This window comes from Rattus norvegicus, chromosome 12 (genome assembly GCF_036323735.1).
Source record: "Rattus norvegicus strain BN/NHsdMcwi chromosome 12, GRCr8, whole genome shotgun sequence".
Taxonomy (NCBI): domain Eukaryota; kingdom Metazoa; phylum Chordata; class Mammalia; order Rodentia; family Muridae; genus Rattus; species Rattus norvegicus.
The window spans coordinates 38,429,641-38,714,528 of NC_086030.1; the positions used below are offsets into that span (position 1 = coordinate 38,429,641).

Below are 284,888 nucleotides of genomic sequence, written 5' to 3' on the forward strand. Positions count from 1 at the left end.
ATTTTTTTAAGTTGTGAGCTCCCAGATGGGTGCTGGGGCCTGAGCTAGGTCTCCTGGAAGCCTTCAGTGTTCCCAACTGCTGGAGAGTCCTCTCTGGTCCCTGAAAGTGAACTATTTTTGCATTTTGTTTTCTTCATGTATATTGAAAAAAAAAAAACCAAAACCCAAAAACCAAACAAACAACAAAAAACCTACAAAATACACGAGGGGCCAGGCAGTGGTGGTGCAACCTCCACCACCACCCAAAATTCCACAACAAAAGCCCTACAAATTACACAAGAAACCAACATCAAAATATTTATTAACAAACCCTGTGAGATATTCAGGTCAGCCATGTCAATATTGAAGTTTTATTTATTCCTTGCAGGATAACAAAATACAGATTGCACAATTTGTACACTACAATAAATATGATTAATTAGCAGCAGACTCCGACCTTCCTCTTGGTTTCAAAAACTTGTTTGTTTGACTACGATCCAAGGAATGTCTAAGGGGGAAACAGAAGCGTAACTCATGAGCGAGCGTCAGCGCCACTGTCACCATCATCACAGCTACGTTGTGTGTGTGGGTGTGTGGTTTGAGTGCACGTGAGTATGTGTGTGATGTGAGTGTAAGTGCATGTGTGTTGTGAGTGTGGTGTGTGTGGTATGAGTGTGTCTCTGTGTGTGTGCATGTATGATGTGAGTGTGCGTGTGTGGTGTGTGTGTGGTGTGTGAATGTGTGATGTGAGTGTGCATGTGTAAGTGTGTGTGGGTGGTGTGTGATGTGAGTGTGCGTGTATGGTGTGTGGGTGGTGTGTGATGTGAGTGTGCATGTGTGCTGTGTGTGTGGTGTGTGAATGTGTGGTGTGTGAGTGTGTGTGAGTGTATGAGTGTGGTGAGAGCCTTGTGGACAGCTCTCCCCCCCCCCCTCCATGGGTCTTGGGGATCAGGCTCCCATAATCAGGCCTGGCAGCAGCTGCTCTTCCCTGCTAAGCCATCTTCCCAGCCCCGCCTCAGTTTTGAAAACAGAGCATGAGGCTCAGCCACGGGGTTAAAATACACCTATAAAAGCACCTAGCGTGTGACAGGTACAACTAGAGAGAAACAAACTTTAAGGGTTGCAAAGTTGTCTGGATAGTCTCTTTGTTTTAAAGTTAAATCTGCTGTCATGATGTCAGCATGGGTGTCATCGATGTCCACCTGGTGGCACTGCTCAACAGTGACTGAAGTCAGTTTGCTGGCACCCCTGGGAGGGGGTGACAGTCAGAGCTGGCCTGGGTTAGAGGGCCTGGCTCGTGGAGGCTGTGCCTTGACAGGTGTTCCCGCCCCTGATGCTCCAGGACTAGAGACCAGCAGCTTGGTGACGTCATGCTCTGTCTTGCCACAGGCTGAGAATTCAGTAGCCATGGACTGCAATCGGAAGAGGTGCCAAAGCAAGGCTTGCTCCTTTGTGTCTGTCCAACAATGGCTAACCAACACAGTCACAGAGCACGGCTGACCAACACGAACACAGCGAGGTCTTTATGGACGGTAACTAAATACAGTGCACTGTGGTGTGCCAAGAGGCCCTGGGGATCCAGTCACAGCGGGGCCATTAGGCAGCAAATGACTCAGGCAGGTCACTTAGCCTATGGGCTTCAGTGACATCATGGTTGCTCTAATATCCCGGTACAACCCATGGCTCATGCTTTGGGGGTGCTGGTGTCAGCGGATCAAAAGGAGCACAGAAAACTATGTGCACATAGGAGTTGACAACGACACTGGCTATGGTGGCGCATGCCTTTAATCCCAGTACTCAGGAGGCAGAGGCAGGGGGATCTCTTAATAAGTAAGACCCTGTCTCGGACAAAAACACAAAACCAAAAAACAAAAGGTGATCGTGATCATAAATGATGTTTTTAACCGTGCACGTCACTGACAGCATGGTCATGCTTCTTGTGTCTTTTACCACACTGGGTGACGTATGGGTGACATATGAAGGCCATGCAGGTGTGTGCAAATGCACTGTGAGGCTGGCATAGCACAGTGCTCAGAAGGAAGCCCACAGTGCTCAGTGAGTGTGCAAACAGTCACACTCACTGCTGCCAAATGAAAGACCAGAGGAGAAACGGCAGGGCTGGCAAGGTGCTCAGCACGGAAAGGTGCTGGCCTGACAATCTAACCTGATCCCCAGAATCCACGGTGGAAGGACTGTCCTCTAAATGTGTGCTCTTGTGCGTGTGCCACACACAGAGACATACACACACACACACACACACACACACACACACACACAGAGACATACACATACAGACACACAGAGACATACACATACAGACACACACACACACACAGAGACATACACATACAGACACACACACACACACACACACACACACACACACACACTTAACTTAAAAGTATGTAAATGGTCTCAGATCCGACCTGAAGCGGTCATCAGCTGGCTTACCTTCAGGATCTCAGAGGGAGCTGTGTCTGCTGGCACAGGCTTCCCACAATGCTTTGAATACTCAGTTATCAGAGATGATGCTTCATCCAAACTGTGGAACCAGAAAGAACAAGGCAGGCGTGAGGAGACCCTGCCAGAGATTCCTGGGGCGATGACCTCAGCAGTGTAGACCGATGTCAAAACATACAAGCTGTATTCTTCACGTAGATAAAGTCTATTATACGGATCAACTGCAACTAAAATTATCACTCACTCAGAAAGACAATGCACTCATGACTGGGTCTGAGGATGAACAGCTAGAGTCACGGTGTGTGGAGGGACAGGGCACCCTGGCATGACCAGCCGGAGGACAGAGCCATGGCACTGCCTCTGACTACACTTCCCTTCCTTGGCTCCGCTGAAGCAGCTTACTGCTTCTTCCCTTGTGGGCGTAGAAAGTCAGCTAACCGAGCTTAGCAAGAACCACGGCTTATGTAACACCAGCAACGTTCCAGGCAAGCACCTAAGGAGTCAGGTTGTAATTAGGGTTCAGAGCGGGACTACGAGACAGCTTCTTTAATGACCGGATGACAGACCCATGCCCCAAGGTTCCAAGCTGAGGAACCTGAACTCCAGGGAATGTAGGAATGCCACGGCTCAATAGGCAGCTTCGACCACACAGCTTAATAATGGCCATCTCTCTCCAGAATGGAGACACATCCTAAGGAAACTCTACAGTAGACCGAGGCTCCTCCCATAGGAACTCACCTCAAGTCATTTGCTAAATAGTTTACCAACTCAGTGACGTTGTCGGTGTTGATCACGTGCCGTTTCAACAACTGAAAATACTTTGTCTTTGCCAAAATCCCAAATTCCTTCTTATTTACGACATGATTCAGAACCAGACTTCTAATCTAAGGAATGACAGTAATCGTTATATTAAAAATGTGTTTAATTCTAAGTCCTTGGCTGAAACACACATTTCTGACAGTCAGAAATTGAATTATTGGAGCTCTGGGATTAAGCCTCTGGGTGGGAGGGTGTGGCCTAGCACAGCACACAGAGAGAAACCTACTGTGTTATGTGCCTGGGTTTTATTTTTAATGAGGAAGAGGATCTAATTACCAGTACTTATGGGTACAATTCTCCAGTGGGCACAACAGCGAACAAGAGAGCGAAGCACCTGTCTCCTACACTCTCCTGTGATGCTGGGACGGAACCCGGGTTCTTGAGTACGTCAGGGGAGTGCTCTACCACTAAGACCCAAACCCGGCCAGCCACCTGACTGAAAAAACTAAGCCCTTAACTCAGAGTGAAAGAATACTGTTTGGGGGATAAGAATGACCTTCCGTGATCAGACGGAGCAGAGCTGAAGTGGAACTGTCCTGACCTGCTGTGAAAGCCCTGCTAACTGGCCAGCGTTCATATGCTCCTCCAATTGCTGTAAAATGATCTGAGCATCACATGAATTCAGGAAATTCTAGAAAAAAAAAAAAAACACATAAATCAAAAGCGTTATAGTGATTGCTGTGCTGTTAAGTCTGGGAGGCTTATAAAACTTCTGTAAGGTAATCTGGGAGCTGGGCATGAACCCACTTGGTAGAGTGTCTGCCCAAACCAAACCAACCCAACGCAAACCAAAAACCCTAAACACCCTCCTCCTCTTGCTCAATCTGATTACCAACCCCCTACCTAGGGACCTTCCCCGCAAGGCCCACAACAGCCTCTGTCTTACCACACACACACACACACACACACACACACACACACACACACACACACACACACTTTTCTTTTCGGTGAGAAAAGAAAGGCCTAACTATGCAGCCCTGGCTGGGCGGGAACCGAGACCCAGCAGCCTCTGCCTCCTGAGTGCTGTGATGAAAGAGGGCAAAGACAAGGCCGCAGCTGCGGAGGACAGCCCGCTAAAACACCGTTTTTCTCCATTCGCTGTGCTCTGTCAAGAAAGTCCGTTTCTCACAGAAAACAGAATAATGGCCAAACGCACTTTAAGACATCCCGCAGCTGCACTTCAGTCAACCTTGTTTCTTCCCACTCACCTGCCTCACCCGCACTGAGTATCCCTGCTTTATGGGTTTGGTGAAACGAAAATGCCCTCTTCTGAGGGACAAGCAGTATGTATTGGCAGCCATAGAGGAACAACCAACAAGGTACCTTGATCTGCTGATGTCTTTTTTCAGAGTGGGGCATGAGCGTCAGACAGGTCAGTGCAAAAGCAGGAAGCTCTAACTGGACATACTGCTTGGCGACGCCCATCATGTCGAGGTCATCTGAAACTGGACATCTTTGAGAGGGTGGAAGGATTAGTTAATGGCTTGGCAGATTTACTAGACTACATTAGCCTTTCTCCATTCCCACAGATGTTTCCCGTCCACTGCCAATTACTTTAAGTGCCTATGCGCTGGCACACAGCACATTCTTACTAATAAGGAAGGAGCCTTTGAGAGCATTCCACATTGGAAAAAAAAAGAATCTTCCTCTAGGACATAGACTGCTGTCTGCCGTGAGCGCTGTGTCTAGACATCTGCAGATGCATTAAGATAAATTTTTAGATGCTCAAGCGGGGCATGTTGGCACACACTTTTAATCCCACACACAGAGGCAAAGGCAGGGAGATTTCTGCGTTTGAGGACAGCCTGGTTTACAGATCAAGTTCTAGGTCAGCCAGGACTATACAGAGAAACCCTGTCTGGGGGCGGTGTGGGACAACCAAAACGAGCAAAATTCCTAGACGCCCAGGAGCCACTGACCACACTGTAGGACTTAGCAAGGAGAGGCGCCTTAAACTTACACTTACCTCAGGCGCCCCTGAGGAGATTTAGGAGAGAATGTTTCAGTACATGTGGAAAGTGGGCATTGCAAAAACAATAGGTGCATTTAATGAAAGTAAATATTAGCTTAGGTCCCTTAAGAAAAGACACCATAGTCGCCCCTCTCTTATTTGTGGGGATTCTATGCTGAGACTTCCTCCTGCACACCTGTAACTGTGGATTCTCCTCAAACCCATTTCCTTATGCACACGTTTGCTATAACAAACGGTTTATCCATGTGTGATATCAAAGGTTCACTCTATAAACGAGGCATGGTAAAATATTAGTGACAGTAACTAGAAGGCTTACTTGGGACACAAGGGCTGTGAGAGCCACCAAGTCACCAATGGGCGGCAGGTAGCACACACAATGTGCTGTGATGGGCAAAGATGGGAGGGCATGCGATTAACTCATGCTACTCAAGAATAGTATGTAGGGCTGGAGGGATGGCTCAGCGGTTAGAGCACTGGCTGCTCACAGCCATCTGTAATGGGATCCGATGCCCTCTTCTGGTGTGTCTGAAGACAGTGACAGTGTAATTAAATAAATAAATAAAATAAATGCAATCTAAAAGAGAAAATGTTACACAGTCTGAGACTTCACAACTGTTTCTGGGGCTAGGAATGAGGCTCGGTTGGTCCAGCGCTTGCCTAGAATGCACAAAGCAGTACACAGAACTGGGCGTGACAGCACAAGCCTGTGATACCAGCATCCGAGAGCTGGAGACAGAAGAATTAAAGGTAAAGAATTAAAAGAATTAAAGCGCATAGATTCTGAGGCCTGCTTGTGCTACGTGAGACCTTTTCTTAAAACAAAATAAAAGAGTTTCTGAAGCTGTGTGTGAACATCTATAATCCCAGCTCTCCAGAGGTAGAGGCAGGAGGATCAAGAGTCTCAGCACATGGCAGGTTCAAGGCCAGCCAGGGCTATATGAGACCCTGTGTCAAAACAAAACAGAGAACAACATGAAAAATGGTGGTGGACAGGACATGACTGGCGCCTTGGAAGTAACCATGGATACACGGCCATTGTGTTCTAAGGTGCCCACAGGAAGGTAACGTCAAAGCGACAAGTCTCACTTTCTTGGTAAGAGAGCACAAGTCTACTCACTCAAGGATGGCGACGAGACTCTCACAACAGTCTGCTAACTGACTGGGCCTTAAAGGACAGGAAGCTGAAGAGAAAAGGTAACAAACCCATGAGCACGCAAACATCAGAATGCTATTGTCAGCCATGCATGGCGGCTCAGCCTATAATCCCAGCCCTTGGGAGGCTGAAGCTGTTTAAAGCTAGCCTGGGCTATCGTGCAAAACCCCGCCTCAACACAAAACAACCCCAACCTGCTATTGTGGGTGTTCAGAGGCTCCAGGCTTACCTGAGAGCAGAGGGATCTGGATTACACGCTGCCAAGCTTTGCTGAAGTAGGGAACCTGTGGAAATATGGCCCCTGAGGAGTCCTCGTCTAGGATACTAGAAACTCTATATCCCAGTCACAGAACTGGATGCTAGGACTAAAATCACACGCCTGTATTGAGCATGATTCCTACATGAGGCTGTATGACAACTATTGATACAGCAATACAGGGTTAGGTGTTAAGAGTAACCTAGAGTTGACTTAAAATGCACTGGTGAGCTGGCTCGGTGGGTAACGGTGCCTGTGGTCAAGCGAGCTGAGCTGAGCTGAGCTGAGTTTGAACCTAGGGACCTGTATGGTAGAAGGTGAGAACTGCCTCCCATAAGTTGTCCGAATGCTAGTCTCTCAATGTGGCGCGTGCGCGCGCGCGCGCACACACACACACACACTAATATAAACATGTAATAAAAACGAAATCAATTGATATGTGGCACTTGAGCAGAATGCCTTCTCGTATATGGGACTGGAGCAAAAATTATGGGGCCTGCAGGGTGCTGGGCTCCTAGTGTAGCCCTATGGGAACCAAGGGTCTATTATTATTACAGGTGACAGAAGAAATGAAGAACAAAAGTGCCACAGGTAGTGTTAGGTTACAGGAGCGGAGGCAGACGTGGGAGCTCGCTATGCGAGCCATTTGATGTGGAATGTCTAAAACAAATAAAGTCATGCAAAGATGAGGAGTCGCTGGGGCTAGAAGGGAAGATGGCTGCCAGACATGGGGACCTTTTTCTTCTTCTGGCAGTTCTGGGGACTGGCCTCACATATGCTACCCTTGGTCCCGGCCCAGCTCCGAGGTTTCTTTCTGAAGTGAGGAACAGTCCAATATTAGCTAATGGTGATGGCATTCAAGTTCCTAAACACAGTAAAGGCCACGTAATGATACACCTTTGACAAGGATGACTGTTTCCTTAGTGAACAATGGTAGATCTGTGTGTCCTGAGAGTGGACAATTACCCAGGCCGTCCTGTCACCTTTAGAACTAGAGCAGTAACTCAGTGGTTAAGAGTTCTGGTGGCTTAAACACAAACAAGAGCTCAGTGCCCCGTACCCACGTCAGGCGGCTCACACAGGGGAGCTAATCTAGTGCCCTTTTCTGGCCTTCTTGGGCACAGCACGCATGTGCACACACCCAGACTCACATACACATAATTGAAGAAAAATGGCACTTTAAAACATTTTGTTTTAAAAACGTAAAACACACTTTTAAAAAAGATTTATTGATTATGAGTACACTGTAGCTGTCTTCAGACACACCAGAAGAGGGCATCAGATCTCTTTACAGATGGTTGTGAGCCACCATGTGGTTGCTGGGATTTGAACTCACGACCTCTGGAAGAGCAGTCAGTGCTCTTAACCGCTGAGCCATTTCTCTAGCCCCGCATAGAATGTATTATGTGTACACACGTACGTGTACACACACACACACACACACACACACACACACACACACACACACACCAATGTTTGTATAATAGGAAAGCATCTCTAGGAGAAGTAAAGGAGAATCTTTGTTTTAGTTAAAATATTCTTATCCTGTTCTAGTAAACTAAGAATAAATTACCCACTTCTTTTTAAAAACATGCGTGTGTACGTGTGCTAGGGAGTCCCAGGACAACCTGTGGGTGTTCTTTCTCTCCTTCTACCAAGTGGACCCAGGCTTTGAACTTAAACTGTGAGGCCTGGTAGCAAGCACCTTTCCCATGGAGTCACCTCAGTGTCCCCTAAATAATCTACTTCTGTACGCTGATTATGAGGTGTGCGGCTCTTGAGACTGAACAAGATAAGAGACAGACCCCAACTTTCAAGATCTGTAAGGTCTGTGAGGGGGCAGTCCAACCAACATGCAAACAGAATAAATGACACCGTGACAAAGGCTGGAGTAGTGCCAAGTGACTCATACAGTCGGGGACCTCAGAAAGCAGAGCCTAGAGAACAGCAGCTGAGGACGCTGGAACGCCATCCTACGCCAGTTCACTCTTTACTAGGAAGAAGCTGATGGCTCAGCGCAGGACACCAGGAACTACCTAGCACAGAGATTACACTTAAAGGGTAAGCACAAACCTGCCATAAGGAATGGACGCTAGAAATGCAGGACAGGACTTTCCTTAGGTAAGGGATCTGTAAAAGAAAGAAAATCCCAAAATTAAAGACCACCAAAGTACTACATTTCAATCTGCCAACAGAAAATAATAGTTTTTTAAAAACCATTTTAAGATATGGCCTCACCCACGGCTCAGGCACCTTAACTTCTTGGGCCATCCCAGCGGTGGTGGGACAGCAGGGACAGCCACTTCTAACAATTGTGATTTTTTTTTTTCTCCTCTTTTTTGAGACAGAGTCTCATGTAGTACAGGATGGCTTCGAGCTAGATATGCAAATGAACATCACCTCAAATCTTGAATTCTCTTGCCTCTACCACTTGACTGCTGGGATTTCAGACTCAGGACCCCGTGTTCGGTTTTTGTGATGGTGGGTATGGAAGCCAGGGCCTCACGCTGCTGGTCAAGCAGCCACCTCAAGGTCATTCTGAGTTTGACTCTCTAACAGTCCTCAAGTATGGCAATCCCAAGGACAGATGTTTGCACCAATACACGTACACCAATAGCTGGTGTTAGCTTAGTAACGTTAGGATGTTGTGCGTCAGGAAGACCCAAGTCTTACCATGTTGAAGCCCAGAAGCTTCTGCAGGAGCCCATTCCAAAGCTGCAGGTCATAGATTTTGTATTCTAAGCAAAGCTCTGCCACCAACCGTACTGCCTAAAAGCCAAAACACCAAACAGAAAACAGTAAAACCACATCGCTTTGAGACGTCAGTCAGTCCAACCAGCCTTTTGAAAAGGCAGGGTACCTTCATAAAACACAATAACCTATAAATGTCTAATGCCCTGTCTCCAGCTCCTAATTAAATAATAATAATAATAATAATAATAATAATAATAATAATAATAATAATAATAATCATAAAAGCCTAGCCTGCCTGCTGGCCTCAAACCTGCCCCAGCACCGACGCATCCGTGACTAGTCAGTCTCCCAAAGGCGAAGGCATGAGAGAATGGCCCCTCCCCCTAGGGCGGGCCCTGGAAAGAGGTATGAAAGTGCTTTCCTGCTTGCCAGCATGAGTAGCCTATGTACTCTAAGAATGGACGGACCTTCCATATTGCCTTACTATTCCATTTTGTGGGCTGTGAACCTACGGAAAGGTCTAAGGCACTGGACCTACTGGGGGTCAAGGGTGTCTGGGCACCCGCAGGGTGGTGGATGACTGAGTGACTACGTAAAGACAGGAGCACCACGGTCGGTGACTCTACATACCATAGGTTCGTGGCTGTGGTTCTTCCACAAGCCCTTAATCATGCCTTCTTTGGGACTGTTGCAGAATAATTCATATGTGATGGGAATATTCAATGTCTCGAATGATGCCAGGAAAGTTATACATTTCAGATAGGATCTGGAAAGCAGAGGGGTCTGTAAGGATCATTCTTGTGGCTCACATTTAAATCTAGAACAGAAACTACTTCGAGGTCCAGAGAGCGGCCTTGCTGCTTCACGTCCATTTAAGCTTCAGTTATCCTCACGGCATGCAGCTTAGATACAAATCAATTTGAACAAGAAAACAGCCAGCTTCTAAATGTCGCCAAGATGCTCTCATAGGCCTGATTCACCTTTGCTTAAATACCAACCAACAATCAAGATGCCGGGCCTGAGTTTATATAGCAACCAAGAGGTATTCACGTAATTCACTCAGGCCTCAAAGCTATGGTTCAGATACAGGCAGATAAAATCTGTCTGCTTCCTTCTAAAGCCATAGACCAAGTCCTACTTACTTCATTTCTTCGGTGGGCTTTTTGAAGAGAGATTCTATGGTTTCCTTGTCAGCCAAGTAGAGGAGGCACTGAAGAGCTCGTGCTCTGTGGGCAAACGTTAGCTGCCGTATGCCCAGTGTCTGTAAAAACAAGAGGCTCGGAGGGCCAAGCTGCACACCTGTCGCCTCAGTCAGGCAGCTGACTTCGACGTAGGTAATAAAACATCCCTCCCCTTGGTTATTTTTCCACTTGAGCTCAGTCATCTCTGTCTGTTCTTAACCAGCATGGAGCAGAGCAGCTCAATGCCACCCCTGGAAGGAACTCCTGAGACCCCTTTGCTCTTTGCCTTTTACACGATGCTGATTTCTGCACTGCTGGTGCTAACGCGGTGGTAGGTGAGGCTGGGCAGAATCAAGGCAGTGACCCCCAGCTGCTCTCAGCCACAGCCAGCAGTGGAAACCAAAGAGGGCTTCCCCTTGAAATGCTTTTGATCAAACACTAATGTTTAATTTTTTTCTAATTCCTCAACTCCTGTATATATCACGTGAAGGAACTCACCTCTGAACACATCATCGTTAATTGTTGATGCATTCATTGGTGTTCTTGACAAAATGGACTGTTCACTTATAGAGTAAATCAGGAAGAGAGCAGCTCCCTGTGGAGCCTGCGCTAATCGACCATTGATGTAACATCGGCTGTACTTAATGACTAAAGGACAGACTGCAATCAAGAACCGTGCTGACCTTACATCCAGTGTCTCAGATTTCCCTCTCATCCTTCTCAGGACCACGTACCCCGTGGTTCCTCACCCTCTATTGCAGCTGCTCCACAGGATAGTTAGCTGGGTGCAATAGCTCACAGTTGCTATCTTAGTACTAAGGAGGCTGAGGCAGGAGGATTGCTAATCTAGGTTACACAGTCTAAGCCAGACTGGGCCTCAAAAACAAACAAACAAACAAACAAACACCCTTCTCAATACCAAACAACCAACAGATTGCTATAGGAAAATTCCCTTAGTAAAAAAGTAAAAAAAAGTTAAAAAAAAAAAAAAAAGGGGTTGGGGATTTAGCTCAGTGGTAGAGCACTTGCCTAGGAAGCGCAAGGCCCTGGGTCCGGTCCCCAGCTCCGGGGGGGGGGGGGGGGGGGGAGAAAATTCCCAAAGACTCAAAAAGAGTTTGTGTGTCCCCTCCTGGAGACTGCAGTTTCCCACAGGTAGAGAGGCTAGTGGGTGATTAGGGCCAGCGCGGGGTCATACGGGGCCATGGAGGCAGGTAGAGCTTCTTCCCAGGACTAGTTTGTTTAGTTGCTTGGTATCAGGAATGCTGACCGATCAGGGAGTTAATCACGGACAAGCGCGCCTTTGAGAGCGACCACAGGTGCATCAGGTAGCCTGCTGGGCAGACGCTGAGACTGAGCGCTAACTGGAGCACAGTTCGTGGAGAGATCCCCGCTTATCGGATAACATAACCCACAAGTGTGTTAGGGAGCGTTATCTGAATTGTTTATGAAGCCAAGTGTGAGAAACACGCCGGGGGGAAAATGTCAAACAGAGATGGCGGTAGGTTCTGACTGCGTCTCTAGAGCTTACACTTGTGGCTGAAGTGGCGAATACGAACAGCATCCTGGAGCTATAATCGATCGGGCGAGCCTGGAGGAGATACACGACTCTGAGGGAAAAAAAAGAAAGACATTTTTAAAACTTAGAGATGGATCCCCAATACAATGGAGCTGTGACTCCACCCAGAGTAAACAACATCCTAGGTGTCAGCCAGGAAGACGTGGGCCAATGGCGTTTATGCTTTGCCTGACTGTGTGTCTGTGTACAATGTGTGTGCCTGCCCATGTGTCTGTGTACCATGTGTGTGCCTGACTGTGTGTCTGTGTACAATGTGTGTGCCTGCCCATGTGTCTGTGTACCATGTGTGTGCCTGCCTGTGTGTCTGTGTACAATGTGTGTGCCCGCCCGTGTGTCTGTGTAGCATGTGTGTGCCTGCCCGTGTGTCTGTTTACCATGTGTGTGCCTGCCCATGTGTCTGTGTACCATGTGTGTGCCTGCCTGTGTGTCTGTGTACAATGTGTGTGCCTGCCTGTGTGTCTGTGTACCATGTGTGTGCCTGCCCATGTGTCTGTGTACCATGTGTGTGCCTGCCGTCTGCAGAGACCAGAAGAGGACCAGAGACGCCCTGGAACTGGAGTCACACATGGTTGTGAGTTGCCGTCACAGCTAACGAGGAGAATGGTCAGAACACAGGCTGCCTTTCACAGCTCTCCTCTGTACCACAGCCACTCAGCCTTCCGGTATTATCGATGAAACTGACACAAGCCACAGTTTACAGCAGTGAGTGTCACACATGGGAAAACCTGTTTTCACAGGACCTAGGAGGACCTAGTAAGTGACACCTCTTAGATTCTAGCCCTGGGGCTGGCCGGCCACTCCTAGGAAGGCCCAGAGGGATTAGTAAACAAGCTGGGGGAGGGAACCTTTCTCAGTCTTTGGAGATTTCTTCTGTCACTGTTTGAACTGCCTGAAGGCTTTCCCCATCATTGGTTCAGCTCAGTTGGCGGGCGCTGTATATGAGCTGGAAAGGCGCACCTACCCTTAAAAGTCTGAGCAAGAAACCTGCCTCAGTGGTTGGTGCACGCCTTTAGTCCCAGCGCCCAGGAGGCACAGGCAGGCGGATCTCTGTCCCAGGACAGCCAGGCCTACAAAGAGAAACCCTGTCTGGGGGTTGGGAGGGAAGCCTGGCTTGGTGCTGCATGGCTGTCACCTAAGCCCTGTGGAGGCTGAGGCTGAGATTCCCAAGTTTAAGATCAGTCTAACTTCCTATGTTGGAACAGGGTTTTACAAACCTGTTGAAACAACCAGGCTGATCTTTGATTGACAGTTGCTAGGAAGTAGCTAGGGAGTATCTAGGGCATGGGCCAAAGACAAGCCGTGGGGCCCTTCCTGGTACTTGGGTGCAGCTTGGGTACTGCTGCAGGTCAAGTTTCAGGCTTTTCTTTTAAGATGGAGGCCAGTCCCAAGATAGAGTAGATTTGGCCTCTCACGTACACAGTTAGATCCTGACTAAAAAAGCAAGTAACAACTTCCCCTCTCAGACATCCACCGTTTCCAAACAACGGCACGAGGTGGGGTCCAGAACGAAGGCGGGCAGAGAGCACGAAGGTGGCCAGCTCTGCTCAAAACTGGGAACAATCAGTTTCTTGTTCTGGGCTTCGCAAGTCTGTCTTCACTATTTGATTTTCAGGGGAGAGGAAGCCACAGGGCCTCCCAGGCCTCTTGGCTCCTTTGGTCTAGGCCAGGGGTGGTAAGGAGCCGGCGGCTTGCCAGCACACCCGCTGCCCATGCTGGAGTCAAGTATTGGTAATGGGTTACCACATTCCTTGATTCAGGCTAGATACAGACTTCTCAAGAGAAGGAGCAAGAACACTGAGACTCCGCACATTTAAAGGCCTACTCTGTAGGCCTGGGTCTCAGACAAAGGATACAGTGTCGTCTTCTACCTGAGCCCTGCCAGTTTCTAGAATTCCAGAGTACACGGTGCCTAGGGGCAATGGTTCTGGCTGACAGAAGAGCTTCCCTTAGCCTGGCACACTCTGCTGTGGAAGTCTGAGAACACTCATAGGGGTTCAAATCCAGTGTTGGCGATGGACTCCCTCCCCAACCCCCTGAGCCCAGCACTGACTCTTCTGAGACACTGAGATTCCCTACTGGGTGTCAGGGCCAGCACAAAAGGAAAGCGTACCTATGTAGCACTTCATCCTCTTCAAGCTCAAAGAACTCCGATGCTTTCTTTGAAAACAGAGAAGAATAAAAGTTAAAAGTTGAAGGTTGTGACCATGCAAACTGTCACCTTAGTGTAGTATAACAGACAAGAAAACCCAAATTAGAAAACTATTTTATGTGGATGCCATACTGTGATTAATTACTTGATGATACTTTCTCTTAGAGGAAGGGTCCACTCTCACTCACTCACACATAAGTTCTGAGTACCTCTTATGTTACAAGCACAATTCTAAGCATGGCCTAAGTAAATAAAACAAGCATTTGGATGCTCGAGGAGCTTACGCTTGTTGGATAAATTTTAAAAGGAATGGAGCCTGGCACGGTGGCACACACCTTTAATCCCAGTGCTCAGGAGTGAGGCAGGTGAATCTCTGAGAGTAAAGAAAGCCTGGTCTACAGACCAGACTCCCCCCGCCCCCCAAAATCCAGAGATTTATGTGGTTTTGGATTTTGTTTTTGAGACAGAGTCTTACTACGTAGCCTAGGCTAGCTCAGGCCATGCCTTAGCCTCCCAGGAGCCCAGGGTCTCGGCATGCCAGCCAAGTGTTCTGTCACTGAGCTACTGCAGTTTAAGTGAGTCGTTGTAAAGTTCATATGTACTCATCGGGACTCGGAGAGCACTGTGCCAGGTTTGATGCGAGGCATAGTTCTTAGGAGCCAGATCCTTTCGGCTGACACTCTGAGCTTAGGTGAAGCTTGGGACACAGAAATGCTGGTGTTAGGTACATGCTCACATTCTGTTCCCACTGAAGCAGTCCCTGCTCCTGGTAGAATGGGAGTAGTGCTGGATCTCAGGCAGGGAGAGTTTGCATAGTAGAATGGACCCCTGGGGTCAGGCCCCAGCACAGCACAGAGCAGGTGAGGTGGCACACCTCTAACCCTGCCTTGGGAGGATAAGTTCTAGGTCATCCTCAGCTACATGGTGAGCAAGAGTCTGGCCTGGGGCACTCAAAATCTAACTTCAAAACAGCAGCAGCACACTGTGGTGTGAAATGAAAAATTAACATAAAATAAAAGCTCCTAACTAAAATCCAACAGAGCTGCGGAGTGACTCACAGGTGAAGGCACTTGTTGCCAAGCCTGAAGACCTGAGGCCATTCCCCAGGACCTACCCAGTAGGAGAGCCGATTCCCTCAGGCAATGTGGATGTAATTGAAAAACAAGTTAAAATAAAAGCCAAGGGCCGGGGATATAATTTAGTGCACAGGCTTAGCATTCAATGAATAGTTTATTCAGCACAAAAATCTATCAATCAGAACAATAAAACGAAAACAACTGCAGCCAACCTCAGCCAACCTCAGCTACTTGGGAGGCTGCAGCAGAATTCCTATCGACTGGAATTGAAACCAGTTTGGTTAACATATTCGCACCCTAAATCGAACAAACTCACTAAATATAAATACTTAATTTCATAGTGGTTATACCACTTTTTTACAGATACATCTCAAGAATGTTATCTTCCTACGTAAGAACAGACTTATAGCCTTTCTTATTAAGTCCTACCTGAAAATTCAGAGAAACTGAAAAATCTGGATTGAGATTGCTAACTCCTTCCACAACTGTGAGATTCGCTATTTCTAAAAACATCGAATTATGTGCTACCTGCTGTGTTCAGCTGAGAAAAGCACATCACCTACACAGCACCTATACATCACCCAAACATCACCTACACGGCACCTATACATACCCACATGGCACCTATACATCACCCATACATCACCCACACAGCACCTATATATCACCTACATGCACCTATACATCACCTAAATATCACCTACACAGCACCTATACATCACCTATATAGCACCTATACATCACCCAAACATCACCTACATAGCACCGATACATCATGTATATATCACCTACACAGCACCTATTAATGTGCTACCGGGACTAAAACGTTAAAAAAATCATCAGTAGTTAAGTTAACATGTAGGGGTGGTAGATAAGATAAAGGATGAATTTGTAGAGAACTTTATGCTGTATTCTCAAAATATTTCCCCTAGTTAACTACAAAAGAACTGTATATATTAGAAAAAGGGACAACTTAGCCAAGATGTGTATCTAAATTAATATAATCTGAAAAGATAGGAGAATTGACTCTACAGAGTTGTCTCTTGACCTCTGTACACACACACACACACACACACACACACACACACACATGGCCCAAGTAAATTAATACCAGTTATAAAGGCCAAACAGATATCTTATTCTTCCAAATCTCGGTGAGTGCAAGGCCAGCCTGGTCTAGAGTGAGTTCTAGGACAGCCAACCATACACAGAGAAACCCTTTCCAAACAAACAAACAAAACAAGCCCGTTGTACGGGCTATAGATTGGAGCACTGTACAACATTTAATTCTCTAATGTTTGTACTTTTAAGACAGGGTCTTTAGTAGGTAGACAAGGCTGGCCTTAAACTTGCAATGACCTAGGGCTGGAGAGATGGCTCAGCGGTTACGAGCACTGACTGCTCTTCCAGAGGTCCTGAGTTCAAATCCCAGCAACCACATGGTGGCTCACAACCATCTGTAATGGGGTCTGATGCCCTCTTCTGGTGTGTCTGAAGACAGCTACAGTGTACTCATAAATAAGATAAATAAATCTTAAAAGAACAAGCCAAACTTGCAATGATCTTCCCGCCTCTACCTCACAATTGTTGAGATTTTTCTGATTTTTAAAATTAAAATGGTAGCAGTTAAACAAATTCCCACTCTTAGGAAATATGTACTTAAATGTTAATGGGTCAAGAATATGGCATCTGGGGTTGGTGATTTAGCTCAGTCGGTAGAGCGCTTGCCTAGCACGCGCAAGGCCCTGGGTTTGGTCCCCAGCTCCGAAAAAAAAAAAAAGAAAAAAAAAAAAAGAAAAAAAAAAAAAAGAATATGGCATGTGTAATGTATTCTCCAATGGAGGGAAATGAGTAGAAAGTTAGAGATGAAGTAAATATGGAGAGATATTATTAAAAACTAACGAGTCTGGGTAAAAGGTGTACAGGAATTCTGCACTATTCTTAAACTTTACTGTCTCGTTTTAAATGATCTCAAAACAAAAAGGTAATCACATAAATCCACGTAAAAAGTCTTCTTTTATGAGGATGTGACTGAGGTCAGGGGCTGAAGGGTAGAACAGCTACAGAGTAACAGAGAGGAGACAAACTGCCTCATTAAAAGTCACAGGCAACGGGGTGATCTTAGAGTCTGAGTCAGGTGTGGCGGTGCAGGCCCATGATGTCAGCACGCAACAGGACGAGGTACCAGAATAACTGTGCAAGGGCAGGCTGAGGGACACCGAGAGATGCTGTCCCGGAGGGAGGGAGGGAGGGAGGGAGAGAGGGAGGGAGGGAGGAAGGGAGGGAGGGAGGGAGGGAGGAGGGAGGGAGGGAGGAAGGGAGAGAGGGAGGAGGAAGGGAGAGAGGGAGGAGGAAGGGAGAGAGGGAGGGAGGGAGGGAGGGAGGTCTGTGCCCCTTTTTGAAGGTTGTATGGTGTAGAACACAGACTCAGCCCCTATCTAAACACAAACCTGAGCTGTGAGCACACACTCACTCACTCACTCGCTCACTCATTCACTCACTCACTCACTCACTCACTCACTTGCTCGCTCACCCACTCACGCACTCACTCACTCGCTCGCTCACTCGCTCACCTTTGCAGGGATGTATCGTGCACTCACTCACTCACCTCACCGGGCGCCGTTGAGGGACACAACCATTTCTCCAACAGCATGTCCCATATTTTTTCCAAGTTAATCTCATTGACTTCGGCTATCTCTTTAGCTGCTGCGTGAATATCTAAGATAAAGAAGACACAGTGATACGAAAGTGGAACTCAAGCTTTTGGCTGAAGGCAACTGGGAATCAAGACAGCAACTTTGCTGAACCAAAAACTGCCGTCTCCTCCTCACCGGGATAATCTTTGCCAGATGTGGTACAAAGTCTTTCGCTTATGCTGGGATGCTCATAGAGGCTCACGATGAGGTGCGCTGGCTTCCCTACCACTCTTAAATATTCCTGATCATTCAGCTTGTGGGCTATGAGCACGGCCTCCGTTCCCGAGAGCCGAAACTGGAGGTACAGCTTCTTCTGCAAGGCCTTGACCTTTTCGCATGTCTCGTCCTTTAAAAGCGTTCGAAACAGAAAGGAAGACGATTGTAAGATTCTCCAGGGAGACAGACTCCACCTTTAGCGACCACAGGCCCTCCCTGATTTATTTACACCTTTAAACACCCATCACATGCAGCAGTGGGCTCTCTTCTCCTTTCTGGGTGCTGGGCTGAGGGCGATCACAGTTTCAGTGAAGCAGGACGGGGCACCTCAGGTCAGGCTCACCTGAGGTGGGATGTTTTGTAGCCATCTCTCAGCTAAATACAGGCAGAATTTCAAACTAGTCATCTTGAAGGGGCCTGAAAGGACAAAAGTTCGTGAGGAGATATGAATCCTCTGAGACAATACACGTTACCAAAGCAGCAAGAACTTTAAAACTATAAGACACTCAGTAGAAATAAAAGTTAAGGTCAATGGGACAGAAGGATACAACGTGAAATTTTAAGGCCGCAGAGATCCTTCCTCAGCTTCCAGTCCAGACTAGATTCTTATCTCTGGGTATATGGGGACAGAGCATAACACCATCCATATTGCCCTTTTAGGTATCTTTTCAATGAGTTACGGGTGGGCCTGAGCAACCTTGTTGCTCCCAGGGTAAGCTTGGGCAGCTCCTGACAAGCTCTTCAAACCCTGACTTAGACTGGTAGCTCCTGGCTGGCACCTAGCAGATGGGCACTGGAAGTGAAAACCAGCACACAGGGCACAACAGTGGCCTAGCAAGTACAAGACCCTGGAGAGATCCCAAGATTGATCTGCAAAAAGGGGATAAAACCCACACCAAAGCTATCTGCGAGTACCCCACATCCCGAGAGAGAGAAGTCTGCCCACCTTCTGGGATCTCCTGGGTGAGACTGATGGCAATGGCGACGGCCCACTCGGGGTTGACGATGGACAGGAGGTATGACTCCAGGGTCTGCACGAGCTTATCCACTTCCTTGCTCATCACGGAGGACCTGGCTTGTGCTGACTTCAGGAGCTTTGGCTTCAGGTTTTTTTCAAAAACGTGTTTGGCGGTAGACACATAGAGAGTATCTAGGGAGAACTTCCGAAAAGAGGAGAGAGACGTGAGGCAGGAAGTGTCGTAAGACCCCACCCAGGCGGAGGCCCGCTGGAGACAGAGCCCTCTCGGGATGCTTCACCCGTTACCTTCATTAGCTTAGAGATTAAGAGCAGGGTTGGAAGTGACTCTTCGCTGAGCTCCGAGGCTGGAAGGGGAAGGACACGGTGAGTGAGAAAAAAAAATTAGCTGGCCACCTAGTAAAATTCATAAGTTAATGAACATACAGAGAATTTTCCAGAAGTTCTGTGCTGTGCCAAATAATATTAGGTGAAAGGGCAGTCTAGTCTGGGCGGCTGGTGGCAGCGTTATCAAGTGCTCCAGCATGTACTGGTACTCGAGGTCCACTGGTGGGGACATTCTTCTGTATGACTTCAAGTGTCTCAGAAGATTCAGAGCCTGCGTGGAAATGAGCAAGAGACCTGTAAGGGCCACTGTGTCTGTAACATCGGTGCCGTGCATTTCCCATTCCTCACGGTCTTTGCCAGGGTCAGTGACACTTGCCACCAGGCCTGGTGCCAACCTGAGTTCAATCACAGGGAACCACATGGTGGATGGAGAAAATTAATCCTGGCCTCCACGTGTTCGTGGTGGCATGTGTGTGTGCCTGAACACACACACACACACACACACACACACACACACACCACACACACACACACACACACACACACACACACACACATACACACACAGTCAAAACAAAGTCCACGTCTAGCTTTCCTTGTATTGCCGTCTCCTAAAGCACAACACACGAACACTGGACACATCACATCAGGAGAAATCAAGGGCACCGTCTCATTCATAGGACAGGACTTGGGCAGTTCCACACAAATTCTTCAGACAGTTTAGGACAGAACTCAAAACCACTTAAATCAGAAAAATTCCATTGTTAATTATTCATCTTAGTCTGAGTTGGGATTTTACCATTTCTCAGACTGACCCTAAAATCCTCTACTGCACAATAGACAGAAAGCGGCCAGCCAGGTGTGGGAGCAAATGCTGTGGTCCCAGTACTGGGAAGGTAGAAAGGGAAGATCAAGAAGTTAAGGTTGGAGGGGTTGGGGATTTAGCTCAGTGGTTAGAGCGCTTGCCTAGGAAGCGCAAGGCCCTGGGTTCGGTCCCCAGCTCCGGAAAAAAATAAATAAATAAATAAATAAATAAATAATAAAAAAATAAAATAAGCAAAACAAAACAAAAAACAGCAAAACAAAATTTAAAAAAAAAAAAAAAAAAAAAAAGAAGTTAAGGTTGGGGCTGGAGAGATGGCTCAGCGGTTAAGAGCACTGACTGCTCTTCCAGAGGTCCTGAGTTCAATTCCCAGCAACCACATGGTGGCTCACAACCATCTGTAATGAGATCCGATGCCCTCTTCTGATGTGTCTGAAGACAGCTACAGTGTACTCATACACATAAAATAAAGAATAAATTCTTAAAAGAAGAAGAAGGTCTTGGCTACACAATGAGTGTGAAAATAGACAGGGCTGAATAAGATTCTGTCTCCAAAAAGCAAAGCCTGTGACCTTTAACCCCGGCACTCGAGGCAGGCGGGTCTCTGAGTTTGAGGCCAGCCTGGTCTACAGAGTGAGTTGGAGGACAGCCAGAGCTACACAAAGAAACCCCATCCCAAAAAAGAAAATAACAATAATGAAGACAGGAAGAAAGAGTGATGGCTCAGCAGGTAAAGGTGCTTGCTGTCCAACTCTGACAGTCTGGGTTTAACTCTCAACCCAGGTAAAGGTGGAAGGAAAGAGGTGACTCCACAAAGTGTCTTTAACTTCCACATGGTGTGCTATGTACTTGTACATCCAGCTCCCCCCAGCCCCACCGTGGGATGATGTCACAGGGGAGGCAGGTAACAAGATAGAAGGAGGCCTGTCATTGGATGAGAAGGAAGAGGAGACTGGAACGGAAAGGAGGAAGAGACAGGAGGGAGAGGGAGAGAAGCCGTGGCAGGACAATGTGGCAGGTGACATTAAGAGTCCATGCTGTCTGTACCTTTACAGGTTGTTACGAATGTTCTTAAGGGATGGATGTGTATTGGGCTTTGTATGTTTAGGTGGGCAATTATATCTTATCAATTGGGCCAAAGGTCACTGTGTTGTGTGTTCTTTCACGTGTAGATTTAAGTGTAATGGAGTGTGGAGCAGCTGGTCTGGGCCACCACGGAGTTGGGATGTGTGTTTCTGGCATGGAAACCTGCCTTGGGAACTAGGTAGACAGAGAGATTGCTGCCGGCTCAGAGAGAGGCCTTCAGCAGTGTGATATGGGATGGAGCAGAGCGGGTGAGGGGCTTTGCTGACTGAGAATTGATATCCAGCAGGTATCTTGGGGCACTGAGGTGCCGGACCTAGTGAGGATAAAAGACAACACCCCCCCCCACACTTACACAAATTTAATAAGTTTTTAAAAAATGAAAAAAAATAAAAAATCATTAAATAAATAAAAATGATAAATAAATTAAAGAAAACTAGGGGTGTATATGAGGGATGAGTTGGGAAGGAGTAAGGGGGTGAGTATGATGAAAATACATTGTATTCATGTATGAGATTCTTAATGAATCAAAATATTAACATGTTGCCGGGCATGGTAGTGCACGCCTTTAATCCCAGCACTTGGGAGGCAGAGGCAGGTGGATCTCTGTGAGTTTAAGGGCAGCCTGGTCTACATAGTGAGTTCGAGGCTGGCTAGGAATTCTTCAGAATCTGAAGGGAGGTCAAAGAACAACCCAGAAAGAACATGCATAATATTGTTAATCCTATAATAATTATGACAAACATTATAAATTGTAATATATCATCAAAAACGAGCCAAGGCGGAGAGATGAGTTTTCGACCTTTCGCATCCTTCCATACCTGGTTAATGTTCACTGTGGTTATCTTTTCGTTAGCTTGCTCTATAACTTTCAGGACAACTTCAATCATTTCATAATCATATGGGTCCAGCTGCAGAAAAAGCAGAAGTGGGTTAAGACACTAGAAGGCGCCGCCATGCTCGCAGACGCTTCCTCTGGCAATGCTCGCTGGTTCACAGAGCAAGCCTAGGCTCAGCAGAGCTGCCCTCTGCCAGGCTAAGCAGCCGCATCTTGAAATGCACCGTGAAGAGCTGTGCACCGCGATCCTTGAAGACAGATGTCTCTCTGGTGCTAATTACACAGAAAGGAGAAACAGATGGTCAACGTTCCCGTTTTTCAAGAGTTTGAAATTGAAATTCCACTTGTTCTACTTATGAAGGAAATCAAAATAGGAAAATTACCTCAGAAATACATGAACTACAACTTGGCCCTTCATGCCCGAGGCTCTTGGGGGACCCTGTTTTAGCTTTATTATCCTCCTAAAACAAGACTTAACTGGATGGTGTCTGTATAGACTTACAAAAAGAGAAGACGCGTTCTCTCTGCATCTTGTTTCTGCCTACGCACCATTACTTTCTATTTTTTTTAAATGCCAACTAAAAGCACATAATTATCAATGTAGGAAGACAGTCCATCATTCCAAGGAAATTAAGCAAGCCTATAATTTCTGGCTGACTTACAGGCAAAATATAAAACTAAAATTTGCCTTGACAGTCTGATGATAACCTTACTTCTGCTATCTACCTCCCAATCCCCGAATCAAACTATCTATTAACTTAAAAATACCAATTTGGGGCTTGAGAGATGGCTCAGCGGTTAAGAGCACTAACTGCTCTTCCAGAGGTCCTGAGTTCAAATTCTAGCAACCACATGGTGGCTCACAACCATCTGTAATGGGATCCGATGCTCTCTTCTGGTGTGTCTGAAGATAGCTACAGTGTACTCAAATGAATAAAAATAAATAAATAAATCTTTAAAAAAAATACCAATTCGTAAAAAATTTCATTCACACACACACACACACACACACACACACACACACACGGTGGCTTAAACATCTCTTCATGAAAGTCTGGTTAGATGCAGTGTTTGCCTCCAGGAGCAGGGTACTAAATAGGACAGGAACTGGGCCAAGTACTGACTGTGGATTGGCGGTTCACTATGTGTCTGAGTTAGGCCTTCCATTGCTGTGAAGAGACAGCATCACCAAGGCAACTCATAAAAAAGAGCATTTGATTGGGGCTACCTTGTAGGTGTAGAGGTTCAGTCCGTTCAAGACAAGAATCGTGGCAGCATTCAGGAAGGCATGGTGCTAGAGAAGGAGCTGAGAGTTCTGTATCTTGTTCCGAAGGGAATCAGAAGACTGGCTAGGAGGGTCTCAGAGCCCATGCCCACAGTGACACACTTCCTCCAACAAGGCCACACCTAATAGTGCCACTTTCCCTGGCCAGGCATATTCAAACCACCACAACGTGCTACTAACATTTATCCCACTCCAAAGAGTAAGACCCACAGGTAAGTTTCTCTTTGGGATTCATACTTTCTTTCTCATTCGTTTCTTTGACGGAGAATGTTTGCTATTTAAAAACTCTGAGGGCTGCAGATGCTCTCTGGTGGGAGAGCCTCTTGTGCGCACTGTAAAGACTGTCTTTGTATTATCAAATACTGATTTCTGTAGCAGCAGGATTCTGAGTACTGTCTGAACTTTGGTATTTTTATTTCTATGAAGTGTTACCGTCTTATTCTTCTCCATCACCCTCTGATTGGTTTAATAAAGAGCCCAGCAGCCTAGAGCAGAGCAGGAGAGGAAAGGGGGACGCAGGAGTGAGTGAGAGGTGAGCTCTGGGAAAGAGTCAGAGGTGAGAGATTCCCTAGCCAGACAAGCCGGAAGGAGCAGGTGTAGGGACTGCAGAAGAGGTGACTAAAGAGCCATGCGGTGGTACAGAGCTAGACGATCAGGCCTACTTAGAGGAGCTGGTGGAGAGTCTGCAGAGCTCTCATGATTATTAACGTCTCATTATTTGGATGCTGGAGGACTTGAGACAATTCAGCGTTAGCACTTGCTGCCAAGTCCGACAACCTGAATTTGCTCCCTCAACCCACATGGTAGGATGGAGCCCTGGGTAACTTGTCCTCCTCAAGCACACAGCAGTGAGCAGGCCCCACTGATAGAATGTAAAGTGAAAACCAAACCATACCTGAGAAGCCAAGCACAGCGGCACACACCTCAAATCCCAGCACTTGCAGAGAGGCATTCAGGGGTACCCTTGGCTACACAAGTTCCAGGATAGCCTGGACTACGTGAGACCATTCTCAAAAAGTCATATATTGAGGGAAAGCAAAACCACTCTGGTGGAAAATGCTGCTTTATTTTGAGGGGAGAATAAAAGGTAAGACAAGAGGAAAGAGCTAACTTAAAGGTCGATTGCTGTGTCAAAATAAAGGACTTAAGGCTGGAGCGACTGCTCAGTGGTTAGTGCTGTTACAAAGGATCCAAGGTTTCCCAGTAACCATACCAAGCAGCTTGAACCAGTTACTGGTCATACACACACACACACACACACACACACAGGATTTAGCGGTATGGTGGCACGCACCCATAATCCGAGCACTTGAGAGGTAGAACCAGAGGGTTCAGGGGTTTATGACCATCCTTAACTACAACTGAGCTTGAGTCTAGCCTGGGCTATGTGGGACCCTATCTTAAAATAAAGCTGAAGCAGCCAGGCATCTGCAGTTTCTTAGAATACGTGTCCAGTCAATTAAGGACGAGGAGAGTGGGGGCCGCAGGGAGGTAGCCACGTTTTCACTCGCCTACCTTATAAAGGATTTCGGTAAGACTGATCACCAGGTCCTTTGTGCTCTTCAGCAAGGGGACCATCTCTGTGGCTTTCTGCAGGAGTTTGGAATGCTGATGCTGTGTGGGCTCCGGGGCATCCCCTCCCTGGCTCTGGCTGGTAGTGTTACGGAGCAGGGTCTCAATGAACAGCCGAAGGGCGGCGTCCGAGTCCAGCTGAAAAGTGCTGAGAGGAGCGGTCAGTCAGTCACGGGCTGGTCTCAAATGCGTGCATGTCCCGACAAGGTTCTGACACACGGGTGCATGCGTCTGTCACTCAACTCTATTAACCTTGCTATTGTCCAGCCTCGCAATCAGAAAAAGCAGCAGCATCAAAGCTAATAATGCCTTAGTAAGGGGGAGGGAGGTCTTGATAGGAGCTGGCGTTAGAATCAAGCTTGGGGTAATCCTCAGGCCTCAGACAATAGTGGGGCTGTGGAGTGTCCAGTTAAATTACTGTCTTTTCAAATCTGGTATCATAGCCTTTGGGAGTTACAAGGATCGAGAGTTCAAGGGTTATCCTCAGTCACATAGGAGTTCATGGCTAATTTGACCCACGTGAGACTCTATTTCATGTAAAAGTAACTAATAAGTTACATAATTAAAGGGAAAAAGGACTCTGGTTGGTATAGACCAAGTGACAACTGAAACACTCCTCAGGCCCTCTGACTGAGAGAGAGCAATCCTTTAGTTTGTCACTCATGGTCATTGAGATCAAGCATCGCTTTTGGTACCGCCACAGTCAAGTCCTCTGACATTCTAGAAGCCGCCTAGCTGAGCATGATGCCGGGCGGCTCACACCCGTAATCCCCTCACTTAGGAGGCTACACAAGGAAGATCACAGGTTCCGAGCCAGCCCGGACCACGAGAAGAGCCAACTGAAAACCTGTTCACACAGACTGCCTCAGGCGAAGCATCTCTACGGATACAACGATGCAGGCCTCCGCTCAACGACTGAAACAAACTCCTGGAGCTGCAGGAAAGGGAGCAGTGATGTGAAGCAACACGCAGACATCCGCTCAGAGTACAACTTCATAAAGACTGGCAGAGCTGCCCTTCCATGTTCGGCTGGGTCAACGCCACTCAGCACCCTAGGCAGCTTAGAGTCCTTGACTGCAGTGGCCTCCGGGTGGCAAGAGGTGGGGTCATTACGCTCAGCCCCAAAGGGAGGAGGAGCTGACTAGAAGCTCAGCCGAGAGAACACTCTAAGCAGCTCTCATCAGTGACTTAGGCCCTGGGGTCGGGGTGTAGTGCAGCCACTCAGCTTGAGGACATGGATTAAATCCCCAGCACCAATGCAAAAGCAAAACGACTCAGATCTGAACCCAGCACCTGGAGGTGAGGGCAAGATGATCAAAAGTTCAAGACCAGCCTCAGTTCATAGCAAATTTGAAGTTACTGTGGGATACATGAGATCCTATCTCAAAACAAAAACGAAAACCTAACAACAATAAAGACTCCAGAATCCACACATCCATTACAACTCAGGAGGGAGAGTGCCTTTAATCCCTTAGAAGTGGTCACTTAAGTATCTGACACTGACTGCGATCATATCACACAACCCCCACATGCCCATCTTCCCCCCCTTGTCTCCTCCCTTTGTCTAGCGTATCCATGCTGTCTATGTGGCTTGCCTGTTGGTTACTTAGCAATGGTTCCCACAGGTAAGAGGGAATACCCCCCCACCACACACTTTTCTGATCATAGGACTCATCCACATAGAGCCCAAGATACTCAAGATTTCAGAGCCTCTCGGTCCAGACCTGCGGAGTCAAGAATGCCAGGGAGAAAGAGCCTAGAAACCTGTATTTTTAATTTTTGATACAATATTGCACGATGTGACTCAGGCTGGTCTTGAACTTGTGATTCTCCTGCTTGAGTCCTGGGAATATAGGTGTGCGATACAACATGAGAGCTCAGATCAGAGTATCTGTTCTGATTTTTGTTCCAGAGCTTGGATACTTGACAGGGTATAAGTAAACAAAAATCTCTCTCCAGAGAATCTAACATGGTTTTGTCTACTCAGGCTGACCACAGAAAGAGAAAACAGGCCTCTGGGCAGCATGACAACCACCTTGACTATGGTCTTCTCAAATCAAAGGCTATGAGCTAGCTAAACCAACAGCAGAGACGCCATTAAAGATTACCTGCAATACTCCAGAATGAGGCTTGTGTCCATATCTATGTTATTCACGAGAGCTTTAATAAGGTCTTTCTTGCTGAGGAAATTTTGTCTGAAAGCCGGCTGAAAGGAAATCTAGAAAGAAAGAACGCAAATGGAAAAAAAGAAAGAAAAAAAAAAGAAAAACAACTTCTGAACCAAAAAATGTTACAAAAAGAACATGTCTCTTTACCTATTATTTTTATAAAGAAACATTTTTTACAGCTCCTCCAAATTTACATTTTTTACATTTAGATTTATTTACCTATTGTGCATACGTGTATAGCTGTACACCCGTGAGAGAGCTAAGCAGGTAAAGGTATCGGGCTCCTTCTAACATCATGGAAAAGGAAGTAACACAAAAGACTCATTTCTTATACACCCCGAAGGAGGACAAGGTCTTTGTCTTCTCACTGCAGACTAGATAATCCTCAAGACAGTGTAAATATCAAAGCATTATGAATACTCACACCAAGTTTACCAAGGCGAATTCCCCACTTGGCATCGATACTGAGTTCATGGAACCGAAGTCCTGTTTCAACATCCTGGTAGAGATTTGCCAGCCGAGAGCCTACCAGAGATAATGCCTGAAAAATTTGAACAGATCAAATTGCATTGTAAATAGTATTTTTAGTACGGTTTAGATGAAACCCAGAAAGGGAGAAGAAAAAAAAATCGAAGTCAGGGCAGTCAGAGCTATGCACAAGACCACTTCGGGCCAGAAAATTCATAACCGTGGGTTGAGAACACGGTAAAGTACGTGTGGCACGTTGCAGCCTGAGGTCAGTCCCGAGCTCCCACACTCCCTTAGCCCTATAAACCTTTCTGTGAGAGTAGACTCTTACACGTGTTTGTGTGGTCACTGCTTCTTTACATTTGCTTTATGTATTTTAAACTGTGTCTGTGTGTACGTGCACCCATGTGCAGGTGTCCCAGGATGCCACAGGCTTCAGTCTCCCCTGCTGCAGGGGATACAGGGCGTTGCTCAGCGTGGGTGCCGGGAACCAAACTCCAGTCCTCTGCCCGAGCAGTATATGCTCTTAACCACCGAACCTCTTCAGTGTCTGCTTTAATTTATGTCTGTGTGAGTGTATGCCACATGTGTGCAGGTGCCTGTACAGCCTACAAGATGGTGTCAGATCTTCTGGAGCTAGAGATAAGGTAGCCATGAGCTGCCTGGTATGGGTGCTAGGAACTGAACTTCAGTCCTCAGGTAAAGCAGCGGTGGCTTTGAACTGCTGAGTCATCTTTCCAATATGACTCCCTTCCCCCCAACACACACACACACACACACACACACACACACACACACACACGCACGCACACACACACGCACACGCACACACACACCACAGACTTCTTTTGAGATAGGGTCTCAGGTAGCCCAGGCTAGCCTCAACTTTACTATGTAGCTGAGGATGACCTTGAACTCCTGATCCTCTGATCTCTGCCTCCCAGGCGCTGGGATTATAGGCACTCACTCATACTTTGTTATGCAATGCCAGGGGTTCAAAACCAAGTCTTCCACATGCTAGGCCAGCACTCTACCAGCTGAGCTACATGCCTCGTGCCCAGTCCTTACTCTACTCATCTGTGTAATTCAGCTTCTTGTACGATACTGTTAAATTTAGGTACTTTTGTCTTTCGAGCCAGGATTTCTCTGTATAGTCCTGGCTGTCCTGGAACTCGCTCTGTAGACCAGGCTGGCCTCTAACTTAGGCTGTGCCTCCTGGGTGCTGGAATTATAAAAGCATATGCTACCACACCTGAATATAGTTCTGTCTAGTTCTTTTAAGAAATAAGAGCTATCGTAATTCTTTAAGCAATGCTCATCACCAGTCAAGCACAAGTAGGTAGAGATCATATGACACCATTTCTGCCAGACAGGTGAGACCTGCTAACAAAGTCCTTCACTTTGTCCCTCAAACCTTAACCTGGCAACAGGAACAGGTTTCCAGGCTCAGGGCATACCAGGATTTTGTCGTAATTCTGCCACGCTTTATCTATGAACTTCCAGAGGTTTTCAAACACATCCTTTTGCGGTAAGAGAGTGCAGTAAGCCAAGGCGAGGTCCAGATCCACCAGACGACAGTTAAACACCTACAGGAAGAAAGCATCAGAAACAAAGCCTCTGTGAGCAATCAGAAGAAGATGGGCCCTAGGCTCACTTCAAGACCCCGGGCAGGATGAGCTCTTAGGAGGTTATGCAGAGAAAGCGCTCTGAGGAATTTGCTTAGGGAACCTTTAACCAGGAACCTTTAATCAGCAAGCCCTGTGGGGCCCAGAGCTCTTCCTTCTCCCTACAGTTTAGCTCAATCTGAAGCTCCCATGAGCCCTGCTCTGGCTCCTTGGTCACTGACCCCACATTTTACCAAGCCGAGAAATCAGAAGGAGCCCGGAAGATCTACCAGCAAAGCCATCAGAACCCAAATACAGCTGTGAGTTTGCACTGAAGCCGCAGTCCCAAAAGACTGCATGGTAACCGGGGTCCCATAGAGCGCTGCTGCAGCCATCTCAGTTCATGTAGGAAAGCTCAGTGAGCTCTGCATGGCTCCAGTTCCACTCACCAGTCACCTACCACCTAAGTGGGTGTTCCTCCCTTCTACACAACCCTGGATCCCAGCTCCAGCTTCCTCGTCTGCCTAAGGCCTTACTCTTTCTCTTGGTGACTCGACAGTCTCTCCTATCTAAAATCAAAACCAAACGAACGGCAGGCTCTGCAGAACTCTAGAGAGAGAGAATGCAGTGCTATGGTTGCACACCGTTCTGCACCTTAAAGTGGAGACTCACAGATTTAAGCCGGATACACGACGATTACTAAAGCAACACCAGGACTCAGCCCGTAAAAATCTTATATTGTTTTATGTGTTGGATGTTTTGCCTGCACGAATGCTTGTGCACCGTATGTGTGCAGCCCTTGCAGCAGCCAGAAGAGGGTGTTGAGTCCCTGGGACTGGAGTTACAGAGCTGTGTGAGCTACCATGTAGGTGCTGGGAATCAAACCCAGGTCCTCTAGAAGGGCAGCCGGTGCTCTTAACCACTGGGCTATCTCTCCAGCTCCAAGACTTTTAAAAAATGTCCGAGGAGTAAATACATACTTCGCCCTTGCAGGCGCATGTCTGCAGCTTGCCCTTGCAGGCGCACCTCTGCAGCAAGAGCTCACTGCTTGTCTAGAGACAGAAAAGCAGCCCCAGCAGCCAGAGACGGCACACGAGTCTGTAAGGGGCATGGCCAACCGCTAGAAAAGTATAAGAGCGAAAAGCTGGTCCCGCAGGCTGTAGTTTGCTGGCTCATTAAGTATAAAAATTAGTCTAGATCTTGTACCAAAAGTACATGATTGATGAAAGAGACAAAATTAAACTAGGATGTGGGCATTAACACAAGTGTTTATAACACTGTTAAATTTAGCAATGAGGGGGGTTGGGGATTAGCTCAATGGTAGAGCGTTTGCCTAGCAAGTGCAAGGCCCTGGGTTCGGTCCCCAGCTCCAAAAATTAAAAAAAGAAAAGAGAAGAAAAAAAAAATGTAGCAACGAGGAAAGCTTCATGGACATTAGACCAGAGAACTTTTACACAAAGGAGACAAACACTGGATATTCAAGGATAAAGAGCCGTATGTGCTAGGCAGAGTGGTGCCCGCCTTTAATCCCAGGACTTGGGAGGCAGAGGCAGGTCTCTGTGAGTTCAAGACCAGCCTGGTCTGCCTAGTGAAGCTCCAGGACAGTCAACACTGTGGAGAGAAATTCTACCTTTAAAAATAAAAAGCCTTATGTATGATCAGGAAAAAAAATTCTAATATAGATAATAGGGGGAAAAAAAAGAATAAAGCTTGATATTAAGTAATGTGCCAATGAAGGGTATACTGCAGTTTGTATTATCAAAATTTTTCTAAAACTCTGAAAGTGTCACCAAATTTGGAGTGTGTGCTCATGTACGTGTGTGAAATCACCTTTATCTACCATGCCTCCTGCCATCCCTAAGTCTCCTTCTCATGTAGTGGCTCCCAATGCTGCAGCCCTGGAATACAGTTCCTCCATAAAATTACTTTATTGCTATTTCATAGCTCTCTGATACACAACCCCCCACCACCACTACCAAAGGGGGTCGAGACCCACAGGCTGAGAACCACTGCAAAGCACTCAGTCTGCGGGGTGGAGTGTGTGGCCAGGGATACCGAGGATTTTATCATCTGTAAAGCAAGGCGGAGTTTTGGCAGTTCGAGTACAGCTTGGGCTAGGCTGACTTTCAACCCTGCCTAGGGGGATTTTACTACTTAATCGGACCAATAAATAGAAACCTAGTGCCCAACACAAGAAATCACAATTGTTCCCCTTTAAAGGTCTCTTAGAAGTTATTAAAAATTAAAGGCTTACCTATGCCTAGGATGCCAGCTCTTAGAGGCAGGAGAATCAGGAGTTTCAAGGTCATTTTTGTCTATACACTAAATTCAAATTTGAGACCAGCTTGTACTACACAGGACCCTGTTTCAAAGGGTTTTTTTTTTTTTTTTTGGTTCTTTTTTTCGGAGCTGGGGACCAAACCCAGGGCCTTGCGCTTCCTAGGCAAGCGCTCTGCCACTGAGCCAAATCCCCAACCCCGATTTTTTTTTTTTAAACAACAACTAATAGCTTAGGATTCCTGTAAAGAAATCCTGGAATAGAAATGTAAACTGTAGGCATGTATCATTAATAACAGAATCAAGCGGAAGAAATGAAGATTATTACAGTTTCCTCCATGTTCACTAGAACAGCACTTACATACACTAGGAACCAATGCAGAAGCAGCAATGGTGGTCGCCCTGGCTCTCGAAGCTTCTCAGTGGTAGAACACTGACCAGCACTGCCTGACTGGCTGGACACGACCAGCCAGGCTTTACTTACTTTATGCAGGAGTGTCGTGGCGCTTCCTCTGATGAATGCGATGGACTTCTCTTTCAGTTCCATAATGATCTGCCTTGAGCTCGCCAGTGTGCTCTTGCCAAGTAGCTTTCAGAAAAGAACAGAAAACTCTTTAGGTCTCCTTTGATGTGCCATCTCGGGAGACAGAGGCAGGTGGATCTCTGGAAGTTCAAGGCAAGCCAGGGGCTGCAAGATCCTCTGTCAAAAAGATCTCAAAACAAACAAACAAACAAACAAACAAACAAACAAAAAACAGCAACAGTAAAAGCCTTACAACAACCCCGACCAAACAAAACACAAAAATACTGTGCTGTGATTAAAGAATTACCGACCGAACCTAAAACCGGGTAACTAACTTCTGCACGCCCCATTCTGACTGTCTACTATTTACAGAGCGGAGATTCTTGGGACGTTAACAGTCACGTGTGCAGGGGTCCTGGGATCCTATAGTTGCCCGACAAAGGAACCTGGCACTTGACAACTACTTGCTGACGCCTTTGTCAGCAGGAGATGGACTTGGCAGTCACCCGAGAGTTGAATAATGTATTGTAACAGTCGTACCTTCTCACTTAAACTCATGCTCATGACGTTAGACACAGAGTGCTGCAGGCAGGTACCAAAGGAGGCCACCACGAACCTGAGCGCCAGTTCCCACTGACTGGATTCCTGAAGGTTCCGGAGCAGAGCAGAGATGGAACTGACAAGGGGGAGAATAAGGTTTTCTCCTGAAACGGAAGATGGTTTTCAGTAATTAATCATTTTACCAGTAAAAGTTTTCTCTATGTGCATGTACGCGTGCCTGAGTGTGTGCGGACGATAGTGTGTAGAGGCCTTTGCAGGTCAGAAGAGGATGTCAGAGGGAACTGAAGGTACAGGAGTTGTAAGTGTTGGTGTGGGTACTGGAAACTGAACCTGGTCCTCTGAAGGGGCAGCCATGCTGTTAACCACTGAGCCATCACCCTGGGGGTTTTTGTTTGGTTGGTTTTGGGCTTTTTTTTATTGTTGTTCTTGTTTTTAAAAAAGTGAAAATTGCTTTCAGAAATGGCCTATTTCCTCAAAAGAGGTAGCAGTTATGAAATTGATTCCCAAAGTCAGTCAATGAAGAGTTAACATGAGGCCAAAGGCCACAAGATAATGAGACAGGTTAGCTATATATCTGTATGTTTGTTCTTAAAATTTAGATGCGTAAGTTATTTGGCAGTTGAAGACAATATATATATTTTTACCTGAAATTTATGAATTAAAGTTAATACAACTAGACAAACCAAATAGTTGACTTCTGAAAATATAACAATTAAATTATGAAACAATTACATCAAGGATGTTATGAAAAATTCACATTCAAATTTCAATATGCGAGAATTCATGCTTTGAGTTATCCTGGCATTGTGCATTTGTAAAATTATAATATAATACTATACATTTCTAATTGTAAATACCTTCACTGGTGGAACAGTATGGCAAGCTTATAGAATCCAAAGGGCGTCTTTTGCCTTCTACAAAAGAGAAAAACAAATTAACGAGGACTGAGCAAGGTAATTCCAACAAAGCCCAAGCTCAGATGCCATCAAAACTGCTGTTATCAATGTTCCAAGGCTACCACTGCTCTGAGCAAAATGAGTAACAAACGGCGAATCCCAGAATGGTGACATGTGCCTGACAGCCCAGCACTTTGGTGGCAGATTGCAAGTCCAAGGCAAGTCCTATCTCAAAACAAACCCCTCAAACAAATCCAGCCAACCAAACTAACAGAACGCCTTCAACTACACATGCAAACGCCCAGATGAACGGACAGTCTGTAAGCAGACAAACTGAATACGGCAGCAGCAAGACCAAGAACTTTACAGGTAGGCACAGCCCCCCACGCCTTCTACACTCGTGACCCAGGTATGGTGCTTTGAATAAGCAATGTCCCCACAGGCTTGGGTATGTGAATACTTAGTCCTCAGTTGATGGCACTGTTTGGGGAGTGTCAGCGGGTACAGCCTTGCTAGAGTTAGAGCTAGAGCTGTGGGGGCAGGCCTTGGATGGTAAAGCCTCGCACCATTCCTAGTTTGCTCTCTGTGCTTCACTGATGGAAGTGAGCTCTTAGCTTCCTTTTCATGGTAGACTCTGGAACTGTAAGCCACAGTAAACTCCTCTTTCTGTAAGTTGTTTTCGGTCATGATATCTTATTACAGAAACAGAAAAGTGACTTCTCCACCATCCTAAGGGCAACCTCTACCCTGACACCAAATACCATGACTTATTTTTTTTTTCTTTTCTTTTTTTTTTTTCGGAGCTGGGGACCGAACCCAGGGCCTTGCACTTGCTAGGCAAATGCTCTACCACTGAGCTAAATCCCCAACCCAATACCATGACTTATTAAGAGCTCATTTTTCTCGAGGTTGGGGATTTAGCTCAGTGGTAGAGCGCTTGCCTAGGAAGCGCAAGGCCCTGGGTTCGGTCCCCAGCTCCGGAAAAAAAAAAAAAAAAAGAACCCCCCCCCCAAAAAAAAAGAGCTCATTTTTCTCTTGCATACATGAAATATTATGCAGCATGCATTCCTTTGCGCTTGGGTCCTTAAGGCTCTAAATTGACCTTATGGGATGTAGTTCTGGTTCTAAGCTTCTAGAGCTCCAGTGTGCACAAAGCAAAACCATGTAAATAATGATACAAGTGTCATTTACCTGCCAGGGGCACCACTGATGAGATCAGTTCATAGATGACAGGCAGCACCACCTGTGACTCAAGAACAATTCCGTCTTCACTGAAGAAGTCACTGTAGGACCACTCTTCATAGGGATCCTTGTGTGTCCCGACGGCAGCCTAAACAGCAAAGGCACAGAAAAGACAGCGCTGGGCTCACTGTAACACACACCACCTCACCAAGCTGAATAAGGGCTCAGGCTGAGAGCCCAACAGCTTGCAGAAGCAAAGAAAGTTTTTATTAATTTTAATTATGTGTGGGTCTGAATGCGTACATGTGAGAGAGGTACTGTATCCCCTGGTGCTGGCGTTTTAGACCACTGGAGAGCTGCCTGATGTGTGTGCCTGGGACTGAATTCGGATTCTCTGGGAAAAGTGTCAAATGCTCTTAACCCTGAGCAAACACAAGAGCCCAACATCTTTGATGTTCAGATACAACTCTGGAATCAGGGTTCGTTCCCTGAATACACAGATTCTGCAGCTACAGACCTGATCGATTTTGGATCAAACTTACTCAGTAAAAGCTGGAGATGTTGAAAGTGTGAGATATGTGTGTGGGTTATACGTAAATGTTATCGTTTTGGATAAGGGGTTTTAGCACGCAGAGATCCTGGTATGTCTGAGGGAAGGGGCAGTCTGGAACCAGTTCTTCTGAGCATACCATGGGAAAACTGTATTCTAACGTTCTTCTCTGCGTGGCGACTTGTGAAAATATTACTTTGATTAAACTCTTAACAGAAAGTCAATATCCCAAGAGGCCTTGGTTAAGGCCCTATGCTTCAAAAACACCTCAAATCAAAATGAAAACGTTTGCCTGGAAATAGAATTGGCTTCACAGCTTCTTAAAGGATAATTTTACAGAGGAGAACAAGAACAGGTAGGTATGTAGTGACAATTTTGGAACTTTGGTTTCTTTATAAAAAAAAAAAAAAAACTACAGAACTATTATAAGAAAGGTTTAGTGTTAAGCCCAGGTGTGGTATATGGGGCTGATTCAGACTGTCGACAGCAGCTGTCTGTGATCTGCCTCACGCTCTAGGAGGGGTGTGGTTTTGCCAATGGCAGAGACTTTCGATTGTACGGCATTTGGAATTCCGGTAACTTCCCAGAGGTCATAATGAATGCTAGGCCCTGAGAAACAGGGCCAGTTGTTGGTTAGCTGCTGTTGGTCTCAGTTTGTCAGGTATTCGTGTGCAGAGAAGAAACAACAAACAAATTAGATATCCTGTCAGAGCTCAGTGCTCCTAACCAGCAGGAAGTCGTCTAATGATAATGTCACCCCTTTCCCCCCTCCATCCTTTTTTCTCTCCTAGGGCGTTGAAAGGATGGGAAAACAGTGCTACCCACAAAGCAGCAAATGGCGGCTACCAGGTAAGCAGTGAATCCTGTGAACTGCGAGTGATGCGAAGGGCCGCACCTGGGCCAGCAGCGTTGTGTAAGGAAATGAAGCGGAGACACCTTACCTTCATCAGAATCCCACAGTCATCCATCTGGCACTGTCTGCAAAGCTCCACAGCGGTCAAAGTGTATTTACTCAGTTCTAGAACATCCAGCAGGAAATCTGAGAGCGGAAAGAACCATCAAACTCCTATAAGGACCACTTAAGTTCACCACATAGCTGACCACTTAAACACAGTTCATGTCTGTGTGTAAGCAGGCCTCGAAAAAGATCCACGTGGGAAGGCCAGGGACACCGCGATCACACAAAAGCAAATGACATTGATTTAAGAAATGACAGTGTTAATGGATTTATTGACCGACCGGGTGACTGACAAGGTCTAGCTAAGCAGTCCAGGCTAGCCTTGGACTGGTGATTCTCCTGGATCTCAGCCACCGAACCGCAAGCCTTTGAGGGGGCAACCACACTTGGTTGTTGTTTTAAAACCAGAGTGCCCTAGTGTAAGAAGCTGTCTCTTGTGTGGTTTTCGGAACGCAGTCACAGAGATAGCATGTGGAAACATCGATACAATGGACCCGAGAACATGAAAGGTTGATATATCTTGTCACCTGGACTGCAGATGGTGACAGCGTGGCATGTGAGATCATGGATCTCAGAAGGAAGGTTGAGTCCTACTGGGGCTACCATTGGGACGTCGTCAGCCAGCATGTGACAGAGCTTCTGACACACCACGAACAGCAATCGCCCTGTGTCGGCATTGCAGTAATGCTTAAGTAAATCCCTGTAGAGGAAGAAGTGTGGGAGTCAGGAGTCATGCCAAAAGCACACGTGTTTGTCTTTCTTATGTTCATATCTAACGCTAACAGCAACATATGAAAAGTCTTCAGACTATTTTCATGGTACGAAGTGTAATCCATGTTTGAAGTATGCCCTTAAGGATGAACGTGAACAGGAGCTGAAACTCAGTCATGCCATCCACTGAGTGGGTCTATTTTCCTTCCATGCCCCTATTTTTGGACAGAGGCCACAAAATAGGCTCTTAAGAAACCAACCAATAATCACTGTCATAGAAACGCAAAGAAATGAACAGAGCAAAAGTCACTTTCACACAAGCTGAGCAAGGTAGGGAATCCATGTGTCACCTGCATTTGCTCAGGGCTACTGCCACCTTTCCGTCCTTTAGGGCTCTCAGAGCCATCTCTGCCTCCAGTTCCTGTGTAGACACCTGCAGGACCAGGGCCTGTCTGTGCAGCTTTGACTTGACGCTCGCGTTTGTCCCCATGGCCGGGGTGGGCCCTGGGGGTCCCCTGAATTTGTGCTCAGCCTGTGCATTCTCCTGTGCCTTAATGTACTGTTCTCGAAGGCCAGCTACCAAGCCAGTGTCGCTGTAATCCTCAAATGGAAGGAAGACCTCGAAGTTCTCCTGCAGCGAAGCAAGACAAGGCCATGTTTACTCAGTGTTAAAACTCTGAAATTAGGGGGCTGGGGATTTAGCTCAGTGGTAGAGCGCTTGCCTAGGAAGCGCAAGGCCCTGGGTTCGGTCCCCAGCTCAGAAAAAAAGAACCAAAAAAAAAAAAAAAACTCTGAAATTAGGATTTCAACACTTTCATGGCTCAAAAGTTATAAGTTACCAACATTTAAAGTTAGGAAAATAAGAAAGCGTCCTTATGAAAAAGGTCTTCTCAATTTTAACACTCTTGACATTTGGGTCCAGAAAATTCTGTGTGGTGTGGACCTCGCAGGAGAGGGAGGCTCACTCCTGGAGGGAGTTCTGCTGCCTCGTGAGTGAACACAGAGGTCTGGATCTGGGTAAAAATAGCAGAGGAGACGGCTCCATGGCATTGCGAATGTAACTGTTATCACTGCAATGTGGGCAGAGAGCCGGCTAGAACGAATCATTTTGTTACGTGTATTTCACTCTAATGTTAAGAAACTGGAAATCCGGGGGCTGGAGAGATGGCTCAGTGGTTAAGAGCATTGACTGCTCTTCCAGAGGTCATGAGTTCAATTCCCAGCAACCACATGGTGGCTCACAACCATCTGTAATGGGATCTGATGCCCTCTTCTGGTGTGTCTGAAGACAGCTACAGTGTACTTACATATAATAAATGAATAAATCTTTAAAAAAAAAAAGAAAGAAACTGGAAATGCAATCTACCAAAAATTATCAATACTGTATGTGATCCATGAATTACACCGGAATAAAGTTGCTGAGAAAAAAGAACCTGTGTGCCACCATCTCTGAAGGCTGAAACCATTAAGGTCAGGAGCACTGAGATGAGCGCAACATCTTTACCTGTAAACTAGCAACCATTTTAAATCGCTTCAGGAATTCTTCAGCGTCATCCTTCTTCTGCAGATTGTCTGTAATCACAATTTAAAAAGTTACAGCAGATGTATATGGCCTAACTTGAATTTCCCCCCGACTGTCACAGTAACAGGAAGAAGAGCTCTGGAAGGTGACTTGAGAACTCATCGTGAGCTGGTTGATTCAGTGAGGGGTCACTAGGCTGTTTCAAGAGTGCTTGGTGGCTCTAGCTTAGTACTTCTAAATGCATGGTGCCCTCTGTCACATCATGATGCAGCAAGGCCCCTGGCAGACCCTGAGTAAATGCTGCCACCATGTCTTGGACTTCTCAGTCTCTAGGACTATGACCTCGACAAACCAGTACTCTTATAGATTACTCAGTTAACTTTGGTTTTCTTGTAAGTCTTCTGGGGTGATTTTCAGTTGCTGCCCTAACAGTTTCACTGCCCCTGATATAACATAATTGAAGTGCAAAGAAAGATAAAATTTGAAAAACAAACAAACAAACAAACAAAAAACCTTCTTCCTGGAGGTAGAAAAGGGAAGGTTAAGGCTTATAATAAAATAGCAGGGGATGGAAAGATGAATGTATAGTTAAGAGCATGCCCTGCTCTTCTACAGGATCAGAGTTCAATTCCCAGCACACACATCAGGCATCTCTCAGCCACCTGTAACACCAGCTCGGGGTCTCCAACCTCTCTGGCCTGTGCAGACACGTGCATATACCCAAAGAACAGACACGCATACACATAACTAAAGGTAATAAAATATAAAAGAATGGCAGTCCTTCTGAATTGTAATCTCACCCCCAAGAAAATGATTTTCCTAACTGTTTTAAGTTCAAGTTTACATGGGCTTTCTCCCATCATCATAGACGACAGCTACATCAAGTATCTAGTCCAACCATGACCAGCTTAATAAAACATGTAAACAGAAAGTAACTCGGCTTACATGTTCTGGTCTAAGATGACTACCTTAAAAAAAGATCAGATGTTTCTCACGGAACCTTCGTGAATTTTGAGAGGAAAACCAAGTTGAGAAACAGAAACTAGGAAAACTACCTTTCTGAATATCACACAGGATTTTGAGAATATCCATCGATGTCTTCGCCACAGATATTCTCCAGGCCTTGTCCTAAAATACGCACAGTGAAATCTACGTAAGTGATCACCTCAGCTGGACACACGCAAAAACACACATAAGAACCACAGACACAGGCTGGGGAATAGAGGACGAGCATTTGCCTAGCATGTCTTAGGCACGAGTTCCGTCCTCAGTACCAACCGAAAACCCAAACAAAAGATAAAGGAAGCAAACAAAGAAAAAAACAACCAAAGAATCAGAAAAATAATGTATCGAGTGGTTGAGGCTTATGTGAGGCTGCAGTCCGGCAGCTGTGAGGCTGTAAGAGCGTCACAACGGGCAGGTATGGAGAACCACCAACACCAACACCAACACCAACACCAACACCAACACCAACGGTGGAGCTGCTGTGAGAGACGCTAACCTACAGCCTTTCAACTACACTGGGGTCCACAGACCTTTCCTTTTCTTGTGGGGTCACAGTAACCAATGCAGACCTCCTCAGGTAAAAAGCTTAGAGAACAGAGTGGAAGGCTCATAAACGGCTTAGATACGCTAGTGAAGTACCTAATTATGCTTTCGGCAATTATCTTAAAATATTTAACAAAAGACAAAAGAAAAAATGAAAGAGAAGCATGAATTAAAGGACGTGATGTGGGGTGGGGTGTGATTCACCAGAGACCACACGAGACACTTTATTCAGTCAGCAGTTAAACGTGCACACAGCAGCAGTGGCAACAGCCAGCAGCAGAGGCAACAGCTATGGCGTCTGAGTGGAGGCTCTGCTACTTTCTAACAAACCAAAATGTCACTTAAGAGCTCGTGTTCTGCAGTCATTCTACGATGGGGCTACTTCCCAACTTGATGTCAAAATGAAATAGATTATTTAAAGCTGGGAGGCATTTCTTCAGGTTTAAAAAAATCTAAGTATTCTGCTAAATTAGATACTTGGTTTATTTTTTGTTTCTTCTTTTTAAGTGTGTGTACGCACGCACATGAGTGCGTGGGTTTGAGAGAGAGACAGACAGACAGACAGAGACAGACAGGAGACAGGGTCTTACTATGTAGCCCTGGCTGGTTTAGAATTCATTAAATAGACCGGTAGTCTGGCTGCTTCTGCCTGGTATTAAAGTCGATGCCACCACACCCTGTGACACTAGGTTTCTTATGCTGGAGGAAAGAACTGACTCCACTGAGGGCATCTTTAAACTCCGATGTTTTGTTTTGTTTTTTGTTTTTCCTGATTTATAAGGGAGCCAGGCTGGCTGGAATGCAAGGTCCCTCCTCCCAACCCCGACCCTGCGCCTCACCTCTTCAGAACCGTCAGGCTCTTCTTGCAGTGCCAGTCGAGCCCAGATGATGACTCTTTCTGCGGTTTTCTCAGCTTCACTGGGAGGCAGAGACCTCAGGAGCAGGAGACAATCTTCCCCCTGTGACCAGTGTTGGAAAGAAAGAAAGGAACAAAACAGCTGGTCCTTACAAGGAGTAGTTTGAAAATAGCTCTTTCTTTTCTATTTGAAAGTAAGAAGAAAAAAAACCCACAGTCTCTGACCTATGCTACCTCGTGTGAAGACCATTGGATCAATTAACAGAATGGGGAAAAAAAAAGATTACAGCTTAGTGTCTTTAAAAATCTGAGGGCTAGAGAGATAGCTCAGCGGCTAAGAGCACTGGATGAGAATTCTTCCAGGGGTTCTGAATTCACTTTCTGGCACCCACGTGGTAGCTTACCATCTCCTATAACTCCCATGGAATCTGATATCCCCTTCTTGTGTGCACATGTGTAGGCAGACAAAAATGCCCATATACACAAATAAAGAAACGTCTAAAAATAAAATATAAATATAAATCTGATCACTTGAAGATTAGGTCTGGTGGCATAGCACACACACAATCTTAGCACCTGGCAGGGCACTGGAAAGCCAGCCTGGGCTACACCAGGACAGGCTGGGCCATTGAATGAGAGCATCTCATGAGGCCGTCTCAAAACCTCAAACATCTGACAATCCTATTTTGAGTGACAGGGGCACATAAGCTAAATTTCCAATCAACCCAGGGCAATGGAGATCACCTTAGCACTTGAGCATACCCGTGACTGCTGAATATGAACCAATAAAGACATTTGAAGTTACAAAACAGGTGACAGTTCAGTGCTGGAACGTATAATTAGCATCCACGAGGCCTTAGTTTCAATTTATAACACCTAAAATAATCAGGCAGAAAGCCCACAACATCACACACCTCACTTTAGAATTGAGTCCTATGCCATATATAAAAACCCGGGTCTGAGCTGTATAACCATTAGCAAATCACAAGACACTTTCAAAAGTACACAAAAGTAGTTCCTTTATGTTCCCTGCTGAGCTAGCAAGGACAGTGGTTGTTTCCTTTGTTTTGTGAAGGTAGCTTGGACAGTTTAGTGTCACGAGGTGGAGTCAGCGTAGCAGCCTATGACACGACCTAAAGCCCCACACCTGATCTCGGTCAATCAGATCAATGACCCTTAGACTGTAGATTTCGTCGTCGGACAGCCTGTACCCTTGGGCCACCTTCAGAGCATCTTCTAAAGACGACGGGATGTCTTGCTTGAGAATGTAGCGGACCACTCTCTGGAAGAGATAATACATATATATTAACAGGGCCTCAAGAAGCCTTAAAATGTAGCAAAAAAACCTATGCTGGACCTAAGAGTAAAACATGACTTGTGGGGCCAGTGGATAAAGGTACTTGCTGCCAAGTCAGAGGATGTGCGTTCCCGCCATAAACCTACATGGTAGAAATCGAGACCTGACTCCTGTGTCTTCCTCCTACCTCCCTCTCCCATATAATAAGTCTAGCTCTGATAACTTTTTAAATACGAAGTTTTTCGTGCTGCCTTAAAACACAAGCAAGAGGAAGGAAGCAGTCCGACTCGCGCTTACCATTATTTCCTTGTTCAAGAGATTCACCTCTCTTATCCCATAGCCTCGCAAGAGTTTCTTCATCTCCATGAGTCTGTAGCTTTCCTGTAATAACTTGACTCTAAACAAAAGGTACTGGCATTAGCAAGACCTTGAGGACAGGCAACGGAAAACACAACTGGAGGTTGACTCCAGCATCAAGTCCATCCATGCAGGGCACCAGCAGCATTCAGTCTCCTGCAGACTCACTTGGGGTGGTCCATTTCCAGATGCTGTCTCACCAGCTGCTCCACAGCGGCACTCCAGGGAACCACGGCCTTGTACATTATCTTCAGCACAGCGTCGAAGATGAGCTACAAAGAGACCACATGGGAACAGTGCCCCGCCCTCAGATGCCGCTCACATAAGTGACTGGCACTGCGATCATCAAGGACAGGGAGAGTGAGAGCGTTTCCTCTGTCTGTGGAAGTGTGCACTTCTCCTACTGTCAACATAAAGAATGATTTCAAACAGCTGCCGTGAGACAAGCCTGTAATTCCAGCCCTTGAGGGAAGAGGGGCAGGAACTCAAGTTCAAGGTTAGCCTAGAGAAATGGTTCAGCAGTTAAGGGCATTTGATGCTCCTGCAGAGGACCAGAGTTCGATTCCCAGAACTCAAACCAGGTGGCTCACAACCATCTGTTAATTCCAGTTCCAGGAGCTGCGACACCACCTTTGATGGGCACCAGGAATACACACAGTGTACATACATACACGCAAGTAAAACATTAATGCACAAAACAAAAACTAAATCTAAAAAACTTCAAGAGCACCATCTCCTGCTGAGTGAATTTGGGGCTAGCCTGGGATATGTGAGACACTATCTCTGATATGACACAACAAAACGAAGTTGAGTAATTCCGTTATTAAATTCCTAGGATATTGTCAGTCAGCAGCTGAAGAGTTCTTCCTACACGCTCAGCTGTCTTCCAACTTACTAGCAGTTTCCCCAGTTTAAAGATACTTTCATAGATTAAATATAATCTTTCAATGTACTTTGTGAGAATTTCATACGTGTATCAATGTTTTTGATCATGTGTACCTGGATTTACCTCCTCCAACCGCCTCCAGACTCACATGGCTCCTCCTCACCTCATGTTCTCTGACTGAGAGAATCCATGAGGCCCTTATATTTTAAATATTTAATTATTTACCTATACTTAATTGGTTTTCCAAGACAAGGCTTCATATACCACTTAAGATTCGTAAATGCTGGGACTGTGGACACAGGAGACCCTGCCTTTATAAGGAAGTGGGAAATCATTTAAAAGCCACATGCCAACAAGCGACGAGTTTCCATTTCCGAGTAACTGCCGATCTGGAGCAGAGAGGCATCCCACGTCCATGGCGATTCTTTTGGCAATGGAATGAGAGCATTTTCATCTTATTTCCCATTACCAAAGGAAATAGAATTATGCATGTTTTTATCTTCTTTTTATTCTTTTTACATTCTATGAAAAATTTCCCACCAGAAAATACGACCAGAAAATAGCTTTAAGAGCCAAGGTCAAAAGGGAACTCCCTACCCAAAATAGAAGAACCCAGCAGTTGGCATTTGCTTACATCTGTGTCAGACAAGCATCTTATCACGGCCATGGCCTTCGCTTCCCACGCGGTGTCGAACAGTGTCATTGACTTAGAGCTGCACCTCTTTAGTAAGTCCTAAGGAAGAGAACCAGAGATACTTTTAAACATTAGAAACGCTCAGTCCAGACGTGGTGGCGCAGACCTTTAACAGCTAGCACTCAGGAGGCAGAGGCCAGCCTGGTCTACACAGTGAACTCAAGCCACCAGGATAGCTACAGAGAAACTCTGTCTTGAAAAACAAACAAACAGGGGTTGGGGATTTAGCTCAGTGGTAGAGTGCTTGCCTAGCAAGCACAAGGCCCTGGGTTTGGTCCCCAGTTCCGGAAAAAAAAAAAAAAAAAAGAAAAACAAACAAACAAAATTAGAAATGCTTATTAAAAAGTGGCAAACAGGCCAGCAAGGTAATCAGCAGGTACAGTCGCCTGCTGGCCCAAGTTTGCTCCCAGGAATTCGCATGGTGGAAAGAAAGAACTGAACCCAGGAAAGGAGTTCTCCAACCTCTACCTGGGTACTGTTGTGGGATGTGCATGTCCAAACTCACACATACAATTAATGCATAACGGAAACACCCACAGACATGCACAGAGGTGCGCACACACTCTCACATATGGTAAATTTAAAAAAAATTAAAGTTGCCAAAAATTTAGCTTACACTTGTATATATATGGTACAGAACACTTAAAAAGGACGTATTTCTGAAGGGTCTACAAACTATTGGGCCACTTGTAGTACATATGCCTTTAAACCCAGCACTAAGAGGTAAGCTGACCTCTGTGAGTTTGAGGTCAGTCTGGTCTATAGTAAGTTCCAGGACAGCCAGGGTTATATAGAGATCTTGTCTCAAGAAAAAAACAAAAACAAAAACATCAAAAGTAACAAAGCCAATATTGTACTGTCTATAAAACCTGCCAGGTTGGGATGGAGATTAGATTCTGGAGGCCTGATCTTTATCACCTTCTGTCAAAACCTTGTAAGTATTGAGCACTCCTAATACCTCGCTGGAGGCCCTTGGGAAACACCTTCTGTCTGCCTTTATCTTGCTGAGATGGGATCTCGTTGTGGTGTTAGCTGGTTTAGAACTTATATGCCTGAGTAACCCTCCCATCAGCCTCTCTAACAGTTGCGAGGTCCTCTGACAATAACAGATTAGCTCATATTCTGGGTCAATTCAAAATGCGTCTCATAGTTGCTAGTGGTAAAGCCTTACACTCCTTCCAGAGTCAAGCATTTAACATGAAGAGGCACTGCACAGGCTTCACAGACAGAAGCAGGGGCAGGGGACGGCTCAGTGGGTAAAGCCCCTTGCCCCCAAGCCTGATGACCTGAGTTAGACACCCGGACCCGAGTGGGGGAGGAAAGAACCGAGTCTCCCAACTTTTAGACCTCTACATGTACACCATGTCTGTGTGCACATATAGTCACATAATAGGAGATGAATACTTTACAATACAGAAAACGTTACCTCTATATAGAGCAAAAGAAGTTCCTCCTCTTGCAAATTCTGTTCCCGAATGTAAACTCTCACGAACTTCTCTAAGACAGAAGGGATCAGCTCTGGGGCCGAGACCCTGTCGAACATGCGGAACACCACAGTGGTGGCATTTTCCTAGATGAGGCACAGGGAGGAGGGCATAAATGATGCAGTGTCTTGCCACCACTGGATACAAAAGCCACACAGTGCTGGGGGCTGCCACTCTCACCTTCTCAAACTCAGAGAGGGCCAGCCTGCAGTTGTATTTCCTATGCAGGATGATCAGCTCCTGCAACTTGCTCACCAGTGTCCGCAACTGTTGGACTTCCTCCGTGTTTTGATAATCCTTCTACAACAAAGACATTAAAATGGTCAAGGAGACAAAAAGTGTGACAGGGAAACACTCAGACTTATCTCAAAGCCATCAGTAATTTACAAAAAAGGTGAGAACTGGTAACAGGAGACCTGTACACGTGTGTGTGTGTGTGTGTGTGTGTGTGTGTGTGTGTGTGTGTGTGTATTATTTGTTTGTTAGTTTTTTTGTTTTGAGGCAGGACCTCCAGTAGCCCAGGTCAGCCTTGTACTGGATACAAAGCCAAGGCTGCCCTTGTCCTTGAATTTCTGATCCTTCTGCCTCTACCGCCCACACCCTCAGAGTACAAGTATGCACCAACACACCCAGTTTACGTGGTCCTAGGGACACACGCAGGGCTTCATGCATGCTCAGCAAGCACTGTGGCAATCATGCTACATGCTAGCTGTCATAATACACAGCCTGCAAGATCACATTTGTCTGGTACTAAAGTACTGAGTACTTCAAGATAGATTTCATTACGTCTTATATATTAATTTATAAACTCAATTTTAGTACTCCCAATAAAATTTTGAAAAATATAAAAGTGACACTTTTCCTAGTATGACTCATGCCTTTACTGTTTTAGAAAATTCAAAAGAAAAAGAAATTAACTTTAAGAAATTTAGAAGTGCCAGGCGGTGGTAATGCACGTGTTTAATCCAGGCACTCGGAAGGCAGATGCAGTCAGATCTCTTGAGGCTAGCCTGGCCTACAGAGCAAGATCCAGGACAACAGTGGAAGAAAGGAAGGAAGGAAGGAAAGAAGGAAGGAAGGAAGGAAGGAAGGAAGGGAGGAAGAGGGAGGGAAGGAGGGAGGGAGGGAAGGAAGGAGGGACGGAGGAAGACAGAAAGAAAGAAATTTATAGCAAGGAGGCAAATATAGCTCCCTCCAGAACTACACCCTGATCATGACCCCCTGTAGCAGGGTTTCTTTCGGTTTGTGATGCCAGGTGACACACAGAGCCTCACTCACGATAGGCAAATGCCGTAGTGTTGAGTCTTGCCCACATCCCACTGCCGCTTCTGCAGACTGACCATTGTAGCAGAGCACGGCTCCCTTCCTGGGTTAAGTGAAGCAGCTCAACTCCTGCTGACTGATTTTCATCCATCATTTTTCATCCTTTGAAAGGACTCTGACATCCCACTAGTGCAGAAAATCCCAATTCTACATTTAAAATGTCTACTGCTTTCATTTTGGCTGGTTCAGTGTAGACAGGCTACGCTGAAACAGTCGAGGTTATAATAGATACAGCAGAAAAAAAAGGTTTTCCCTTTCAGTGCACTGAGACAAGAAGACGCTTTTCTGTATATACACAGACAAACTCTTTGCTATGATGCTACAATTTCATCATAAAATTCATCTTAACATCATACCAAGGAGATCCAGTGCCAAGAGGACGAGAATCCAAATTTGTCAGTTTTTTCTGCAGTGAAGAAGACCTCTGCCAGTTGAAGTCCATTTTCTGGCCAGTTTGCCTTTTAAAAACACGAAGATTGTTAAAAATCAAGTCTGAAGGGGTTGGGGATTTAGCTCAGTGGTAGAGCGCTTGCCTAGCAAGCGCAAGGCCCTGGGTTCGGTCCCCAGCTCCGAAAAAAAAAGAAAAAAGAAAAAAAAAAATCAAGTCTGAGGCTGCTGTAGGAGTGCAAACGTCATTGTCACCTTTGTAGAGGGACCTCACCTTATCCGTTAGCTCTAGGTTCCTCGAGGCTTGTTCCAGCCATTTTGCAAGAATGTTCTGAAACAGAAACACCACTTAAGAACAAAATTCTCATAAAACAGTTTTTCTTTTAAGAATTTTTAAAAAATATGCGTGGGGTTGAGGGGTACAGCAGATCTCCTGGAGCTGGAACTGTAGGTTGTAAGGTGCTGGGAACTGAACCCAGGTCTTTTGGAAGAGGAGAATGTGCCCTTAACCACTGAGCCACCTCTCTAGCCCTCTAATGCTCTCTCAGAAGTTGTTTCTCGATTACATGGCTGGACGCTGAACCCAAGACCTTGAACATGCTAACATTCTGGCGCCATCTCTGCTGGGTGTTTCTTCTGGGGCAGGGACACACTCAGGAGCTCAGGCTGGCCTGTAAGTTCCTGTGTAGTTCAGACTGGACTCAAATTCCCAGCAATCCTGAGTGCGGAGACTGAAGCGTGCCCCTCTGCATGCAGCTTATCGTCTTAGATAGAAGATCTAAGGGCTTCTCCAGGGATCTCATGGGGAGCATTAAACTAAGTCAAATCTGTAAGAGTGGAGAAGGTCGCGGCCACTCACTTGTCCTTCGGGCACAATCCTCCTCACAAAGGGAATCACGTCGTTTTTAAACCAGGAACAGAGTTTTTCCACGGGGATTTGTGTAGATATTGAGTTCAGCAAATTCTCCAGCATTTTCACGTCGAACTTGCTTTCAAAGTCAGCCTGAATCACAGAATCGGAAGACTTGTCTGACAAAATTAAACAACCCCCAAAACACAAAGACCTACAGGACGCTTGGGAAAAGCAGTGGGGTAAATAAAAACCAAGTATAACGACAGAGACTCGGCAAAGTGCCTCGGCAAAACCCACTACTTTGCACACTAACTGAAGCAAATGATTTCCTTAAAGAAAAATTTTCAAAGAATATATTATTGATTTTTTTTTTTTTTTTGAGACAGGTTTCTCTGTGTAGCCCTGGCTGACCTGGAATTCAAGAGATCCACGTGCCTCAGCCGCCCACGTGCTACAAGTGCTGGAATTAAAGGCAGACACCACCACTGCCCAGCAATGTCACTTAACAGTGAATAAGTAAGGTAATTTATTCTATGCAAATAAGTCAAGTGGGGGAGGTGTGGCACCGCATTAGTTAGTACTAGACATCAGTTGAGTAGCAGACAATGAACACACAGACACCAGAAAGTACTGTATCCTAAGGGAAAGGCCACTGGAGGCCATAGCACAGACACTAATGTGTCCATCAGGGCCAATACTTTCTGAACCTAAATGTTCTATGTCAATGACAGCCAAGAGAAGGGATCTGGGTAAACACTGTCTCTCTGTCGATGAGTAGGTCTACATTGCCCAATCTGGCCTGAAATTCCAAGACTAAGCAATCCTCCTGCTTCAGCCTCCTGAGGTGCTGACTGAAGGTTATGTGCCACTGCACACAGTAATCAGATAAACACCTTTAATGAGTATCCTTCGCCAAAATCTAAACAGTAGGAACTTTCTCTCCACCACATCAGCAGGAGCATGATATTAATAAATCACTTAATAAAAATGATGCCTACCAGTCAATGGTGGTGCACACTTTTAATCCCAGCACTTGAAAGGCAGAGACAGGAGGCAGATATCTGAGTTCAAGGCCAGCCTGGTCTACAGAGTAAGTTCCAGGACAGAGCTGCACACACAGAGAAACCCTGTCTCAAAAAAAACCAAAAAACCAAAACCAAACAAAACCAATGTCTACTGAGGAAAGCCTCCAAAGCTGATCAGCCTCTGAAGATGAACGGAGGCACGATCAGTGTGCCACAGCACTTCCTGTGACCTGCTGTTATCTGGGACCATCTCCCCTGGGACAGGTCACATCCTAGCACTCTAGACACACTGCCATCCAGTCACACTTGACAGCCGGGTGGTTTCCAATACTTGGCCACCCACTTCAGAAGTTAGAAAGCAACCAAGAAATTAAAACAGAGCTGCAGAGATGGCTCAGTGGTTAAGAGCACTGACTGCCCTTCCAGAGGTCCTGAGTTCAATTCCCAGCAACCACATGGTGGCTCACAACCATCTGTAATGGGATCTGATGCCCTCTACTAGCATTTAGGTGTACACGAAGACACAGCATTCATATAAATATATCTTTAAAAAGAAAGAAAGGAAGGAAGGAAGGAAGGGATGAAATTAAAATGTACAATATATTACCCGATGTCTAAGCCAAAGATACTGAGCACAATCGAAGTTTCCCTCACTTAGCTGCACAAAAATATCCTTGAGGTCATCTTCATTATTCAGGAATTCAACCCAAGCGCTACCACTGAGAAACCAGAGGGAAGAAACGAGTTAGGCATATTAAAAATACATGGCAAACACATTCAAAGGGCAACTTGCAGGAACCAGTTCTCTTCCCATCATGTGGTCTAAGGGATCGAACACAGGAGGTCGCACTTGGTGGCCACACTTGGTGGCAAGCACCTTGAGCATCTTGTGGAACCTAACTTTTTTCACTTTATAAATTTTAATTTTATTTCATGTGAATGAGTGTTTTGCCTGCATATATTTACATATACCACTCATGTGCAGGCTGGCCCCCCCCTCAGAGGTCAGAGGAAGGAGTATGGTTTCCTCAAACTGAGGTTATGAATTATTAAAAGCCACTACATGGGTGCTGGAAACTGAATGCTAGTCCTCTACAAGAACGAGTATCTTTTTTTTAAAGATAAAGTAAAACACAAAACAGACTGAGAAATTCCATACTGTGAGTAAGTCTCCATTCTGAAACTGAGAGAATGCCTGTTTAGTGACAGCAGTAACTCTCCATGTGAGAACCAGATCAGAAAGTCACAGCATAAAGAACAATCTGCCGGGATGGCTCAGCGGTAACAAGTGCTGCTTGTTCTTCCAAAAGACCTGGGTTCAAATCCTAGCATCCACATAACAGCTCAGAACTGTCAGTAACTCCAATTCTAGGGGATCTGACACCCTCACACAGATATACATGCTACAGGGCAAGTTTCATGCCAGCCTAGACTATATGAAACCTTGTCTTAAAAATTAAAAAAAAAAAGGAAAAAGAAAAATTGAGGGGCTGGAGAGATGGCTTAGAGGTTAAGAGCACTGGCTGTTCTTCCAGAGGTCCTGAGTTCAATTCCCAGCACCCACATGGTGGCTCACAACCATCTGTAATGGGATCTGATGCTCTCTTCTGGTGTGTCTGAAGACAGCCACATTGTACTCATACATATAAAATTAAAAACAAAACAACAACTTAGATAAAAATTAGATAAAAAAGTTTCACACAAAAGCAAAACAGTTATTTTTGTAATACTTTTTACAAATTAGATTAGCAAAACACAAGAGTTCTTTGACTAAGTGAATGAGAGGGAAACAGGCATTCTCTGAGCCATCTACCAGAACAGATAGACAGATACGGATGTTTACCTCAGCAACTGTGCTCCCAGATACTGTATCCAAATAGACAGGCTCACTTAACAAAAGATAATTAGACCATAATATAGTTCCTACTTATTATTCACAAACATAAGGCATGTTTAATAAGGATGGGAAGTTAAGCCATTAGAAAACACAGGCACTGTCTGTGAGCAAAATGAGAAATGGCAAGGTTCGTAAGCCAGCTCTTGCTGGAAAGATCGAGCTCATCTATCATTTGAACACACAGGCTCCCTCTGCCTTCCTTTGCATACAGATTCACTCAAAGGACTACTATCTTCCTCATGACATCCCAAAATTATATTTCGTTCTTAACCTAAAATTAAAAATAGGATACACACACCTGAATTTCTCTGGTCCAAATGCTCCATAAAATGTAGTTAACTTCGCATGAGCTTTTAGCACCTGAAGAAAAAAATAATTTGATAATTTTGATAATGGATGTGGGCTGGTTAAGAAAACTCATCAGGGAAAAGCACTTGCCATTCAGGCCTGATGTTCAATCACTGGAATCCACTTAAAGATAAGAAAGAACTGCTTCTAAATCATTGTCCTCTGACCTCTCCACATGCACACCATGGTGCTTGTATCCACACACACACAGACACACACATACACTGATTTAAAAAGTTTAAAATGATAAAATCAAGGGCCAGAAGCCTTACATACATTCTCATTTTAACTCATAATTTGGCTCAATTCCCATCCATACAAGTTCATTGCTTAACATATCCCATGCAAAATAGTGAAAACATTTCTAGCCATATTTTATTACAAAGACAGATGTATGTGAGGAGTGGTTTTCTTACGTAATCATTTACATTTAAGGCAAAGCTTAGCTGGATTATGTCATGTGTAGAGGGGGAGGTGCGTATGCGGACCACGACAAACACACAGAGAGCACAGGACAATCTGCAGGAGTTAGTTGGTTCTGTCCTAGCATGAGGATCTCAAGGTCTGAACTTGGGTCTTCAAGCTTGGCACAAGCCCCCGGCTCCCCCTGAGCCACCTTGCCTGCCCTATTTTGGGAACTTAAATGCACACATTCTTGTAAGCATGTCCGTATCCATCACTGGCGGCCATTTATTGTTTACCAGCTACCCCACACTAGACAGAAATGTTTTGCAGGGATTGGTTGCTTTGACTCCAGAACAACCACAAGGATCCCATGTTGATGATAAGGAAGCTGACGTATGAAGCAGTCACTTAATATCAATCTGCCTTGAAAAGAAAATCATCAACACCTCCATGCTCAGTCAGCTACGGATAAAATGTCAGTACCTCCAAGAAGTCATCAGAGCAGGCAGGTAGAGTTCTGTCTTCTTTCTTCATGAGCTAAGCATGCATGGACAGTGAGACACAAAAAAAGGACATGTTAGGACAGGGGCATGCTGGGAACAGATAGAGTCAAAGTACACTGTATATAGGTGCAAAAGAGAGAAAGGAAAGAGACCGCAAGGAGACCCCACTGTCAGACTTCATAAAGAGCGTGGACTTTGACTTGACAGAAAACGTTACCTTTGAAAGGAAGCTGTATTTAAGCCCAAATAAGAGGAAGTTGTTATATGCAATGCTATTAAACAATAAAGTGATAATGGGGGGTTCAGAAGTTAAGATCATTATTGCTCTTTCTGAGTACCCCACAACTCAGTTCAGCACCAGGGGACTCTTATACCCTTTTCTTCCTTCAGAGGGAACCTGCATTCGCTTGCACACAGACAAACACATAACTAAAAATAATATAATAGCCATTATCCTGACTTCCCGATACTGAGATGCCCAGGCAGTCAGATCTTTGTGAGTTCAAGGTCAGCCCGATCTACATAAGGAGTTCCAGGCTAGCCAGAACTAGAAAATGAGATCCAGTCTCAGAAATAAACAAAATAAAAATGTACCTTAAATAGACATTGTATAAAAACGGTACATATGAAAACTGCCCAAGTCACGTGGTGGTGGCGGCACACGCACACCTTTAGTTACGCGCTCTGAGAACGGGGGATTTGTGTTTGAGGCCAGCCTGGTCTGCAGAGTGAGTTCCAGGACAGCCAGGGTTACACGGAGAAACCTTTCTCAGAAAACCTAAATAAGATAGATAGATAGATAGATAGATAGATAGATAGATAGATAGATAGATAGATAGATAGACAGACAGACAGACAGATAGAAACATCCTGATTTGAGAGCCTTGAGCTTGAGATGGCTACAGTGTGTCTTATGTCTTCCAGCTCAAAGCTGGAAGGAAAAAGGCTGCTTAAAAATTTTTTTAAGGGCTGGAGAGATGGCTCAGCGGTTAAGAGCACTGACTGCTCTTCCAGAGGTCCTGAGTTCAATTCCCAGCAACCACATGGTGGCTCACAACCATCTGTAAAAGAGATCCGATTCCCTCTTCTGGTGTATCTGAAGACAGCTACAGTGTACTTATATATAATAAATGAATAAATCTTTAAAAAAAAAAAAGTCACTTTAAAAAAAAATTTTTTTTAAAGAAGAAACACAAAAACTAAAGGACAAGAAAATACGTTTTAGGGGTTAGGATTTAGCTCAGTGGTAGAGCATTTGCCTAGCAAGGGCAAGGCCCTGGGTTCAGTCCTCAGCTCCGGAAAAAAAAAGAAAATACATTTTAGCTGATAGAATCATCATGAGTGACTAAAGCAAATTTTTCCTCAAGGAAAATAACTTACCCTGGTTTTGGCATAACTGAGCATTTCCTGGGTGGTTTCATAGGTGACCCATTGGGCCTTGAGGCAGAAATTCACCACGAAGTCATCGTCCTGTTTAAAACACGTCAGATGAAGGTAAGTTAATAATATTGGACAGCAAACCGCCCCCCCAAACTGCAGACTTTCACTGGGAGGACACACCTGGATTTTGCATAGGTTTTCTTTGGCTTCATCTACAAGTTGCTGCCATTCGGACTGCTCGCTCTTGTCTGAGATCAAAGCCAGCTTCTCCAATATATCATTTGATTTGACCTTATAAACAAGCTGTAACACAAACTTGCCACAGTCAGTGCCTTGGAGCATACGTAGTGTCTCAGCACGACACTGTTCCCAGCCAGCTAGGGAGAACAAAGGACTGAGGAATGGTGTTTCTCCCCCGTAATCAGGAATGAAGCTCGAGCAAGACAGGTCTCACTGGTCACAGCGGCGCACACCTTTAGTCTCAGCGCTTGGGAGCCAGAGGCAAGGGATCTCTGCAAATTCATCACCAGACTGGTCAATAGAGGGAACGCTAGGCCAGCCATAGGCTGGATAGTAAGACCTTGGCTTTAAAAAAAAAAAAAAAGAAAGGAAGGAGGGAAGGAAGGAAGGGAACAAAAAAACCCATCTAGACAATAAACCCAGATTATTAGGAATTATGAAAAACACTTTTGCTCCTTTCTTGCTCTTGCCTTCCTGCCTCCATTCCGTCTCCTCCTCTCTCCACGTGCTCATGGCTGGGCTCTACTCTTCTTTTTCCCTACTCTTCTCCCTCCCTCTCTCTCTCTCTCTCTCTCTCTCTCTCTCTCTCTCTCTCTCTGCCTTTTTCTGCCTTTTTCTCTTAACTCCTCTCCCCATGCCCTGAATAAACTCTATTCTAAAAAAAAAACAAACCATTTTTATTGAAACCTTAACATGTCAGGAAATCTTCAAAGAATTTAAGCTAAGACATGAATCTAATCAATTGCCCACTGATGGATAAGCAAATCAGTAAAATATGGCCTATATACAGCCGAAGACTAGAGCCTCAGAAAAGAAGCCACTTTGTCACTAACAACATGGCCCAACTTGTAGGATGCCATGCTGAGTGACACAAGCCAGGCCCAGAAAGAAGATGCGTGATCTCATAGATGCACAGCCCAAACCAACAGAACGCACAGAAACAAAGCAGAGACCCAGCTTAGAGTGGAGGGCTTGGAGGCAGCACAGGAGGGAGTTTATCAGAGGGAGGAGGCTCTGGTAAACACAGGAGGAAGGAGTTTAGAGACCTATTAAGTCACATGATGTTTGTGCATATTGCAAATCGCTACAAGCATAGCTATATTATTATCACTATTTTTTGTTTTGATACAATCTCTCTTCAGTGATCTCTCTCCCTCTGTCTTGCTACACAGACCAGGCTGGACTGAAACTCACAAAGACCCGCCTATGCCTCTCCCAGTGCTGACATTAAAGGCTTGTGCACCAGCACCCCGCAAACTGGGCCTACTCAGATTCCCTAGAATTGAAGTTACATATGATTGTTAGCCACCATGTGGGTACTGGGACTTGAACCCTGGCCCTCTGCAAGAATAAGTTCTCTAAAGTGCTGAGCCATCTCCCTGGCCCCTCGAGCTCTTGTTCTAACTAATTCAGGTAAGAATGTGGTGGCCGAGTCCCGGCTGCACACTAGATCACTTGGTGACCACGTGTCACCCTTCTGCATCTCCAGCCTCCAGCACACCAAGAGTGACTGCCTGAGAACAAAGGAACAAATGAATGCTTACCTCAACGTCCAGTCCAAACTGAATGGCAAAGCTCTCGGCATCGGCAAATCTGTGCTTGTGAAGTAGCCGGCTCAGTCTGAAGAGTTGGAGAAGACGCTCATCAGGGACTTTACCTTTCTCATTAAAGGGCAAATGATGCTTTTTTAAAATAAGAGAAGTTACCTGTTTTCTGGTAACACCTCTGTGAGGTACCTAAGTTCTAAGTTAGACACAGAGTCTTCACATAGGCTGAAAACAAAAATTACACCGTGAGTAGCTCAGCCACGTGGTATTCGTGAGCAAACTCTAGTTGAGCCGCTATGTATGAATTATTTGAGAAAACAAAGCATGACCTACTTAGGATCATTTTTGTGAACTCCTTCCAGAAGGTATATGGTGTCCTACAATCAGAACGAGACCATGATTAAAACGCAAATGTAAACACCACCAAGTACTTTATGATTATTAGAAAACACAAACAGTTCTGGCAAAAATTATCCATCCATTGATTCTTTTTTTTTGGTTCTTTTTTTCAGAGCTGGGGACCGAACCCAGGGCCTTGCGCTTCCTAGGTAAGCGCTCTACCACTGAGCTAAATCCCCAGTCCCCCATCCATTGATTCTTAAAATCACTAGGAGAAAATGCAAACATTAAGGGAAAAGATTTCCCCCTGGTTTAGAAGTCATGCCATATAAAGAACTTGCTAATGATCAGAGGAGGATCTGACCACGGGGGAGACCTGGAGGGGCCCCAAACTTGGGTTATCGGATGTGGCGATGAACAACACCACCCGGTCAGTCATCTTGGTAGGAAGGCTAAAAATGGCCTTCTTCTTTTTCTTCTTAAAAAAATTCCTTATTTACACTTTATTTTATTGTATGTGTCTGTTTGAATGTATGTCTGTGCACCATGTAAATGCACGGGTCTGAACAGAAGATGGCGTCAGATTCTCTGGACTTGGAGACACAGGGGTTAGGAGGCACCCTTTGAAGGCTGGAAACCAAATTCAAGTCCTCTGCAAGAGCAGCAGGCACGCTTAGCAATGTCTCCAGGCCTCAACAGTGTTATACATGAATATATAAGAACATGTGTTCTTTATATGAACATATAAATAAAGGAATATATATTCTTTTAAAATTATGATTTTATGTGCATGGGTATTCAGCCTGCACGAATGTCTGTGCACAGCATGTCATTGTCATCGATAGTCCCATAGGGACAAAAAGAGAGCCAAGAAGCTGAGGCAGGACTGGACAGCTCAGAGGTGGAGAGCGCATGCTGCTCCTGCAGAGGACCTGAGCTGGAATCCCCCAGCCTCCGCAAGGACTCACAACTGTCTGTAACTCCAGCTTCAGAGGATCTGACACTTCTCACACACATGCTCACCCACAGACACACGCAAAATTCAAAACAAGACAGTTTGTAAAAATAAAACAACTGAATAGCAGATGAAGGATTATCTTACTTTGTGTGAAGACGAGGCTGGGTCTCTGTGTTGGCAATGAACACAGGTATAAGCCAGAGATCAAGCCAAGTATTGCACTAAGTTCCACGTATGCTTTTCTTACTCGTAAAAATAAAAAATAATATAGCAAAGTAGTTAAAAATGTGCGAAGACATACCGTGCTAATTCCTGTTTGAACTAAAGAAGAAACACTAGACACTTCCAAAGAATACAGTATTTCCATCGTGGGTAACGAATAAATGATGAGGTTTCTCATCTACGGGAAATGAAAAATATAAGCCTATTAGCACAAGTCAGCACTTTCACGTCAAGACGTCTACTAAAAATCCTGTACAAAGCCAGACGTGACAAACCACAACATTCTCTTACTACGTAAGGAGGCCTGCCACCGTCATTATATAAAGCTACACAGAAAATCGTGTCCTTTAAAGACAGAAAACGAAGAAAACTCTTGCCCACCTACCCTGTTGAATGAAAACGCACACAGACCCGCCTCCCCCGCTCCTGGAGTGCGGCACCTTCACCACAACCAAGCCAGTGAATGCCGCGGTTTCTGTCCCCACACTTTCTTTCTATTTGCTTTCCTTTTTCCCTTTCTCTGCCCTTTCCCTTCCTGCTTTTCTCAGCACTGGAGGCTACATTCAGTGCCTTGCACACACTAAGTAGCTACTCTTTCATCCCCAGCCCTTGTCTTTCTGACATAGGGACTTGCTATACAACCCGGGAGAGCCTTGAACTCATGACCTTGCTGTCTCAGCCTCCTGAATGTTAGAACTACTCATGAGATACCACACCTAGCTCAAATAAGTTCTTATAATTTTTTTTTCCAGAGACAGGGTTTCTCTGTGTAGCTCTGTAGCCCAGGATGATGACTTAAAACTCCCAGAGATCCACCTGCCTCTGCCTCCCGAGTGCCACCACTGCCTGGCTCATTTTTGGTTCCTAAAAATCTTCTGTTTGAAATAAAGAGCCACGATTTCCATCTGTTCTGTGAAAACTGGACTCTGCATATTAACCCTCGTTTGTCGGGGTCTGTGGGAACTACACTTTAGCAGGCTGGGAGCAATAACCGACCAGTGAACGGGACTGAAATCCCCGGTACCTTCTCCTTCGTGGTAGCTGTCAGCGTGACTAATTTGAGGTTTGTAATCCCTTGCCTAAAAATGAAGAGAAACTCAAGTTAAAAGGCTACGTATGTCCCTAAAGATAAACTTACATAAAGTGATATTCTCACAGAAAGGTCAAAGCGTATTCAGAGAAGACCGTGGACTCTGTTTCACAGCTACACATCCCAGAGTCTGTCTCTACCATAAACACGCGGATGCTCACATTATGTTATCTATTTGTACCAAATAGAAACTGGCAAAGAATAGATCAGTCCTTCCTCTGCCAGACCGACTCAGATGTGATTTCAAACAGAAGATGTAGTGAATGTCTGAATGAAGCCAGACAGACATTGGTGTTATGGAAATCCCTACTAACCAGACCCCCAACCTACCAGGTAACTGAAGAGGGGGAGTCCGCTTCTGTCGTGAGGAGAAACTGCTCTATGGGAAGAGAAGGCCAGTTCCACACCGGAGTGAGAGTATAAGCATCCCACAAGCTCAGCACATTCTACGGGAAAGACACTCACTTAGACAGCTATGACTTCAAAGTTAAACGTCAGGCTACATTTCCTAGTGCACAGTGAGATGAAGCCTGGCACTCAGATAGGCATCCGCCCCAGCTGACGTCCCTGTCTACTGCTTTTATTAATGAATGTGTTATCGGTGGAAGACTGGCTCAGTGGTAGGCTGGGAGCTGACTCCGTAGCACCAAGGCTCAAAGAACAAAACAATGGTCGTAGTAAATGAAGCCACTAAAGTATCAGAAACGTACATCAGTATCAAGCACAAAAAGCAGATTGTCGATCAGCTGAAATGACTTTGCACCTGAAAGAGAAAGGGAGATGTCTAAGGGTTTTATTTCACTCTCATGTAGGACCCTGGTTCAACTATAAATCATGTCTTCATGAAAGGACAGAACTACATTTAAATGATGTCCCCACTTTCAGCTACTCCTGCCTCACTTGTGACTTTTGTCACCGCTGCTCTTGTTTCAAGGTGACCAATAAAACACAAAGTCTCTGCAAAGGTAATGACTGGACACTCATGAGTATGGACAGAAGTCCCCGAATGAATCTGGCTTGCTTCAATGAGATAACAAAATGACCTGTGCTTGGAAAAGCGGCTTGTACCTGCACTCCCAGCATTATGCAAAGTCAAACAGGAGAAACGCTCAGATTTCAGGCAAGTTGGGCTCCTATAATCAATCAGTCTAGACTATAGTAAGACCTATTTCAAAAACAAACAAAAACAAAAACAAAAACAGGGCAGGAATAAAAGCTAATAAAAGCGCTCGCCATGTCTGAGAACCTGAGCCCAGTCCTCAGGAGCAACATGAGGGAAGGAGAATCGCTTCCCAGGGGGCCTCTGATTGCCACATGCACATACATTAAGGTAGCCAAATTTATGCAGGTAATGTACAAACTAAACAAATGTAACTTAAAAACGAAAGATAAATGGGCCAGAGCACCTGCAAGACGGTTCGGTGGAAATGGCTACTGCCACCAAGTCTGACTAGCTGAGATCAATCCTCTGACCTCCACTCACACTCAGACAACATACCCTCCAATCCTACACAGCACATGCTTTATCTACGGTGGCGCCAGCCTATACTACCACTCCACAGTGCTGGAGGATCGTAAGTTCAAGGTCAGCCTCACTACACAGCAAATCTGAGCCCAGCCCGGCACACTGGAGAGCAGCAACAGAAAGGAGTGTCTGTGGTTTATCGTTACCTCTAATAATGTCCGTGTCCACAAAGTTCTTAAGAGACATGTCTTTCTTGGTAGAATCTGGTTCCCATTTTGAGAACGCACAGCTACCAGTTCCCTGGAAACACAAAACAGTGCATCAGTCGGTAACTTAAACCCAAACCTTCCAGGAATCGCGCGAAGCAGATGCACCTAAACTGTATACATTGAGTTCAGGCACATGTATGTACGTGTTCACACGAAAGGATGCTGGAGAATGAGCCCCCAGGGCTTTGTGAAGCTCAGTGAGCACTCTACCCCTAAGCTACATTCCCGGCCACTTCTATTCCGTTCTCAGGCGCTGTGCTGCTGTTTTCCGGGCTGGCCTCACTAAGATCCTCTTGTGTGAGCCTCCTATCGGGACGAGTCTGACACCAGGTTTGCAGGCACGGGCCTTACACCTAGAGCCATCTGTTTCTCTCAGCCTCAGAACTGACTGGAGGACTAATGAGATGGTTCGGCGGTTACGAGAGCTTGCTGTTGTGCCAGAGGACCACCCTCTACCAGTGTTCCACAACTGCCTATATCTCAACTCCAAGGGATCTGACAGCCTGTCAGGGCTTCTGCAGCATCACGTACACAAACAAACAAACAAACAAATAAAGACGAGTCTGGGAAGGACGATGAGGTACTCATACTTTGTTGCTATCTCTTGAACGTTTGAGTACACACCCTAAACATCTTACCCTAAAGAGAAAGAAACTCTCCCGACATTATAAGCATAGGCTTTTGCTTACTAAAAAAGGAAAAGAAACAAAGAGACAAAAACTATGCCTGGTGGTGTGGGTCACTCATCCCAGTGCAGAGAGGGCAGAGGCAGGAAGATGTCCCAGTAGGCCTTTGATGACCACTCTCACTGCATAACGGCAATGATTGAACAGGGGCATAAGAGAGCTAATGATTCTCGATTAGCGTTCAGAGGCATGGCCACGGGTGCCGCTCTCAACATGGAGCCTCTTTTGGTTTCTTTTTCTATGGCTTCTAAGTTGAAAGAGATGCTGAAACGTGGCTGGGCGAAGGAACAAAACTCTGCCTGATCAAATGAAACTGCTGGTACTGTGACACACACCATTGATCCCAGCATGAGAGAGGCAGAGGCAGGGGGATCTCTGAGTTCAAGGACAGCCAGGGCTACACAGTCAGACCCTGACTCAAGACACAAAAGAAAAGAGAAGAAAATTTCGGAGACAGACTGATGAAAATCAACACTGATGATCTAACACAGAGAGGGTTACTTAGTTAATTTTATAATCCTGATTTTGTAATCCCCCCATCCATTTTTTTTTTTTTGAGACAGGGTACGAGATTAGAGCAGTGTGCCACCATGCCTGGCTTGTCTCTTTTTAAATGATTTATTTTCCATTTTTATGATTTATGTGAGTGTGTATGTGCATGTGTGTGTGTGGGCACCCAGGGACCACAAGGGGGCAGCAGATCTTCTGGAGCTGAGTAACAGGCATTTGTACCAGCACAACTTAGATGCTGGGGACCAATCTCTGGTCTTCCTCAAGGGAAGCAAGGACTCTTAACCATCGAGCCTCTAGCTCTTATTTCTATTCCTGTCACATTACAAACTAATTGTACTTTAACTAAGAAGAAATGTTTCAGACAAGAACAAAAGTTATAGAAAGAATTACCCCAATTATCACAGAAGTTTCATTTGCAAATTTTCCAGATTGAGATGCCAGGAGATTGAGGCAACCAGAACTGTGGTAACTTTCAGTAGAAATAAAACTACATTTGAATTGTCCTTGCAACTGCAAAATAAAAAAAAAATTAGAGTAACACACACACACACACACACACACACACACACACACACACACACACGGAAAACCATATGAAGCCATTTAAATCACTCATCTATGTTTTGAACAGAAGAGTTCCTTAGGTGTTACATTATAGCAGATCCTGTCCTATCACACAGTACAACATTCATCACAGAAACAGCCTCTACACTCACAGTAAATAAGCGTTTTAAAAGGCAATATGATTTTCTTTGCTTACCTTCTTGGCTGAATCCAAGTCTGTGTTCTCAATTGCTTCATTAAAGGAAAAAAAAAGCCATCTAAACATAGTATCAACCTACAGTTTATAGAGACTAAAAACAAGACTTGTCTCCCTTTGAGTTAGAGTGAAATTAATACACCCTAGTCAAAGGACACAAACCAGGATCCACAAGTTACTCTTTCTAATGGAGGATGTTCCCCGTGAGTTTATGGTACACCAGGCGTCAGCTAACTGCACAGAGCCCGATCAAGGGCCTCTACACCACCCTACCACCACATCTACTCAAGCCTGAGGCTCAAATGTAAAGTATTCACCAGTTCCCATCTGAGCCAGATATATCTCTTCTATCTGTCTAGATCCTGCCTTAGCCATAAAATATAGTGTATCTTAAATTTTTTTGTTTGTTTGAGATGAGATCTCTATGTAGCCCTGGCTGTCCTGGAACTATGTAGAGCAGACTGGCTTTGAACTCACCGAGGTACTCTTGCCTCTCAGAATTGGGATTAAAAACATGAGCCATACCCACCATCAAAAATAATGTAACTTAAAACACAATCCTAAACACAGGCCCTAACATGCACCTAGCAAGCAATAGACGTCAGTAAGGCTTGTGGAGACGCATGCCTCAGTTTTACCTGACTCAGGGAGACTTACGGTCCACACCACGGGGTGACTACTGATGGCTACTCCACACTGTGTTTGCTGTGTGTGATGGGTGCATGGTAGTGTAGGGACACGTGCACCGTGCTTGCACGTACAGAGGACGGAACAGGATTATCCACCTCTATTGGTCTCTGCTCTGCCTTTAGACAGGATGGCTCCCTGCACCAGGAGCGCACCGGTGCAGCTGTGCTGGCTGTCGAGCACACACTGAGGGTTCACCTGCATCTACTCTGCACCCCCAGTTAGAGTTACAGGCAGATGTATAGCTTGGACAGCTTTTTCCACAGGTACTGGGGATTTGAACTCACGTCCTCATGCTTTCTAACAAAGTGCTCTTACCTACTGAGCCATCTCACCAGTTCACGTTGTGATATTAGGTTAGCCATTTCCATGACTGTTCAGTCACTCCTTCAAAAAGCCAATTAGCAGCTGACATGGCGTTCAGTGGTGGAGCACTTACCCAGTACGCACAAGACCCTGAGTCTGCCCTTCAGTATCACAAAAAGCCAGTTATTGATGTTGTCTTTTCTTTCCAGTTAAGCTATAAACTGTTAGAAGGCTGGAACCAAATGATATTTTTCATATCCTACCAGATCCAATTAAGTGAATTCTGGATATGTCTAAGTATATATACCCCGGACCATAGGATACAACTAAATTAAAATTTTCTCAAAAGGAATATTTGAAGACTTACTCGAAAACTAATAAACCCTTTCACTAATCGATAAGGAAACACTACTTTACCTTGTTCAATTTGTGAAAGCTGGAGGTTTGTAATGTAAAAAAATCCGTTGTTCGTCAGAAGCAACATATAATAGGTACCTGGTAAAGTAAAATCAAAGCCAGTTTCTATAAAAGGCAGGTGGACAGGAGATCCAAAGCAATACTGGGAACCAGCTCTGAACTCTCTCAACCAGGGCTGGGGCGATGGGTCAGGAGGTAAAGGTACCGGTTGCCACATTGATAACCGGAGACCCACAGGGTACAAAGAGAGAAGAGAATCAAGTCCCACAAGTTGTCCTTTGACATCTACTACTTTGACCCCCACTAGTGGGTCGGAGGAATGTGGTCCTGGGAACATACACACACACACACACACACACACACACACAGAGGCACATGCACAGGCACACACACACAGGCACGCACACACTGACTAAACCTAACACATATTTTAAAGGACTGGAATGAAGGAGAAAAGCTAAGATTCAGCTCTTCAAGGTGTTATTTCCCCCTAGAAGAGGGATACCTCCTATTCCCCGCAGTGCTCTCTGTTCCCTAACAAACCAGCACTCACTCTGCTCAAAAAAGAAAAAACCCTGTGCTGGGTGTGGAATCCTTAGTCTTTAGCCCCAGCAGGAGGCAGAGGCCAGTAGCTCTCTTTGAGGGCAGCCTGGTTGGTGTATTGAGTGAATTTCAGGCCAGCAAGGGCTACATAGTGAGACTCTGTCTCAGAAAGAAAACAAACAAAACAAAAAAAGCAAAGATTTCTTTCTTATATTAATTGTATTTACAGAAATCTACCATGATTTAGGTAGCACAACAATTAACTTACAATGCTTATTGAACATAAATGTGAATGCTTGATTGGGTATCCATCAAAAACCATGCCAAAAAAAAAAAAAAAATTCAAAGAAACTTACCTTCATTTGAACCATCTTTCTCAATAACGAGACTCCGGTAAGTACGCTCATCCTCGGCTTTCTCCACAAAGGCCTAATTGCAAACGGATTCCAAATAGCAGGAGTAAATCGAGATAGGCAGCTGCTAGGAGGGAGTTTGCTGTTCACACCCTACTCATCGACTAATGTCAGCCATAACAGACCACATCCTAAATCAGCGGTTCTCTTTCAAAAAGTCTCTCATGCTGTGGTGACGTAAAATTATTTCATTGCTACTTCATTCTGTTAGGAATTGTAATGTAAATGTCTGAAACGCAACCCCTGAGGCGTCTGAGATCCACGGATTTGAGAACTCAGTACCTAAACCCCAGCGAGCATGCGCAGTGTCTCCAGCGCGCCGCTTTTCACTTTTGAGTTGACTCCGTATAATTTTACAGTCTGCTTCTTAGATTTAACATAACAGAATTTTTTTTTTTTTAACTTTTAAACGCAGGCTAAGTGAATGCTTGCTGGACTTGCTGTCTAAGAGGTTAGGCGAGGAGGGAAGCGCGGCCCTTACCTTGGTGAACAGAGTTCGCTTCGATGTTACATAGATAAGATGAAAGTTGCCGCTTCTCTCCCCCACAAAGAGAAACTTTCCTTCTGGACACAGGCCAACCACGTCCACGTCAGTGTCTGAAAATTTCAAATCCAAGTTACGGGCGATTTTCAACAATCCGTAATTTCAGTTTAAAAAGTGGAAATCTGCATACCAAAAAAGTCAATAATTTATACCAATCTCTGCCGGACATGGCGGTGTATGCCCATAACCCCAACATATGAGCAGCAGACAGGATTGAAAGGGCTTCTCTGTGTAGCCCTGGCTGTCCTGGAACTCGCTCTGTAGATCAGGCTGGCCTCAAACTCAGAGATCCGCCTGCCTCTGCCTCCCCACTGCTGGGATTAATAGCTTAAGGAAGACCACAAGCTTAAAGGCAGCCTGGGTTAAAAAAAATGATCGTGTCTAAAACAAAAAAATCACCACCACCGACAAAACAGTAAGACATGAAAATCTTTCAAAATATTTCCACTGAATTTCAGGATAATCACTGACCCGTCACTTAAAACTCATTTAAATTTTTATTTTTAAACTGTGACTCTAGAGCCAGACCTGAGAGCACATGACTTGAATCCCAACACTCTGGGGGCAGAGGCAGGAGGATCTCTGTAAATTTGAGGCCAGCCTGGTCTACAGAATGAGTTCCTGGACAGCTGGGGCTACACAGAGAAACCCTGTCTCAAGGAGAAAAACTGACTCTTTTTTTAAAAGATGTATTTATTTCTATTTTATGTGTGTTTTGCCTAAACATTGTGTCTGTGTCTGTGGAAGGCATCAGATCCCTGGAACTGAAATTACGAGCCCCCATATTAAGTGATGCAAACCAAACTCAGATCTTCTGCAAGAGTAGTCAGTGGTCTTAACAGATGAGCCTTCTCTCTACCTCTTTAAAGAATGTTTTTAACATACAGTATTACTACATAACCTAGGCTGACCTGGGAACTTGGTATCTAGTCCAGGCTAGCCTATAACTCTCATTTCTCCAGATTCAACTTCCAAAGTTTCACACCATAATCAAATTCATTATTAAATCCATGCTAACTCAAACAATTATTTCACGCGTGTATTCTAAAAGATTATAATACTGTGATCTATCCTAGAACTAATAGGAACTTGGCAACCTACCCTCCTCCCTTGCACAAACCAAAAGCACATACGAGATTAGGAACTTGAGTACACATGAGTTCAAACATCAGGATTCAGAAATGTAACTAGGAGGACAAGTTGTTTGAATAAATACCACAAAAAACAACCAAAAAAATTAAGTACTTGCTTACATGCATGCAGCCTCTTAGAAATTCTGAGGCAAGGTTTTATGTCGGCATCCTTTGAACATCTTGACAGGGTTTCTCTGTGTAGCCCTGGCTATCCTGGAATTCACTCTGTGGACCATGTTGGTGTCAAACTTAAGATATCTGCCTGCCTCTGCCTCCTGAGTTCGGGCTTCAATGCGTGCAGGACATGGCCCAATTCTTATAAACAGTGGATGGAAGGAAACAGGGCAACAGAAATCGGTATGGACCCTCGTTGACCCTCGGGCACTTCACTGCCAGACTTACCGAATATAAGAAACAGCTGAAGGGATCTGCATGTACTGTCAAGCAGTATCACTGACTGGTCTGCCACGATTATGAACCCATCGCTTAAGCTGCATGCTTGGATCTTGGGACTCAGTGAGGTCTGTGGGAGGGGAGGGCAGGACCACAAGTAAAATGATTTCAGATAAGCGTCACGATACTTAACAGCATCGTCAAAAGCCCCGGTGTGGTGGTGGCATGAGTTTGGTTTCAGATCTCAGGACAAGGGACAGAGACGTGTATTTTACAAACTAAATATGTGACAAAATATTCTGCGACACACGTGATTAAAATCAGATGAATTGGGCTGGAGAGATGGCTCAGCAGTTAAGAGCACGAACTTTTCTTCCAGAGGTCCTGAGTTCAAATCCCAGCAACCACATGGTGGCTCACAACCACCTGTAATGGGATCCGATGCCCTCTTCTGGTGTGTCTGAAGACAGCTACAGTGTACTTATGTATAATAAATAAATAAATCTTAAAAAAAAATCAGATGAGTTATTGAAATGGATAAAAATGATTACACAATCTACTTTGTCACTCGAAATAGAGAACCGCCTATACACCTCTTGGCAACCAAATTCTTCTTCTTGGACCCCATAAAAGGAATTCCCAAACAAGAGGTCTTGAGTTCCCTTCATCCAGGGGGCCGCTTCTTTCTCGCAGAACATTCTAGTCTTTTTTGCTTTGCTTTGAATAAACTCTCCTTGCTACTTCTGTAAACCTGGGTAAAGTCACTATTTTCAAGTTTGGGAAATAGGAGGAGAACGCAGAAACACAGGTCTCTAACTACCAGTCACAAGAGTACTTAACTCAGTAAAGAAGGGATAGACTGGGTCAGGGACGGTGTTGAAATAATATTTAACTACTAAATCCTGGCAGTATGTCTGCCACCCACCTCAAGGGTTTATGCTCCCGAGGGAAAGACCCACACGGCCTTTATATTTTGAAATGCCTTAAACAGCACAATAGCTGGGCCAACCTCCGTGTGGTTTGTCCACCTCTCCTCTGGGCCACACTTTCCCAGCTCCTCCAAATGGAATCTACTCTCCTCCATGGAGGGGATTTCTCTCCTCTCCTCCCTCTCAGTCCCAAGCCTGGGAAATTCCAAAGAGTGCTCTGTCTGTCCTTCTAAGCTATTGGCTGTTGGGATTTTTATTTACCAATCAGAACAACCTGGAGGGCAGGGTCCCTCCTATGTGCAGATTCTCTCGGGTAAGCAATTTTTGGGATCCAAATTAACATTTGCATACCAGCAGTTTTAGGCAGCCTAGTATAGGAGGGAGCCCTAGTGTCCAACTCTACTGGGAATGTCAAGTCCCAAGCAGACAGCAGGTAATTCTTTTTTTTTCTTTGTTTTTTGTTTTGTTTTGTTTTGTTTTGTTTTTTGAGACAAAGCTTAAAGGAGGTAATCCTTTTTTTTTTTTTTTTTTTGGTTCTTTTTTTCGGAGCTGGGGACCGAACCCAGGGCCTTGCGCTTCCTAGGTAAGCGCTCTACCACTGAGCTAAATCCCCAGCCCCAGGAGGTAATTCTTTATATCAACTTATATACTATTCCTAAATGGTGGTATTTTTGTTTTAGTTTTGAGACAGTGGCTGGTCAATGTTGCCTTAATTGGCCTGGACACATTACATGACTCAAGCTGTCACCCTCCAGATACTGGATTACAGACACAAGCCGCCCAATCCAATTCTGCTCACATCCACCCTCCCCGTGCTAAACATCAAGAGGAGTCAAGAAGGGCTCATCCTTGGACAAACTGCTCCTGAGATGACCCAGGCGAAAAGTGGATGCCAATTCCCTCCAGTCTGACTGAGGCTTGATTCAAAGTCAGCACAGAACCTTTACCTTCTCAGAGGAGATCTTCCCAAGCAAGTCCACCTGGTACAGTGCAGTCACGCTTTCTTTTCGTGAGCCAACATTGAGGAATCCACTTCCCGTGTCATCGCTGGTTAGCAGCTCGATATTGTTCCACATGTCCCCAAGACTGTCCTTCAGAGGAAGGAAGGCGCCACGATCTCCCTGGAATGACAGACCACATTATTTCTGTGTGTAGGATTTAGCTCTTTGGGAAATGAAGTCTTACTCAAAGAACAAAACCCAAAACTTAGGACTAATAAATTAAAAAAAAAACAAAAAAAAAAAAAAACAAAAAAAACCTAACTTTGGCTTCAATGTTGTATCTGGGGTTGTCACACATTTTGGCTCAGTGAAACGAATGGGCAAGCATTATGATTAGCACCAGAGCATGCTGAACTGCCTTACCCACAGGTCAGTCTGACCTCACCAACACAGCCTGCAGCTTGTACCCTTTTGTGGCCTAAACATCTAAATTATCCAAAGTTTTCATTTGAAATAGACCGTGAATCAGCATAAGTCCAGGTTCTAAAGTCAGACCGGGTTATCTCAGGATGAACGCTTAGTCGCTCACTAGAACAAATTATTACCTGGGTGTTACTGGCACATACCTTTCTTTAATCCCAATACTCAGGAGACAAGGGTGGATCTCTGAGTTTGAGGCCAGCCTGGTCTACAGAGTGAGTTCCAGGACAGTCAGGGCTACACAGAGAAACCTACCAAAAACTACAAAAAAAAAAAAAATATATATATATATATAAATTTATATATAACATATAAGTTTAAAAGAAGAATGAAGAGATTAAGAAAAGCTAAGCAAGAACTGAGAGGAGGAGGCGCTCTAAGAGAGGAACTGCAGTGGTCTTTCAGAAGTCATCACTCTATTTCAAAGCCCATTTATAATGCAATGCTATTCTCTAAGTAAGTAAATAGTAAGTAAGTTTTTGTCTTTTGGGGAGTATGCAACTCCGTTGGTAGAGCGAGTGGTTGCCCAGCATGCAGGAACCCTTACCCCCAGCACTGCATAAACCAGTTGTGATGGTACACCGAAGGATCACAAGTTCAAAGGTCATTTTGGGATTGGAATTCAGCCTGGACCCTGGCGTAATGGAGCACACATTTAATCCCTGTGCATAGGAGGCAGAAGAAGTTGTACCTCCGTGAATTTGAGTCCAACTTGGTCTATTTAGTAAGTTCTAAGGCAGAAAGAGTTATAGAGTGAAACTTCATTGCCAAACAAAGGAGGAATTAGGTTTCTGTTCATATGTGCTGCTGGCTTGGGACACAGGGTTTTGTGCATGGCAGAGGTGCTCTATCCCGGCTCTGGCCTGTCCTGAGTTGGTTTCTGCTGTCATCAAAAGCTACACCTGGAGGTTGGGGATTTAGCTCAGCGGTAGAGCGCTTGCCTAGCAAGCGCAAGGCCCTGGGTTCGGTCCCCAGCTCCAGGGGAAAAAAAAAAAGCTACACCTGAAACCCAGAAGAGATTGTTGACTACTGTGCATCAGGCACAATCCTAAGAGCTGTTCTAAAAGGATACAATTATCAATGAGACAGAAAAATGTCATTGCAGTTTACCCTTTTTATTTGGGGGGAGACAAGGGGTAGGGGGAGACGGGACAATATCACGTAAATATCACGTAGACCAGACTGGTCTCAAAACGTGCTATGTAGACCAGGATGATCTGGTTTATGTGCTGCTGAAGTTCGAACCCAGGCCCCAGGCTAGAGAAGCACTCTACCAGCTGACTTAACATTCCCAGGCCTGAGGTTTAAGGTCTTGTGGGAACAGTAACGACAGAATGGTTGAACACTGTGTCAAGTATTTTTATGTTTGGCAATTTTATCCATTTCAATCTTGCAACTTTGACTATACTTTAGGAGTTTAATCCCTGATAACAGTTAAATAATAGACCACAGTTTCTGAAAGTAAGTTTAAAGCTAGTAAATTGACTCAAATACTGTCTGCTTTCCATAGATAGTCTCCCAACAAATAAATGCTCATATTAGTACAACAGCAAAGATAAATGGAGGACGATTTAAGAAGTGCTTGTTTGGAAAAAGAAGTGCCGAGATCTGAATGACAGGAAACCAACTATGTAAGATCAAGAATGGTGACTGCAATCACTGAGAAGGGTGCGAAAGCTCAGAGGCTGGAGAGTTTAGGCAGCTATGGAGGCACACCAAAAGTGGAAGACGGTGAGACTAAAGTAAACCCGTTAAGACTAAATCTTCTATCTAGTGCAAGAGAGAAAGCAAACGGGTGATAAGCACAGAGATTCTGGCATCCCTGACTGCGGGAAGAGAGCAGATGAGCCGATATAAGATCATGAATCAGATGAAACACTGTCGATGAAGCTATCCACGAAAGCTCAGAAGGCCTGTCGTCTAGAATCCGCTCCAATTTACCTCCCGCCGACACGTATAGAGCACTGAACACTGAAAGGGACTGAAACCCCTGCTCTTTCCACCTCACACGCCTCCCGCTCCCCTTGAGCAGCGCGGTTGACTTCTCACCTGCAGCTGAAGAAATTAAAAGAGAATTCTCAAGTGTTTCACACTTCTTCCTTACTGACACAACCGCCCCTACTCATTTTAGGTTCCCTGCCACTGATTTGATTTGGCGGGAGAATACCGCGCCCAACCCCTTTTACGGAGGCCGGAGCAGGCCAAAATTCGCTCAAATTTGAACTAGGAAACCGCCCCGCCCTACACTTAAATTGAATCCTAGCTACCGAGAACCCATTCTGGGACCTATTCTTGGCCCCACCCACTTCATGGGCTTAACGCCACGCCCTTTGAAAGACTAACCAATCACCGCCTCGATCTGCGTTGTTATAGAAACTCTTATCACCACCCACTTTTTTCCCAGCAAGCTGCGCGCCCGGTCGGGCCTCATCCCTTTTGTGCCATCCGGGTCTCTCGCGCAAGAGATTTAGTCTGTGGCGAAGCTTCGAGGCGGCCAGTACTGTTGAGTGCGACAAGCAGAGGCGCCGCCTTAGCGGCCTGGACTCAAAAACAATGGCGGTAGGTACTAACTGGAGCTTGAAGTCCAGGCTATTTTTTTGTTTCTTTACACAGAGTCGGGGAACAGCTATAGGGGCTGTTGTCCGTGCTTGTGTGTGGACAAAATGGCGCCGCGGCCGCTTTCTGCGCTCGCCATCATGGCTTCCTGCAGCAGGGAGGGGGAGGTAAGGCGGTCTGGATGGGGGTGGGGAGTCGCAGGGAATGGCTTTTTTTCCCCAGAACTTTCCTCATCACTTCCCTTACTCAATATTTCTTCAGAAACCCTCCGAACTGTGGGATTTATCTCATTGACCCAGACTAGTATTATGCGTTGAGTTTCATAAGGCTTCTGAGTTCATCCTTTACGCTTTATCGCGCTTGGCCGGAAAGGAAAAGAGACCAGACGTATCCTCTGGGACGTACGGGGTCAAAACGGCAATCTCTTTAAAACGCAGTGTATGAGGAGACCGTACTTAATTTATTTTTTTTGAGCGAACCCTTAGTGATAGGGTACTTATAATTTTGTGAACCTTCTTGGTTAGAACTGGGATTCTTTTAAACAGCAAAAAATTGTCTAATTATCCAATTCCATTCCCTGTTACTTATGCTTTAGAGCGACTTGTGCTAGGTGGGGTTTTTTGGGTTTTTTGGGGTTTTTTTTTTTTTTGTTTTTTGAGACAGTTCTGTCCTGAAACTCGCTCTGTAGACCAGGATGCCGCTCCCCCACCATCCCACCCCCAATTCCCCACCCCCCACCCTCCGAACTCTGAAGTCTGAGAACCGCAGCATTGTTTAAGACCCCTTCCTGACCCATATGGAAGCCGTACCTAAGAAACCTGAACAGGAAGCCTGCCTGGTTACTACTATGCCCATTTCTTGCTGATTATCAAGTTTTAACTTCATATTGTAAATAAGGCTTACTTTTCCTGATAGATGGAATATTTGAAATTAGAATGGTACCGGTAGTTTTTCTGCATCTCACTGACTACCTTCTGTCTAGTTGAATTTAGAATGATTTTTTTTTTATGAGTTTTCAAAGAGTAGGAAAGCTTTTTAAAATTGTGGGATTCATTCTTCTCTAAGTAGTGTCTTGGGCTTCTTAGTATACTTCAAGAGTAGTCTTGTTTTTCTTGTGTTCCATTATTTTAAGTGAAATTCAGTTACTCGATTTCTTCAGTGTCTTCCACTGTAAACCTAGATAGTCCTCCTGAGAACTGGCCTAGTTTTAAATTTGCTGCTTACCTTTCTTTCTGAAAAGAGATTTGTATACTGTGCTTCAGCTGTCATCTAGGGTTCTCACAATTTAAATATGGAAAACGGGTGGCTTATAGACGCAGTGATTAAGAACAGTGCAGTTTGCAGACAGTGTTTATATGGATTTCTCCTAACCTGAAGTAAAGCCCAGTAATTGATACTTGGGCTTTCAATCTCCGGGGGGAGGGGGGACACCTAGTATTTCATGTGTTTAATGATGAGGTGGGTTTTATTCTGTAGTGTGCTTTGTATGTGAAATGACTAATATCCTGTGTCACACAGTGGTTCCTCTGTTACCAGGCTTCTGAGCTTGCTACAGAAAAAACATCACTGGACTAAACGTCTTTTTCCATAGTTTTCAGTTCTGGTGTTGGTTTTCGGGAAAAGTGAGTGTCTTCAGTGGGATCCTAGCAAGTGAGAGGCTGTAGCTGGAGGTTGAAAAGTTTGAGGGCAGCTTTGGACCACAGACATCTCAGCTTGGGAGGAGGGGTGTGTGGTTTGTTTGAAGTGCTTTTTAAGCTGAGAAATACTCATAGGCCAATCTGAGGTCCTTAAGGATAGAGAGAACAAAAATGGAAATGTTCTTTGCAACATTGTCATCCTTAGTGTAATAGAGCAGCATGTATTACTAGGAAACAGTAAAGACAGGGAGATTATAGTATTTTAGGAGAGTCAGCTATTGTCTGGAATGCTTTCTTTCTGTATCTTACTGTTCTCTATTGAGCTACAAAGCTACAATTGGTAGCTTATCACATAATTTATGCATTTCACCTCCAATCATAAGTTTGTCCTTTTAATTGTGTGTCCTTAGCTGCTGAACCACCTTTCCAGTCCTCAAATCTGCTTATTTTGTATGTTTTATTGTTGTGGATTCTGGTATCTGTTTTGACCCTTTTTGTGCCCCAGTAAAATAATACACTTCCTCTATTTTGGTACTTCTGAACAAATCTTCCCAAGGGAAAAGTTGGTCATGTTTCTCCCTGATGAAGACTGTAGTTATTCGCTCTGAAGTCCTAAATGAGAAGTTGGTAACACTTGGTGGAAGGAGCACCTGGGAAATATTCTTGGTTTCATAGGTATTACTGTTTGCTTGCCTTTACCAGGCTTTTTAAATATGAAAAATTATTCTTCAGCTGAGCTCAGCAACACACGTTGAGGCAGGCAGATACCTGGGTTTGAGTCCGGCCTGGTTTGCATAGTGAATTCCAGGCCAGTCAGGGCTACATAAAGAGACCTTGTCTCAAGGGGATTGGGAGGCTGGGGGGATGACTCAAGAATTGTACAGAACAGTAATGTAGTTTGCTAGCTCCTGTCCTGAGTCATCTGCTCTCTGGGTGAACAGATTTATTTTCCTATTATCGTCTCTAGTCAGATACCTTACCACCTCACTACAGACAAGTTCAAAGCTGTTTCCAGTGCCTCTTATCAAAGTTCAACTAAATGTTGGGCTTGGTGACGGGCAATATCTGTGATTTCAGAACTCTGGAAGTAGGAGGGTCAACTTGTCTTGCCTGTATGAGATGCCATCTCAGAATCAAACTCAACTCAAAGGAACTTTTAGATTTTAGTGTATCCTTGAAGATGCTTTCTAATTTTCCAGTTTAAATGAGTTTCTTTAGTATTGCTTTTCTTTTTAATTATTTTAACATTTCATACATTGATCAATAGTGTTAATATATCTTTTCTACCCCTCTTTAGTAATACTATGGTAAAACATTTGGATCACAGAGTTGTCAGAAATAGGGTTGGATAGTGGGGTCCCCGCCTCCACCACCGACCCTGGTGATTTGATACTGAGCTTCAGGTATAGGTAGCTAGTGCTTCTACCACTGACCTACATCCTCAACCAGAAACAGCTTTAGTGATGGAGTTACAATTGAAATTCATTTCTTACTCATTTATTCATGAGTTTCTGTGCAGGTTGCTGATGGGAGTACAGATAGGTGGACTTCTGTAAGCTAGAAAATGACAACAAATTGAACCTTAGGTAAATTGGGTCTCTGAAAATATGTGTGCTATTGTGTCTTTTGTCTCAGTCTTGTAAGTGCTGGGGTTTAGCTCAGTGATGGAGAACTTGCCTGACAGGCATGAGACCCTGGGTTTAATCTTTAGCATTGAAAAGAAGTTTATATTGTAATATTGCCTATAAAATGCTTTAACGTGGAAACGGCTTGATGTTTCCATAGCCCAGAGCATAAATACGGAGAGGCAGAACATGTTTTGCTGTACCTCTGTGCCAAGGGGATATTTTCATTAAAGAAGGTTAATTAGGTTCTCAGGTAAGGTAATTTTCTGCTTATTCTTTTATAATCTAGAAATACTCCCTCTGCTGCTTTAATATCCTATAGTTTTAAGTACCTTTCTACTTTTAACAGCTCATTTTAAATAGCTTTTTAATAATAATGAACAACAATTTGATTACTGGCAAGCATCTAAAGTTTTATAGTTTCTTTAAATATTTACTGGAATTACCCACAGTCCAGTCCTTTACATCTGTTACTTTACCACACATACATCCACTTGGAAACCAGCTGTTTGGGTTGTTTTTTTCTGGTAAAATTCAAATGTCTTCATTCCTTGCCCTTTTAAAAACTAGGAGATGACTGGAAATGCAATTATAAACTTTGATGATTTTTGTTTTTTAACTTTTAGGCTATTGATACAGAACGAGATGGATTAGCCCCAGAAAAGACATCGCCAGATAGAGAAAAGAAGAAAGAACAGTCAGATATATCTGTTTCTCCTAGAGCCTCAAAACATCATTATTCAAGGTCGAGGTCAAGGTCAAGAGAAAGAAAACGAAAGTCAGGTAAGGATTTTAATGGGATAAAATGTTGTCTGGATAGTGGTATGTTCTACATTTGTTTTACACTCTAACTCTTTAACTATGAGTTGTAGCACCTGCATGGGGAGTTTTGTTTTTTCTAACATCACTAAGGCTAGAACCCAGTGCTCTACAGTTAGTCCCTTAACATTTACTTGCCCTGTAATACAGTATGTCTGAAGCAAGTTAGATATTTCCAAATGCTTGGTATTGGTTTCTCCTTTCAAAAAAAAAAAAAATGAAACCAGCCAAGCATGGCATACACCTGTGATTCCAGCCCCTAAACACTGAGGCGGAGCCATTATGTAAGGACAAGGACAGCATGAATTATATTGAAGTTCCCAGCCAGCCCAGGTGAAACAGTGAACACTGTCTTTATACACCAAAGGAGGGTAACTAGTGTGGAAGGCTATTTAAAGAAAGCAATGACTTCAATTGGTAGACTGCCTAGCTTACGCAAGGACCTAATGTCGTAAAGTTAACAAACAAAAGTGAGAAACAAAAGAGTAATTTGTTTAAAAGCTATAACTGAAGCTTAGTCATATGTTGGTGTATGTTTAAATTTATTGGACATTGTGATCACTTTTAAATTAAACATTTGCTAGCTTGTGATATTACAGGGGAATCAAAAGTTAAGAGTCAAGTCTGGGCTACATATATATAAAACCTTGCCTCAAAACAACAAAAATAAGAAAATGTCTAGCTAACATCCATTTGACTATACAACAGCCTGGCTGTTAATTTCAAAATGAGTCTCTAATCTAGATTAACCTCCTGTGTGCACAGCCCAAACTTGGTTTGAGTTTCGTTTATGTGCACATATACATGTCCACATATGTGTGTGGATAGAGTATATTTATTTAGTATGAGAGTGAGAGCAAGTCTGTGAGGGCCAGGACTTGACATCTGGTGAGCTCTTCGTGTGGGTAAGGCACATAAGTGCAATCCTGACAACTACACTAAACCTTCAAAGCCCCATAGAAGTGAAAGGAGGGAACTGACCTGCAGGTGTGGACACGCGTTGTAAGAGACTGGCTAGGCTGGGTGCACAGGGAGAAACAGGCCCCAGCCAGCCTTGGTAATTTAGGAAGTAGTTGTTTTGTTTTGCTTTGCCTCCCCCTTCCCCCTTACGTTTTCAATTCAAACCTGGACCTTGTTATGAAAGTCCTGTACTACAGATCTTTTTATTGTTATATCGTTATGTGTTACATTGTTATTTGTGTATCCTCATGTGATTGGGTTTTGTGTGTGTTCACAGATAATGATGGGAGAAAGCACAGGAGCCGGAGCAGAAGCAAAGAGGTAATTAATACTTTGTAGTGAATAGGTGCTTTACAATTCTTATAAAGTATCTGGTAGAAATGTTTTTGTGCCTATTTGCCATTGTCAAGGTAAGTACCAAAACTTGAAATTTAAAAGGTTATTTGGGTTTTTAAATAAGCATGATTTGGATTCATCATTTTTTCAAGAAGATAGTTGTTTATATGGAAAGTACCTTCAAAAGCTATTAACTTTTACTATATTGTGAAAATATTCACAATAAAAATATATGAAGAATAAACTGGATTTTTAGGCCTGTGATACAGAGCTTCCATTAATCCGAGGTCCCAGGTCTCCTTATCCTTGACAACTGCTCAAGCTTTTTAACTAGCGGTCGTCATTAACCAGACCCTATTTGTCAACTACTTTTTCTTTATTTGAAAGTACTGAGTTTTCTTTCTTTCCTTTAGTGAATAGTTCAGTGAACCTAATACTATTACAGTAAAAATGTAAGGGACAGTTGGAGAGGTGACATTCACAGTAAAGTCTTAGGAAAAACAAAGGCAGCGGCTGCACTGCAGAAGAGCTAACTTGCCTCACTGACCTGAGAAGATGAGCACTGAGCTACCCAGGAAGATAATTAGCAGTGAGAAAGGGAGAAAAGCCTCAGGGGGCTGGGCAAGGGACTCCTAAAACAAATGTGGGCAGGGACTTCACCTCTTCCCCTAATGGAAGCTCTGTTAAGTTTTTAATTTAGGAGAGTTTTTGTGAAAATGACTATTTTGTTTAGCTCACATGATAACATTTCTATAATAAATCATACTCAGCGTGCTAATGCGCGAAGAGACTGAACTGAAGACGCTGCAGACTCAGATAGCAAAATAATAACCTACTCCATGATAAGGTAACTATTAGTCATTCAAACTCCTATTTCCCTTAAATAAATATATCTTAAATCAGTTAAGGGTTATAATGTTTTATAAAATTAATAGTAATGTTATGCTTGTGAACTGATTTAAAATAAACTCTTAAAGTTTCTGGAAATTTTACCATTTAAAGCTTTTCTAGTTTACCACTATATAGCAAACTTGAGAATGTGAATAGAGAGCTGGCCATGAAACTAAGGTTTGGCTTGTGCCTCCAGGTCTCTTATTTTTCTGCAAAATAAGAAGTCACTGTCATCATTTTCAGATGTGTTGTGCATGTTCCAAAATGATTGACTGCTTTTTTGGTTTGTTTATTTTTTTTTACTTTGTTTTTAAAGTTAACCTCAAGTCAAAAGGAATATGCTGTGGCCTGTTGTAGACACACCCATGTGGTTACGTGAGGTGGTGGCCTCGGTAGCACTCAGGCAAAGAATGGGATCCAGGCCCAATGCATTACTGTGAAGCTTTGTGTTTCAGCTCTTGTTTCTATGAAATAGGAGAAAACCATTTAGAGGATCCGAGTTTCTATTAGATTATTTAAATTTTAATTACCCTGAATTGTATGAGATTTTAAGCTTTAAATACAAGGTGGGTTTTCCAAGTTTGGGTTGGGAAATTTGACATTTGGGTGGCAGATTTGAGATTCGATCATTCATTTAACTTCAAAGTATGTGTTTTATGTCATAGGAATTGTTACCCCTGATTTACTTTTGGTTTTTAATTTAAAATGATAAGTTATTTTCCACCCTGGGTTCATAACATGTAGTAGACCTCTAAGCCTGTTGGAACTGGTGCCAGCTAGGTGGTTGCTCCACTTTTTATAGAGATGGAAAGATGAGGTCTTTGGAGAGAATGTGGCTAGTTAAGGGGGGATGTTGCTACTCGGCCTAATTTAAAATAGCAGGAAGTATTAAGCTTTGGTTACAGTGTACTTTTCTGCTTTGTTTGAAGTGCATTTTTAATACACTTCTTTGTTTTTACCTGTTATCTCCTCTCTTTTTGCTGTTACTGGGAATTGTGCCTAGGACTTTATACATGCGAGTGAAATGCTCTGCTACTGAGCATTCCATAGTCCTGTTTTTACTTCACTGCTGTTTTATGGGTTTATGTTATTTTATTTTTTTATTCTTTTAAGATCGGGTTTTTCTGTGTAATGGCCCTGGCTGTCCAGGAACTTGATTTGTAAACCAAGCTGGTCTCACAGGTATCCACCTGCCTCTGCATCCTGAGTGCTGGGATTAAAGGTGTGAGTCACCACTCCCAGCTGGTTTTTAACTGTTAAAATTGTTTGAATAGTTTAAATTGGATTTAGAAGTGGGTTTTGGGGTTTTTGGTTTTTTTTTTTTTAATGGGGAGTCTATTTAAGATTGGCTTTTCATTATCTGTCATCTATTTTTGAAAGCATTGTTTTTAAAATACTAAAGGAACAAACTGCAGTTTTGTGTCTTAAGGAAGTTGTAATTGCTATGCAGCCTTTAGGGATATGAACCTAGATTTTACTTGCCACACGTCCCTAAGGTTACTAATGTTGCATCACAACATTTTTGTTTACTGATGCCCATACTAACTCTTTTTGTTGCACTATTTTCCTGAAAGAACCAACTTCTTGTTAAAACAGGCAAGAAGACATGAATCCAAAGATAAGTCCTCTAAGAGACACAAGTCTGAGGAGCACAATGACAAAGAACATTCTTCTGACAAAGGAAGAGAGCGATTAAATTCATCTGAGAATGGTGAGGACAGACATAAACGCAAAGAAAGGAAGTCGTCACGGGGCAGAAGTCACTCGAGGTCTAGATCTCGTGAGAGGTAACTAGTTTTGCTGTTGTAGTGTTGTGCCTTCCAGTAGCTTTAACTTAGAGTTTATACCTAGACTAGCATTCTATGTGTGTAGTCTTAAACGGAATGCCATTTCTTGCTATCGTGATGTGATTCTTTTTCGCTGATAACTAAAGGCTTTAGTAGACAGTGCTTGTGTCCAAAGCTCTGGGATCAGCATTGAAAGAATAATGCTTTGAGGATTTTTCATGAACCTAAAAGTAGCTTCCAAGGGGCTGAGAGATGGTTAACACATTTAATTAGTGGCTAAATGACCTTTAACTGCTTCAGTTATCTTGAATCGGTTATATTATTAAACTTTATTAAGCCAAGAACTACTATTCTTTAATAGAATTAATATAGAAATTGTTCCCTCTAACATCCGGTTTATATTTTCTTTTGCTGTTTTTGGGGGTTGAGGATGGGGATGAGTTTCTCTGTGTAACTTCCATTCCTGGGTGAATAGACCAATCAGGCTAGCCTCAAACTCAGATCCATGTGCCTTTCACCTTTTAAAGAAACTTGCTAATTTTTGAGTCAAGGGTCACTCTAGCACAAGCTATCGATTGACCTCAAACTTCTGAGCTACTATTACTAGTATATATTACTGTACCCCATCATTTGACAGGCTTCAGAATTCAGTTGTCCCAGTGTTCCTCAAGAGTGCTGGGTTATAGTATTTAGTTAAACAGCTTTGTGAAAATGGGGTCATGATTCAAATATGTAGGCTGTTGCTTTAGTACATATAGGCATTTTGCATTCCTGTATGTGTCACATGTGTGACTGGTGTCTATGGAGACCAAAAGAGCATTGGATTCCCTGGAACTGGAGTTAGGTGCAGTGGGCATTCAGAACCCTCTGGAAAAACACTGAGCCATCTCTCCCACCTGCTCTGTTATGTTTCTAATGATGTCAGAATCAGCTAGATCAGTGACGACCAATGTGTATTCTCTGGAGTGTTTTTCATGTGCCTGGTTCAGTATTATTACCATTGCAGTGAGAGACACCAATTTTAGCCAGCAGAGCATATTTCAAATTAGATCAAAGCTGATAAGTTTACAAGAATGACGATTCGTGGGCTGGAGCGATGGCTCAGCAGTACTGACTGCTCTCCCAGAGGTCCAGAGTTCAATTCCGAGCAACCTCGTGGTGGCTCACAACCATCTGTAATGGGATCTGATGCCCTCTTCTGGTGTATCTGAAGATGGTGACAGTGTACTCATATACAATAAATAAAATCTTTTTTTTTTTTTTTTCTTTTTTTCGGAGCTGGGGACCGAACCCAGGGCCTTGCGCATGCTAGGCAAGCGCTCTACCGCTGAGCTAAATCCCCAACCCCCTGAGTCTACTTGTTAAACTAGCATGTAATTCACACTTTTAATAACAAGTCAGGATTTAAAGTGAATCCTCCTGCAGAGTTCGTTTTGTTTTGAGTAGGGATTGTTTGTTTTTTCCCCCAATTTATTTTTTGGTCCTCTTTGACGCCATCTTCCTGCCTTAGGTGCAAGGAAGAGCCCAACCAACAATATCTATTGAGGTGGCTGGAGGTGAAGAAAACTCCCTTTCCTATCCTGTTATATAAAGAATCTCCTGTCTTGATAGCATATTTTGGGGTTTTGGTTTAACATCCTTATATGGTATAGAATGGATTTTTCAGGAATTATGTATGTCTCTGCCTGGGATATGTAGTAAGAACCTGCACTTAAAAGGGGAGCGATCCGTGAGTGATCACAAGTTTGTGCACTTGAATTTCAGGCGCCATCGCAGTAGAAGCAGGGAAAGGAAGAAGTCTCGGTCAAGGAGTAGGGATCGGAAAAAATCTCGATCCAGAAGCAGAGACAGGAAGAAGTCAAGATCCAGAAGCAGGGATAGAAAACGGAGGATCAGAACACGTTCCCGGTCAAGATCCAGACACAGGCATAGGACTAGAAGCAGGAGCAGATCACGGAGTCGAAGTCGGTAAGTGTTCGTTATCCTGAGGAAAGTATGGCAGACTCCTTGCTGCTCAGCTTTTCTCAGAATTCGTGTGCAACACAATTGTATTTGCTAATTGATCTAAAATACTTTAATAATTCATTACATATCTGTACACATTCATATGAAGGTTCAAGTAATCTAAATTCATTATCATTCGTCCTTAATCACAAGAGCTAATTTTGATGATTGCTGCTTGCTATATATATGTACTGTAAGCACTATACATCAGACCTTTTGAATTTTTCTAATTTACTTATTTGTTTTTTTAATATTTTTGAGTGGTTTTGCTTGAATGTATGTGTGCTGCATGCACATACATGGTACCTGAGGTCAGACGAGGACTGTCAAATCCCTTGGAACTAAATTTATAGGTGGTTATGAGCCTCTGCGTGGATAGAGAATTGAATCCAGGTTCTCTTATCCACTGAGTCATCTCTAGCCACTGTGGAGGGTGTCTGCGCATAGACATGCATGCACATGCTCTTCTAGTGGTGAAAGCCTGAAGCTTGCAGTGTCGGCTAGGCTGGCTGGCAGTCCCAATCTTGGATTCCCAACTGCTAGGATTACAGCCATTTCCAGCATTTTTCATAGGTTATGGGAATTTAAAATCAGCTCTTCTGCTTTTACATACAGCAAGTATTGTTTCACCCAGAGCTGGCCTTTTTTTTCCCCCCTCCCTTTTTAAAGTCTCACTGTGGCCTTTGGCTGGCCAAAAATACCAAGCTATTCCCTACTTCCCCGTGATTGCGAGGATTAAAATTTTGGGGGGTTTTGGATAAAGGCTCTCTATGTAGTTCTTAGTCCAGCAACCATCTGTAATGGAATCCAACACCCTCTTCTGGTGTGTCTGAAGAGAGCAATAGTGTACTCACAGACATAAATGAGTAAATCTTTTTTTTTTAAAAGAACAGCAAATACTCTTTCTTTTTTTCGGAGCTGGGGACCGAACCCAGGGCCTTGCGCTTGCTAGGCAAGCACTCTACCACTGAGTGAGCTAAATCCCCAACCCTGCAAATACTCTTAGCATCGAAGCCCAACTCTGAACCCATTGGGTGAGGGTTTTTTTTTTCTATTGCACTTTTCTAATATGGTGATTAATAGTTATGAGATAATAACTCCATTTAAGAATAGGAATATTTGAATTCTCATACATTCAGGATGAACGACGTTTGAAACTAATCTTTGCTTGATTGAGCATACAGGCAGAAAGTTGGAAGTAGCCAATATGATTCCAGCTATAACATGGGTGTTAACTGGCCATATATATATGAAAAGTATAATATTACTTTAAAGGATGTATTGATTGTTGAGTTTAGAGAGGTGACTCAGAGGTTATGAGCGCTGGCTGCTCTTAAAAAGGTCACAGCACTCGTGGCTTTTTTTTTTTTTTAGTTCTTTTTTTCGGAACTGGGGACCGAACCCAGGGCCTTGCGCTTCCTAGGCAAGCGCTCTACCACTGAGCTAAATCCCCAGCCCCGCACTCCTGGCTTCTTACAACAACTGTACCTGATGCCGCCTTTTGGCCTTAATCCAGACATGTAAATAGTGTCCCGACATAAGATGATTTTAACTGTAAGCCATGTACTGTTTTGATATTTGTTGAACTATGTAAAGAAAATTGGCTTTTATTGAAGATACATATTGGGTGGCCCTAATGAAACACAAAATACTGTTTATTATAGAGATAGAAAGAAGAGAATCGAAAAACCAAGAAGATTTAGCAGAAGCCTAAGCCGGACACCTAGTCCGCCTCCCTTCAGAGGCAGAAACACAGCAATGGATGCCCAAGAAGCACTAGCTAGGAGGTATGTATATTTTCCCATATAATTTATATTTTTTCCTTTTCAACTTTTAAGTAGCTGGTCAACTGTATAGACAAGCTTTTAACTCAGAATAATCTTCCCTCCCTCAATCCTAACCGTAATGCTTGTGTGCATTTGTGTACAGATCTGTCTGAGGAGATATTTAGTTGGCGATTTCATTGGTTTTTAATTTGCACGTTCAGGAAGACTGAGAAGCTTTTGCCTTTGGAATTAACTGATTTTTTTTCTCACACATTTAGACTTTTAATGTCTTTGGTTTGCATTTGAGGACTTTGAGTTATAAATATGCCTCAAGGACCTCTTAGTTGTCTTTTCCCTTTTTTTCTTAAGACAAAACACCTGAACACTGAGATTTTTGTCACCAGTTTTTATATTTAGTAGGTACACATCATAAGCCAGTTTATCTTGTACTGTAGAAAGAATGTTGCATTTCCAAAGTCTGAGTGCTGGGCGGTTGTTTGGCCACATTAGAGGAGGTCTGTAACTGAAATACGCAGGAGCCAAGGAGCTGCCTCATGAAGAACATGTTTGCAATCTTTTTGCATATTCTGAAAATTATACTTTTTGGATTTGGGGTTTTTCTTTTTCTTTTTCTCTTTTTTCTTACAAAATTGAGTTTGTATTTTTTTTTCATTATGAAAATACAGTTATCACAGTGTAACCTGATGTGCTGCTGCCCTGTGAAGCCAGCCTGGCAGAAACTCCACTGAACAGCAGCAAAGGTGTGAGCTCACCCCTCCTTCACCCGTTCACCTAGTGAATGGAGTTGGTTCCGACCTGCAATGGCCCTGCACATGCAACCAGTAGTTGTCGTGTTTAGAGCAACGGAGTTACAGAAATCTAATTTATAATGATTTGTTTATTAACTAACAGTATTTTTGAGCTTTGAAGTTTGCTGTTTCTTAATCTGTTGTATTTTCTTTTTTTAACTGTTACTAAGGTAAAATTACAGGCTGTATATCTTTAATTCTTGCATCGAGAGGCAGGAGCATCAATTCAGAGGCATTCTTGACTATGTAATACTTTGAGGACAGTGTTGGGCCTATGTAAGACCAAAAAGAAAAACTACAGAGTTGTTACTACTGTCAAGATTTCTATTATATAGATCTATTGTATAGATTATCAGTGATGTTAATATTACAAGTAGACAGAAAACCACTCTAAAAGAAATGTGCAAGTGTGTTGGTCCATGTCTTCAATCCTAGTACTTAAGAGGTAGAGGTACACAGAGCTCTTGAGTTTGAATCCAGCCTGTGCCACATAGAGTCTAGAACATCAGGGGCTATCTGCTGACAGATTCTTGACTCCAAAACAAAACAAACATGAAAGCATATTTTTGGTTGGTTGGTTGGTTTTAAGTGTCAGAATTTAAAACAGTTTTGGAAATAAAGATCTGTGGCCTAATTTACTGATTAACATAATTATAAACTTATCCTCAAGGATTATCTTATGTCCTTAATAAAAAAAGAAAAGGAGAGTTATAGGTTATGACGTTTTTTCTGTAATTTAAATTAAGTTCTTGTTAAAGCAAGTATCTGCTGAGAATGTAGCTCAGTTTGCTGCGTCACAGATCTCTAATCCTAGCATTTGGGTGATAGAAGGCAGGAACTGGGGGTTGGGGATTTAGCTCAGTGGTAGAGCGCTTGCCTAGGAAGCGCAAGACCCTGGGTTCGGTCCCCAGCTCCGAAAAAAAGAACAACAACAACAAAAAAAAAAAGGCAGGAACTGACATAAATTTAAGGTCATTCTCACTACCTTGAGTTTGAGGCCATGCAAAACTACATGAGGTACCCTTTCGAAAAGAGAAAAATTGGAAATACTTGTTAACTGTCACCATAATGCACTTGTATCTCAAAACAAACAAAAAATAACTTTTTCCTCATTCCTACCTGGTTTGGACCACATTAATGAAACAACATTTGAAAGGGGTTTCTTATTCAAGAACTGAGGGAGTAATCTGATGTATGTATAAGAAATGACTCTGAACATACATGATAATTTAGTGTAAAGTAAAATTCCTTTTGTTTTATATTGAAATGTATATTCTGTGTTACTAGTTACTTCGTAGTCATAGAGTTCCTAATTTAGTTTGTTCACTTTATTAGATTGTGATGAAGGGGTTTTGTATATCATCTTCTAAATTAAAGTTTATCGTGATCCCTTCTTTAAATATAAAAGTTTTTTTAGCCAGGGTCATTCTTTCCCAAGCAGTATTTTTTTATAAACATTGTTTTGCCGCTTCGATATACACTATAATTTACATAACGCCAGTATGAGGTTTTATCTTTGCTTTCATAGCCAGAACTGACAGAAATTGGAGACTGTTTGGATTATTGATTTTATTTGCTGGTTTTTAAAGCAGGGTGGCCTTGGCTGTTCTGTAGCCCAGAGTGGCCTTGAACTCATTAAGATCATCCTGTGTCTCCCAACTTCTGAGGTAAAAGCATATTCCTCCTGTCTTTTTTGATTTTTCTAGACAGGGTTTTACCAAGTGATTCTGCTTTAATCTTCTCGGTGATGGAATTTCATGTATGTGTTGACTTGGCTGTCTAGAGATTTTTACATTTTATACTATTTAAGTGGGTGTGGGAGGGGTCCGCTTATAACCCTTTGTTTTTGAGTCAGGAGGTGGTGTGCAAACCTTTAGTTCCAGCATTTTAAGGTAAGGGAGGCAAAGGTAGAAGGTCTCAATTGAGGTAACCTAGGCTACAAAGCTAATTCCAGGACAACCAAAGCTACAGAGAGTGGCTTTGGGCAAGTGAGGGAGTAGCCAACACCTATAATCCCGCTGTGTCAGGAGTCTGACAAAGCTGTTGAGACTCTGTCACAAGAATTCTTTGAGTCAATAAAGCAAGGTCTGCCTCCCTGGTGGTAGCCTACCATAGCCCTGCAATTTAAGGTCAGCACAGACAACACGAGCCAACCCCCAACTTTTTAAAAAGAGTCTGAGAATGTATTGAAATATTCATTAACTGACTGGTACCTGATCTATATAGGAAGAACATGGTATTCAGTAAAGCTGTATGTATAGAATGTTGTGTATATACCATGATGGTTCATACTTGGTTTTACATCAAATTGTTTTGCATTGTCTTTGATAGATTAGAAAGGGCAAAGAAATTACAAGAACAACGAGAAAAGGAAATGGTTGAAAAACAAAAACAACAAGAAATGGCTGCAGGTAATTTACTATGAACTGTGTGGTTATGAAAATATAAATGTATAAGCTTGAAAGATACAAAAGTTTAATAGGAAAGAAATCACCTTTATCACATACCTTTACTTGATACCAAGGTGCTGCATAAACATTTTGCATGCTTTCATCTTCTCAAGAACCTTTTTTGGGGTTGGGGCTTTAGCTCAGTGGTAGAGCGCTTGCCTACTAAGTGCAAGGCCCTGGGTTCGGTCCTCGGCTCCAAAAAAAAAAAACAACCTTTTTGTGTCCCTGAATGGTGACACTTGCCTTTAATCCCAGCACTTGGGAGGCAGAACAGGTGGCTCTCAACAGGTGAGGCCCTGTTTCAAACAAAAAGAAAGCCCAAAAAGTTTGGTATAGATGTGTATGACTAGAGAGAGAGCCTGGGGTGTTACTCCTACCAAACCCCTGTGGACGCTTGTTCTGTGTGCTAAGATTTTATCTTGGGGCCAGTTGGTGGAAGTGCACGCCTTAATCCACGCACTCGGGGGGCAAGGGCCTTCTCAGTAAGTCCAAGACAGCCAGGGCTACACAGAGGAACTCCTCGAAAAACAAAGCTAATGTGTATATATTGGATTAGGGAGAGTATGTTTTCTTTGTTTTTAATCATATTGGGAAGGTGTATGCCTGCACATGCGTGCTTATTTACCTACCTGCCTGTGCCACAGTGTACATACATGTGGAAGTCAGAGGACAAATTTGGGGGAGCATTCTCCCATTCTTGGAAATTTTTTGTGTACATGAATACACGGTTGCTGTCTTCAGACACACCAGAAGAGGGCATCAGATCCCATTACAGATGGTTGTGAGCCATCATGTGGTTGCTGGGAATTGAACTTGTGACCTCAGGAAGGGAGAGTCAGTGCTCTTAACGCATTGAGCTATCTCTCAAGTCCAGTCTTTGGATTTTTTTTTTTTTAAGATTTATTCATTTATTATATGTAAGTACACTGTAGCTGTCTTCAGATACACCAGAAGAGGGAATCGGATCTCTTTACAGATGGTTGTGAGCCACCATGTGGTTGCTGGGAATTGAACTCAGGACCTCTGGAAGAGCAGTCGGGTGCTCTTAACCACTGAGCCATCTCTCCAGCCCCAGTCTTTGGATTTTTGAGACAGTCTTCTGTACCTCACTCAGCAGGCCTTAAATATCTGATCTTTGTATGACAACCTCCTGGGTACTCCTTATTAGCGGGTGTGTGCCACTACACCCAGCTGTATTAGTTGGAGGTTTTGTGTCTATGTATAGGCACTCACATGACTCTGTATATATACATGTATGAGTCAGGACAACTTCTAGAATCTTGCCCCTTCCTTCAGATTCTGGGGCCTATGCTTTGCTTTTTACCCAAGCTGGATTGTATGCTGGCAGGGGAATAGTGCCTCAGGGCAGTTTCTGAGGGGGAGGGGGAGGAGGAGGAGGAGGTTGTTGTTTAACAGCATAGGCTACAGGTGGTGGTGCTAGTGGTGCTGGTGGTTTAACAGCATAGGCTACATAGCCAGTACCAAGCCAGACTCCTTGTCTTAACAGCATTGCTGATTGCAGTGGTCCGGGGTTTGAGTCCTAGCACCCACATTGCAGTTCATGACCACCTGTAACTAATTCCAGGAGCTCCACTGCTCTCTTGTTCTCTTTGGCACCAGACATGCACTGCTGCTTTAGTTCATTTCTACTGGAATCATGTTTTCTTATTGGGTACATTTCTTTGGGGATAATAAGCAAATATCTATTGGTGAACACACAAACATTTTAGTTCATTGTGAGCTAACATATTTAGTGAAAAATATCCTGCCATTGGACAAGTTATAAGGCTTTGTGTACAAACACTTTTGTGGGAACTAGATTACTTATGTCTTAAAAACCCGTTGTGTTTTTTCAGCAGCTGCAGCCACTGGAGGTTCTGTTCTTAATGTTGCTGCACTCTTGGCATCGGGAACGCAAGTTACTCCTCAGATAGCTATGGCAGCTCAAATGGCAGCCCTGCAAGCTAAGGCCTTGGCAGAGACTGGCATAGCTGTGCCCAGCTACTATAACCCAGCAGCTGTGAATCCCATGAAATTTGCTGAGCAAGAGAAAAAGAGGAAAATGCTCTGGCAAGGCAAGAAAGAAGGCGTAAGTTCTTGTCTCCTTGTCATGTCAACACTACTAGTTAATTTCATAAAAACAAGCTGAGATTGGGGATTTAGCTCAGTGGTAGAGTGCTTGCCTAGCAAGCGCAAGGCCCTGGGTTCAGTCCCCAGCTCCAGAAAAAAGAAAAAACAAAACAAAATAAAAACAAGCTGAAATGAAAGCTATGGTTTCCAAGAACAACTTTTATAATAGTCAAGTTTGCAGTGGTTACTTAAAATTGAAAATGTGGGTGTTGGGGATTTAGCTCAGTGGTAGAGCGCTTGTCTAGCAAGCGCAAGGCCCTGGGTTCGGTGCCCAGCTCCGGAAAAAAAGAAGAAAAAAAATTGAAAATGTGTGTATTTGTCCAACTTAGGAAAAAGTACTTTAAATGCTATCACTTTATTTTGACTGTATTGTGGACTTTATAACAAAAAACTATTACATTTTATAAATTCTAAAATTCAGTGCTTCTTAACAGGACAAATCTCAGTCTGCTGAAATATGGGAAAAATTGAATTTTGGAAACAAGGACCAAAATGTCAAATTTAGGAAGTTAATGGGCATTAAGGTGAGTTATGCTTTATGGTTGATCCTACCTTCTATTTTCATAGCAACATCGATTTCCAACCTCAGGTATTTCAGTAGTGTGTCAGTTTCAAAGTACTTGAGAATATCTCTGTTCTCCAGGTTAATCTCATAGACGTGGCTGTGCCTTGTCCTAACTATTAGATAACGATTGTGTCTGCTAAGGCTGCTGTATTAAATTTCTAAATCAGGCCTGGCAGGGTGGCTCAAGACTTTTTTTTTTTTTTTTTTTTTAACTTGAGTATTTCTTATATACATTTTGAGTGTTATTCCCTTTCCCGGTTTCCGGGCAAACATCCCCCTCCCCCTCCCCTTCTTTATGGTTGCTCCCCTCCCCCATCCTCCCCCCCTTGCCGCCGCCCCCCCCAACAATCTAGTTCACTGGGGGTTCAGTCTTAGCAGGACCCAGGGCTTCCTTTCCACTGGTGCTCTTACTAGGATATTCATTGCTAACTATGAGGTTGAAGTCCAGGGTCAGTCCATGTATAGTCTTTAGGTAGTGGCTTAGTCCCTGGAGGCTCAAGACTTTTTAATCCCAGCACTCTAGGAGGCAGAGGCAAGTGGATCTCTGAAGCTAGCCTAATGTACAAATGCACAGAGAGTCTAGGAAACCCAGGGCTCTGTTACACAGAGAAACCCTGCCTCATGGGGAAAGAATATCCAAAAGAGGATTGGGAATGTAGCTAGTTGGTAGAGTCTTATTTTGTACTTTTGAGACAAGCTACTGGGATTAAAGGCTTGTTCCTTCTAGCTGGATTCTAAGCAGTCTTGAGTCTTGTGGCTGGAGCCTCTGATCCTAATACTTGAGCAGTAAGAAGGAGCAGGAAGGGCTCATCCTAAACCACATAAAAGAGTTGACTACCTGGACTACTTGGAAACCTGAGATCTTGTTTCTGTTTATCTTTTGGGGAAAGTTAAACTGGATAAATGAGTTTGCTGGGAAAATACTGATTGTCTTACAGATTATTTGATGGGGCCTTTAACAAAGCGTAATCTCCATGTGCCTGTAGCTGGCCCCACCACCATTGTTCTTCCCACAGGGCCTACAATCTTTTCCTGTTAAACCCAATTTTAAAACAGAAAGCACTTCTTTTGTCCCTGAAACAGGCCTATTCCTACTTCTCTTTATTTATGGTGGTTACATGCCCGGTGCACTCCTCTTTACCACGCTACTTAAAATAAGTTCTTGTGTTATGTTCCCATAACGTTTTTTACTTACAAGTATTTTAATAACTATGATCTTTAACCGTTTATATCTGGTACTGGAGAGGTGGCTCAGTGTTAGAAGCGGTTTTCTCCTGGAGGTTCGATTCTCAGCATCCCCATGGAAGTTCAGAACTGTCCCATGTCCAGTCTCAAGGGCACCACAGCTCAGACATTACACCTGTGCTTCTGGTAATAACGATTTAAGAGTTAAAATGTTTTATGTCTGATAATTTAGAGTGAAGATGAAGCCGGCTGTAGCTCTGTTGATGAAGAAAGTTACAAGACTTTGAAACAACAAGAAGAAGTTTTTCGAAATCTTGATGCTCAGTATGAAATGGCAAGATCACAGACCCACACACAGCGAGGGATGGGTTTGGGTTTCACATCTTCAATGCGTGGAATGGATACAGTTTGAAAAATATCAATTTGGGACTTTATAGACTTGTTCTGATGTCGGGTCCTTGTTCACCAAACAGCTAGTGTTCTAGCTTGCATGGGTGTTGCATTGACTTTAATTTATTGAAAAATACGATTTTTTTTGTAAATATCAGATCAGTGATACTGGTGTTAGTGTTGTAATCAGGTTAAACCCACTTCCATTAAACTTGACAGGACTATAGAAGGACAATATTTTTTAGTTCATGAATTCTACTTTTCAAATATATTAAAGCTTCGGGTGGGATAAAATCTCATACATAGATTTTCTCGTGTCCGCTGTCTTGTGTACTTTTGTACTTAACCTTGTACAGTTATTTTCATCTCTTGAAACATGAAAGAAATGTTATGTAGATGTTCTTTAGAAGATCTGGCCATTTGGTACATAATCCTGCACACAAGCTGGGCAGTGATAATAAAAATGGTTTTCTCAAAACTGGTGTTAATCTAAGTTATCTGGTGTTCTTTTTTTGAGTTTGTTTTCTGTAGCCTTGATTTTATAATTAAAAAACTGTATATAAATGGTTTTTTCCCCCCCTTCAGACCTGAGGTCCTAACCCAGGATACACGCCTTTTTCCAGCAACTATAATAGGGCGTGGTCAATACCACTGTGAGCAAAAATGTAAAGGGAGGGGGGTGAGTGGAGCTCATTAAGATAGTACTGTCTTTTTTTTTTTTTTCTATTTTTCGGAGCTGGGGACCGAACCCACGGCCTTGCGCTTGCTAGGCAAGCGCTCTACCACTGAGCTAAATCCCCAACCCCAGTACTGTCTTTTTAATACAACACAGAATTGGTGTGCAGTATTTGTTAATCCATGTTAGTCAAGAAATTAAAGTTTTAAAGATGCGAGCACTTTTATTTTAATAAAGTGCCTTATAACAAGTCCATTGTATGCTATTTGCTCATTATCCCTTTGAGGTCTTGTTCAGCAGGGGCTAAGACAGCTCAGGCCTTTAATCCCAGCACTTAGGAGACAGGCAGGTTTATGGCAGTTATAGGCCAGTCTCAAAAAAAAAAAAGACCCTGAAAACACCTTCGTGAAGCTGAGACTTGAGTGATCTCTCCAGCCTGTTAGCTAGAGCTCTGCTTTGTGGTGGGTGTTTATGTAAGGGACACCCAGCTACAGTGATGGTGAATCACACAGATCTACATAACTACCAGATGCTGAAAGACACTTGGTGTAATACTTACAAATGAAATAGAAGTCTGCGATGATGTGGCTGTTAAAATTCCCTCTTGAAAGGTGCACTCTGACAGAAGCAGGCAGATCTCTGAGTTTGCCGCCAACCTGGCCTAGAGTGACTGCCAGGATATACACAGAAACCCTGTCTGCAAGAACCAGTCAATACCCTCTTGGAGAAAGGGCAGAAGGGCTCAGATGCTGGCATCCCATCCAGCCCTAAAGAGACAAAGACAAAAAGATTGCCTCAGGCCAGCTTAGGCTACAGGTAAGCCTTGGAAAAGGCCTTTGGGATGTGGTTAAATGTCCACTCTTGCCAACCGGTGGATTTGATCTCCAGCACCACATAAACAGGAATGCATGATATCTCAAATGTCTTGGAAGACCGTTTTAGACAACCATTCCCACAGATACTTAATGCTTGAGGCACCAAAGAAGACAATCACTTAACTACCCCCCTGCCCCCCCCACACACACACAGTCCATTGGTGGCGTGATGTCACACATGGCTAAGTCTTCTACTTAGACTACTATGGTCTGATCTGGAAGTACAGACAGCCACTGAAAGAACATAGGCTTTCCTTCGTTTAATTGGATTAAGTGACAACACACACACACACCCCAATGACATTTCTTTTTTAAAGATTTATTAGCTTTTTGTTGTTGCTTTTGGTTTTTTCAATGATTTTTAAATTTTTTTTTTCTTTTTTTTCGGAGCTGGGGACCAAACCCAGGGCCTTGCGCTTGCTAGGCAAGCGCTCTACCACTGAGCTAAATCCCCAACCCTTAAAATTTTTTAGAATTATTTATATTTATGAGTACACTGTAACTGACTTCAGACACACCAGAAGAGGGCATCAGATCTCATTACAAATGGTTGTGAGCTGGGCTTGGGGATTTAGCTCAGTGGTAGAGCACTTGCCTAGCAAGCGCAAGGCCCTGGGTTCGGTCCCCAGCTCCGAAAAGAAGAAAACAAATGGTTGTGAGCCACCTTAAGGGTTAATAACTTAGAAGGGGCCACAGGTGGCCTGAGGAACTTGCTGGGGTTAACTGGATAATATCAAAAGTAGGGACAGCCCTGGGGTCAACATGTCAGTAGACCCTCCTTTGAGAGCTGATAATGATAAGGACTCCCATCAAAAGGTTATTATGGTTTTTTGGGGTTTTTTGTTTGTTTGTTTGTTTTTTGGGGGTTTTTTTTTGGTTTTTTGTTTGTTTGTTTGTTTGTTTGTTTGTTTTCCGGAGCTGGGGACTGAACCCAGGACCTTGCGCTTGCTAGGCAAGCACTCTACCACTGAGCTAAATCCCCAACCCCCTTTTTTTTTTTTTCTATTCTGTTTTTCGGAGCTGGGGACCGAACCCAGGGCCTTGCACTTGCTAGGCAAGCGCTCTACCACTGAGCCAAATCCCCAACCCTGGTTGTTTTGTTTTGAAAGCAAAACCTAAGTCCACAGACTGAAATCTTCCCATCAAAAAGATCCCTTTTCTGTCCTATAAAACCCCAAACCCCAATCTCAGTTTCCCACTCTGAAAACTGTTATATGTTTTTCTGATGAGACGGTATGCCTCTGTAGAGATCAGTCTTTATCTATGAATCTTGCCCCCATTATAAAGGTATCTTTTATTCTCCTGTGGTGAATGTAAGCCTTACTCTCTTTGCTATCCTAGGTCTAGTCCTGGAAGCTTCTAGCTTCCATACAATGTAACCTAGGCCTAGAGTATTTTCAACCTCTCAGACCCAATGCTGACTAAGTTCACCTTTTCTAGTTCTTTCCAAACTCTGGTCCCAAGCTAATTCATTCAAAATGGACTTCTGTGACTGAATTTGATTTGCTTGCCCTCAGCTAACTAGGACAATCTGTTCTAATCTTGTGTCTAGCCTGTTCTTTTCTCTGCAATCTATACAACTATCTCAAAACTGCCTCCTTCCTCCGTCCCTCTCACCCTCCCCCTTACCTTTCTGCTTTCCTCTTGAGAGTTGGGAGTATCCTATCCTGTCAAATCTTTCTCCGATTTGTCACTTGGCCTTTCAATCTCTGGGGTCACTGTGTGATCAAATACCCTGCAACACTCCATCAATCTCTATCTGTCAGGTCCAAAAGGCAGTCCAAAAATCCAGAAATGAGCTCAACTGGGACAAGAGGATTTCTGGCAGTTAGATAAAAGCCAACATTCCTCTGGACCAAAAAGAATCATTTTCCTTCTGGCATAAGGGGCAGACAGCTACCTGTAGTGCTTCTCACTCCATCAAAGCACATGCTAGAATCACAAGTACCTGTACCTGTTACACATTTCAAAATCCAGTCTAGCTAGTGTCCTAGCCTTTACCACCTCTCCCTTCTCTCTAGCTCATTGACTTCCCTCCCTCCAGCTACTCAGAATAACTGCTCTTCATTTATTCATTCGTTCATTCATTCGTTCGTTCATTCATTCATTCGTTCATTCATTCATTCGTTCATTCGGGCTGTTCGCTCCATGCTCCACTCGTGCTCTTTCAATGCTTTCTCTATTCTCCATCTCCTGCTATTCTCCCAGCACTTGCAAGACATCCCTGGTCATGTCTAGCCTGCTGGCCATGTTCTTCCTGTTCGGCATACTTTTCTCTCTGCTCTGGCCTCTTCTGGAACGGACACAGGATATTTGATCACACTAGGCACCCTGAGATTGTGCTATTTATTTAAAAAACCTGGTTTTCGTTGTGTGGCTCAGCCTTAGCTCACACCTTTTTTTTTTTTTTTTTTTGGTTCTTTTTTGGTTCTTTTTTTCAGAGCTGGAGACTGAACCCAGGCAGGGCCTTGCGCTTCCTAGGCAAGCACTCTCTCTACCACTGAGCTAAATCCCCAACCCCTAGCTCCTTTAATCCAGGAGCTTTGTGCTTGAATATTGTAAACTGGATTATTTTAAATAAAGTCACCCATAGGTCAAGAGGAAGAGCAAGCAACCAGTTGACTGGAAGTGAACACAGGATTATTAAAGAAAAAAAAACATAGATAGTAAGGGGGAGTCAGGAGGTCAGACAGACACGCAGAAAGTAGAAGGGAGAGGCATTCAGTTTGAAGGGAGTTTTTGGGGGCTGGGGATTTAGCTCAGTGGTAGAGCGCTTACCTAGGAAGCGCAAGGCCCTGGGTTCGATCCCCAGCTCCGAAAAAAAGAACCAAAAAAAAAAAAAAAAAAAAAAGAAGGGAGTTTTTGAAATGGCTGAGGAGGAAGGACAGCTGGGTGCTCTCTCTGCCTCTCCGAGCTAGCAGGCTTTCACCCCAGCATCTGGCTCCAGAGTCTTCATTGGTAATATCAAATAATTGAGATTTTGTTTAAAAACAACACAGATGCTGTTCTCTCCTTCATATTCCCAATTAAAAACTTTCCTCTTAACCATACTACAGATCCGTCATGTCATTTTAGACACTGACAAGACTGAGGTGGGGGGGGGGGAGAACATGGGAAGTGAAATGGTGTTGGAGCAACTGCCAGTCACCCATGTTCCTTTTTTTTTTTAAAGATTTATTTATTTTATATATATGTAAGTACACTATAGCTGTCTTCAGACACACCAGAAGAGGGCATCAGATCTCATTACAGATGGTTGTGAGCCACCATGTGGTTGCTGGAAATTGAACTCAGGACCTCTGGAAGAGCAGTCGGTGCTCTTAACCACTGAGCCATCCCTCCAGCCCCCATGTTCCTTTAAGTAATGCCTCTTGCACCCACCTTTTAGCCAAGCTGAACTTAATTCTTTTTTTTAGTCTTGTAGCCCCTTACCTATTAGGGGTAAACAGCCATTGATTTCCTCTCCCCTAGGAATGTGCCAGAGTGTGTGCTGTTAGCTTTTGACTAGTGTGTATGATACTAGTCCTGAGTTTAATACCCAACACCACTAAAAAAGACTTAAAAGCAAAGAAGCAAAAAGAAAACAAAAAACAGGGGCTGGGGATTTAGCTCAGTGGTAGAGCGCTTACCTAGGAAGCGCAAGGCCCTGGGTTCGGTCCCCAGCTCCGAAAAAAAGAACCAAAAAAAAAAAAAAAAAAAAAAAGAAAAGAAAAAGAAAAAGAAAACAAAAAACAAAAACCTGGGCTGGAGAGATGGCTCAGTGGTTAAGAGCACTGACTGCTCTTCCAGAGGTCCTGAGTTCAATTCCCAGCAATCATATGGTGGCTCCCAACCATCTGTAATGGGATCCGATGCTCCCTTCCGGTGTGTCTGAAGACAGCTCCAGTGACATTGTACTCACATACATAAAATAAATGTTTAAAAAAACAACCTTCTCAATGTCTAGATCTCTATGGGCTTGTAGCATAAATTACCTCAGGGTATCAAGTCAAATTAAAACCATCTGCATTCCCCAAACATTTCACTACCCCATTTATCTCAAATGAACACTTATTTAACCACTTTAAGTCAGAACTCCATCAACTACATATTTCCTTTTCTCTTAATCTATGTATGTTCCTTTTTTATCTTTTAAACATTTTCTACGTTTACAGACTTATTTCTCATATCACTATTATTGTTGCCTATAATCCAAGCTTGCTTCCCCTACCCCATTTCTACACTGGAGAGTAAAAACGCTCAGGGCTCCTTACAAATCAGAAACCTTCAGTTACTGAGCTGCAGTCTCTCAGACTCACCCATGCCCCCCACAAGCTAGAGTTTCCTACTTTACTATGAAAACCTACCAATCTGTTTGTTGGACTCCGTTCAATTCTTGTTCTAGTTCCAGTCTGTTCTCTAGCCTTTCATCAAGACACAGCTACTCTCGTAGCACCTGTTTTAAATGTTTAAATGACTTTAGCTCATAGGCAATCCAGGAGAACTTGGCCAATGTAGCAAGGTCATTTCGCTGCATTTTGCTTTCCCACCCTACTTACGGCTTTGACAAACCCAGATCTTCATTTTCTTCTCTGTACTTGGGCCATGCATTTGTTCATTTAATCTTTCACATTTCGGTTCTTCATTGACACTAACGGTACTTTTTTTTCTTTTTTTACTTTTCTACCATTTTTTTTTTAAGGGGGGAAAGATAGACAGGATGTTTCTCGTAGCTCAGGCTCATCTCAAACACGGTCTGGTCTCTCTAAAGATAGCCTTGATTCCTGTTTCTCGCCATGAGTGTGCCGAGGACCACATGTCCTGAGAACTTCCTGGTGGTGTGGGTTTCACTCTGCCCTCAGGGTCATCTCATCCCTCATCATCAGGGGAATTGTAGGAAAACTCTGAGGGGGTTTCCAGTCCCTCACTGGGCAGTGTCTTTGGCACATAAAACAATAGGAACTGATGTTTTTCAAGCATTGCTGCTGGAGCAGATTAATGATTCAACCACCACCCTCAGAATGGACTTAGAGACGTAGATTGTCCCAGTGACCACCACCATTAGAAAGAAGTTGAAGGAGGTTGGGGATTTAGCTCAGTGGTAGAGCGCCTGCCTAGCAACCGCAAGGCCCTGGGTTCGGTCCCCAGCTCCGAAAAAAAAAAAAAAAAGAAGTTGAAGATGTATCTTGTTAGTAAAAGTTAGGTTAACTAGCGGCTTTGATGTAGAAAATTTGGGGGAACGATTTGAAATCCAGAAAGGCACACTTTCGATAGTTGAGCCAGGGGTTTTTTTGAGGTCGGGGAACAAGAACAATGGCAGCCCAAGCTAGTACTTGGCTTAGGTGACTTTCTTGCAAAAAGCTGGGTTGGTGATCAAGGTGTTAATTTCTTGTACCTATTTTTACCCTCATCTTCCTGATAGGATTTAATAAATAATTGTTGGCGAGTGGGTGTACACCGTGAGGATTTAAAGTAGCAAGGAGGGGTTGGGGATTTAGCTCAGTGGTAGAGCGCTTGCCTAGCAACCGCAAGGCCCTGGGTTCGGTCCCCAGCTCTGAAAAAAAGAAAAAAGAAAAAGAAGAAAAAAAAAAGTAGCAAGGACTGATTGTGGGAAGGTGGTGGTAGCCTAGGACTTTAACCCCAGTATCCGGGAGGCTGAGGTAGGTAGAGCTTGTGGGTGAGTTTGAGGCCAGCCTGGTCTACAGTTAGTTCCAGGACAGCCAGGGCTACACAGTGAAACCCCGTCTGTGCACACACACACACACACACACACACACACACACACACACGTTTAGATTTCTGATTTTTTTTTTTAAAGATTTATTTAGGGGGCTGGAGAGATGGCTCAGAGGTTAAGAGCACTGAATGCTCTTCCAGAGGACTTGAGTTCAATTCCCAGCAACCACATGGTGGCTCACAACCATCTATAATGGGACTGATGCCCTCTTCTGGTGTGTCTGAAGATAGCTACAGTGTACGCATATACATTAAATAATAAATAAATCTTAAAATTATTTTTAAAAAGATTTATTTATTTTACATGTATGAGAATACTATAGCTATCTTCAGACACCAGAAGAGGGCATCGGATCCCATTACAGATGGTTGGGAGCCACCATATGATTGCTGGGAATTGAACTCAGGACCTCTGGAAGAGCAGTCAGTACTCTTAACTGCTGAGCCATCTCTCCAGCCCCCTCTGACTTTTTTATTAATCATTTTATCCGTTTACTTTTCAAATGATATCCCCCTTTCCAGTTATCCCTCCACAAATCCCTCCTCCCCTTTGCCTCTATGAAGGTGCTCCTTCACCCACTCACCTACTCCTGCCTCACTGTTCTAGTGTCCCCCTAAGCTAGGGCATCAAGCCTCCACAGGACCAAGGACCTCCCTTCTCTTTGATGTCAGATAAGGCCATCCTCTGCTACATGGAGCCTTGGATCTCTCCATGTGTATTTTTTTTTTTCCGGAGCTGGGACCCGCTCTACCGCTGAGCTAAATCCCCAGTCTCCATGTGTATTCTTTGATTGGTCATTTAGTTCTTGGAAGTTTTGGGTGGTCTGGTTAGTTGATTTTGTTCTTTGTATGGGGCTGCCCTTCAGGTTCCTTCTGTCCTTCCCCTAGCTCTTCCATTGGGGTCCCCAGGCTCAGTCCGATGGTTGTAGATTTCTTTTTTCTTTTTCTTCTTCTTCTTTCTTTTTCGGAGCTGGGGACCGAACCCAGGCCCTTGCATTTGCTAGGCAAGCGCTCTACCACTGAGCTAAATCCCCAACCCCAAGATTTTTTTTAAGATAAATAAAATAATTGATCCTTTTATTATAACTGCAAATTGCAACCTGGTAGTACCGAGATCTGGCTGAGAAAAAATAGCTTGCTTCACTTTGTTTATCTATAACAATTTACTTAACCCCCCCCCCCCCCGCCATAACGCCTAAGACTTTTAAAGGTATTGGGGAACATGCTGCATTTTTTTTGTTCTTTTACTTATTATAATCATTCACTTAAAAAATGTAGCCACATTGTGATTTTTGTACTAGTTTTGGGAGATTTTGCTGGAAGATATTGAAAGAATAAAGATTTTAAACTATCCCCCACTGACCCTGCTGTGAGGACAAGTGCACCTCACAGCAAATAATAACATAACATGTTTTGGGGATGTAGCCTGGCTATAGGCACCACAAACCATCTGACCTCGATAAGGCCTGACTCAACAGTCCTGAGAAAAATGAGAATTAGGGCCAGCTTGCCCCAGAAGCAGGGTGGCCTAGAGTTGAACTGAGCCCAAGTTACAAACCAATGAAATTGCTTTGTGTGACTGTTGCTAACTGCCTATGTAATTTTCCCTATAAATCCCTTCCCCTAATTGGGCTCGGGGTTGACTCCTCTGTCTCCTGTGTGAGATAAGTGTCCTCCCCAGAGCTCTGGTTCCTCAAGTACACCTCTTGTTTATTACGTCAAGACCGGTTTCTCGTGAGTTCTTGGGGGTTGCATTGTCTCGAGATTTGAGTGGGGAGCTTCCCTACCCTGGTGGTCTTTCAATATAAGCTACTAGAGAAATAATAAAGTTGTTGAAGCTTTTTAAAGCCTTGCCTCCCCACGTGGTGTGTGTGTGTGTGTGTGTGTGTGTGTGTGTGTGTGTGTGTGTGTGTGTGTGTGTGTACGCGTGCTTGCGTGCTTGCTTGCTTAACATTAATCACCAACCCCTCCTTGGATCACTGACTACACTGCAGGAACTGGCCTCTGACAGAGACCACAACCATCCTGACATTATTATTCGTTACAGGTTATAATTTCTTGTGATTTTAACATGTGATGACGAATATCCATCCAAACCCAACTGGATATGAAAGCAGAAACATAATAAAAGGTTTTCTGATTTGTTTTTTCCTTCCCGTCCCTGATTGGCGTTCATGAGGATACATATATTACTTTGCCCTAGCGACGTGCCCCACGCATTAAAAGTAGTCAATATATGGTGAATGAATGAATGATGAACCTATAAAAAGCCTCCTTAGAGAAATCTAAGTGTAATAACCTAATCTTTCATTCATTTACAAACGAAATAAGCAAAATAAAGTATGTCTAAGAGTACACATGTCATCTGCGGCAAAAGTAGAATTCCTGTTTTCTCTTTTCGACATTGGGCAACCGCACCACAACTTGTCAAAGCCATATATCCGGCTTTGATTCTTCAGCTTTGGATGCCTAACGGAGACAATCCATATTGTTTTAACTCATTCGGAACCGTTTTAAAAAGGTTCAATCCCAGTGTGCAATGCAAACAATGAGACCAGTCGCTTAGAAACCACATATCCCAGGATGCCACGCTCCAGGACCCAGTCGGAAGGAGGCATGAGGGAGGCCTTGGCATTCTGGGAGTTGTAGTCTCCGGCCAGGTCCCGCCCCTAGACGGCTTTGGAGGCCTGTGTGTGGAGAAAAGCCTCTAGGGAGAGCGGTGCTGCCCTACAACCTTCGCACCCTGCCCTCGAATCTTTCCCACAATCCAAAATGGCGGCCGGTGTGGATTTTGGCGACCTAGAGCTATTCGAGGCGTTTGATCCTCAAGAGGAGTCGACCCCGAAGCCCGTTCACACCCGCTTCAAGGACGACGAGGAGGAAGACGACGACGACGATGAGAATGGGGTGGGTGACGCGGAACTGCAGGAGCAGCTTCGGCGCTGTGAGGAAACCATCGAGCAACTCCGCGCCGAGAATATCCTTCCGGCTTGTTGGGCCCTATCACCTGGCACTTGGGGTCTGTGCGGCGGCGGGCGGGGGCGCGGCGGAAATTCCAAGAGAATCCGCATTCTAAGTCATTTCTCCCGCGGCCCTGCCGGCTGGCGGGCGGGAAGTCTCGGTCCGGTTGCAACCGGGGCCTGCGCCCAAACCCTTGCTTGTGAGAATCTTCCTGTGCAGACCAACCTGGCCCCCCAGCTCAAAGCTGCTCTCCTGGGTGACTCCAGAACCATAACTGTTAGATTGGAAACACTTCTCTCCCAGTCTTTGAGGTCACCGTATTTTCTGTCTTTGCGTGCCAAGCTCAAGCAGAGACTAGTGTAGATGTGTGTTTGAAGATGCGGGTATCGCAGCCGCGGAATGGGATATTTGTGGAGGGGCAAAAGCTGAGTGCCCACTCTGATGCAGAATCGGGGGCCTTAAAGAGTTAGCATGCAAAGAGACTTGGTTAATTGTCGAGATTAGTTTTACATTTCTTGAGCTAACTCGCATCGAAGTGCTCTGGGAAAAACGCGCCAAAGTTCCCTTCGACTTTCTTAACATGATTATAACGTATGTGGATTTGCTGGTATGCTAATTTCCGTTCTTAGGTCGTTTTAGTTCAGGTAACTTTACTTTTAAAATTTATCCTGAATCCTGAGCATGTTTGACGTGTCAACTTTCGAAGTTAAAGTCTGATTTTTTTTTTTCATGATACTATTTTCCCGTGACACTTTGAAAACTTTTTTTTTTCTTTTTTCTTTTTTCTTTTTTTGTTCGGAGCTGGGGACCGAACCCAGGGCCTTGAGCTTGCTAGGCAAGTGCTCTACCACTGAGCTAAATCCCCAACCCCTGAAAACTTTTACAACGCTAGAGAGTTGGAAAGATTGTGCATTTCCTATCCATAAGTGTACTCTCACATTCTTGTTAACATTTTGCTATATTGCCTTTATAATTTACCATTTTGCTTTGACGATGGAAATTTTTCTTAAGTGATTGCTTTAGCTTGTTCCCAGAACACCACGATCTAACTGAAATTTTTGGTTGATCTCTTAGACTGTTTCTGAACTTCAGGGATCATGTCTTACATGTTCAAAGGGATGAATATCGTTTTAATGTTTAGGTCCAGTTGTCCTGTCCTCGGCGAAACATGTACCCAGTGTGTCTCCCCTCAAAATGCTTACAGGTCCTTCTTTACATTTATAACATTTGGATATCAAAAGTGAACGTTTTAGTGGCTGGATTTTATGACCTGCCTAATTGTACATCCTGAGGACTGATATTCCTTAACCAGTAATAACATCAAGAACTTAAAAGAAAGTTGAACATTCTGACAAGACCCAGGTATGAGATCTTGAAATGACACCTAAGATGCCCCTTTGCTGTTCATCTCTTTAGTGACAGCATCTTTGTAAAAAGTGTTTGTGGGATGTTGGTATATTCAGAATACCATGAAGAACTCAGTAAGGGTTCTTTATTGTTGACTTCTGAGTATAAAGGAATTCTGGTAAGTGGGTTAAGTAGACTTAATGGAGGTGGTTGGTTGACTTTTTTTTTTTTTGCCCAGGGGTGTGTTTACTGAGACAGTGTTTCTCACCTAGTAACCCAGACTAGCCAGAAATTCACCGTATCTTAACCTTATTGGTCCCCGTTTGTCTTCCTTGAAAGTGCTGGGATTACAGATATGGGTAACCACACTAGCATTAAATATTTTTATTACATATTTGCAAAAATATTTAATAATTAAATATTTTACAATTATAGACAGTGCAAGGTATAGCATTTTTCTGTTTGGCTGAGACAGTCTCTTTGTAGCCTAAACTGGTCTCAGGTTACAGTATAGGTCAGGAGGATCCTCCTGCCTCCACTGGTTCACCTTGGGGCCAAGTCTGGGAAGGTACAGACAGCACTTTAGAAGGAAAGGTAATGTGCTTTTGAGAAAGTACAGAATGTAGACCTGTATTCAGATATCTGGTCATAACAATTACACTATGTTGGTGTCTCTTGGAATTTTAACAAGTCACTAAATTAATTAATTAATTAATTAATTTTATTTTTTGAGTCAGGATTTTACTTTGTAGCCTTGAACTCCAGTCTTTGCATGAAACTCACTTTATAGATAGCAGGCTGCTCTCAAACCCAGCTGCCTCTTCTGAGTGCTGGGATTAAAGCACGTGCCCCCACCGCAGGCCTGCAGTACTGATTTACCTAGAGCACTTGGTTCTTACTTTTTTCCTCTTTCTTTCCACATCCTTTCCTTCCTCCCCCTTTTTCTTTCTTTCAGCGGGGTCTGTATAGTCCAGCCAGCTCTCACACTCCTAGCATGCCTTCTGCCTTAACTTCCCAGGTGCTGGTATTCCGCATAGGGGGTTGTGTCCAGTTGAAGTATTTTCAGGCTTTGGAACTGGGCAGTTTTGTTGTTCATCCGTGTACTGGCTAGGCTGTGACCATAATTCCAGGTAGGGTCTCAGGGAGCCCTAGGATGCTGGAACTCATTGTGTGGCTCTGAGGATCTGAACTTTTTTTTTTTTTTTTTTTTTTTTTTTTTTGGTTCTTTTTTTCGGAGCTGGGGACCGAACCCAGGGCCTTGCGCTTCCTAGGTAAGCGCTCTACCACTGAGCTAAATCCCCAGCCCCCTGAACTTTTGATCCTTGTAAGTCTTGGTAATGACAGGAAGCTGACTCTCACCTGAGCCACTGTGTCAGCTGAGCTCAGGCTTACCTAGAACTCACTCTCGCCTATACTGGCCTTAAACTGGGAGCAGTACTGCTTGTAACTGCCACATTTTGTGAATCTTGGATAGTAATAGTTAAAGCAGTTTGCTTTGGCCCCCAGGAGTCTAAAATAAAATAAAATAAAAGTTCATTTATTTATGAAGTGTTTAGTTTTCTTTTATACATCCAAGCCAAACATACTTGAAAATGTTTAGACGTATATTCGTGTAACCTGCTTGTCTGTTCTCTTCCCTAGTCTCCTAATTTGTAAGGAAACTAGACACTAGTTAGAGAAACCAAAAGATTAACTTATGGGGTGTGTGTGTAAATGTATGAAAACATTTTTTTTTTCCTCGTGGAGAGGTTTAATGAGAGAAGAGTAGAAAATTTGAGAAAAGGAGGCAGACCATGGGCATGTGGGGGGGAAGAGAGGATGGGGAGAAAAGGGATAGGGACAGAGAGGAAGAGGGCAGAGAAGAGAAGGACAAAGAGAATCGAAAACATTTTTTTTTTAAAGATTTATTTTATTTATTATATATAAGCACACTGTAGCTGTCTTCAGATACACCAGAAGGGGGCATCAGATCCCATTACAGATGGTTGTGAGCCACCATGTGGTTGCTGGGAATTGAACTCATGACCTCTGGAAGAGCAGTCGGGTGCTCTTAACCACTGAGCCATCTCTCCAGCCCGAAAACATTTTTTTAATGTTGAGGCGATTTCTGGACCAGGTATGGTGCGGCCTGTTAATGACCACTCGAGAAACAGAGGCAGTAAGATCCCTGTGACTTCAAAGCCAAGCCTTGTCTACATTGTGAATGTCAGGGCTACATAGTGAAACCCTGTTTCGGAAAGAAAGGAAGAGAGACAGAGACACAGACAGAGACACAGACAGACAGTTTGTAGGGCTTGAGGAGATAGCTAACTGGTTGAAGTGTTTGCTGTAAAGCCAGAGTTTCTAATCCCTAGCACCCAAGGAAAAGGGTGCCAAATTGATCCTGCATTCCCAGTCCTGCAGAGGTGGAGGGAAATCCTGGAGCTAACGGATCTAGCCAATCAGTAAGCTCCAAGCTGACTGGTCTAGCCAATCAGCAAGCATGAGATTGGGCGAGAAGCCCTATCATAGAAAACAAAGGTAAAGAGCAGTAGAGAAGTCCCTTCTGACTGCCACATGTCCACATGTCCATGTGTCCACATGTCCATGTGTACTTCCAGACACTGAACCCAGCGCAGGGATTGCAGGGAAGACAGCAGAACGGGTGGGGACTGGAGCTCCTGTGATAAGCAAGCTCTGCACCACGGGCTGCGTCTTCAGCCATCCTGGGCTAATTTGCAGAATAGTATATGATCTTTAGTGCTTAGGAGCTACAAACGTTAGGTTTGTGTGGTGGTCTAACCTGTGACCCCAGGACTGGGAGGCTGAAGTAGAAGAGTCCCAAGCGTGAGGCAGGCAGAGGCGATTAAGAGTTTGTCTCAGCAAAGAATAGTTGCAGCCACACTCAAGTGCTTGTAAGAGCGAGCGATGCGTGTACTTTAACGTCTTCTAAGATCTTGTTTAACTTCTGTTCTAGTGGCATACTGGTGAGCAATACTAAGATAGATGGACCGTTATTACAAATTCTCTTTATGAACAATGCTATTTCAAAGTAAGTGGTTTTCTGTTTCTTAAATATGAGTTCGTGTGTTTTCTGAAACTGAATTCTGTAAATACACTGTTCGTGCCATCTTTATTCCTCCAGTTTTTAATGTATATGGTTGCTTCACCTGCAAATATTTACGTGCATTATATGTATGCCTGGTGTCTGTGGAGGCCAAAAAAAAGGCATCAGATCCCCAGAAGCTGGCATTACAAATACTTGTACAATGCTTTTTGTGTGTTGGGAATTGAACCCCGATCCTCTGGAAGAGCAACCAACGCTCTTAACCATGGAGCCATCTCTCCAGCCCCTATTTCTTCTTTTCCTTTTTCTTGTGTGTTTTTATGTGAGTAGTGTGCACATACCATGGCGCAGGTAGGTGGTCAGAGGTCAGCTTGTGGGAGTCAGTTCTTTGCTTCCCTATGGGTTCAGGGCCTTGAACTCAGGAGTCCGACTTGGCCGCAGGCACCTTAACCTGCTAAGCCCTCTCAAGGACTCGCCCTCATCTTTATTATTTAAGTTGGTTTTTTGAGTTCAGGTATGAGAGAGAGTAGTTTCGACCTGAGTTTGAGTCTGGACTCTGACATCTGTGAACTGGTTAAACTTACCGTACCTTAATTTTCTCACTGAAGGGCAGTGTGTGCCTATGGTATTTACCTCTCAGGTCCTTAAGTGGCACCATGAGAGGCCAGGAAGTAGCATCTCAGAAGAATACTAATACCGGGGTTGGGGATTTGGCTCAGCGGTAGAGCGCTTGCCTAGCAACCGCAAGGCCCTGGGTTCGGTCCCCAGCTCTGGGGGAAAAAAATTATATATAAAAAAAGAAAGAACACTAATACCACTATAGTAGCAAGGTTTAGTTGTCCCTGCTCTCACATGTGCATAAGTTTTCCATACTGGCTGTCATGTGGTGATTGTGGGTCTATAGCAGAACTTGACTACTGCAAGCCCATGGCATGCCTGAGTGCAGGGCTCAGCGTACTTCTGCCGTGGCCTGCCCTCCTGAGTCACTTGTTCCTCTTATTGTCCCATGCACTGGCTGCGGACAAGAAGATAAAGGAGTAGGGTCCAGGCCTGTCGCCTGCTTCAGTCCAGGAGGAGAATCCAAGGCTTTGGAGCTAGGAATACTGGATGGTGAGTGCAGCAGCAGTGATGCTAGGCACCCCTGGACCTGTGGTCCCCTAGATTAGAAAGGTGTTAATGGTTTTAGTTACCTTTTCATTAATTAGCTTTTAATGCTCTAACTTCGGTACCATTCGTCTGTTACTTAGCTTGCAGAATCTTAGAATGTTACAGCTAGAAAACACCTGAGAGGCCAAGTTCGTCTGAGGTAGTACCCTGGCTGTCTCATTCCAACACAGCAAAACCAGGGCTTTGTTTGCACCTCCCAAAGGGAGCACTCCAGAATATCTGTCCGATTAGTGTGATTCTTGACCTGGACAGCTAGACAGAGTAGACATTTTTCACTTTTCTTCTTTTTTTTCTTTGTTTGCTAAAGTATTTTGGTTGGGCCTTTTCTAGTTTTGAAGTGAAATGTGAATTTTCTTATATGTGCATTGAAAGTCTAGAAGTTGTCCCTGTATGGCAGAAATAGTGAGGAGAAAGTAGGAAGGAGGCTTTTTATCATGTAACTCTTTGGGTGGTTTTTGTTGTTTGTCTTTTGTTTTCTGAACAGGACTTCTGGTAGCCCCTGCCGGCCTGAAATCTGTAGCTGTCCTCCCACCTCTGCTTGCCGGAGGCTGGGATTGCAGGCGCAGACAACCGTGCCAGGCCTTTCCTTTGGTTTTTGAGTCATTTGCATCCAGTGCCTGTCAAGAATTAAGGACATGATAGCCAGAGCTACACAGAGAAACTCTGTCTGGAAAAACCAACCCAGCCAAACAAAAGTACAGGAAATTTATAAATAAAGTCTTCTTACTCTCAGAACTGTTTGACTAAGGTTCTATGCCAGACACCAGTAGATTATCAGAATCACGCTGTTAATGCAGCAGTGGTTGTGTTTCTAAAGAGTAGCATTCCGAGTTACAAAGTCATGTTAGGAAATGTGACAAACATGAAAAACTGAAGTTGAGATGTGACTTCTTACAGTAATGCACAGGACCTGAGTCTGCTGATGTCTCGCTCTACCCAGGTTCTAATCATCTATCCATCTGCCCTCTCCTACAGGCAATACCACCAAGAAATAGAGGAGTTTGTATCAAACTTAGTAAAACGATTTGAGGAACAGCAAAAAAATGACGTGGAAAAGACTTCCTTCAGCCTTTTACCCCAGGTATTTTAAGCCTGAGGCTCAGTGCCTATGCTCTTTGCTGTCAGCTGCTATTACACTAGAAATTTCCTTGAGTCAAAACCAAAATAGTGAAGGTTGTGCATTGGCATCTTTCTCAGAAGTCTTAACCAGTGCCTCCACCTGGCTGGGATTGGTTCTGGTGTGCTGCCTTGCCTGGATTTAATGTTATTTTTGATTTAATGAACATGTTTTAAAGATTCGAAGTCTATGAGGTTATCGGTATTGACTAGTATTTGTTTCAAGTCTGCCTTGATTTGATTGAAGGATTGATAGTTCACAGTATCCTTCCTTCTGATACTCAGGATGTCTGATTTATGTATGTTAGTAGGTGGAGGAAAAGGGTTGGGATTTCTAAAGTTTGAAAGTCAAAGTATTCCTCTTGTGACACTTGGTGATGCCTGTTTCTTGGCCTTAGCCATCCAGTGTTATGTTGGAAGAGGACCGTAAAGTGGAAGAATCGTGTGCCATTAAAAACAACAAGGAAGCTTTTAGTGTAAGTTTGGGCTCGCTCTTTGGAACTTTCCAGATGTATGGCTCCTGTGTGTTTTCAGTTGGGTGGCGTAACAATAGGCGTGCCACTGCCTCTCTGTAAAGCAGGAGGGTCACTGTCCTCCTCTAATGTCACCTTCTCTTGAGTGACTGCTGCACTCTGTCCTGAGGACACAGGACGCTTTATTCACAAGAGTTTGTGTTGGTCCTGATGGCCTCTTCATGTTTGCCTTGAAAACATTGACTGAGCTTGGAAAGCTTTCATCCAGAGGAAGCGGAGAGGAGGAGCTGGTGTAACATCGCATGTTAGAAGTTGAGGACATCAGTAAGCCTGGTTATGGTCAAAGGAGAGCTTAACAAGGAGAGCCTGTATTTAGGCCATCCAGTTCCTTTGCAAAGTTCATTAGTATCAAACTATTTTTGCAGCATATTCTCAAAAGGGTGACTACTAGTTCTTCTGCTTATAAAGTATGCCCTCTGATAACGTACCCCAGTTTTACAGAGATAATGAAGAGCCACAAGTCTCAGGACAAAACTTGAGAGGGATGTTGCATCTCTGCAGATTTGATTGTAGTTGTTATATGTCCTGCTTCTTAGCATCCCTGGCAAAATAGGTTTAGTGGTGGAATTAAATACAAGAAGGTACTTTTTAGCTTTGAGTCAGAAAGCTGGGCTGGGAGCTGGCCTTGGTGACTTCTACTTGTAATCTTAGAACCCAGAGGCAAAGGCAGAAAGGAAAGGGGAAAAGGCTAGGCTGGACATAGAGCTTAGGGGCAGGGCACTTCCCTAGCACGTGTGAGTTGCTAGCTCTGTCATCATCATCACCACCATCATCATCACCACCATCACCACCATCACCATCATCACCATCATCACCATCACCATCATCATCACCACCATCATCATCACCACCATCATCACCATCACCATCACCACCATCACCATCATCACCATCACCATCATCACCATCACCACCATCATCACCACCATCACCATCACCACCATCATCACCATCACCACCATCACCACCATCACCATCATCACCACCATCACCACCATCACCATCACCACCATCACCACCATCACCACCATCACCACCATCACCATCACCATCATCACCATCACCATCACCATCACCATCATCGTCGTCCTGTTTCCCCTGCTCTTCCCCCTTCCTCCTCCAGAGAGAGTGTAGAAGATCTGAGTTTGATTCCCTGCGCTTACACTAGGTGCCTCACAACCACATAAAGCTCTGGCTTCAGGGAACTCAACACCTTTGGCGTACCCAATGACAGGCACGTAGGCCACATCCCCACAGATGCTCACACACATAATCCAAAGCAAAATGAATCTTTAAAAAGTCAGAAATTGGGCTGGAGAGATGGCTCAGCGGTTGAGAGCACCCGACTGCTCTTCCAGAGGTCCTGAGTTCAGTTCCCAGCAACCACATGGTGGCTCACAACCATCTGTAAAGAGATCCGATGCCCTCTTCTGGTGTATTTGAGGATAGCTACAGTGTACTTATATATAATAAATGAATAAATCTTTAAAAAAAAAAAAAAAGTCAGAAATTCCCACCAGGCAATAGTGGTGCACATCTTTAGTGCCAGGCCCTGGGAGGCAGGGAAAGCATATCTCTTACTTCAGGCACAGCCAGACTACGTGTCTGCTTGTCTAGAAAACACAGCAACAAAATCAGAAACTTGCATCAGACAAGACGAACGTTCATGTTATTTGAAGGAGATAAAAATTAGGGATGCTATCAAGAATATTTTTGTTTGTTTTTTCTTTTTTTCGGAGCTGGGGACCGAACCCAGGGCCTTGCGCATGCTAGGCAAGCGCTCTACCGCTGAGCTAAATCCCCAACCCCCAAGAATATTTTTAAGGTTCCTATCTCTTGTTCTTGTGTGTGATGTTGGTTTCCTTTTTCTTTTTAAATGTATTTGTGTGCATGTGACAGGCAGAGGGCTGTTGGCTGGAGTTGGTGCTGCTTCTCCTTCCCCGTGGGTCCCCAGCCTCTGCGTGAGCCACCTCAGCAGTGCGGTGTCTGTTTCATGGGACAAGGACTCACTCTGTAGTCCAGTGCTGAATCTGCCACCTTGAGTTTTCAGATTTTTTTTTTTTTTTTTTTTTTTGAGACAGGGTTTCTGTGTAGCCTTGGCTGTACTGGAACTCATTTTGTTTATTTATTTATTTTGGTTCTTTTTTTCGGAGCTGGGGACCGAACCCAGGGCCTTGCGCATGCTAGGCAAGCGCTCTACCACTGAGCTAAATCCCCAGCCCCTAGAACTCATTTTGTAAACCATCCTTCCCCGGAACCCACAGAGATCCACCCGCCTCTGCCTCTTGAGTGCTACCACTGCCCAGCTTAAGGATTTTTTTTTTTTTTAAGATTTATTTATTAATTTATTTTATTTATATGAGTACACTGTTGCTGTCTTCAGACACACCAGAAGTGGGCATCAGATCCCATTACAGATGGTTGTGAGCCACTGTGTGGTTGCTGGGAATTGAACTCTTTTTTTTTTTTTTCTTTATACTTTTTTTTTCTTTATACTTCTTCTTTTTTTTTTTTTTTTTTTTTTTTCTTTTCTTTTCGAAGCTGGGGACCGAACCCAGGGCCTTGCGCTTCCTAGGCAAGCGCTCTACCACTGAGCTAAATCCCCAACCCCGGAATTGAACTCTTTTTTTTTTTTTTTAAAGATTTATTTATTTATTATATATAAGTACACACTGTAGCTGTCTTCAGATACACCAGAAGAGGGCATCGGATCTCTTTACAGATGGCTGTGAGCCACCATGTGGTTGCTGGGAATTGAACTCATAACCTCTGGAAGAGCAGTCGGGTGCTCTTAACCGCTGAGCCATCTCTCCAGCCTAGGTTTTTGGTTTGTTTGTTTGTTTGTTTGTTTGTTTGTTTGTTTGTTTAATTCTCTTCCATCTCAAAGGCTATGAGATTAAAGTACTGCTTGTTTTTTTTTTTTGTTTTTTTGTTTTTTTGTTTTTTTTTCTTTTTTTCAGAGCTGGGGACCGAACCCAGGGCCTTGCGGTTGCTAGGCAAGCGCTCTACCACTGAGCTAAATCCCCAACCCCGTACTGCTTGTTTTAAACAAGAGTTTTACAGTTATCTCTTTAGGCTTTAGACATTCTGGTGTTTTCTGAGTGCTGCTTTGTGCCAGGAACAGAGAGGTTTAAGAGACAGCAATGAAAAGAAAGGGTCAGGGCCGACTCTTGTTCAGTGAAGCAGGTCAGTGGGTGAAGGTTGAAATCCTAAGAAAAGTAAGGTTAGGATATAGGCCATTATGTGCTTGCTTATCACATGAGGCTCTGGGTTCAATTCTTGAGTAGAGACAGAAGAGGGAGAAAGTGAGGTGCTAGCTGCATGGGAGGCTGGGACAGGAAGGTTGAAAGTTTAAGGCTGCAGAGTGATTCACGGTAGCCTGGGCAGTTTAGTGAAGTTCTGTCTCAGAATAAGGAAAGAAGCAAGTTCCCTGCTGGCACACTCAATTGCCCTGAATTAGAAAGACATTCTAATTTAGACAGCCCTAAATTCAATATCCAGAGCAGTCGGGGCGGTGGGAGAGTTGTGTAGTGACTTGTTAGTGACTGTCTGTGTGGACCATGGTCTCCATGAACTGAGGGAGAATGTGAGGGTGTGTTCTGAGCAAAGAGGGCTCAAGAAGTAGGAAAGGGAAATCGATACCAGCAGCCAGGATTCAGCCAAGTACTGAGAGTGCTATTGCCATCTTACTAAGAAGGAAACACATTGAAAGCTCTGAGACTCACCAGTAGGTGACAGAACAGTTGATCTACATCTTGATGAAGACTTCAGGTTATAGTCTAAAAGCCATTTAAGGGTCATAAGTAAAAACGTGACATGCTGTGTCTTTATTGAAAGAACCAGGTTCTTTTTTGGAAAGTAGTTGTCCCCTGGGAGGGTCTGTAGTCAGTTAGAAAGCTGGTGTCAGCCTCAGACAAGAGAAAACAGTAGCAGACCATTGTGGTAGGGATGGTGATGTGTGCTGAAACCTGGATGTATTTGCAATAAGGCCAGTCTAATGTGTCCATGAATTAGCTGTAGAATAAAGAACCCAGGAAGAGGGGTTGGGGATTTAGCTCAGTGGTAGAGCGCTTGCCTAGGAAGCGCAAGGCCCTGGGTTCCGTCCCCAGCTCCGAAAAGAAAAGAAAGAAAAAAAAAAAAAAAGAACCCAGGAAGAACAATCAGAAGAGCTCAGGCCCTGGCCAAGGAGAATGGGAGAGGGGCAGGTTTAGAGGGGGCTAGGAATTGTTGGTTTTGTTTGTTTTTTTAATTTACTTATCTATTTGGATTTTGTTGTTGTTGTTTTAAAGACAGAGTCTTGCAGTGTATCCCAAGCTGGCTTTGAACTGTGGTCCTCCTGTCTCAGCCTCTCAAGTGTTGGGATTGCAGGCAGGTGTCACTATACCCAGCTTCCAGTGCCATTTTAAATAGGTGAGTTTGAGACACCTTACATATCTAGAAAGAGGTATCATGTTGGCCTTAGAATATCCAAAACTGGAGCTCAGGGATCAGAACTTTACTTTGTGGGGTCATCAGCATAGAAATTATATCTCATAGCCTAGGTGTGAGTGAGTCGGGTACGATGGGAGAGTGGGGAGGAGGCTAACTGACCAACCATATGGCCTGCCAATCCATAGAAGATGGGGAGAAGAGGGGACCTAGGCAGCAACAAAAGGTTCCGCCTGTAGAGCGGACCTGAGCGTGGCGTCCTGCAGGCCGTATTAGAATGGAAGACACCTCTAAAAGGGAAGAAGCAGTTGTGCAGTACCCACTGCCAGCGCGAGAGGTGAGGATTGGCAGATGCCCAAAGGACCCAGCCGCAGTCTCCCTAGCAGCTTCTTCAAGCAGCTAGCGTGCTGGTAGGAATGAAGCATTACTGGAAATGTTCCAGAGACACTGGCAGTGGCATTTAAGGATGGGAGACGTGTGTTCTAGATAGTAGAGACAAAAATAAACTTCCAAATACAACATCCGAACCTTAATCAAATCCTGCCTCGGGGCTAACACTAACAGGCATTTTGGAGGTAAAGAAGCCTGAATGTGCAGTTGACACGAGAGACTGGGGAGTTGTTCACAGGAAAATGTCTCTGTGCTGAAGTGTTCAGCCTGAGTGTCACTCTGTCTGCATCTGACTTGTGTGTGCATGTGCGTGTGTACATTTATTCAGTCAGGTACAGGGAGCATGACTATTCCTTGTGTTGTATTCCTAACCCATCTGTATGAAACGACTACAAAAACTTGGGTGGTGGGGCTGGGGATTTAGCTCAGTGGTAGAGCGCTTACCTAGGAAGCGCAAGGCCCTGGGTTCAGTCCCCAGCTCCGAAAAAAAAAAAAAAGAACCAAAAAAAAAAAAAAAAAAAAAAAACTTGGGTGGTAGACCAAGTACATGGGAATCAAGGGACTTGAAACAGCAGACGCAGGCTGTGACGGTCTTGCTGCAGACATAGGAGGTGCTGGAGGGACCTGTGTCACACTTCGGTGTGAGCAGCGTGGTCTGTGTGCTGATGGTTCTGCAGCAGCTCAGGTGTCACTTTATTTGCACATGGAGTCCAGCTAATGGTTAGGGCTCATTTCTCACAGCCTCATGTAGAATCAAACTTAATGGGTAATCATAAACGTACGTTATCGTAGACTTACGTTACTTAATGTCTTTTTTTTCTACTTAAATAGCGATATTTTTTGACTTGTTTTCTGCAGGTTGTAGGAAGTGTCCTGTATTTTACTAATTTTTGCCTTGATAAATTGGGGCAACCGCTACTAAATGAAAACCCTCAGCTTACGGAAGGATGGGAAATCCCCAAGTATCCTACATAGTGAATGAAGATCCTTTATGCATCTTGCCACTAAGTTCACCTTTTAAAAAAAGCTTACCAAAGTTTGCAGACTATGATAACTATTCCTTAATAAAATTCACTAAAGGTACCAGCAAGTCTTCAGCCACATTGTTTCTCTAGAAGGGCAAGAAATGCAAGTAAAGGCGAAAAGGTTCGTGTGGGGGCGTTGTCTTGTTTTATTCTTTGTTTTCTAATACCAGAACCGTAATCTCTTTATCAGCTCTTAAAAGTTAATTTGCTCTATTGCTGGTTTGATATGAATTTTACATTGACCTAGAATCCTGATATCTGGAGACATGTGTTAAATGTTTAAATTGATCATCCAGTTCTTGGAATTCAGGCCCAGTGCCTGGGAGGGTGGAAGGAAGTCATTATTGCTGTCAGTGTGGTTACGGTCTTAGAACCATCTGCCTTCTTCCCGTTAACTGAAGGACAGGATGCTCTGTTTGCTTTGGTTCTTCTGTTACTGATCACTGAGCAAAGTTGAGAGGTCACATACTGAGCAGGCTGGTTCTTGGCTAAAAGACTACACGTGCTGCTTATGTGACTGGGAACAGGACACTGGGCTGTGCTTGGCAGTTGCCGATGCCGCGCGTCTCGCCTTCTGCTTCCCTGGCTCTCCACTGGCATCTAGGGTGTACTGATTTGCTTTTCTGTTGTCACTGACATTATGAGAATCTTTGGATTTCTCTTCTGTTTTGTGTTCTGACCTAATAGGCCGAAGCCTCACTGTTTCAACTGTGGTTCTGAAGAGCACCAGATGAAGGAGTGCCCAATGGTAAACATTCATAAGCAGAAGTCACTGAGCAAAAGCTGGCTGGTGGCCATTTTGTGTGCATGTGTGGCTCTGGGTAATGTGCATGCACTTCCTGTGCTACACTCATTTGTGCTTCATCTTTCCAAACTTGTGTTTATATTCTAAGACACTGGGTGTTTTAAAGAAAATAACATTCTGTGTTTGAGGTGAAGGATGAGTTAATTTTTAGACATATTTTAAAAAGTTAAAATGTAGGTTCTGATAACACTAAAATAATAAAAATTAAAGTGACTGTTTCTTCTTGCTTGCTTTTCAAGAATGTCTGCCCACCTTTGTGTGTATAGTATACATTAAAACTAAAGCAATATTTTGTGTTTATATTTTTAAAAGTGAGCATTCTTAGTAAGTTTCTGAGATATTTCTAAATTGCTTGATACCATTCTTTTCAAACATTATTGTGATTTAGCCTCGGAATGCTGCTCGAATAAGTGAGAAGAGAAAGGAGTACATGGACGCCTGTGGCGAGGCGAACAGTCAGAGTTTTCAGCAGCGCTACCATGCAGAAGAAGTAGAAGAGAGATTTGGAAGATTCAAGCCAGGAGTTATTAGGTACACGCATGCTATAACATGTATAACATGTCTGACAGAATGCATCCCTTCATTCTAAGCCACCTATCAAAGGTTTGTCGTGTGCTTGTTTTTTTGTTTTTTTTTTTTTGTTTTTTTGTTTTTTTTGGTTTTTTTGGTTCTTTTTTTCTGAGCTGGGGACCGAACCCAGGGCCTTGCGCTTCCTAGGCAAGCGCTCTACCACTGAGCTAAATCCCCAACCCAGTGTGCTTGGTTTATATCATACTTCATGCTATGTAATATGGGACAGAAATGCTTTAGCCAGACATGGTGGCTCTTCTCATGCCTGTGATCCCAGGGCCTGAGAGTTGAGGCAGGACAGACCCCATGACTTCTAAAGATTTATTTATTTTATTTATATGAACACTGTGGTTCTCTTCAGACACTTGAGAAGAGAGCATCCCATTACAGATGGTTGTGAGCCACCATGTGGTTGCTGGGATTTGAACTCAGGACCTCTGGAAGAGCAGTCAGTGCTCTTAACCACTGAGCCATCTCTCCAGCCCGACCCCATGACTTCTAAATGAGCCTGGGCTACAGAGTGAAAGCCCTGTCCTAAGGAAAATACAGGGCAGGCTTGAGAGCATGCTTGGAAGCTGAGAGCACTGGCTCCTCTGCCCGAGGACCCAGGTTGGCTTCCTAGTGTCCAAGATGACTCAGAACCCTGTCTGTAAGCCAGCTCCCATGGATCCGATGGCCTCTCCTGCCCTCTGTGGGCACCAGGCATACATGTGCTGGACGGACATACACGCAAGCACAAATACTCATACACATTAAAAATGATAGTAAGTCTTTAGAAAATGAAAGATGCCAAAATGCTTTCATGCAAATAGAAATCCCTCATCTTTCCTCCTCTTTATTTTTACTTAGTGAGGAACTTCAAGATGCACTGGGTGTGACAGACAAGAGTCTTCCCCCTTTCATCTACCGGATGCGCCAGCTGGGCTACCCACCAGGCTGGCTCAAGGAGGCTGAATTGGAGACTTCAGGACTTGCACTCTATGATGGAAATGGTATAGTATGTTAGGACAGGGAAGGCAGCTTACAGGAGCCTGTCTCCCACTCCCCCAACCCCCAGTTAACTAAGATTATTAGCCAGGCCTTTCAGCCATCATCCAGGAGGGGGAAGCAGATTGATCTCACTGAGTTTGAAGCCAGCTTAGTCTCTAGCAAAACCCTGTCTAATGACAGGAGTGGCTGGCCTGTTTGATGACATTTTGTGTCTGACAGGGAAGGAACTAAAGCTTCATAGAGCGTATGGAATTACCAGGTAGCTGAGCTGGATGTGGTGGTACACATGTGTTATCCTAGCACTCAGGAGGCTGAGGTCGGAGGGTACCAGACCAGCCTGCCTAAGCTACATAGCAAGACCCTATGTTTAGAAGAAAGAAAAGAAGAAATAGTATCAGGTAGGGATAGGGAGGTGGCTCAGTGTGGAAGGGTGGTTGCTGTGCGCAGTTGGCATCGAGAAGGAAAGAAGGTTCTCGACACAGTTGTCCTTTGACCTCCAGTTACGTCTCGTAGCACACCCACAGTATCCACTTGCAGTAATAATTTTTTGTTAATTAAAAAGAAATATCAGGGGGCTAGAGAAATGGCTCAGCGGTTAAGAACACTGACTGCTCTTCCAGAGGTCCTGAGTTCAACTCACATTAACCACATAGTGACTCATAACCGTCTGTAATGGGATCTGATGCCCTCTGCTGGTGTGTCTGAAGACAGCTGCAGTGTACTCACATATATAAAATAATAAGTCTTTACCGAAAAAGAAAGAAAGGAGGAAAGGAAGGACGATCAATCAGGCCTCAGGCCTCAGGCCAGAAAGTATTGGCTTACACCTTTCATGGCTTTACACCTCCAGCACTCAGGAGGCAGAGGCAGACAAATCTCTGAGTTCGAGGCTAGCAGCCTGGTCTACAAAGTGAATTCCAGGAGAGCCAGGGCTACATAGAGAAACTCTGGCTCGAAAAATGAGAAGAGAGACAGGGAGAAAAAGAAATATTGAATTGCTATCTCAGTTTGATCTATGACCACCGCAGCCAGAGCAGGAGCCTTTCTATTGGGAACATAGTCCTGTCAATGGCCAGAGACAGACAGCACTCCCACAGTGATGGGAGGCAGAGACAGAATTGACTGGGTGTAGCTACTTGGCACAAATAACATACAAGACCATGCCTGCCTCAAAAGCAAAGGGGCCAGAGAAGTGGCTCAGTGGGAGCAGGCACTTCCTGCTGTGCCTAATGACCTGAGCTTTGTTTCTCAGGATCTACATGGTGGATGGAGAGAGCTAATTTAGCAGATTACTCACTTACACACACACACACACACACACACACACACACACACACACACACCCCATGGCACAAACATTTACCAGCGGCTGACCAAACACACACACACACACACACACACACACACACACACACACACACACACACACACACACACACACACCATGGCACAAACATTTACCAGCGGCTGACCAAAACGAATGCAGACACTTATGGTCAACTGTTTGATTAGGATCGGGAACCTGGAGGGGATTACAGCCCCATAGGAACAACAGTGTCAACTAACACAGCACTCTCAGAGCTCCCAGACACTGAGCCACCAGCCAAGGAGCATACGTGGGCCAGTTGATGCCCCCTGGGCACATTGAGTAGAGAGGCCTGTCTTATCTGGCCTCAGTGGGAGAGGAAGGGCTTAATCCTGTTGAAACTGGATGCCCCAGGGAAGAGGGATGCTGGTGGGAAAGAGGTGGAGGTGGGTGGGGGAGCATCCTCTGGAGTGAGGGGCACAGGGGAAATGGGCTGATAAATTCAGGGAGGGGGGACAGGAAGGGGCAACTTGTGGGATGTAAATAAGTAAAATAATTACAAAGAACCAGGAGGTCTAAGGGAGGGTGTGGGGTGAGGCCGCCATACTGCCCTGCAACAGCCCTCTGTGGTGGCCGGGCACTCCTACAAAGCTCTTTCCAAGGCTGAGTATGACTGAAGTTTAAAATTTTTCATAATAAAAAAATTTTTTTTGTTTTGTTTTAGTTAGTTTGGTTTTCAAGACAGAGTTTCTCTTTGTAGTCTTGGCTATCCAGGAACTTACAACATAAATCAGGCTAGACTCCATCTTACCTGTCTCTCTGCCTTCTGTGCTGGGATTAAAAGCATGTGCCACCACCACCCAGCTGAATCTTTTTTATTTTTATTTTTTTTATAAATTATTTATTATAAATAGAATACACTATAGCTGTCTTCAGACACACCAGAAGAGGGCATCAGATCCCATTACAGATGGCTGTGAGCCACCATGTGGTTGCTGGGATTTGAACTCAGGACCTCTGGACAAGCAGTCAGTGCTCTTAACTGCTGAGCCATCTCTCCAGCCCTTTTTATTCTTTTGAGACAATCTGTATTCCAGGCTGGCCTGGAACTTGTGAGTTAAAACTGGCCTTCAACACCTGCCTCAGCCCCCTAAATATTGGGGTCATAGATTGTGATGCTCAGAGCCTATTTGAAGTTGTAATGGTTCAGGAAAATGACAATTAGTTGTTTCCATACTAATTCTGATACAGTACTGCCCTATGTGGGTTGAGTAGGGGAGGGACATGTTTAGTGTCTAACCGTGTTCAAATTTTCTCTGACTTCTAATAGATGATGCTGATGGGGAAACAGAAACTGGAGAAATACAGAATAAAAATGTTACTTATGATCTCTCAAAATTGGTAAACTATCCAGGTTTTAACATATCTACTCCCAGAGGTATTCCAGATGTAAGTATACATTTTAAATTTTTTCTTTTGAAGTGTGATAATTACATTAAAGATTGTTACATAGGGCTAGAGAGAGATGGCTCAGTGGTTAGGAGCACTGACTGCTCTTCCAGAGGTCCTGAGTTCAATTCCCAGCAACCACATGGTGGCTCACAACCATCTGTAATGGGATCTGATGCCCTCTTCTGGTGTGTCTGAAGAAAGTGACAGAGTATTCAAATAAATAAATCTTTAAAAAAAATAAAAAACCACTATGAAATTTTGAGACTGTGAAATTGTCTGGAGCAGTCTTATAGGTAGTCTTGTAAGTTTTACAGGTATTTCTTTAACTAAAAGTCTCTGCTTAACCTGACCAGGTAGGTGCTGTGGGGCTCCTCCATCTGTTTCCTTGGTTTTCTCTGTGGTAGACTTCTCTGAGAGGAGCTGTCTCACACTCAGTGTGGTATGCCGCCCAGCTTCCGCCCGTGTTTCAGAGTTAAACAGTGGTGCTTTGGTGGTGGTGCAAGTTTGGGCTTTGTTTGAGCTGTTTTTAATGCACTGGTGTTCCGTTTGACTCTTCCAGAGAGTCTTCAGTTTCCTTTACCGTTTCCTAGCTTGCATAGCAGACAGTGGGGTTCACTGTGACGCTTCGGTTTGGGGGTGGGGTGTTACTGGTAATTTGTTTTGAATTGGAGACTTTTACTACAGCATAGGAAAACCTTGAAGTCACTGTGTAGCCCAGTCTGGCCTGGGATTTGCAGCAGCCTCTATGCCTCATCTTCCTGAGGGCTAGGAGCAAAAATCTCAGAGACGATGTTCCCAGATCCCACTCATCCTTCTTTCTTCCACATCAGGAATGGAGAATGTTCGGTTCCATACCAATGCAGGCGTGTCAACAGAAGGATGTGTTTGCCAGTTACCTTAATTCTAACATCCAGTCGGTAAATTGACGTGTGTGTGTGTGTGTGTGTGTGTGTGTGTGTGTGTGTGTGATGTTGGGAATTGAACCTAGGACTTAGATGTGCTAGGCAAGCAAGCACTTACCACTGAATTGTACATTCCCAGCCTCTGAACACAGGTTTTAAGGGTGTAGTTGGTAAACATTGTAATGGTGAGGTTTTATGGATCATTGCTGTTCCTTTTGGTTTATATCATAAGCACTGATTTCTGATTAATCAAGAGGCCAATAGCAATTGTGTGGCTGTAGACTGGTTTAAGTATGGGTAGAGGTTCTCTGTCCGCCCTGTGTAACTGGTGTCCTTACTGGTTACTCCATTAGCCAAGCGTGAAGTCGAGCAGCAAGCGGTCTTCCTCTCAGTCCAGCCCTAACAGTCCAAAGAAGCAGCGGAGGGAGGGCAGCGCAGCAGCCTCCCCTGCTGACATGGAGCTTGACTCAGGTAAGTCTGTGGGTCTGCTTTGAGAAGGCAAGGCTAGCCTGTATCCTCCTGGGTCTCTAAGGAGGAGGCTCCCCCATGCTTAGCTCCCCAACCCCTAGCTATTAGAGCATCTCCACTGCGGCTGGTAAAGCCTAAATTGGAAGCTGCACTCAGTAGGAGAGGCAGAGGGATCAGCCAGCCAAGTTCCTGAATTTGGCAGGCTCAGGCACCCACAGTGTCACATTCATCTGGCTCCTCTGGTGGGGCATCACTCTGGACAAGCAGCAACTGGGCATGCACACTTCTAGGAGCTCCTGTTTGAAGACCAGTAGAGCCTCTGGGCAGTTGTTTTTGTAGGCATATTGGTCCTAGAACTCAGTTCCCTCCCAGAAGCTGTGTACTCCTGAAAACTTAAAATTGGGCAAATTCTTGCCCTCTGACACACTGTTTTATCCCTTTATCCCTCCATGTCCTCCCATGGAACCTGTGTTCAACCAGCATCATTGTGGTCCTGACAGGAGAATCTACTGTCCACCTCTTGGAGCCCAGTGTCTAGGATTAGGGCAAAAGCAGGGACTCTGCAGTTAAGAGCAGGCTTCCTCTTTTCTGCAGCCTCCCTAGGACTCCTTCTCTCCATGACTCATGTCTCCTCCATCTGAAACCACAGAGGGTACAGGGTAGCTTTCCAAGGGTTTGATACACATTCCTGAGCCCCAAGATCCAGGCATGGTCATGGGGTCTGACAGTCTGCTGTTTTTCCCTTTTCCTGGACTTTGAGACGGTAGCCCAGGCTGGCCATCTGAGTCCTGGCACTTACAACCCTTTTCTGCCTTTTCAAAGATGGGTGTTATGGCCATTCTACCTCTGGATCCCCTTAAGTTCCAATAATAAGTTTGTATGAAATGCTGTGACTTCTAAAGTGTCTTTCCTGTTTCAGATATAGAGATTCCACCTGGTTCTCAGAGCAGCAAAGCATTTCAGTTTCAACCACCATTGCCTCCTGGCACACCTCCTCCTCTGCCACAGGGAACACCTCCACCTCTCTTCACTCCTCCACTCCCTAAGGGAACCCCGCCACTGACTCCCAGTGACTCTCCCCAGCCGCGACCCACAGCCTCAGGCGTGGATGAGGATGCCCTGACACTGGAGGAGCTTGAAGAGCAGCAGAGGCAGATCTGGGCAGCCCTCCAGCAGGCCGAGGGAGCGAACAGTGACTCCGATGTTCCCATGGACACACCTTTAACTGGAAACTCAGTGGCCTCCTCCCCTTGTCCAAACGAGTTTGACCTCCGTGTCCCAGAAGGAAGGGCCCTGGAAAAGCCAGTGCTGGCCGAGCCTGACACAGCCTCGCCTGAGCCCTCCTGCAGCCCAGCCGCCGAGGCAGCAGTGCTCTCTCAGAAAGAAGAGGGCGTCTCCGCAGAGGGGGACCCTGGAGATGGTCTTCTTGACAATGGCGGTGTGTTGAACATTAGCAACGGAGGCAACCATTTGGACACCCGGCCTCCGACAGCCTCAAAAACCCATAGCCCAGTACCTGACATGAGCAAGTTTGCTCATGGAATAACACCCTTTGAGTTTGAGAACATGGCTGAATCCACCGGAATGTACCTCAGGATAAGAAACCTGTTAAAGAATTCACCCCGAAATCAGCAGAAAAACAAGAAGACTTCTGAGTGAGCCCCTGCCGTAGCACTGGCTGCCAAGTGATCTGCAGCCCTGCCTGTCCCACCAGACCGGGACCAGGTGACCCATTTGTCCTCCCCTTTCAGAATCTGCCCGTGTGTAACTGATGTCAGCTCAAGCCTGTTTTACCTAATGAAAGACTGGGCCTGTGAGCTTGCTGCTGTATTCTCACTGACAACAACCAGGGCGTGCGGGAGCTGGGTCACAGATGCTTGTCTCATCGTGAGTGTCTGTCAAGAGTGAGGTTTTTTTTTAATGTCTTTTTGTAAATTGTTTCTACATTTTGCTATTATCCTGTATATATAAGCTTAATATATCACTTTTTAAAAGAAAATCCTAACAATTTTAAATTCACATTTCAATTTCCACAACCAAATGAGAATAATCAGGGCTGAGCAGCTTTATCCTGCTTGGGGTATTTTTGTAAGATTTTCATGCATGAATTTTAATAACACTTTTACTTTTTGTAATTTAATTATTCAAATATGCTTCCAATAAAGGTGTGCTCACCTTTGCGTACAGAGGTTTAATAAATTAGTTTTCTTACACATGAACCAAGACTTTGGGTAGCTATGACTCACAGTTAAAATTGTTCTTCTAAACTTGGCTGAAAATTATGTGGTTGCAGTGAAACTGCATGTTTGGCTGCTGTAAGTGGATTCCAGCCTTACATATAATAATATAGAAACAGAATTGTCTAATTACTTTGGGGGGAAAATGGAGGTCAGCTAGCCTTCGTACACAGTAATATTGTGGATTCCAGCTCGAAAATAGACCAGACCCGTACTGAGTGTGACTATCCTACGGAAGCGGGACCCTGCTCTGGGCGCTCTGAGTCTCTGCCAGGTCAAGTTTTGGAACACAGGGAGATCATGAGTTACAACTTAGTCAGAGTAAGCTGCTCCCAGGCCAACAGAGGGCGCAAAAGGGAAGGATAAGGCCGCGCCAGGATACAGTGTTAAGGGCTGGCAGCTTCTTTGTCACCTGAGTTTTCAGTGCATTCCTCACAGGGTTTCCATGATGCTGTAACTGTGGGAAAGCAGCAGTCTTCCTAGGAAGCCCAAGACAAGGAAGGGAGGGCGTGGAGACACAGATAGGGGACCCTATCAACATTAAACACGCTTTCTTACCTCTCGGTGTTTTTCCAGTGAGATGGTACATTGCTGTGTAGCCTAGGCTGGCCTCATTCACAATCTTCCTGATGCTACCTACTGCTGAGGTTGCAGGCAAGATGACATGGTTCTTTTTCAAAAACATTTATGGGGGTGGGGGGCATTCCTTGGCATGGGTACGGATGTTAGAAGACAATGCGTGGGGGGTCCATGTTATGTTCTCTTGTCAATGTATGTCCTCATCAAGCACCTTTACCCAATGGGCCAGCCTGAAGGTGACATTGAACTTGTTCGTCTTCCTGATTCCTGTTGACGGGTGTGCACTACCCTTCCCAGCAGCTCAGGAGCCACCCAGAACATTGTACGTGTGCTAGGCAAATACCACCAACCACACCACTTCCCCGCCCGGAGACCTACGGGATTCTGGAAGTGTCAAACTTCCACTAGAGACTTTAGATTTCTAAATCAGGAATTATTGTTTAGCCCTGTCTGGTGGCTTATGCCTGGAATCCTAGCCCTTGGGAGGCAGGCTGGTGGATCAGGACCAGCGTTGGTGACATAGCAGATTCAGTTAGCCTGAGCTACATGAGGTACTGCTAAAGGAAAGGGAAAAAAAAGTGTTTCTTTTAATACTGTATTGCCGGTATCTGCTGAATATTGAAACAGTCATTTCCAGCACATACATACTCTGTTAAGCTATAGATTATACCATTTTTTCTTTATCGACTAGGTATTGCCTCTTCTTTTTGTTTTTGTTGTTTTTAAACGAATGTCTAAGACATAGATGCCTAGCTGTAAATAAATTCAGATCTCTTGCCTCTGTATCCAAGTTCCTTTTTTTAGTATCTATTTTCATGCTTTTAATTATGTGTATATATGTATAAGTTCAGGTTCCCTTGCAGCCCAGAAGAAGGCACTGGATCCTCCTTGAAAGCTGCAAACAGCTCAGCCATCTCTCGAGCCCTGAATCCAGAAGTTTATCCACTGCCCTGTTTCCCCGTGAGAAACTCTACAAAAGCATTGGTTTCTCAGGAACTGGGATCCTTTTGTTTTTTTAATTACTTAGGGCCTGGAATTGTACCTGACGTGTACGAGGTCCTAGGTTTGATCCCCAGGACCAGGAAGAAAAGTAGTTGACATGAACCACGGGCACACTTTCGGTAAAGAGAAGGAAGTAATGAGCCGGGAGTGGCGGTCCCTGCTTGTGATCTCAGCACTGGAAGACTGAGGTGAGAAGACAAGTCGTAGGCCAAGACCCTGTCCCGGGAAGAAAGATGTTAGAAGTCACTGTGCTTCGTGGGTCCCAGCCCAAAGCAGCATATAGCAATAGAAAACAGTTGGCTTAACTACTGATGGGAGGCCAGAGCTGGCTAGCAAGAGAAAATTCCAGAACCAGTCCTCAAAGTATCAGGGAGGAGGACACTGCAGACCAAATACACAGTGAAAGAAAGGAGGGCCAGCAAGATGGCTCACGGGATAAAGGTGTGTGCCGCTGCTGCTGAAACTCGACTTTGGTCCTCGGCATTCACATGGTGGGAAGAAAGAAAGCCAAGTGGAGCTCTGACCTTCCCATGCACACTGTGCTGCTTGTACACACAGTAAAATAAAGCATGTTTGAAGGAATGGAGGTTGCTGGGTGAGGAGGAGGGATTGTTCGGACTTGTCAGTGCAGTGACAGGTCTCCAGGTGTGGGCAAGTGAGGTCATACCCAGACACTCCCCGGTAGACGTAGGAGCAGGGTGGGGATGTTTGTCATGTGAAATGTACCTCGGGTTGCTACAACAAGGCCCGCTCTCATTTTCGTGAGCAAGGAAGTGGGAAGAAGGCGCTGCCTGGACTTTAAGTCTGCCTTTGCTGTCTTCGAACAGCTTGTGTCTGGGTACCACAGGCTCCCTCCTACATAACTGGATTTTCAAGCTCTTTGCTAGAGCTTGTGGATCCTGGCTGTTGAACCTGAAAGTTCTCCACTTTGCTTTGGGGTTTTTCCTGAGTTCTTTTAAATTCACATTTTTAGTGTGTGTGTGTGCGCGCGCCTGTGCGTATATGCAAATATCACAGTCTGGAAATCAGGACAAGCGGGAGTCGTTTCTCTCCTACCATGTGGGACCTGGGGATGGAACCTGGGTAATTGTTTTTGGCAGCAAGTGCTTTTACCCAGGGAATCATGTCACTGGCTCTCATTTGATTTTTACCCCTTGTCTTGCAGTTTAAAGATGGCCCTGGGTTCGGTCCCCAGCTCCGAAAAAAAGAACCAAAAAAAAAAAAAAAAAAGATCACCATGAGCAGACAAAACCAACAAGGGTGTCGTAACAATTTTTAGTGCCCAAGTAGGTTCTAAGGCGTGATTCATTCTCTCAGAATGCCTTCAGACAGTTTTGTTTTCAAGACTTAGGAAAAGTCCTAATTGTTCAAACTTACAGGCCCATTTTATGTCAAAATGCAGATCACTTCGGACTGTTTAGGAATATGTGGTTTTTGGTAAAGGAAAGTGGTTCACTTATATAATCCCGGGGTGTAGAGAGACAGACACAGAGGATACATATGTCCCTGGATTACTAATAACATTTTGTAATTCTGTAGAAATACCTTCAGATCTGGGAATGGAACTCAGGTGGCAGAGAGCTTACCCAGCATGCATAGAGCCCAAACCCAGTACCTTAAGCAGCATGGCGGTATGTGCCGCCATCCCAGCACTCAGAGGTAGAGACGGGAGAATTAGAAGACCGAAGTCATCCTCAGCTACGTAGCAACCTTTAAAGCCAGCCTAGAATACGCAAGCCTCTGTCTCAAGAATAAATTTATCAATCCGTTTAAGAAAAGAGGGCCAGAGAGATGGCGCAGTGGTTGAACATGCTTGCCGCCAAGCCTGACAACCTGAGTTCTATCCTCAGACCCCACATGCTAGAAAAGGGGAACCCGTTGAGGATGGTAGCGCACGCCTTTGATCCCAGCACTGAGGGGTGTTGGGGGGGAGGGGGTGGAAGGCCAGGTGATCTAAGTGCGTTGAAAGGCAGCTTGGTTTACATAGCAAGTTCCAGGCTAGTCAGAGCTACATAGCAAGACTGTTTCTCAGACGACCAGTATGTGTGTTAACATATAACATGTATGTGCAGTCTCAATCCTTTTACTGGATCGTAAGCCACGGGAAATGTACTTTTAAAACAAAACTGGGAAATGCAGTTTTAAAACAAAACTGCCAACGATGTGTATATTTGGAATGTCGTAACCCAAGGAGGGGCTGCCAAGAGCGGGAGCCTTTACCAAGCTCGCTGACGGGGCGCTCAACTGACACCAGTCTCCTGCAAGGGTGACCTCAGAACACAATGACTTCTCCGTTTCAGAGGCTTGGGCATTAGTCATAAGTGAGAATGACAAATGAAACTGGATCCAGACAGGCTGTGGGACTCCACCCAAGGCAAACTTCTCACGGGCTCAGGAGTTCCCTCCTCTTCCACACTGGGCCTTTAAAACGATCACAGTTCTTGTCACTGGACCAGGCAGCTCAGGTGATTCTATAGCATTGGGGACGAATGAACCCGGTCTATTAGGATAGTTGCAAATGGTTTCATGACGGTAAGAAGTCAGGTTTCCGGGATTGGGGATTTAGCTCAGTGGCCCTGGGTTTAGTGCCCAGCTCCGAAGACAAAGAAGAAAAGAAGAGAAAAGAAAAAAAAAAAAGAAGAAGTCAGGTTTCCTAGGTGGGTAACAGAAGAGTGTGCTACTTAGCTGGCATGGTAACACACACCTATAATTCCAGCTCTAGGAAGCCCAAGCAGGAGTATGGTGATTAATTACTCTGCAGGCCAGGGCCACCCAGCAAGACCCTGTCTTACTGTTTTAGTTTGGCTTTTCTGTTTTGCATTTTTAAAATTATATTTCTGTGTATGTGTGCAAGTGCATACCAGGGCACATAGGCGAAGGTCATGGTACCACTTCTAGGAGTTAGTTTTCTCCTATCAGTCTTGGGGACTGAACTTGGGGTCTCAAGCTTGGCACCAGGGGCCATCTTGTTTGTCTCCCTAAGCACTTCGGTACTCGAACAAACTATTTGTCACAGACAGCTTGAGAGGGTAGGTTTCTTTGAGCACATAGTTTCATCGCACGGTCCTTGGTTTAGACCCATGGTGAGGCAGAAGGTCACCGTGACAGGAGTGTATCTCAATAACTCAGGCTGGTCTTGGTGGCTCATGCCTTTAATCCCAGGAAGATCTCTGTGAGTTCAAGGCTAGCCAGAGTTACATAGTGAGACCCTGTCTTAAAACAAAGCAGGGGTTGGGGATTTAGCTCAGTGGTAGAGTGCTTGCCTAGGAAGCGCAAGGCCCTGGGTTCGGTCCCCAGCTCCGGAAAAAAGAAAAAAAGCAAAGGGGTTGGAGATTTAGCTCAGAGGTAGAGCGCTTGCCTAGCTAGCACAATGCCCTGGGTTCGGTCCCCAGCTCTGGGGAGGTGGGGGGGAGAACAAAACAAAATGAACCAAAAAAAGCTAATTAGCTCATGTTGGCCAGCTGCTGGGAGGAACTGTCAGTAATATACACAAATCTATCTTGATTGAGTGCACTGAATTTTTGAACACTCTAGTCTTAGCCACACAGCCTCCAAAAATAGACTGTTCTCAGGATTTGTCTGTCTTATGACTGGCCTGAAATATCATGTTTAAAGTTCAGATTGTATGTGCTTGTATCACCTGACTGGTGACCACTGATTGACATGTGTTTAGTACACATTCCCTTTTATGCAGAAAGGACCTGGCCAGGAAACACGCACCACGCAGAACTCTCAGCAGACTGAGAGAATGCAGCCACCCGCTAGGTGCTTCACGGTAGGTCAACGAAGGGAAGAAACTTCCGAAGAAGCCAGGCCTAGCTTCTCATGTGCAATGTCCATACTCTGGCGACAGAGTCAGGAGGCTCACAGCAAGTTTAAGGCTAGCCTGGTCTACATAGTAACTCCCAGGCCTACCTGGGCTATACAAGACCTTACTTTTTTTTTTTTTTAAAAGGGGGCGGGGGAGGGGACTGGAGAAATGGTTCAGCAAATAAGAGCACCGACTGCTCTTCCAGAGGTCCTGAGTTCAAATCCCTGGCCAGCAACCACATGGTGACTCACAACCGATCCAGTCTGGATTCCAGACCTAGAGGATCCAGGGCCCTCCTCTGACCTCTGCAGACAAAACACTCATATACATACAAATGAACCTAAAACCCACAAGGTGGAAGGAGAAAGGAAGAACTTTAAAAAAGGTTGACTTTGGAGAAAGATTAAACTTAAAGCTTTTTTTCCCCCTTTGGTTTTGTTTTTTGTTTTACATATAGTTTCTCTGTGTTGCTGGTCTAGGACATACTGTGTAGACCAGGTTGACCTCAAACTAACATAGAGGCCTGTCTTCCTCTGCCTTCCGAGTTCTGAAATTAAATAAAATACCTGCGCTACCCCATCGTTGTTTTCTTCCTTTATTTATTTATTTATTTATTTTTTTTGGTTCTTTTTTTCGGAGCTGGGGACCGAACCGTTTTCTTCCTTTATTTGAACAATTATTCATTTACTTCTTTAATGTGTCTTTTTTTCTTTTTTTTCTTTCTTTTTTTTTTTTTCCGGAGCTGGGGACCGAACCCAGGGCCTTGCGCTTAATGTGTCTTTTTTTAAAGATTTGTTTATTTAATGTATGTGAGTACAGGGCTGGAGAGATGGCTCAGCGGCTAAGAGCACCCGATTACTCTTCCAGAGGTCCTGAGTTCAATTCCCAGTAACCACATGGTGGCTCACAACCATCTGTAATGGGGTCTGATGCCCTCTTCTGGTGTGTCTGAAGACAGCTACAGTGTACTCATATATAATAAATAAATAAATCTTAAAAAAAAAAGAACAATAAAAAGTTCTAATAAGCAAACAAGTGATAAGTTAAATCAGGAGTTTGGGGGATTGATGTTGTTAACATTTGCTTTATTAATTTGTGTGTGTGTGTGTGTGTGTGTGTGTGTGTGTGTGTGTGTGTGTGAGTGCATGTGAGTGTGCACGTGTTCGTGTAAGGAGAGGGATATGTAGGTGCCTGGAGATAGCAACAAGTGCACATGTGGAAGTCAAAGGACAACTTTTGGAAGTTGGGGCTCTCTCTTCTATAGGCTGGCGGTATAGACCTCAAGTCATCAGGCTTCCTGTAAGGCCACTTTCCACACTGCTGATGACTCCACCAGGGCTGCAGGACAACTTAAACACCTCCTGCCCCTGCCTCCCAAGGGATATTTTCCAGACAAATGCTCTCATGCCCACTAGTTTTTTTGTTGTTGTTGCTTTTGTTAATGATTAAAAAAATTTAGAATTATTTATGTATATAAGGACATTGTAGCTGTAGTCAGATACCAGAGGAGGGCATCAGATCCCATTACAGATGGTTGTGAGCCACCATGTGGTTGCTGGGAATTGAACTCAGGACCTCTGGAAGAGCAGTCAGTGCTCTTTTTTTTTTTTTTTTTGGAGCTGGGGACCGAACCCAGGGCCTTGTGCTTCCTAGGCAAGCACTCTACCACTGAGCTAAATCCCCAACCCCGCAGTCAGTGCTCTTAACCGCTGAGCCATCTCTCCAGTCCCAGATTTTAAGATTTTTAATTGTATGTGCACTGGTGTTTTCCCCGAGTGTATATCTGTGTGGAGATATTGGATTCTCTAGAATGGGAGTTACAGACAGCTGTGAACTGCCATGTGGTTGCTGGGAATTGAACCAGGACCTCTGGAAGAACAGCCAGTGCTCTTAACCACTGAGCCAACTTTCCAGTTTGCCTGTTAGTTTTCTTATATTTTCATGCAGTCAGCGAGCTTGTATGTTGGCACCAGACATGGTGATAACTGATATGCTCGAGTGTCTGAGCTTCACAGAGCTCTGGAGATGTTTTGGTTTGGGTGTGAGATCTTAATGTGTGTGAATTAAGTTCCCGGCAGAAGCCGCGTGGACAGCAGATGTGCTGCGGGATGCTTGCTTGACCTCCAATGAACATGGAAGGAAGATACGCTGCAGATCAAGAGCCAATGTTATCTTGGGTTATTAGTAGCCATTTACTATCTATCACCTTCTGAATCTAAACTAACATACTCATGACTGCTAGATCCTGAGTTCAAATCCCAGCAACCACCTGGTGGCTCACAACCATCTGTAATGGGTTCTGGTGCCCTCTTCTGGTGTGTCTGAAGATAACGACAGTGTACTCATGTACATAATAAATATCTTTTTTTAAAAAAAGAGTAAGAGACTGGAAGATATTCTAAACCTTAGTTTCCAAAGACCCCAAAGCTAACTATGAACCTTGAAGTATCTATTTCCTACCCCGATGTGTAGTGCTCCCTGGGGCCCTCCCCCTGCTATCTTCTGTCAGTATATTTTGTAAACACAGTGATTCATAACTTGCTTCCGTCCTATAACATAAAAGCCCATATAGCCTCTTCCACAGGGATTCCTGGTCTATGGCAGAGTATGTTTATAGTTTCGGTCACTAAGCTATAGACTGAGTCATTAACAGTATGTAGGGAGATGGCTCAGTGGTTAGACATTTTTACTGCTCTCAGAGAGAAGGAACCCACATATCAGATCACCAGCAATGGGGGGGGGGGGGCAGTGTCTTATGCCTTCTCTTGGCTTTTGCAGGCTTCTGCCCTCAACGTAGTGCATATAAATACGTGGAGGCAAAACACTCATACATCTTTGTGGGCACTGGAACCCATATGCATACATACAAACATATACACATAAACAAACGAACAAACAAACACCCCAGGGGGCTATGGCTCCGTATATAATAAAATCACAAGGGAACCTGAAGAGACTGCAGGGCAGGTAAAAGCATTGCACTGTCCTTCCAGAGGACCCACGTTTGATTCTCGACACCTACACGGTGGCCGATAACAGCCTCTAACTCTTCTTTTTCTTTTTAAGAATTATTTATTTTATGTATATGAGCACATAGTAGCTGTCTTCAGACGCACCAGAAGAGGGCATCGGATCCCATGACAGATGGTTGTGAGCCACCATGTGGTTGCTGGGAATAGAACTCAGGACCTCTGGAAGAGAACAGTCAGTGCTCTTAACCTCGGAGCCATCTCTCCAGCCCTGAATATCAGATTGTTAAATGACTTTCATGTGAATAAACCGACTTTAGGCTGCTTTAGGATTCACTAGATTCTTTCCCACATTAAATGAAAACGAGAGTAACCGATTTGCACCAGGGGAAGGCTGAGCTTGAAGCCATGCTGGCCTGCATAGGGAAGTCCAGCAAACCAAGGCTGCACAGGGAAACCCTGTCTGAAAGCACAACAAGTAGCACCCATAGGGACTTGGTTGTATACATGGCTTTGTTTCGATTGTTTTTCATTTATTTTATTTCAGTACACCTGCACGTATGTATTCCCCCACACGTATGTATGTGTGTGTACCGCATGGGTACCTGGTGCCCATACAGGTCAGACGAGGGTATTTGATCTCTTGGAATTGGAGTTACAGATATTTGTGAGCAGCGCCACTCAGGTGTTGGAAATCGAACCTAGGTCCAGTGCAAGAGCAACAAATGCTCTACACTCCTGAGACATCTCTCCAACCCCCATGTTTGCTTTCTGTTTTGCAGACACGGTCTCTCACTTGGCAGCCCTGGATAGAACTCCGTAGGTAGACTAGGCTGGCCTGGAACTCACAGAGACCCACCTGCCACATTCACAGATGAATTTGTTACCTTTTTGGGAAAGCAGTAAGTGCTGGTGGTGTGGCTCAGTGCGTAGAGCACTTGTCAAGCACATACGAAGGGCTGGGGTCGATCCCCTGCACCACATACACTGGAGTTGGTAGGACAGGCCTGTAATCCCAGCCGGGGTCAGAGGATGAGAGGTTCAAAGGCGTTCTCAGCTATGTGAGTTTGAAGACAACTTGGGTTACCTGAGACACTGCCTTTCAAATAAATAAATAAATAAGCAAGCAAGCAAGCATATGTTGGGCTGCAAAATGGTTCAGCAGGTCAACAAAAGGCCCTTGCTGCCAAGCGGGATGGTCTGATTTGATCCATTGAATCCTCATGGGTTCTTAAGGGGCTGGAGAGATGGCTCAGTGGTTAAGAGCACTGACTGCTCTTCCAGAGGTCCTGAGTTCAATTCCCAGCAACCACATGGTGGCTCACAACCATCTGTCATGGGATCTGATGCCCTCTTCTGTCGTGTCTGAAGTCAGCGACAGTGTACTCACATTCCACAAGTTGTCCTCTGGCCTCTACGTATTGCCGTGGGTCATGCATGCTCAAGCACACACTAAGTCAAGCATGCACTAAATCAATTAATCAGTCAATATATAAACTAACATACCAATAAATGCATTAAAAATAGCTGAATGCCAGCGATTTTGTGCGGTTCAACTTAGTAGTTGCCCAGACAGTTTGTGCACAGACGCATACGTGTGGATTTTGTGGAAAGATACATGAGCTACAATTTTGAATCCTCTGTGATGCTCATTCCTGCGAGCGTCTCATTTACCTGGCCTTGCTTCTTGAATCCGTGAAGTGGGGGTAATAGCACTTTACATCTTCTTCTCCCAAAGACACAGGGTAACAATTAGTCTCCGACATTCAAAAGCAGAAATGGGAAGCTGTGCGCCGTGGCCTTTTATTCTGGATGTGTTTGGAGCTTGAGTCCATGGGAAACGTGACTGCTTTTCCTCTCAGTTCTTTTCTCAGTTTTTGTTGTGTTTGTCTTTCTAACAGTAAGTGTCGAACTAAGGAATGGTACACGTGAGGCGAGAGGTCTACCACTAACCAACATCGGAGGATCTACATATAGATCTAAAGCATATGTGTTTATACATTTGTATGTGTCTGTATTTGTGAAAATACTGTGTGTGTGTTTTGTTGTTGTTGATGTTGTTGTTGGAGACAGTCTCACTATGTAGCCTAGGCTAGTACTACTAGCCCAGGCTAGTACTTTCTCCACTGAGACTCCATCCTCTCAGATGACCCAAGCCTGGGTCAGGTTAGCATAAAACCAGTAAGTACAACTGATCCCTTGTCAGCTTGACACAAAAAAACATATCACCGTGAAGCCACCGCCTTTACTTTATTTTTGTCGAACTCTGAGATCTGCAGCCTCTGCCTCCCTCTTGCTGGGATTAAAGGCAGGAGCCACCACACCCAGCCTCCCATTGTGATTTTTTTTTAATTTTATTTATTTATTATATATGAGTACACTGTAGCTGTCTTCAGACACACCAGAAGAGGGCATCAGATCCCATTACAGATGGTTGTGAGCCACCATGTGGTTGCTGGGAACTGAACTCAGGACCTCAGGAAGAGCAGTCGGTGCTCTTAACCACTGAGCCATCTCTCCAGCTCCCCACTGTGATTTTAATGCCATCAAAAAAATGTGACCTGAAGACTGTGATGAAAGCTTTGTGGTATGAAAGTGGTAGGACACGGGGCTGTGCTGGGAATTACAGGCACACACTTCCACCCCCAGTGCTGTGGGGCTGGGGATCAACCTAGGGCTTCCTGGGAACTAGACAGGCACTACCCACTGAGCTACGTCGCTTTCTTTCCCTGCAAAAATAACAAATTCAGCCAGGCGTGGGAGGCAGAGGCAAGTGGATCTCTGTTTGAGTTGGAGGCCAGCCTGATCTACGTAGCTAGCTACCTTGTTGTTGGTAACACACACGCATTCATATGGGTCCACTTTTCTGCTAGTAATGCCCTGGGTTCAGCATCCAATGGCACAGAAGAAGATGAAAATAGAAACTAATTTTCCTTTAGATCTGAACTCCTTAAAGCAATCAGAGACAGGAGTGTTATACTTCGGCAGGCTGAAAGTGTACTCTACGATAGCGAAAGGAGCTTGTGAAGCTAAAATTAACCTTCTCACTAAAGGTACTAGTTTGTGCTTTGACACTTCGCCTGCAGTTACGCAGTGAGAAAGCGAGGGGTGAGGGTGGAGACGCTCATCGAGATGCCAAGGGAATTCATGGGCCCTGAGGTCTGGTGGGCTAAGTGAGATGTAGGATAGGAAGGACGTCATCACTTACGGCATGATTTTCAATAGGGTGATAATATTTTTTCTTTTCTTTTTCTTTTATCCTTTTTTTCCACACAGGATTTCTGTGTGTAGCTCTGTCTGCCCTGTAACTCTCTTTGTAGACCAGGATGACCTTGAACTCAGACATCTGCTGCCTCTGCCTCCCAGGTGCTGGGAGTAAAATTGTGTGCCACCGCCACCCTCTGATTTAAGAAGAGGAAACACAGGGCCTGCAGAGATGGCAAAATGCTTACCATGAAAATGTGAGGACTTCTGCTCCATCCCAGCACCAATGTAAAAAGTCTCAATTGCTAAGTTAGCACCTGAGACATGACCCTGGAGGTTGCTTTCTGGCCTACACATGTGTACATGCCCACACCTGTGTACATGCCCACACATATGTATGTGCCTACACATATGTACACACACATACATGCCTACACATAGGTACATTCCTACACATGTGTACATACCTACACATATGTATATACCTAGATACTTGTACATGCCTGCACATATGTACACATGTGTGTACATACCTACACATGTGTACATGCCTACACATATGTACATGCCTACATATATGTACACATCTACACATAAGTACACACATGTGTGCATACCTACACATATGTACATGCCCGCACATATGCGTGTGCCTACACATATGTATATGCCTACACATATGTACACACACGTACATGCCTATACATATGTACATTCCTAAACATGTGTACATGCCTACACATATGTACATGCCTACATAATGTACACATCTACACATAAGTATGCACATGTGTACATACCTACCCATATGTACATGCCTCCACATATGAATATGCCTATACATATGTACATACTTACATGCATATACATGCCTACACATATGTACACACATGTGTACATGCCTACACATGTGTACATGCCTACACGTGTACATTCCTACACATGTGTGGTCTACACATAGTCATGTACATAGACACACACGATTTTTTTTTTTTCGGGGCTGGGGATGATTTTTTTTCTAAACTAAAGTAAGCAGGGAAGTGGTGGTGTACACTTTTAACCCTAGCACTCAGGAGGTAGAGGCTGGCAGATCTCTGAGTTTGAGTCCACCCTGGTCTACAAAGTGAGTTCCAGGACAACCAGGGCTACAAAGAGAAACCCTGACAGAAAAACAAAAACAAACAAATGAACAAATAAAGAAACACAAAAGTAAAAAAATAAAGCAGGCCTGAGAGTACATAGCTATAATCTTAGCCTTTGGGAGGGAAAAGCAGGAGAATCAGAGGTTCAAGGTCTTCTTTGGTGACATAATGAGAACCGAGCTACCCTAGGCGAAATGAAAGTCTATTTCAAGTTAACAAATAAACAAACCTGCAGTTGGCCAGATATCACTTCTTGTGTCCCTGAATTCAAATGCCTTCTAACCCGAATCTCGGGCTAGGTTCTGTGATCCTTTCCTGATATAGAGCCCAAGAGTCTGCATGGCTCCTTGTCTTGAACTTTTGTCCTCCATGGAGAGGTTCTGGATCTCGGCCAAGCTTCTTGTACAGCACGGTCGAGACTTTGACCTTCAGTGAATAATATAAAGGTCCAAACCACTTTTAAAAATTACATTCACTGAGGCTGCAGCAGAGACAGTCTAAGAAGTGACAGCGCTTGGTGCCATCGTCCCAGTGGAAGGTAGATGATAAACGGTCACAAAAGGAAAACATTTCAGCCCTTAGTCCAAAACAGCCTAGATCTCTCTTTCCTCCTGATGTTCGTTCCTTTCAACTTTCTTCACAAATTTTTGAAAATAAAATGTATGAACTTATTTGCATGTGTGAAGTCATACACGCCACAGCGTTTTAATTGAGGTGAGAGGACACTTCGTAGGAGCCCATACTCCCCTTCCACTATGTGGGACCCCTGCGATCGAACTCATGGCCATCAAGCTTGGCTGCAGTCACCTTTTTAACTGCTCAGCCATCTCACTGGCCCTGTTTCTTTTACCTTTTTATTTCAAAATAAGAGATTCATTGAAAGTAAAAACCAATGTGCAGGGGTGTCTGTTCACCTTTCATTGGGTCTTTGCAATGTTCACCAACCCTATACGACTACAGCCTGGTGTCACAAGGAGACACGGCTACATTCTCCGCTCCTCCGTTCTTTACCAGATTTCTCCAGTTTTGCCCATACTCATTTAAACAGGTGGGTACCTTTAGAGAAAAATTTAAATAGTTTTTTTTTCTTTCTTTTTTTTTTTTTCCCTTTGGTTCTTTTTTTTTTTTTTTCGGAGCTGGGGACCAAACCCAGGGCCTTGCACTTCCTAGGTAAGCGCTCTACCACTGAGCTAAATCCCCAGCCCCTTAAATAGTTTTTAACATGTGGATATATATCCCGTTTTCGTATCTTGCCTTCCCACTCACCATTGAAAAACATTTCTGTTTCTGTGTGTGTGTGTGTGTGTGTGTAAACATTAAAAAAAAAGACATTGTTTTATTTCCCCTAGCAGGCGTGGGCTTCGTGTGTGGTAGGTGTGGTGGGCTCAGTGCAGGTGTGGATGGAGGAGGTGGGTGGAGGAGATGATGACTTGGTAGCTGGAAGAGAATGGAGAGGGTTAGACACACTTCCAGAACTCCCGAGGAAGGACTCATGGCATGCCATAGCTAAGCCGCCAATAAGGTTAAGAAACTCCTGGAAATCTAGCCGCCCATCGCTGTTGCGGTCCAGCTGCTTCATCCCGCGGTCAAGGACACCGGGGTCCTTCGGGTTCTTCGTGAAGGGGGCCATCTCCGTGTTCATGAAGGGGAGGAACTCAGTTTTGGAGAGTTGACGGCTATTTCTACCCTTCCCACAGTGCATTTGGAAAACAGCCAGCAGGAACTCGATGCATCTCTCAGTCTCTGTGGGCATTTTTGCCAAGTTGAGGAGCGAGGCCGGGCTGCGGCTGCGGCTGACAGTGTCTGGGACAGGAGCCTCTGTTTGTGCTCTTATGAGTAATGCTGCCATGAATGTTTACGTTGCTTAGTTCGAGATGGGTTATCACTAGATGAGCCAGCCTACCCTAAATTTAGAAGTTGCTATGTAGCTCAGGCTAGTCTAGAATGAGTACTTCTCCTGCTTCCACCTTCAGAGGGCTGGACTTACAGGCACTTGTCCTCACTACCAGCTCACCAAGATGTTTGTTTGTCTGTTGTTTTTGTTTTATTTTATTTTACACATTATATATATATATATTTTTTTCTTTTTCTTTTTTTCGGAGCTGGGGACCGAACCCAGGGCCTCGCGCTCACTAGGCAAGCGCTCTACCGCTGAGCTAAATCCCCAACCCTTTTTTTTTTTTTTTTTTTTTTGAGTCAGGTTTCTCTGTGTAGCTTGGGCTGTTCTGGAACTCAATCTATAGCCGAGGCTGGCCTTGTGAGCACTGAGATCCACCTGCCTCTGCCTCTTGAAGAGTAAAGCTGTTCACTACCACCTACTACCAGGCACGCCCTGACAGTTTTTTTGCATCATGTGTTTTCTTTTTATATACATATGCATATATATAATGTATGTATGCATATATATACATATGTATATGTGTATGTATATATACATGTGTATATATAATTTTTTGCTTCTTATTTATTTATTTTATTTATATGAGTACACTGTCGCTGTCTTCAGACACACACACCGAAGGAGGGAATAGGATCCCATCACAGATGGTTGTGAACCACCATGGGGTTGCTGGGATTTGAACTCAGGACCTCTGGAAGAACAGTCGGTGCTCTTAACTGCTGAGCCATCTCTCCAGCCCACGTATATATAATTTTAAAAAAAATTTGTTTCTTGCTGTTTTGCCTGCATGCATGTGTGTGTGTGAGGGTGCCAGAGCCCTGGAACTGGAGTTAGCAGGTGTAAGCTGGTAATTGAGCCTGGGTCCTCTGGAGGGGTAGCCTGTGCTCTTAACCTCTCAGCCATTTCTCAAGCCTTGCAACATGTGTTTTAATTTCTCTTGGGGCTAAACCTCTGAGTACCGTTGCTGGATCGAGTGGGAATTCTGTTTAACATTTTGAGGAACTGCACTGTGAATGCACTGAGTGTTAAAAACTTGTATATTTACTCACCTGTTATGCCACAGGGTCTCATCTGGGGTGGAACTCACTGGGTAGACCTACGTGGATCTCAGAGATCCACTTGCCCCCAACTTCCCAGTACTGTGGTGCTGGGCTATCAGTCTCAGTCCATTCTTGATTCTTTTTTTTTTTTTTTGGTTCTTTTTTTCGGAGCTGGGGACGGAACCCAGGGCCTTGCGCTTCCTAGGTAAGCGCTCTACCACTGAGCTAAATCCCCAGCCCCTTGATTCTTTTTAAGATTTATTTATTTCATATATATGAGCATGCTGTTCTTGACACACCAGAAAAAGGCATCAGATCCCATTACAGATGGTTGTAAGTCACCATGTGGTTGCTGGGAATTGAACTCAGGACCTCTGGCAGTCAGTGCTTTTAACCACTGAGTCACCTTTCCAGCCCTAGGCTGCTCTTCATACCAACCAGAGCTATATACTGAGGCCCTGTCTCAAAACCAAAACAGAGGGGTTGGGGATTTAGCTCAGTGGTAGAGCGCTTGCCTAGCAAGCGCAAGGCCCTGGGTTCGGTCCCCAGCTCCGAAAAAAAAAAAAAACCACAAAAAACAGAAATAGCATTCTCATCTGGTTTTAGTGATGAAAACTAATTGTTGGCTCAAACTAGTCAATCTGTGCTGTGTCTTTCCTTGCTTCTCTTGTTTGTAGCGTAAGACTCTCTGTCCAGTCCAGTGGTGAATTCGGGTGATGTCAAACGTTAGGAGGCAGAGTTCTAGCTCGTGTTACAGAGTGAAAACTTGAGTCGAGATAATCCAACGACTTGGGTATGCTGGTGCATAGCTTTAGTTACAGCGCTGTGGTGGGGAGGCCGAGGCAGGTGGATCTCTGAGTTTGAAGCCAGTCTGGTTTGCTTAGGTAAGTTCCAGGACAGTTAGGGTTAAAGGCAAAGCCCATCTAAACCAATGTAAAGGTGTTAGGTGATTTTCTACTAATGACCCGAATTTGATCACTAGAATACACATGGTAAAAGGAGAGGAAGTGCTCCCTCAGGTTGTTCTCTATAACAGGCACACATACCACACACACACACACACACACACACACACACACACACACACACACACACACACACACAAGATCAAAATCAGCCAGGCAGTGGTGGCACTGAACACCTTTAATCCCAGGACCCTGGAGGCAGAGGCAGCCTAATCTCATGAGTTTGAGGCCAACCTGGTCTATATAGTTGCAGGCCACATCCAAAGCATTTTCAAAATTTTAAGATTGGTTCTCACGGGCTTGGAAAGAACTTTGTAGACCAGGCTAGCCTAGACTGGGCTAGCCTTGAATTCAGGGTGATTGCCTTGCGCCAGTCTCCTCGGTGACTCAGTTACACAGTCTGAACCTTGATTTCTGGCTTAAGAATATCTCTCACCCTTATTGTACTGGGGGTTGAAATCAGAGCTTTACGCAGGCTAGGTCTCTACCGAGCTGGAGTCCCAAACCAAGAATACTTTTTTTTTTTTTTTTTTTTTTTTTGGTTCTTTTTTTCGGAGCTGGGGACTGAACCCAGGGCCTTGCGCTTCCTAGGTAAGCGCTCTACCACTGAGCTAAATCCCCAACCCTTTGACTTTATTCTGTAGCTCAGGTAGGCTTTGGCCCTCCTGCCTCAGTTTCCTAAGCAGCTGGTTATTACAGGTCTCTGCTTTCTGTGATATATAAGCATGAGTTAATTAAAAAAAATTTTTTTTAAAAATAGGGAACCATGTAGCCCAGGCTAGTTTTAGACTCCACCTCCTGAGTGCTGGGATTACAGACATACATCACCACACCTAGTTTTAGGGGACTTGAACCCAGAGCTTTGTGCTTGGTAAGGAATCACTCTCCCAACTGTGGAACTTTTCAGCTCCCAACAAAAACCAGTATGGCACTACTGCTGTTCTCTTCTTTTTATAACAGTTTATTATCTGTGAGTATGTGTGTGATTGTCTGTGTGAGTCTACATACATGTGTGAGTGGGGCCCAAATGGAGATTGGAAGACAACCATTGGAAGTCAGTTTTCTCACTCTGCTGTGGGTTTGGGGGTCACTCTGCTGTGGGTTTGGGAGTCACTCTACTGTGGGTTTAGGGGTCACTCTGCTGTGGGTTTGGGGGTCACTCTGCTGTGGGTTTGGGGTCTAAATCCAGATCTCCAGGTCTGTGCAGCAATCATGTTTACCCATGTCACTTGGCCCTGTTCTGTTTTGTTTTTTTTTGTTGTTGTTGTTTTTTTCGGAGCTGGGGACCGAACCCAGGGCCTTGCGCTTGCTAGGCAAGCGCTCTACCACTGAGCTAAATCCCCAACCCCTCTGTTTTCGTTTTGAGACAGGGCCTCAGTATATAGCTCTGGTTGGTATGAAGAGCAGCCTAGGGCTGGAGAGGTGACTCAGTGGTTAAAAGCACTGACTGCCAGAGGTCCTGAGTTCAAATCCCAGCAACCACATGGTGGTTCACAGCCATCTGTAATGGGATCCGATGCCCTCTTCTGGTGTGTCTGTAGACAGCGACAGTGTGCTTAAAAAAAAAAAAAAAAAAAAAAAAAAGCAAGCTAGCCTCAACCTCAGAGATTCACCTTTTCTGCCTCCTAAAGGCATCATCATCATCATCATCATCATCATCATCATCATCATCATCATCATCATCATTATATTTTAGGACAGTGTAGCCCTGCCTGCCCTGGAATTCAGGAGGCAGAGGCAGGGGAATCTTTATGTGTTCAAGGCCAGCCTGGACTACAAAGCCAGTTCCAGGTTAGCCAGGGCTATTACACACAGAAATCCTGTCTGGAAAAACCAAGGGAGGAAAAGCACACAGACTTGAATTGTATTCAGATGAGCGGGTAAGTATTGCTGTCTAAGTAGGAATGAATTCTCGGTTCCAAGGGTATTATCACCTCTTGACCTTGGAGCTCACATAACCAGGCTCAGGTGGAATAACAGATTATTTTTGTGTGTGTGATTTAAGGCTTAAGTGGACAGGAGGGTCTGCAGATAAATTTAGTTTGTTCATAACTTCGTGCATTTCCAGTGAGTTCCCTTCTTGGGCTCTCTGCGTGCCTGTTTGTCCAGACACAATGATGTTTTGAATAAAGGTCAACGAGGGAAGTCACCCTTCAGAATATTTACTCCTACTGGGAAGGAGGAGGAAGCCTGTGGCTCCTTCTACATCAATGAGTCACTTGCAGAAACCTGGGCTTCCAACAGCTGCAGATTTCTGCTGGGAACTGCAAAACTTCTGGGGTTGCCATGGTCCATGGGAGCGAAATGCTGGCCGCCCTCTGCTACCGCAGCCCTGAGCCGGCTGTTGCAGCGTCCTCTCCAGTCCCTTTCAAAAGCTTTTCAAGGGGATCCCTACTTGGGGAGGAGCTCGGACAGGACATTAACCTGGGCTTCCGTCCAAACGACTGGGGTGAATAAAAGAGGCTTTTCTTACCAACAGGCTGCAACCCTGGGCTTGTCTCAAAGGATTTTTTTTTTAACCCCTCAGTGTTTTCCTGGAGAGCAGAGACCGTTTATCCCAAGCATAGCTTGCATATGGGCATCTCCCTTCCAATTTGTGCCCAAGGATTTATCACCCTGCTCTAGGCGGGAAGGGGAGGTCAATGAAATCAATCAGCTCCCCCCTTCTCCAACCGCACCCTACCCCATCCCAGCGCCAGGCTGCGGTCCGGTTGACGGGGTAGCCATCCGGGGTGACTTGCAAATTCTGGGCACACTTTGCTAGGAAACAGGGGAAAGCCTGAAATGCCAAAGCACCCGCGGCTGCAGGCCCCTCGGTCGGTCCCGGGCATCTTGTTCCTTATCGCGGTGGACTCGGGAGGATTTAGGGGCTCGCAGGGGGGCACGCAAGACAAAGGGGCGGCGGGGAGCTCGCGGGCGGCAGCGGCCCGGGCGCGGGGAGGGGCGGCGCGGCGTCTTCTCCCGGCCCCGCGGCGGCGGCGCGTCACGTTCTCTTCCCCGCCCCGAGCCGAAGAGCCGGGGAGGCGGGAGGCGGCGGCCGCGGCGGCTGCTGCTGCTGCTGCTGCTACTGGGAGGCAGGTGACGGCGACCGACGGCGTCTCAGGCGGTGAGCGAAGCGCGGGCCTGATCTCCCCTTCCTCGCCGTCCCACCCTTCCTCTCCCTCCGCTCCTTCCCGCCGCCGGGGTCCGGGGGACGCTGGGAGGGGAGCTCGTCTCGAGCTCCCGCCACGCACCGGGTCCGCGGCTGAAGAGACGCGGACGCACCCGTGAGGGTGGAGGGCACGAGGAGAGCGCGGCTGTGAGGAAGGCTGGCTGCGAGCGGCGCGCGTCCGGCCCTGCCAGCCGCGGCCCGGGCCTTGCCTTCCTCCCGCCGCCTCAAGATGGAGCGTGGACTCCTTGCCCCTGCGCCGCCTCGGGAGCGGCTCTCTGAGGAGCCCGCGTCCCCTCCTCAGCTCTGGAGGGGAGGTTCCGGGGACCGCTCTGTCGCTCGTGGAGGCCGCGGGTCTGGTTCGACCTGTTGCCCTGGACGCCGCCCGCCACTCGCTACCTGAGCCTTCCTCGGGCAGGCCCGGGACGCCGGGTGTCCGCGAGCCGGCATGGAGGGCGCCCTTGCCCCGGGTCTCTCGGCCTCGGCCGGGCCCGGCTTGGCCCCATCCCTGCCTGCTCGAGCCCCGGGTTTTTGTTTTCCTTCAGACCCCCTGGATTCTCTGAGAAGGTGGAAGGGCGACCCGGGGTGCCAGATCTCTGAAATCACCGCCGCCCGGTAACCCGAACCTGCCAGCGCGGTCGGGGGTTGGCGCGGAAGACAGATGACACTTGTTCGGGGTGGGGGTTGGGGGGACGACTATTTTAAAGGCAGAGCCTTGTGGCGTGTCTCGAATCTGGAGGTCTTGGCGTTGTTAGAGGAAAACAGCAGAATATCGGATTTTGTGTCTGGAGTCCTGCCCTGAAATCCCGTAGTCTCCCCACTTCGTGTGGCTTTTCCATCTGGCAGAAACCGTGCACCACCCCCTTTCCTCCCTGCCCAGCCCCACCTCTCGGGTATGAAGAAATGACACGTTAAGTCTGTAATCCATGTGGACACCCGGTTTTTTTGCTTTTTGTTTTTTGTTTTTTTGGTTTTTTTTTTTTTTTTTTTTTTGCAAAAACTTGCGTGCCAATGACTTTCTTCTTATTTATTTAATTTATTTATAAAGACAGTGGGTATGATTCTGTAATTTCATTTTTTCTTTTCTTTTTTTTTCTTTTGTGTGTCTGTGTGTGTGTGTCTGTGTGTGTGTGTGTTTCAGCAGCCTAGCCTCTTCCTCTTCTAGGCCAGGACAGTGCCTGTCTGCATGGGGCTCTGTTAATATTTATGTTGTGGCTCTTTGATGATTCTGATTCTAGGATTTTATGATTATTATTCCTAACAGTGGCTCCCAGTCAGGAGATCAGTATTTCTGGCTTCTAGGTTTAATAATAATCTTTTGCAAGAACCCTCAGGTATGTTGTTCCTCAGCCTTGGGGCCTTTCTTCCTCTTGAAATAATAGCAATTAAGGTTTATTGAGGGCTTCTTATAGCCAGGCTCTGGGCAAGTGTGTTTTTTTTGTTTTGTTTTGGTTTTTTTTTTTTGTTTTTTGTTTTTTATCTCGAGTAACTCATCCAACCTAGGGAGGTTGCTGTCGACCTCATTTTACAGGGAGGGCATTGAAAGGTCAGAGTCAGCCAATAAGTGTTGTTGTCGGGAGTTGTACTTCAGTCTGCTTAGTTATTTTGTTAGGACAGTGAATCAATGGTAAGAGGCGAGGCTGGACCTTATGAAGGCGTAGGAAGTGGGTGATTGCTCACCTGAGAGCTTAGGACCCTTGCTGAGGTTCAGAGAAAGCCGGTTAGGCTTCCTACTAGGCCTGAATTAAAGAGGTAAACATTGAAACTGGGTGGGAACTTTTGTAGAATCTCTGAACATGAGGATTTTGCCAGTTTGGGTTTTTTTTTGTTTTTTTTTTTTTTTCAGTCATTTGTTGAACATGAAAATAAGCCAACCTGGTTCTTGTCTTTGAGGAATTTCATACTTTTTTTTTTTTCTCAAAGATTTTATTTATTTAATGTATTAGGAGTACACTGTCACCGTCTTCAGACACACCAGAAGAGGGCATCGGATCCCATTACAGATGGCTGTGAGCTACCATGTGGTTGCTGGGATTTGAACTCAGGGCCTCTGGAAGAGCAGTCAGTGCTCTTAACCACTTAGCCACCTCTCCAGCTCAATTTAATACTTTTAAAAAATTAGTATTTTTAATTTTTTTCTTAGTTTTGGTTTTTCAAGACCGGACCTCTTTGAACGGCTTTAGTTGTCCTGGAATTTACTCTGTAGACCAGGCTGGCTTCAAACTCAGGGAGATCCGCTTGCTTCCGTCTCCTAAGTGCTGGGATTAAAGACACGTGGCATCACTGCTTGGCTTAGGGTTTTTCTTTGACATGAAAAAAAAAAAACCAAAAAAACAAAAAAAACCCAAACACAAGACACAGTGTTGTTAGTCATGGCACGCCTGTATTTCTTTCAGTATCGTTGAAGTGTTATGGTTCTGCCAAAGGCTGTTTATGGAGCTGTGGTACATCTGTCTGTCTGTATAATGAGGTCTATACAATAGTCACACACACCACAGATACTTATGGAGCCATCTCCTGTGCCCCATGCCCTTCTGGATGCTAGGGACACAGCCCTGAATAGAGAGACCAATTTTTGTCCTCTTGGTGCTTTTCTTCTACTTGAAAGACAGGCGATAAGCATATTAAATATGTGATGTTGTATGTTAGAATGTCATTGATGGTAAGGAAAAAATGTATAAGCCAGAGAAGGAATATGAAGTCTTGTAAATCATGGTTAAAGTTATGGGAATTTCAGATAGCGTTTCAAGAGACCCCACAGAGAACGTGATTTGAGTATAGATGAAAAGGAAGTTGGAGAGTGTTGGTCCCTAAAGGGAACGGGAATCATATGGAAGAGAGACTAGAGAACTCAAAGGTCTCGATATTGGAAGCTTGGAGAGCAGATAATTTAAAACCTTACAGGCTGTTATCCTGAAAATATTTGTTAAAACACTGGAAGACTCAGAATAATCTAACATGTCATCCATTTATCTATCCATCCATCCATCCTGCAGATGAGGTTGAACCCAGGCTTCTCCCATATACCAGGCAGCTCTATGCACATCCCCCCACCCCCTCCCTTGCCCCACCACCATTTATCTGTTTTTGAGCTAGGATTTCCTTGTGCTAACCTGAACTCAAGTCCTCCTGGCTTATCCTCCTGAGTGTTGGGATTCCAAGTGGCAGCCATCATTCCTGGCTTTTGGGGGTGGGTGGGGTCTTGTGTGTTGTCCCTGCTCAGCTCCCGCCTCAGTCTCTGCAGTAGTTGGGGTTATAAACATTGACCTCCCTGCCTGGACTTCTGCTGTGATCAAGTTTGCTTTAAAAATAGGGGAGAGTTAAAGTTCAAAGAACTTTACTATCTAGTTAAAAGTCTCATTGCTAGTGAATGCAAAGAACTGAGGCCTAGTTTGTTAGTTGATAAATGTGCAGAACACAAGGTCAGTGGCTGGTCAAGTCAGTTGGCTAGCCCAAGATATGGACTTGACCCCTTCCATGCACACACCTATGAGAGAGTAAGCCTAGAGTTTCCTCTATGTTGCCAGCACCATCTTGCTGTCGAGTATATACTTTTATACTTTGCTATTAAAATTATTTTATGTATATGGATTTTTTGCCTGCATGTAATCTGTGGACCGTGTGCATGCTGTGCACATGTGGAGGCCAGAAGAGGATTAGAGCTAGATGGTTGTAAGCTGGATGCTGGGAATTGAACCAGTATCCTCTGGAAGAACAGCCATTGCTTTTAACCATTGAGCAATCTCCAACCAATACTTTCCTATGTTTGTACATCAACCCAAGTCTTTGTTTAGCTCAAGGAGTCTATGTCATGTTATCTTCATAAGTGTTTCTCTCCCAGATGTACTTTTTAGTGTCAAAAGTTTCATGGTTCAATCTTAGTTCCTTCCTATCCCCCAAGACAGAGTTTCTCTGTATAGACCTGTCTGTCCTGAAACTCACTCTGTAGACTAGGCTGGCTTAGAACTCAGAGATCTGCCTGCCTCGGCCTCCCCAGCGCTGGGATTAAAGGTGTGTGCCACCGCTGCTCTGCTGGTTTAAACCCAGTTTAACATAACTTTTATATAAGTATTCTCATCTTAAGTGAAAAACAGTGTCTGTAATACTGTGTATGTGAATTATTTTAGATAGCTGTTTAGGGAAGATTTGTTATGGCATCTTATATATTTTAAATAAACACTAGGGTATGTCTCTAATATAGATGGAATGCAATAATCTGTACATTTTAAAGCGGCATTTTTATTACAGTTCTCTCTAAAGGAGTCATTGACGATGGTAATGTACAGGAATTTTAGGGAAGAATGACCTCTTCAGATTGCGATCAGGGTACAGAAGGATCCCCCCCCCCTGCTTTTTTAATAAGTTGGCAGATTGTACTTAACCAGCCTTGAACTTGGCTAGGACATCTGGGTTAATATCCTGGACCTGGCATGAAATACCAAGGAATCTTGGCCACAATTAGGAAAGAGCTTTCCCCCCTTAAGTCTCCATCTGGCACTTCTAGGACAGATTCCATTCGCAGTAACTCAACGGGTGGGTCTGTTTTTTGATTGTCTGTTAATTGTGGTCCAGCAACAACATCTTAAAAGTATTTTTTGCAAAGTCCTTGAAAAGAGGAAATAGTCTGGTTACAAAATCCCTGTTGGGAAGCCTGTGTTCTCATCTGTCTCTCGTGTCTCTTCTCAGGAATCTCCATGAGGCTGAGACAAGGCATTTTGCTTCCTTAAGTTTTATGTAATCGTATGGCTCTGGGTGCTTCCAACTTGAATTAGGTAGTTTGGTGTTTTTATTCTCCTTTGCTTACTTATTTCTAAGCTTGGATTAAATCCCAGTTGAAGAGGCTGCCCATTTTTGACACTTGGAAGGGACCAGTCCTTGATTTACAATGTTATTTTTGAAGCCAAGGGCCCAAGGATCCAGATGTTCAAGGGTGTTCAAATCATCTGGAATTTGGGTTTAATGTATAGCAGAAAGGCAACTCTGATTGGCTTTTTTCCTTCCCAACTGTACAGATTACTTTTATTTTGTTTCACTTTACCTTTGTGTGCGTGTTCGTGTGCGTGTGTGTGCATGTGCATGTGTGTGCGCTCATGCTCTCTCTCTCAACGCACGCATGTGCATGCCACAGCATGAATGTGGAGGTCAGAGGACTTGTTAGTTATGTTATTGTTGCTGTGATAAAAGAGCAGGAGCAAGTCAACTTATAGAAAGAAGAGTTTGGGCTTCTGCTTCCAGAGGGAGAGCCTATAGTGGCAGAGGAGGCATGGCAGCAGGGGGCAGAAGCAGACAAAGCTGAGAGATCACATCTTCACTGGCAGACATGAAGCAAACTGGAAGTGGGCTGAGGCTGTATCTCTCAAAGCTCACCCCTGGTGATGTGGCACCACTTCCCCAGACAGCATCACCTGAGGACCAAGTGTTCAAATACCTGAGCCTATGGGAGACACCGTCATTCAAACCACTAGAGAGGAGAAGGCTTTCCTCTTTCACCATGTGGTTTCCAGGGACAAGAAGGACTAGGCCAGTCACTAGAGTGACTAGGCTTGGCCCATAGAGCCTTATCCACTGAGCTATCTTTCTGGCCTTACACATTCTTTAGTTCACAAAGAATCTTGAAATATTTGCCTCCTTTTTCAGGAAAAAATAATTGATAGTAGGGCTATTAGAAATCTTTTTTTTGGGGGAAAGAAACCAATCTGAAAGCTGGACATGGTATTGTAATCTTTTAATCCCAGTGCCCAGGAGGCAGAGGCAGGCAGATCCCTGTGAATTCTAGACCAGTTTAGTTGACATAGTGAGAACCTGTCTTTTAAAAAAGAGAGAGGGAAAAGAAAAAGAAAAGGCTGATGAATGGTGGCGCACACCTTTAATCCTAACATTTGGGAGGCAGAGGCAGGCAGATTTCTGAGCTTGAGGTCAGCCTGGTCTACAAAGCACGTTTTAGGATAGTCAGGGCTTTACAGAGAAACCCTGTCTTGAAAAACCAAAATCAAAACCAAACGAAACAAACAAACAAAAATGTGAACAGCCTTTATTTGGTTACAGCAGTCAACTCAAGAGTCCTGTTGTTTTTTTTAGGTCACATCTACAGATCCAGTTAAAGCCTGAAAGTGTATTTGTGTGTGTGCGCACGGCTGGAGAGTGAATTCAGAACCTTGTATGCTAGGCAGGTGCTGTAGTGCTGAGCTTCATGCCGGGCACCTTGAAGACTTTTTTGTTTAAGACTTAAAGACATATGTGTGTGTGGGCGCACATGTGTGTCCAAGTGTGAATTTGTGCATGTAAGAGCAGTGCCTGCAGAGGCCAGAGGAGGATATTGGATCTGGTCAAGCTATAGTTTTAGATAGTGGTGGTGTCACTCTGGTTTTTGGAACCAAGCTCAGCTCTTTCTGCACGTGCAGAGAGCACTATTGACTTCTGAACCACCCCTTCAGCCTCAAACAGCTTATTTCTGTTGTTGTTTTGTATTTTATTTAGTAAAAGATTTGTTTTTATTACGTGTCTGAGTGTTCGTATATGTGCACCATGTACATTCTTGGAGACGTAGAGGCCAGAAAGTAGGGGTCAGATCCCCTGTAACTGTTACGGAGTTTCCAGATGTGAATGAATCAAGTCTAGGTCCTCTGAAGAGCAGCAAGCACTCTTAACCACTGAGCCATCTCTCTAGCCCTCCCCTGCTTAAAACAACTACTTACTTAGAGGGGTGAGTGTGTGTGTGTGTGTGTGTGTGTGTGTGTGTGTGTGTGTGTGTAGGTCAGAGTTCAATCTTGTTATTGTTCAAATGTCACTCTTCTTCCCCATTTTTTTTTTTTTTTTTTGAAATAGGGGCTCTCACTAGCCTTGAATTTACCAAGTATTCTAGGCTGTCTAGTCAAGGAGACTTGAGTATCTACCTGTCTGTCTCTCCACCTCTGAGATTGCAAGTGTGGGTCATTGGACCGCAATGCCATGCTTCCTTTTTTACTTGTTTTAAATATTGATTCTGGGGACTGAACTCAGGCCCTTGTGCTTAGGTAGCAGAAGTTTTTTTTTTTTTTTTTTCTTTTCTTTTTTTTCGGAGCTGGGGACCGAACCCAGGGCCTTGTGCTTGCTAGGCAAGCGCTCTACCACTGAGCTAAATCCCCAACCCCCCAGACTCTTACTATGTAGCCTAAGCTGCCCCAGAACTTGGTGTGTAAGCCAGACTGTCTCTGCCACTTTAGTGCTGGAATTACAGGCATGTGCCACCATCTTCAGCTTGTCCCCTACTGTTTTATTCATATATCCATCAGGCATTCATCGAGCATCTGCTATGGGAGGCACTAGCCCAGATAAGTGGAAAGAAAAACAGGTTCAAACCCTGCTCCAGAGAAACCTGCCTGTTCATAGAAGGCAGGTTAAGAGCAAGAATTTAGTCATTTTCCTTCCCCCAACCCAAGAGGATAGGTCTTCCTATGTAGACTTGGCTGACCTACTACTTACTGTGTTGACCTGGCTGGCCTCAAACTTGCAGTGGTTGCCTCTTGAGAGCTGAGATTATAGGTGTGTACCATTATACCCAGCAATAGCTCTTTTTTCTCTTATTTATTTTTTGAGTCCAGGTCTCACTGCATATAGCTTTGGCTAGCATGAAACTTGCTATATAGACTAAACTAGTCTTGAAGTCACAGAGATCCCCCTGCCTCTGCCTCCTGAGTGCTGGGATTAAAGGTGTGCACCACCACACTTGGGTTATTTAGTTTTTCATTTATGTGTATGTTTTTGTGAGTGTCCTTGTGTGTGTGTGTGAGGGGTGTGTGTGTGTGTGTGTGTGTGTGTGTGTGTGTGTGTGTGTGTGCCGGCCCCACGTCACCTAAAGAGGCCAGAAGAGGGTGTTAACTGTAGCTGGAATTAAGGTGGTTTGCGAGCTGTCTGCTGAGGGTGCTGGGAACCGATCTTGGGGCTTCTAGAAGAGCAATAATTCTCTTAAGTGCTTGAGCCACTTACTTAGCACTCCCACCCCCTTAGGGTAGATTCTCAGTACAAAGCCAAGGTTATCTTTGAACTAGTGATCTGCTGAGGTCTGGAGTCCTAGGTGTGTGCCACCATGCCCAGCTCCATTCTTTTCCTAGCCAAAAACTCCAGTTCTGTTATTCCGGGGAAGACTTTGTTCTCTCATCTATAAAATCTGTATTACAGTTGCTTCACAGTTGCCGGGTAGAGTAAATGGAGACTGGATGTTAACTCTGTAAATGCCAGAGCTCCTCTCTTCCTTTGATGCCTTTCAACTAGCAGAGTTATTCTGTCATTTAGGTGGCACCAGGAGACCATGATGCACCCTGGTTTGAGAAATTAAGCCTTTTTCCTGCCATGTTTACAGAGTTAGTTTTGAGTAGGAGTGACTTTCGTGATTGAAAGGGCACGTTTTAATGAGCATTTGTCTGTCAGTGGGGAATTTGGGGTTTACAAGGACTTAAATGTTCCACTTGGAACAGCAACTTGTGCTCCTCCTGTCAGAACTTGTGCCTTGCCAACTGTCAGGTTCTTTTGTATATGCGCCCCAGGTTTCCTTCTCACAGTTTAATTAAAGGTGGAGGTTTCTTCCTAAGGTCTGGTGAACTTGATGTGTGTCTGCAGTGAAGGTTAGCTACATCTGTGGCTGACTAAAACTGAACTTGGGGCTTATAATCCAAATAAAACCACTAAAACTGAACTTGGGGCTTATAATCCAAATAAAACCAACTCATGGGGTTGGGGATTTAGCTCAGTGGTAGAGCGCTTGCCTAGCAAGCGCAAGGCCCTGGGTTCGGTCCCCAGCTCCGAAAAAAAGAAAAGAAAAAAACAACTCATAGTCCCCCCTGACAGCATCTGGGCTGACTGCTCAGTGCATTCAGTAGACTGATGGCGTCTTTTGAAGTCTGCATTCTTCAGTATTAACAACATGGAAATGTTATTTTTTTCCCATTGGCCATTGGCTCTCAGGACCCACAGCAAGTATTATAATTGAGGTAAAAACAAGAACACCTTTAAAAGAGTGGATCACACACCCAAAGTGAGGAAGTTCTTGATTCTTCTGAGTTGTCTGGGCTCCTTTCTTGTTCTGAGCAGGTGGCGCGCTCTTGCTCTGAGGACGGGTGGGCCATGCGCTCCATGAAGGAGGAGCAGTGTGCCTTCTTTTACTGCTCTGTGAAGATCGGAAAGTAAGACAATTTTAATGCACCTGAAATGACTCCTCTCACCTCCCCGCTCTATATGACAGATCAGAGATGAGTTCTCCAGGAAGCTTCAGGGTCAGGAGTCTAACTAGAGACGAGTTTAGTCACAGACTGATAGTAACGAGCGATCACATGTTTAGAGTCGGTCTCCTCAGTGGTAAAGTGAGTGAGGTGAACTAGATCACTGAGGTCTCTTCTGAGGGAGGCTCAAATTTTATGTTGCTATATTAAGCATATTGTTCCCCTTTACACATTAGTATAGTTGACTGCTGCTGACCTAATAAGTTCTTCTGGGAGATACCCACCGGAGCTGGTAATTTGGTCTCCTTAAAGATGTTTCCGAGCAGTTAATTATAAAACCACGTGAATTTTGTAGAGTTCTGTGTAAATGAATGAAGTAGATCCACTCATGTAGCTTTCTGTGTCTGGGAGGCTGTTTCGTGTATGTAAGTCATAAGAACAGACGTCCAAGTTCCAGTGAGCCTAGCAGATACTCATAATCTCGGGCAGTTGCATCAAAGCTCACTCAGAATTCCTCTTTAAATAAACACTGGCTAGTGACACAGCCCTCGGCCCGGGTTGGCTGCACTCTCTCTGTCTCTGTCTCTCTCTTCCCCTCCCTTTAAAAAAAAACACTCTGGGTACAATTTGTACTTTGTACTGTGTCATACATGCTAAATTTTCAAACCATATAATTTTCAAGCGTGACTTAATTTTTCAGAGGATTATATCAACTTCCGGCTTTTCCGAAAAGATGCTGTAAACCTTTCAATTCACTGTCGGCGTGTTATTGTATGATACTGTCAAACCGACACTTAATGCTGACAGGTTGGTTTTACAGATTGCTCCGTGGGGTTGGGGATTTAGCTCAGTGGTAGAGCATTTGCCTAGCAAGCGCAAGGCCCTGGGTTCGGTCCCCAGCTCCAGAAAAAAGAAAAGAAAAAAAAAAAAAAAGAAAAGAAATGTACAGATTGCTCCGTAAAGGCTTGGTCGGTTAGAAACCGGAAGTAAGTCTCCCTTGTAACACCTTTTGAATTAAGGAGCCAGTTAATTTTCCGACTCTCACTGGCCTACTTTGGTCCCTGAGTGTCTAAGCTGGCTTCTCCCCGCTGATCATTTGAATAGTGACTGCTCTGTTTGCTGTCATCTTTTGTTCCTGGCTCTTGCTAGAGAGAAGTGGCTTGCCTTTTCAACTTGTTAACTTTAAGACTGCTTGAGTCTATCCCTTTCATTCTTCCGCTTTTCTTTTTCCAGTACTGGAAATGGAACCCAGGGTGTTGCTCATTCTAGGCAAGCACTCCAGCTACCAATGGGCTACCTCCCTGACTGAGTGTGGACTTCTAAAAAAGGTTCAGAGGGGCACGTGTGGTGGTATAAGCCTTTAATCCCGGGACTCGGGAAGCAGAGGCAGGCGGATCTCGATGAGTTTCAGCTAGGGTTAGGGAGACCTCGCCTTTGAGACTGTGTTTAAAATATTCCTAAATACGTAAGTAGAGAAGAGTCAACAGGAGCAGGTCTAGCAGTTCTATGTCAGTGTCCTGGTTGGTTTTGTGTCAAGTTGACACAGGCTAGGGTCATTTGGAAAGAGGAACCTCAGTGGAGAAAATGCCTTCATCACATTGTCTGAGGCAAGTCTGTAGGGCATTTTCTTTCTTTCTTTTCTCTTTCTTTCTTTCTTTCTTTCTTATTTATTTAAAGATTTATTCATTAATTATATGTAAGTACACTGTAGCTGTTCAGACACACCAGAAGAGGGCATCAGATCTCATTATAGATGGTTGGGAACCACCATGTGGTTGCTGGGATTTGAACTCAGGACCTCTGGATGAGCAGTCGGTGCTCTTAACCACTGAGCCATCTCTCCAGCCCCCGGAATTTTCTTTCTTTCTTCCTTTCTTTCTTTCTTTCTTTCTTTCTTTCTTTCTTTTCTTTCTCTCTTTCTTTCTTTTCTTTCTTTCTTTTTTGGTTCTTTTTTTTTTTTTTGGTTCTTTTTTTTTTTTTGGTTCTTTTTTTTTTTTCGGAGCTGGGGACCGAACCCAGGGCCTTGCGCTTCCTAGGTAAACGCTCTACCACTGAGCTAAATCCCCAGCCCCGGCATTTTCTTTCTTAATGATTGATGTAGAAGGGCTCAGCCGGCTGAGTAGTGCCATCCCTGGGCAAGAGGTGATGTGGTATAAGGAAGCAAGCCACGAGGAGCAAGCGGGTGAGCAGCACTCCTCCATGGCCTCTGCTTCAGTCCCTGCTTTGGATTATCCTGGTGATGGATGGGAAGCCGTGAGTTAATAAGCCCTTTTCTCCCCACGTTGCTTTTGGTTATGGTTTATCACAGCAGTAGACAGCAAACTACGTTAGGTTAGTTAACAGAAGACAACACGGAGAGACGGTTCCTGACCTTATGGGGGTATTTTATTGACTAAGGCACTTCTGTGAGTTCCTTGCTCATGAATCCAGGGTGAGAACAGCAGTTGGTGCCATTCAGAGGTGACAGGATGCTGTTTGGCTTTCATAGGGGATGTAGGTGGGTAAGGAAGTATCCGTGTCTGTCCATAACAGTGGCCTGCATGGCCTTCCTAGTCACTAAGTGTTTTGTAACCTATCTGATATCATGACACACTGCTCCCAGATTAGCAGGACTGTTCAGCTTTCAAATGAAGACAGTAAGGGAACATGCTTTTACATACAGTTATGGGTCCTTTTCCTCTGACTCCTGGCTCTCTCGCTAGGGTGAGTTAAGTAAGACATTGAAGGAAACGTGGAAAGATACAGAACTAAATGGAGATATGGACAGTGGACATGCTGCACCATGGTTAAAGTTGTTGTTGTTATTGTTGTTGTTGTTGTTGTGTGTGTGTGTGTGTGTGTGTGTGCGTGCGTGCGCGTGTCCCCATTGTTTGAGAAAAGGGTCTCTGTTTTCTACACTATGAATGAGTGAGCTGCCAGGGACTCTGTTTGTGCCTCCGTCTCCTTGTAGTAGCCCTGGGACCCCTGGCTTTATGTAGTTTCTGGTGGATTTTACTCAGGTCACTGTGCTTGTATGGCAAACACCTTTACCTGCTGAGGGATCTTAGCTCCTTAGCCCGAAAGTCACTGTTGTGTTTGAGTAGGGCGTGGTGGCGCATGGCTGTAATCTAAACGCTCGGTGATGGAGGCGGGAGAAGCAGACGTTTAGGTGGCTCCATGTCTGCTTGGGCTCCATAAGACTCTGTCTCAGCAGAGCAAGCTGGGGAGCTGGCTCAGTGGGTGAGAGCACTTGTGCAAACGTGAAGCCCTCAGCTCAAATACAAAAAGCTCGACATCGCTGCACGGGCCCGCGACTCCAACACTGGGGGTGAAGACGGCTGGATCCCACGAGCTAGCTGGCAGCCAGCCTACCTGAAACAGCAAACTTGTAGTTTTGTGAGAGACAGCGTCCAAGGCAGTTAGATCAGAGAGCAAAAGACAAAACCCTTAGATAACCTGATTTGGCCTCTCTGCACACTCATGTGTAGGTACGTGTACTCACACACTTATGTACATGCACTCACAAAGGCACACCACAGGCACACAACTCTCTGTCTATCTGTCTCTGTGTCTCTGTTTCTGTCTCTCTCTCACACATACATACACACAGACACACAGACACACAGACACACACACACACACACAAATCTTTTTAATATCTTTTTTTTTTTTTTTTTTTTCGGAGCTGGGGACCGAACCCAGGGCCTTGTGCTTCCTAGGCAAGCGCTCTACCACTGAGCTAAATCCCCAACCCCGACACAAATCTTTTTAAAGCTGGCTCCCAGGCTATTTAGATGGTTCAGCCAATGATGAGTTTGCATAAGCATGTTGATCTGAACTTGGGCTCAGATACCCAGGGTCTATGTGAAAATCTAGGGATAAGGTTAGGAGTGATAGGTAGATCTCTGTGGGTTTGAGGCCATCCTGGTCTAAAGAGTGAGTTATAAGATAGCCAAGGCTATATAGAGAGAGACCCTGCCTCAAAAAAAAAAAAAAAAAAACTGAACAAACAAATAAGTAAATCCAGTCATGGTGGCACCTACCTGCAATCCTGGTGATAGGGGCCTGGAGAAAAGAGAATCCCTGGGGATTACTGGCTAGCTAGTCTAGCCAAATCAGTGAGCTCTAGGTAGAGTGAGAGATCCTGTCTTGGATCTGGGAGAGACCCTTGAGGTCTTATCTACTCCTGAGGATTAATAGTGACTGGGGAAGGGGAATCTCATGAGAGACATTTTCTTCAGTGGTAAAACCACTGGTAAGGTGCCCATGTCTCTTAACTCTTTAAGCTTTTAACCCATAATACTTAATCCCTGGCCAATACTCCTGTAAGCAACCCTGGTGAAACCCATTGAAACACACACAAACACACACACACACACACACACACACACACACACACACACACACACACACATACACGCACGTGCGCGCGCGCACGCACCATGAGAGGAGAAGGTAGACAAGTTGTAGGGGGACAAGGGAGGGTATTGGAGGTCCATGACTGTGATCAAAATACATTCTATGGGGTTTGGCAAATGACTTAAAGGGTGAAAACATTTATTGCCAAACCTAACAACCTGAGCTCAGTCCCCAGATCCATATTGTAGGTGGAGGAAAGAACCAGTTCCCGAAAGTTGTCCGCTCATTTAGACATTTCCACCTACCCCAATAGGTAAGAAAATAAAGGAAACAAATGTTAAGAAATATTATATGTATGTATAAATCACAATGAACCCATTATTATATATAAAACCAATGTATCCCCATGTCTTAGGTACTCTTTCTATTCCTGTGATAAGACACCATGTCCAGGGCAACTTATAAAAGAAAGCATATGATCTGGGGCTTATGGTTTCAGAGGGCTAGGATTCACGATGGATGAGCAAAGGCATGTGGTAGGAGCAGCTAAGAGCCACTTGATCCACATCTCCATCCACAAATAGGAGTCAAAGAGAGAAAAGCTAGGAATGGCCCAAGTCTTTTGAAATTTCAAAGCCTGCCATCAAGTGACACACCTCCTTCAACAAGGCCACACCTCCTCATCCTTCTCAAACAGTTCCACTGACTGGGGACCAAATATTCAAATATATGAGCCTATGGGGCCATTCTTTTTTTTTTTTGGTTCTTTTTTTCGGAGCTGGGGACCGAACCCAGGGCCTTGCACTTCCTAGGTAAGCGCTCTACCACTGAGCTAAATCCCCAGCCCCCTATGGGGCCATTCTTATTCAAACCATTGCAGCTAATAAAAACAATTTTCAAGTTCATAATTCTTCTACCCCTGCTTCCTAAGTGCTGGGACTGTCGGTGTGTACATCATGCCCAGCGTAATCATTTTTTAACTCCCGAGTTTGGAATGCTCTGCTAGACCTAGAGAGTCAAACTATGATGGCTGGAGAGATGGCTGCATGGTTCTTCACTTGCTGTTCTTGCAGAGGATCCAGGTTCAGTTCCCAGTACTCACATGATAGCTTACAACCATCCATAAATCCAGTTTCAGGGGCTCCAATACCTTCTTCTGACTTCTGCAGGCTTACATTTATGATACATAAATTCACTGAGGAGAAACACTACATATAAAGTTTTTTTTCTTTTTTAAAGGGAACAGAAATCCCTTTGTATCCTATCAAGACCATCCTACCCACATTTAAGACTTTATTCTGTGGTCCTCAGCACCCCTAAGTTGCTGCTGAAATCCAGGCTCTAGTACCCAGCATTACTTTCTCCTTGGTCAATGTCACTGGTTATTACACTGGTTTCAAACAGTGGCTCTTTTATGGCCTGCGCTCTAATTGTGGTGAGTGACACCACACATTTTCTCTTGTTCAAGGAGCAAGCTTCGGAGAGATCAGAGTAGATGGTGGCTTAAGGTGGCTTGTTGTCTGTCACTCATTATGGTTCTCAATGGCTGAAATCCAGATACTTTATCTCTTGTAGACTCTGCTCTCTCTGTATCTTGTGGTTTTACTTTCTGGGCCACAAAAATGTGGTTGTGACAAACAGTGGCCTGTCACACTGTTATGTTATTTGCTTCTCTGCCTAAGTGTGCACAGGGGGATCATTCTGTCTCCATTTGGAAGTCCAGGAGTTTCTAGAGCAGTGGTTCTCAACCTGTGGTTGGCGATTCCCTTGAGGGGTGGTGGTTGAATGACCCTTTCACAGGGGTCACCTAAGACTAGCAAGAAAGAGATATTTACATTATGGTTCTTTTTTTTTTTTTTTTTTTTCTGGAGCTGGGGACCGAACCCAGGGCCTTGTGCTTGCTAGGCAAGCGCTCTACCACTGAGCTAAATCCTCAACCCCTACATTATGGTTCTTAACAGTGGCAAAGTTATAGTTATAAAGTCAAAAGCAATCTGTGAGAGTCGGGGGTAGTGAGGGAGCAGATTAAAAAGACACGAATAATGGATACTTTGGACATGCTCTTTTACCTTTATCTTCTATAGATCCTTTCTTCTTTCTCTCTTGTTTGCTTTTGTTGAGACAGGGTTTCTCTATATAGCCCTGGCTGTCCCCGAACTCCCAGATAGAGCAGGCTGGCCTTGAACCTGAACCTCTGCCTGTCTTTGCCTCTCAAGCGCTGGGATTATGCCCAGCTCCTCTATGGTTTCTTCTGCAGCAGCCAAGTCTCTTTCCTTTGAGACTGTCTCATACTTGTAGACAAGGCAGGCCTCACGTTGGATCTAACTACCTCAGCGTTTCAAGGACTGGGAAAGCAGATGTGAGCCACCACCCTGGGCACATGTCATAGCACAGTCCTGGCTGCATGCTTTCCTGATTAGAAAGATAGGAAAGCTGACCTAATAGTGCTTCCAGGGCTTGTGCTCACCCTCTCACCCCCTCACTCACTCACTCGCTCACTCACTCGCTCACTCACTCACTCGCTCACTCACTCACGGGGTTCATCCTTGTATCTTGAGACATACTCAATAAATTTTTTATTTGTAATTCACTCTGTCTTTTGCTTTGAGTTTTTTGTGGGTGTGTTTTCAAACTCAGTGCTGAGCTGACAGTTTTACTGGGCAGGGCCTTGTGCTTCCGTCAGGGCTCCTCATGCATTATGTATCACCTGTCAGATAGATAGTTCCAAGTTCCTCTTACTGTGAGCATCGGGTTTTCTTTTTTCCTTTTTTCCTTTATTTTGTCTTAAGAACAATTAAATTAGTCAATTTTGCATACATGTGTATGTGTGTGGTTTTTTTTTTTTTCCAGAGCTGGGGACCGAACCCAGGGCCTTGCGCTTGCTAGGCAAGCGCTCTACCACTGAGCTAAATCCCCAGCCCCATGTGTGTGTTTTTTATTTTTTATTTTTTTAAAGATGAAGTCTTACTGTGTTGAACTCAAGCGCTTAATTTAAGTAATCCTCTTGCCTCAGCTTCCCGCATGCCTGTGATTACAGGTGTGTATCTGGGCATGGCTAGCAGAGTCTTTTGAGCAATTGAAACGTAGCAGATTGGAATGTGTTGTCAACAGAAGTATACAGTTGATTTCAAAGTGTGAGAAAAATGTTAATTGTACATCGTGCACTTTTTCTTCACGTGCTCATGCACATGCTAGGCACATGTTTGGAGCTGAGACGTCAACCTGTAGAAGTCTGTTTTTTTCTCCTTCTATCATGTGAGTTTTGGGGATCCAGTTCAAGTTCTTAGGGTTGCTGGCAAGTGTTTTATTCACTGATCCCATCTTGTTGGTCCTTGATTATGTTTTGAAATGATAACTTAGATTTATTGGGCTAAAACATGACATTTATGTGTTTCTTTTTAACATTTCTGCAGTCTTGGGTTTCGTAGAACTTACTAGGTAGACCAAGCTGGCCTTGAACCTAGCCTGTCTCTGCCTGGATTGAAGTGTAAATCGCCATGCCTGGACATGTTCCTTTTTAACAAATGATCTGGTTACTAGAGAATCCAGAATTACTTATTTGTCTTGCTTTTGGACAGTGATAGTCTATAAAGTACGGCAGTGTCAACAGGTGTAATTATCTGATTTAAGACGTACAGCCAGTTCAAATACCACTCACAGGAGGTAGTAATTGAATCGTTTGTTCATAGCTTCATTGGCCTAGTTTTTTTTTTTTTTTTTTTTTTTTTTTTTCTCTTTCTTTTTTTTCCGGAGCTGAGGACCGAACCCAGGGCCTTGCGCTTTCTAGGCAAGAGCTCTACCACTGACTAAATCCCCAACCCCTTGGCCTAGTTTTAAGAAGAGGCTTCAGAAACCCAGGTCACCAGCTGCCTCAGTGGTTTATAAGGCAAGACATCGTTCTGCTTGATGCTTTAGTTTGAAAATCTGTTGTGGACCAGATGATCTTATACATTTGTCAGGAAGCAGGACAGGCCATGAGCAACTGAAAGAAATGCAAACAAGACTGGGACTGTGGTTTGTCCCTGAGCAGGCAGAGCATTGCCCAGTGGCCCCAGCAGCTCAGAAAAGGAAAGAATTCTGGGCTGGAGAATACTCTGGAGACACAATTACTGTTGGCCTGTCACACCTTGTATTTTTACTTTGTTTTTTTTATTGTTCTGAGGTAGGATCTCTTGGAGCTCTGGTGGTCCTGGAACTCATTACATAGGCTGGGCTGGCCTTGAACTCACAGATCTCTGTGTCTGCCTTTGCCTTTGTGTTGGGATTAGAGGTGTGTGCCACCACACCCAGCCCTTTTTGTTTCTATTTAAAAAATTTCTTTGTACTGAGTGCAGGTGCTCTCGGAGGCTGAGAGACATTGGGCCTCCTGGAGCTAGAGTTCTGGACAGTTGGTTGCCTGACTTGCACGTAGGAAATTGAACTCAAGTCCTCTGCGAGCAGTAAGTACTCTTTAACCCTTCAACTCCTCAGCCATCTCTCAGTCCCCACTTCTGTTCTTTGAGAGCCAATACTCGACCCTCCACCTCCCAGACTTTGTATGGCAGTAGAGGGTGGATGGGGTATGTAAAGGATCCCGTACGGGAGACAGGCCTGAGCCTGAATCTCTCACCCATGGGATCAGGCTCTGTTCAGCCAGGAAGTGAAATGGTTAAGTTGACCCCAAGCTGACCTATGCCCTTGTAGATTGGGTTTTGACAGTCTGCCATGAAACGGAAATACTTGACCTTTGTCAATCACTCAGGAGCTAAAGAAGCCATACCAATGTCTCCCAGTCCTGTCTTTCCAATATGAGTGAACAAAACGGAAAGAAGAGAAACAGATGGAGTAAACTGCCTTTCTTCTGTGGGATGCAGGGCGTTTGGAAAGCAACCCAGTGTTGTCTCAGTGTTTTCAGTGGCCATGGCCTAGCAGCTCAGGTTACATTGCCTCTTCTGTATTGGGGGCGGGGGACAGCAAGTGACACAGCATAACCGTGTAGCCACACTTACATAACCGTGACTTGGGGGACAGGACTAAGCGGTGAGTGGACTGCCGCGGACCAGGGAGATGGCACTAGAACAGAGTGTGACTTCTGTCGAGCCTGTGGTGAGATCATCAGCAGGCCTCTCTCCGGCTAGACTCACTCGGGCACTCCCAGAGCCTCGGTTCATAGGCAGTGTCCTCATTTAGGACAGAATCTTCCAGTGCAGCTGTCTCCAGGTAAGGGGCTGAGCCCTGTGTTTGCCCACAGCTGGACTCAGGTGTGAGACTCCCGCTTCTACCCCAGCCTGGTTTCAGACACTACATTTTAAATTCCCTTTCCTGGCAGGTAAAATTCATTGCGAACTCTTGAACTGCCCTCTGTCTCCCACCAGACATCTGTCGTTTAGAGTGAAGAGATGTTTTCAGTTTACAGACAGAGTGAGCTGAACTGTGGAGTGGTTTGCTGAGGGTGGTCCACGCTGCACGCACGGGCAGTGCCAGGAACTACAGCAGGACAGAAGTGATCTTATGCCAGTGCCAGAGTTTTACTTTGGCAAAGACAGAGCCAAAGTCACTTTCCTTTTACTTTTGAATCCTTTCCCTTTCCGGGATCTGAAACCATTAGTAGAACCCCAAAAGGGAAGAATTAGAAATGACTATTGATCAGCAGCCTCAAGTTATAAATGACAGTGCTGCAATCTGGTAAGGGTTAGATAAATTATTCTGGGTCGGTTAGCTGAGATAGAACCCACGTGTCTCATTTCTTAGTCTGGCTGGTTATATTTTATTTTATTTTATTTTTTTTGAGTCAAGACTTTGTTTGGGTTTTTTGTTTTGTTTCTAGGATAGGCCTTCCAGTAGCCCAGGCTGGCCTTGAATTTAATATTAAGTCTGGCCTTGAACTCTTGAGCCTCCTGTGTGCTGGGATTACAGGTGTGAGACACCCATGCCTAGTTTGAGGCATGGCATTTTGCAAAGAAGAGTTTGAGGCTAGGGCTGTGGTCTGATTGGCAGAGGGATGGCCTAGCATGCTCAGAGCCTTGTCTGGTCCTCAACTCGGGTGTGGCGGTGGATATCTACCCTCCCAGCACTCTGGATTGCTGAGAATGCAAGGGTAGCCTGAACTACATAGGAAGGTCCTGTTTCAAAAGGAAGATTATTCTTTTGGGGAGAGCTGGAGTGATGGCCTTGAGGTCTTAACCTTGTTGCTCTTGCAGAGGACCTGGGTTCAGTTCCCAGCACCCACATGGTGACTTGTGACTGTGTATGACTCTAGTCCCAGGGACTCTGACACCTTCTTTTGACTTTCTCAGGCATCAAGATGCACAAGGTGTACACACAGACACGCCGGCAAAACACCAAACATAAAGAAAATTAGAAATCTGGAAAAAATTCAAAACAGGATTTTTTTTTTTTAAATTTGAGCATAAGTTACTTCATTCTTCTTTGGGGAACTGTTTTGATGAATTGTAAATTTCTTAGCTTCTTTTTTATGGTATCAAGTCACAGAGAATGGGGGAGGCTGATTTTTCTAAAATAGGTATATCTTATATAATAAAACCTTTTAATCATGAAAAATTTCAGGCAGGAAAATAGAGGGAATAGTACCATTTCCCAGTCTGAACAGAAAGCAGCCCATTATTCATGTCGGCAATCCAGGTTGCATGACTTTTACATATATCTTGCTCTCGAAAGTAGATGCCTTTTTTGCTTTATTGAAAATAGAATACTTTCATAGTTTTGTGCTTTTCAAATCATTTTTCCCCTTCCTTTCTCTCTCTGTTTACTCATGTAGACAGGGTCTCACTATGTATCCTTGTCTCGAACACGCTGTGTAGCTGAGGGATGACCTAAACTGATTTCCCTGCCTCTCCCTCCTCTTCCCATCAGGTGCTGGAATCATAGGCGCCTGCTACCCAGTTTATGTGCCGCTTCACGTATATGGGGATACTCTGTGACCGAGCTATGTCCCCAATTCAGGATAGAGACACTGAGAGCAGGGTGGAGAGCAGTGATTCAAAGTGCCGGTCTCTCCTGTGCCACTGCTCTGCCGTCACCACCCAGTGCTTCCAGGGGTGCTGGGCTCGTCTCTTTCAAGCCATCAGAGGGACAGAGGTTGTGGCGTTGTATGTGGTCCAGGCCTAGAAGTGCCACACTGCTCCCTTGCTTCTCTAATTCTGTTGGCTAGAATTTAGTCAGGGTTGCCTAAACTGCTAAGGAAGCTGGGAAAAGTGGTCTGAGTGCAGGGAGGAGGAGGAGGAGGAGGAGGAGGAGGAGGAGGAGGAGGAGGAGGAAGGGGAGGAAGAGGAAGAGGAGGAAGAAGAGGAGGAGGAAGAGGAGGAAGAAGAGGAGGAGGAGGAGGAAGGGGAGGAGGAAGAGGAGGGGGAGGAGGAAGGGGAGGGAGAGGAGGGAGAGGAGGAGGAGGAAGAGGAGGGAGAGGAGGAGGAGGAAGAGGAGGGAGAGGAGGAGGAGGAGGAGGAGGGAGAGGAGGAGGAGGAGGAAGGGGAGGAGGAAGAGGAGGGAGAGGAGGAGGAAGGGGAAGAGGAGGACTAGGCCTGTGAATGGCCAGGCCAGGTGCTGGCTCAGGGCGTGCCCATTGATCTTGCTTTGTCTTCAGTCCTGTCCTGGGCTCGGCTCACACGAGTCTTGAGCAGTTGAAACATAGCAGATTGGAATGTGTTGTAAACAGAGGTATGCAGTTGATTTCAAAGAAATATGAGGACAATGTTAATTGTATTTTTCTATGTTAATTGTATATCGACTGCACTTTTTTTTTTTTTTTTAACGTGCTCATGCACATGCTAGGCACATGTTTGGAGGTGAGAAGTCAACTTGAAGAAGTCTGTTTTTTAGTTTCAGGGAATCCGACATTCTCCTCTTACCTCCTCAGGCACCCGGCAGGAGGGGCATGTGGAGCACACACATACATGCAGGCAAATGCACATAAAATAAGTCTAAAAGGAGACAGTAAATGGATCGTGGTGGTGGTGGTGGTGGTGCACATGTACAGTTGTAGCACTCAGGCAGGGAGGTGAAAGGATCAGAAGTTTACCGTCATCCCTGGTTACACAGAAGTTTGAGCCAGCCTTGACCTCTTAAAAGACTCATTTGTTTTTATTTTAATTAGTGTTTTCCCTGCACATATGCCTGTGCACCACATCTGTGCAGTGAATGCAGAGGCCAGAAGATGTTATCGGATCCCATGCGCCTGGAGTTAAAGATGGCTGCGAGTTGCCGTGGTTGCTGGGAATTGAACCTGGGTGCTCTGGGAGAGCTGCCAGTGCTGTCAACTATTAGAGCTGTCTTTCCAGCCCTGCTACACGAGTTCTTAGGGAGAAAGAGAGAGGGCAAGAGGGAAAAACTAAAATGAAAATTTCAGAACTGGGGGTTCATTAGTTCAATGGTTGTGTTCTGTGTGTTCTAGGTTCGCTCTGTGCAGAAAGAATTAAAAAAAAAATGCAATGTGCATGGGGTGCAGTGGGTCACACCTATAATCCCCGGAGTCTGGAAGGAGGGTGTGAGTTTGAGGATAGCCTGTGTTACAAAGTATAGAGAATTCCAGATGAAACCCTTAGGGAAAAAAATCATAAGATAAAACAAAAAGGGAAACATATGTATTACCTTTATACTTCTAAAAGTAGAAGAAGGGAACACAGTAAGCGGCTGGCCGCTTTGCCTTCTTCCCCAAGATCTGATATTCCAGAGCCGCAGGGAGGCCGCAGGAACTTGTGGCATTTTAAAAATGAACTCCTTCCACATTTTAACCTTCACTCCACTTGCTTGGTAAACAGAATATTAGGGCTGGTGGCTTCTCAGTGTGCCAGAGTGGCAGCGAAAGGGCAGCAGTTACTCTAAGCTCGAGATTTACTTCCTACTCAATTTTCAGAATTCTTCATGGTAGCCTAAGTTTTCAGGCCACAAAAGAAAACTGTGTCTGTAGCTGAACCAAAATAACAATGTGCAGACTGGAAGGATGCGTCCTTGCATTGTTGCTGGTGTTGAGCTCTTGGCGTGCGTGTGTGTGTGGTGTCTCTCTCTCTCTCTCTCTCTCTCTCTCTCTGTGTGCACATGTGTATGTGTGTGTGCACGCTCACCTGTGTTGCTTCTGCCCCTGGGCAGTGGAAGGCACTGCTGTCCCGTGGGAAGAGGATATATCCCGCTGGCATCAGCTCTGCATTCAGGACTATGGAACCCCCTCTGTTTCCATCTTTAAAGTCGTGAGGCTGGAGAGGCTTACCAACAGTCAGAATTCCCACTTGTGAGGTCACCTGTGACCTCACAGCCAGATGGTTCAAATGTTGCTTAGCTTCTGGGAAGATGTAAGCTGAGGCCTGGCCTGATTCCATAGACACCATGAGGTACCCATTTGTCCTCCATTAGCTGATTTGAGTTGACTTTTCTACAGTTCTATAGATAAAATGTAGACACCGGTCTCTCTGATTTTATCTGTGTGTATTTAAATTGCACAGTTGGAAGAATTATATAATAGTAAGGGAATCATTGCGGCTATCCTTGGCAGGAGAGTGAAAAGCAGACCGCTTAGAAGAGGGGCAACAGTGTGTTTTTTTTTTTTTTTTGCTCCGAGTGGCTGTGCAGGTAGTCAGTGCTGTTATGTAATTTGTTGTCAAATTCCTTCACAAACACACATAACATTTTCAGTTCTGTGAAAATGTGTCTGGAGCACCAGACAATGATTTGGAATGGTTAGATCTAATCATTGGGAGTATAAATAATTTATGATCCACACTTAAGTTCAGGTCCCAGTTGAGTTGTCAGCGTTCGGTCTCGCTTTACAGCTGGAGCCGGGAGAGCCTGTGTGAGCTCATGCAGAAGGAAGTCCCTGAACATTAACATTGGATTTTCTTAGTCTTACTCTGGCTGCCTTGCAACTCCATAGGCAGTTCAGGGTGGTCTCAAACTTGAGCCATTCCTTCTCCAGTGCTGGGATTACAGGCACCCACCTTTTCCCTTGTTCTGTCAGCAAACAAAAGTCTCGTGAGGTTTGAGCAAGTGTCTCATCGCTAGAATGCCTACCCTTCGTGCTCAAGTATCTAGGTGTGGTCACTAGCACTATATAAAGCCAGAAACCAGCCCTTGAGACATTGTCACTACTATATTTTATTTAAGTACAGTAGGGGCCGAATGTGGCAGTGCATGCCTTAAATTCCATCGCCCGGGAGGCAGAGTCAGGTGGATCTCTGATCTATGTAGCAAGAACCATAACAGCCAGAACTACACAACTGAAAGACACTGTCTCAACAAACAAACAAAAGCAAAGGTGGAGGAGGAAGTAAGTCTGGGCATCTTGAGTGTTTGACTCTAAGTGAGGAATTAAGAGCCTGTCCCTAAGTAAGTCTATTTCTGGTTTTGAGACAGGGTCTCATAGTCATGGCTGATTTTTTTTTCAAAGATTTATTTACTTACTTACTTCCTTATTTATTTATTATATATAAATACACTGTCGCTGTCTTCAGACACACCGGAAGAGGGCATCAGACCCCATTACAGATGGTTGTGAGCCACCATGTGGTTGCTGTGAATTGAACTCAGGACCTCTGGAAGAGCAGTCGGTGCTCTTAACCACTGAGCCATCTCTCCAGCCCCCCATGGCTGACTTTGAATTTGATATATTTCCCAGGCTGACCTTGAACTCATGATTTTCCTGTTTTTGTTCCCTAAGTGTTTGTATTATAGGCTTGTGACACTATGCTTTGCGTGTATGTGCGTGTGTGCATGCATGGCTACATGTGTGTGAATGAGTGTATGTATGTGTGTATGTGATGGGGTGTGTGTTTCTGTGTAGCTCTGGATGGTGCTTTTGTGTTTTGAAATGGGAACTGGGGGCTGGAGAGATGGCTCAGCGGTTAAGAGCACCTGACTGCTCTTCCAGAGGTCCTGAGTTCAAATCCCAGCAACCACATGGTGGCTCCCAACCATCTGTAATGGGATCCAATGCCCTCTTCTGGTGTGTCTGAAGACAGTGACAGTGTACTCACAGACATAAAATAAATCTTAAAAAAAAAAAAAAAAAAGAAATGGGAACTGTATGTCAGTGTCCTCAGTGCTGGGCGTATGAGCATGTGTCACCGTGTCTGGTGGACCGTTTTCACAGCACTGTCCTACATGCTCCCTTATTTTTCTCAGTCACGTGTTCCTGTTTTCTTAAACATGCAGATTTTAGGAATGAGCTAACATACACACAGATTGGAGAAATTTGAAATCACATGAAGAAATTTGAATCAGATGAGGAAGATGGGGAGTTCCAACCAGCTTTCACTACATACCAAGTGCAGGGTCATGTGAGACTTAAAAACAGGAAGCAAGCAGAGACCCTGAAATTACCAAGTGGGGGTGAATTTTTACCGCAATATTTAGAATATTATTTTAAAAGAATATTTTAAAATGTGTGCCCCATGGCCGTGGAAATCAGAAGAAAAGGTCTTGCCTGGAACTAGAGTTAGAACTATGTGAGTCCTTGGAACTGAACCCAGGCCCTCTGCAAGAGCAGCCAGTGTCCTGCTGCCATCATTCCAGCCCTAGATCAACTTTTTTTTTTTCCCCCATGAAAGGTATCTCTGTATTTTGCAGGTATTTTTAAGTAGGGAGAATAGAGCTGGCTTTTGGTTTTGAACGTCCCTTTAGAAGATCTCCTTGAGTGGTTGTTAAGATGGTTACATGGTGACAAGTCTGAGCGAAGGGAGCAGCCCCAGAAGTGCCTTGAAATGGGGGTTTCTTGGCTGCTAGACCAGTGACAACTTTTTGTGCTTTGCATAAAATGTTGGGTAACACTAACCTCTCCTCCAGACTTTGAGAGGTAGTAATTACTGGGGTTCCATAGGTTTTGCTTTTGTTTTTGTTTTTAAGGTCTAAATATTTGGGCTGGGGATGTAGCCATAACACTTGCCTAGCATGGCTATAGCTCTAAAAATAAAACACCCTACTAACTCACCCATCATTTTCTGCTACTACGAGAAAAGTTTTCCTTATCTGCATGTCTTGAATACTCTCTGTTAAACTTTTTTTATGTATGCCTGTGTGCATAAGCCCTCAGTGAGTATATGCACACCACGCACATGCAGGTAAGTAGGAAGGGGTGGGATTCTTTGGAGCTGGAGTTACAAACCACCATATGGGCTCTGAGAACCAAATCCAGGTCTCCTGCTAAAGCAGTTGAGTGCTTTTAACTGCTGAGCCATCTCTCCACCCCCAGTATTCCTACTTTGCTTTTTATGAGGCGAGTTTTAGGTGACTGCTTGTAAAAGGCGTACACAGTAAGCTGAGGCCCTCTATTTTGAGAGGGTTGGGGTGTTTAACTGAGTGCTCAAGCTCTTGAGTTTGTTTGGAGCAGAAGACCATTTTTCTATGATTTCCTGTTCAGTGTTTAGTGAGAGAGGTCGTATCTAAGGGAAATGGAGACCTTGAATTCTTGAAACTGGTGGCACTTGCTGAACACAGGCACTGTTCTCATGGTTGGAGGCATCCTCCAGATGTTGTTGTTGTCTAGATATTGAAGCTGTAACACTGTATCCAATACTGTATACACCAAAGCTGGAGGTGGTCGTCTGTACCTGGGATCCCAGCACCTGCCTTTGGGAGGTTGAGGCAGGAAGATGGCCAGAAGTCCCAGGATGGTTTAGGCCATAGCATGCATACCTTGTCTCAGTGATGGCTCAGCAGGTAAAGGCGCCTTCTGCCAAAGCTGATGACCTGAGTTCGATCCTCTGGAACCTCTGCGGTGGCAAGAGTGAGCCAACTTTGGCAAATAATTCTCTGACTTCCAAACATGTGCATGCGCCCCTGTGTATTATTGGGCTATGTCTATCCCCATTAGCCTCCAAGTGAATGAGACTCAGACTAGGATTTATTTATTTAGCTTTAGCGCAGTTACTGGGCAAATTGCCCCTAGTCTAATTCCCTAATGCTAGACTGGTTACTTTCCCTACTTGCTCCCCAACTTTGCTCCCCAAATACTTGCTGTTTGTGTTTCTCCCGGGCTATTTCTGCTCCACCAGCCCATCCTCAGGGTCCGTTTCGCTTGGGCATGTGCTCTTGGCCCATCATATCCAATAGAGACCTCTGTTCTCTCTTCCTTCTTCTTTCTCCTCTTCTTGTGGTCCCTACTCCCAGCCTGCTAACTCATTTTCTGCCTCCCTCTATTCTCCCCAGTAATTGGCTGATGCCGCTTTTATTTAACCGGTAGTTTTAAGTTGGGGAGTAAGGTTTACACAACAAAAGTATGAGGGATCACTCGTCTCCCAGGAACTACATCTTGGGGGCCAGCATTTAGCATTTGAATGCATAGTAACACCAGGCTGACCCCCAACATACCCCCAATAAATGAATGTAATGATTTTCTTCTCAGAGCAAACAAGGGACTATAGAGACAGCTTCTGGTTAAGACCTATTAGAGTACTTAGTGGCACACTTCTTGGTACTGCTCTTACAAAGGGTCTGAGTCAGGTCCCCACTCATAACTGCCTATAATGCCCGTTGATCTCTGAAGGCACCTACACTCATGTTCACACACAGTACACACATGCATGTGCGTGCATGCACACACACATACTTACAAAATAATAAAAAATATTTAAAACCAAGCAAACAAAGAAATTGAAATAACTACCCGTTGTCCCCAAATACACATACACAGAAAAGAAAACCGCGAACCAAACCTTGACTTCATACAGGATGAACCCTTTTTGGACTAGAAGAACATCTTACTTTCTGGAATCATAACTTGGAGCTAAGCTGACACCTTAAGACATATAAAGCCCACTTTTTTTTATACCTGAGGATAGGTCCTCTAAGGTTGTCTGCTTCTTTGAAATAAATATCTTGCTCCTTTGCCCTTAGGTTCTAGATCAGATCTGAATTACATTTCAAGTTTAGGATATTAATCTAGCTTAAAAAGTTTCAGGCATGGGGTTGGGGATTTAGCTCAGTGGTAGAGCGCTTGCCTAGGAAGCGCAAGGCCCTGGGTTCGGTCCCCAGCTCTGAAAAAAAGAACCAAAAAAAAAAAAAAGTTTCAGGCCTACCCTCGTCTCTCCAGATAGGTCAGAGGTCACACAGGATAGCAACACAGTTTCTTTAGTGTTGAAGTTGAGCAATACACTTTCCTGTTTGCGGGAGGAAGTGCGAACCCTTTAAAGAGAAGGAGGGATCAAGAAGGGACTGTGTAACTCAACAGCCTCCTGTGTTCTGCTCCTGCTGCCTGGCGCTTGGGACTAGATGATCTTCCTGCTTCTCTCTTTTAAGAGTACAAGCAAAACAGTATCTATTTTTAACTTTTCCAGAGCTGATGTAAGTTCTAAAGATAAACACTTTACAAATAGTTCTTGGCTTGAGAAAAATTCAGTGTTATAAATGCAAAACTCTGCTTATGCGCATGCACATATAATATACATATGCACACACAGACACACATGACACACATACATATTCATATACACGCAGACACAGGACACAGGCAGACAGCAGCACACACTGGTATTGCTGTTTGGAAAGCGAGGTTATAAAGCAGTGTGACCTTTGTCTTGGAAAAGGTGTTCACTCATCTCCTATGGGCTTTTTGTGTAGCCCTGGCTGGCCTAGAACTTATGTCTGTCCTCTTACTTTCCTCTCTCAATTTCTGGCATCGCATGTCTGAGCCACTTCCTTGGATGTGACTAATAGAAAGTATATTTAGAAGTAGATACACATCCACACAAAATCTCCTGTGTGGGGAGGCGTTGTTTATTATGGTGACATAGCCATTAATTTTTGGAACCGTTGGACTTTCTCTGCAGGTGTTGGATACATTTTGCATTGTTTAGCTACACATCCATGTAACTTTGAGATATTTCGATCCAAGGTTTGGAAACCAAACCAAGGTTTGGTTGTAGAGCCATGTCATAACTATCTCGGACCACCAGCAAGGTTACTTTCACTCTTGCTTCTTTGTTTATTTGCTTGTTTGCTTATGGTTTTTTGAGATAGGGTTGCTCTGTGTAGCCCTGGCTGTCCTGGAAAGCTGCTTAGGTTTTTTTGTTTTTTGTTTTTTGTTTTTTTTTTAATTTATTTTATGTTACTCCCTTCAGACACACCAGAAGAGGGCATCAGCCCCGTAACAGATGGTTGTGAGCCACCATGTGGTTGCTGGGATTTGAACTCAGGGCCTCTGGAAGAGCAGTCAGTGTTCTTAACCACTGAGCCATCTCTCCAGTGCCACCCTCCCCCCCCCCCTTTTTTTTAAGTAGGGTCAGGTCAGGCTGATTTCAAACTTGTATTCCTTTTGCCTCAGCCTCATCAAAGCTCTAGGATAAATCCCCTCTGAAAGTGGAGTTTAAAGTATTTTGAAAGTTGGATGTAGCTCAGTTACTAGAGTGCTCGCACAGTGTGTGTGACGTCCTGGGCTCCGTCCTCAGCAGCAGTGAAGCAGCATGGCAGTGCATGCTTGCAATCCCAGCACTGGGGAGGTAGAGCCCACAGGACCTAAGTTCAAAGTCATCTTTGGCTACACATCAAGTTTTAGGCTGCCTCGGGTACTTAAGATTTAGTTCCAGGATAGCCAGGGCTATATAGTGAGACCCCGTCTCAAACAAGACAAGATAGCCAAAAAATCTCTAACTCTGAATAAGAAACCAAAATGAATATAGCAAAAATTGGGAGACACTTTTCTTTTTTTTTGGTTCTTTTTTTTCGGAGCTGGGGACTGAACCCAGGGCCTTGCGCTTACTAGGCAAGTGCTCTACCACTGAGCTAAATCCCCAACCCCAGGAGACACTTTTCTTAGGGCTCCTTTACATTCTTAAAAATTAGTGAGTTCTCCAGGAGCACCCACCCCCCCCCCAAAAAAAAATCAGCCAAAACAAATAAAACAATAACTGCTGTGATTTTGTCTTTCAGATTAAAAGCATGCACCACGACTATGGAATTTGGAGTAACTTCCTCTTGATATGTTTCTTTTTTTCAGACTTAACCAAGAGACTAAGTTCTCTATAGAAACACCCACATTTGTATGGATGATTGGGGAAAGATAGTGGCAGCAGACAAGGGAAAAGCATCCTGACCTTCCGAGAAAATGAGTATGCTGAAACCCAGCGGGCTGAAGGCCCCGACCAAGATCCTAAAGCCTGGGAGCACAGCCTTGAAGACCCCTGCTGCTGGTAACACTCTGCTTCCTCGCTTTATTTATTTCCTTTCCTCTTGAGACAGGGCTTCTCCGCACAGCCCTCTGGCTGTCCTGAAATTCACTGTGTACACCAGGCTGCCCTCAAACTCAGAGGTTTGCCTGCCTCTGCCTCCCGAGTGCTAGGATTAAAGGTGTGTGCCACCATTGATAATAACTTAATAATAATAAAAAGGTTTGTTTTATTACTTATTTAGGTGTCTCTGTGTGTGTATATATATATGTGCATGCGTATGCAGTTGCCTGGAGAAGCCAGAAGAGGGTTTCCAATCTCCTAGAGCTGGAGTTACAAGTGGTTGTGTGGTTGGGAGCCAACTGAAATGGTAGCTGGGGACTGAACGCAGGTCCTCTGCAAGAGCAGCAAGCACTCTTAACCACCGAGTGATCGATCATACATTATCTTACATGAATTTGAAGGTTTTGTTTTTTTTTTTTTTTTTTTTTTTCTTTTTTTTCCGGAGCTGGGGACCGAACCCAGGGCCTTGCGCTTCCTAGGTAAGCGCTCTACCACTGAGCTAAATCCCCAGCCCCCGGTTTTGTTTTTTTTTAAAGACAACTTTGGGCTGGAGAGATGGCTCAGTGGTTAAGAGCACTGACTGCTCTTCCAGAGGTCCTGAGTTCAATTCCCAGCAACCACATGGTGGCTCACAACCATCTGTAATGGGATCCGATGCCCTCTTCTGGTGCGTCTGAAGACAGTGACAGTGTACTTAAAAGACAACTTTATAAAAATTGCTACTTGAAAAGGTTTTCATAAAGAAGCAGAGCTTTTAACATTTGGAATTTTAAAAAACCTTCATGTGTGCACGTGTGTGCACACAGCCATCTTTGCGTGCAACCCTTGAGGCCAGGGGTTGAGGTTGGGCGTCTCCTTCAGTTGCTCTTTATCCAGTGTCTGAGACGCTGAATCTGGAGCTCAGCATTGGTGCTGCCCAGCAAACATCAGGGAGTTCCTCTCTCCCCACACTTAGCTCTTTACATTGATGGAGGATCTGAATTTAATTCCTCTGAGCATTTTACCTACTGACCACAGTTAGTCACCGAGATCTAGGATTTTTTGTTTTGTTGTTCTAGATAGGGTTCTCTGTGTAGCACTGGCTGTCCTGTCCTCACTCTGTAGACCAGGCTGGTCTCGAACTCAGAGACCCACTTAACTCCACCTCCCAAGTGCTGGGATTAAAAGCCTGTGCCGGGGGTTGGGGATTTAGCTCAGTGGTAGAGCACTTGCCTAGCAAGTGCAAGTCCCCAGCTCTGGAAAAAAAAAAAAAAAAAGGAAAAAAACAAAACAAAACAAAAAAACAAAAAAACAAAAACAAAAAAAAAAAAAACCAAAAAAAAAAAACCAGCCTGTGCCACCGCTGCCCTAGAGATTTTTTGAGGCATAGTTTTGGAAGTTGTCCTTTCAAAATTTAGTTGATATAGCATGAGTAGTTAAAGTCACTGAGTTATTTGATCCCTTCAGTGTGAAGGCATTTCTTTGATTTCTCTTCCTTAATTTTTTTTAGATCTTTCTTCATGGAATTCCAAGAAGCAAACACTAAAAGATTTTTTTGACATTAATTGAATAATACTTGACTGTCAAGCCAATGAGGAAGATCTTTCCCAGATATTTTATGGATGAGTGATTCAATCCTTTCAGGTTGCTCTAACAAAATATTCTAGGCTGGGTTTTATAAACCACAGAACTATACTGCCCACGGTTTTAGTGTGGTTTTAGTGCCCACGTCTTTCTGTGTTTGCTGACATAGAACAGTACCTGGGACTAGTCTTAGAGATGCAGGAGCTCCCTAGACAGGAAGAGGATCAATAAATACATGAAGTCACTCAGTCCTCCTAAACCCTCAGAGGAGGATGTCTCCACCTCCTACCGGGGAAGAGACTAAAGCCAGAGAGGTTGTGTCGCGTCCTGAGATATGATGACGTGCTTCATAAATGACGTCTGGTTAGGAGTGTGCACTCTCCCCACTACACTGACTAGTCAATAAACCCTTATGAGATGGCAAACGAATACGTTTTCAATGTAAATACACATTTCTGGCAAATTACCTATTCTCTTTAGGATAGGACAGAGGGTGCACAAAGGTACCCTTCCCAGGGCATTTGACCAGGTGCTATCTTTTTTAGCATTTTTTTCTTTTCTTTTTTTTCGGAGCTGGGGACTGAACCCAGTGCCTTTCGCTTGCTAGGCAAGCGCTCTACCACTGAGCTAAATCCCCAACCCCATCTTTTTGGTTTTGCCACGATTTCTACCTCTGCCATCAAAGGAGAGGGTTTTATGTACGACGTTATAGTAGAGAGATCAGGGCCCAGCCCTGAATCCTTTCACTCGGTAAACGTGACTGCGTGTCTCTGGTTCAATGGCATGAGTTTTGCTAGCTCCACCACTCAGTTAGAGGAATAAATGGGTCTTTGTGGATCTGACTAGAGTATCCAAGTGTTCAGGAAGGGAGTAGAGTGGGAATGGCCCGAGAACTGTAAATACAGGGCTGGGAAAGGACTGTGGTTTTTTAAATTTATTTATTTATTTATAAGTACACTGTAGCTGTCTCTCAGACACACCAGAAGAGGGCATTAGATCTCATTACAGATGGTTGTGAGCCATCATTCGGTTGCTGGGAATTGAACTCAGGACCTCTGGAAGAGCAGTCAGTGCTCTTAACCATTGAGCCATCTCTCCAGCCCAGGAGTGTGGTTTTTTTTCCTTGTCTTGATGACTTCCAGTCACATGCAGATGTAGAATAAACCTCCCTGCCCAGCTCACAGGGCTTTCAGTGTTCTGCTTCCTTGCTTACAAAAAAAAAAAAAAAGAATTTTGTCCAGCAAGCCATGGTCTGTTTACATTGCTACTGTATTCTCCTTTTATATTTAAAGTTTTTTATTATTATGATTTTATGTGTGTGGGTTTTAATCTATGCGTATGCCTGTGCACCATGTGTGTACCTGTTTCTAGGTGAGACCAGAGGAGGAGGATGTCAGATCCCCTGGAACTGGAGTTATGGATGGTTGTGAGCCACCATGTGGGTGCTGGGGATCGAACCTGGGTCCCCAGCAAGAGGAACCAGCGCTTTTTCTTTTCTTTTTTTTTTTTTTTAAGATTTTAAAAATTTATTTTACGTATGCAAGTACACTGTTGCGGTCTTCAGACACCCCAGAAGAGGGTATCCGGTCCCATTACAGATGGTTGTGGTTGCTGGGAATTGAACCCGGGACCTCTGGAAGAGCAGTCAGTACTGTGGATCCCTGAGCCACCTCTCTAGTTCATTCTGTCTTTGTTAGAGGATAGTTACTCGGGTTTGACATTGGACCTGCTCTCATTCTTCTTTTGCATTCAGCTGCAGCTCCATTGGAGAAGACAGTACCCAGTGAAAAAGCCTCAGGCCCTCCATCCTCTGAGACCCAAGAGGAGTTTGTGGACGACTTCCGAGTTGGAGAACGTGTTTGGGTGAACGGGAATAAACCTGGATTTATCCAGTTTCTTGGGGAAACTCAGTTTGCACCAGGCCAGTGGGCTGGTATTGTTTTGGATGAACCCATAGGAAAGAACGACGGCTCAGTGGCAGGAGTGCGGTATTTCCAGTGTGAGCCTTTAAAGGGCATCTTCACCCGACCGTCAAAGCTAACGAGGAAGGTACAAGCAGAGGATGAAGCCAACGGCCTGCAGACAGCTCACGCGAGAGCTGCTTCACCTCTGTCCACTGCTGCAGCCACCATGGTGTCCTCTTCTCCAGCCACTCCCTCAAATATTCCCCAGAAACCGTCCCAGCCAGTGGCAAAAGAAACTTCAGCGACACCTCAAATTAGCAACCTTACGAAAACCGCCAGCGAGTCAATCTCCAACCTTTCAGAGGCTGGCTCTGTCAAGAAGGGAGAGCGAGAGCTCAAGATCGGAGACAGGGTGCTGGTGAGTCACATGTCGCTACGGCCACTGGCCCTTTGTGTCTGCATTTAACACCTTCTTCCCCTCCTCTTCCTCCTCCTCTTTGAGATAAGGCCTCTCTCTGTAGTCCAGGCTGGAGCGGTGTTGTGCCTCCTACTTTCCCCCACCACACCTGGTTAGCTAACATGCTAATTTGTTTTTTAAACATAAATCTTTGATCTAGAAAGAAGCATTTTAACTTGAAAATCCCTGGAACTGGAGTTGGAGATGGTAATGAGCCACCATTTGGGTGCCGGGCATCTTCGTCTGGAAGAACAGCCAGCGCTCTTAGCCACTCAGCCATCTCTCTAGTCCCTTTCAAAGAAAAAAATCTCATGTAGTCCAGGCTGGCCTGTATTTTTTTGTGGTACTTGAAGCTGGCGTAAATTTTAGGTTTGTTTCTAGGGTTTAGAAAAGGTTTCTTTCTTCCTTTGGTTTTTTTGAGGCAAGGTTTCACTGTGTAGGCTTGGCTGGCCTGGCACTCACAGAGATCCACTTCCTGTGCTGCAGATCACTGGTGGAGATCAAAGGTGGTTGCCTCTTGCCTTGGTCTAAATACCCTCCTGCTTTTACTTCCCTAATACTGAGACTACAAGCTCATGCCACCACACCTGCCTACCTTATTTAGTTTTAATTTATTTTTTTCCCTCCAAACCATGGTTTTTCTGTGTAGGCTTAGCTGTCCTGGAACTTGATAGAGTAGGCTGGGATGGAATTCACCAGAGTGCTGGGATTAAAAGCATGAGCCACCACCATCTGGATAATTTAATGTTTTGTTAAAGAAATTCATACTTATAGGTTGAAATGAAAAAAAAAAAAAAAAAAGTTGGGACTGGCCCTGTAGCTCAGGGGTAGAACTTGTGCCTAGCAGTCAAGGCCCTGGAAAACAGTCCTTAGTACCACAGAGTAATGATTAATTTTTTTTTTTTTTGGTTCTTTTTTTTTTTTTTCGGAGCTGGGGACCGAACCCAGGGCCTTGCGCTTCCTAGGCAAGCGCTCTACCACTGAGCTAAATCCCCAACCCCCTGATTAATTTTTTTTGAACTGGAGGTTTTATGTAGCCCAGATGGACTTCAAACTTGCTACATGTGTGGCCAGGGAAACCTTGAACTCTTAATCTTACAGCTTCTACCTGTCAAGCGCTAAGATTATAGGTATAGCAAACAGGCCCAGCTAATTAAAAAGGAATTAATGAGAACCTCGGTGCCTCCGTGTTTCTGATAGGTCAGCAGTGTGTTACGTCAAATGCGTTAAGGCTACATGGCCGGAATCTCAGCACTTGGGTGCTGAGGCATGAAGACTGTGAGTTCAAGGACAGCCTGGGCTACATATTTCTCCAGCCAGAATCTTGGGTTATGGAGCCTCCTCCTTCCACTTCCAAACTGCTGGGATTAGAGTTGTACAGCCCATGCCAGCCCAATGCCAGCTTTTACATTTGCTGATACTCATAAGGTAGACTGGAGGGGCCTGGCGAGATGGCTCAGGGGGTAGAGACACTGGCTACCAAGCCTGACAACCTGTGTTTGTCTCTAGGAACCCATGTAGCAGGTAAACTGAGCATGGAAAGTTGTCCTCTGTGTCCACACACATACCTGAGCATTCACACATTCACAAAAGAAATAAATACTACATGAATGTGAATCCAGAAACAAAATCAGAAGTTGTGTTCCAAAATGCATGGGTTTGTTATACAGGAAGCTTCTTTTTCTTTGAGACAGTTTCACTGGGGAGCCCAGCCTGACCTAGAGCTCACAGCCTAGGCTGGTTCCACACTCAGGCCCATCTCGCCTCAGCCCCTTGGATCAATTTTAATTTTTAAATCACAACATAGGAATATTCCCAAAGAAGAATGGGTCAAAGGTGTACGTGGTATATCTGCCCCTCGGAGCGCCAGCTAGCAGAGCGCGTGTCCGAGTTGGCTTTGTTTGTTTTTGTTCGTTCGCTTATATTTTTTGACACAGGGTCTCATTTATTCCAGCAGCCCCAGATCCCTATTAGATGAGGATGACCTTGAACACCCGATCCTTTTGCCTTTCTCTCCCAAATGCTTCATAGTTTCCTCTTTTTTTTTTTTTTTTTTCTTTTGGTTCTTTTTTTCGGAGCTGGGGACCCAAGGGCCTTGCGTTTCCTAGGTAAGCGCTCTACCACTGAGCTAAATCCCCAGCCCCAACACATGTTCTTAAACACTGAGCCATCTGTCTCTCCAGCACCTACAGTGAAGTGTTTGAAAAAAAATTAAGAAAAAAAAAAAAAGCAAACAAACCTAAGTTAGGCCCAGTAGTGCAAATCTTTGCTCATCGCTGTTCGTAAAGTCAGAACAGGAAGCTCAAAGCCTCACCAGAGGCGGTGGCGTACCTCCTTAGTCCTAGCACCCAGAAGACAGAGGCCGGTGAGTCTCTGTGAGTTTGAGGCTAGCCTGGTCTACCTGGTGAGTTGGTAAATTCTAGACTAGCCAGGGCTACATAGTAAGATCCTGTCGAATAAAATAGTTCAAGACCGCCTGTGGCACAGATGGGTTCAGTACAGATTGGCACCTTAGTGAGAACCTGTCTCAAAAAGTGTGGAGAGGCCAGGGTACAGCTCAGTGCCACTGCTTGCCCAGCAAGCACAAGGCCCTGTGTTCAGTCTTCCACACTGGGCTGGGAGAATGACCTAAGGGAAAGCCCAGGGGAAAGGTGAGAAACCAGAAGACGTGTTCTGAAGAAGTGTGTGGTAGAGTGAGTGAGTGTTGGCAGATGTGATGCAGGGTGCTAAGCAGCAGTGGTTGAAATGTTGCCATGTGCGAACCTGGACCAAGGCACAAATGTGTAATCTCATGTATGTGTGAGAGAAAGCATAATAATACCAATGGTGTAGTCTTGATATCTAATGTTCATTTGCATATTAAAGTGGTTGGGAAAATATTTAAAAAGAATTCCAGCTCTGAACACTTCATGTAAATAAAATTGTGAGGAGTGGTATTTTTTTTTAAAGATTTATTTATTTTATGTATATGAGTACACTATAGCTGTCTTCAGATGCACCAGAAGAGGACATCGGGTCCCATTACAGATGGTTGTGAGCCACCATGTGGTTGCTGGGAATTGAACTCAGGACCTCTGGAAGAGCAGTCAGTCCTCTAACCACTGAGCCATCTCTCTAGCTCAGGAGTGGTTTTTTTTTTTTTTTTTTTTAAACAGTTGTTAGAAGACAAAACCTTCATAGTGTGAAAACCAGTAGATTCAATCATTTTAAAGGGTTTTAAATCCTTCTCCCATCCAAACAGAGATTCTTTGTATAGCCTTGAAACTCTATAGACCAGGCTGGCCTGGAGTTCAGAGATCCTCCTGCCTCTGCCTTAAACTTAATATGTAACCCAGGATGACTTTGAACTTCTCAACCTCTTGCTTCCCATTCCTGAGTGCTAGAATTAAAGGTGTGCACCATCATGCCTGGTTAAAGTACTTGAAAGTTCACTTGCTGATATAATTAGTGAACCCAACAGACATGTAGATGGTGTCTTTAATGTGTGTATGCCACTTCATTGAGACAAAGTAAGTCAAGAGAGTATCAAGAGTACGGGAGCTAGAGATGAGCTTTACTTCTGTCTGATGCCGTTGGCTTTTTACTTTTATAGCAAACATTTATTTCCAGCTAGGGAAATGCTCTGAAGTTATCAGAGTAAAAGTTATTTTACTCCTTATTATTGTATATGTGTGAGTTTGCGGGCACACATTTTGAGAAACCAGTTCTTTCCTTCCACATTTATGTGGGTACCAGGAGTTGAATGCATGTCGTAGGCTTGCCTCCTAGGGCAGCAAGCGCATTCACCTAAGGAGCCATCTTGCCAGCCTATAATCAAGTGTTTTTTAAGGAAGGGGACGTATTTGCTATCAGTGTTAATGACTACATCTTGTGTAGGATGTTTTATTGGACTGTCCCAGACTTCAGGTCAATCTGGCAGTGTGTCTGTCAGTGTGGCTTCAGGACAAGTCGAGAAGAGCTCAGAAGACAGAGCAAAGAAGCTGCTGATGGGACGTCAGGCTGCACCGCCTGTCGTTTGTTGGGACTAAGAAATAAGCTATTGAATTCATCTTAAGTTTCACCTTTACTCTTCTTCTAGGTCGGTGGCACGAAGGCTGGCGTGGTCCGGTTTCTTGGAGAGACTGACTTCGCCAAGGGGGAGTGGTGTGGTGTGGAATTGGACGAACCTTTGGGGAAGAACGACGGTGCTGTTGCTGGAACAAGGTTGGTTTGCAGGTCTGGGACACTGCATGCTGTGTGCTCCAGTGGAACTCACCCCGTGTGTGCAGTAACATGGAAACTGTTCTCCGAGGAGCCGTACTTTTAGTTTTGTGAGGCACTTTTAGTGGAACAGGCTGGCCTGGAACCTGTGACAATCTTCCTGCCCAACTCAGTCTTGCATGTATCAGGGTTAAAGATATGATCTACTGTGACCGACTAGGAGCTATACTTTCATTCTATTTATCCTACCTACCATTTATTTATTTTTTAATTAATTAATTAATTAATGAGTCACAGTCTCTTTGTGTAGTCATGGCTGTCCCTAGCACTTGCTATGTAGACTTCTGTCTCACAGAAATCCATCTGCTTTTGCTAACTAGTGCTGGGATTGAAGGTGTGTTACCACCACACCTATTTTTTTCTTTCTTGAGACCTAGTTTTTGTTGTTTTTTCGTATGCATGTGCACAAGTGTGCATGCCAGAGGACAACTTTGGGTGTCATCTTCAAGCGACTGGGTGTTTACCATTAGACTAGGTTGGTTGACCAATTAATATCACTCTGCCCAGCAAAAATCATTTTCCTTCTGGCTTTATCAGGGACAGAGGTGGGGCAAAGAGAAGGTAACTGCCTTTGACAGGAAAAGAAATGTGAAATGTGTCTTCATGTTTGATAAGAATTCTGTCCTGTGCTGAGGGATTGCCTGCCAAGCAGCCCCCTCTCTTGTAAGAGCGCACCTACTCCGCCCTTGTAGTGCAGATGGGACCCAGATAGGACAGGGATGCATGGGATTTCCCATCCTTCTCTCTGGCCTCACATAACTCAGGCTGCTCCCCAGCTTACAACCCCCTCCACGGTTCAAGTGCTTGGATTTTAGTATATGGAGTCACTAAAATATGATACATTTTCATATTGGCATATAGAATATTGATCATGATATGATCTAGTTTACACTGACCTATATAAGTCATATATAAGCACATATGGACTTTAATCTGCCAAACGCCGTTATTCACAGAGATAAAGATTAAATATCTCTTAGTACAACGATTAAGCCATCAAGCCTTCTCATTGTTTTGTCTGTGTATCGAAAACCGAACACCGAGTCTCCCACGTGAAGGCAAGCCTTTACCACTGGGCCACCTCTCCAGCCCCTCTGCTGTTCTTTCCTGTCACTGAAACGCTGTCACCGTCTCTGGTATTCTCAGATGACCGACCTTTCTAGTCTACTTTGGTGGCTCTGCTGCAGTCAGGGCCTTGTTTCATTTGTCTTGTGTGTGTGTGGCTTTAAGAGGGGGTCTTCTGCTTACATTCATCACTTGGTGGACGGACTTTGGTCCTTACATAATCTCTGGCATTTTGAGTTGGAAGAGTGTCTGGTTACAGCTGTCACTTTTTGTAATTAAGTTGCATTTGTTCCTCTTACTGTTCTCTAAAGGTATTTTCAATGTCAACCCAAGTACGGATTGTTCGCTCCCGTCCACAAAGTGACAAAGATTGGCTTCCCTTCTACCACCCCAGCCAAAGCCAAAGCCGCTGCTGTGAGGCGAGTGATGGCCACCACGCCCGCCAGCCTGAAGCGAAGCCCTTCTGCCTCCTCCCTCAGCTCCATGAGCTCTGTGGCCTCCTCTGTGAGCAGCAAGCCCAGCCGGACAGGACTAGTAAGCCCCCCCCGACCCCCCACTTCCTGAGGCACCAAATGCTTGCAGCCAGGGATCTGCTTTGCTTGTCTGTGTTCTCAGTGTTGCCCAGAGCTTGTTGTGGAAGTTTTGAAAGTGGAAAGCAAGGATGTGGGTCTTGAAACAAGATTATTTTTTAGTGGCACTTTTATTCATAGTAGCTTTAATGCATGGTATGCCAGTTCTTGAGAAATCTGTGTAACTACTATTCTGTGAAATTACTTAGGCCCAAATGACAGGGAAACTGGGGAGATCCCATTCGTCATGTATGTAGGTCTCTTTCTCTTTGACGTCTAACAATTTTAGGGACCAATGTATTTTGAGAGAACTTCATGCTTTATGTCATCAGAGTCGACTAACCTACCCTAACGTGTGAATTGGCCCTAGGTGGGCCGGAGGGTTCAGAGGGGCCTTTTGGAACTCACAGAAGCTGGGAAGGGCCATGCTTTGTCTTCGTTCTTGTCTTTCTCCTGGTCCTTTCTCTCTTCTCCTTTCCCCACTTGGAGTTGAAGAGTGGAATCGCTGGAGTCATACACCAGTTCTCTCTGTTCATGCGGTGAATCGTTTGGGCTGTTTGGATGTCACTCTCTGCCCCTAATTTCATTTCTTAGAAGGTAGGCAGATGCCGTTTATGTCAGAAGTGTCAGCAAGAGTCTACCCGCCTCAGCTCTTTGACCTTGAGGCAACAGTTACTTAGCCGGTGACTCCAGCCCTGGGGTTCCCAGTCCTTGATCTCATTTAGCTTCTGTTGCATCACGGTCAGGAAGAGAGGGGGGGGCGGTGACGTTTCTCCTCCATGCCTGTGATGCCCGTGTTAGCCAGCTGCAGTGTCTTCCTTTTATATACAAGTAAAATACACACCTCTCCGTCTGTTTCAGTTTGCATCCTCTACAGTTTGATTAAAAATGGCTCTCAGGAGAAAAAAAGTCACATGACCAATGGAATGGAGGCGAAGATCAAAGCCTCGTTCTGAAAGGCTCAGCACATCCCAACATGGACATCTACTCTGCTGGTCTAGGGACAATCCCACCCCGCGTCTGCTCTGGAAGAGCTCTTTCCTTGAGTAACTTTCATCTTGTAAATCATGTCCATTTCTTGGGGAGTACCAAGCTCTCCCCGCATCCTCCAGTCTCCCCTACAAACATTTAGCAGACAAGCTCTGATTTCTCATATTGAAGACGATTGTCAAATAGAGAAGTCTCCTTATCTTGTGACACAGCTGTATTTCTCGGTGTGTTTATGTGGAGGTAGTTGTAGTTTCTAGTAAAAGCGACAGAGTGTAACAGGGACATAAAATAATGTGCTTTTAACCTATTCCTGAGAGGTGTATTCCTGTCCAAGGAGAGTAGAAAGTGAAAAGTTAATATTTTTGAATATTCATTTATGTGTGTCTGTGCATGTGGGTGGGTGTCGGATGTTCTGGAGCTGGCATCTGTGGGACACTGGTGTCTTAGCTGAGTGCTTGGAACCAGAATTCAGGTCCTCCTGCTTTCCCAGCAAGCACTCTCAGCCACCGAGCCATGTCTCCAGGTCCCAAGAAAAGTGAGTACTTTAAATGAATTCATCAGTGAGTTTACTGTCTTACCATTAGGGAACCTGCTCCTGTTGGGCACTGTGCGTCTCCTTGAGCCTTGGAAACCTGTTTGTCACTGGGACCTTCCTTTCCTGTGCTGCTCTGATCGGTGCATGGTATTCACACCTGCCAATACCCACTTCGCAGTGGTTGAACGGAGTGGATTACAGGCTGAGGCTGCAGCTGAGGCCCCTGATCGTGTCATTGCCATGTGCAACAGCTACCTCTGCACTTCCTTGGGATTTTACACATTCTTTAGGGTCCCCATGAACTTCCAGGGCCCCGAGGCATAGCTATGCCCATGATTTGGTGACCTCAACCGTGCATTGAGCAGGGAAGCTGGTCTCATGTTTAAAAGAGACATGGGATTTGGTCTCAATATGTTTCAATAATTCAAGAAATTCCACAAAACGAACCACAAAAGGCAGCGTGGGTTTGATTGGATTCCTTTGCTCTCATAATCATCAAATTGCTGGATTATTAATTGATGAAGATTTCACTGTCTACTCCCTGAGATGAGGGCTCGATAGACTGACGGAGAGCACTCGGGTGATAAACGAAGCTTTGTTTGCGGAAGGAGCAAAGGCTGAATTGATCTGGAGCCAGCAGCTAAGTCGAGGCCATGGACAAATGCTTGCCTAGGATGGCGTCATGTCCAAATTCCCTCTCAGCCTGCAGAGCCTGCAGAGAGGAATGCCATTCACTTTGCCCAGTCACCTGCTGCCCTTTATGCAGGTTCATTTCCCCTGGGTTTAACGTGGCTGTTAGCGTCCAGATGGAGATGAACCAACAGAGATTAATAGGTGACAAGAAGACACATCCTCAGAGTCCCCTAGCCCTTGACACTGCCACCTCCTATCTTCTCCTTTTTTGCCTCACTGTTGCCTTGTCCTCTTCTTCCTACTTACCATAGGTTTCTCTTTTTCTTCTTTCCATCTTATTTCCTTTCCTTCTCTGTGTGTGTGTGCGTGTGTGTGTGTGTGTGTGTGTGTGTGTGTGTGTCTGTCTGTCTGTCTGTCTGTGTCTGACTGACTGTTCTTACTCTGACTTCCCCTCTTAAGTCTTATAATTATCTAGTGATTGGGATTCAGGTCCTAGAGGCCAGATTCCAGCGTGATATCGCCCTAATTTTTCCTTTGCAAAGAAAGATGAAAAAGATCTTGACAAGAGTCCAACTCTTCGTCAGTTGAAGAGACGCAACTCTAAGGGTGACGCTTTCATTTCTTACTGAGGTTTGGGAGCTTTAAAAACTCTCAGCCTCAAAACCAAGAATCCAATGGTTGGGCAGATGGCATCACCGGAAGACAGTAGCTCAGGCTGGAGTAGTTTAAAGAACCTTGGGATGTTTTGCTTCGTTTTGTTTTGGTCTGAGGGTCTTACCCGGTAGCCAGGCTGGCTTCCGGCACACCAGCAGTCCTCCAGCCTCGGCCTCTGGAGTCCTGGGCTTACAGGTGTGAGCCACTATAGAGAAACATTTAGAATGGGTTCCGTGAAAACCATCTCGATCCCTACAGACCTTGTGAGCTGTGCTCAGAGTGCCCATGTTTACACTCCATATTGGTCTTCTCAGTGTCTCCTGAACTTCGCCATGGCCTTGACTTCCCATGTGTTTCGTGAGGTCTTACTTTCTTGCTGAGAACTTGTCCTAATGTTTTTACAAACCCACAAGCTAGGGCAGCACGTTTGCTCTGCCTAGGAGATGTCTGCTACACACGCGCTGCTCGCTCCTTTCTCCGGCAGCATCATCATCCTTGACTTCTCTGACTTTCCTTTGCAGTTGACTGAAACCTCTTCCCGCTACGCCCGCAAGATCTCGGGCACCACTGCCCTCCAGGAGGCGCTGAAGGAGAAGCAGCAGCACATTGAGCAGCTGCTGGCTGAGCGGGACCTGGAGCGGGCCGAGGTGGCCAAGGCTACCAGCCACGTGGGGGAAATAGAGCAGGAGCTAGCCCTGGCCCGAGATGGGCATGACCAGGTGAAGACTGGTGTTGATCTTGTGGCTATTATGGTGGTGGTTTCTAAATCGAGTGAGGAGGTTAAAAAGAGTGCCTATTGTTTGGAGCCAGGGAGTTGGATTTGAACATAGGAAACGAGTATCGATTTCTTTCCTGAGCTTGTTGAAAGCTGTGGTCTGGGTGCCAGTTTCCATTATCCTAAAATGTTGTTCTCGATTTTACCCTAGCCTTTTGGAATTTATGTGTAGTCTCTGAGTCTGTCTGTATGAACTGCTCATGCCTGGGGCCGCAGTGATCACAGGTGCTGTTTGTAGATTATTACCAACACGTTTCAGTATTGGAACAGATGAGACTTGTTTTACTGTTGCCCTCCCTCTGCTGCTATATGATGTGGGATTTTTTTTTTTTTTTTTGTGGTTTTTGTTTTTTGTCATCTACTTTCCAGGAAAGTTGTCAGGGCTAACCTACCAAGATAGAAAACATTAGACCGTGTCCAGACTGATGTTCACCCTTCACGGTCTCATTTGGCCCTACCTATTTGGAGGTATCCTGGGCTACTCACTGTTATCCTTGCTTCCCTAGCATGTCCTGGAACTGGAGGCCAAGATGGACCAGCTGCGTACCATGGTAGAAGCTGCTGACAGGGAGAAAGTGGAGCTCCTCAACCAGCTGGAAGAGGAGAAAAGGTGATCCTTGAGTGTGGTCTTTCCCTTTTCAGTGATGTCTTAGCAAGAAGTTTGCCATCAGCCAAAGGAATGGCTGTAGAAACTGAGCTCCGCTATGTGAAGAGAGTGTGCTTTGATGCAACTTTTCCAGGAAGCCTGGTATCATGTAGACATGACTGGATTCACCGTTATTTATTGTCACTGAATGCTTTTCCTGAGATTCGCTTTACTCAGACTGGTTTCACTTAGCCTTTATGAAGAACCTTATTCCTGAGAAAGCTGTCTCCCTCCCTCCAGAGACTGAACGTACACAGCCAGTACCCCCAGGCCTTTCGTTTTCCTATTTTAAAACAGTCTTACAAAGTGGATTGGACTGGCTCTGAACTCATGACCCTCTTAGATGTAGGTCTGCACCATTAGTCCATAATCACTGGATGGAGAACCACTGGGTATAGGATGTTCTCACATCCCAAAATAAACCTACAAACCTGTGGGCGTGGTATATACCTACGTTACAGCATGCAGGAGGATATAGTCTTTCTCCCTCTCTCTCTCTCTCTTTCTCCCCTCCCACACACACACACACACACACACACACACAATTCAATTTGCACATGTATAATCTTAAACCTATTTCTTTGGTAATCAAGTATCTTCCTTTAAGGCCAACATTACACCATTCTGGTGTATGTGCCCAAGAGAAAAAGGTTTTGTTTGCTTTCTTGTTTCTTTGTTTTCATGAGTTTCATGTTTTCTAGAGTTGATACCTAGATAAAGGTTTGGAATTTCTAAATAATTACAGCACAGCCTTTCTACACCCGTGCCCTAAAGACGCATGCCTTTACTTTCTGTGTCTAAGGCGTTTGTTTGCATTGCTGCCCTCTGACCTCACCAGGGTGCTGCTCCTGTGCTTTTGCTGTGGGGTGAGGTGTCCTTAGTACTTTCCTTAGTGCCTTGTCCTGGTTTTATCCCACAGGAAGGTTGAGGACCTTCAGTTCCGAGTTGAAGAAGAATCAATTACCAAAGGTGATCTTGAGGTAAACCCTTCCATATCTTGAAAACCTTAATGAATGCCAGTATTGAGAAATATGAGTGGCACACTGGGCCAGCTGATCTTTGTCAAAACAGTCAGTCAAGAGGATGGCGGGCATCCTGCTGTGGCTCATGGCGGGCATCCTGCTGTGGCCCATGGCGGGCATCCTGCTGTGGCCCATGGCGGGCATCCTGCTGTGGCCCATGGCGGGCATCCTGCTGTGGCTCACTTGGGTTGTACTGAGGTGGTGGTTTAGTCTTTGAGTCTTTGATTACATGTGATTACATGTGATATTCATGTGGCAAATTAAAATGCTCGTAACTCTTCTTGTGCTTCAAAATTAGAAGCTGTGAATTGGATTTAATCAAGTCATAAGTCTGGCAGTATGTCCTAAAGGCAGTCTTAAGTAAGACGACTTGTCCCTCTGATGTTGGAAATAGCACTTTAAAAGAGCTTCATTTCAACATAGTCATACTTAGCAAGGAATTTTGCTGTGGCCCAGCTTTGTTCTTTAGTGGAGCAGAATAAATCCTTTATAACCCCATAAAAGTCAGTGTGTTCTCATAGTTTATTTTATTCTTCTGGGACCAGGAATTAGATAGTTGCTTTTGAAAATAACATAGTTACCAGAGCAAAAACCAGGAGCAATTTATGCCACTTCTGTGTCATACTTAAAAGTCAGCATTTTCCCTATAATAATAGGTTTCTTATTCTTATGTTTGTAGCAATTACTCATATTAGTTTTGAATTATATACTGCTATTAAATGATTTTGCTGCTTTTAAGCCACTGCCAAATAGATGACAAAAATAAATGATTAACTTTTCAAAATTTGAAGATTCTATAAGATTCTTCATAGCATTTTAGTAAAAATTGCACTTGTCAGTACAGTTTTCGGCTTTCGGGAGGAGCTAGAGACATGGTCTCACTGTGGAGCGCTAGCGGGCCTAGTGCAAATCAGGCTGGCCTCAGACTGGTAGCAATGTGCCTTTGCCTCCCAAGTGCTGAGATCACAGTCATGTGCCACCACGTCCAGCAGAAGGTATACATACAAATATGCATATAATTTTTTTGCCACCATCAGGATTTTGGAGTCTGTTTTATTTTTTATAGTCAATAAAGAAATCATTTTCTGAGTTCTGATTTTTATAAGGTCTAGACTTTAATGGCTTCTCAGTACTATAACAGAAACCCCCTTCACTCATTTCATGTGTAGTCACATCCTTTAGTTGACTGTTGTCATCCATTTAAAAACACCCAAAGTCTCACCAGAAGTTCCATCTCATCATCTAATTCATAAGAATTACCGCCTCCGGGGTTTGGGAAAGGCTGAGTTAAGATATTTACATTAGCAATAGACCAGTATAGTCTGTCTGATAAACTTACTAGAGATTAATCAAATAAAGTTATATTGAAACCCTAACACCGATTGAAACTTTAATTGAACCTCTTTTGTTGTTGTTTACTTTTTTTATTTTTTTACTGATAGCAAAAGAGCCAGATCTCTGAAGACCCCGAGAATGTAAGAGGGCCCTTAACTGTGTGGATATTTCCCATAACACAGATCGATTTCAGATTAAAATGCTTATTGATACACTCGAATACTAACGGCATAATCTGACCTTGGGACTTTTCCCTTAGTGTTTCTATGCATGTGACTTTCAAAGCAAGTGCATTTGTATCTTTAAGAAACTGTGTGTAATGACTAAGCTCTGCAGACTCATTTGTTACTGATAGGTAAATATTTGCTTTCTAAAGATGCTTTACTGAAAAGGAAAGAAATTGTCTGAGGGCATGGCCTCCTTCACCTCCTTCATAATGTTTTCTAATTTTGGTAGAAACCTAGGATTGGAGGAGCTGTGGAAATGCTGGGAGATACTTCCCAAGTAGTCTGACCTTCCCAGCCTCGTTGCTTCCGGTTGCGCCTCGTTGCTTCCGGTTGCCTTTGTGCATGCCCCCACTGCTAGCCAGCGCAACTGATAAATTCGAACTTTGGTTTATGGCTACAGTATTTCCCCTCCTATCTGCAGTAGAGGCCAGAATTCCTCCCTGAATGTACAGGGTGTTTTAGTTGGTTCTCACCGAGGGAGCTTTTCCTAGCAGCAGGGCTACCGTGTGGTGCTGGCTCCTCTTCTCACAGATCATACCGGAGTGGCCTCCCGAGCACTGATTGATTCCTGTACACATTGCCAGCCTTGCTGCCAATGGAGAGGACCCAAAACCTTTTGCTTTGATTTACAGGCTCAAAAGAACAAAATTGAAACAAAGAATTCTTTTGACTTCTTACCGCCTATTGAGCTGAAATAGAGCGCTCACATTGACATTTTGATGAGGGGTTCCTTTTTGCGAAGCTACTTCAGTGATCTGGGTCTCTCTCTTCTCTCCATCCAGAACAGGTTTCGCTGCCTCCAGTGTCAGTGTGCATGGAACCTCCTCCTGCCTCTCTGTGCGCTTCTCGCAAGGCCTTTGCTCTCCTTCCAAGCCCTGTCCCAGGACTTTCCTCTCGGGATACCACACCTTAGTCTCAGAAAGCAGGGATTTTAACGGGCTGTCCTGTTCAGTGTCACACTTTTACCACAGGCTGTGGCACGGAGGTGAATCACTGGTGAAAGTCCACCGTGGAGCGCCCCCTTCTGTAAGGGGTTGCTGTACTCAGCTGGGAGGTCTGAACTGAGGGAACAGTGCATGGGTGTTTTTTTTTTTTCTTTTTTTTTTTAAAGACAGGGTCTCTGTAGCCCAGGCTAGCCTTGAACCTTTGGTGATCCTCTTGCCTCAGGCTGCATAGTGCTGGAATTGCAAACAGGATCCACCTCTCTTGTCCTGGTTTTTTTTTTTTTTTGATAGGCTCTGGCTATGTCATCTAGGCTGGCCAAGAACTTGCAATGTAGCCTGGCCTCCTCCTCTTGATTTTCCTGTCTCTGCTTCCTCGGCTGCTGGGACTCATGCCTGGCTGGATATCTGTTTTTTTGTTTTTGTTTTTTTTTTGTTTTTTTTTTTTGTTTTTTTTGTTTTGTTTTTTTTTTTTTGGTTCTTTTTTTTGGAGCTGGGGACCGAACCCAGGGCCTTGCGCTTCCTAGGCAAGCGCTCTACCACTGAGCTAAATCCCCAGCCCCTGGATATCTGTTTTTTATCTGCACATAGTGAGTAACCTTTTGCCAAGAGGATGCCTAATTGACGGTCAAAGAAATTGGAGGCCATTTTCTTTTTCTGCCTCCTTGAGTTTGAAGCTGTAGCCCCAATGCTGGGGATCCGGATTAAGTTACTTCCTTGTAAGGAGAGTCCTTGTAAGGACATGTGGATGCAGGGGACTGTTAGGTTTTGAAAGTGCGATGACGCACACCCTCCATTCCAGGAGGCAGAGGCAGAAGGATATCCTTGAGCTCTAGACCAGCCTGCTCTTCCTAGAGTTTCAGGCCAGCCAGGACCTGTCTCAAAAACGTTTTCTGTTTTTCTTTTCAATGTCCTGTGATGGATGGTTCTTTATGCCTCGGAGGGACCCCTTGAATGTGTTGAAGACACCGAGTGCCAGAGGACATATCTGTCTGTAGCTTTGGCTTTCTCCTCAGGCTCGATGCTACTTGGTACCACTTTGTTAAGACCTTTCTGTCTTATGCAGACCGATAGACATCTTAGGTTAACCCTTATAGCGCCAGTCAATTGTTCCAGTGACAGTTGGGTAAGAGAGATGGGGGCGGGGGTTCCTTTCGACCAATATCACAGTTATTTCAAGCGAAGCAAGACTCGGCCACGCTTGAGTCTCTTAGGCAGAGAGAACCTCCATGGTCCCAGCCAGGTAACTGGACTGTGGAGAGGAAGTCGCAGCAACAGTGCAGTTTCCAGGTCCCACTCACACACAGAGCTCACCAGTTCTCTCAGCATGAGATTGCCTTGCCGTCCTCTCTCACCTTCTGGGCTGGTAAAGAACAGAGTTTGACTTTCCTCTTGCTCTGCTCTCCCTAGTCGGCTTTTTCAGAGGGAGAGGCAGTGGTGGTAATCTAAGTACCGTCTTTGTAATCTCGAATCCTCCCCTCTTCTCAACAGATAGTTAATTAAGCCTTTGAAAAATCCCAGTTGGGAGGAAGTTAGAGCTTCTGCGGCCTTCCTGTGCTGTAGAGAACCTCACCAGAAAGCATCACCCACTCCTGCAGACACCCCTGCTGGGCGCCTTGGCGCTGGCTTCTGGAGCCTATTTTATTTACTCATTCATGCATAATTCTTTTCTGACACAACGTCTTACTCTATAGCTCAGGCCTTGTTAGCGCAGGCTAGCCAAATACCCACAGCAATCCTCCTGCCTCAGGCTCCAAAGCACTGGGATTTTAGGCTTAAGCCACTATAGGCCAAAGCCTATAGTACAGCCCAGATTCTTCTTAAGATGTCTCCTTTGCCCTTTTTTTTTTTTTTTTTTTTTTTTTTTTTTATTACATACTGTTGCCAGGTCCAGCAGTCTGCTCTGAGGACCTACTGAATGCTTGGAGACTTGTGGCATTGTCTTCTCCACTATATAGGTGTAAGCGATGATCTCTGCGGGGGTCAAGCAGCCTTGTGAAGTCCCAGTCAGTGACATACACGTTAATGCCCAGCAGCCACTGTGGGGGAGGGAAGATGATAGTTAGGGGGGTGTTAACTATTCTAATCTGTGCTGATAAACTTCACTTATTGAGATAACATATCTTTGGCTGCATGCACCTGAAACTTCATCCTGCCTCATGTGTCTCCATGTTTTTCTTTCTCAACAGATTAGCTCATGCCCTCTTCCCACCCTCCCCCTTTGTTCATAGTGCCCACCCTCACTCCCTCCCTCCCCTGGCAGCTCCATCCTCTCTCTCTCTGTTACCCTTTTCTGTTCGTCCTATGGCAGAAAGGACTGGTGGCTCGGCCTGCATGCCGCTCTCTCTCCTCTCGTGCTGGCATGTCACGGTGGCACTGTTGTGTTCTTTTCCTCTTCCCTTTACTAACAGACGCAGACCAAACTGGAGCATGCCCGCATTAAGGAGCTTGAACAGAGCCTGCTCTTTGAAAAGACCAAAGCTGACAAACTCCAGAGGGAGTTAGAAGACACTAGGGTAATGGTTTTCACTATTTCATGAAGCAGCTTCCCAAGTGTGAATGGTGGACACGTCGGGTGACCGGCGACAGGCCTGCCATCGGCCTGAGCCTTGTCCCAGGGGTTCGGCCTGAGTTTGGTCTCAGTACCGCTCAGGTATTCGTGAGCATAGAGTGATGAGGAGGTGTTTTGTGTAAAGCATTTTGTCAAAAGTAAACTTATCTGAAATCAAGATCAGAAGCCTCCTAACCCTATAAACTCTGTGGTTCTCTCCAGTGGGATTTGAGGTTCTCTGTGTTAGTACTTTAAAACACTTCTTCTCCAGTTTCCACAAGCAGCCAGTTGTCCTCCAGTTCTCATATTCCTAGTTACTCGGTTTTCTAAATAATTTATGCTTTTCCCTGCCTTTGCCCCTGGCCTGTTGGGAAAAAGAAATGGAAACGTTAGCTCTCTCTCTCTCTTTTTTTTAAAATGAGAGTTAAGAACTTTGACCCGCTATTATCTTTTCTTTTCTGTTTCTCCACCCCATCCCCCTTAATGGCTGAATTTACATCTCCTTTCTTTCTGACACCCAGATTAAAATCCAGCGGTTAGGAAGGTCAAATGTTTTTCTTTTGGGGCCAGGGCCTCGGTCCTGTTCTAATTGTTTATGTATTAAAGCACCTGTAGGGTTGTCAGGCGCTCACTCTCAGTGTTTTGTAAATACTCAGCTTTTCTGGCACCCTTGGAAGGAGGTTGTATTATTCTCACCTTTTCTGTAGACTTCTGCAGAGCAAAGACACTAAGCACAAAGATGGTGGTGCGTTTGCTTAAGGTCTCACAGCTGATGATAATCGTGGAGCCAGACTCGGCGTTTCGGGTCATTTGGTTCCAGGGTCTGTGCTTGTAACTACTATAGGAGAGAATCTTTTGATTTGTGCTAAAAGAAATCATCACATGTTAAAAATACATATATTCATATAGGTACCTGTTAAATCATGTTTGACTGTGATTGGCCTTAACTTTAAATTTTCAAAAATTACTTCATATCTATCAGATCAAATTTGTTACCCTGACTTTTCTTTTGAATCAGTAGTATTTGTAGAGATTTCTTTTGGTGTGAAATCATTGATATAAAAACCTAGACAAATGAATAATCTTCCTTTTCTCAATCATAACCTTTTGTTTTCTAATAAAGAAGAAAGGCCAGGGAGATAGCTCATTTAGTAAGTAAGGTATTTGCCTTGCAAGCTTGAGGACCTGGGGTTGGGTCTCAGAACCCATGTAAGAAAGGGTGGGCATGGTGGTTCATGCCTGTAATCCCAGCCCTCCAGGGGCAGAGACAGGTTTCCTGAAGCTTGCTGGCCAGCCTAGTCAGTCTCATCTACTTGGTAAAGCTAAAGAGAGACCCTGTTTCTAAAACCCAGGTAGACAGAGCCCAAGGACAGTCACCTGAGGCTGTCATCTGGCTTATATATGTCCTTGTGCACATAAGCACATATATACAGACACACAGACCTGTGCACAGACAGGTGTGTATGCACGTAAAATCATAAGTAAGTAACGCTGGGTATAGTGGCACGTGCCTGTAATCCTAGCACTTGGGAGGCTGAGACAGGAGAATTACCACAAGTTCAGGGTAGCCTGGCCCACATAGTGAGCCTGGCTCACTGCAGAGCAAGATTCTGCCTGGGAAAAACAAAACAAAACAAAACAAAACAAAAGCAAAAAGAGAAGGGAGAAAATGGTTCCAGTTGTTCTCAGAAATAAACATGTATTTGGTAAGAAAAAGAAAGAAAGGAAAGGAAAGGAGAGAGACACAGAGAGAGAGAGAGAGAGAGAGAGAGAGAGAGAGAGAGAGAGAGGGAGGGCGAAGTCTTGATCTGGGGAATTCAAAGGATCACGAGACAGAGACCCTTTGGTGTAACTGAAATAAGGGAATATACCTTTTTTTTTAACTTCTAAACTATTCTTCCATGCCTTAGTCAGCACAGATTCAGTTTTCTGGTTTTGTGCTGGATAATAAGACACCTGTTTTCAAATGAGACTTCACAGCCTTCCATATCGCACAGTGTCTTCTATTGGCCCTCACTCCTGGTGTGCCGCGTGTGAAAATAACCAGTGGTCCATTGACTTCCCACATCACCTACAGTCCTTTTCGGGAAGTGTTTTAGAACTACCCCCACCCCCGGCCTGTAAATCCAATTTATACCCAGCTTACCTGGTGCTGTCGAAATATAAGCAAGAATAAGAAACAGCTCCTGACTTTTATGGCCATAAACCAGCAGGAGAATTGTGACTGAGGGCAGATGTTGGAAAATTAAATTTAAAATAGAAGTGTCAGAATACCACACAGAGAGCCACAACCCTGTTGCCTTTGACTTGGCGTTCTCTGAATTTGACAGTTCCATTGTGACCAGGAACGGACATGTTGGCTTTAGTTTACTTATGCTATAATCTCGTGGCAAAAGGGTTCATTGTTGTTTTATATACTAGTTGTAGGTAAGAAATTGATGGACCTCCCCTCCCTAGAGATGAAATATAAATGAATTAACATGTTTAATCTGAAATGTCTCTATAGCCATAAAGCCTACAACCTCAGTCAGTTCCAGATCAGTCAGTGACTGAGGTGTCCCCCCCTCCTTTCCTTCTGGACATTTATTTTACTGAGCATCATAACATGCTGGGTGGACAAGGGAAGCAGAAGACACCTGTCCTGTGTTTCCTGTCCCTATACGGGCAACACGGACAGTGGCTGACAGTAGGAAGAGGCTGGTCTTGACATCTGCGACCATTGGTATTTTAAAACTACCTGTATTCCCTTCTGTTTCTCAGGATAGACAAAGGTTTTTTTATGTCCTAAGACCACTTTCTCTATATATTTTTGTCCCAAACCGAGAGGCTAGGAAGTAGCAGTAGAAAATGTCTGTAGATGAAAAAGCACAAGATAGCAAAGTATCTTTCCCCCTAACTCTGGAGTATTTAGTTTTTAAAACTCCAGAGCTCAGATGGAGTCAAAGTGTGTGGACGTAGCAAGAGCACAGCTGAGATATGCGTTCCACTTGTGTGCGCTAATGTTGAGAACCACTGGGTTAGGGAAACAGGGTGCAATTGTGAAAGCCAGAAAGGGGTCTTTGTGTGAGAGGCTGATGTCTAATCACAGGTAAGTGATCCTTTAGTGTCATTTAAAGAGCCAGTGAATTCTTCATTATCCAGCTGAGGCTTTAGTCTACAGCACTGCTCACTGAAACATGGGAAGTTTTAGCCCTTGTATACCTGCTGTGTCTCAGAAGTAGAGTGCAAGCCGCATAAACTGAGGTCTTAACTTTCTGATTGGTGCCCACACGCTAAGTTACAGGTGAAATTAATTTGAATAGTATATAGAACCCAGTCTATATTTAAAATATTATTTTATCATGCAGTGACTATGAAAATCATTAAGCTACTTTATGTCTGTTTTTCCCTGAGTTTTCAAATCCTGATGTGTGTCTAACGGCACATCTTGCTTCAGATGAGTCACATGCAGGGCTCGGCCACCTGTGACTAGTGACTGTCTGCACGATGGGCTTTAATCACAGACCTCAGGCAGATGCACGGTGGGCTTTATAATAGGACTCAGGCAGATGCACGGTGGGCTTTAATCACAGGCCTCAGGCAGATGCATGGTGGGCTTTAATCACCGACCTCAGGCGGGGTAGCCCCTGAAGTGCTACTGAGTGCAGTCTGGGTAAGCAAGGCAGGAAATCTGACCAAAGGAGCATGCTTGCTTTCAGGAGGCAGGCAGGTTGTGGAGCACTTTGGAAACTACTGTTTCTGTTAACTTCTTATCAGTTAGTGAGTACTTCCGGTTTAAGCCTCCTTAGAGTCCAGGTAGAGTTTGTTGGAGTGAGGTAAACTCAATATCCATGTGAGATTCCCGAATTGTGGGAGCTTGTTGAAGATTATAATAATCACATAGTAGAGCTTCCAGAATCGAGCTTAAGAAGCCGTTATCTCTGTGTGCGAGACATTAACCCCCACATGTGATAGCTTGACTTTGCTTGACTCCGGGTGTTTTGTAAATAAGGAAAATCATCAGTGCTCTCTGTTTCTTATGACCACTGTCACTAGGTGGCTACAGTATCAGAAAAGTCCCGAATAATGGAACTAGAAAAGGACCTAGCGTTGAGAGTACAGGAAGTAGCTGAGCTCCGAAGAAGGCTAGAGTCCAGTAAACCTCCCGGAGATGTGGATATGTCTCTTTCTCTTTTGCAAGAAATCAGTGCTTTGCAAGAAAAGCTAGAAGTCACACATACTGACCACCAGAACGAGGTGACGTCTCTGAAGGACCACTTTGGAACTCGGGAAGAGATGTTTCAGAAGGAGATCAAGGCTCTGCACGCTGCCACTGAAAAGCTCTCCAAAGAGAACGAGTCCTTGAGGAGCAAGCTTGACCATGCCAACAAGGAGAACTCAGACGTCATCGCTCTGTGGAAGTCCAAACTGGAGACCGCCATCGCGTCCCACCAGCAGGCAATGGAGGAGCTGAAGGTGTCCTTTAGCAAAGGGATTGGAACTGACTCGGCTGAGTTTGCTGAGTTAAAGACACAGATAGAGAGACTCAGACTAGATTACCAGCACGAAATAGAAAGTTTACAGAGTAAGCAGGACTCCGAACGGTCTGCCCATGCTAAAGAGATGGAGTCCATGAAGGCCAAGCTGATGAAGATCATCAAAGAGAAGGAGGACAGCCTGGAGGCCGTCAAAGCACGGCTGGACACGGCGGAAGACCAGCACCTGGTGGAGATGGAGGAGATGCTCAGCAAGCTGCAGGAGGCAGAGATTAAGGTAAAGGAACTAGAGGTTCTGCAGGCCAAGTACAGTGAACAAACCCAGGTCGTTGGTCATCTCACATCACAACTCAGTGTTGTCGAAGAACAGCTCTTGGATCTGGATGCCCTTCGGAAGGCCAACTCCGAAGGTAAACTGGAGATCGAGACACTTAGGCAGCAGCTTGAGGGAGCCGAAAAGCAGATTAAAAACTTAGAGATGGAGAGGAACGCTGAAAGTAGCAAGGTTTGTATCAACATCTCCCATCTTTATTTTCCCCTTTTCCATTCGTTATTTTCATCACATGTTACTTTTAAGTTGAAGTCATTCATCCGCAAAATGCCTGATTTACCGTGAACTGCACGGTGCATCCACTTGAGTGCAGTAGGTTACTTTCTGAGGACCGTAGGTATGGTTTCTTCTGAGGAGAGCAGAGCAGATCATGACCGGCCATTTGGATTTTCGTTCCAATTGTTTGGAAACATCATCTGCTACTTTGTCTCCTGGCCATGATGTGAACTACTATATAAGCTCATACTCTCTGTTTAAAATAGAGCTAACTTCCTAAAACAGTGATGTTAAGGTGAATGAATGAGAGAGAGACAGAGACAGAGAGACAGCCAGCCAGCCAAGCTCAGGCTGGGCTTAGACTGGTGAGACAGGAAGTTTGCCAGTCCAGTTGTAGGCTAGCCTGGACTATATAAAGAGACCCTGTCAAAACAAACAGATCAGAAACAATCAACCAAAACAAAAACCACATTTTAAGCTTATTCCTTTTCTGCCCACATCACTCCTTTGCTTATACGGTTATTTATATATAATAAAAGCAAAACATGAGCTCTGGAGGGCTTCTTAACCACCGTGTTAGTCAGCGTGCTACGCTAAGTAATGCTCACAGCAAAGTAAGGGCAGGAGCTCAGAGTGGTTTGCATTGTTACCATACTTTTATGCCATAATGAAGAAACCATCCACTTGTGACACGGTGACAGAGGTGCTTATAGAGGGAAGAGCTGATGCAGGTTACAGTTCAGAGGGTGAGTCATGATCATCCTGGCAGGAGCATGGCAGCAGGTAGGCAGATGTGCATGGCGCTGGAGAGGAGCTGAGTTTACCTCCCGAAGCATGGGTTGAATGAGAGACTTTGAAACCTCAAAACCTAGCCCCTATCATATGCCACCTCTAACAAGGCCACTTTCTGATCCTTGCCAAAGTCTCACCAACTGGAGATTTATTATTCAAATGTATGTGATCCTTCGGGGGCCATTCTCATTCACCAAACCGTCTAACCTTTGCTTTCTGGGGGGTGGCACGAAAATTGAGACTGGGTCTCACTGTGTTCCCCAAGAGTTCCCCAAGCTGCCCTTAAGTTTATGGTCCTTTTGCCTTTTCCTCTCAAGTGCTAAGATTACATGTATCACTATATTCTTGTCCCTTGTGGGTTTTTTTAGTTGTTTGTTTGTTTGTTCAATACAGGATCTCACTTTGTAGCCCAGGTTAGCCCAGGTTCGCCTAGGATTGGCTTTGTAGCCTACACTGGCCTTGAGTTCTCAGTGCTCCTTGTAGTTTGGTCTTCCACATCCTGGGATTACAGCAGACGTATGCCTCTACTCCACGGGCTGTTCCTTTTTGTGTGTTTAGTTTTGGGGAGTTGGGGAGACCAGACAAGTGTGTTATTTGTCAAGGATTAGGAAAGTAATGACTCCACTGGCTACATTTCCTATTATCCAGCCCTGTTAAATGTCACCCTCAGTTCCTCAAGCTATTCTTCCTCAGCCCTGTCACTAGTGGAGGCTCTGGTATTGGTGACTGATTTTTGTGGAAGAAGCTGTTCTGTTGACAAAGAAGAGAGGGTTGTGGTGGCTGAGAGAGGTGGAGACAGAGAAACAGCAAAAGTTGGCTAAGTAGCGCCGTGAACATGGACTAGCTATAGGAATAGTTCTCTAATTGTAGGTGGTTCTGATAAAAACCGGTAAAAAAAGCAAGGTAGCTAGAATAGACTATCGGGCTGATCATTGGGTCACCCTTTTACAAAAGGTTTAACGAAAGCTGAGTTCTGGTGGTTGTCCACTGGACCTTTAAATGACTCGTGTGTTAAAATATTTTAAGCGTACAAGTATACAGAATAATATAAACTGCCATTATAATGTGCCTGGGGCCTGTCTGTGCTAAAAACAGGCTCTACCACTGAGCTGATTTTGTCCTTATTTTTTATTCTATGCCGCTAGGATTTTAAAATGCAGAAATGAACTTGATCAGGTTGCTCGTTTAGGAAGTAAATACCAGCACTTCCTTCCTCAGACTATGATGGTATTCAACGTTAGCTAGAGAGGGCTAGCATAGTTTTCCACTTTTTTTTCTTTAAATGTACTTATTTCATATATGTGAGTACAGAAGAGGGCATCAGATCCCTTTACAGATGGTTGGGAGCCACCATGTGGTTGCTGGGATTTGAACTCAGGACCTCTGGAAGAGCAGTCAGTGCTCTTAACCGCTGAGCCATCTCTCCAGCCCCAGTTTTCAACTGTTTAAAAACAACCATTAGAGCAGGGTGGGGGTGGCACACACCTTTTGTCACAGCCCTCGGGAGGCAGAGGCAGACAGACCTCTGAGTTCAAGGCCAGCCTGGTCTCCACGGCCAGTTCTGGGACAGCCAGGGCTACACAGAGAAAAGCCATTAGAGGTTGGAGAGCTGCTCAGCAGTGAGGCCCGTTTACTGTGTTTGAAGAGGATCCAGGCCTGGTGTTCAGTGCCAAGGGATCGCATACTCTCTTTTGGAAGCTTATGCACATACACAATGTGCATACATACACATAAGTAAAATCAATGTAACCTATGGTAGCTAGGTATGTTGGCACACACTGAGTTTGAGGCCATGCTGGTCTACACAGAGTTCCAGGACAGGCAGGGGTTATCCAGAAACTGTCTCAAAAAAGATGAGGCAGCCATACCTACAGCTGATTGTTTGAAAAGTCACTGTCGTCTTAGAATTAAAACAGCACAAAGCAAGCAACAGCAAAACAAAAAAACCTCTTTCCAGTACGGTTCTGTTGTGTTTCTCATTTTTTTTATGTTTTGTTTTTCCTTATCATTCTTTTTTGTTTCTTTTTTGTTCCATTCACTTATGTACCATATAACTCGGTGTGTTAGGCTAATAGCATTACCAAAGACCTCCAGGGAAAAGAACTAATGCTCACTAGTCTGCAGAGCAATTTGAATGAAGTCAATCAAGTGAAGGAGACTTTGGAAAAAGAACTTCAGACTTTGGTAAGTACCTGTTGGATGGGAGTCTCAGCGTTTCCGGCCTTTTCCTGTTTAAAGGAACTTTCTCCATTTTAAAAAACAAAACAAAACAAAACAAAACCCAAAAAACCAAAAACCACTACAGCTATTTCTCTACTTCTTCAAAAATGTGGATTTAAATTGAGTGTATTAGCAGCTGATAAATGCCTTCAGGGGAACTGGATCAAATCAAATTAGCAGTAAAGGTAGGTGTTAATTTTCCTTTTCAGAAAAAAAAAAAAAAAAAGATCTTTTTCTCCGGTGAAGCAGTGCCTGGCAGTTACTGGCAGCTTAGTTTTACGAAACACAGAGGAGTATCTTCCCAGTTGCAGGCACAGCCACTTCTGTCTCCTATGAGGCTTTTTTTTTTTTTTTTTTTTTTTTGGTTCTTTTTTTTCAGAGCTGGGGACCGAACCCAGGGCCTTGTGCTTCCTAGGCAAGCGCTCTACCACTGAGCTAAATCCCCAACCCCATTCTTTTTTTTTTTTTTTTCTTTTTTTTCGGAGCTGGGGACCGAACCCAGGGCCTTGCGGTTGCTAGGCAAGCGCTCTACCACTGAGCCAAATCCCCAACCCCTATGAGGCTTTTCCTGCATTCCCCGGTCAGCATCTCCTTTGTGACTGTGTGCGGCAACTGTCCTGGTCTTTAGTGCCCTCTAGTGGCGGGGTGAACACTCACTGGGTTGTAGTTGGCCTTAGGAAATTATATTTCCGTTTGTATGTTTTCTCTTAATCCCAAATCGTGTAATGGTACAAGGCTTTACCCAAGCCCTCAGGAGGCAGAGGTTGACAGACTGAGATCCAGGCCCATCTTGTCTACATAGCAAGCTTCAGACCAGCCAGTGTACATAGTGAGACCATCTCAACAAAAACAAAAACAAACAAACAAAAACAAAAAACAAAAATCAAACAACAAAAACAAACCAAAAACCAAAAAAAACCCAAAACCAAACAAAACAAAAAACAAAAAACGAACCAAACCAACTAACACCCCAAAATAAACAAAACCTTTTCCTACCCTTCCTCCCTCTTTCTTTGCCTTCTACACCATAGTCTGACCTTACTGGAGGGTAATAATTATGGACAGTTGCCATGGTACCTATGGAAGCTTTGGAGAACTTAGGTAGCTTCTCAGGATCAATGGTCCCAGCTGCTCCAGATCTCCCTCTTACTGCCTCCTTTCCCTGATCACATTGGAGAAGCATTATTTCTTGTGTGAGCGTCTGTGCTACAGTTTCCTATGTTTCATTTTGAAACAGCGTTGCTGTTTCTGATCTGAAACTCACTCAGCCTTGTACTATGGGTTGTCACAGCAGTCCCACTACCTCAGCATGAGTTCGAATTCCTACTTAAAAAAAGACTTTATGTTTAATTATAGGGATGCATGTGCGTTTATGGGTGGTGTGTGCACATTGAGTGTCATCCCTGTGGAGGTCAGAAGGGTGTCAGATCCTAGAGTTGGGGTTACAGGTGGCTGGGGGCTTTCTGCTGTGGGAGCTGGTATCCAAACTTGGGTCCTCTGCAGAAAGCAGTAAGCACTAGCACTCGTGACTACTGAATCATCTCTCCAGCCCCACATTTCTCCTTTTAAAAATAGCTATATTGTTCAACATAAATTCAATGTAAATTTAAATTAGACATTTAGTCCATTTTAAGTGCTTGGTAGCCACACTGCAAAGGTTCTGTTGAACAGCTGTGGTATATAATATATAAAGTACATTTTAGAAAAAATTGGCCTCAGAATCATTAGTTTGTACATTTTTTTCTTTTTGAGATAAGGTGTCTCTTTGTAGCTCTAACTGGCCTGGAACTTACTATGTAGACCAGGCTGGCCTTGAACTCACAGAGACCCCCTGCCTCTACCTTCCGAGTACCAACTCTAAAGGCATGTGCCATCACATCCGGCTATTCTATGACTTGGGTTCTTTAAGGAAATGTTTCAGAGGCTGGTGAAGGGGTGACAGGAACTCAGTAGACAAGGATCAGCCTGAAGACCCAAGCTTGAGCCCTAGGACCCACATGGTGGAAGGCGAGAACTGACTCCCACAAGTTGTCTTCTGCCCTCCGCCTGCACACCTGGCTCAGGTGCCCACACATGTGCCCACACATGTGCACACAAACACATCAATGAGTAAATGTAATTTTTAAAACAGAAGAAATGGAATTGGAGAGATGGCTCAGTAAGCAGTTGTAGTTCTTTCAAAAGACCAAGGTTCCATTCCCATCACACAGCTCACAACTGTCAGTAACTCCAGTACCAGAGGACTTGACACCTGCCTCTGGCCTCCAGGGCACTTGCACACACGTAAGTGCACATACACACATGCACACCTACACGTAATTTAAAGTGGTACTATTTTTTTGAGTCAGGGTTTCTCTGTGTAATCCTGACTGTTCTAGAACTTGTTCTGAAGTCAAGGTGGCCTCCAATTCAGAGATTCAACTGCCACTGTCTCCCCGGTGCTGGGTTTAAAGGCGTGCGCCATCATGCCTGGTGTAACAATAAGTTGTTAATAAGTGTCTTGAGTACCATATTTTGCTACCCTCTCTTCTAAAATTCCAAGAGTTAGGGTTTTTTTTTTATTTGTTTTGTTTTAAATAATGCAATATTATTCCTCTCCTGTTCTTGGAAGGTCAGGTGCCACTGAAGCCTAGCTTTGTGAACAACACAGATGGGCGCCCTGTAGGCTTGCTGGCTTATGGCTTATGTACTCATCTTTAATAGTCTGTTGGAAATATTCATTCACAAAAGTCTCCTGGGGTGCTAGAGAGAGGGCTCAGTAGCTAAGAGCACTGACTGCACTTGAAGAGGACCTGGATTCTGTTCACAGCACCCATATGCTGCCTCACAACCATCAGTAACTCCAGTTCCAGGAGATCTGACATCCATTTCTTTTTTTTTTTTTTTTTTTTGGTTCTTTTTTTTTTTTCCCTTCGGAGCTGGGGACCGAACCCAGGGCCTTGCACTTCCTAGGCAAGCGCTCTACCACTGAGCTAAATCCCCAACCCCTGACATCCATTTCTGTGTATCTGATTGTCCTGTGTGTGCACCAGGCATGTATGCATTGCATATGCACACATACAGTGTATAGGCATGCATGCAGGTACACATAAAGTCAAATCTTTAAACAGATCTCTTGTTAATTCTACTTCAAAATGTATCTCAGGAGATCCGGGAGATTTGTTCTAAACGTGTTATGTTTAAATATATATATGTGAATGTATATACCTACATGTATGTGCCTGGTTGTACACTTGGGTACAGATAGACATGCATACGCACACATGCACTTCCCACTCATGTATGCACATGTGTACAAGGCACGGTAAGTCTGCGTATTTTAAGTGCGTTAGTCTTAATGGCCCAAAGTACAAACCCCAAGTAGTATGGTAACTGATAGATACTTTTAGTCTTCGTCGCCTGAAACCTCTGTGTGATGAGTGTCATCCGCTTCCTTTCCTTTAGAAAGAAAAGTTTGCCAGCGCTTCAGAGGAGGCCGTCTCTACTCAGACAAGTATGCAAGGTACGTCTCACTGAAATATGAGCAGAAAGTTTTAGGGTGTGTTTAGGGGGGCTAGGGGCTGGCTTTGGGTGTGTGTAAGGTAGTCTAATGTCATAACTTTGGAAGTTGTAGAATGCACAGAAAAACTGCATTCCATTGGTTTCCTGAAACTTCAAACTCCAAAAATAGTTACTTCTTCTTTTGACCTAAGGCTTGATCCATATTAAGATCTGCATAATCCTGTGAAAGAATGATCTTATCTACACATATGCTATTGAGAAGCATTGGGTTTTGACTGAGGGAGAAGAGTGATACCTAGGAGGGGCAACCAAGTTTTGGGTGGTCTTATTAAATGATATATATAAAGCTTTTAATTTTATCCTAATAGATACTGTTAATAAACTGCACCAAAAGGAGGAACAGTTTAATATGTTGTCTTCTGAACTGGAGAAGCTGAGAGAAAATTTAACAGGTAAGGCCGTGTCATTGGTAACTAGCCATTACACTGGGTGCCTAGGATGAGATAGTTCATTTACGTTACCGTAACAGATCTGCCTCTCAGACACTGCCTTGTGTAATACCTGTTTGAGATACGTAACCTCGAGCAGTTCTTCTTTTCTCTGCTTTACAAAAGCATCTGCCACTGCTGCCACTGTTCTATGTACATCGCGTTTCACACAGACCAACATGCAGCTGACCCCTTGCTCCTCACCTCCTCCCTTAGCCTTTTTGTTCTAATCAATATTGGCCAGAGTCAGATCGTGTGACTTCTCCTACTCCCATTGGACGCTCAAGTCCTAGCCCATCAAACCCTATGTCTCTACTTGCTCTCACCCACTGCACTCCAGCCTTCAGCCATCTTGCTTTTAGAGGACATGTCAGGCCTACCTGGGGCCTTTGACTTGCTTCTTGCTTCTGATCCTTCCTTCAGGCCTTTTCTTAAATGTCACCAATTCAGAGAGTTCCATATACTATGTTACTCCTTCCTTCTTTCAACATCCTTTCTCTACCTCCAGATTTCCTCTTAGCACCCACCTCTTTCTAGTACATTGTTCCTTTCTTTATTCAATTTATCATCTGCCTCTGCTAGAATGTGGTTTCCATGCAGGCAGAGATGGCTATCTGCAAATATGTACAGGGTATGTATGCATTTAAAAAATATTTTTTTTGCTCTTAACACAACATTGCTATTTTTTGTATATTCAGACATGGAGGCAAAATTTAAAGAGAAGGATGAACGGGAAGATCAGCTGGTAAAGGCAAAGGAAAAGTTAGAAAATGACATTGCAGAAATAATGAAGATGTCAGGGGACAACTCTTCTCAGCTGACAAAGATGAATGACGAATTACGTCTGAAGGAAAGGTATGTGTGACGGCTGGAAAGTGCGCCCACGTTAGAGTAGACTCAGCAATAAGGGACTGTCGGCTCAGGGCTGCTGGGTGGGCACAGTCCCAGCGCCTGGGAGGAGAGGCAGGTGGATTTCTGGAGGTTTGAGACCAGTCTGGTCTATAAAGTGAGTTCTAGGCCAGCCCAGGCTACATAGTGAAATCCCACCTTATAGCAAAAACAAAGCAAAACAAAACAACCGAGGAAAACAAAAGACTCAAGGTTGTCTTGTTTTAAGGCTTCCTGGTTCCTTTTCTCATTGTGTTTCCATTTTCTGGTTTTTCTTCTTTTAAGGGTGTGTGTGTGTGTGTGTGTGTGTGTGTGTGTGTGTGTGTATGTGTGTGTGTTTCTGGGGGTTGGAGCTACACTCTTGCTTTTTCCTTGAATGAGCTGTTGGTCAGTCACTCGTGGTTTTTACTATCCCACAGTGGGCTTTAGGTATCCATCAGGCTTGGTCAGCAAATATTTTGCCAAGCCTTTTTCGCCAGTCCTTGTGTGGCCTCCTGAATTGAGCTCCAAGCTACTTAACTTGTTGAGAGTGACAGAGTTAAGGAGTATAGTAGGATTCTAGACCTTTCGGTGACTCAGGAGGACAAGGCACCAGTTTCATGATGGCAGTGATATCTTTTACAGGACCTTGGAGATGCTTGTAACTTCCTCCACACAGTGACAGGAAGCACCTACTGAGGGAGTATATTTTTCTAGCTCCCCATTTTAAAGAAAAAGGAACTGAGGCTCACTCGAGGCATCCCAGCTGAGCCACCTGGTCTTGGCGTCCTTTTACGTAGATTTTCCTAGTACTAAAACTTCTTTTATCTTGAGGCCTGACAACAATAATAATGTCTTCTATTCTAAGGTTCTTTTTTGTTAGTTTGTTTGTTTTTTTTGAGACAGGGTCTCATGTAGTCCTGGCTGTCCTGGAACTCAAGATCTTCTTGCCTCTGTTTCCTTCCTAAGTGTTGGGTTTCAAGGTGTGTGCCACCACACCCAGCTTATTCTGAAGTGCCTGTTGCCTTTCCCCTCCCCCTTTACATAGCAGTCATTATAAATCAAATACTTAATTAACGAGGCAAAGTCTTAGAGAACATTTTAGAACTGTTGGAATTTTATTTCGTAAAGTAAAGCTTATAAAATTATATTGTCCTCCAGCCTTTTACCCACAGTGCAGTTCGCCGTCGCCTGGTGGTGGGTGACCTTGCCTTGGCTGGCAGCTTCAGTAGCAGCCTTGGTCCCTTTAGCTCGGAGGCACCTGCAGAAGTAACTGTGCAGAGCCTCCAGGTGCCGCCTCTGAGGGCGTTTCATACTAGATACGGCTGGCACCGTCTGCTTGTTTGCTGTATCACTCGCTGGCCCTGATTCTGAGCCAGCGTCTCTTGTTCTCACTGTGTCCACGGGGAGTTACATGCTTCCCTTCGTCTGTGTTAGGTACATGCAGGAGCAGGACAGCTTCCAAAGTTGTTCCTTAAGCACTGTCCATCCCCATGTTAAAGACAGGGCCTCTCGGTGCCTCGGAACTCACTAAGTAGGCTAGGCTGGCTGGAGGCCCCAGGGCTGGCCTGTCTCCGCCTCCCTAGAGCTGGGATTATTAGCACACGCCACCACACTTGCTTTTTTTTTTATAGGTTCTGGGGATTGAGCTCAGGTCCTCATGCCTGCAAAGCAAACCCTTTACTGACTGAGCCATCTCACCAGCAGCCAGAATTACTTACGGTAATTTTTGTATTCTCTTTTCCCAAAAGGCATTTAAATGACCTTTTGGTAACCAGTCTGCTGAAAGTTTGAAACTTATTTTTCTTTCTTAACATTTTTTAGGTTAAAAAGATAACCATTAATAATAGTTAATTAATAATGCCCACAATTATTTAAGGGCACCGTGTGCATGCAGTACCTGCAGAGGTCAGAAGAGGGCACCAGAGTCCCACAAACTGGAGTTACGGATGGTTGTGAGCTCCCATGTGTGTGTAACCAAACCTTGGTTCTCGAAAGAGCAGCCAGTGCTCTTAATCGCTGAATCAGCTCTTTAGCCCTATCTCTATCTGCCTGCCTGTCTGTCTGTGTGTCTGTCTATCTCTCTATCTAGCTATGTGATATAGGGTCTCTGTATCGCTCTGGCTGTCTTAGAACTTGCTGTGTAGACCACACTGACCTTGAAGCCCCAGAAATCAACCTGCCTCTGTCTCCCAGTTGCTGGGGTGAAAGGCCTGCATCACCACACCTGGCCTAATATAGTTACCTCCCTCATATCCCTTTATCCATCTATTAACATAAACTAATAAACTCTTGTAATTATAGTAGTTGTTACTCTAAATTTATTTAGAACAATCACAGTTGTTAAAGTTATTCTTCAGGCAAGTCATTTTTAAGTTTGTCTTGATTTCAGGTATAATTATATACTCATCAATTTTTCAGTCTTTGATATAATTGTTATTTATAGTGTATTTCTATTATAACTCTTCAATTTAAAACACAAGGAATCTGGATGTGGCGATGGTTCAGCAGATAAAATGAGGCACGGGTGGAGAATTAGAGTTTAGATTCCCAGAATCTAGGTAATCCTAGAGTGCCTACAGTGAAAGGGGAGGTGGAGACGGGAGGATCTCCCAGCATGATGCAGTAAAGAGAAACCCTGCCTCACACATGGTGGAAGGTGAGGACTGGCACCAAGGTTGTCGTCTGACCTCCATGTGCAGTGCTGTGGTGTATGCATTGCCTGGACTCACACATGAACACATAAACAGTGACCATGCATGTACCCATATGTACATTATAGCATATGCACATGAATATATGAAGAACTGTCTGACAGGGCTGGAGAGATGGCTCAGTGGTTAGAGCTCTGACTGCTCTTCCAGAGGTCCTGAGTTCAATTCCCAGCAATCACATGGTGGCTCACAGCCATCTGTAATGGGATCTGATGCCCTCTTCTGTTGTGTCTGAAGACAGCTGCAGTGTACTAACATACATAAAATAAATAAAAATCTCTTTTAGAAAAAGAACTATCTGACAATTTTTGTTGAAACTTATTCTAGGTCTGTGGAAGAACTACAACTCAAACTTACAAAGGCTAATGAAAATGCAAGTCTTCTGCAGAAAAGTATCGGGGAAGTAACTCTTAAAGCTGAACAGAGTCAACAGGAAGCAGCCAAAAAACATGAAGAGGAAAAGAAAGAACTGGAGAACAAATTGTTGGAACTGGTAAGGAGAAGGGAAGGGGACTGCTGGCAAAGTGGGTGGGCAGTCACCATGTGGCCAGGTGGCCTGTGTGGCCAGGTGCCCTGTGTGGCCAGGTGGCCTGTGTGGCCAGGCAGCTTACCCCTTCCTTGGGGTTCTGCAGGAAAAGAAGATGGAAACTAGCCACTACCAGTGTCAGGACCTGAAAGCCAAGTATGAAAAAGCCAGTTCTGAGACTAAAATAAAGCACGAAGAAATCCTGCAAAACTTCCAGAAGATGCTGGTGGACACGGAGGATAAACTGAAGGCTGCCCAGGAGGCCAACAGAGACCTGATGCAGGACATGGAGGAGCTGAAATCCCAGGCCGACAAAGCCAAAGTAGGTTCTGGGCAGAATGTGCTCTTGTTGTACCTTAGCTCGGTTCTGTATCAAGGCTGCAGGAGGGCTGAGGGGCAAATGGGACCTGGGCATGCATGTCGGAGTGGCAGACTGCTACTGTGGCAGCTTTTAGTGTTTCGTAACAGCTGTTGGCCTTGTAGGGGAGGGTAATGGCTACAGGGTCTCTTCCCTAAATGTACTGTGTAGCCATCACTGCCCCCTGTGCTGCTTGTCCCCAGTGGTTGCAACCTCTGACTTCTGCCTGGCCTCTGTCTGCTTGCTCGCAGTGGACTCTCTGTTGGGAAAGCACCTTCTTCTCATCTTGTCTGAGCTTGCTCCACCTTGCTGGGGTGGGGAAAGAGACGAATGTCACAAAAGCAGGAGGTAGAGGCCCAGGGAAGCGAGTGGGCAGGGCTGGAACTGGAGGGAGCCCAGCTGAGAAGCAGAGTCTTATAGGGAGAATTAGAATTCTGAAGGAGGAGGCTTTGGTCGTCCCCAGGAAGCCGGGTTCAAAGAAATCAAGAAAATAACTAGTTGAAAATAGAACCTGGAATTTCAGCTTATGCGTCAGGATTGTATCTGAACCCCAATATGGTCTTCAACTGTGATAACTTAGTAAAGTTTACCTTTTCTACGACTATTTAACTTTTTTATTGCTCAGATTTTTTTGTCTTAAATGTTTATTTTTAATGCATTAGAGAAATGTTTGTATACAAGTTTACAAAAAAGAAATTATGAAAGAGAACTTGAAACTATTAAAAACCTCTTGTTGAGGCTGGGGACCTGCCTTAAATGTAGAGTGCCCACCTGTCCTGCCCTAGTATCAAATTCTAGGAACCAAAAAGAACAGCAGCACAAATTCCACACCACCACCTGTTAGTTAGGAGGGCCACGGCATAATACACGTCAAGTGTAAGGGGGACAGTTTCTCCTTTCTCCTCTCCCACATGCTGTCAGCGCTTTCTCCTATGCTCTCTTCTCAAAAACGCATCCCAGCTTGATGCACCACTTAATGGTGGATATGATTCCCATATTTGACACAGTCTTGAAAGCCTTCAGTTTTGTAGACCACACCCCAGCATCCCAGTAGCTTGTGTAGCCTCACCAGCTTTGATGGTTTTATGTAAAGATCTTCTGGTTGAAATGCTGGGATTCTATCCAATGACAGACTCTGAAGGATCTGATGAGACCTAAGGGTGTCACCTCATACAAGTTTATGTATGCAGCCAATGAGCTTTACACAAGACCTCAGGAGGCCACGGAGCCAGTGACCCAGTGACCCACAATTCTGCCCTCTGTTCCAGAAGCCACTGGTTAGATGAGGCTGTGGAAAGTTAATTTCGCACAGCTTCGAATTCAGCTCTCTAGGAGGATTCAGTGCATCCCAGGAGCTCACTGGTCACATGTCTACCATGCAGAAAAGGGCATGGTAGACATTGTTCATTTATCTTACAAGTTGGCATTTAAAAACCACTTCATGGTAGCCAGCAAGGCCTAGAAATTAGTCTGCATCTGAGTAGTGTGTCCGTGATACTGGGACTGGGACTCTTAGCCTGTGACTGTCCTTCCTGCTGAGTCAGGGCTCACACACTGTGGTCTTTCCCTTGCTACCCCTCCCTTTGATAGAACCCGTCTGTTAAAATATAAATATACCCACTTGTTTTTTGTTTTGCCCCTGACATAGTTTTGAAAAAAAAAATCTATGTATCTTTTCTGAGATAGAAATAACCTGACAGGACAGTAAGAAAGAGACTCATTCTTAATGCGAAACCCAAGGACGTTTCTAGACACGATTCCACACAGTTTCAAAGAGAGGAAGCGAATGGGCACTTTGCAAAGTTCATTACTTTGTCCTGTTCCTTTATTGACCCGTTCTCCAGTCCTTACTCCTTCGTTATTCAGATAATTTTTACGAATTATTGTAGGGACTCTAAACTTCTGTGGTTTAGGCCTGCTAAGTTATTGGGGCTTGCATTTGTCTGCTTCATTCATGTTGTTCCCATTTTTCCATCTCTTGTCCCTTTAGTCGCTAACTTATTTGTTAACGTCAGCCAAAAAAGAGATTGAAGTAATGTCAGAAGAGCTGAGGGGTCTGAAGTCAGAGAAGCAGCTCTTTGCCCAGGAGGCAAGCGCTTTAAAGTTAGAGAAAGGTTCTCTTTTATCAAAGCTTATAGAAGTGGAGACCAAGATAACCTTGCTTCAGGAAGACCAACAGAAGCTATGGTCAGTAAACGAAAACCTCCATTTAGAAAAGGAGAGGATCTCCGAGGAAAAGCAGGTTGCCGAGAAGCGTTATCAGCAGGAGCATCGGGATAAGGAGTCTCTGGTGGTTGAGAGAGAGAAGCTGCTGAAGGAGATCAATGTGACCCAGGAAGAGCTCCTGAAGATGCACATGGAGAAAGACTCCCTGGAGGCCTCCAAGGTGAGCATGCAGGTGCTGATCGAGGAGCTGCGCTTCTGCAAGGACAAACTGATGGCCATGTCGGAGAAGGCCCGGGCAGAGAAGGAGCAGCTGGAGGGGCAGGTCAAGAAGCTCACTGCGGAGAACATGGTCTTGGTCAAAGACAAGGATGACGTCATTCAGAAACTTCAGAGCGCTTACGAGGAGCTCGTCAAGGACCAGAAGGCCTTGGTCCAAGAGATCGAGGACCTCACGACCGAGAAGAAGTCAGCCGCCGAGAAGCAGATGAACCTCGATAACACCTGCCTCACCCTAAAGGCAGAGCGGGAGAACCTTCTCCAGAGTAACCGAGACCTGCAGTTTGAGAAGGACACACTGCGCCAGGGCCAGGAGAAGCTGAGCGCCAGCCTGGAGGCCACCCTGCAGGTCAAGCAGCTGCTCAGCACGGAGGCAGAGACGCTGCGCACGCAGCTGGACTGCGCCACCAAGGCGCTGAGGAAGGCGGAGCTGGACATGAGACAGCTGCAGACCTCCAACACCAGTCTCACGAAGCTCCTGGAAGAGATTAAGACCTGCCGGGCCATCACGGACTCGGAGTGTATCCAGCTTCTCCATGAGAAGGAGAGCTTGGCGGCCTCCGAGAGAGCGCTCCTGGCGGAGAAAGAGGAACTGCTAAATGAAAATAGGGTCATCACTGAGAAACTCAACAAACACTCGGAAGAGGTAACCCGTCTCGAGGTGAGCCTGAACGAGAAGATCACGTACCTGACTTCTGAGAAGGAGATGGCTTGTCAGAAAGTCGCTAGGCTCAAAAAGCAGCAGGACAGCCTCTTGAAAGAAAAATCAGCCCTGGAGGTGCAAAATGGAGATCTGCTTGCTGACAGGGAGAGTTCCATCAAGGCCATAGGGGACCTGAAGAGGAAATATGAGCAGGAGGCCACAAACAGGCGGCTCGCGGTGCAGGAGAAGGTGAAGCTGCTGGGCAACATCGACGCGCTGAAGAAAGAGCTTCAGCAGAGAAAGAAGGAGAACCAGGAGCTGGCGAGCAGCAAGTGCGACCTCTCCTTGATGCTCAAAGAGGCTCAGACGGCCAAGAAGAACCTTGAAAAAGAGCACACGAGCATGATGCAGGCCAAGGAGGACCTGAACGCCGAGCTGAAGACGTGCTGCTGCGAGAAGAACATCCTGCTGAGGGATGGCTTGAACCTGCAGGAGGAGTGTCAGAAACTAAATGAGGAGATTCGGGAAATCCAACAGACGTTAATGCTGGAGAAGGAGGCCAGGGCCAAGGAGAGCGAGAGCTCTTTGTATGAAAGCAACAAGCTCCACGGGAGAATAGTGCTCTTAGAGGAAGAGATACAGGGGCTGAGGACATGTAGTGAGCAGCTCCAGACTGAGAATTTTACCCTTACCCAAGAGAAGACCAACTCAGAGCAAAAAGTGGTGGAGATCATTAAGGAAAAGGAACTTCTGAGCGCAGAGACGGCTCAGCTCGCGGCCAACATCGAGACCCTCAAAAGTGACTTCGCTGCCCTTTCCAAGTCCAAGTTGGAATTGCAAGAACTACACAGCTGCCTCACCAAGATCCTGGATGACCTCCGGCTGAACCATGAGGTGGCCGTGACCGAGAGGGCCGAGGTGCTTCAGGACAACAAGAACCTCCTGGCTGAGAAACGAGAGATGATGCTGAGAAATGAGGAGGTGCTGAAGGAGAAGGAGAAGCTGGAAGAAAGCTACTTCGTCCTCCAGAAGGAGATTAGCCAGCTGGCCCAAACCAACAGCCACATTTCAGCCGACCTCCTAGAAGCCCAAAGCGAAAACCGGACTTTGAGGAAAGACAAGAGCAAGCTAACCCTTAAAATTAGAGAGCTTGAGACCCTCCATTCGTTCACGGTAAAGTGAGGTTCGAGTACTGAGCACCCAGAGTCCCACTAACTGTGCACTAACATTAGAGGCTTGAGCGATTTCTCCTCATTGCAACCTAGGGAAATCCACCTGACTAAGCCAGCTGTGCGTGTGTGCGTGTGTGCGTGTCCATCCGTGTGTGTGTCCATCCATACCCATGTGTGTCCATTCCTGTCCAGCTTTTCATTAAAACCAAAGAGGCTGATTCATTATTGAATGTCTAATTGTAGTAGTCACTTCTCCTCATTTCAAAAAGCCCTGAGAACTGTGAATAAAAAAGCTTTTTTAAAAACATTTATGGAGAAGCTTTGAAACCTGTGAAGTTAACTGTTTCCTGTAGGCTTCAGAGCAGCCTTAGAGTGTGCTCACCGAAATACAGTCGCCTGTGCTATTTCACTCACTGTGCCTGTCCCTCTGGAGGTGGGAGAGCCCACTGAATGCTCCTTGGCTGATGGGAGAGTGAGTGTAGTACCAAATTCTCGTGAATGTTATCAAACCCACCAAATGAAATTGTAACCAAAAGTCTTAAATAATTATATGATTATTTTGATATTTAGTAGCGAAGAATTTGTTACCGTACACACATCTTTTTTATTCACAGTTATATCCATGACTCAATTTCTCTCATAGATTTTTTCCCATTCAGCGCTCTAATTGCCCAAATAATTTATATTATGTGAAAAATTCTTAGCTTAAGTTGAGTGACTTTAGAAGCCCTGAGCTGAGAAAAGTCTTGTGTACTTACACCAGTGAACATGAGAGCCGTTCAGTTATTAGGGTCGTTCTGCATCATCACCAGAGAGTCTGTCACAATGATGAGCACGTGCTTGTCAGTGGAACTTGGAACTTAGCTGGAGGTTTAGAGGGATGAGAGAATGTGGAAATGGTTCAGAGTTGACTTCATGAAAGATGCCGTGGGAAGGGCCTCTCCCCTTGCTCTCCTTCACAGTGTAGATCCTTCGTGGCCTGGTTTGTGCACTCTGGGTTTGGGTTGATGCCTCTCCGTCCTGTGTGCGCGCTGCTTAGCCACACGGATTCTGGGAGCAGCCTCAGCCGTGCATTCTGAACTCCCCAGATGGCGCCCATCTCGTCTCCTCTCCTCACTGTGTCTCCTTGTGCTTAGGCTGCTCAGACTGCAGAAGACGCCATGCAGATCATGGAACAGATGACCAAAGAGAAAACAGAAACACTGGCCTCCTTGGAGGACACCAAGCAAACGAATGCAAAACTACAGAGCGAAGTAATCAGATTTAAGTGTTTCTGTGTGTGTGTGTTCAAAGTCCACCGACGCCAAGGAATGTTTAGTCACTTAACTCAGGAGAAGAAGGTCTTTGTGTGTGGACTTAAAGAGGTTTGATCTAAGTTAGGCCTGAATGTACGCCATGCCATGAGTGCGTTACTTGCTTAGTAGCTCTGAACTTTAAGACGTCATGGTGACACTGGGTGTGTTGATGCTTGCCTATAAACCTGGTCCTTGGGCAGTGGCAGCAGAAGAATTAGGAATTCAAGGCTGGTCTGGGCTACATGAGATCCTATAAACAAACGAGCAAGCCAAAGGATGGGGGGAAGCCCTACTATTGTGGGTTCTTAGACAACTACTGTGGTGGCACTGTGTATGTTTTATACCCTTCCTTTTTATCCTACACATTCCCCCCCTCAACTTTCTTCTAGTTTGGAACCACTGAATTCCATTTCCCAGCCCCCGTACAGGCTTTTTCTTGGCTTGGTTCAGTATTTACAGCCTCTAGTGTCTTCTTGAACAAGTCCTTTCTAGAGCTGGGACAAGTTTGTGGCATTGGGTTATTTCTGTTCCATATACAAGTAGCATTTCCCTTTGGACCCCTGATGCCCTGTTCCCATCTTCCCAGCTCACAGAAATCTGTCCTGATGAGCTGCTGTCTGAAGTGGGATGTAAAGGTCTCTATAGTTTCAGGCACTTTTTAAAGTCAGAGGCGAGTAAGGCATTCAGAACGTAGTTCAAAGGGAGGGACTGCCAGGGGGACAGACACGGGCAGACTAGGTCTCCTCATGCAAGGCTCAAGAGCAAGATCTTCCAAAACGGGCGTTTTGAGGTAATTAGGGTAAATAAAAATTAACAGAGCGCACACTCAGATATTAAGATTCTCTGGAGGGTGGGATCAAGCAGGATTTCGTCCTCCTCAGGAAGTCTGTTGTCACCAGGCTCCAGGGTCGATGAGCTGTTTGTTTCTTGGGCCTATTACAATGCTTTATTTCCCTCATTCATAAATCTGGGGCATTAACGGACATTAAAAAGAAGGTGGCATGTTCAAACTAGCGTGGTACTTTCTGGATTCCTGGCTGATGGCTTATGATGTGACAAAGCGAGACAAGCCCCTCCTCTGCCTGTAAGAAGCCAGAGCTCCTGATTCGTTCATGAAATGCCTGACTTTCTCCGCTAGAGGGCAGGCGTTAAGAGGGCCGCTGGACAGCGGCAGGGCAGGGATGTGTGTGAGTAGCCTTCACTCTCACTTCCTGGCTTCTTCCTCTTCTTAGAAATGGCAGATGGATTAAATATTTCCCCCCACCCCCAATTGACAAATGGTTGATTCACATAAATGAGCTTCGTAAGTTCAGAACTGTCTTTGGAAAGATCATCTCCTGTATTACTAATCAGTGAGGAGGGAAAAGGGTTTTTTTTAGTCGGATTGCAAAGACCGATCCTTGATAATGTTGACATTTGACAAGCTAGTTCTTGCTTTTTTTTTTTTTTTTCCTTTTTTCTTTTTTTTCCGGGGCTGGGGACTGAACCCAGGACCTTGCACTTCCTAGGCAAGCACTCTACCACTGAGCCAAATCCCCAACCCCTAGTTCTTGCTTTTTGAAGACGGGCTGTTTTGAATGGCAACCTCAGGAGAAAATACTGAGAATTAAAAAAAAAAAAATCAACAAAGCCAGACGGCCTGGTGGAGGGGGTGTGGGGGAGGAAACCAAACAAACAAAAGCACACATGAGGAAGGAAAGCTCCTGGTTTAACACACACTAGCCGTTCAGGTGGGCATCGTGGCCAGGTGGTCAGAAAATGAAGGCCGAAGGAGGAGCTCATAATCAAACTATTTGTAGTTTCTTCTCCAGATGACTCTCCCTGCCGCTTCTCTTACACATGACTAATCTCATCTATTTTTAACTGCATGTTTTTGTGAATAATTTATCCAGCCATGTCATCGAAAAATGAAGTAATTTCATCAATTTCTTTTTCCTCTTGGTCTTTAAGTTGGACACACTTAAGGAAAACAACTTGAAAACTGTGGAAGAGCTGAACAAGTCAAAAGAACTTCTGAACGAAGAGAACCAAAAAATGGAAGAATTCAAGAAGGAAATGTAAGTTTGTCTCTTTTGAGGGGATTTTCAAGTTTTGAAAGGAAAGCAATTATCTGAAATGTTTAGAAAATAGTTATCCCTCTCCCAAAATGCATTCCCCCTAGGCGGATTCAGGAGCCACCCTTAGAACCACAGCGAAGTTGAGGGTCAAGGGGAACTGGGCTGGCTGCTGAAGTAGGAGCCATGGAGTTAGTCCATCGTGGCTTTGTAAAGCTATTTAACTATATGGCCGGCCATGAACTAGAGTTAAGTTTGAATGTTTATGTCATAGCTGGTCATATTTATTAATAAATCCTTCAGAAGCTGGATGTGGTGGGGCCTGCCTTCCTTTCATTCCAGCACTTGGGAGGCTGAGACAGGTAGATGGATCTCTGTGAATTCAGGGCCAGCCTGGTTTATCTATCAAGTTCCAGGACAACTAGGGTCACACAGAGACACCCTGCCTCAAATGTAATTAACTAAAAATATCAAAATGAATCCTTCAAAACTTTTTCTAATAGAAAAAAAGTCAGACGTGGTAGCACATGCCTATAATCCCAAGTATAGGAGTCTGAGACAGGATAACTACTGTGAGTTAGAGGCTAGCCTAGGCTATAGCTCCATTTATCAATTGCTTGCTGGGAAAAAATGAGAACCTGCGTAGAAATTCCAAGCACCTACCTAACACGCTGAAGATGGTGGTGTATATTTATAACTCCAGGGCTTCAGGGCAGAGACATGAGCCACCCTGCAGTTGGCTGAACATCTAAGGTAGCTGAAAGAGTGAGGTCCAGGCTGAGGAGAGACCCTGTGTCCAAATATATACAGCAGGGAGTGACAGAGGAAGACGCCCGGTGTCCACCTCTAGCCTCCACCCACATGTGCATACATACTCACATACACACTTGCACACACACATTCACACACATGGATAAGAACGTATATAGCAAACACAAAGAAACTAACGTTTTAGTTAGTTCAGTCAAGAAGAGCTGAAGCAGGGCTGGAGAGATGGCTCAGCGATTAAGAGCACTGAATGCTCTTCAGAGGTCCTGAGTTCAATTCCCAGCAACCACATGGTGGCTCACAACCATCTGTAATGGGATCTGATGCCCTCTTCTGGTGCATCTGAAGACAGCGACAGTGTATTCATATATAAAATAAATAAATAAATCTAAAAAAAAAAAAGAAGAGCTGAAGCAAATCTTTCCTCTGTGACACAAGTAGTTATGTTGTCTGGAGTGTGGGCCACCGAGGTGACTAGTTCATTTGCGTCACAGGCCTCTCATTACTATAGTGTTACTCCTAAGCTCTCTGGGGCCACATTAGGTTCTAAGGGACGGGGTATGGTAGGAGCAGAGCCACAGTGGGTCTAACCAAGAGGGCATTCTCGTTCCACACTGATTCCATAGGACTCGTTCTTCAGTGAGTGCCCATCACGTCCCATCACCCTTCCCAGTGTGGTGCCATTACCCATAAAGAGGCAAACTCTGGCTCAGTGCAGCTGGAAAGTGTGCGCTTAGCACGTGAGCCCTGAGTCTGAGGCGAGTGGCGAGAGGTGATCTTTACAGCTGGATGTGGCCGTGTGTGCCTGTAATCCCTGAAGTCAGGAGACAGAGGCAGGAGCATGACTGTAAATTCCTGGTCAGCCATCACACACACACACAGCCGTTGTCTTTGTGTCCTGCCCCATGCCTGTGGACAGAGTGGGAGGAAGAGAGAGTGATGCCAGCCACTGTCACAGAGATGCTGGCCTATCTTCCTTCTGATACTTCCCTGAGGGAAGAAGTTGTTGAATGACAGAGGAGCAGGCCCTGTGCCAGGGCCGCTTTAGATTCTTTGTGCCCACCAGGCCTGAGGAAATTCCCCCTTCCTGTCAGTGACAAGGCACCCCATGGCTAGAGTTTAACTTCCCATAGAAACTGGTGGAAGGAGTCCTGGGGGGTTGGCGAAAAGCCCTGGCCTGTGACTCTCTGTCTTCTGCCCTAGTCTTGACCACACTTCAAGGCAAGGACATCTGCTCTCAAAGGCCTGTGTGGTGGGAATGGTACTTCTGGGTTGTTGGGCATTCTGTAGTTGCATTCTTCAGTGCCAAAAGCTAGAGCATGAACAGTTGCGTGTGTGTCTGTCTTTGTGTGTGTCTGTGTGTGTGTCCCCCCCATGTGTGTCTCTGTGTGTGTCTGTCTGTGTGTCTGTGTCTTTGTGTGTCTGTGTGTGTGTCTGTGTCCCTGTGTGTGTGTCCCCCCGTGTGTGTCTCTCTGTGTGTGTCTGTGTCTGTGTCTTTGTGTGTGTCTGTGTCCCCGTGTGTGTGTGTGTGTGTGCCTGTGTGTGTGTCCCCCCGTGTGTGTGTGTCTGTGTGTGTGTCTGTGTCTGTCTGTATGTCTTTGTGTGTCTGTGTGTGTGTCCATGTGTGTGTCTGTGTCTGTGTGTGTCTCTGTCTGTGTCTTTGTGTGTCTGTATCTGTGTGTGTGTGTGTGTGTGTGTGTGTGTGTGTGTGTGTGTGTGTGTGCGATAGGCGTACTCGGTAGCCATGTTCTCCAGAGCTGTGGTGTTTGTTCTTATCTGATAGAGTAATGCCACCTAGAGGAACAGTGGAACCAGAGGAGCCGCACTGTCCTGATAGACTCCCTTTCATGGCCACTGTTCTTGTAGCTGGAAACTAGCACCTATGAGGAGTGTTCTCCATGCTCCCTACTAGAGTCCTTCAAGAGTGCCCTTGATCTTGGTTAGCCAGCTCCTAATTTCAGCAGGAGAGCCACAATGAAGTGCTTTCCCATTGCCGTGTGACTTTCTCTCTTAGAAGAACTGCCAAACAGTCCAACTTCTCTGGACTATATTTAACTTAATAAACCTATGAGTAAAATGTAAGTCAGTATCAGCAATGTTTATTCTGTCTCTCGTTTTTAAGCTGGGAATATTTTCTGTTTTAAGATATCTCATCCTGTAAAAAATAAAAGAAAAACAGTTTTAGGATTGGTTAGGATGGCTGAGAAATGGCTTGGTTGGGAAATGCTTGCTATGCAGTCATAGGGTGTCACTCATGATCTCTAGCACCCGTGCAATGACCGATGTGGCTGCGGTACCCATAGTGCCAGTCGGTGCTGGGGAGAAAAGGGAAGAGTCCTGGGTCTCACTGGTGCTGGGCTAGCAGATCCTGGAGCTCCAGGTCCAGTGAGAGAATTTGTCTCATCAAGTAAGGTGGAAAGATTGAAGAAGACACCAGTGCGGGCCTCTGGCCTTCACATGTAGGCATATGTACCCATGAACAAACTCACACTCACACTTACGCACACACTTGCATATGGATCCATGAACGAACTCACACTCACTCACACTCACACTACGCACACACTTGCATATATACCCATGAATGAACTCACACTCACACAGTTGTTAGAAATGTTTGTTTCTTGTATTTGAGATGGCACTCAGCTCTGTGGAATCGGTTCTCTTCCTCTACCTTTACATGATTTCTGGAGTTCGAACCCTGAGTCATAAGACTTGTGTGGCAAGTGCTTTACCTGCCGAGCCCCAGCGGCCATGATTTTGGCTTCTTGTTTGAATTTTTTTACTGCAGTAGTTTTTTGTTTTTTGTTTTTTTTTTTTTTTTGATGTAATAAGCAAAGGCGAGGTTTATTATGGAGATCTATTATGGAGATCTCCGGGCCGACACGTATCTTGCGCAGGAGACAGAGGTGTCGACCACTGTAGTAGTTTTTAAGTGGGTGGTACTAAGCAAGGGCTAAATCACTGTTCCATACCTCTGGCTCACACACACACACACACACACACACACACACACACCATACTATATTATAATCTGTTTTGTGTTTGCTCTTTTGAGACAAGATCTCCAGCCCTGACTGTCCTAGAACTTGCTGTGTAGAGCAGGTTTGCCCTGGGCTTGCCCCGGGCTTGGGGGAGAAAGGGTTTATTTGCCTTCGGGTCACAGTCCGTCTCTGAGGGCAGGGACTGAAGCAGAGAGCAACGAGGGACGCTGTGCTTTCTGCTCACTCGCAGGCTTGTGCTTGGCTCTCTTACACAGCCACCTCCTGCCACCCATGGTGGACTGGGATCCCCCATCAGTCAACAGTTAATGCCCCACAGACATGTGTGCAGGCCAGGCTGATGAAGGCAGTTCTTCAGTCGGGCTCTTTCCCAGGCATATCTAGGTTGGTGTTAAATGGGCAAAAACTGATGATATCTGTTATGCGAGTGGGCAGACAGGTCGATGGATCTACAATTAAAGTCATTGCTTTTAGCTTTCTCTCTGTTTTTCTGTTCTTACTTAAACACTCATCTCTGTGAAAGTCGAATTGAGTGTGCTAAGAGAGTTTTTGTTTAGATTCACTCCCCTAAATCTTCATGAGGTCATCATGGAGTATGTCATGGGTAGGTGGAGGATTAAAGATTGAGAAATCGAATATGCCAAGCACTGCCACCCATTAGACAATTGAAGTTAAAAATAGATGTGTTCATGCATTGACAGATGGAGTCATCCCCAGATGACTGGATTCCGACTCCAGCCACAGATGACAGCTTGCTAAGTAAAGTTTACCCATCACAGACCTACTTAAAATTCAGAATTGCTTCAAACCTCCCATGGCATAAAACTAGAATCTAGTGAATAAGTAAAAATATTTTGAACAGCCATATGTAAATGATAATAGTTCAGAATGTATATTTGGTTAATCTTTTAAAGTTTATTTATTATTGGGGTTGGGGATTTAGCTCAGTGGTAGAGCGCTTGCCTAGGAAGCGCAAGGCCCTGGGTTCGGTCCCCAGCTCCGAAAAAAAGAACCAAAAAAAAAAAAAGTTTATTTATTATTATTTTTCCCCACTAATTTATTTATTTATTCATTTTACATCCCAATCGCTGCCCCGCCTCTTCCTGGTACCCCCTTCATGCAGTTCCTTCCCCTATCCCCTGGATTAATTTTAATAAGAAGAAAATATCTGAAACATAGATCTACCTTATTATTTGTGGTGTGTATGTTGCCGATTAGCTGGCAAGCTGTGTTATGCTCATTTGCTTTTAACTAACAAGTAGCATTGTAGAAAGAAGCCATCCACTCCTATTTACTTTGGAAAAAAAATCCCTTTGGGCATTTCACTTCCCATTGTCCTAAAAATATTCTCAGATTCACGCTAGCACCTGACGCTGAAGGATCACTGGGTTTTTACTCCATCGAGAGAAAATTAGCTTAAAAGACTTAGGTATGCCTCTAGAACAAAGTGCTTTGGTGGCAAATTAAATCACTGTCGCCATATTGGTTTAGTATAATTAACAAATTCTCCTGTAGATGAAGGCTATACTATGAATTTGTCATTTATTTTACAGCAGAATTTGCTTTTTGCGGGGGTGTGGGCAGTAGGGATAGTACTAGGGTAGAGATAGTGTTTATTGGGTATTTTAAAGTGTCATAATGGTGGACAGCCAATCTCTTTTTGAGAGGTTAAAACATGCACCCTCTCCTTCCTACAGCTAAGCGGGTCTCTTGTTGTTATAGATCTTATCAGGCACGTGACCCAGATCTATTTTCCTCAGTGCCGTGAAGCTGTTGTCTCCCACAGTTTCCTTGCTTGTCTTGTTTCTATGGTAACCCTGCACTCACTGTCCTTGCAGAGAAACCCTAAAGCAGGCAGCAGCTCAGAAGTCCCAGCAGCTTTCAGCACTGCAGGAAGAGAACGTCAAACTTGCCGAGGAGCTGGGGAGGACGCGGGACGAAGTCACAAGTCATCAAAAGGTCAGTGGCCCTTCAGTGGGGACTTGTGGATCAGGGGTGCTGGTATCGCCTGTTCTTGCCGTCTTCCCGGAGGCTACTCAGACCTGCTCTGTGTTTCCCACGAGATGGCTCGTTTATCTCTCTGCTTCCAGGGAGGCACGCTGCTATAGAACTTAGGGTCGGAGTGACATGACAGTTCCGCTATCCTGTCACACACACACTAGCCACACCAGCACCAGACCTTACAGGCAGCTAGAAAGGTTCTTAATTGATCGATACTGGCCTAACAGTGCATTTAAACGAGAGGAACCAAGCAGGATCTTCTCCCTACCACAGCTTTGGTTCCAAAATTATTTTCCTCTTAAGATTTTTTTCCCCCTCTTTCACTGAATTGGTTTTCAGGATACGGATTCTAAGAGTACAGTTTGTGTGAGGGTTACCGGGTGATTCTGAAGAGAACGACGACTGTCTTTAAATTTAAAGACACAGCATCTTGCCGACAGACCTATGAATGTATGTGTGCTGATCTGTGGAGTGTGGGTTCTCATGAGAGTGCATCACAGCCTGCTTGCTGAGATGTGTGTCGCAGACTTCTCTGACGGAAATCGTGCTTAAACACGGGGACAGAAGGGATTGTAAATGATGCCGTGTTCTGCTTTCGACACTTTTCTAACTCCTGAATGAAAATGTCGCTCGCATCTGACCCTGAGCAGCTGCTGGGATTTTGAGCCGTTTGCGCTCGATCTGCACGGGAACGGGAAAGTCCTACTGCCCGCTGTGAACACTGGCGGTGACTAGCGCAGTAATGTAAAGTCACAGCTCTTCGTTTTCATCAACATGGAGCAGTTTGTGGTGAAAACACCGGTTTTTTGCTTTTTGTTTTTTGGGGGCAGGATATCATTGGTTGCCTGGAACTCACCCTTCAGTAGAAGCTGGCTTCAAACCCAGAGTAGTCCTCCAGCTGCCACCTCCCAAGTACTGGGAAAGTCACCATGTCAAGAGTTTATGTCAGACTTCTCAATTTTTATTATTGTTTCCCCCCCTTTCCTCATGTCATAGAGGAAATGCTACCGACTCCCAGCTCCAGGTGATGCTGGCACACAGAGGTGACTGTGGTGATCTGTCCCCATCACAGTTCTGTATGACAACACTCTTGTCCCTGTGGCAGAAGATGGAGCACAGAGAAGCTAGTAATTTGTTCATCCTCTGGTGATAGTGTCCCAACATTTGTCATGTCGCTTGGGCTTGGGACAGGATCAAAGTGAGTTGACTTAAGCAGGGTCACTGCAGATTCCTTTGATCAGCTTGGGAAAAGAATTTTCCCTCTGACGTAGCTGGAATGTTGCAGGCTGGCACAAGGACCAGAAGAGACGGATTTGAGTTAAATGCTCAGGAGAGTGTGGACTCCATCTGGAGGACGGGCAGGGAGGTTGCTCTGTCCTCTTGTGCTGTGATCTCAGCTGGACTAATTATATACCCTGTGTCTTACTCAGAGCTTGAAGGGGCTGAGGAGACCTCCTGACTCTTGGCAGAGCTTTTCAAAGCGCCCCTCTATCTTAGCAGCTCCCTTAGCTGTCTACTGAAAAGGCTTTGTGCTCAACGCTTCAAATAGTCTTTCTTCTGGGAGTTAGAAGCCACAACTCTGAAAGCATCTTCTTTTCAAAGCGTGGACCCTGGGATGGTGACATGAGCCTGTCATCTCAGCACATGGGGGGAGGGGCGTGGGAGCATAAGGATCAGGAGTTCCAGACCAGCCTTGGCTACAACAGGATCAAAGTGAGTTGACTTAAGCAGGGTCAGGTTACTTTGAGACCACCCAGACCTACAATGGTCAAATTCAAGGCTAAAGTGGGCTATAGAAGAGACCTTGCCTTTAAAACAACCAACCAGGGGTTGGGGATTTAGCTCAGTGGTAGAGCGCTTGCCTAGGAAGCGCAAGGCCCTGGGTTTGGTCCCCAGCTCCGGAAAAAAGAACCAAAAACCAAAAAAAACCAAAAAAAAAACACCAACCAACCAAAAAGTTGCTTCTTATGCCACTTTTAGGTCATTGTCATTTATATTTCGTTTACAAAATATAAGTAGATGCCGACTAAAACATGATAGTGTTGGTGGTGGGCACTTTCACCCTTTTTTCCCCTTTAAACTGAGGGTCAGACCTAGGGCCTTATACATGTGAGGCAAGGGCTGTACCAACTGAGTGACAGTCACAGCCCTGAATATGGAGTTTATTAAAATTAGGGATACTAGCCAGGAAGTGGTGGCACACACCTTTAATCCCAGTGCTTAGGAGGCAGAGGCAGGTGGATCTCTGAGTTCAAGGCCAGCCTGGTCTACAGAGCAAGTTCCAAGACAGCAAGGACTACACAGAGAAACTTTGTCTTGAAGAAAAAAAAAAGGACTAGACTGTACAAAAAAATGATGATAATAATAACCAGGAAAGATTACAGATCACTCTGCAATGGAGAAAACCACCCACTTAGAATAATTTAGCTAGGTGTGGTAGCTCACACCTATAATCCTAGTAATCATGGTACCTGGGAGGCTAAATTCCAAGTTTGAGTCCATCCCAGGCCACATGGTTCCAGGCCAGCCTGAACTACACAGCAAGACCCTGTCTCAATAATCCATGTATCCATCATCCATCCATTCATGTATACATATAGGGAAGGGCTTACAACCAACCTTATGTCAAAGATTAATGAATTTGTCTGACTCCTGACTCTTTTTTAAGTGTCGGGGATAAAATCTACATCTTTTTGCATTAGTCAAGGCTCTGTTAGAAATTATTATAAATGAACTATGGCCGTAGGTCAGGGATACAGAGCGTTGCCTGGCATGCCTGAGGCCTCAAGCTTAGTCTCTAGTACCTCAAAAGCAAAGGGCGCGGGGCGTGGGGGGGGGGGAGAGAGAGAGAGAATGAGAATGAACACTATATGACAGCTACAGTGTTTGGCAGAAATGCTATTTTAAAATAAAGAGCTTCAGTTGTATTGCTATATTTAGCTACTTTTGTTCTTAAAGTAGCGAAGGCTAGGCTGATAGGGTTAAGTTCTGACCCAGGCCTGGTTACAATGGTTGCAATATTGTTACTCTTTGGGCACTCACTGAGATGCGTCACCACTGCTTTTGTAGGGCCCTGACCTTCCTCTGAGACCAAAAGTGAGGAATCAGGGGCTCCTAGAGATAAGCTGAGGGCTTCCCATGGAGATGAGAAGGGTGGCTGTGCCTTAGGACCTGTTCCCTGCTGCTGCCCTGCTCAGGATGAAACGTCTTTGCCTATTTAGTGTCCACTCTTTTAAGGACTAGAAACCAAACAAAACTGTGAGCCAGGAATGTGGGACTTGGGGCCACCACATCTTATGAAAGTACTCGTAGGCCGTGAGCATTGCTCAGTGGTAAAGCGTTCATCTCTGATGCAGGAGGCTCTGGGTTCAAGCCCAGAGCCTGACTGTGTTGTATGTGTGTGTGGCGGGGGGTGTACTCTGAGCTCTGCTGCTATTTTTTTTTCTGTTTCACATGTTTATTTCTTTATAAATCCCAAGACATCCCAAAATATGTCTGCACCCCAAGGTCCTCACTGGAGTCTGGGAAGGAAGCTTAACTTCCTCTGGGAGGCCTTCTTTATTGACAACTATTCACTTCCTGCTTGTCCTTTTCACATTCTCAAGATGAATCATTGCCAGAATTTTTAAACCAAATTCTCAAGAGGCTTCAGAACAAGGCTGGCTGTTTTGAATTAGAGGAATCCCTGCCTCCTGGACAGTGGTTTTGTAGAATATTTCCTCTTTATTTTCTTAGAAAATAGAAGGCAGTGAGGAAATTCTGAAGCTGGGTACAGTGGTGCCTGATTATGAACCTAGCACTGGAGAGGTGGAGAGAGGAGATAGGAGCTTACGTCATCCTCCCAGAGATAGTGAAGTTGAGGCCAGTGTGGGCTACGTGAGACCCTGGAAGTGGGCAGGGAGCAGTGGTGGAAGGAGATGCTAAGGAGCAGGACGTGACTGGTGTGGGCGTGGCGTGGAGCCAGAAGTCCTGTTTGCTACGCTTGCTAGGCTGCAGGTGTCAGGCTCCGGAGGTGAGGAGGGGTCCTGACAGCCGGACGCTTACTGTGGCTGTCTACAGACCTGGAAAGGAGCTGGCTTGGTCAGAAGTACAGCCCCCAACCCCTCTGCAGCTTGCTGTGCCAGTGCTGTTAGATGGTTCCCCCAATTAAAATTCTCACAAAAGGGGGAGGGGCTAGAGAGATGGCTCAGCAGTTTAGAGCGCTTGCTGCTACTGCACAGGTTCTAGTCCCAGTGCCCACGTAATGGCTCACAACTAACCTCTGTGGGCATCAGGCACACGTGTGGTATGTGGACATACATGTAATATATATATTACATATATATAATTTTAAAATGTTGTGTTTATTTATTATTTACTATGTGTGTAACTGACTCCCTCAGACTCTCCTTTGACCTCCACATGTAGTCAGTTATCTTCCCTCATCTGTTATCTGGCTTAGCAGCAAAGGCCTTTCCCCACGAGCCATCTTCCCAGTCCTAAAGTTCTTTCTTGAGTCTTCCTTTGTGTGTGTGGTTTTTTATTTCAGTGAGAAGAGGGACAACAGCCCGGATCATTTAGGATTGTTACTGGCCCTAGGGTGTATCTGGCATCAGTAGCAAAGTACATGATCTTTTAAGCTTTCAAAATTAATACTATTATTATTATTGCTAGCATACGCATAAAACATTACTGTGTGTGCGTGTGTTTGTGTACAGGATATGTTTATGTGACTGCAGTTGTGAGCTCCATGTCACACATTTGGAGACCAGAGGGCGTCTGTAAGGTCGATTCTTCTCTTGCTCCTTTATGAGGACTCCAAGGGTGAAACCTAGGTTGCTAGCCTTGCTCAGCAAAGCTCCTCCGCCGTCAGAGCCACCCAACAGCACGGACCTCTTTTAAGGTGGAATGTGTTAGGTAGAGCCAAGTGAGATCGTTTTTGGTTTTTTTTTTTTTTTTTTTTTTTTTTTGGTTCTTTTTTTTCGGAGCTGGGGACCGAACCCAGGGCCTTGCGCTTCCTAGGTAAGCGCTCTACCACTGAGCTAAATCCCCAGCCCCGAGATCATTTTGTTTAGCAATCCTGACAGACGTGACTCAGAAGTTGTGACTCTTAGTGCAAGAGCATAGACCATGCTCAGGGCATAGACCGTGCTCAGGGCGTAGACCGTGCTCAGGGCGTAGGCCGTGCTCAGGGCGTAGGCCGTGCTCAGGGCGTAGGCCGTGCTCAGGGCGTAGGCCGTGCTCAGGGCGTAGGCCGTGCTCAGGGCGTAGGCCGTGCTCAGGGCGTAGGCCGTGCTCAGGGCGTAGGCCGTGCTCAGGGCGTAGGCCGTGCTCAGGGCGTAGGCCGTGCTCAGGGCGTAGGCCGTGCTCAGGGCGTAGGCCGTGCTCAGGGCGTAGGCCGTGCTCACGGCGTAGACCGTGCTCAGGGCGTAGGCCGTGCTCACGGCAGGTCTCCTGCCTGGTGCTCTGAGTGCTTTGCTTGCTGTTCCATGTTGGCTCATGCCTGTGCGTGCACGGACATGTTTGCGTGTGCATCACTTCCGGTTTTAAACACTCTTAGCGTGCAGTGCCGTGGCATTACTTTATGCTGTACAACCACTACCTCTTTCTCGTTCCAAAAAAGTCTTAGAACTTCAGAGGGGAACCCCGTGCCCATTTAAGCAGTCACTCCTCGCTTCCTTGCCCCAGCCCCTGGACCACCATCCTAAGGGTTTGTGAGTTCTGGACATTACACACCATTGGAGCCAAGTACTGTCCGGCTCCTTTATTTAACATAATGCTTTCGGGAATGGGGTGTATATATTTTGTTGCTGAATTTTATTTCCTCTGACAGACACATATTGATGTTTATTTGTTCATTTCTGTTGGATGCTATATGCATTCTTTCTCTGTTCCTACGTGACTGTCCCTCCAGTCTGCAGTCCTGCCTGTGTGTGGTAGCTGCCTCTAACTGCCATGTTGGATATTCCGTGAGGACGGAACTCTCTTTTCTCCTCAGCAGTAGTTCTAAAGCGTGGTCCACACTTACAGCCTGACTTCTCTCTCTCTTTACATCTAAACTTCTAAAATAATAATAATATGGCCAGCAAGATGGCTAAGCGGGTAAAGACATGGCCACAGCCCACCCGACACGAGTTCAACCCCCAGAACCCATACTTCCCTCTCACCCCTGCTAGTGTGGCCACGCTCTTCTGTAGCCTTTGTCAGAGGCGGCTGCTTTGCAGTCTTTTCTCGTCATTGCTGGGCCTGTCGTAATGCTGCCACTGGTTCTCCAGTGAGGGGGACCTGTGAAGCTTCACACCTCTCTCTGTGCCCCTCAGCTGTGTGTCCCTCCCAGGGACCATGGAGCGGTAGAAGTTACTGGTGGTGACAGGTGGGGATGACCATTTTGTTTCTAGAAACTGTTTTACAGATTTGATTTTTTTGAAAACAGATTTACAGGTCCTAATTTTTGGCAGCTCCTTACTTTGTAGCCCAGCCTGGCCTTTAACTCACTGGGCAGTTGAGGATGCCATGGCCGCCCGATCCTCTCTTCTCAGCTGCTGCCTGCGTGCTGGGATTACAGACAAACACCGCCAAATGTACAGAGTATCATCCCCTTTTCGTAGAGAATTCCAGAAATAACCATGTGAGTTCTGCAATACAAGCAGGCACCTCAGGTGGTCATTGTTGAGATAGGGGTCTGATTTATAGTTGAGCTGTCTGTTCTATCATTTCAAAAGCTCCCAGGGTTTCCGAACAACAAAAGAAAGTTTAAATATATACAATAATGTGAGTTCAATAGAGGCGGACACCTGGTGGCCACTTTTGAGGTAGACACCTGCTTTATCGTTTACAACCCTCGCGCATGTATTCTACCTTACAAAGACAGCAGGTACACCGAGCAGTCACCATGGAAACACCAGCTTCTCCTCAGGGTTATTTGCAAAATGAGGCTATGGCTTGCTTTTGGAGACTGAACAAGGAGAGGATGGGTCAATAGGTATTTTGAGAAAAGTCATTTCTGAGTGAAGTTATGGCAGAGAGTGAACAAAAACTGGGGCTGACATGGATCGATCTAAATTGGCCCATGAAAGTCTGCCTGCCTTTTAACTAGGCCTAAACTCACAGACATGGGTTAGAACAGGAAGCCGTCTTCAGCCCGTTGTACATTATTTTCTAACCCTGGTGAAGAGCCGCCATCAGAATCGTATTCTAAGCTCGGGGAACACTGGGAACCAGTGCTGTTAGAGGCTGAACCCCAGGCTCTCCCTTCAGTGCCTAGCTGCTCTTGCTTTGTTTAAGACAGGGTTCCATGGAGCCCAGGCTAGCCTCAAACTTACTAAAGTAGCTGAGGCCAGCTTTGACCTTTTTTTTTTTTTTTTTTTTTTTTTAATAAATTATTGTATTTATTTAAAAGCATTCAGAATGTCAACAAAACATCCGCCATTTTTTTGCAATTACAGAGTGGTATTCAGTTAACAGAACAACAATTACCTTTGTATAAGCTGCATCAGAGACAACTGAAGATGGGGGAAAAAATGCATATGAGGACATTTTGCCTCTCGGCTTCTTAGGATCTCCTTTGCCCATGTTTAGTTGATTTTCCTCCGCGAGGCACAGAGTCGCCCAGTGCCCGTCAGGCTCTCGCTTGCCCCGGCGCTGTCTCTATGGAGCTCAATGTACTGCCCAGCTTTGAACTCTTTTTTTTTTTTTTTAAGATTTATTCATTTATTATATATAAGTACACTGTAGCTGTCTTCAGACACACCAGAAGAGGGCATCAGATCTCATTACAGATGGTTGTGAGCCACCATGTGGTTTCTGGGAATTGAACTCAGGACCTCTGGAAGAGCAGTCGGAGCTCTTAACCACTGAGCCATCTCTCCAGCCCCGAGCTTTGAACTCTTAATCATCCTGCTTCCACCTCCAAGCAATCTGGGAACAGTTGTATGCCACTGCACCAGCTAAAACCAAGGCTTCCTGAGCTGCCTCCACACTTGCTCTCTTTCTGCCTGAGATATTTTTATAGCTCCAGGTACAGAGGCACATAAAATAAGTATACCAACTGAACATCTTACCAATAATCGTAAATTTATTTTAGATAATCCTTTCAGGTACATATAATTTTACCGCTTATTAAAGATGAAAGAAAATTCATATATGAATAATATAGGTTGCTTTTTTTTTATCAGAAAGGTTAAATGTTGACTGAATATTTGATACTGCGGAATGTAGAATAGCTTCAACACTTTTCATAGTCGATCGATATTTTGATTTTGTCCTTCCTTCCAGCACTTGGGAAATAGAAGCAAGTGGATCTCTGTGAGTTTGCAGCCAGCCTGGTCTCTACAGAGTGAGTTCCAGGTCAACCAGAGCTACAGTGTGACCTTGTCTCAAAACAGACAGACAGACAGCAGTTTTTATAACTGTCACAGGAATATGAAATACCTCATGGCAGAAGTATGCTTAGGGCCATTTCAGAAGTGCTGGAAATTCTGTCCTAATCCTTGTCAGAATAATATTTTCTCACTGTGTTGTTGTATTTTTAAAAATTGTGCATGTGGATGTGCATGCGGGTGGGTGCTGATAAACCCCACACACATCACACGCAACACAACAATAATAAAAGTTAGTATGGAAACTTAAGAAACCTCAGTGCCTAGGCAGGAAAGCAAATTATTAAAACAAAATTGTTAAAATAATTTTTAACGAAATTATTAAAATGATTAAAACTAAAACCCTAAAACAGCCAGAGAGATGGCTCGTCTGGTAAAAGGGATAGCCGTGCACACAAGTCTCATGGGTTAGAGCTCCAGGACTCGTGGGAGGCAGAGGCAAGGCCCATCTCTGTGAAGCAGGTCAAGGACAAGCTGGTGTACGTGTGGCTCCTGGCTAGGGCTGCACCGAGAGACCCGGTTAAATGACAACAAAAACAAACAGACGTTGAATGGGACGGTGGGCATCTGGAATTCCAGTACTTGTGAGGCAAGGGGTGAGGTGGAGACAAGAGTGTTGTCCAGAAGCTCACGGGCTGGCGGCCTGAGTAACAGTGTAGTGTGTAGCAGCAGAAAGAGGAGACACCCTGCCTGCCTCAGTACAGTGAAGGCAAAGACCAAATCCCCGAAATTGTCCTCTGGCCTCAACAGACCTGTGCCTGAGCACTCAGACGCACTAACTAAATAAAAACAACCCATGTGTCTTTAGTCTGAGTTGTCTGTGTGTGACAACATTGAGGGATATTTTCTTCCTTTTGATTTTGTTTCTTGTTTTAATTTTTAAAATTTTATTCTTCTCTCATATATTACATTCCAAACACAGTCCGCCCTCCCCTCCCCCCATCTCAGTCCTCTTGCCTGTCCCATCCCCATCCACTCCTCCTCCTTTTATCTGCAGAAAAGGGTGGGACTCCCGTAGAATTCAACCAAATACGGACTGTCATGTAGCCATAGACCAGGCACCAGCCCTTGTATTAAGGCTAATCCAGCAACCCAGCAGAAGGAAAGGGTTCCCAAAAGCAGGCAACAGAGTCCAAGACAGCCTCTGCTTCCACTGTTAGGAGTTCCACAAAAAGACCAAGGGACACAACGTTAACACATCTCCAGAGAGCTTAGGTCAGACCCATGCAGGCTCCGTGATTGTTGGTTCTGTCTCTGAGCCCCTATGAGCCCAGCTTAGTTGATTCTCTGGATATTATTTGATGCCTTTGACTCCTCTAATTCCTGCAATTCTTCCTCCTCCTGTCCAGCAGGATTCCCTGAGTTCTCCCTGATGCTTGGCTGTGGGTCTCAGATCCATTTTCATCAGTTGCTGGATGAAGCCTCTGATGACAGTTATGCTAGGCTCCTGTCTCCGAGTACAATGTAATTTCATTAGGGACCATTTCACTGACTTTTTAAAAATTACCAGTCCTGCTTAGCTCTTTCCTGGGTCTTTGCTTCCCGGCCCTCTAGGTAGTGTCAGGGGTAGTGTCTCTCATGGCATGGGATTTTGTTCCTATACAGTATTCTTAAATCTTTTTTTAAAAAGAGTGTGTTTAATTTAAAAATGAAGTTAATTATTCTTTAACAAAAGAATTATTTTGAGTGTGGCAGCTCCCTGAGGCCAGCAGCCTCTGCTTTGGTGAACAGTCTTTTACTTGTTAAGCACTGTATTAGAAAATCTGCCAAGAGACCAACAGTTACTCATGGTCTTCCCTGAGCCAGATGTCTTAACTTTCTTGCTTAAGATCTGCCTCTGTCACAGAGGTCCTCATCCTGAGGGTCATGACCCCTTAGGGGATGGTGGTCAAATGACTGTTACACAGGAGTCTCAAATCCGATATTCTGCCTCTCTATTTACATTGCAGTTCATAGCAGTAGTAAAATTATAGTTGTGAAATAGCAATGAAAATAATGTTATGGTTGGGGCTCCATACCATAAAGAACTGTATTAAAGGGTCTCAGCATGAGGAAGGCTGGGAACCAGTGCTCTAGACTTCTCCAGCGTCCTGCTCACCTGTAGCACTTGAAAGAAGTTCCAAGGAGTTGTGCCCTGGCCCTAACAAGTGTCTAGGCTGAGTGGCTGCCAGGGTGTTAGGACTAAAGGGACAGTTCTTTTCAATTTGACCTGTGCAGGGAAGGGCATTTATACCTGGGCAGAGTATATGACACAGAGATTCCAGGGGACTGAGGGAAAGTAGCTGAGAGTCAGGACTAAGGACTAGGACAGTGTGTGTGCATGACGTAAATATGAAGACAAGGCATAGCATACAGGTACCAGGGATGAAACTCAAGTCATTAGACTTGGCTGCAAGGGCCCTTCACCCCCTGAGTCATCTCACTGGCCCACCGTATTTAAATTCTCTGTTGATCAGCCACTGGGTGTGGTCTGGAAAGGGTACGGTCCAGCAGATGTGGCTATGTGGTTTGTTTTGTTGTTTTTGTTTGTTTGGTCCTTTGGCGGTCCTTGAAGAAGCTGTCTTCTGCTCCTGCTCCTAGAAGCTGGCAAACAGTTCTGTCTTGGGTGGGGGAGGGGCCCACAGCAGCCGTCCTCTGACGTCCTCCTTACATCTCTGGAAGCACTTAGTCACAAAAGACCTTCTGGATCCTTCCCTCCCCTCTTCCAATCCCATCTGCTCTTCTAAGAGCAGAAAGAAGTCTGTCTGTCTGTGTGTAGGAGGCGAGACGAGAAATCCTCAGACACAGAGAATGTGTTTTGTGCTGTCAAGGTAGAGTTGCTATTTTGGACCTCAGAACTCTCGCTTGGAGAAGAGACTGAAATAGCGCAAATGAACCACTTCACTGGGGAAACTGGGAGAAAAAAAGATTCCGCTCAGATTCTCAGCAGGGGAGTTAATCCTGTGAGAAGCTGGGCTTCCAAGTGTGCTACTATCCTCCAGAGAGCACGCATCCTGACGCATTCATTCACCCTGTGGAGTGACTGAGCACCTACTCCGGGACTGTCCCTGCTCTAAATTACTGCAGGATGCAAACCGGAAAGCCACGCCTACTGCCATTCAGGTGGCTTTACTGAGCCTGGAGAAGCAGAGTTGGTGTTCGTGCCTGGCCTTCATTCCTCCCAAGCTGGTGTCTCAGCTGAATTGACGGGTCCAATTTTCCCTGCTCCCCGGCTCGTGTGTTTTTCTTCAGAGCTTCATGAGGATTTTGCCTGAGTGTATGTCTGAGTAGCGTGTGCGTGCAGTGCCTGTAGAGGCCGGAAGGCATTTATCGGACGCCCAGGCAGTTGGGAGCTGCTGTACGAGAGCAGCCAGTGCTTCTAACCGCTGAGCCATCTCCAGCCCCCCCTCTTGTTTTTGATGGGAGCTCTCAGATACTTTTCTGATGTCACGTCCCCAAGCTGTGAATATTTGGGTACAGCTTTCATTGCCATGTTTTTCTCTTGATGAACCTCCAGTTCCTGCCCTGGTCACCTGTATTTTCTTTCTAAGCTTTAGTTATGAAGAGTGTGGAGCACACACAGGGCATGGACCACCCGGTGTAGTGCTCCTGTGTCCCGTGTCCTCTGTGATGAGTGCTTAGCTGCTCCTTGCTAGTGATCTGCCACACTCCTCCGACAGCCTTTCCTTAGTAGATGTCTTTGAGATCGGGTCTTCTACATATCCCAGCCTAACATCAGACTCTCTATTGCCTGCCTCAGGCTCCTGAGTTTGGACATTATTGGCATAAACTAATATGCTTGGATACCTTAAATCATTAGGTGTGAGTTGGTTTTTTATTTTTTGATACAGGATCTCTTGATACAAACTGGTCTCAAGTTCCCAATCCTCACTCCTCTGCCCACTCAGTAAATGCTAGGGTTATGGGTACATGTCATCGTTCTTGATTTTGTGAGTATTAGTTTAGAGCAAGTTTATAATGTTTTCTTTTCCTTCCCGTATTTTGATTTTGCTTTAGAACTGGTTTACTATATTACCCAGGCTTGATCCTCCTGCCTCGGCCTCCTGAATAAATGGGACTGCAGGTATGTACCATTGTGCCTAGCTTATGAAAAACTTTTATCCGAAAAAAAAAAAAGAAGCTCTATTATTCTTCATAAATTGAAATGCTATTTTAAAGTCAAACATATCGTACATGTAGCTGGGCATGGTGGTACATGCCTATGATTCAGCACTGAGGATGCTGAGTTTGAGATAAGCCTAGGCTTAATAGCAAGACCTTATCTGAAAAAATAAAATAGATTTCGTTTATCAAGGAGGTTTTTTGGGGTTGGGGATTTAGCTCAGTGGTAGAGCGCTTGCCTAGGAAGCGCAAGGTCCTGGGTTCGGTCCCCAGCTCCGAAAAAAAGAACCAAAAAAAAAAAAAAAAAAAAAAGGTTTCTTTAAATAATCAGTCACTACTTAATATCTGAAAAATTCCTTCTCTTACTCTAGGCCTACAGTTTTGACATTACCGCTAAGCCATATAAATAGAATCAAAGCAATATAAAACCTTATGTGTGGTCACAAAAATATAAATGGGTTAAAATACTCCAACTAAAAGAAAAAAGTGTTTTGTTTTTTTTTTTAATTAAACTATAATTTAACTATGTGCTGTCTACAAGAGACAAAGATTACACAAAGCAGTTGAAAGTAAGAGACTAGAAGATGCTCTCATACAAATAGCAACCAAAGTCTCCAGGGCAGCCAGGGCTACACAGAGAAGCCCTGTCTCAAAACAAACCAACAGACTAAAATGGCAATGGAGGCTTACTTCTGTATAATAGAAGCAACTATCTCTACTTACTGACATGTGCCACTGACCCTCGTTTATGATCTTTTATGGGATAATAATAACAGGATTTTATAATAAAATGAAAGGCTGCAGAGATTTTTTTTTTCTCTGTAACCACTGTGTTTTATAGGTGACAAGTGTCTTTGCTGGGTGTGTATTGAATCAGTAGATGAGTCACAGGAGCTCTGCTGAGAACAGGTAGCTTCTTTCTTGACTTCCCCAACTTCTTGACACTGACCCCTGTGATCTAAGTAAAGCAGCCCGGATGCCGATGTTGGAAGTGTCATTCAGTGGACAGTTACTGAAAGCTTGGCGTACACTGTGTAGGGCTGGGCGTGGCAGCCTTAACCTTAACCTATCCCAGCACTCTGGATGTGGGAGCTGGAGGCCATCTAGCAAATTTTAGGCCAGCCTGGACTACATGAAACTCTGTGTTTAAGAAGGAGCTGGGTATGGTTGTGCACACTTTAATTCTAACATCTGAGAGGCAGAGGGAGGTGGATGTGGCCTGTATAGTGAGCTCCGTCCAGCAGGGGTCACATGATGAGACCCTGTCTCCAAACAAACACCTTTACATTCCATTCACAGTGCTCTGATTTAAGATTTTGAATTCTCAGGCTTGTCCAGAAGGGGTAAGCCATCAGATCTGAGGGGTTTTTAAAGTGGTAAGTACCCTCGTGGTGGGAACTTCTTGCCAGATTCACTGCTTGAGGGAAAAGGGATGGCATCTGCAGTCTTCGTGCGGGCTGGGCTGGGCTATCTGAAGGAGCAGCGGACCTCTGTGGACTGCTGTCAACTGAACTCTTCTTTGTGTTTTTGTTTTTCAGCTGGAAGAAGAACGATCTGTACTCAATAATCAGTTGTTAGAAATGAAAAAGAGGTAGGTGCTCTCTTCTTTATTGATACGTGTGTTTAACAAGGAAAGCTTCAGAAGGGGTGTGTGTGTGTGTGTGTGTGTGTGTGTGTGTGTGTGTGTTTCGCACTTGTGGAAAACAGTAAACTTCTTATATTCAGAACATGGCGTTGTGGTATTTTAGTGCTCACAATTGGCAAGTTATACAGGTCCGTTTATGCAAGTTTCAGATATTTAAGTTTTTAAGCCATTTTCAGTTGCATTCACTCAGTAGAGCTCTAAACGCAGATTGCCTCATACTAACACCACTGTCTGGTCTCAGAGATGAACAACATTACAATTGCATGTATGACAGTCACATTAGATAGAAGTATGACTTCACTTATGGGGAAGTTTGATTTTTCAATAATAAGTACTTTGTCTCTGTTATTTATTATCCCTCCATGATATTATGTAACTTTCCAGGTGCTTTTGAGTAGAGATAAATGTGGTCCACAGAAATTAAATATTTAGGCCAAGTCAGGGTAGGATACATCTGTAATTCCAACACTCGGGAGGCTGAGGCTGGAGGATCATAGATTTGAATCCAACCTGTGCTGTATGTCAAAATCCTGCTCAAAAAAAAAAAAAAAAAGCCAGATATAGTGGTGCACACCTTTAATCCTAGCACTCTGGAGGCAGAGGCAGGTGGACTTCTGAGTTTGAGGCCAGCCTGGTCTACAGAGTGAGTTCCGGGACAGCCAGGGCTGCACAGAGAAAGCCTGTCTCAACAACAACAACACAACACAAAATCTAAAATAAAAAGGAAAGAAATGAATTACCCCAAAGTCTGATGCTTGCCCACTCCCATGGCCTTTGCTCTTTTGAGTGAAGCAGTTAGACCTGGGGTAGTTCTGTGCCTCCCTCAAGCTCAAGGGGCGTAGACTACACAGTAGTCCATCTTGCCTCAGCGTTCTCAACAGATGTGGATCACAACAGCAGCAGGAACGTAGCACACAGCAGGCAGAAGTGGAGGGTGAAGAGTCCAAGGCTGTCCTGTTAGCCTTGCAAATTCAAGGCTAGTGTGGGCTACAGGAGACAAAAACACAAAAATGGCCAGGCACAGGCCTTTAACTCAGCACTTGGGAAACAGAGGCAGGAGGATCTTTGTGAGTTTGAGGCCAGCCTGGTCTGCAAAGAGAGTTCCAGGCCAGCCAAGCTATGTCGTGACACCCTTTCAGAAATAAATAAACAAATAATTGGCTAATTAATTAATTAAAATGAAGTGGGGTTAAGTGGCACAGAGCTTACTTACCATGTGCGAGCTCCTGTACTCATCCCTCACCAAAGCCAATCAAACTACAGCACCATCTGTGATCCTCCGAGGTGAGAGAATCAGTAGTTCAAGGTCACCTTCAGGTACATGCCACATTTGAGGACAGCCTGGACTGCAGGAGACCTTGTGTTTTAAAAGAAAAGAAATTTAGCTTATTCCAAAATGAAGTTCTCATGCCCCTAGCAAGGTCAGAGGAGGCTGCCCACTGGTATCTGATAGATGTGGTTCTCTCTTGGGAATACAAGGTTTTGTTTAGCCTACACAAACAGTGTGCCTTTAATCAAGAAACACTTAGCTTCCTCTGAGTTTCTCTGAGAAGGTCTTTCGTTCTAGAGCACACAGGTGTCTCACTCTGGTCAGGCTTCTGCAAACAACAACAATGAGGCCTTGCTCCTATAAGCTTTCTCGAAAGGGGCAAGGGAATGGAAGCAGGCTGATGTTAGTATATAATCTCGTTACATTTACACACTGCTCTAATTCACAAATCCTCATAATCTCAGACGTCCCAGCAGAAGCTATGGTGGGGTGTGCATTGTCTAATGATGAAGCAGAGGCCCCCAGGCCAGAACTGCTCTAAGAACTCAGGCTGATGAAGGATAGGTGCAGGCCTGAGGCTTGGAATTTCAGGGTTCTGTGTTCTGTCCTCTGTACCTTTAGCCTCTTATTTATTACCGATTTTTGGAAGATTTTATACTTGATAAGTTCTTTCTTATCATGTGACTGATTAAATTATATGTTTACCAAAGTGACTCTCAAAATTACTGCTCTTTTAAGCCAGGCCCAGTGGCTATTGGGGAGGCTGAGGTCAGAGGGTCACAAGTTCAAGGACAGCACTAAAACGAGATCTGTCTCGGGAAGTCGAAGTACTAGAAGATCTACACATGATCAGTCACTTGCCGGCACTTGTGATGCCCCAGTTTCAATCTCTGACCCACATCCAGAACGTTAAGATGGCTCCCGCTAATTTTGATGAACAAACATAAGGATTGTAATTTTTCTGAAAGTGAAAATGTTTTAAGTTTAGTTTCTACATTTAAACTGCTTTTCTCTTGGTAAACAACCCTCATGGACGTCTGCTTCTATCATGGACGGCTGAACTGGAATGTATTTTAAAATAGGAACAATCCAGGCCCTTAAATGCCTCCCACATGTCCGTTTGGTAGGGGTTCCTTTGCAGATGTCTGCTTTTTTTTTTTTTGTTTAGAAGTGAGGGCGGAAAATGGCCACCTTCCTCATTGTCATGCTAAGGACTTGCAGGATTCCCCCAGGTCCGGTGAAGCAGACCCTGAGGTGTGAGCTCTAGCTCAGCACGTGACCTCCAGCCTAGCTTGTGTAAGGTCCTGGGTTCCACACAGCACTTCTCCCGTGGGATCTGAGAACCCCAAAGCTGCCCTTGCCCAAGGAGCAAAGTTGAATTGTAAACGAAGGCTGGTAAGACGGCTTTGTGGGTAAGAGCACTTGCCCCTAAGGCTGATAGCCTGAGTTCAGTCCTCCAGACCCACATGGTATAGAAGGAAAGAACATTCCAGCAAGTTGTTCTCTGACATCCACACGCATATACCACAGCACGTACGCCTACACACACACACACACACACACACACACACACACACACACACTACTTACAGCCATAAATACATACATGTGTACAGACACACATACACACACAAATAAGTAAATAAAATAACTTAAAATTTTTTTTATTATAAACCAAGCATGGTAGAATATGCCTGCAGTCCCAGCACTTGGGAGGTAGAGGTAGGAGGAGCGGAAGTTCAGGGTAATATTCAGCTACACATCAAGTTTAAAGCTAATATGGCGGGGTTGGGGATTTAGCTCAGTGGTAGAGCGCTTGCCTAGGAAGCGCAAGGCCCTGGGTTCGGTCCCCTGCTCCAAAAAAAAAGCTAATATGGCTACAGGAGACTGCTGTAGAGAAATCAATAGTGTTCGCTTTGGGGTTTCGGTATCTATACACATTGTGTTGCGGGTAATATGTACTGAAGGTTTTCCTCTGAATTTAAAACTGTAATCATTTGCAAAACTGGGTGACAGCTGGGCACACATCTTTAAGAGCAGGTTCCAGCCATTAATCCCAGCATTCAGGAGGCAGGGGCAGAGGGGCAGAGGGGCAGAGGGGCAGAGAGGGAAATAGAGGGAGAGAGGGAGAGAGGCAGAGAGAGGGGCAGAGAGAGAGGCAGGCAGAGAGGCAGGCAGAGAGGCAGAGAGTTCGTCAGCCTGCTCTATACAGTGAGTTCCAGGCCTGTCGGGATTACATAGTGAGACCTTGCCTTAAACCAAAACAGAACCAGGAGAGGGAGTTAGAAAGAGGTTCCCAGGGATCTAACTGGTAAGGCAGAGCTGTGTAACTTCCAGACCGGGCGGCACGTGCTCCTCCATTGCTGCCCAGGCTGATGCACCCTGGGAACTAGCTTGCCTCCTTTTTTCTCTGGGCTTTTTAATGTCAAAGAAGGGACAGCAAGGCCAAAGTCTTATACATGGATTCCTGGGGGTCTAAATTCCTTCTGGTAGTCCAGAATGTCAGCCCTGGAGGAATGCCAGTCCTGCCTCCACTCCCGACGTGGCCTGCGCTGCCCCAGCTCGTTCTGCTCACTGTGGGTTGTAACTGTCTGACTGTCTCCGAGCTCGCGCTGCTTACCAATGCTCATCTCATCCCTCTCTTTTCCCTTTCCTACTCTTGCTTCCTTTGCTATATCTGTGTGTCTTTCATGGTAAGACTAAAGAAAGTCTATCCACGTTATAATAAATAAACCATATATTTTTAGTAAACCAAATTGTTGTATATATTTTTTGGCTGCCTTTGTCCCTCTGTGTCTTGCTTTTGTTTTGTACAATATGCTCAGCAGTACACACACACACACACAGACATACACACACACCCCACTACCACCACACCACACCACACTTCTTTTTAATATCAGCAAAGAACTTGAGTGCAAATTTAGTTCTCCTTACTGTATTTGCATTTTTCTTCATGTCTCTAATATTTGGTTCTTATTATCTTGCATTTTAAAGCTTACCCAGTAACACCTTAAGGTATTTGCTTCATTACTGGACGTTATTTCTTACGTGAGTAGTAAGAAGAGAATCTGAGCGACGTATTCCCACGGGGGGTGGGACAGGAGTTTCCGGCCCTGATCCCTTCTTTCATACGGCTAGCTTCCTTTCTTGGTATTGGTAGCATTTGTAATCCCTTCTAGTCAACAGGGTTTAAACTAACAGTTTGCTTCTCATACATCGGGAATGTTGGCATAGATGTTTTAATTCAGCCCCTCTTGGTTTGTACAGAGGAATTAGGGCATAGAAATTGCCAAAGAACCCATCAGTGAAGATCCGTCACAGATGAACTGCCAAGCCTGTGTGCCCTGTCATCTGGTAGACTTCCTGCTCTTTCTTCCTCTCTTTCTCCATTTTTCTTTCTTTTAACATTTAGTGTGTGGTGTGTGTGTGTGTGTGTGTATGTGTGTGTGTGTATGTGTATGTGTGTATGTGTGTGGGAGTGTGTATGTGGTGTGTATGTATGTGTGTGTGTGGTGTGTATGTATGCTGTGTGTGTGTGTGTCTGTGTGTATGTGTGTGTGTGTGCGCGCGCGTGTGTGTCTGTGTGTGTAGAGGGATCCTTACCCCACATGGATTTTCAGGGTCACTCTCAAGTCATCAGGCTTGGTGGCAGTGACTTCCCCATGGAGCCATCTTTCTTCAGCATGTGTCCTTTGGTCCATTTGTACAGGAAACAGCCTGCCTCTACCCTCTTAGCAAACTGTGTGTCTTATGGTTGTGGGTAGACAGGATAAGCACAGAGTCAGGTTGGTGACCCTTCTGCTTCTACTGGTGACTCCTCCTCCCAGTTCTAAGTGTCATGGGATCTTAGCCACTGAGGTCTTTGGGCATAGGAGAATCCATATCTGTCTTCAGCAATCTCCAGTCATGCTAATTTTTTAGTTAAAATCTGATTGACAGTTAAAATGAGCAAAGTGCCAGAATTCATTTTTACAATAGAACCAAATACCAAATATGCTTCAGAGAAATGCAATGAGCCCAAGTTTCCCGTGTCTTACTTCCCACATTGCAGAGATGCCTGTTCGTCCCCCCACTTCAGGAGCCCCGCTTTAACTCAAGCTCGAGCTATTCTAGCATTTCCTCAGGACCTTAGGGGCACCGATGCCCCTTCCTTCCCAGTGTTACTAATTCAAAGCATCGGTAAGGTCTCAGATTCTGTCCTTACTCCTCATCACTCTGGAGTGTAAAAGTGTAAGCCACACAACGAGATAAATACAACACATTTATTTTCATCTCTGTGTAGAATGTCAGTTCACCATAAACCATGAGAAGTTTGTAATTCATGTGCCGGATACCTTGGGTCTCACTAACCAGCCATTCCTTTACCATCTACCCTGTTCCTCCAGCTGATTTAAAACAGCCTAAATGCACTTGCTTGGCCTCCGCCCGCCTGCTTCCCTAGAACCGCCTGCATTTCCGCAGAGTCTGAGATTGTGTGACCTGAGCGCTAGCCCCAGACACTTTCCTCTTGTTTTATTTTCCCCTAAAGTAATTTAGGGACACAAGGTCTGCTTATTAAAAATTAAGGAAGTTTTATTTTTAAGGGCTGATTTTAGAGGAGTTGTAAAGGTTTTTCAGCCAACTGTTTCCCTAGTCAGCTGCCCCACTGTGAACATGTCACATAGCCACAGTCACCACCACTCAGCTCATTGTAGCTTCCCATCACAGTCTCTTCTGATCGGTGACAGGCCCTCACTGAGGATGACCTCAGCATGTTTGTATTTCGCAGCACATCTTTACACACTCACACCTCACATGCGTACACACTTTTGCCGCTCTCCTTTGGAGTTGATTCCTTTGTGTCTTGCCCAACCTCCATGTCTCCCCCAGCCTCCCCACCCTTCCTCTTGCAACCCAGACTCCCCCAGTGGCCAGTTCTAGTTTTCCTTAAGGCCTCTCACTCCCTCTAGTGGGCCAGCAGAGGACCGGGGCTGCATTATTCCTGTGGTACGCCTCAGGTTCTGTTCTGCCTACGAAGACCCACATACCCTTCTGCCTGGCTTTTCTGTAGCTCAGTTATAGGAGCAGCCCGGTGCCTCTCCGGATTGGTTGAAAAGCAATTGGCCCTCGGTTGGAATGGGACAGATCCTTGCTACTGTTTCGGCTCACACAATCTTAAAAACACAACCTCTGAACTTGCCAAAAAGTTACTGAAATTAGTGAGAACCAATGGATATTTCCAGCAAAATCCCGCTCTGCATGACCTCGGTATAATTGCTTTGCATGTTCGTATTTTAATTGTCACTGCTTGGTAATTATTTATTCCAGAATAACCATTCAACTATATATTTGGCTATAGTTTTTTTTTGGGGGGGGGAGGGGTCATGCAACAATTATTAATGTTTTTAAATCTACGTCTTCCCAATGTATTAACTTGTCTCTCTGAGTTCAAATGGACACAGTGACATGCAGGTTCTGCATGCCTGTGCGTATAAGCCTTCCCTCCCCCCCACCCCCTCTCTCTCTCACAGTAAGTAGCACTTACAGGCAGAACAGCCTCAGTCCCCATGCAGCTTCCCTTTTCCACGGTGTTAACCCAAGTTGCTCTCAAGTCTTCTGGAATAGCTGCTCGCTGACCGCTGGCTGCCCTAGTTGATGTCTGCACCTCTTTAACTCTCTGGTTTCTTAGAGAATCCGAGTACAGAAAAGACGCCGATGAAGAGAAAGCCTCCTTGCAGAAATCCATCAGCCTCACCAGTGCCTTACTCACGGAGAAGGACGCAGAGCTGGAGAAGCTGAGGAATGAGGTAGGGCGCTGGGGCGGATAGATGGTCCTGCTGCACACCCTGCCCCTCCCTCCTGGCCTGAGCCCAACATCTCTTGTAGGTCACAGTGCTCAGGGGGGAAAACGCCTCTGCCAAGTCCCTGCACTCAGTCGTGCAGACCCTGGAGTCGGATAAGGTGAAGCTTGAGCTCAAGGTCAAAAACCTGGAACTTCAACTCAAGGAAAACAAGAGGCAGCTCAGCAGCTCCTCAGGTACAGGGATGCCCTGTGGGCTCCTCCTCATCCCACTCCTCCCATCCCCATCCAGCGCCTCCTCCAGAGCCTCCACCTGCGCCCAGCTGCCCCGCCCCCACCTCTCCCAACACTTACCCAAAGGGCTGGTCACAAGTGTGCCTGGCGTTGTCATCTCATGCTGTGTGGCTGTTACAACACACATACGACATGACACGACAGCAACCGTCATATGAGCAAACCATGAGGCCTCAGAGTGCAGAGCATCAAGGGGAACAGAGATCACCTTGGTGGGAGATGCTAGGGTGCAGCCATAAACATCAGACACCAGTACCCCCTAGGTGGCCATCTTTTTTTCTTTTTTTTTTTTTTTTTTTTTTTTTTGGTTCTTTTTTTCGGAGCTGGGGACCGAACCCAGGGCCTTGTGCTTCCTAGGCAAGCGCTCTACCACTGAGCTAAATCCCCAACCCCTCTAGGTGGCCATCTTGAGAGAATCCCCAAAGGGATAGGGCCAGCGTCTTCGTCTTCAAGACCCAGTAGCAGCCAGAGAGCGGGCAGGGACTTGTCCCCATTCTCATGAGAGCGTCCCTTGGCAGCTGGGCACTCAGCAGCTAGGGACTGGCTGGAAGCGTTCTCCGTGCTCCTCTGACTGCTCTCGTTCTTGTTTTAAATTCCAGGTAACACTGATGTTCAGACAGAAGAGGATGAGAGAGCCCAGGAGAGTCAGGTAATGCTCCTCTCTTAGTGCTTCTGCTGTCTGCTGTCCCCCGTCACTAGGTATCTCGAGAGTGTAGCGCTGAGCATTAAAGTGTACACGGTGAGAAGCCTTTCGGTCTCCGCTGCTCATTCCCCACATCCCGACACTGATCCCGTGTCCTGCCTGCTGCAGGCAGTGGGCCTTTGTGGTTCGGTAGCTGTGGTGTGAGACCGCGCATCCTGCAGTTCTTGGAAGGCCGAGGTGGGAGGAGGATCAGTGGAGCCATGGAGTCTGAGATCAGCCTGGGTAGCACAGAGGAGCCTGCCCCTCACAAGCACACTCTAGGACTTCAAGTTTTGCCCTTTTTTTTTTTTTTTCAAGAAAGGATTTCTCTGTGTAGCCCTGACTCTCCTGGAACTCACTCTGTAGACCAGGCTGGCCTTGAACTCTAAGAGAGCCGCCTTCCTCTGCCTCTCTACTTCAGGGATTAATGTGTCTACTACTTGACTTTTTTTTTTTTTTGTTTGTTTGTTTGTTTGTTTGTTTTTTTGAGACACGGGGCTTTATGGAGCCCTAATTGGCCTCGAACTTTGCTGCTTCTGCTGCCCTGCCTCCCAGTCACTGAATCACAGTTGGGCAGCACCGGCACAGCTACCTCCCTTCACAGCTTTTTGCTTTGTTTTAAGATTTATTTGTATGAGTACACTGTCGCTGTCTTCAGACACACCAGAAGAGGGCATCAGATCCCATTACAGATGGTTGTGAGCCACCATGTGGGTGCTGGGAATTGAACTCAGGACCTCTGGAAGAGCAGTCAGTGCTCTAAACCACTGAGCCGTCTCTCCAGCCTCCGTTATTGTTGAACTTTAGTAGCATACCCCATAATCCGTTCTGTACTTGTTACCTTTTCTTTAGCTGTGTACTACTCCATTATGTGGCTGGACCACAGTTTAGTCAGTTCCCTTTGGAGGACAGGACACTGTGATCTGTCTAACCCTGTGGGTATCTATGAAAATCCAGTGCTATAAGGAATGCCCTTAAACAGCTTTCAGACTCCGACTGACCCAGCATTAGCTTTGTCTCTTAGCCTCTCACAGGCATAGAACAGAATTAACATTGTTTTTTCTCCCCCCTTCCTTTCTGCTTTCATCTGTTTCTGCTGCTGCCGCCAACACTTTCCCTCCCATCAGCAAATGGTTTGTTTTTTGCTTCCTAATTTGTGTACATTGTGCGTGTGACTGTGTGTATGGTTCCCTTGTCCCTGGAACGGAGCCCTACAGAATGACTTAGAAGATGCAACCGGAAAGTCAGATGTGAGGGCTGGAGAGATGGCTCAGTGGGTAGGAGCGGTAGTTGCTCTTACAGAGGACTGGCTTGAGTTCCCAGCACCCATGTGGTAGTCCACAACCATCCTGAACTCCAGTGCCAGGGAATCCAGCTCCCCCCACCCAACTCCCAACCCCCGACCTCCACAGCCACACAGGCAGAACACTCATACACGTAAATCTGGAAGAAAGAAGAAAGCGAGTCAGGTGTGGTAGGATATCCATGAGACACCAGCATCCGGGAGGCCGAGGCAGCAAGGTCTATTAATTTGCCATAGCTACAGTGTAAGATCCTGTCTTAGGAAAGGAAGACAGTTCACGGTTAATCTGGTTCTGTGTTTTGTCTGTCTGAGACAGGGACTAACTATAGAATAGACCAGACTAGCTTTAAAGGAGCAGACAGCAGCCTGCCTCTGCCTCCTGAGTGCTGGGATTAACGGTGTACGTCACGCCTAATTTAATAGTGAGTCTAAGGCCAGCCTGGGATACTTACAAGAGTCTATTCAAGAAAGAAAGACAGATAAAAGAAAGAGAAGAAGGAAGGACAGCTAAAGTGTGTGAATCGAGACAGAGACATTTCAATGTACAGAAATGAAACCTTTTACTTGTAAAAGAGGGAAGAATGTTTTGTTTTCAGAGAACCCTTAAAAGACATGAAGTCTTCAGGACATGTTACTTTTTGATGGTCACTTTGTTGTCTTTGCTGCCAGCTCTTTCTAGAACACGTGCTCTTCCTGTGTATGTGTGTGTGCCCGTGTGTGTGGGGGGACGACGGACATGTCCCACCTCCTCAGCAGAAAGAGAGCTTGGCCTTCTCTATTAAGCCCTATATCTTTACCAAAGATTCCCTGTACACACACACACACACACACACACACACACACACACACACACACACACACACACACACACAAAGGGAAAATAAACCAGGTATTCAGAAATGTGAAATTTTGACTGTGGGCAGTGTAAGGTGTTTTGTTTTCTTGAAACACTAGCGGTGGCATTTCACTAGTCCACACATCAGTGATTTTAAGTGCAGTGTCCTTTGTCTGAACAAAGTGAGGTTTATCCGTTCACAGCTGCAGAGACTCAGTGACATGACTTTAAAGCGTCTCTTGATACAGAACAGTACCTTAGTAACAAACACTGAGAGATAGAAAAGGGAAGAGAGGAACCTGCTTCCGGCCTTCACCTAGCCATCACCTCAGGTCACCGGGCAGCCTCAGCATCCCTGCTCTGCTCTGACACGTTTGCAGCTGTAGTGTGAGCACATCCTTCCCCACCTCAAGATATTGCAGCCGTGAGGGCGTAGACGTTCCCACAGCTCACTGCTTCTTTTTTCTTTGAAAAAAAAAAAAAAACCAGATTGATTTCCTCAACTCGGTAATAGTGGACCTTCAAAGAAAGAACCAAGACCTCAAGATGAAGGTGGAGATGATGTCTGAAGCTGCGCTGAACGGCAACGGGGAGGATCCGAACAGTTACGACAGGTAGGACGGGGCTTAGCCCATCAGAAGGGCGCAGAGGGCCAAGCTGCCACTCGTTTTATTAGATTTGTTTGGTGTATACCAGTATTTTGCTGACATGTATGTATGTGCACCACATGTGTGCCTGGTGCTTTTTGGAGGCCAGAAGAGGACATCGGATGCCGTGGACCTGGAGTTACAGATGGTTACGATCCTTCTTGTGGATGCTGGGCCTTCTGTTCTAAAAGCTGAGCCCTCCTGCAGCCTAGCCTGCACATTTATAAAGGTTTATCCAGAAGCTCCTAGCTGTGGCCACTGTTGATCCTTAGGCATTTTTTTTAAAGATTTATTCATTTATTATATATAAGTACACTGTAGCTGTCATCAGATACACCAGAAGAGGGCATCGGATCTCTTTACAGATGGTTGTGAGCCACCATGTGGTTGCTGGGAATTGAACTCAGGACCTCTGGAAGCGCAGTCGGGTGCTCTTAACCGCTGAGCCATCTCTCCAGCCCTGGTCCTTAGGCATTTTAAAGTTGTCTGTGAGTCTATCCCCTCCTGAGTTTCCTCTGACCAACTTCCTGGTTTTCTGTGTTGACATTTGTAGTGATGACCAGGAGAAGCAGTCCAAGAAGAAACCCCGCCTCTTCTGTGACATTTGTGACTGCTTTGATCTCCACGACACAGAGGACTGCCCCACCCAGGCGCAGATGTCAGAAGACCCTCCGCACTCCACTCACCACGGCAGCCGGAGCGAGGAGCGGCCATACTGTGAGATCTGTGAGATGTTTGGCCACTGGGCCACCAACTGCAACGACGATGAGACCTTCTGAGGAGGCCGGGCACACAGGACTGGGCTTCCCGGACGCCGGCCCCTCAGCAGCTTTCCACCAGCGCTGCCCACGTGACTTCGGAAGAACTCCTTATTTTTTGACCCCCCTGTCAACAAATCTGAGAAAGTATTTTGATCTTCAACAGATTTCCCTTTCTTTTCCTCTCGTAAGTTAAAATAATAAACATTTGGTAGGTGGGCTTGCACTTCCGTCCTTGTTTTCTGGATTTTTAAAGTTTAAGACATTGTACGAGGTGCTACAGTAACTTTTTGTTCCCGGAGAAACACCCTGGGACAAGCTGGACCCTGGCAGTGTCTTATTTAAGAAACTTTAAATTATGACGTTAAGCCTCATATTTGCACTAAAATGTTTCCTGGCTTCATCTGTATATTTCGGTGGTTGTTTTTGTTACGCTTTGACACTGGAATGAGTTGCAAAAAGAAAAAAAAGCGCCACTTTGTGAATTCGTGCCCTCCTTTAAATACTTTTTTTCCTAAGTGTCCAAGCTGTCGGCACTACCCACTGTCAGTAGTGCCCTTTTCCAGGCTTGACAAGACTTGGGCGAGATTATAAATCATGAAACAGGTAAAAGGGAGGGGAAAGCCCCAAACTGCTGTGGGGACATTTTCTAATCTATATGCTACACCCCTGGTGGTGTTTTCTTTATTGGTTTTACATAATTTCAACCTCTATATATTATATGTATATATATTTTTTAAAAAACAAAATCTATATTTTGGGAAAAAAAAGTCTATACAGTGTGTCTTCTTTTCAGATTTTTTTACCTTTACAAAAAAGAAAACACCTAAAGGCTCACCAGGATGTGACCGGCTGGGCCAGAGACAGGCTCTGCGGTGTCACGGCCATCGTCTTTGTTTCCGTGTTGTTTCTTAGCCAGCTCGTCGGTTGTTCCCCTTCTTTAGCAGATAACCCCAGCAGCAAACCAAGCCGCTCTTACGGCCGCCAAACTAACCGGTCCACAGCCCTCCCTTATGCATCTGTGCGGTTCGTTTGTTGTTTGTTGTTTGTTTTTTCTTTTACTGTATTTTTAATGAATGTATGATGAGAAATTCAACATGGATAATTTTGAATTTTCTTATCACAAAAAGATAAAACAAAGGACCTCAATCAACTGAAGAGTTTATCAGCCAGTCTGAGTCTGTCTGTCTTCACTTGAATGTCTTTGAAAATATGTAAGAAGGAGTCAGACGCGTGTCCATGCCACGTGCAGGATAAGAGCTTCCACCTTTGTATATAAATAAGCCTTCGCCATGTCCCCCGTAAGATTATCCACTGTGCTTGACGAGTGAACATTCAACAAACCTGTTACCAGTTGGCATTTTGGGTTAATAAAACTATAGGAATTATTTCACAAACGAAATATGTAAAGCAGTATTAAAATCTGAGTTCTGTACCTACTTCAATGAATGTTTTGGTTCTTTCTGTGTTCTCTGTTTTTGCCAGTGGGAGTAGACACATTATTCTTAGGCTTACTTGTTACCGGTTTTTCTTCAAGTAGGAAAACCCTTTAGATTCCAAAGGCAATTTTTTCCTCCCTCTACCACGGAGCCACCATGTCAGGTCCCCAAAGGGCTCCTTCACGTCTATAAAACAAGTTTCTGAACAACTTTAACAAGTTGTCATGTGCAGCCGGACCTTTTGGAGGCAGAGGGAGAAGAGGCAGAAGTCAAGGCCATCTTTGACTATGTAACGACTTGGAGACCAGCCTAAGACCCTGTGTGAAAAGGCAGAGAAGCCAAGGGGTGGGGGCTCACACGTTTAGTCCCAGCACTCAGGAGGCAGAGGCAGGCGGGTCTCTGAGTTCCAGGAAAGCCTGGTCTATGAAGGGGAGTTCCTGTTCTACAAAGGGAATTCCAGGATAGCCAGAGCCTACACAGGACTACCCTGTCTTGAACACACACACACACACACACACACACACACACACACACACACACACACACACACACAGAGAGAGAGAGAGAGAGAGAGAGAGAGAGAGAGATCGAGCTCAGAGATGAGAGAGAGAGGAGGGGGTAGGAGAGGAGAGAGAGAGACTTTAAGTGTTAGGCCTTAAAATTATTGATAGAATTGCTTATAATAATGTTAACAGCTGCTGGGTGGTGATAGCACACACCTTTGTTCCCAGCACCCGAGACAGAGGTAGGTGGATCTCTGAGGCTAGCCTGGTCTACAGAGGGGCTGCTAGTGCTACACAGTGAAACCCTGTCTCCAAAAACAGTCAGAAAGAGCTGGATATATTTAGTGATCCATATGATACTTGGCCAACATGCACAGAGCCCTGGGTTCAATCCTCAGTGCCACGTACTTGCAAATGATGCTGTCAATCACTGGGAGTATGTGGGAAAGATATACACTGGGCACGGTGGCAAATACCGAATTCCTGGATTGGGAAGGTGGAGGTAGGAGGGTCATACAAGGAGGTCTTGGCTATATAGGGAATTTGAGGCTAACTTGGGATACATGAAAAACACTGTCTGGAAATAAGAAAGGCTGGGGAGATAGCTCGGTTAGGACTATCCCAGATTCCACAAAGTGGAGCATGGTGGCACACACTTGTAATCCCAGTACAGAGGAGAGAGATAGGCAGGCCCCTAGGGGCTTCCTAGGCCAGCTGGCCTAACCAACTTGGCAAGTTTCAAGCCAGTGGAAGAATTTTACAAAGGGGATGGCACCTTAGAAATGACAGCTGAGGGTTGGGGATTTAGCTCAGTGGTAGAGCGCTTGTCTAGAAAGCGCAAGGCCCTGGGTTCGGTCCCCAGCTCCGAAAAAAAGAAATGACAGCTGAGGTCGACTGGCCTGGGCATGCACTTGAATAGGCGTACACATAAACACCAGGCCCTAGGAGGCTTTGACTTCTAGGCGGTGCCACTGTTCAGTGTTGCTGGAAAGGGGATTTGCAGGGGAGGCAGCTGGAGACCGAGGCAGTTCAAGGCCAGCCTGGCTCACATGATGAGACCCTGCCTCAAGGTGGGGCAGGGTGTACAAAGCTTGAAAGTGGTCCCAAGCCAACAGAGGGAAAGTGTCCTAGAAGGCTGCACAACGTCTTGGAAGGATTCTAGGCTTCTGAGTGATATCACGAACCATCAACGACCAAAACATAAAAGATGCCTTTCACCTGTCAAGTTCTATTTCTTTGTTTTGTTTTGTGTTTTTTTTTTTTTCTTTGGAGCTGGGGACCGAACCCAGGGCCTTGCGCTTCATAGGCAAGCGCTCTACCACTGAGCTAAATCCCCAACCCCCTTTGTTTTGTTTTTTGCAGGATTTCTTTGCATAGCCTTGGCCGTACTAGAATTAGCTCTTGTAGACCAGGCTAGCCTCAATTTTTTTTTTACTTTATTCTTAAAGAAAAACCAAGTGGGGCTGGAGAGATGGCTCAGCGGTTAAGAGCACTGGCTGCTCTCCCAGAGGTCCTGAGTTCAAATCCCAGCAACCACATGGTGGCTCACAACCATCTGTAATGGGATCTGATGCCCTCTTCTAGTGTGTCAGAAGACAGCTACAGTGTACTTAAATCTTTAAAAAAGAAAAGTGAAGCCATGTGTGACAGACATCTGTCACTTTAGTACTTTAGAGAGGGATCAGGAAGTCAAGGTCATCCTCAGCTCCGTCGTTCACTGCCAGCATGGACTGCATGAGACCCTGTTAGAAGCTGGAAGAGAAGAGGAAGAGAAATAACTGGTTTCTTCTCTCAAAGCATTCTGTGAACCATTCAGAAATTAACTATATTGGGTTATCCACTGCTTTATCATAATATATTTAAAAAGAAAACGTTATAATAATCGGGACTGACAGGATCAGGGAGGAGAGCAGACATTCTACACTCCGTGGTAGAAAAAGGAGTCTGCACTTACAATCATGACTGGTGTAGCACACAGGCATTATCGGTAGCTTGCTTGCTTTGAGTTAAGGTTCCAAATGGCCTTGGAGGAACACTATCAACACTGGCAGGCTCAGCTCAGGCATCCTGCCGCTAAGACGCTAAGGCGATGGATGGACCACTTAACCAGAGGGATGACACTGAGTCGATGGCCTTGTGCACCCTCCACCCCCTACCCCATCCCCTGTCCCCGCATCACCCTTTCAGGTCACTGGCTTTCTGAACACAGCACAATTTAAAGAGTCCATTCTTGGTGGGGCTGAGAGAAACCTTGGTGGTTAAGAGCATTTGCTGCTCTTCCAGAGGACCAGTATCGGTTTTCCCTAGCAACCTTGTGATAACTCATAGCTGGCTGTAAGTTCAGCTCCAGGGGATCTGATGCCTCTGGCCTCTGAGGGTGCCTGCACTTGTGTGCACAAACTCACATGCAAACAAACATAGACACCTACACATAATTAACAATAATAAAAGTAATTTTTTCCCTTCTTTTTTTTTTCGGAGCTGGGGACTGAACCCAGGGCTTTGTGCTTGCTAGGCAAGCGCTCTACCACTGAGCTAAATCCCCAACCCCGTAAATTTTTTTTTTAAAAAAAGACTTTATTTTTCATATGTGAGTACACTGTGGCTCTCTTCAGACATACCAGAAGAGGGCATCGGATCCCATTACAGATGTTTGTGAGCCACCATGTTGTTGCTAGGAATTGAACTCAGGACCTCTAGAAGAGCAATCATTGATCTTAACCACTGAGCCATCTCTCTAGCCCCTAAAAGTAAGTTTTCAATAATTTATTCTTGTCTCTTTTTTTAGAAGACTATTCTTTTTTCTAAGATTTATTTATTATATATGAGTACACCATAGCTGTCTTCAGACACACCAGAAGAGGGCATCGGATCTCATTACAGATGGCTGTGAGCCACCATGTGGTTGCTGGGATTTGAACTCAGGACCTCTGGATAAGCAGTCAGTGCTCTTAACCACTGAGCCATCTCTCCAGCCCGCTTGTCTCTTTTTATTGGCTTTTATGAGAACCAGAAACATAACCTGGTTACAGCAATATATGATTCCATTTATTTATTTATTTATTTATTTATTTATTTTTGTGATTGGGGTTATACCAAAGGCCTTTCAAGTCCTAGCAAGCACTGTACCATTGAGCTATATTCCCAGACCTTGACTTCAACATAAAGCCTTACTGTGTAGACCTAACAGGCCCAGAACTTACAGTCTTCTTCTATCTCCCAAGTACTGAGATTATCAGCCTGTGCGACCCTGTCCCTGAGTTGTAGTTCACAAATCTTTAGAAACCCTCAAAATTGCTAGGTTATCTACCTAACTAGTTGAGCGCTTGCCTTTGAATATCTACTAAATGACTGCTTCCCCACACAGAAATGGTTTCAGAAAACCATTGTAAATAACACCCCGCAACAGGATATTATTCTCAGCTTCAGTACTATTAACTTGAGGTGATTCGCTGGGCGACTGTGAGGACTGGAGAGCCGTCATAACGGTCAAGAGCACCCACTGCCCTTGCAGAGCCCCTGGGTTTGACAAAATGTTCCTACACATAAAATAAGCAAATTTCAAAACAATGTGTGTCAGACCACATGAAGCTCAAGAAGAAGGATGACCAAAGTGCAGATGCTTCAGTCTTTCTTAGAAGGGGGAATAAAAATATTCATAGGAGGAAATACAGAGACAAAGTTTGGAGCAGAGACTGAAGGAAAAGCCATTCAGAGACTGCCCCACCCAGGGATCTAGCCCATATGCAACCACTAAACCCAGACACTATTGCGGATGCCAAAAAGTGCATGCTGACAAGAGCCTGATATAGCTGTCTCCTGAGAGGCTCTGCCAGAGCATGACAAATACAGAGGTGGATGTTCACAGCCAACCATTGAACTGAGAATGGTGTTCTCAATGGAGGAGATAGAGAAAGGATTGAAGGAGCTGAAGGGGTCGGCAACCCCATAAGAACAATACCAACCAACCAGAGCTTCCAGGGACTAAACCACCAAACAAAGAGTAAACATGGAGGAACCCGTGGTTCTAGCCGCATATGCAGCAGAAGATGGTCTTGTTGGGCATTTTTGGGAGAAGAAATCCTTGGTCCTGCCAAGGCTTGATGCCCTAGTGTAGGGGAATGTCAGGGCGGGGAGATAGGAAGAGGTGGAGGGGGTGGGGGAAAACACCCTCATAGAAGCAGGGGGAAGTGGTGTAGGGGGTTTATGGACAGGAAACCAGGAAGGGGGATAACATTTGAAATATAAATAAAAAATACTCAGTAAAAAAACGTGTGTGTGTGTGTGTGTGTGTGTGTGTGTGTGTGTGTGTGTGTGTACATGCTCAGGAGCCCATGGAGCTCAGAAGTGGACATTAGAGGATTTGGAAGTGGAATGGAACTGGAGTTACAGGCTGTTTTGAGCTGTCCTTGAAACCCTCCATAATTGATGTTATTATTATGGTTAGAATTAAGTATGACTGGGTTCATGGAAAACCCCCAGCCAGCTGCAGAAGACTAATACAAATATGGTGGTCAGGATGAATAATGATATGATAAAACTGTGACCTTGCTGAGAAATACATCTGATGTCAAGATGCCCAATGTGACGACCTGTAACCTTTCTGAAAAACCAACATCCTGTTGACATCAGCTGACCACACGAATACTGTGTCCTTGGCCTTCGTAAATGTTTCCCACTTGCCCCCTCTCTCTGTTACCTCTGTTGAAAGACCCTCTCCCAGAAAGGGAATTGTACAAGCCCAAGGCCCTCAACTATAGAAGTAAAAAATAAGTTTTTAGATACACAGACTCAGAGCTAAAATAAGTCTGGGAAAGTTCAGATGTGTCCAAGTTTTGTGGGACAAGCTGACCCATCATTTAGACGAAACAGACCATAAAAGAAAACAAAATACAGAAACCAGTCTAAATTATTGATATTGCTTTATGGGCCACCTAACAAGAGATAAGCCCCTAGCCCCTGACATTCCGGACGCCCCAACCTGCACGTATTCTCTTGTTGTGTGACAACCTCATTTGAATAGCCAATTGGGTGTAACCATACATCCGCGCCTCACTTAAATCCACCAACCATGCATCTGCTTCTGTAAGCCTGCTTCTGCTCCCCAATACCCTATAAAAACCCGTCCCTGGTTCTGTTAGGTGCGCCAGTCTTCCGAATTGACTGGGACACCCACAGATACCTGTGTATCCCGATCAATAAAAATCCTCTTACAGATTACAGCCTGTAGACTCGGACTGGTCATTGGGCTCGAGGATCTCCCTCTTGAGGGAAGATTCTCTCTGAGAGTCTTACACTGTTCTGGTATAAATTCAGCCTTGGGAAAAAATAAAATTGTCGCCTTGATCAAACTCTTGTCTTGGCGTCCTTCTTCGTGTCTCTTGTCCCCCATTCTCTTCCAGGTACCCAGGTACATCTCTCTCTTCATTTTTTAAAATGTGTTTTCCTGTGTGCTGTGCCCTCATAGGCTAGAAAGGGGCCCTGGATCCCCTGGAACGGGATCATGAGGTACTATGTGGATGCTGGAAGCCTGATCCTCTGGGAAAGCGGTAAGTGTTCTTAACAGCTGAACTATCTCTCCAGTCCAATTATTGTTTGTGGAGGCAGGTCTCACTGTGTAGCCCTGGTTGTCTTGGAACTCGCTGTGTTAACCAGGTTGGCCTTGAACTTGCAGAGATAAGCCTGCTCTGAGATTAAACCACTTACTGTGGTGTAGTAGTAAGGTGCATTTTGTAGTTTGGCCTCAATCACCACTTTACACCAGTATTTTAGTTGCGAAGACAGATGGGTGGTGCTTTGTTTGTTTGTTTCTTTGTTTGTTTTTAAGATTTATTCATGTATGTGAGTACTCTGTCACTGTCTTCAGACACACCAGAAGAGGGCATCAGCTCCCATTAGAGATGGCTGCGAGCCACCATGGGGTTGCTGGGAATTGAACTCAGGAACCCTGGTAGAGCAGTCAGTGCTCTTAACCACTGAGCCATCTTTCCAGCCCAAGGGTGGTGCTTTTAAACGCGACACACAACATCTAATTTTCATCCTCAAGACGCAGTTTTCATTGCACATCATTCCTAGGCAAGGTGGGAAACTACTACAGGAAGGGGCGGGGGTGGGAGGAGACTCCTCGCATGCGCACTAGGACCTTGAAGGAAGCCGGCTGAAATTCACTGTTCGCGTTAAAGGTGCGTCAGCGACTCAGGTCACGTGAACGGTCCGTCACGTGACCGTGGGCCCCGCCTGGGAAATGCGGGTGGTGGAGCAAGATGGCGGCTCACCTGTCATACGGGCGAGTGAACCTGAACGTGCTGCGCGAGGCGGTGCGTCGGGAGCTGCGCGAGTTTCTGGACAAGTGCGCTGGGAGCAAGGTGAGTGACGGGGCTCGGCGCCGCCGTGCCCTGCCCGGGGGAACTGTGCGAGGCCCTGGGGGCGACCCAGCAGCTGCACAGCAGAGCCCGCTCAGGGTCCCCCAGCCCTGCGCTCTCCCATCTGCGACAATATAGTCCTTTCCTGTCTGGAAGCAACCACGCCCACAGCCCTCTGCACACAGGTTGTGAAAGAGGAGGTGTTACTCCAAACTTTAACTTGGTTTTCAACATGGGTCATTTTATCTCTTAAAGCACCCAGCTTACAAGGGAGGCTGGCTCCGGGACTTCATAGAATTTGCTTCCTTTTTTTTTTTTCCTATCAGTTTGAGATGGGGTATCGCTGTGTAGCCCTGGCTGGCCTTGAACTCAGCGAGTTGCACCTGCCACTGCCTCTGAGTGCTGGAATTAAAGGAGTGTGCACGGCTCCTCCATCGTATTTTTGAGCCAATTCTGGCAGTATAGACTGTTCCTGGTTGTGTAACCCAGGTTGACTGCCAGCTCTCCTCCTTTCTCCTGTCTCAGCCTACCCAGTGCTGGGATCACAGACATGAGCCACCGTTTGCTGGGAGGTTTGCTTTTAAGCATTTTCCCCCCTCTCTTTTCTGAGATTTATTAATTATACCCCATCCCCGTACAGGGAATGGGAAGTTCTAATCTGAAGAGAAAAACAAAAAACAAAAACAAACAAAAAAAACAGAGGCACTTTAAGAATCAGTTTTGGAAATATAACTCCAACTCAGGTGGTTGCCTGAGGCCATTGAGTCACAAAGGCAGATTAAATCACAGGGGACAATATTAAACCGAAAATGATGCAGAAATCAGATAGATATAATAGATTGTGTAGACCGGTATGATGTCTGTGGTTATTGTATTATGGTTTTACAAAGTGTTTCTCCTGGAGGAAGGAGGGATCTCTGACGCCAGTCTCATCAAATCCTCACCTTCATGAAAGATTTTTTTTTTAATCCTTAGACTATGAATGTGATCAGAACCTGTAAAAATCTTAACTCCCACTTTTAGGAGAGTATTAATATTATTATGTTAATATAATATTCCTTGGAACCGGAAAGGTGACTTAGCGGTGAGGAGGGAGTGTTGCTCTTCTAGAGGAGTCCAGTTCAGTTTCCACTAACAGTGGGCCACTGACAACCGCTTGTAGCTACAAATCCATGGAGATCTGACGGGTTTGGCCTCTGAGGGGGAACTGCACCCAAGCACAGACATGTCCAACTACTCATAATTAAAATGAAGTGGCCGTGGGGCAGGGAAAAATAAGCCTTATACAAAGATATTCTTACCGATGATGACTGCCGTTTCTGTTGCTGTTGTTGGATTTTCTGAGTGTTTCTCCCCTCTTGCAGGCAATAGTGTGGGATGAATACTTAACAGGACCATTTGGACTGATTGCACAGTACTCACTACTAAAGGTAATAACGACATATGAGATTTGTCCACGAATTAATAATTAATCGAACCTAGTATTGGTGGTGGGCTTCTGACATAACTTCCTGAATAGTCACTTGCAAAGTTCTATCTGAGCTGTACAAACACTGATTTAATTCATGACTACCGTTCTGCATAAAGGGTGCAGTGAAGTGGTTGTGTGCTTGCCCAGTATGCACAAGGTGCTGAAATTGATGTCTGGCATGACACGCACACACACACACACACACACACAAAGAAGCAAAACCATTTTGCACACAAGCACCGTCTTGTGCGACCATGCCATGGTGCCTTTGAAGGTCTACTGTGTCAGAATGGTTGGCCTGCGGATGCAGAAACAAGACTTTATCTTGCAGCTTGGTCCTTCAAGTTTGGTTTGGTTGGGACTGTGAATTCTTTACAAATCTGAAGAAGACAGAGGTCAGGGTTTTTACTAGTCTTTTGTGTGTGATTCTCTAGGAACATGAAGTGGAAAAAATGTTCACCCTCAAAGGAAGTCGTTTGCCAGCGGCTGATGTCAAGAATATCATTTTTTTGGTCAGACCCAGGCTAGAATTAATGGATATGATTGCCGAGAACGTACTCAGGTACCTCAGAGCTTTGTGGTTCAAAAAATGTTGGGCTTTAAAAAGTTTTTTTTTAACGTTTGTTTGTTTGTTTGTTTGTTTGTTTGTTTGTTTTGGAAGAATGGTGTGTGCCTGTGTGGAGGTCAGAAGAAAACTGGTAGGAATGGGTTCTATTCTCCTGTGGCGGTCCCAGGTGCTTCCCGCTGCTGAACACTTCCTGCCCAGTTGTCTTTATAATGGCTTTAATGTTCCGAGTCCCTTCGCCTCTGCACACCCTCTTGTCAGAGTGTTGGATAGCCATTAGAGGAAGAGTGGGAGCAGACCTGGCAGAACACGAGGGGCGGGGTGGGAGACTTTCGAGAGTGCTCTGAATAGCTGGAGCGAAATAACTTCACTCTCTGAGGATGGCTAAAACTTCCAACCTGTGTCAGCAGAGAGAACCCTGCCTTAAAAACACCGCACGAAAACCTCCGATGGCTACTGTTTTCAAAATGCCAGTGGTCGTGTGTTTGAGTTTCATAAGCAAACAAGAACTGTGGAGTCAAGTAAGTTAGGAATCCACTCTGTAACGGAAGCTGGTAGCACACAGACCACTCTCTGGTATGATGGGGCCCCCGAAAACCTTGACTGTGTATGGCTGCTCTTGGAAGTCCGCAAACAAGGAGAGTAGGGAATGGGAGTTCTCATTTAGTACAAGACTTTGTGTTAAACTGGTTTGGTTAAAGAGGCATTTGTTTTAAAAAAAACACAGATGGGGGCTGGGGATTTAGCTCAGTGGTAGAGCGCTTACCTAGGAAGCGCAAGGCCCTGGGTTTGGTCCCCAGCTCCGAAAAAAGAGAACCAAAAAAAAAACACAGATGTGCTGTTAAAAGATTGTGTGTGTGTGTGTGTGTGTGTGTGTGCGCGCGCGCGCGCGCGCGTGCGCTGTGGTGCCTCTGGCAGCCAGAAGAGGGCGCTGGATACCCTGGAACTGGAATTGTACACAGTTAAGAGTTGCATGTGGGGCCTGGGAAACAAACTGGTGTCCTCGGAAGAGCAGCCAGTGTTCTTGCCCTCTGAGCCATCCCTGTAGCCCCTTGAGAGTCTGTCTTCGTGTGCCTACGTAAGCAGCATTTGTTTGGTGCCTGCCAGATCACGTGGATGCCTTAGAAAAGCAGTTTCTGACCTGAGGAGCATATAAGCCGATCATGGTTATTTCCTTTGCAGTGAGGACAGGCGTGGCCCTACCAGGGATTTCCATATTTTGTTTGTGCCTCGTCGGAGCCTACTGTGTGAGCAAAGGCTGAAGGACCTGGGTGTGTTGGGATCCTTTATTTATCGAGAGGAGTACAGTTTAGATCTCATTCCATTTGATGGGGACCTCTTATCCATGGAGTCAGAGAGCGCTTTCAAAGTAAGTTTGACATTTTCTTAACATCAAACTTTTATGTGTTTTTTTTTTTTTTTTTTTTTTTTTTTGGTTCTTTTTTTCGGAGCTGGGGACCGAACCCAGGGCCTTGCGCTTCCTAGGTAAGCGCTGTACCACTGAGCTAAATCCCCAACCCCTCTTTTATGTGTTTTTAAAGACAAGTTCTCACTGTGTGGACCTGGCTAGTCTGGAACTCAGAGATTCACCTCCTTTTGCCCCCCAAGTGCTGGGGTTAAAGCTGAGCTCCACTAGGACAACCCCACAGACTTTTATTTTGTTGGGTTCATTGCTGGAAGTGTCTCCCTCCTGCTTACATTTGCATCCGTGGTCTCTGTGGAGGGGAGGCCCATGTGTACTCCTGTTGGATGCCGTCTCCTCGGCAAATTGCTTGCTTGTGGTTTTCTACCCAGTTCTTCTTCCTCCTTCTCTTCCCTTTTTGTGTATTTGTCATGTGTGTGTGCAAAAGAGATCGTCCTGAACTGTCACTCTCCACCTTGTTCTCTTGAGACAAGGTGACCAACAGCTTCAGACATGACGTCCACTCCTGTGGTTACACAAGTGCCTGTTCAACCACACCTGGCTGTGTGTTCATGTGTGTGTGATTGTGTATGTGAGAGTATGTGTGCATGAGTGTGTGTGTGTGTGTGTGTGTGTGCATGTGCGTGTGTGTTTGTGCACACGTGTGTCCTCACCTGTGCTTCCCTAGCTCTGGGGTACACAAGTGCCTGTTCAACTGTACCTGGCTCTGTGAGTGTATATTCGAGTGTGTGAGTGCATGTGTGTGCACACGCAGATTTGAACCTAGGTACTTAGGCTTACACAGCAAGAGCTCTCAACTGAGCCTTCTCTCCAGACAGCTCCTCCCCAGCCTACCCCACTCCTTAAAGGCATGGCATTGCTCTATGGCATTGCTCTATGGCATTGCTCTATGGCATTGCTCTATAGTTCGTGGTCACCTTCCTTGCCGTCCTCTACCTCAGCTTGCTGAGTGCTCAGCTTACGGGCACACTGGCCCCCATTGTTCCTTTCATTTGTTTTTAATATCTTTTTTTTAAATACATTTTTTTTAAAGATTCATTTATCTTATTTATATAAGTACATTGTCGCTGTCTTCAGACACACCAGAAGAGGGCATCAGATCCCTTTACAGATGGTTGTGAGCCACCATGTGGTTGCTGGGAATGGAAGTCAGGACCTCTGGAAGAGCAGTCAGTGCTCTTAACTTCTGGGCTATCTCTCCAGCCCTGATTTTAATATCTTGCTTAGTATTTATTCATGACTACAGTATATTTGAATCAAGTCTGTTTTGCTATTTTAGGACAAGGTCTCACGTAGCCCAGACTGGCCTTGAACTCCTGATCCTCCTGCTTCTAATTCCCATCTGGAAGTGTAGATGTTTCTTACCACACCGGGCCAGTGCCCATGTTTTGTTTTCTAGGAAATTCTTTATATAATACGTTAGCTTTAATGTCATCCGCACACTGTAAAATCCACTCGTTTTTTTGTTTTATTTTTAAGGATCTTTTTCCTTTGTTCTTGATTCTTTTCATGACTGCTCTTTTATGTGTTACAGTATTTTGTCTGCATGAATATATATGCACAAGTGTTTCTGCATGTGTGGGTGAGCGAGTTTGGGGCCCAAAATATGAACTTTTAAATATTAATGTGTAGCAGCATTTATCCTAAAATGTCCCTGTAGCCTGAAATGCCATGTGGGATTCCCTGTGGCAGGAGTGGGCCGCTACTGTGTAGGGTTCCCTCACTGACTGTTGTGATCGACCGGGCCCCAGCCGATCCAGTGTTCTGTTTCCAGTGAGTGGTCAGTATGCTCACCATTCAGGGTTCAATCTGTTGTTACTGAGGGTGTAGAAGTGGAACAGTGTGCTCAAGGCCCTCGGTTTGATTCCCAGACCCACCCAAACAGAAGAAAAAACAGGCCATGCCAGCGTTAACGGCAAACTCCTTTAATCCCAGCGCTCAGGAGGCAGAGACAGGTGGATCTGATTTTGAGGCCAGCCTGGTCTGCAGAGGGAGGTCCAGGACAGCCAGAAAAACTTTGTCTTGAAAAACAAGACAAAATGGACCCCTCTCATTAGCTTGGAACTCCTCTTGAAAGCTAGCATTGCAGGAGAGTCGTTGTAGCAATACAGCTTTGTAAGATGGGGGGAGACACGGCTTGTCACTCTCTGCTGTGGGAATATTCCAGAACACACGTCTCGTGGCATCCTTGTCCCGGGCTGTTGTGCTGGGAAAAAGTTATAAACGTCAGTCCTAGACAAGTCAGGGACAAGGCTGCCAGTGTGAAGGCTGCCTGTGGTGTGTTTGCTAAAACAGCCCCATTGTGCGGCTCCCTAACACTCCCCACCCCAGCCACTGTGCCCCTGGGCCTCACAGCTGTCCTGCTCCTGGCGTCAGATACTGAGGAGACACCAGGTACTAGCAGTGGGACGTTGGGACAAAAGGTGCCTTTCTTTTCTTTGAGACAAGGTTTCACTATGTATCCTTGGCTGGCTTGAGGTGCTGTGTAGCCCAGGCTGGCCTTGAACACAGAGATCTGCCCTCCTCTCCTCCTGAGTTCTGGGACTAATGATGCGTGCCACCAGAACTGGTCTACAGGAGAGAACCATTTTGGCTCTTCCCCCTTCATGTTTTTCTTTTGCTTGTCTCAAATGGGGCGTCATGTAGCCCAGGGTAGCCCATTTGACTTGTAAATGGATGGTGATAGTAAAACGGTTGATGATGGCGGTCCACAGTAGCAGACTTTGTCTCCACAGGAATGCTACCTTGAAGGCGACCAGACAAGCCTGTACCACGCAGCCAAGGGGCTGATGACCCTGCAGGCGCTGTATGGAACTATCCCCCAGATCTTTGGGAAAGGAGAGTGTGCTCGGGTGAGAACCTTCTGTCTCCTGGCTTTATCCAAAACAGGGGTGAAAGGGGGACACTTGAGAGACACACTGACCCCCTTACCTCTCGTGCATCCACGTTGAGACCTCGTTACCCATGCATCTGTGTCGAGGACTTTCACAGTCACTCACTGGTCAGTACTCACAGGGCTTTGGGAACATGCTCACCGTGAGATGTCCCCAGAGGTGACCAAGGCCACCTGTGCACTCACTTGGTGGCTTTGCCATTTAGATGTGTTCTGATCATGGCGCAGGTGTGTAGTGTGACTTAGGTAAGTTTCGTCCAGGCCAAAGTCACAGAGCTCTTGGCTGTGAGTCCTGTATGAACAAATGGTTTTTCAAGACACGGTTTCCCTGTGTAGCCCTCGCTATCCTGGAACTCCCTCTGTAGACCAGGCTGGCCTCAAACTCAGAGATCGCCTGCCTCCACCTCCTGAGTGCTGGGGTTATAGGTGTGTGTCACCACCGCCCAGCCTTCAGTAACGTATCAGCTGACTAAACACAAAACAAGACACGAGGTTTCGTATTGATCTGTGGACAGAAGCTATGTCCAGGGGCTGGAGATAGTGATTCACCCTGCTCTCCCAAAGGACCCAAGTTCAGTTCCCAGCCCCCACATCTGGCAACAGCCACTTGTAATTCCAGACTCAGGGCACATGGTGCCCTCTTAAAACCAATGGTCAGGGGGCTGGAGAGATGGCTCAGTGTTTAGGAGCACCGACTGCTCTTCCAGAGGTCCTGAGTTCAATTCCCGGCAACCGCATGGTGGCTCACAACCATCTGTAATCTCTGTAATGGGCTTTGATGCCCTCTTCTGGTGTGTCTGAAGACAGTTACAGTGTATGTATGTAAATTTTTAAAAAGTGTATTAAAAAAAAAGTTGGACACTGAACTCATATGCACAAAGCCACTCCCAGACAGATGTATACATGTAAACAAAAATAGCTAAATTTTTTTTTTTTTTGGTTCTTTTTTTCGGAGCTGGGGACTGAACCCAGGGCCTTGCACTTCCTAGGCAAGCGCTCTACCACTGAGCTAAATCCCCAACCCCATAGCTAAATATTTAAATTCCTTTTCGTTCTGTGCATCTTTGAGGTTATGTGCAGGTAACCACAGGGCGCAGAGAGTGTAGATGGGTCTGTTTTTACTGGACTTACAGTAGTCGTAAGCTACCAGAGGTGGGGCTGGGAATTGAACTTAGGCTATCTGCAAGAACAGTGAGTGCTCTTAACCACTAAGCCATCTCTCCTGCCTAAAAATAACTAGATCTTAATAAACAAACAAACAGGGGGTTGGGGATTTAGCTCAGTGGTAGAGCGCTTGCCTAGGAAGCACAAGGCCCTGGGTTTGGTCCCCAGCTCCGAAAAAAAAGAACCAACCAACCAACCAAACAAACAAACAAACAAACAGAAGCTATGGCCAGAGCTCATAGGTACCTGTGTTTCTCTTGGGAACATCAGATCAGGGCAGGCTCCTGCCCCATCCTTAGAGCTAGCAGTACATAACTAGCTGCCTTGTGTCGCAGGCACTGGCTGTGTCCGATACCGCGTCTGATGGCGGTTCACTGTAGGCACTTTCTGTTAGCCGTTTATTTCATTATCCGTCTGGCCCTGGCTGCTTTTCTGTTTTTCACCTTTGGATTGTTGTTTTCTCTGTAGCACAGTCTTAAACTCTGCCAGGTCCCAGGAGTCTTCACCTCACCCCATGTTTTGTTTCCAGCAAGTGGCCAATATGATGGTCAGGATGAAAAGGGAGTTTACAGGCAGCCAAAACTCAGTGTTCCCCGTGTTTGATAACCTCTTGCTGCTTGATCGCAACGTGGATCTGCTGACGCCGCTCGCCTCCCAGCTCACGTACGAAGGACTCATCGACGAGATTTACGGCATTCAGAACAGTGAGTGGCTGCCACGTGCGATTTCTCTGGTCGCTGTTCGGATAAAGCATCGGCTGTGTGGAGGCCGGGGCTTTACGTCTCGAGTGTTGTTTGAATGTCCAGGGGTTCTGTTTTTCTTTTCCTCCCCTCAACCCCCTGCCCTTGTGTTTTGAAGCAGAGTGTTCATAGCCCAGGCTAACATGGAGTCTGCCATAGCTCAGGCTGGCCTTTGCCTCCTTAATGTTATGGTTACCTTGTGCTTATTTATTTATTTTGAGACCAAGTCTCACTGTGTGGACCAGGCTGGCCTCTGTCCCCCAAGAACTCAGATTAAAGGTGTATGCCACAACCTTATTTATTATCTTTAAAAGATATTCTTAATTTGTTCTTGACAGTTTCGTACATGTATATAATATATTTCGATCACACTTACCTTATTTAGAGTTTTCTCTACATTGTTTATTTATTGTGTGTGTGCGCACATGCATGTGCATGGGCACCTACCATAAATACATGGAGGTCAGAGGACAGCTTTCAGGAGTTGGTTCTGTCTTTCCACAGAAAGGGTTCTGGGGACTGGACTCAGGACATCGGGCTTGGCCACAGCACCTTTACCCATTGGCCTCTCACTGGCTGCTGAATTTTTATATTTTTGATACAAAGTCTTGCTTTCTAGCCAGACAGGCCATGAACTCTGGCTTCTTGGTTTAGCTCCCCAGTGCTGGAAGTCCAGCCTGGTCACCACCATACCCAGACCAATGATTATTTAGAAACTTTACTTTGCATATGAGTCAGCACAGCCCACTTGTCTCGTGGGCCTAAGGCTAGTCATCTGATGACCACACTGCTGACTCAGGCTGGCCGGCTGTGCCTGCTGTGCACGAGCCAAGGCTAGCCACACATGCCATCACAGCCCCCTTTAGCTGATGGAGAACAGGAGAGCTTCTGGGTCTGAAAGGAAGTGTAATGTACAGACAGATGTTCAGGAGCAGAGAAACAGCAGCAAATGAGGAAGCTGGGACAACTAGTGTGCCTTGAGTTGAAGTGTGCAGACAGTGAAACTCAGTGACTACTCAGGAGGTCCAGGTTACTGGGTGGAAATCTTGGAAGATCAGGGATTAAGGGGTGATTAGGCCCGAGGGCACAGCATGTTTCATTTGTCTGGTTTTGACCAACATAATATTTGATTCTGTTAGCATTTAAAATGTGAGGAATTATTAATAGTCTTGATTTATGCCACGTATGAAAAACACCTATGTTACGGCAGTCCCTAGAGCTCACTCCCACTTAGTGGCCAGTGGCCAGGGGTGATAGCTCTTTTAGATAAGGTGTTCTTTTCCATGGATGGTCAAGCACACACACACACACACACACACACACACACACCGATGCACACACACCCAGGCCTGCTGTCTCTCTTGGCCCTGGCATCTTGACATTCTAGAGCTGCAGATATTTAAGATGTGAACCCCACAGAGCCTGGGAGGTGGGCTGCGGGCTACCGCCGGTTCCTTTTGGGGTGAAAATGTCTAGAACCGACTGCTGCAGCCTTAAAACTGTCCTAAACGCCTGCAGATTGTTAACTGTAAGATAGCCAAAGTGGTAAATTTGTGTTCTGCACTTTTTATCAAGTCAGTGAGTGTGAGGCTGGGCAACAGGACAGTGGCAGCTGAGGGTAGAGAAGAGGTGTTTCCATGAGAGACTTTTTTTTTAACATTTATTTATTTATTATGTATACGTCATACAGCTTTCTGCCTGCATGTATGCCTGCAGGCCAGAAGAGGGCACCAGACCTGATTATAGATGGTTGTAAGCCACCATGTGGTTGCTGGGAATTGAACTCAGGACCTCTGGAAGAGCAGGCAGTGCTCTTAACCTCTGAGCCATCTCTCCAGCCCCTCCATGAGGAGATTTAATGATACCTTCGTAGGTCTTGTTCCTTTTTTTTTTTTTAACTTGTTCCCCGAAACGGTGTCCTAACCTCATTCTTATTGGAAGAAGAGTTCATTCCAGGGTGCTGGATGGCCCAAGGCAATCAGAGCTTGGCGTGAGCCTCTGCAGAGTGCACCCAGGAGGTGGTTAAAGGAGGGCTGGAGTTAGGGATGAGGAAGGGTCTGTGGAGGGGTGGCCTGGGATGGCTGTGTGGGAGGAGGTAGGAGATAGCGCACACGTGGACTCACAGGCTCAGAAACTGGGCAAACAGAGCAAAGGAAACACCACACACACACACACACACACACACACACACACACACACACACGCACACACGCACACACACACGCGCGCGCACATGCGCGCGCGCACACACACACACACCAGTGCTCTGGCCTGCCTCTGCTGTAGCCCAAACCCCAGCAATAGCATTCATTCTTGGAAGTCTCTCTGTCTTTGCAGAATTTATTTTTCAGAGTAAATTGGAAATCAAATTGTACCGATTGTCTTAAAGGCCACAGGTGAGGGACAGGGCAGCCGTGTTCATTGGCTCTTCCACCCACCCCGTGAGGTGTACGGTTGAACCTGGTGCATCCACTGAGCCTTCTTGCCAGCCTTCAACTTCACGTGTGGTTTTTATAGTGATGAACATTCCCTCGGCACGCACGGGATAGAATGCTAATTTCCAGTGTGTCTGGGTTAAGGAGTTATTTCCTAACGTAGGTTAGCCCTATTGGTGTTGTTTACTTTCATGACCTTAAAAGCACCTACGCATATAACCTTTTTTTTTTCTTTTTCTTTTTTTCTTTTTTTTTTTTTTCGGAGCTGGGGACTGAACCCAGGGCCTTGCGCTTGCTAGGCAAGTGCTCTACCACTGAGCTAAATCCCCAACCCCGAATATAACCTTTTATTGTAGGTCAGGTTACCTTTCTTTCCCAGATTCCATAATAGGGAATTTTTAAGGGTCAGAAAGTATGAATATCATGTAGCCAGCAAGATGATGCAGCTCGTACAGACTCCTCACCACCTTTCATTACTTACCGTGAACAGTCTGGAATTCTCTATCTTGTTTGCTGCCGCACGGTGCAGGCTGGTGTCAGATTCACAGCAGCCCTCCTGAGTGCTAGGATCTACCTGGGGCATCTCCATGTCAGTGAAATCCCTTTTCAGAAACTCGTTGTTGCGGTGGTTCCTCTCTCTGTCCACAATGACAATTAGAGCCGCCATGCCTGGGCAGGGGCCTTGGAACATGAAGACCCAGAGCTGAGTGCCCTTGTCTCCTAACACTCTCGGGGGAGGAGTCACTGCTGGGCTTGTGGCTGACCACAAACACATTACTGTTCTGCAGTGAGTTGCAAGAGGAATTTTGTGCCCAGGCATTTGAGTCAAATGTCTGTTCCCTCCAACCTCAGGTTATGTGAAGTTACCTCCAGAGAAATTTGCACCCAAGAAGCAGGGCGGTGGTGGCGGGAAGGACCTTCCCACAGAGGCAAAGAAGCTTCAGCTCAACTCCGCAGAGGAACTCTATGCCGAGATCCGAGACAAGAACTTCAACGCTGTGGGCTCCGTGCTCAGCAAGAAGGCGAAGATCATCTCCGCGGCCTTTGAGGTGAGGCGAGCCATCCTGTCGGCCATCCTGCCCGGGAATGTTGAGGGAAGGATGCTCCTGGCCATACACAGGAGCTTTGCGGCTCAGACTCCTGTTTGCCTGAGATGTTTAGTGTGTAATCAGGTTTTTTTTTTTTTTTTTTTTTTTTTTCAGAGCTGGGGACCGAACCCAGGGCCTTGAGCTTGCTAGGCAAGTGCTCTACCACTGAGCTAAATCCCCAACCCCGTGTGTAATCAGGTTTAAACCAAACTAAGAAGGCGGAAGGAACCTTATTAGAAAACAATCCCTTGATGCACTCACAGTCTACCAACTATTAAAGACAAGAGCAGATTTGCATGCTAGAGAGGTCCCCATGCTTGCTGACTTTTATGTAAAGAATTGAATCTTGGCTGAATATTTGATAATCTGGACCTAGGGCACCTTCAGTGTTGTTCGCTTTGTTTTCAGAATGAGGTGATACTTTGATTTTATAATTGTGAGTACATATACATAATATACAGCACAGAATGGCAGGGGTATGTTTAGGGCCATTCCAAAATAATGGAACCAGGCATGGCTGCCACCACTTTAATCCAGCGCTTGAGAAGCAGCGGCAGATGGGTGTCTGGCCAGCCAGGGCTGCAAGCGAGACCTCGCCTCAAAAAAAAAAGAGGTGGAGAAAGAAAAGAAAATCATCCTTGGAAATTAAAGGTTCTCAAACTGTGTGTGTGTGTGTGTGTGTGTGTGTGTGTGTGTGTGTGTGTGTGTGTGTGTGTACACGTGTACCACTTGTGCATATGGAAGCCAGAGATCACCCTACTTTAGGTGATGTTTCTCAGGAGCTATTGGGATTTGTTTTTTGTTTTGTTTGTTTGTTTGTTTGTTTGTTTGTTTTTGAGATGAGGTCTCTTTCTGTAGTCCCGGCTATCCTAGAACTTACTTTGTAGACCAGGCTGGCCTTGAACTCAGAGGTCTGACTGCCTCTGCCTCCTGAGTGCTGGAATTAAAGGCGCCACTGCCCGGCTCCTTACCTTGGATGTGTGTTGTTTTTTGTTTTGTGTTTTTGAGACAAGGTCTCTAGTCCTTCAGCACAGGCTGCTGGCCAGCAAGGCTCCAGGATCCCCAAGCCCCACCATCTCTCCTTCTCCAGCACTGAGAGTACAAATGCATGCCACTGCCCTTTTTTTCCCCTTTAGATTTATTTATTTTTATGTAGATGAGTGCCTGACCTGCATGTGTGTTTGTACACCACATCCAAGCCTCGTGCCATTGGAAGTCAGAACAGGGCTTGGATCTCCTGGAGCAGTGAGCACCCAGTGAGTGCTAGGAACTGAACCCTGGTCCTGTGTACGAGCTTCAGTGTTCTCAACGTCTGAGCCATTTTCTCATCTTGTACCATCAGCTCTTTATATAGGTTCTGGGTGTCAGACTCCCATCCTGACACCTCCCATCCGATACCTATCGTCCCGACACCTCCCGTCCCAACACCTCCCGTCCCGACACCTCCCGTCTGATACCTCCCGTCCCAGTACCCCCTCGGCATCCACTCTCCACAGCTGTCTCCTCAGCCCCCACTTAATGATTTAAAAAAAGGAAAGGAAAAGAGGAAGAAAGAACTGAACTCAAACAGCAGTGTTACTTGCGTTACTTTTCTGTCACTTTGATTTATTTGGTGTTTTTGAGACAGGGTCTGTGGTAGCCCAGGGGGCCTGAAACATGCTTTGTAGCCAGGATGTAGCTTTTATGACCTTGAATTCTTGACCCCTCTGGGATCACAGGCTGCACACTACAGCTGGTTTGTGCAGTGCTGTGGACTAAAGTCGGGCTTCCTGTGTGCTGGACACTGCCAACTGCATCACATACCGAGTCCCTAAGGAGCGTTTGGAAAATCATCTTTTTTTTTTTTTTTCTCCTCCCAGACAGGGTCTCACTGTGTGGTCCCGGCTGGCCTGGGATTCCTGTAGGAAAATGCTAAGTTTTCTGTAACTAAACCGTTGTATTTTTTAAGAACAGAAATCTTCCGTATAGTGAGATTACCGCAGTTCACAGTGTGCGGTAGCATTGACTCTGGGCTGCCAGATTTAGGCAGCGTCCCTGGACAGCAGTGCCCGTGGCCTGCAGATGCCCCACGTTGCATGTTCAGTACCGAGGCTTTAGTAGGCACTGCCAGAACTGTGTTTTAGTTAGTGTTTGGACATGTATGTTCAGAAGCTAATGCTTTGGACCCTATGTTCATTTACGTGGTCCTGTGTGGACTGTGGTCGGCAGTTTGAGCAGCTTGGCAAGGGCTGGTGTGTGCTCAGCAGTTGAGAGATCTGCTTTTGCAGAGGACCGGAGTTCAAATCCCTGCACTCACACCGAGGGCCTCACAACCACCCGTAACTCCAGTCCCGGGGGATCTGAGGCCTCCTCTGATACCTGAACTCACACAGAGAAATCCACACATAGACAGACAGACAGACAGACAGACACTCAGACACACACACTCACACACACACACACTCACACACACACACAAGTACACACACGCAAGTACACATAATTAAAAATAAAATAAATATTTTTCTTTAAATCTGGACTGCAGTATACCTGTCTCATCTTAATACTGAAGATTCAAGGGTACCCAAGGTTTTCTTTTTAAGAAATGTTGTTATTTATTTTTCTGGTCCTGGGGATTGAACTCAGAGTCTTGACCGTACTACACAGTGCTTTACCTCTGAGCTGCGTCACCAGCCTCGGCTTTCTTGGCTTTTAGACTTCTCCTCAGGGTTGTAGTGACAGTGCCGTGCCAAGTGTTCCTCTTTGTGGGCTGTGAGAGCATCAGTGTTCTTTAAGAAGTCCATGACCTTTGTGAAGTCTTCTCTCCCCACTGCCCTCTGTGGTAGGGTGTGCAGCCCTGGGGTGCCGCTGAGGTCTGGCCAGCATGGCAGTGGCAGGGGAGCCCCACAAGTGTGAAATGATAATGAGATCGAAATCCCCAGCGCCCAGAGTTTCATTACCACCTTCTGGCCTCCTCTGCGTTAACCGGTTCATTCTTGTCGAGCTGGCTTTGAAATGCGGGGATTCTGTAGACTTTGAAAATAACTGTTTAGACTCGAGACAGAAACTGGGAGAGTTTGAAAACCACTCCTTGTGTTTTGTTGTTGTATCTGTGACTGTAATGCTGTCTTTCCTCAGGATTCTATCGGTATAATTAACTCCAGATCTCTGGAGACTCTTCTGGGTGACGTTATTGAAATGTTCTCTTCAGGTGGTGGCAGCAGCAGTGGCGCACACCTTTAATCCTAGCACTTGGGAGGCAGAGGCAGGTGGATCTTTGAGTTCAAGGGCAGCCTGGTCTCCAGAGCGAGTTCCAGGACAGCCAGGGCTGTCACACAGAGAGACCCTGTTTCTACCGGCCCTCCTTCCCCCACCAAATAAGTTTTCATCAATAGTGGGATTAGTTTCAGTTACACAGAACATTTTTGTTGTCAATTTTTGATTTCTGAAATGGTCTCCTGGCCAAGGGTGACCTTCAGCTTCTGGTCCTCCTGTCTTCCCAAGGGCTATAAGCCAGCACTGGCATGCCTGACTTCAGTGTGTGTGTGTGTGTGTGTGTGTGTGTGTGTGTGTGTGTGTGAGAGAGAGAGAGAGAGAAAGAGAGAGAGAGAGAGAGAATGTGTGGGAGTGTATGTGGATGTTTGTATGAGTGTGTGAGTGTGTATATGAGTGTGTATGTGTGTGAGTATGTATGAGTGTGTGTATGAGTGTGTATGTGTGTGAGTATGTATGAGTGTGTATGAGTGTGTGAGTGTGTGAGTGTGTGTATGAGTGTGTGTGAGTGTGTGTGCATGAGTGTGTGTGACTGTGTGTGACTGTGTGTGACTGTGTGTGAGAGTGTGTGTGCATGACTCTGTGTGTATGAGTGTGTGTGTGTGTGAGTGTGTGTGTGTGTGTATATGGTACCCCAAGGTCCCACTCCTGCTCAGTCAGTGCTATTCTACCACACTGTATCCTCAGCTACCTTCAATATTTTTGTGTATGTGTGCGGTGTGTTCATATGTAGGCGTGTAGGTGCTCTGCTGCGTGCAGAGGCCAGCAGTCAGTGTCCTGCTGTCATTCTCCCTCACTCCCTTCTTACAGGGTGTCTCACGAACCCCAGCCTAAATCCTCCTGTCTCCACCCTGCACAGGGCTGGGCTTGTAGGTACCCAACAATCACAGACAGGAGAAAAGTAAGTACGGTACCGCTAAGTATGGGACCCACGGGGGAAGGACAGGACTTCTACAGTGTTCTTTCATTTCCATGTATGCACACACACACGCAGACACACACGCACACACACGCACACACACACGCACACACACGTACTGAGCGGCACCGCATTCACTTCTCTCCTGTCTGTGATTTTAGAGCTGGGTTTAGCTTGATTTGCACTCCCTCTTCATGATGATGCCAATGAAACACCCTGTGAGCTGCTCCCCTGCCTCACGGCCCTGCCGCCTGTTCTGTTCCAGGAGCGACACAATGCTAAGACGGTTGGAGAGATCAAGCAATTCGTCTCCCAGCTTCCCCACATGCAGGCGGCCAGGGGGTCGCTTGCCAACCACACCTCAATTGCAGAGTTAATCAAAGACGTCACCAGTAAGTACCCCTTATCGTAGTTCTGACCCTGGGCGGTCAGCTGTGGTTTTATGTATTTATTTTATTGTTTTGGTGTTAGGGATCAAACTGTGCATGTGAAGCAAGTGCTTGACCACTGATCCACCCCCAGCCGGTTCCACCTTAGCATCGTGCTTGTGTCCCAGTTGCGGTAAATGGATGGATTTTGTTAGGCAGGGGCTCGTGGACCCAGATTGGCCCCAAACTTGATGTACAGCCAGATCTGCCATGAACTTGCATGACCTGGCATCCCCTTACCTGTACCTCCCCAGGGACGGGGTGACAAGTGTGTGCCACTGTACCTAAGTGTAGGAATGTTCACAGGAACGTGTGCCCGGGCTAAAGAAACAGCCCTGTGGTTCAGAACATTAGCAGACCCTAGTTCAGCTCCCAGCCCCCAGCACCAGGTGGTCACAGCTGCCTATAACTCCACTCCAGGGGATCCCCCAGCCTCTGAGGGCGGCTGCACGCACCCAAACACGAACACACTGACCACACACACGGGAATAACAATGGAATCTTTTAAAAGTGTTACATTTATCATTTACTCATCTTAAGGTAAGTTATCTAGAATAACAGAAAAGCACTCATCCAGGTAATGATAGGAAACAGTTTGTGTTCTTAGTAATGTTTTTCTATTAAAAGGATTATCTAATTAAAACTACGTGATGCTCTGGGATTTTGACGGGATTCTAGTTTTGGTCCCCTTGAACTGTGCAAAGCCCTTGTAACACTAGATAGCATCTGGGAGACTGAGGCAGGAAAACCACAGGTTCAAGGACAGCTTGAGCTGCATTGTGAGACTCAAGCAAGAAAGAAAACGGACTGGGAAAAAGCTTGGACACTAGAGGGCTCACCTCACGTGGCAGCAAGTGTCTGTAGTGCCAGTGCTGGGGGCATTGAAGGCCAGAGGATCTCAAGTCCAAAGTCACTTTCAGTTTATATTCGTGAGTTCAGGGCCAGTCGGGGTGGGCTACGTCAAACATTACCCTAGAAACAAACTAAGCCAGGTGTGGTGGCCCACACCTTTAATCCCAGTGGTCAGGAGGCAGAGGTGAATCTCTGTGAGTTTGAGGCCGGCCTGGGCTACAGAGTTCCAGGCTAGCCAGGGCTATACAGAGAAACCTTGTCTGAGCACCAACCACACAACAAGCAAAATACACAAAACAGACAGACAGCCAGGAGCCATTCTGCAGAGATGGTTCAGTGTTATAAGTAAGGACTGCTTTCTCTACACAGCAGCCTTTAACTCCATCTCCAGGGGATCTGAAGACCTCTTACGGGGTGGGCGCGCGCGTGCGCGCGCGCACACACACACACACACACACACACACACACACACACACACACACACAGCCAAAAGATAAGGATTGCTATGAATTCAAGCCTGGGCTACACTGTGAGATCCTGTCTTTAGAAAAGAGTAAAAACTTCTAGAGAATGGTCACAGAGCCTCCTCACATGGTGCATATTAACAAGATGGAGTCCATTTGACTCAGGGATGCAGAAGCTTGTTCAGCACCAAGGGTCAGGAAGATGCTTTGAATCTTACTTGAGTGCTGGAAAGTTAGTTCTTTGTCTCCTGGTGACACAGGCAGGGGCCAGCTGACATGAGGCCATGCTCTGGGGAAGCGAGTACTCCCTGATACTGAGGCTCCCGCCAAGTCCTGACCTGGACGGAGCAGTGTGCAAGTGTAACCCTCAGTGCTCTGTGCTTCCTGCTTGCCCCAGGGTCTCCACCTTCGGGGGTCCGTGCACCTCATTTCCTAATCCTGCTCACGCTGGAAGCTTAGCGCTCGAGTCAGCTGACCCTGTTGGGTTTCTAAGTCAAACATTTGCTGGTTACATTCTAGCTTCTGAAGACTTCTTTGATAAGTTGACGGTGGAGCAGGAGTTCATGTCCGGGATAGACACCGATAAGGTAGGTAGGGCCATTCCACGCCAGAGCTGACGTGCGTCACTGTGAGATTAGAGCCAGGTAATTGTTCCCTTGTGGTGGTATCTGTGGTGTTGAGACAGAAACTCACTAGGTAGCCCTGGCTGGTGAGAACTTGACCAGTCTGATCTTGAATTCAGAGATCCTCCTGTCTCTGCCTCCTAAGTGCTCAGATTAAAGAGGAGCGTCATTCTACCTGGCTTTCAATCCATTGTGCTGTGTGTGTGTGTGTGTGTGTGTGTGTGTGTGTGTGTGTGTCTGTCTGTCTGTCTGTCTGTCTCTCTGTGTGTGTCTGTCTGTCTGTGTGTCTGTCTGTCTGCCTGTGTGTGTGGTGTGTGCTGTGTGTGTGTGTCTGTCTGTCTGTGTGTGTCTGTCTGTCTGCCTGTGTGTGTGGTGTGTGCTGTGTGTGTGTGTCTGTCTGTCTGTCTCTGTGTGTGCTGTGTGTGTGTGTGTCTGTCTGTCTGTGTGTGGTGTGTGTGTGTGTCTGTGTGTGTGTGTGTCTGTGTGTGTGTTTGGTCTGGGAGTGTAGGTTATTCATAAGAGAGCACCTGTCTGATATACCAGTACTCCCTCTGAAATAAACAACAACAACAACAACAACAACAACAACAACGGAAGCATTTAAGGCCAGCTTTGACTACATAACAAGTTTGAGGCCAACCTGGGTTACAGGAGACCCTGTCTCAAAACACAAAACCAAGGTGACTTGCATTGTTTGTTTGTTTAATCTGTTACATAATTTCTTCAAAATTATATCGCTATTAAAAATAGTTAATTGGGGGCTGGAGAGATGGCTCAGTGGTTAAGAGCACTGATTGCTCTTCCAGAGGTCCTGAGTTCAAATCCCAGCAACCACATGGTGGCTCACAACCATCTATAATGAGATCTGATGCCCTCTTCTGGTGTGTCTGAAGACAGCTACAGTGTGATCATATAAATAAAAATAAGTAAATCTGGGCTGGAGAGATGGCTCTGTGGTTAACAGCACTGACTGCTCTTCCAGAGGTCCTGAGTTCAATTTCCAGCAACCACATGGTGGCTCACAACCATCTGTAATGAGATCTGGTGTGCTCTTCTGGTGTGTCTGAAGACAGATACAGTGTACTCACATACATACAATAAATAAGTCTTTTTTTAAAGTTAATTGTTCACTTTGCAAAGGTTCCTGTTTTTAAGAAGCATTCCTATCATTTTATTCGAGGTAAATCAATGATGTTTTAGGGAGGCCAAGTCAGAGGTAGATGTGTCTGAGCAGGACATTTGGTTGCCCAGCAACGTCCTCACCACCTTATGGTCCTGTGTGTCAGGTTGGGGGCTCAGCGACGAGGGGACAAGCCTCAGCAGGTGGAAAATGAGAAAATGAGCCACTCTCCCACATACTGCCTTGGGGAATATAAGACACCTCAAGTTACTTTCAGTCTGTGGACTAGTCAGTCTGTGTGTCTGTCATTTCTAGGTCAACAATTACATCGAGGACTGCATTGCCCAAAAGCACCCGCTCATCAAGGTCCTGAGATTGGTTTGCCTCCAGTCTGTGTGCAACAGTGGGCTCAAGCAGAAGGTTCTGGACTACTACAAAAGGGAAATTCTCCAGGTAGTAATCAAAGACGCTTTATTTGCTAAGTAGGAAAATATCCCTTTCACAGCCGGTGTTTAGTGTGAACACTGTCCTGTTTTGTTTGTAAAACCTGTTGTTTGGTGAGGAAGTGGTGGCAAACTCCTTAATCTGAGCGCTCAGGAGGCAGAGGCAGGTGGATCTCTGTAAGTTCGAGGCCAGCCTGGTCTACAGAGCAAGCTCCAGGACAGCCAGGACTACATAGAGAGGCCTTGTCTTGAAAAAACAAAACAAAACAAAACAAACGAAAAAAAAAAACAAACAAACAAAAATTCTGCCATGACCCGGCAGCACGCCGCACACAAGCACTCGGGAGGCAGAGGCAGGCGGGTCTCCGTGAGTTGTTTAGTGAGAGCCTGTCTGAGGGACAGTTCTCCTGTTTGAGTGTCTCAGGCAGGATTTGTTTGCCATTACCTGTCACTGCTCAGTATTCGCTCAATAGTTTTTACCCATTTTTGTTTCCACCTTTTTGAGTTACACAAAGGACAGAGTTTCCCTAAGATTCCAGGAGTGCAGGCAAACCCAGCTTCCCCAGCCTCAGACGCGCCCAGCCGCACAGTTCGCCTGGGTTCCTTCCGACTCCCATTTACCTGTGCACACAGGATGTCTGTGTACACAGATTTCAGAATCAGTCTGGGCTTCAGGGTCAGCATGGCTGAATGCACACTGCTCTCACTGCCTGTGACCTTGGCCAGGTAGTCAGCATTTCTGCCAAATGGTGTAGCAATGGCTGCCTCGTGCAGTGCAAGGGAGCTGACCTAATGATTGCAAAACACCTGAGGGAGGGGTTCTACATGGCTTGGCTAATACGTGTTTCTTTTAAAGACAGGAATAAAATTCTAGGTACAATATTTTGTTATTGAGTATCTCAGTATTAAGTGTGCCTAGAGGTCTTAACAGTGCACATCTGCCTTTTGAGAGCTAAGTGTGTACCATACAGAGATATGACTTCTTTAATGCTCACGTTGGTTTATAAACATGGACTGTAAAGTAAACATCTTAAATCAAGCCTGAAACAGAGCAGGTCAATAAGCGTCTCAGCGTGAGTGGCCCTCTACCCTGTCCCCTCGCTCTCCACAGTCAGTGCCTGACCTTGCTAACGAGCCCCGGGGTACAAACCATACTGATTTGTTAGGGCTCCTCTTTGGACGTCTGCAGGAGCCCTTTTCCTGACCTAACATCACTGCCTGCCAAATGCCTTCTGCTTCAGACCTACGGCTATGAGCACATACTGACCCTGAACAACCTGGAGAAGGCCGGCCTGCTAAAGGCTCAGACAGGGGGCAGAAACAACTACCCAACGATTCGGAAAACATTACGCCTCTGGATGGACGATGTCAATGAACAAGTAAGCTCCACTCTGCTAGTTCACCACGACAGCCTTCATGTGTGCATCTGCTCACCTGCCAAATGTCTTTCTCATTGTCTTGGTGTGTGCATGTGTGCATGTGTGCATGTGCGTACAACTTGCAGGGATTGGTTCCTTCCCTTTACCGAGTCAGTTCTGGGGCTTGAACTCAGCCTGCCGGGCTTGGCAGCAAGCCCCTTTACTCTTTTAGCCTTCTTCCCAGCTCTTCTTTGCTTTCTAAGACTCATCTCTGTGCTTCTGAAAAGCAGTCATGTGCTGCAGCCATCAGGTCTCAGCAGCAGACAGTGCTGTCAGCTGGGGTGGTTTGACATTAATACAGGTGTGAACAGAGCAGACATTAATACAGGTGTGAACAGAGCAGACGTTAATACAGGTGTGAACAGAGCAGACCGGCAAGAGGTGATTCAGTGTGGAGTGCTCACCAACCGTTGTCACTCAGTTCTAGCCCACACATCATCACAGCTGAGAAGCCAGGGCAGCAGGAGCTGGAGGGAGCCAGGCCTATCTCACCCACCCGGGAACAGGGATGTAGAGAAACTTGTCATGAACCAGAGAACTGTACAGCTGAGGGCTTCTTGCCTCCAAGTGTGTCACAGACCAGAGGGCAGGGCAAACCAAGTCAAGCCCACGCTGCTCTCCACTCTCCAGCTGTCCCATGGTAGCTCCCATTGCCCCAGCCCAAACAGAAGTCATCTGAGTTCTGGCACAGCACCCACAGGCTTCTGGACACAGGCCCCTAGGAGATGTGTGGGGACATCAGGGACATCCAGTACATGTGCTCCGGGAAGGGACGCAGCTCCTGCCACAGCTGCCCTGTTCTCACCGAGGCAACCCTCGTGGCCAGGTTTTAGTCCCTCCAGGAGACATCTAGGTATCCAGCAACATTGCTACTCATGCTGTGCTCTTGGCCTGCAGAGCTTCTCATGGCTTTACACTCATCACTAGTGGGAGGCTGCTCAGTATGTATGTTACATAGATAGTGTGTCAGCTCATCATGTATGTTACATAGACAGTGTGTCAGCTCATCATGTATGTTACATAGACAGTGTCAGCTCATCATGTTTTTACATAGACAGTGTGTCAGCTCATCATGTTTTTACATAGACAGTGTGTCAGCTCATCATGTATGTTACATAGAAGTGTGTTAGCTCATCATGTATGTTACATAGACAGTGTGTCAGCTCATCATGTTTTTACATAGACAGTGTGTCAGCTCATCATGTATGTTACATAGACAGTGTGTCAGCTCATCATGTATGTTGCATAGACAGTGTGTTAGCTCATCATGTATGTTACATAGACAGTGTGTCAGCTCATCATGTATGTTACATAGACAGTGTGTCAGCTCATCATGTATGTTACATAGACAGTGTGTCAGCTCATCATGTATGTTACATAGACAGTGTGTCAGCTCATCATGTATGTTGCATAGACAGTGTGTTAACTCATCATGTATGTTACATAGACAGTGTGTCAGCTCATCATGTATGTTACATAGACAGTGTGTTAGCTCATCACTCTTCTTCTTCCCCTCAAGCCCACCTACTGCCTAGCAAGGGCTCTTAAGAGCCTTCATGGTGCCCCATTCTGGTTCTTTTTAATTGCTACATAGTGAGAGGTTCTTGCTTGTTTATTGGTCCAGGAAATTAAACCCAGGCCTCACACATACTAAACATTCATTCTGCACTGATCTCCTTGTGTGTGTGGCAGGGGACAGGGCGGGTCTTACTCACTGTAGCCCAGGCTTGCCTCCAACTCCCTGTGTAGCAAATGACCTTGAATCCCTGCTCCTTCAGTCTCAGTGTCCCAAGTGCACACCTATAATCCCAGCACTCCGGAAGCTGAGGCTGGAGCATGCTAAGTTTGAGACTGGCCTAAACTCCATTGTGGGATCCTGTCTCAAACAAACAAATGAAGAAAGGGAAGGCAGGCTAGAGAGAAGGCTGGGTGGATAAGAGCATTTGCTGCTCCTCCAGTGGATGCAAGTTTGATTCCCAGCACCCACATCATGTGGTTCACAAGGCCCTGTAAGTCCAGCACCCACTGGATTCTTCAAGGCCCTGCATTGTTTTTTTTTTTTTAATCTTTTTTTTTTCTTTTTTCTTTTTTTTTGGAGCTGGGAACCGAACCCAGGGCTTTGCGCTTGCTAGGCAAGCGCTCTACCACTGAGCTAAATCCCCAACCGCAAGGCCCTGCATTGTTAAATTCATACACATGCAGGCAGATACATGCTGTACACATAAATAAACATAAACTCAAAAAGGAAGTGCAGCCCTGGGTGCTAAGGGTAAAGAGTGGATTGGAGCAAGACACAGGAAGGCATAATGTGAGTTTCTGTCTCCCATCTTATAACTTCAGTTAGCAAACGACCAGAGGTGACTCTCAGTCCTGTGTTGTCTTCTTTATCTGTTGGCAGAACCCCACAGACATATCCTACGTGTACAGTGGTTACGCACCACTCAGCGTGCGACTCGCCCAGCTCCTTTCTCGGCCAGGTTGGAGGAGCATCGAGGAGGTTCTCCGCATTCTCCCAGGGCCCCACTTTGAAGAAAGGCAGCCACTGCCCACCGGGCTGCAGAAGAAACGTAAGTTTCATCACCCACCCACAGTCAGCGTGCTGATTATGTGACTTACTGTTGTGCACATGCTTTGCAAAAGACATTTGTAACATACACTGTAAGCCCCAAGCTGTGCTCTGCCCTTGGGGAAGGCAGCCTACACTCTGCTCTGAGACCGAGGACTCAGAGTGGTAAGGTCAACATTGGCATTCCAGGGCCTCAGATGAACTGGCTGCCCCAACATGCACTTGGCCTTTTTATTCTTTTTCTGTTTTTAAAATATTTCTATGATCAGTGTGTGTGTGTGTGTGTGTGTGTGTGTGTGTGTGTGTGTGTGTGTGTGTGCGTGCGCGCGCGCATGTCTGTGTCTGGGGAGGTCGGAGGCATCTGCTTTAGCTAGAGTTACAGGCAGCTGTGAGCTGCCTGTTGTGGGTCTAAGAAATTCAATTCAGGGGCTGGAGATTTAGCTCAGTGGTAGAGCGCTTACCTAGGAAGCGCAAGGCCTGGGGTTCGGTCCCCAGCTCCGAAAAAAAAGAACCAAAAAAAAAAAAAAAAAAAAGAAATTCAATTCAGCTCCTCTAGAGGAACAATTTACATCTGAGCCACTCAGCCTTCTCTCCAGCCCCTTTATATCCTTTTAAATGAAAAAAAGCTTTGAGAGGCAGCAGTCTTATGTACATTTGAATTCTGAAATGTTTACATTTTAGGCCAGCCAGGAGAAAACAGAGTCACACTGGTGTTTTTCCTCGGGGGCGTCACCTTTGCTGAAATCGCAGCCCTGCGTTTTCTCTCCCAGCTGGAAGACGGAGGCACAGAGTATGTAATTGCGACCACTAAACTGATAAATGGAAGCAGCTGGCTAGAAGCTCTCATGGAAAAGCCTTTCTAGGCTGTCAGAGGGGACAGTGAGCTGCCCCTGAGAACGTGTTGCCCAAAGGACATAAAGCCAGGAGCATGGAGGCAACGGGATTGTGTTCCTTCCTGCTCCTCTCTGTGCTCCTAAACCCTGAAGAAGGGAGGGTCGGCCTGGGTAAGGACACAATGAGCTGGGCGTGGCGGCTCATGCCTAGAACTCCTCCACTTAAGAGACACAGGCAGGAGGATCGCTGCAAGTTTGGGACAGCTGGGGCTACATAGTGAGTTCCAGGCAAAAGCCCTCCCTTCCAGAAATAAAGGAGACCCTGTTTAGGAATTTTTAAGCTTAAAGTCTTCATTTTCTGGAATAGACTGTGGGGATGATAGCCCCAGCAGCCACGCAACTGTGCACGGGCATTAAAAAGGAGAGCTAAGGGGATAAATAAGAAAATAGAAGCGGAATTCTGACCACTGACTCACGGTGGCATTTTCTAGACCACCTATGCCCAGGAGAGTGGTTTTGGGTTGAATACGAAGCCAGCATCGTCCATCGCGTGCTTCTCCCTGCAGAGCACATTTGTGTCTCCAGTCTCGGCTGATGTGATTCCTCAGGCAAGCTTTGTTTCCTCCTGAGAATCTGAGAAGCTTGAAGGAGCTTCTTGACATGATGACGTTTCTGCTGTCTGCGTTGACTGCGTCTGTGCAGTTCTCTGATAAAGAGTGAGCTAAGCGCCAGGCAGCCTCTGCCAGCTAACCTTCGGAGGCACTTCTGGGTGTGCACGTTGTTAACTCAAGACTCTCTGGTGTAGGCGCCCCTGATGGGACTTCTGTCTTCCTCCGTGTCCTCTGTGGTTGGTTCTTCTGCTCCTTCAGATTCATGCAGCTGTCTCAGTGGAAACTGCCACATGCACCTCTCTAGCCCTCTGACTGTACTCATCTTCACACTCCCCTTTACCTGGTCAGTCTGGTGACCGAGTGCACTGCGGTCAGTGTCAGTCACACAGTGACAGTGCCTGTGCTGCAGGGAGCAGGAGCAGGCATGTTGCTGCCAGTGTCTGCCTCCTGATCATTTCCACATCTGAAGGAGTTAAGAGCGCCAAGTGGCAGACCAAGTTGATGGTTTTTCTGTCATCACCCAAGTCTCCAGAAAAGCTAGCCTGATTCAGCCGGTCTGGTCCTGGCCCAGGTGAAGTTTCTGTGGTTAATAGTTTTCCTCTTGCTTTTTTCATGTAGCATCAGGAACAATACACTGCACATTATAAGTGACTGGAATTGTGTTTTTAAAAGAAAGAAGCCTAGAATGGAGGATGTCAAAGATGGTGTTTGTTTCTCCTGGAGTTAATTCAGCCTTGATAGTCAGTGTTTGGGGCGGCAGGTGGGTGTGGTAGACATTCCCAGATGGGAAAACATTCTTGGCTTAGAAAACTCTCTTTTCAGACTCTTGTTATTCCAGGGAGAGTAGTTTTACCTTTGAGCCCCAGCTGCCAGGAACTGCAATCTGCCTTGTCCTCAGTGATTTACTCTCTTGGGAGTCAGAGCAAGTCTGTCCAAGTCTCCTTGGTTTGGGTGTTTGTCCAGTGAACAGATACTCAGTTGTAATCTCATGTGTCTGCATTTGTTTCTGAGTCTATATTTGCTTTCTCAGAGCATAGCAAGGTCAGCTCCTAAAAATGTACCCAGCAGAAGACCTTTTTGAAAACCACACACTTGCTTCCTCTGTATTCCAATATAAAGTGGTGGTGTCTACATTATGCCCTGTGATGTAAGTCCCCTTAGTACTCAAAGCTGCCTTTGTCTCTTAAGAGTATGCTCTGAGAAAGACTGTGGGAACGGAAGGCTTATTCTTAGACAGGGTGGATTGTTTACGACATGTCTGGACTTGTTCTGAGTTTGAGGACTATTCTGCTACACTGGCTGTCCCAATTAAAGATCCTATTTTCTGTCTCAATTTACACATTCTTTCCCTGCCTTAAATCTAAAAACTGGGTCCTTTAATGGATTGATATAGACCGTGAGAGACGTGGTCAAGGGAAGTTTAAACTGGGATGTCTGTTGAGAACCAGGAAGGCCTCCATGTGAGCTCTGCTCCACTCGAGTTCTGCTTGTACTAGAGATGGGGTGTGATTATCAGGGCATGCTGGTCTGCTTTGTTCTCAGTTGTACATAAAAGGTAGCTAGATCTTTACTGCCACTAAGGGGCTAAGGCAGAAAGATTGAGAATTCAAGGCCAGGGATTGGGGATTTAGCTCAGTGGTAGAGCGCTTGCCTAGGAAGCGCAAGGCCCTGGGTGGTTCGGTCCCCAGCTCCGAAGGAGGGAAAAAAAAAAAAAAAAAAAAAAAGAGAGAGAGAATTCAAGGCCAGCTGGGCTAAATAGTGAGGCCTTGTCGGAAAAAAATGGGGGGAGAGGGGTTTGTTTAGCTGTGGTAGTATGTTGCCTAGCATTCACACAGCCTTGGGCTTAGTCCTCAGGAACACATGGAGAAAAAGGCCCTGATGGCTTGACCCTAGGAGGAAATATTTGTATTCTGCAGACTTGAATTCTGTTGTTGGGTCAGGGTCTTCCCTGTAGCCCAGGATGGCCTGGAGTTGAGTGCTTCTGCTTCGAACTGCTAAGTGCTAAGATTTACATGCCCAGAATTTTTTTTTTTTTTGCCTAAAGGAATTTTTTTTAAATCCTTCTGTCATATACTCCATCCCAACCACAGTTTCCCCTCCCTTTATTCCCCCTATCTCCCCTCCCCTCTCCCCGTCCCACCCCTCCCCTCCTAACACACCTCAGAAAAAAGCAGGCTTCCCAGGGATGTCAACCAGACATGGCCTAACGAGCTACAATAAGATCAGGCACATAGCACCTCACTAAGGCTGGACAAGGCAATCCAGTAGGAGGAAAAGAGTCCTACACGCAGGCAAGAGAGTCGGGAACAGCCCCTGTTCCTGCTCTTAGGATTCTCATAAGAACATATATGAGGGAACCTAGGTCAGACCCCTATAGGCTTTCTGATCTCTATGGGCTTCATGAGCCTCCATGAGTCCTTGTCAATTGATTCTGTGGGCCATGTTCTCACGCTACGTCCCTGACCCGTCAGGCTCCTCCAGTCCTTTCAATCCCTCCTCCGAAGGATGCCTGAGCTCCTCCTAACGTGTGGGTGTGGGACTCTGCATCTGCTTCAGTCAGCTGCTGAACGAAATCTCTCTTGTTCCTTTGATGACAGTTCTGCTGGGCTCTAGTCCCAGAACACCCTGCAAGCAGGGCAAACTATAGGTTGAAGGTTTTGTGGCTGGATTGGTGTCCCTGTCCCTCCACTTGAGGGCTTGCCTAGTTACAGAAGATGGCTGGCTCAGGCTCTGTGTCCCCCGTCACCAGGAGTCTGTACTAGGGTCACTCTTGTAGATTCCACTGGCTTCCGTTGCACTAGGTTTCCAGCTCGACCCTGAAATGCCCCTCCCCCAATTCCAGTCATTTCTCCTAGTATTTTCTCTCCCTCCCCTGAACCTGATCCCTCCTGTTCCCAAGTCCCCAACCCCACATGCCCCCCAATCCACCCAAGAAATCTATATCCCCTTTCCAGGGAGATCCTTGTGTCCCTCCCTACCCCACCCCCACCCCTCCTCGTCACTTAACTTCTCAGGGTCTCTGCACTGTAACATCACTGTCTTTTACTTTACGCTAATATGCAGTTATATGTAAGTACATACCATGGCTGTCTTCCTGGCTCTGCGTTACTTCACTCAGGATGATTTCGCCCAGTTCCATCCATTTGACTTTGCCTGCAGATTTTATGATGTCATTGATTTTTCTCACAGCTGAGTAATACCCTATTGTGTACCACGTTTTCTTCATCCATTCTTCGGTTGAGGGGCTTGTAGGCTGTTTCCAGTTTCTGGCTGTTATAAATAAAGCAGCTATGAACGTAGTTGAGCAAATGTCCTTTTGGTAGGATGGAGTGTCCTTTGGGTATATGCCCAGGAATGATAGAGTCAGATCTTGTGGTAGATTGATTTCCAATTTTCTTGAGAAGCCATATTGACTTCCTAAGTGCCTGTACAGGTTTACGCTCCCACCAGCAGTGGAGGAGTGCTCCCCTGGCTCCTCACCCACTCCCATCACCAGTGGAGGAGTGCTCCCCTTGCTCCTCACCCTCTCCCACCAGCAGTGGAGGAGTGCTCCCCTTCCTCCTCACCCTCTCCCACCAGCAG

General features: G+C 45.3%; 6 protein-coding genes and 2 long non-coding RNA genes across 58 annotated transcripts; 4 read left to right on the plus strand and 4 right to left on the minus strand.

Annotated features, from left to right (window-relative positions):
• Positions 1–284: 284 nt before the first annotated feature.
• On the minus strand, positions 285–70,924 carry Kntc1 (kinetochore associated 1). 4 transcript variants are annotated; one of them, XM_063271315.1, is made up of 65 exons: positions 70,722–70,924; positions 68,819–68,933; positions 68,199–68,372; positions 66,332–66,452; positions 64,734–64,849; positions 64,196–64,268; positions 63,297–63,374; positions 61,887–61,921; positions 61,517–61,636; positions 59,865–59,958; positions 58,904–58,956; positions 58,524–58,639; positions 58,128–58,182; positions 57,183–57,281; positions 55,918–55,961; positions 55,744–55,809; positions 55,582–55,657; positions 53,978–54,100; positions 53,798–53,887; positions 52,398–52,451; positions 51,460–51,521; positions 49,872–49,983; positions 48,246–48,389; positions 47,661–47,717; positions 47,356–47,457; positions 45,857–45,976; positions 45,619–45,762; positions 44,133–44,231; positions 42,781–42,884; positions 42,553–42,652; positions 42,106–42,240; positions 40,942–41,061; positions 39,610–39,682; positions 38,537–38,604; positions 37,383–37,663; positions 36,849–37,021; positions 36,305–36,402; positions 34,823–34,961; positions 33,593–33,649; positions 32,715–32,878; positions 32,136–32,240; positions 29,228–29,356; positions 27,727–27,843; positions 27,243–27,352; positions 25,078–25,282; positions 22,261–22,350; positions 19,633–19,804; positions 19,495–19,553; positions 19,177–19,390; positions 18,574–18,647; positions 18,150–18,360; positions 17,927–18,036; positions 14,204–14,250; positions 12,046–12,124; positions 10,479–10,597; positions 9,967–10,102; positions 9,316–9,411; positions 8,716–8,772; positions 6,616–6,670; positions 6,351–6,414; positions 4,585–4,714; positions 3,800–3,889; positions 3,178–3,323; positions 2,431–2,521; positions 285–487 (listed from the first exon to the last, which is right to left on the minus strand). In XM_063271315.1, exons 3-65 carry the CDS (start codon positions 68,325–68,327, stop codon positions 470–472), a joined length of 6,618 nt encoding a protein of 2,205 aa, XP_063127385.1. In that variant the 5' UTR covers positions 68,328–68,372; positions 68,819–68,933; positions 70,722–70,924; the 3' UTR covers positions 285–469.
• A 144-nt stretch (positions 70,925–71,068) lies between these two features.
• Positions 71,069–91,075, plus strand: Rsrc2 (arginine and serine rich coiled-coil 2). 5 transcript variants are annotated; one of them, NM_001014128.2, is made up of 12 exons: positions 71,142–71,231; positions 74,651–74,743; positions 75,117–75,273; positions 76,547–76,590; positions 77,376–77,452; positions 79,071–79,283; positions 81,048–81,251; positions 82,952–83,074; positions 86,194–86,273; positions 88,169–88,401; positions 88,877–88,966; positions 90,425–91,075. In NM_001014128.2, the coding sequence occupies exons 5-12, from the start codon at positions 77,445–77,447 to the stop codon at positions 90,602–90,604; spliced, it is 1,131 nt and encodes a 376-aa protein (NP_001014150.1). In that variant the 5' UTR covers positions 71,142–71,231; positions 74,651–74,743; positions 75,117–75,273; positions 76,547–76,590; positions 77,376–77,444; the 3' UTR covers positions 90,605–91,075. The 5 variants fall into 5 exon arrangements, 4 of the variants coding, with proteins under 4 accessions (NP_001014150.1, NP_001388099.1, NP_001388100.1 ...); NM_001401170.1 differs by lacking the exons at positions 74,651–74,743; positions 77,376–77,452 and having other exon boundaries at positions 79,093–79,283; NM_001401171.1 differs by lacking the exons at positions 74,651–74,743; positions 77,376–77,452 and having other exon boundaries at positions 79,093–79,283; positions 88,172–88,401.
• Positions 91,076–100,396: 9,321 nt separating this feature from the next.
• Positions 100,397–123,955, plus strand: Zcchc8 (zinc finger CCHC-type containing 8). Of its 7 annotated transcripts, NM_001400968.1 has the most exons (14): positions 100,601–100,825; positions 102,129–102,171; positions 105,113–105,187; positions 107,345–107,450; positions 107,884–107,961; positions 113,695–113,798; positions 113,917–113,982; positions 114,549–114,609; positions 115,055–115,197; positions 116,086–116,228; positions 118,863–118,981; positions 119,815–119,901; positions 120,240–120,357; positions 121,274–123,955. In NM_001400968.1, the coding sequence occupies exons 1-14, from the start codon at positions 100,621–100,623 to the stop codon at positions 122,011–122,013; spliced, it is 2,088 nt and encodes a 695-aa protein (NP_001387897.1). In that variant the 5' UTR covers positions 100,601–100,620; the 3' UTR covers positions 122,014–123,955. The 7 variants fall into 7 exon arrangements, with proteins under 7 accessions (XP_038945166.1, XP_006249396.1, XP_038945165.1 ...); XM_006249334.5 differs by lacking the exon at positions 119,815–119,901 and having other exon boundaries at positions 100,425–100,825; XM_039089237.2 differs by lacking the exon at positions 105,113–105,187 and having other exon boundaries at positions 100,425–100,825.
• A 12,688-nt stretch (positions 123,956–136,643) lies between these two features.
• Positions 136,644–137,051, minus strand: LOC100359550 (protein S100-A11-like). The gene has a single exon (XM_039090170.1). The coding sequence runs from the start codon at positions 137,049–137,051 to the stop codon at positions 136,644–136,646; it is 408 nt and encodes a 135-aa protein (XP_038946098.1).
• A 4,841-nt stretch (positions 137,052–141,892) lies between these two features.
• On the plus strand, positions 141,893–249,139 carry Clip1 (CAP-GLY domain containing linker protein 1). Of its 36 annotated transcripts, none has more exons than XM_063271620.1 (27): positions 141,893–142,019; positions 171,797–171,989; positions 175,345–175,913; positions 180,031–180,155; positions 181,589–181,811; positions 185,180–185,377; positions 185,940–186,043; positions 186,999–187,059; positions 188,544–188,576; positions 192,016–192,120; positions 196,191–197,135; positions 200,037–200,153; positions 203,634–203,691; positions 204,059–204,142; positions 204,877–205,033; positions 208,087–208,252; positions 208,392–208,607; positions 210,634–212,901; positions 214,037–214,153; positions 216,146–216,252; positions 221,858–221,978; positions 236,017–236,069; positions 243,065–243,182; positions 243,262–243,412; positions 244,069–244,118; positions 246,779–246,903; positions 247,490–249,139. In XM_063271620.1, the coding sequence occupies exons 2-27, from the start codon at positions 171,905–171,907 to the stop codon at positions 247,713–247,715; spliced, it is 6,582 nt and encodes a 2,193-aa protein (XP_063127690.1). In that variant the 5' UTR covers positions 141,893–142,019; positions 171,797–171,904; the 3' UTR covers positions 247,716–249,139. The 36 variants fall into 36 exon arrangements, with proteins under 36 accessions (XP_063127690.1, XP_008767473.1, XP_063127697.1 ...); XM_008769251.4 differs by lacking the exon at positions 141,893–142,019 and adding an exon at positions 142,170–142,309; XM_063271627.1 differs by lacking the exon at positions 141,893–142,019 and adding an exon at positions 142,170–142,309 and having other exon boundaries at positions 196,191–196,907.
• LOC134481295 (uncharacterized) lies at positions 163,933–165,112 on the minus strand. Its single transcript, XR_010056764.1, has 2 exons — positions 164,940–165,112; positions 163,933–164,172 (listed from the first exon to the last, which is right to left on the minus strand). It is a non-coding gene; the product is annotated as an uncharacterized LOC134481295 (long non-coding RNA).
• Positions 191,445–196,191, minus strand: LOC120095846 (uncharacterized). Its single transcript, XR_005491720.2, has 3 exons — positions 192,852–196,191; positions 191,892–192,519; positions 191,445–191,643 (listed from the first exon to the last, which is right to left on the minus strand). It is a non-coding gene; the product is annotated as an uncharacterized LOC120095846 (long non-coding RNA).
• Positions 249,140–255,843: 6,704 nt separating the features above from the next.
• Vps33a (VPS33A core subunit of CORVET and HOPS complexes) lies at positions 255,844–281,028 on the plus strand. Of its 3 annotated transcripts, NM_022961.3 has the most exon segments (13): positions 255,884–256,001; positions 257,363–257,428; positions 257,904–258,031; positions 259,217–259,403; positions 262,193–262,309; positions 264,044–264,218; positions 267,542–267,738; positions 272,214–272,340; positions 274,212–274,279; positions 275,751–275,888; positions 277,120–277,257; positions 279,695–279,863; positions 280,544–281,028. In NM_022961.3, coding segments are annotated over 13 exon segments (1,794 nt in total). In that variant the 5' UTR covers positions 255,884–255,899; the 3' UTR covers positions 280,726–281,028.
• The last annotated feature ends 3,860 nt before the right edge of the window (positions 281,029–284,888 follow it).

What these genes read in the sequence shown, in the direction of transcription:
- Kntc1 (XM_008769228.4), bottom strand. Translation starts at nt 68,327, where the DNA reads ATGTGGAACAATATCGAGCTGCTAACCAGCGATGACACGGGAAGTGGA. An exon ending in GTTCACAAAAATGATCCTAA is followed by an intron (nt 55,810 to 55,917) that starts GTAGGTCATGCT and finishes TTTTGTTTTCAG; the next exon opens with CCTATGTGAAGACTCTGTGT. An exon ending in TCAGTTATGCCAAAACCAGG is followed by an intron (nt 52,452 to 53,797) that starts GTAAGTTATTTT and finishes ATGCATGCTTAG; the next exon opens with CTCATGAAGAAAGAAGACAG.
- Rsrc2 (NM_001401170.1), top strand. An exon ending in AGATCACGGAGTCGAAGTCG is followed by an intron (nt 81,252 to 82,951) that starts GTAAGTGTTCGT and finishes TGTTTATTATAG; the next exon opens with AGATAGAAAGAAGAGAATCG. An exon ending in GGCAAGGCAAGAAAGAAGGC is followed by an intron (nt 88,402 to 88,876) that starts GTAAGTTCTTGT and finishes GCTTCTTAACAG; the next exon opens with GACAAATCTCAGTCTGCTGA.
- Zcchc8 (NM_001400968.1), top strand. Translation starts at nt 100,621, where the DNA reads ATGGCGGCCGGTGTGGATTTTGGCGACCTAGAGCTATTCGAGGCGTTT. An exon ending in GAAGGATGGGAAATCCCCAA is followed by an intron (nt 113,799 to 113,916) that starts GTATCCTACATA and finishes AATTCACTAAAG; the next exon opens with GTACCAGCAAGTCTTCAGCC. An exon ending in ATGCAAGTAAAGGCGAAAAG is followed by an intron (nt 113,983 to 114,548) that starts GTTCGTGTGGGG and finishes CTGACCTAATAG; the next exon opens with GCCGAAGCCTCACTGTTTCA.
- LOC100359550 (XM_039090170.1), bottom strand. Translation starts at nt 137,051, where the DNA reads ATGCCCACAGAGACTGAGAGATGCATCGAGTTCCTGCTGGCTGTTTTC.
- Clip1 (XM_063271620.1), top strand. Translation starts at nt 171,905, where the DNA reads ATGAGTATGCTGAAACCCAGCGGGCTGAAGGCCCCGACCAAGATCCTA. An exon ending in GGTGCTGTTGCTGGAACAAG is followed by an intron (nt 180,156 to 181,588) that starts GTTGGTTTGCAG and finishes TGTTCTCTAAAG; the next exon opens with GTATTTTCAATGTCAACCCA. An exon ending in TCTCTGAAGACCCCGAGAAT is followed by an intron (nt 188,577 to 192,015) that starts GTAAGAGGGCCC and finishes CTTTACTAACAG; the next exon opens with ACGCAGACCAAACTGGAGCA.
- Vps33a (XM_039089725.2), top strand. Translation starts at nt 255,900, where the DNA reads ATGGCGGCTCACCTGTCATACGGGCGAGTGAACCTGAACGTGCTGCGC. An exon ending in ATTGCCGAGAACGTACTCAG is followed by an intron (nt 258,032 to 259,216) that starts GTACCTCAGAGC and finishes TTTCCTTTGCAG; the next exon opens with TGAGGACAGGCGTGGCCCTA. An exon ending in TCATCTCCGCGGCCTTTGAG is followed by an intron (nt 267,739 to 272,213) that starts GTGAGGCGAGCC and finishes GTTCTGTTCCAG; the next exon opens with GAGCGACACAATGCTAAGAC.